This window comes from Mytilus galloprovincialis, chromosome 11 (genome assembly GCF_965363235.1).
Source record: "Mytilus galloprovincialis chromosome 11, xbMytGall1.hap1.1, whole genome shotgun sequence".
Lineage (NCBI taxonomy): Eukaryota > Metazoa > Mollusca > Bivalvia > Mytilida > Mytilidae > Mytilus > Mytilus galloprovincialis.
Window position 1 is genome coordinate 79,903,349 of NC_134848.1, and position 269,023 is coordinate 80,172,371.

At 32.0% G+C, this 269,023-nt stretch overlaps 2 protein-coding genes and 1 long non-coding RNA gene across 3 annotated transcripts; 2 read left to right on the forward strand and 1 right to left on the reverse strand.

Moving 5' to 3' along the window:
- Positions 1–64,119: 64,119 nt before the first annotated feature.
- On the forward strand, positions 64,120–191,194 carry LOC143050928 (uncharacterized). Its single transcript, XM_076224028.1, has 15 exons — positions 64,120–64,188; positions 84,756–84,821; positions 106,737–106,790; positions 111,046–111,208; positions 133,928–134,215; positions 135,580–135,646; positions 138,839–138,921; positions 140,170–140,247; positions 142,569–142,586; positions 146,510–146,800; positions 159,050–159,298; positions 168,300–168,521; positions 184,895–185,353; positions 185,729–185,884; positions 191,133–191,194. Exons 3-15 carry the CDS (start codon positions 106,758–106,760, stop codon positions 191,192–191,194), a joined length of 2,169 nt encoding a protein of 722 aa, XP_076080143.1. The 5' UTR covers positions 64,120–64,188; positions 84,756–84,821; positions 106,737–106,757.
- Positions 191,195–216,048: 24,854 nt separating this feature from the next.
- Positions 216,049–221,109, forward strand: LOC143050929 (uncharacterized). The gene is made up of 5 exons (XM_076224029.1): positions 216,049–217,266; positions 218,544–218,583; positions 219,025–219,314; positions 219,720–219,747; positions 220,823–221,109. Exons 1-5 carry the CDS (start codon positions 216,049–216,051, stop codon positions 221,107–221,109), a joined length of 1,863 nt encoding a protein of 620 aa, XP_076080144.1.
- Positions 221,110–243,026: 21,917 nt separating this feature from the next.
- On the reverse strand, positions 243,027–245,004 carry LOC143051412 (uncharacterized). The gene is made up of 3 exons (XR_012970757.1): positions 244,831–245,004; positions 244,027–244,098; positions 243,027–243,076 (listed from the first exon to the last, which is right to left on the reverse strand). It is a non-coding gene; the product is annotated as an uncharacterized LOC143051412 (long non-coding RNA).
- Between the last annotated feature and the right edge of the window lie 24,019 nt (positions 245,005–269,023).

Below are 269,023 nucleotides of genomic sequence, written 5' to 3' on the forward strand. Positions count from 1 at the left end.
GGAGTATTTAAACAAACATATTTTGTTTGATAAACGCGCTTGTCTTGATTGGCTATTATTAGTGTTGAACCACAAAAGTCAAAATAATTTAATCGCGTAGTGGAATTAACTTTTAAACTATTTCAAATCTTGTTTTTTTTCTCAAATTAATTCTTACATACTTTCGATGTTTTAACACTATAGGCTAGCATTGCTTATGTGAAATTTAAAAAATTGTTGGTATTAACATTGAGCGACAAAAACATGTGACGTATAAATATTCTGACGTCAGACACATGAAGCAATGAATGTGTTTTTAATTTAATAGATGCTATCGTGTTCTGTTAAATTATTTCTTTTAAGTATTTGTGTCGATATGTCTTTAAATAAACATTTATATTTATATCCATTCCTGATAAAACCAAACATTGGCCAAAACCGAACAAAATCTTAAGTCCCGAAGAGGTTCGGTTTAAACAGGTTTCACTGTACATTTTTTATCGTACTTCAGAGCGAAAAATTCAGGGTAATTAATTCATAAATTGCTATTATGTTATTATGCGTTATGTCTCGCCAACATCATGAACATAGCACACGGAATTATATATAATTTATAATGCCGTAGTAACTTGATACTCCGAGTTCAAATTTAAATGTCTGATTTAATGAAATATACAAGAACTTCGTTATGTGTCAATAAGTCCTATTTAAATTCGTTTTTTAAACTTGTTTTTACCCGGTATTAACGTTTTAAAGTTTGGTGTAAACATTCTCATTCTTTAGAACTCCATTTTGTTTCATGAGGGACAGTTAAACTTATGGTAATTATTCATTGGATTTTGTATTTTAACTAAACAGGTATGTGATATGATTGAATTGTATTTAACATCACCTGTTAATAAGATATTTTGAATCAATTTGATTTTAATAGGAATTTATATGCTAGATAGACAGAATTGTGATGAAACTGTGTAAAGTATACATTGTCTTCTAAAATAAAGCTAAACATCTGTGATATATCTGTAAAAATGAATTACTGTCAGTCAGCTAGACAGCCATGAGTTACATCAATTAACTAGAAAACTATGTGATATAGGTATAAGTTATAATCTGTTGACTACACAACCTTTTTATTTGTCTGTATAGATTATCAATTGTCAGTTTGCTAGCCAACTATATGATTTGTTTGTAAAAATAAGACAATAGGAGTTAAGTTGAAAGCTATGATGACTATGCTAATATTCGTTTCAATAACACATTGTCAGTTTAAAGAAAAACTATCTGAGTAGGCTATTTATATCAGACATTGTCTGTTAGCTAGACAAGTATATAAATAACCTGTATTAATAAGAAATAATCAGTAAACAAGACAACTAGATGATTTTAATCTATAAATAAGACAGTGTCAGTTTGAAATAACTGTTGAGATCAGATGAAACAAAGTGTAATCCTAAATAGTATCGTTGACCGATTCTGAGTGAGGTTAAGAAAATCGTAGAAAAATGGTAAATTTTAATCGAATATCAACCAGGGGAAAAATTCACCTATGTTCACCTTTGCTCTGTAATATAATTCATTTGTCATGTTAAATGTTTTATTATCAAAATATATGTGAATCGTTGTCATATTAGTGTCAGAAATTTAGTCCATATCGTACTCTTCATACCTCCGCTTTGCTAAATATCAAATGGTTCAAACCATGTGCCGTCTTGACTGAACTAGTTGCCAATTGTTGTTCAGAACTATTGATTGATATACATTTCAAATGACTCATTAAATGATAACCTGGCCATTTAAAGGCAGTTGTTTTTGAGACAAGTGCTTGTGTTAATGATACATTGTAAGAATTATAGGAACGAAAAAATTGACTGAAACAAGTTCAAACTGTTTGTTGATTTCTTTTGGAATTTGAAGATATGTACAGTTGGGTGCAGTCTAAACATTACATGTAGACGGGCCGAATAAGTTAACGCGGTGCTATTCGCGTGCACTTTATGTTAACGCCGCGTTAACTGTGTGTTAACTCCGAAACTGCAGTAGACATAAAGAGTAAACCGGCGTTTACTTTCGCGTTTACCTGCGTTTTAACGCAAGAACGGCGCGTTTTCTAATTTTGTAAAAAGTAAACGCTGCTACTTTCGACAAAAATAAACGCACGTTTACTGTTTGTAGTAAACGAGCGTTAACGCAGATTGTCATCGTATCCTAGATACTCTGACCTAAAATATCAAATGATAACTATATTCATAAAATTACATGACTTTTTTGTATAAATTAGCCTTGTTGTACATTATTAGACAGAACTTTAAATTCTAGTAAGTTTTTTCAGTAAATCTAGGAGGTAAAACAGAATACACTCATACTTTTTGTGGTATATTACAAAATATTGCTTTTTTTAAAAGTTATTGTATCCAATAGAAAAAGGGGGAAGATTCTATATAATAAATATAATAATTATTCAAAAATGTTTACACTTCGCTATTCGAGCTAGTTTAAACGGGTCAAAAGTAGACAACATTTAAGATATGATTGTTTGCTACACCATTTTCCAATTGTTAAAGGGGCACTTGATACGGAATACATACAAAAAATTAAATTATGACTTTTGTTCAATTATTTATGAAATTTCAACAATTAAATAAGTATTCGATATTAGCAGCCAGTATGGTTCAATTTTGTCAAAATAAGCTAAATATGAGGATGTGCCCCTTTAACATTCCACAACGTGTGATAACAAATGATTTTAAGACAGATTTCTTTAGAGTTTTCATATTTCTAAAGTATCATGTGATGATTTTATTAGTGATTTTATTTCCGGTGGATGACATTTTAAACTTCAGTCCTCATTATTATGTAACAAATATTTTCATTTAAATGAATAAATCATATATTATGTTTACTAGAATTTATAATTTAGTCATTTAGCTCAATTTCTGCTCACATTTTTCAGAATTCAGCACTAATGCCTACCATCATTTAGGCAATACACTTTAGTTTATTGCCTATGATTTAAGCTTAATGCCTAATTTAACTTATTGCCGCTAAAATATATATATACAATTAAATGGTGTTCTTTTTCAGGTCAAGTGAGAGCTTTTGTTATGTATAATTTTGCGAGAGATCTGATTTGATTGGTAGCTCCTTAAGGTGCGTACGTCATACTACATTGAATTTGAAATATGTACATACTTAAATGATTTAACATTTGTATTATACAGTTTATTAGAAACATTGCAATTAAACTAAAATAAAAACGTTTTAACATTTTAACTAATTCTAAAACATAAATAGTAATATTTGCCTGATTAACTATACAGACTATCAAGATTTCAAAACAACAAATCTGTTTAAAAAGGTCAGATGGAGGAATATTGTATCAAACATGCATTGACAAATAGATGGCATAAAAATTGAAAAAAATTGCAGAAAGAAATGAAAGATCACATGGGGGACTCAAGTATAAGTAAAATATAACTGACTGAACCAATTTGAATACAATGCATGCTACTTACCAGTCAGCAGTAACTACTTGATATATTAGTACTTATTCATTGAGAAACTATATAAGGAGCATGCATGTGCTCTTCATATTGATCATTGTGCAAGATTGCAAATCGACTTTCATGCCCAGCCAGAGTTGTAAGTCCTGTACCATTGTTTCCTCCTGTCATTAGAATATTTTCGTCATTGTTAAAGGTCAGTTTGTGTGATAAATGAATGTAGATTTGTGTATGAATTAAAGGGAGATATGTGATAAACTGACTACTTCAAAAAGTAAATACTCACATATTTAGTATTGCTTTATGACTGCATAGAATGATGCATATTACAAACGTGTAACGGATGGAATTATGTTAGTAGTATATAGCAATATACTGCACAGAATAAGAAAGACATTCATGCAACAATTTCCCAGAAGACACTATCATGATATTTATGTAAACACTTTTTTCGGGTGAAATTAATTTGGTTAGTGTAATATTGACAATACGTGATATGACAAAAGTTCTCACCAACAAAAAAGGGAATGTTTTGATTAGCTCATCATTTGTCTCTAGATATTACTACGCCCTTTAGATAGTTTAAATTTAAAACTTCATGATAAGCTCAGTTCAGGAGAAAGCAAAGATATATAACCATTTAAAAGCGTGAAATTATGCATTATGACAGAATTCAATTTCATGAATGGCAACTGTTATTTTAGTTTCGTAGTAAGCTCGAAAAAAAATAGTCCCACAAGCACACACTCTTACAACGACTATATGGTGAAAGCTTCGGTAACTCTGGTGACTAAGCTTTTAAATTTTAATGACGTAACAAATGGTAAACCCGACCGGTTATTTGCAAATAACATTTTGCTTTCTTATTTCTTTTTTCTTAATCTGCACTTTCATATTACACTAGCAAAACGGCTCTATGTTTGATCGATGATTGAGATGAATTTATTATACCATCACAACAAATCGAGACAGCTTATGAAGTATATCTATAGTTTAATGCATTTTTTTGTTCAGTAAAATTTTGTTTGCATTGTTTACAAATGATGATCTTTCCTAATTTTTTTTGGAAATAAATGCACTAATATTTGCAATGAGTCATGTTAAATACCTACGGATTTTTTATGTTATTAATCTTCACAAATGTTATAATAAATATGCGAAAACTAATATGGGTAATGAGAGGGAGCAAAATCATTGCTCTTTTTATATGGGTATTACAAACTGTCATGTCTTTTTAGTACTTCAGAAAGGATTTTCTTAGTGCAATGTAATACGATATTAACATACGGTTTGCAATGCTACGTATTATCAATATTTCTTATTTTTATCAAAAATAAGGCACAGTTGTTTGTCATCTGAAAATTTTGTTATCCATGCAGTTCGGTAAAGTTTAGGTTAATTACACAGTAAGCTAACGACTAAAAGGAACTCCAAAGGACAATTAACCAAAACAACATTTTTCTTGATTTAAATTATTTCATTGTGACATTTTCTTGGTTATACTATTTAAGTGATCAATGGTCAAATGAACGTATGTGTATTTGTTCTGCTGTTAAACTTCTAAAGTTATGTATTTCTGTCGAAAGGAAAAATACGTCCACAAATCCGAATTTTGAGCAAATATACAAAATTTCGACCTTATTAAAAGTTAACGTTTTCCGGAGAACACATTTCCATTTGATTTTTTTGAAAATTCAGATATTCAGTTGACTTGAATATCACTTAAACATTACGCTATGCACACTACATACTTAAACATATTGTTAAAGTTAGAAACCTCATCATATGTGTTTTGTTTGTTGGTGACATATCCTTCAATGTTTTAGTTAAATTCATTAACAACACTTAAAGACAAAAAACGATTAAGTATTTAAAAAAAAAGGCGATGTGGTATGATAGCCAATGAGCCAACTCTCAACAAGAGACCAACATGACACAGACATTAAAAACTACAGGTCACCGTACAGCCTTCGTAAATGCATGCATATTGGATAGACATTTATACATTGTTGGAGACTGTTTACTACTCTCTACAATTACGTCTTCCTACTAATACTCTATTACAAGAGTCACTAAACTAATATCTTATGAACCGTTGTTGTCATATCAGTTGTGACATTAAGACAGGATACGTTAGTTTTGTATTCATGACGACACCAGAATCATTCTATTATGTTCATCCAGTCAAACGCGGAACAGAACTTTACTATAGTAACATAACACATTAAAACCAAAGGCTTTCTTAGCTTAGTAGCAAGTGCTTAAGGTTTCTTATAATGATTTTTTACTGATTACACTGTAAAAAAAATATGACTAAGGTTGACCTCAGGCAAGCTTTAGTCAATCTCTTAAACTTCCTTATTTTTCATACATTTTTGGCCCGCGGTGCACGTCAACTTTATCTGGTCTTTTACATTTGTGTATTAGACTGTAACTGATAAGTATTTTGTAGACGATACTCGCGTATTATATATACATATTTAAACGGGCTGTCTTTTATATGTTTTGTTGATAATTAATATTATCATCGCCTTCTGAACGAAGGTTAATCTAGGAGCAGATCGTTTAATGAACAAAATCTATGAAGTATTTGATTGTTTATGAATGTGTTGAATGCACATGACTATAACCATATATAAATTCGTGTCCTTATTGCATTTTCTGCTCACCATATTTTCTAAAATGATCAGTTACCACGAAATCATTTGTTTATGAACACAACAATGTCTTTTAAAGGCCATTCAAATTTTAAAGATAATCAAATTCATTTTCACTGGTTTTCTCATAGTTGATTTATAGGTGGCACGGTAGTATTTCCTGGCCCATAAGGGATAATGATAGCCTTTTTAGAATTTTCACCACTTTCTAACACTGCAAAAAAATCTACATTCACAGTTAACTGAAGTACTTTCATTTTACTATTCAGAAATGAATTTGAATATGTATCATGACCGTTTACTTTTTTTGCTATTTCTAAAAACCTAAGGCCACTAGTACTTTTAGGTATTTTATGGTGCAGTGAATACAAAATTTAAAAAAATTCTCAAATATTCATTTTCATCTGTATGTAAAATTATTTCATATTTTTCTACACCTGAATCATCCCTCAGTTTGGGAAAGTATGTTCAGTTGATACTGTATTTTTTGTCCAATCACACTGTTTAGATACATTTACCTAAGTAGGGTACACAAAAGAGCAACCTAAATTCTGGAATGCAAATACTACCGTGCCACCTTAAGCCATGTAAAACATTTATCTAAAATATTAAGAATAAAAAAATAAACAATAAACAAGGCACGGGAATGAAAATACATAGCTTCGTTGTATGTGTATTTTAGGCCGTGTTCACAACAAATGTCATGTACAGAAAACATGTTTACATTTAGTTTAATCTAATGTACACTGGTTTCACATTGAATTTGTTCACATCTATAAACCTTGTTTTAATTACCTGTACATAAGATTTGTTCACACTTGTTAACTGTATGTCATTTAAATGTTCATTACGAAGTACCGAGTGCAATTGTTTCGGACAACTTTTTGTTACAGTTAGGGAACGACCATTTGACTTCTAAAAGAGGGGATGGATTTTTTTCTGTAAAATATTCCGATCCCCTATTTGAAAAAAAACGATTTTGGTCATAGATATGATAAAAAAAATATTTGAATCCAGAGTTTCCTCAACCATTATAGTGTTCAATATCGAAAAAAAGATGCTTGATTGCATTGGTTACAGGTGAACCACGAAATTAAATGTTCAACGAAGAACATATTTTCTATAGATATGTACAAAAATAAATGAATCCACAGTAGTTGGTAAAATTAAAGTTCTACATTTCCTAGTTTTGTGTACACTTAACCTACACAAGGCCTACATTGACTACCGACTGCATGTAGACAAAACATGAATTAAACTACATGTAAACATTGAGTTTTATCAATGGGAACGTAATTGTGTTTCGTTTACGTGTGAGTTACACTAACAAAACACCGAGTTTAGGTCAGTGTGAACACGGCCTTAGTCTAGGCGCTATCTAATTAATTATCGAGTTGACCTCTAAGTCATCCGATGACTATATGAGCGATGTAAACATAAATGTAGATATAAACAGATTAAGCAAACCCGTGCTGTTGGATTATTCTAGATATATTAAATTCCATGTTATAGATGAAAAATAAATGTTTAACGTCGTTTTTACCTGTATTAGAATGATTTGTTTTGTGGATCGAATCAGTCAATCAAATGATTTACCTGTGTTTCACTTTGAATGTTGACATTTTGATTCTTTAAATAACTTCACAAATACAATTCACGTGTTATCCATCAGACCGACGCTCCGGGTTCTCCGCCTTCCTCCACCAATGAAAATTGACCACCACATAATAGCATAAATAGGCTGTTATTAGCGTTTATAACCAACTTATCAATCAATCTTAATGAAGAATGTTTTCCGGTAAAGAGTATATTATAACATACTATATCAAGAAAAATATTCAAACTATATTTACTCATTTTTAAAGCTAAGTTTGAAGTACTGGCCTCTAGACTAATTAAACCATCGAGGAATATAAGTGAACCAACAGAGGTATCGTTCCACACCATGAAATATTTTAATAAACTGATTAACTTGTTTCACTGATATTTCCGGAGGGAAGTGGTACTAAAATGATGACAAAGTGGCTAAGCAAGATATCAGCAAAGGAATATTACCTTAAACGAGCTCTTACATGAAACACTTCAATTTCACGTAAAAATCACATGTTTTTTAGTTAAAATTTCACATGAATTCTTAAAATTTAGATTTTCAAATAATATTTAAATTTTTAAATTTATTCAAAATCATGTGAATCTCAATTCAATTAAATTTGACATGAACATTTTCACTTGAGTTTTAGGTATAAGTTCGTTTGAGGTGAATCTCACATGACGTTTTCACATGTATACTGAACAATTCTGAAGTCGTTATTATTGCGAGACAATTTAATATCCAAATATGTAAAAGAGTTATTATATGTTTGTAACAGATGTTGTTATGACGTGTCTTTGGTAGTTTTAGTCATAAACTCATAACAATACAGACACATGTATACAATAAGTGTTCAACAGTAAATCTTCATCGGAATTCCGATATTTTAACGATAAAAGGAATCTCTTCAGCAAACACAAATGTTGTCTAGAAAAACATTATGAACACACCATATGCATATACCTACGAATGTGCAGATCGTCAGTGAAAATGATGACATACATCAATATACTAGATAAAACCGAATGGCTTTTAAATCTTTTGGGAATTATTTGTTTAGAATTTTTTAATCATCCTCGTTTAATGGTATAGGCCTTAGTTAATCAAATATTTTCCTCTTGTTTATTTTAAAAAAGATATTTACACCATTGAAAGGATATGAGTATGTGCAAACGCCTTATTTGAAATTAAATACATTTATAAATTAAATGTATTGTGACGTTGACAACCATTCATAACAATGTTTTGTAGTCGACTGTGATTTAAATATTATCAAGATACAATACACCTTATCGCTATTTGATATCAAGATACAATATCAAGCTATTCGCGTGAATATAGTAAACGACTTCAATCATGATAACGTAATTAACATTGTGTGGAGTTCGTTACAAGTAAAGGTAATGTCTTTTTTAGTTAAATTTGATTGTGCAAGCGAATGATACGAATGATTATCATTAAGGTCATTAAGAAGATTAGCTCATTTATCAACATTAACGACTTTCTCACTTACCTTATATCATTCGGATAAGTTCCCATATCGTCGGTCTTTTAGCATAATCGTGGAAGCAAATAATCCACACTTAGATCTCACTCAACTAATATACTCAAGCATGTATACATGTATATAATATTACTTGAGTCAATGCAATTGAATGTATATACCTAAGAATGTTCAGTTCTTGTGTGAAAATAATGATATACATCAATATAATAGATAGAACAGAATGGCTTTTAAACATTTTTGGAATTATTTGTTCAGAACTTTGTTATCATCTTCGTTTAAGGGTATAGGCCTTAGTTTATTAAACATTTTCCTCTTGATTATTTAAAAGAATATATTTACACCATTGAAAGGATATTAATATGTGCATTATGTGCAAACGCCTTGTTGAAATTGATCCTTGCATTTTATAGTGACGGCATATTGATTATGATCAATGTTGTGATACCCTAAAAAACGATCAAAAACACATATCGGCACATGTGACCGCCATGAAATTTAGGTTCATGGAGGTAAATGGTCATAGTGAGAAAAACGCCGTTAACAACAAACATACATTCAATGTTGTTATGTTGTTCCAATATTAAAGTAAAGTCGGAATGCATTTCAGCATTAATAATGAAATATCATATACATTCTTAAACTTAAATATAAAAATAAGTTAAGTATTGAAACAAAGATTTATTAAGATTGCTAACTAGAAATCTCCAACAACATTCTGCCATACTGCATTCAGCAGTGAGCAAAACTAATAACACATGTCATTTGTAATCAGAGGTCATGACATCTGGAAATAAGTTAACATACAAAACTATTGAAATATTTTTTCTCTGCACTTTAAATGTTCAGCTACATATAATATAGTTCTGACACATACTTCTAGTAGTGACTCTGTGAGGTTTTTTAAAGTGAAATAAATTCACAAAACATGCAAAAAGCATGTATTATTAGAAATATATAGATGGTAGAAATATAATAGGACCAAAGTTTGTATTTATATGTTAGACATTTGACCCCAATCATCTGCATGGTATTCATAAATATATATATTTTGTCTGCCATCATTTTAATTTACCATTATAAATACTTAAAGACTTAGTAATATAAATACCACAGCACACGTCATACAAAAAATGAGCAGAAAGATTTAAAAAATTAACTATTTTTTAATAGAGTATGATCATTGACCATACAAATCTCAGTTCGTACAGGAAAATATGCATGGGAAATTGAACTAGTAAGCACAGAACATTGAAAAATGATTTTTTTAATTTGTTTTTATTTACATAAACTACTTGACAAAATGACTTAAGCAAATACCAGTTTCTGCTTTTAGACGTGCATCAAGTATTAAGTAAGGCTATCATTGGTCGGTTTGTGGGTCAAGGGAAGGAGGGGAAGGAAGAAAGGGGAAGAACTGTACATGTCTCCAACCCTTTCTACCATTTATTTTTTAAATGATACAATTAAAAAAAAAGTTTCAATCTATCTTTCCATATGAATCCTCTGCATAGACCATGATGACTTCAAGATTTCAGGTAGTAATAATAGATTAAAGAAACAGAAATCATAACTTGAAGCTAAGCTGTGTGTCTTTCTTTTCGACGCCATTGAGTTAAATATTGCAGTAAACATGATAATCAAATTATGTGCATAATTAATATGATGCGTGTCTGAATATGTTTTTGTGATTTTTATTTCAAATTATTTTTGTTGTAACGTTGCTGTCATGTTCCGTTATACAAATCCTTTCACTCTTGAGTCAAGATGAAAACATATTGCATTTTGTTTCATGTACAGTAGCAAATACTTCAAATACATTCAAGATGAGAACAAAATATCAATAGATTCAAAAGGTATTTTAGGGATTGATCGGGGAAGAGTAGAGGAATTTCAACAGCCACCAGTTATAAGGAATAGGGACAGTGCATTTGTGTTAGGAATAGAGACATATTTGTCCTCCCCTGCAAACAGACCACACATGAACCGACAAAAGAGTTTTTGCAAAAGTTCTTAACGTGCAGTAAGCGTGAAAATTTTTCCTCCCCAGACCCCTGACTCGTCCCTATTATGACCGTACATGGCTACATATTCATGCATCCTGCACAGCCACTTATACATACATTTCAAAATATGGACTAAAAATATGAACAATCTCATTATATGTTATGAATTACAATCTATTTAATATGGTCATGTTTAGATAATATTATGTTGGTATCTTTTTCTGAAAACGGTAGAACTTAATTTCCCTGAATATCTTCCAGACTTTTTCCAAAGAGTCTTCATCATTATCAAAATAAAAAGTTTGATAGCTTCTAATGTATTCTTTGAAGGTCTAACTAAAACATTATAACATTTCTTAAAACGATAGTTCACCTAATAATGGGTCATAGCAGCTACTCGGGTAAGATGTTACAGATATGCACATGTACCACAACAATAAAGCAGAATAGCATACTTTACCAAAACTAATAAAATGAAAACAGGAAATTGCCAAAGAGACAACAATCCGACCAAATAGCAGAAAAAGACGTATAATTTATACTAGTACTTGTTCTTTGATCTTGCCTCCACACTGAACTCCGAAAGCAAAGCTTCTTTTAGTTTTTCGGATACATATCAGTTAAAGTTACTATAAGGATATGTATTTCAATGCCAAAATTTGAATATCTGTTATAATACTTTGCCGCGGATATTGTTTTAAAATGGTACCAACAATGCAATATATATTCGTAAATTTGTTTGTGAAATATTCAATTTTTAGTATTAATTTAGACTCTAAAATACTTCGGATTTGTTACCTACAAGTGAAATAAACTCGTTGAATAAAATTATCTTTTTTTTAATTTATTTCAATTGGTATAACTCAAAGCATGAACATTTTGTATTTGAATAAATCTGTCTGGTGGTGGACGAAAACGCCAACTATCACACAAGGGAGTCTTACCAACTAAGAAATGCTTCATCATCTGTAGATTGATTTGTTTTATATGAATCGATGTGTGGTATTGATTTTACTTGGTTCAAAATTCAGTTGCAAGTATTTCGTATATGCGCAGGTACTGAGATAGAAATTTTGTAATTCACTTATGGTCTTTATAAATAAAGGATTGTGGGATGAATGGCATGAAGACTTCAAACGTATTAGCGTGAACTTGCAGTCAGTAACTGCAAGTACTCTCAGATCTTTACCTACTAGTGTTTTGGTCAGTTCTACCTAGAACTGATTTGGACAGTTCTACCTAGAACTGATCCTGACAGTTCTACCCTAGAACAGTTTTAGACAGTTCTAGCTAGAACTGACCAAATATTTGATCAGTTCTACTTCTAGAACAGTTCGGCGGTTAGAATTGATTTCTAATTCTACGGCTAGAATTGATTTTTGTAAATTCTACGGCCAGAATTGATTTATAAATTCTACGGCTAAAATTAATTTATAAATTCTACGGCTAAAATTGATTTATAAATTCTACGGCTAGAGTTGATTTGTAAGTTTGAAGAACTCTTTGCCTTAATATAAAGGCTTGGGAAAAAAACGATTTAAATTATATAGAGTTTTGCTATTTTGCCGGTTTTATTTCAGATTTATACTCGGGAAGAGAACATATCTAACCTGTTAACCCCGCCATATTCTGCATGTATGTGCCTGTTCCAAGTTAGGAGCATGTAATTCAGTGATTTTCTTTTGTTGATGTGTTACATAAACTATTTGTTTTTCTTTTTTTTTTTTACATAACTTAGGCCGTTAGTATTAGGGGGGCATTATTATTTGAATTGTTTTACATTTGTTATTCCGGAAGTCAGGATGGCTCGTTATCAAATAACAAAATTATTGGACCTCTTTAACCAATATAATATCAGTTTACGAGTAGTTTTCATACCTCGGACGACCTGTTTAACAAAAATCTTTTGACCGCATCAATCTAAACTGCCATTATTTGCTTTTTCTTTCTGCAAATCTATCTAGCTGCACAGTACTTCAGTTTTAATTTTAGGTCTAGAGGGACGGTAATATACAAGTTACAGCAATTTTGGAAAAAAAATTGTTCGCGTCAATTTATAGTGCCAGCATGCAGGGGCAGATCCAGCCATTTTTTAAAGGGGGGTCCAACTATATGCTCCCATTCAAATGCATTGTTGTTAAAAAAAAGTGGGGTTCCAACCCCTGGAACCCCTCCCCTTGATCCTTCAATGATCATGTCCTCGTTTTATTCAAAATATGGAATCATAAACAAATATCAGTAGTTTTTATACTTTAGACTGAGTCGTGTAATAAAATCTTTTGACTGCATCAATCAAAACTTACCATATTTGCTTTTTATTATGTAAATCTATATAGCTGCAATGCTATTCAGTTATAATTTTAGGTCGAGAGGGACTGTAGTATATAAATAACTGCAATATTGGAAATCAATGAGGGTGCCAGCATTTCCTATTTTTATTCAAAATATCGCATCAGAAACAAATATCAGAAGTTTTCATACCTCAGACTGGCTCATGTAACAAAATTATTTGTCTGCATCAACCAAAACTGACCATATTTGACCACATCAACCAAATCTGTAATATTTTTATGTAAGGATGGAGTGTATAATCATGATAATACAAATGATCTATATTATAGGGTTATTGCATGAATATTGGGGAATATTGTTCCAAGTAGAATTTTATATTGCACGAGCTTTTATCTTTAAAGCAGGATGGATTGTTGATATAAATGAAAGCAATATTGGAAAACAAAATTATGCTCACATCAGTTTATAGTGCCATGCTCCTTTAAATAAAAAAATTGAACCGTAAACTAATTTCAGTAGTTTTGATATCTCAGACTGACATCAACCAAAACCATGAAAACTGACCATATTTGACAGCATCAACCAAAACTGACCATTTGTGACAGTATCAACCAAAACTGACCATATTTACACTTTATAATGTAAATCTTAATATATATATATAACCGCATAGTAAATCACTTATAGTTACATATCACGATGGATTGTATAATTCAAATGACAGCAATATTGTATTACATTGGCTACAAAAAAAAATTCCATATCAATTTAGAGTACCAGCAATTTTCTGCAAGTCCTCTTTTTATTAAAAATATTGAATTGTAAACAAATTTCAGTAGTTTCGATATACATGTATCAGACAGTCGTTTTAACAAAATTATTTGACCGCATCAACCAAAACAGTACTTATTTACACTTATCATGTAAATATATATGGCTTCAGTCATTGTAAACCAATAATATGTCTATGTCAGGACGGATCATATGATAAAAATGACACCAACTTTGAAACACAATACACCTTATTGCTAATCCTGGCTGACCCGGCCTCTTGAACTTTTGAAGCATACAACAATCACTTTTCCATTGTGGCGTCAGATATTTTGTTTTATGACGTCAAATTTTTACGGGAACATGTGTGATATCCAGTAATGGCAGACAAATAGCGATAAGGTGTATTTATACCATATCTAAAAATTTAGAGGCAAAGACAAATGCATGATTTTGTTTATAGCCGAACGTCCAGGGGCAAATGTTTCATTCGTGTTCAGATGAGTATATTTTTCTGAGTTCCAGACTCCCTGATATCATTTATAATCGTTATGGATAAGTCTGGCTAAATTGACGATATGGTGCAAATGTATATAGTTTGTTTACGTTATAATACAACACTTTTGTCATTACTATCCCATAATTCATCCACTATACAATTTTCGTTTGAACATTTGTGAAAACAGAATCTTAAATGAATGTAAATCCAAGGCAAACAAGGTAAATTACGATTAAAATTCCATGAATTAAATGCAGAGTTATATTTGTGAAGAGACTGTTAAAAACGGGGAACGAAGAAACGTAAACAATGATGTTTCCTATGCAATCTTATAAAAATATTTCTCCGATGAGTTGGATAACCTTCTATTCACCTCGATATTTGTACATGTAACTTTTGATCAGTAAAAAAATATAGAAAATCTGCTATTATATATCAAAGTAATTGGAAGTGATTTATTTCTTCTAAATTCTAAAGTGCCCTTACTGCAGTGACGTCATATAAAACTGTTCTACAGTCCTGACTGATTTAGTCAGTTCAGCTGACAGTTCTACGGTTAGAACTGATTTGGACAGTTCTACCTAGAACTGGTTTAGACAGTTCTACCCTAGAACTGATCCTGACAGTTCTACCTATATCTGATTTAGTCAGATCTACCTAGAACTGATTCTGATAGTTCTACTTAGAACAGTTCTAGGGTAGAACTGTTCTAGGTAGAACTGTTCTAGGACAGGTTAGAACAGTTCTATGACAGATATTATGACAGTTCTAATGAGAGGTTAGAAGGTTAGAACGTGTAATTTTTATTTCAACTTGTACATTTGCATCAGGACGACGTTGAAAGCGAAAACGTTCATATTTCTAGAGTGTCAATCGTTACTTCAAACAGAAATCGCTTTTATCTTTGAAAATTTGTTGGCAGTTTCGTACCGGTTTCTAAAAGACAAACTTTCATACAATCGAATGAACTAAGTAAAAGCTTTGGGAAGATAAGGAAATATAACATACTGCTCGTAATTCTGAAAAAAAATTACGATAGTTAATGGTTGAATAGAAGTTTTAAACCTACCTAAATATTGTAATGAGCTAAAAGACTTTCATTTTAGTCATCTCTGGTGTATTTCTGATTGCAAGGTTGTAAGCGATAACAGACGAAAGATACTCAGTGCTGCTAAAAAAACGGCCGTATTTCCCGAACGTTGCGATCAACACGCTTTTGTAATCGTAAATAAACTTTAAAAAAGAATAAGTTTGTGCACATATATTACAGTTTGAAACAAAATACAATCTTTATTTCAGAGATATGTAATATTATCTAACATTTCTGCCTCTTAAAACATTGATTCGACAGATTTTAGAAAGTTCATTTTTCCATAGTTTGTACAGTGGCAGATGTAACGTCTTGGACGTCGCAATCCCACAGACTCCCTACTTGTAGAATGTAAAAAAATCAACTCATTTTATAGTTGTTATGTGAGACTGACCATTAGCTGGATTTGGCAAAATGTTTAGGAATGTTGAACCTCAATGCTCTTCAACCCCGTACTTTATTTTGCTTTTTAAACGTTTGTGGATTCGGGCGTCACTTATAAGTCTTTTGTAGACGAAACTCGCGTCTGGCGTGAATATAAGATTTAAATCCTGGTATCTATGATGATATGATTTACAAATTGGACTTTATATAGATACAAATCTCTTTTTTTATAACATTAAGACTCATACGTAAATTTGTCTGTGTTAGGTCCATTTGGTTAATCATGGTTAGAGATATGTGGTAATATAGAATTTAAAATTATCTTTCTTACGAGTTGGTTGGCCGTAATAAATCACCTCGTCTTATCGGACGCCTGGTGTAGTTAAATAGCCGTACTTAAAATTCCGTCTTCTTTTCTTCAAAATTAACCTGTCGAATTAAACTTATCCCATGTGCAAAGTTCTCAATTAAATTATCTTTACAAAGGATGACACCTGTTTAACAGTACTTGCTTGTAATTCAGAGGAACCTGAAATTACCACCAGCATTTTGTGGAGTTTGTGTTCTTCAGTGTTTACTTTTAAATGACGCTTGTTTTTCTGTGGCTGTTTTATTTGCTTTAACTTTATGAGTCTTACTACCCATTTGGTATCGTTCACTGCTTTATTTGTTCTATTTAGAAATACTAAAATATTAAATTCCATTTCCCGGAGAAGCATTCAGATCTGACTTATACAACTCAGTTTCATAAGACAACCTGTATGTTTATTGGTAAAAAGTAAATGCGTTGTTGTACAATTTGTTTGTGTATTTTGTTAACCTTTACATTCACTTGTATTTTTTCGGTTGGAATGCGACTTACTCTAGACTCTAGAAAAAAGGGCCATAGTTGTTTTACTATATTGATTACATTATGGTTTGGCCTGACAACTCCCAACTGTACATACATCCAAGGCTTATAAATATTCAGTTGTGAGTGTAACCACACATGGTCTTTTCGTATGCAGTAAATAAAAAGCGCATTTGATAAATAAAGTTTATAAAATAATCTATTTGATGAATTATACAAATGAGTTACTCTATTTGTATACATACACTCGATTATTAGATTCTATAATTATAAATTAAAGATTTTAATTATATGAATGGTAAATTACAAATATTCGCTTTGATATCATTAGATTGACAAATATTTTTGAATAATCTATTCCAGAACAAAACAGTTTACTAAACTTCAATGGGTAGCATTGTCCCCCTTTTGAACTGTTAACTATTCAGGTCAATCATAGAAAAGATTATGAAAAAAAATATTATTATTTATTTATTTTTACTGTCAGTAATACTGGTATTTTATGTCATATATTTATTTTAAATACAGTCATTGTCTTACTGTGTAACACAAATATCTATTTTGAAGACAGAAGGAGATTAAACATGAACATAATATATACAGCAACTTGGTCGAAACATTCCTTATATAAAACTGTTGTTGTCACTAAATGCACTGAATGACTTTAACTGAAGGAAACAGTTTTTAAAATGCACTACTTTCTTCTGAAAGTGATGAATGTGTGCAAAGACATTAAGATATTTTTTTTTCGTGCAGATTCATTTTTTATATAACGAAAATTAATCTGATATCAGTATTGTTCAAGTTGCATTATCAATGAGGTATTAATTAACATTTAAAAACAACAGAACAAATAATAACAAAACAGTTTAGTTTTCTATCACTTGATTTGTTCTTGGATTTCTTTAAAAGCCAACACTACATGTATTTTCAATTATTATGGATGTGATCGTCATTACTAGGTAACAATTATCATGTGAACACGATGTTATAGAACATGTAGGATAACATAATTATAATGTCACATAATTGATTCCACTCAATTGAACTTTGAACTATTTAAATAATCACACGATAGTCATGTGATTGATATATAAGTGTAGACATCTATTGTAAATTAAATCATTGTAAAATTAAAAAAAAAATCTTACATACTTTTTGTTTTTACTTTATACAGGTTAAGATATCTGTAGGTTTTTGGGGTACACAATATATGCTGTACTCGACTCTCTGAAGTGAGACTTGTTTTTGTTGTTTTCTTGCTTTAAAATGCTGTCCAGGTTTGTTTTCGTCTGTATTATCTGTCAGTGACATTGTTGTATGCAATCTTCTTTGAACCGCAACCACAGATTTAATAGCAGTTCAATACATGTTTACAATATTTGAATATGATAATGGTTGTGATAAGATAAAATTATTGAACAAATTGTAACATACAATAAATGTCAAGAAATCTACCGTTCAAGAGTTATGCCTGACAGAAAGTTAAAAGAACCTAGCCAATATGTAGAATCAAAAGTATACAAATTGTACATGAATCTTCTAGTATCATAAGCACAAAAACGTTTCAAAATTTGAATTGTATAAACAAAAATAAGACTCACATCTAAAAAGAGTCAATATTAGATGTTGGCATTAATTTGCAACCGTTGCATAGAACAGGTTGTTGGTCTGCGTGATAAACATCCAAATAAATGTTGTCTATTGACTAAATAAGCAAAAAATCATCCTTTGTATATCTTATTTAAAAGCTATCATGATGATTCAGCCTGCAAATTCTCACATATGCATGTACATAAACTGTTAAATGGGACAAATCGCCAATGTGAACAAATGTAAAAGATAAAGAAATTATGATTAGGTAAAAATGTTTAGAATATCGAGATATACTTACCGTCCATTACGACCAACATTCTAATTTATAGCCAAGTGAGCTTTTCTTATAACTTGGCGTTTATTGTCGTCGTCATCATCGTCCTTCGTCTCTCGTCGTAAACTTTTAAAAACATCTTCTCCTCTGAAACTACTGGGCCAAATACCTTCAAACTTAAATCAAATACTACTTAGGGTATCTAGATTATAAATTGTATCCGTAGTTTTGATTCATTGGCCAATATGGCTAAAATAGAATATAGGGGTCAAATGCATTTATTGGCCTATATTTAAGAAATTAAGCTTTTAAAGCAAATCTGACTTTGGGTAAACTGGTCAATTGGTCTATCAGCCCTGAAATTTTCAGACGATCAACAACCATTATTTAGTTGCTGCCAATAAATTGGTAGTTTTAAAAAAAAAATGCAGTTTTTCGTAATTATCTTGAATAGCATTTAAGTTATATATAGATATTACCTATACACAGCAATAATGTTCAGCAAAGTAAGATCTACAAAAGAGTCAATATGACCAAAATTTCCAATTGACCCCTTAAGGATCTATTGCCCTTTAAAGACAATTCTACACAATTAGTTTATCAAGTTTGCTTACATTTAAAAATCTTCTCTGAAATACAGGTGAGCGATTTAGGTTCTTTAGAGCCTCTTGTTTTTATTACTAGGTGTTCATTGCCGTCGTCATCATCGTCATTCGTAGTCTTGAGGTAACTCCTACAAAAAACCTTCTCCTCTGCAACTACTGGGCCAAATAAAACCAAACTTGGTCTTAATCATCCTTATGGTATCTTGTTTAAACAAATGTATCCGAAGAACATGGGAGTAAAATGTAGTTTTTGGCTTCTATCTCTGAAACTAAAGCATGAACCATTACCATACAGTTCTTTGGTTTGGTTTTGGCTTGGTAATTTTGACATTAACGGTTCAGATTTATTATATCTTAATACATGTACTAGTTACCTTAAATGTTAAGTTAAGTTTATAGATGCTAATGAAAATACCGCCACACCACTTCTTTAGATACTTTAACACACTGTCGTGGAACCTAGAAAACAAATGTGAAGATCGGTTTCAATCGTTAGTCTTAAAATCTTTGTGTAATAGTTTTGCCCATCAATTGACTTATGTCGAAAATGACGGATTGAAAATAGTTTGTTTAGCCAGTAATACCTCTCACTTGTATAAAAAAATATTATAACACAATGACGCGATGAAAGAATGTATAAGTACCGAAGCACGCCAAACGGATATTATCATTAATGGACCAAACAGTAAAAGCAATAATTTAGAATAGACGAATTAAACGTATATTCCACGTTATCAAGATGACAAACAGTGTCAGCATTTGCTCGTCAAAATTCTGCTCTGACACTGGTTAAATTTACACAGTTGAATAGCACATGCAAGATATTAAAAACCGAAAGCGTTGGGAACCTTATATCCCATATGCAGGTGACGTCGTCATATTGCTACTTAAATGGGTGATTTGATAATTTAGAATTTAGTTTGACAAAGAGTTCAATAATAAGATTGATTGATTGGTTGCTTTACGCCGCAGGAGCACAAAAAAGGCTATATCGCGGCGAGAGCCAATTCGAATATTTTTACAATTTAAGGCATATTTTTAAAATAAGACATACTAAAATTCTAGACTAAATCAAATTGATTATTTACAAATAAAAATCAATAGTAAGATAACGTGATAAAAATCAAAAAAAACAACTTAAATATAATAACAATTTTATAATCTATAATAAATTCCAATTTCTTTTAAAAATGCAACAATATTTGTAAATGTAACATTACTAACATTACTAAATAAATCATACATATTATTGACATTGAAATGCTTCTTACGAATATCAGCAAAGTCAATACAATTAATTAAAACATGTTTAATAGTATACTTGCAGTTGCAAGGTACACATTGTGGTTCATCTTCATTTTTTAAAAGATATTCGTGTGTTATTCTAGTATGACCAATACGACTTCTAGAAATAACACACTGATCTTTTCTGCACACAAAATTATTAAACGGTTTGCCTAACAGTACAAGCAATAATTTAGAATAAACGAATTAAACATATATTCCACGTTATCAAGATGACAAACAGTGCGTTTGCTCGTCAAAATTCTGCTCTGACACTGGTTAAATTTACACAGTCGAATAGCACATGCAAGACCTTAAAAACCGAAAGCGTTGGGAACTTTATATCCCATATGCAGTTGACGTCGTCATATTGCTACTTGAATGGGTGATTTGATAGTTTAGAATTTTGTTTGACAAAGAGTACAATAATAAGATTGATTGATTGTTGGTTGCTTTACGCTGCATTAGCACCAAAAAGGCTATATCGCGGCGAGAGCCAATTCGAATATTTTAACAATTTAAGGCATATTTTTAAAATAAGACAAAAAGTCCTTCAATATAATAAAATTCTAGACTAAAGCAAATTGATTATTTACAAATAAAAATCAACAGTAAGATAACGTGATAAAAATAAAAAAAACGACTTAAATATAATAACAATTTTATAATCTATAATAAATTCCAATTTCTTTTAAAAATGCAACAATATTTGTAAATGTAACATTACTAAATAAATCATACATATTATTGACATTGAAATGCTTCTTACGAATATCAGCAAAGTCAATACAATTAATTAAAAAAATGTTTAATAGTATACTTGCAGTTGCAAGGTACACATTGTGGTTCATCTTCATTTTTAAAAGATATTCGTGTGTTATTCTAGTATGACCAATACGACATCTAGAAATAACACACTGATCTTTTCTGCACATAAAATTATTAAAAGGTTTGCCTAACAGTACAAGCAATAATTTAGAATAGACGAATTAAACATATATTCCACGTTATCAAGATGACAAACAGTGTCAGCCTTTGCTCGTTAAAATTCTGCTCTGACACTGGTTAAATTTACACAGTTGAATAGCACATGCAAGATATTAAAAACCGAAAGCGTTGGGAACTTTATATCCCATATGCAGGTGACGTCGTCATATTGCTACTTAAATGGGTGATTTGATAATTTAGAATTTAGTTTGCCAAAGAGTACAATAATAAGATTGATTGATTGTTGGTTGCTTTACGCCGCATTAGCACAAAAAAAAAGGCGATATCGCGGCGAGAGTCAATTCGAATACTTTTACAATTTAAGGCATATTTTTAAAATAAGACAAAAAGTCCTTCAATATACTAAAATTCTAGACTAAAACAAATTTATTATTTACAAATAAAAATCAACAGTAAGATAACGTCATAAAAATTAAAAAACGACTTAAATATAATAACAATTGTATATATAATAAATTCCAATTTCTTTTAAAAATGCAACAATATTTGTAAATGTAACATTACTAAATAAATCATACATATTATTGACATTGAAATGCTTCTTACGAATATCAGCAAAGTCAATACAATTAATTAAAACATGTTTAATAGTATACTTGCAGTTGCAAGGTACACATTGTGGTTCATCTTCATTTTTTAAAAGATACTCGTGTGTTATTCTAGTATGACCTATACGACATCTAGAAATAACACACTGATCTTTTTTGCACATAAAATTAATAAAAGGTTTGCCTAAATTAGGTTTAATTTCATGTAATCTATTATCATCTTTTTTACGCCATTCATTTTTCAATATATTAAAAACATATTCTCTAATATTAGATTTAAAATCAGTATATGGTATATATCACAGTTAGATAAAGGGTCACCCAGGGCATTCTTTGCCTCAAGGTCTACAGCTGTGTTTCCAAGGATTCCAACACGACTCGGAACCCATAGAAATATTATTTCTTTCAGAAGAATTTTTAAATTCCTCATTACATATAAAATTTTGAGAATTCAAATATCATTTTTGGTTTGGGAAGTTCCCATGGAGGACATTTGCAAGATTTAACTTGAGCAACAGATTTTAAATCAAAAGAAGCTAAATGTCGTTTTAAACGTATACCTAACGGAGGAATTTTTTTTCATGTTTTGCAAAAATATCTTCATAAATCGGATTAAAAACACAGCTGTAGGCAGGATTATCTGAATAGGATTTTAGTTTGACAGCATATTGAAGTCCAAGCTTCAAACCTCTGTTAGAGAGTGAGTGCTCATCAGACTCTACATACAGACTCTCAACTGGTGAGGTTTTAAATGCGCCAAGACAGAGACGCAAACCCTTGTGATGCACAGCATCGATAATCTGTATGTAGGACTTCCTTGCAGAGCCATAAACTATAGAGCCATAATTTAGTTTAGATCTAACTAGAGATCTATATAAATTAAGTAAAATGTTGCGATCAGCATCCTAGTCAGTACTGCCGACAACTTTTAAAATATCTAATGCTTTTAAACATCTCGATTTTAACATTTTGATATGAGGTAGAAAGGTTAACTTTTTATCGAAAATTAACCCAAGAATTTTGGTTTCATCAACCATTTTAATTGGGTTGCCGTACAACGTGAGTTCTGGATCAAGATGGAATTTCCTATTGTTACAAAAATGGATCCCAACCGTCTTTGACTTAGAAAATTTAAAACCCTTTTCCGAGGCCCATTTTTCAATTCTTCCAAGACATAATTGTAATTGTCTTTCTATGTTATTCATATTTTTGCCTCTGTAACATATTAAAAAATCATCAACGTACAACGAACCTTCAATATTGCTTTTAAAAACTTGTCTGTTGATTTTAAGACTAAATAATGCAACAGATAAAACACTGCCCTGAGGGACACCAATCTCTTGATCATACAGATCAGACATGGTCGAATTCACTCTAACATTAAATTGTCTGTTAGAGAGAAAATTAGAAATAATATTTGGCATATTGCTTTCAACCCCATATCAAATAGATTTTTAAAATACCAAATTTCCATGCAGTATCATAGGCCTTCTCAATGTCGAAAAAGACCGACACCACATGTTATTTTTTCGTAAAACCATTACGGACAAATGATTCGAATCGAACAAGATGATCAAGAGTACTGCGGCCCTGTCGGGATCCACACTTGATATTGGCTAATAGCCCATTTGATTCCAAGAACCAGACAAGGCGATCATTGACCATACGTTCGAGTGTTTTACAGACACAACTGGTAAGAGCAATTGGTCGATAGTTAATAGGATCCGTGTGATCTTTACTTGGTTTTAAAAAAGGCACGACGGTTGCAAGCTTCCAGATTCCCAGATGTTATTCATGAGCTGCAAGAGAGCTTCCAGCGAGAAATATGGCAAGTGTTTTAAGAGTTGGTAGTGAATATTATCAGGCCCACAAGCTGTATCAAGGGCTTTTGACAGATATGTTTTAAGTTCTTCAAGAGAAAATAGTTTATTATAATTTTCACCATTTTTTTTATTTAAATTTGATTCTTAGTGTTTTCTTTTTGTTTTTTTACTTTTTTAAAATCTTCCCTGTAGTTGTTACAAGAAGATTTCGCAAAAGTTCACCAAGCTTGTTGGCAATATCCTTTTCAGATGTTAATAAATCATTGCCGTCTTTCAAATGTTTTACAGTGGCATTAGAATTTTTACCTTTTATTTTTTTGTACCATATTTCAAACTTTTATCATCGGAGTGCGAGTTGTTATCCCCGAGACAAATTTTTTCCAGGATGTTCGTCGGGCTTGCCTCGAAGTAAGGTGTCTGGCTATAGCCCTCATCCACAAGGATATCGTCAACCACCGACACGGGTAGCAACCCACGGCAAACGGGTTGGAGAGCCTATTTTATTCAAAACATCGGGCATCTCACGATGTTCGGATCACTTTAGTCTGGTCTCTACCCTTCGACCTGTTCAGCATGGGTAACCCTACCAGAAGACGAAGCTCCAGCTCGCATAGCTCTTTGGGTCACTGAGACACGCAAGCCCCCCGACCACGGCAAGGATAGCGATCCACCGGAATGTACAATAATAAGATGTCCATACCTTTTTAAATATTATGTTTCTTTGCTTATCAAGCATCTGCACGTTTTAACACTTTATTTTTATTCTTGGTTTATGTTTACAATACTTATTCATGGTGCATGAATTTTGTTTTGAAAGTAGAAATCTAATGTATAGAAACTTCGGATGATGTTTGAAAATCGGGGAATTGTACAACTGTTAATTTGTTTTCAAATGGTTGTCAAAAACACCGCTTGGGCAATATGGAAAAAGGAAATTTATCTAGATGAGAATACAGATAGAATTAGGCGAACAAACAAAACAAAGCACATGTTGAAACTCATACAGAAAATAGCTTGCTAGTATGGAATGTAAAAAAGTGGTTGAAATTGGTTATTTTGCCGAATAACTTCCCCATGGTTCTAAGTGTGAACAGTCTCTGAAATGCATTAGTCAGTACAGAGTAAATTCGATATAGTTTCGTAAACATTTTAAAAACAAAGTGATATCTTTGTAATCGTTTAAACCATGTCAACACGAGACAGACAGCAACATCAGAATGAGGCTTGAGAAAATGTTAATTTACTCTTCAATGGGTATTCGATTCAGTTGGAAACAATGTACATGTACAAGTTTTGAGACAAACATATGCATTCGTTTCTTCTCTATTTTCTGTAACCTCACCATGTTTTATATTATTAATATGTATGTCAATGTATTTCTGCATACCATTGTTTCAACATTGGTTCTTCAGATTAAAACATATATATAAATATACAAAACGACTGAGAGGGAGAAGTAACAAAGGTGTCTTTGAGGCATTGAGGGGCATATTACTCACATACTAGGCGTTAGGAAAAGCCCGAGGAGTTTCACAGTCTTAAAAGGAACAAATATAAAAGTATACACCTGTCATGAAGAAGTGTTTCTATTTCTTTGTGTGGATAAATATATTATATATAAAATTATGTACATTGTCAGAAAATATAAAATGTATTTGTACGAGCTTTATACACACGACGAAAAGCGAGATTCGCCGAGCTTTCCATTTTTTTTACAGTGAGTACAAATACATTTTATATTTCTGACAATGTATATAATTTTCATATAGTTTTTTTTTATCTTTTATCCTATTCTGTCTCTATCAAATATACCGTCATTTTCCAGTGTCAGTCCAAATTTCCAAAATCCCAGACCATTATCCCAGATGGCCTTTATTACAAAACCTACATATTGTATGTATTGTATGTATTGTAAACTTGTTCTCGTTCTGAACGTGCATGATATATTTGCTACTTGGCGGTAAGCAACCAAAAATCAATCGATCACTCCTACAATTTACATCCGTCATTTGAAACCTTAGTTCTTAAAATCTAAATCACTTTTCTAATTTTTCAAAGAAATCGACATAGTTAAAACACAGACCGCGAAGAGGATTAGAAATTAACAGAACTCCTTTTTATCTTTAAGCTTAGTTATGTTAAGTTTCCAAGATTTTCAGAATGTTTCAAAAGTATTTTTGAATAGGTCGGTTTTAATTATACTATTGTTCATTTTCCAATAACCCGGGCCTCTTTCTTGTTCGACGATGTTCATAGTAATTGTTACGCCGTCATGATCACTGAAGGGGAAATAATTTGTTTTTGCATTAATCTACAATCGATATTCTCAATAGTGAATACATAATCTATTCTCGAGTATGATTGACCCCTTGAAAATGTGTATTGTTTTTTGTTTTGATGTCTGTGACGCCAAATGTCCGTCAGCTCTTTTTTTTTCAATGACATGTTTTAGTTCATTATTTCCCGAATCTTCACGCTTTGGCATATGTTTTCTATCTAATTTCCTATTAAGACAACAATTAAAATCTCACATAACGTAATTCACAATATCATATTCTTTATCTATTTATAACTTATTAAAGATGTGTTTTCTTTCTATGCCATTATTAGAGGCGTAGACATTTAAAATCAAACAGTTTCGTTTGAGTCTCATTTGAATTCCACTATTAATTTCCTTCCCTTTGCATCTTTATATTTTCAGTAATGTTTATATCTAAATTTGGTTTCACTAAAATTGCGACCCCTTTGGTAACGGAAGTCCCGTTACACCAACAACTTAACTCTCCCCATTTTTTTCCATTCATTTTCTAACAATTTTGTACAATGAGTTTCCTGCAAACATATAAAATCAAAATTCTTTTTCTGACACCATTATGTATCAAATTTCCCTGACGATATCTAGATATGGGTATTTAATCGGATCTTAACACGTACTTGTGATTTGTTTAAAACCGTTTTTAACGAAGAAATGTCGCAATGTAACAGTTCAGAACTTAATTAAATCTGTTTTTGGGAAAGATGGTGCACTCATACGATTTTTATTGCGTCTTACACTTTGAGAAGCGAATAATCTTTAGCTACTTTATTTAAATATTGTGTAAAAACGTTAATTATGAGCTATGAAAGTCAAGTGGCTCGAGCATTTTACTGAGGAAGTTTAAAAAAAAAATGCAAAGAAATATTTTAAAAGTGGGTTAGATTTCATTAGTCTTCACTATCTATAGATTAACAACTTTTGGTTATATTTATAATTTAGAATCATTATTGAAGGTGGAGCGCGATTGCACAGTTAATTATTTATATTGATGTGCCATTTGTATGCAAGAGTGACATTCCGTTATATTATGTGCCAATTTGAAAAAGTTATGCGAGTATTGTCTCCCTTTTACATGTTCATTATTTTATAATTAAGTTTAGGTTTCTGATATAAATTTGAATAGTTACAAAATGTATCAATTCAATATATTTCAGTTTTTGTTATTGGTGTATCAAAACATTGATGTACGAATATGATTTCATAAATTTGAAACGTTTAAAATGATTACTACCCATATAAAGAACCGTTCATTATTTTTGAAAAAGACTATGATTGAAATTTGTATTATTTATCTTCCCTTCATGATAGATTGATTGGGAAATGGACCAGATTTATCTAAAGGTAATCACAGAGAAGGACCAGCAAGCATTTTTTTATTTTAGTTTATTTAACGTTAAAACAACTTTCCACTATAAACAAATGTTATTTTATACAAATATAAGGACCTTGTTATCTAAATCTACAAATTTTATTAGATATTATGAATTTTTATCGCAATAGATTAATATGCTACACCATTGAAATAATGCATTTCGTTTTGACTTATCTCCCATACCGTTTGCGTTTAATGAAACTAAACGAATAGACATACTTTATGGGAAAAAATAAATATGTATATTATTGTGTTCAAAATTCTGCATATTAAGTTTGCTATACAGTTCAACGATTTTATTTATGTAATACAACATAATAAAAGTATAACCTATAATTAATATAGTTACAACAAATGAATTTGCATGTACATTTACAATGCATTATTTTTTTAGTTGTCTCCCATACCATATATTTCATATATAATTATTATTTGCCTAATTATTTCACCAACAAATACACATATTTGTATCACTAACATAATACAGTTCAATAATTTTTCAAAATATTTACCCTAAATTCTTCATAAGCTCGTTAAAGAAATGTGCCGGGATAATCTACTTAGAAATAGTTTCTTTCAAAGAAGAGTTTTGTCTTTTTGATTGTTGTTTCTCAGCTGATCCTGGTGTAGAAGCTGAACTTCGAGTTCTATTTTTACCACTGGGTGTTTCGTATTCGCCTAATCTGTCTATGCTCATAAAGTCCTTGACATGAAAAACAAGTTGTTTTACCCCTTCCGGATGGGTCATTTTTGTCAAACAATGTTTTAATGGGGTTGACACCCATGCCTGCTCGACAGAAATCATCCCAAAGATCGACGAAAGATAGTCTTTGAATTTTTGAACATACCTTTTCCATATACAATTTTACAGAATGAGATGTTAGATTACAAATTTTGTTAAAGTTTGACCTTTGGCCTTTCTTGGCAGTATACTGAATATGCATATATCATTTGTATATCCGCATTTGGAAACGCTGCTTATACTTTATTTAAAGTATTTGTCATGTTAACACATAATTTCTTTATCTGTATTGTTTTTTGTGACATCGTTTGTACCCAAACCAAAGATGACCTTCGACACATAGTTTTTACCAACACTTTTGACCAGTTGACTACAAATTTGTCAATCTCTTGTGCTGTACTACCAGAAACAGATGCATTATGTATTATGTTGTCAGATATCTTTAGACGGCAACAGTTTGATGCACCTTAAATGATTGTATTAGGGGGTAATGGTAAACAATTGTCTTCGTTTTCAGGAACAGATTGTATGTTAGCCGAGTGTTGAGTGGTATCGTTGTCAACGGAGACATTCAATTCCTCGATCTGATCTTGTTCCGTAGTTTCTCGTCCCTCCCTTATTTCGTGAATATAGTCCCCATATTCATTCTCGTCAGTAATTTTCTCATTTTGCTCGTCTTTTCTTACGGTTTGTCTATTTCGATTGCAGTTTCGTTTGATATGACCTTCTTGGCCGCATTCGAAACATACGTTATCAGTGTGCGGACAGTCTCGAATAATATGGTCGTGGCTACTGCAACGAAAACAGTATCGCTGTCGTTCTTGTCTTTGTAGTTTCATATCACAACGGTATGAAGGGTGGTCCGTTCGACTACAGTATCGACATTGGGTTCTATTGTTGTCAGTAAAAGTCTTCAGAGTTTGGTGATATTGGGGATGGTTGGAACGCAATTTATCAGCTGAATATACTGCGTACCGGTTTCAATGTTAGTACCTCTTATAGTTCCCCCTTTAATTGAGTCTGTTAAGCTTGGCGACAAAGAGGCTCCCATGGGAACACCTACTTTTGTTTATATATTACGTTATTAAACTCAAGTTCTTTGTTTTTTTTGTGTAATTATTACTATTTTTTAGAAATTCTTCCTTGGTTGGAAAATTAACCCGCGAAAAATTAACACGCAGGTAATACTACAGTTAATGTCACGTGTCCATATATATTTATGAAAGAAGTTATTACAAGCATTTTCTTCTATACTTCGAAACGCGGGAAATTATTAATATCGGTTACTAATTTCAGTTTAACTGCTAGTCTCGTTGTTTTCCTGTTGTTTTTATATCTAATAAATAGTGATATCATCCATGACTGTATGCTTCTATATCAAGATTGCTCCGGGATATATAAATTATACCGGATGTAACTATTACTTCGTTCCAGTATGTATTTATAGCAGTTTGAATAGTTAGTTTCCAATATCATTGTTTGAGTGCAAAGTTAATTGGTGCTTACAGAGACCGAAGTCCGTATTTTTAGTTCATTTGTGTTAAGTTCACATGAATTGTTTACCTTTGAAATTCACAAAAAATTTATAAAAATTTTAATGTTCAATTAACATTTAGATTTTTAAATCCAATTTTGTTTAAATGTTTACGGGAAATTCCTGTGATTTCACATGAAAATGTTCAGGTGATTTTCATGTATAAGCTCGTTTAATGTGAGTCTCTCATGAAATTGTTCATGTATATACCGAAGTCGTCATTATTGAGAGCCAAAATAATATCCAAATATCTAAAAGTGTTATTAAATGTTTGTATCAGATGTTGTTATGATGTGCATTTGATAAGAAACTCACAACAATACAGGAACAGGTACACAATAAGTGTTCCACAGTAAGTCAAGACCGTACAAGGGCTGTATAGCCAGCAATCTAATTAAAAACTGATCTCTCATCACTCCTGTTTCTGATATGTCGGGTGGGAGATCTAACGAAACCGGCTTTGAGGTCACATGTGAGTGAACTAAAAGTTATAAATTTATAAAGATATGCAAATGAGTTGACGACCTATTAATAAGCCAATCAAAAAAGTTTATGAATTATTTTGACTGACGATTTCGTCGTAAATAAAATGAGTTACATCCTTTTGCCTTACGTTAAACTTCCAAGATCGTGGAAGACTCAATTTCATTGGTCGAAAAAGACACACCTACGAAGTCACTCACATGTGACCTCAAAGCGGGTTTCGTTAGATCTCCCACGCGACATATCAGAAACAGGAGCGATGAGAGATCGGTTTTTAATTAGATTGGTATACAAAGAAAGAAACATATTTAAGATGGAAAAACATCTGGGGTTGATATTGCCTAAATATTCAATATTGTGTTGATGTAAAAACCCAATACATTAAGGAGCTTGGTGGTGAAAAACCCAATTTGATATTAACTTGAGGGGTGAATTTGTATTGATATTGCAATACAAAACTTAATCACCCAATTACATAAGAAAATGGTGGGTAAAAACCCCAATTTGTTAATTCTTATCTGGAGCTCTTTGTCTGTCTGTCTGTCTGTCTGCTATTTGCCTGTCTGTCTGTCTGTCTGTCTGAAATTTGTCTGTCTGCCCTGTCTGTCTGTCTGTCTGTTATTTGTCTGTCTGTCTGTCTGTCTGTCTGTCTGTATGTATGTCTGTCTGTATGTCTGTCTATATGTCTGTCTGTCTGTCTGTCTGTTTGTTTGTTATTTGTCTCGGTATACCATAAATTCTCACCTTTCATCAGTTGACTCCAAACATTGCTGTTTCTTTGTCTGTTTCAACTTTCTGCTTATCAAACTTATACTAACTAATTGTCTGAAATTATATACATGTATCGACTTATCTCATGAAGCATTGTCATCCTAACCCTAAATCTAATTCCTACCTTACCCTAAATTATTAAACATATATTTTGTATTATTTCATACAGCATTGTTAACCTAACCCTAAATCTAATTCCTACCCTACCCTAAATTATAAACATATATTTTGTATTATCTCATACAGCATTGTTATTCTAACTCTAAATCTAATTCCTACCCTACCCTAAATTATAAACATATATTTTGTATTATCTCATACAGCATTGTTATCCTAACCCTAAATCTAATTCCTACCCTACCATAAATTATAAACATATATTTTGTATTATCTCATACAGCATTGTTATCCTAACCCTAAATCTAATTCCTACCCTACCCTAAATTATAAACATATAGTTTGTATTATCTCATACAGCATTGTTAACCTAACTCTGACTTATGAGTCATAAACATATATTTTGTATTATCTCATACAGCATTGTTAACCTAACTCTGACTTATGAGTCATAAACATATATTTTGTATTATCTCATACAGCATTGTTAACCTAACTCTGACTTATGAGTCATAAACATATATTTTGTATTATCTCATACAGCATTGTTAACCTAACTCTGACTTATGAGTCATAAACATATATTTTGTATTATCTCATACAGCATTGTTAACCTAACTCTGACTTATGAGTCATAAACATATATTTTGTATTATCTCATACAGCATTGTTAACCAAACTCTGACTTATGAGTCCTACAATCGTGTTTAAGAAACAATTTAAAGAAATAATGAAAGAGTGAAATCAAAATTAGAAGATAAAACAAACAAACAAAATTAAAGCTCAAATTATGATTGTATAAAGAATATCTTAAGGAAGTTCGCTTCTCAGCTTCAAAATAATTATCTTTTCAAAACACTAATCTATATTGATAGGGGATTAATAAAGGAATCACAAGAGCAAAACTAAATATGTAGGTGAATGTGCTTGTTTTCGAGATATTAGCCATTGACTTTCATCGAGGAGTCACAGGTAAGACCCGTGAGGGATACCGCGGGTCTCTTTACCATCGAGGCTGGCAAACTCAGTATACCCTCTGTAAAAAAAAATACAAGTGAGAATTTTTCATCGAGGAGTGGCACGTAAGACCTCAAACCTTTAATCCTTTATTAGGCATGTGTATACTTAGAAACATCAGGGACTTCGGTGGTCGAGTGGCATAAGGTGTTATAACTAAGGTCTACTGTAATCACAAGCCAGTCAACACTGAAGTTGTGAGTTTGTGAAATTTTGGCAGGAAAATATTCTCTCTTGACTTTTCATAGCTTTATGATTGACAAGTTTAAGTTCTCAAAAACTATTAAACAATAATTAAAATTGTATAAGACTTTTACAGATGGCCTATTATTATGCATGTAAAAGATTTATAAAAAGAAAAATGGGGTTCAATGGGCAAGTTTTTTAAGGCATTCAAATGGATAAAACCAGAGGATTCCGAAAATCTGTCAAAAATCCCAAAATATGACAAGCAAACTTCCTTAAGACAAGGATTTGTATAGTAAATCCTTGCTTAAGATAATTATAGATGTACAAACTTACTATCCACACTGATATGTGTCCACACTTGTATTATATAAAGAATATCTTAAGATAATTATAGATGTACAGACTTACTTGAGTATTTCAGCGACTAAAGAAAGTGCCCAGATCATGACGCCTAGTACCCACCATTTCTTGGAGTCTGTGTTAATCACCTGTTTGTCAGCTAACCAGGCAATATGCTCCACAGGATAAAATGATTGGTTAATAATGTTTGTTAGCAGGTTCAATATTCTTAATGATGTGCTCTTCTCCTAAATCAAAATAGCATCCAATAAATCGATTAAAGAATAAATAGAAATGAATGAAAATGAATAAAAATCAAAGAAATCAAAGATAAAATACTAGTAAACAAATAAAACTTTTAAGTTAACTTATTTTCACTTGTTAATTTTTATCATGCTCTTATCCATACGATATTATAGGGGTGGAGTGGAAAGGGGTGGGGTCATTATACAGGGCGAAACAGGTTTAGCTGTACCGTAGATCCGTTTATTTATCCACTTATGTATTGATACCTTTTTTTTCAACCAATTTAATCTGATTAAAGTTTTTATAATTTCATTTTAGTATTTTATCTTTTTGGTGTAAGTCAAAGCTCCGTTTTGAAGACCGTACTTTGACTTATAATTGGTTTACTTTTACAATTTGTGACTTTAATGGAATGTTGTCTCATTGGCACTTATAACACATATATCTTCTTACTATGACCAAACGACGGGTGTCATGTATGGAGTATAATCTGAATACCTTTCCAGAGCACATGAGATCATCACGGAGTAGAATCTAAATACCTTTCCAGAGCACATGAGATCATCACGGAGTAAAATCTAAATACCTTTCCAGAGCACATGAGATCATCACGGAGTAGAATCTGAATACCTTTCTAGAGCACATCAGATCATCACGGAGTAGAATCTGAATACCTTTCTAGAGCACATCAGATCATCACGGAGTAGAATTTTAATACCTTTCTAGAGCACATGAGATAATCACGGAGTAGAATCTAAATACCTTTCCAGAGCACATGAGATCATCACGGAGTAGAATCTGAATACCTTTCCAGAGCACATGAGATCATCACGGAGTAGAATCTGAATACCTTTCTAGAGCACATGAGATCATCACGGAGTAGAATCTAAATACCTTTCCAGAGCACATGAGATCATCACGGAGTAGAATCTGAATACCTTTCTAGAGCACATCAGATCATCACGGAGTAGAATTTTAATACCTTTCCAGAGCACATGAGATCATCACGGAGTAAAATCTAAATACCTTTCCAGAGCACATGAGATCATCACGGAGTAGAATTTAAATACCTTTTCAGAGCACATGAGATCATCACGGAGTAGAATCTAAATACCTTTCCAGAGCACATGAGATCATGTGTGGAGTAGAATCTAAATAATTTTCCAGAGCACATGAGATCATCACGGAGTAGAATCTAAATACCTTTCCAGAGCACATGAGATCATGTGTGGAGTAGAATCTAAATACCTTTCCGGAGCACATGAGATCATCACGGAGTAGAATCTGAATACCTTTCCAGAGCACATGAGATCATCACCGATCTTTGATGTGGTTTGTGTTGCTAAGTTTTTAGTGTTCTAGGTAGTGTTTGTCTTTAGTCGTATTTCTGGTTTTTTTCCCATGGTGTTAAGTGAGCCACCATAAGATGGTCGACAGTGTATGAAGACCGTTGTTTGTCTTTAGTCGTATTTCTGTTTTTAGTGTTCTAGGTAGTGTTATGAAGACTGTTGTTTGTCTGTAGTCGTATTTCTGTTTTTTTCCATGGTGTTAATTGTCAGTTGATAAATTTGTATTGCACCTTTGAGGAACTCTTCCTCTTCACGAGTCATCTGATGTAATATTTATACGTTCTACATTTTAACCTTGTGATTGTGATCTCTCATAGATAAAATATTCCTTTGTAGATATTCATATAAACTTGATAAAAAAAGAGACACGTTTAGATTGCACATTAGGCCAAGCAAAAAAGATGAGTGTTTCCCGAATTCCCTAATATATTTATAGAAAAGTATTGTAAAATATAACAATAAGATGTGAAGTGATTGTCAAGGAGACAACACTCAACCAGTACAACCGTCAATTGTTGTTAATATATACAAAAAAGAAGACGTGGTATGATTGTCAGTGAGACAACTCTCCACAAGAGATCAAATGACACAAAAATTAACAGCTATAGATCACGGTACGACATTCAACTATGAGAAAAGCCCACACCGCCATAGTAAATTATGAAAGGCCCCTCAATCACAAATGTAAAACAAAAAACTAACGGTTTCATTAATGTATACATGTATAGGTATAAGAAGATGTGGTATGAGTGCCAATGAGACAACTATCCATCCAAATCACAATTTGTAAACGAAAAACCATTATCATTTAAAGTACGGTCTTCAAAACGAAGCTTTGGCTCACTCCGATCAGTAAGCTGTATGTATAGAAAGCTTATATATATATTTAAAAAAGGCACTTTTCTAAATTTGTAGGCACGGTTAACAACATCAACTTTAAAATGAAGATGTCTGATTCCGTTTAAAATACGTTTTCTACAGGTACAAAAACAAACTTCAAAACCAAATCTTTATATCTTTTACAGAAACAAATTAAGGTTTTCAGTAATTTGTGGTAACAAAATACAGCAGTACATATTTCACGGCCGACACTCGGCTAACCGAGAGATCGGTCGGTTAATCCGTATTGAGTGTGCGGCTATATCGGCGGTTGGTCTGTTAATCGGGTTTGCTATACGTCTGTCAAGAGTAAAACGCACAATTTAATGTTAAACTCTGTTAAATATACAGATTTTTGGCATTTTATAAGAACCAAATAAAAAAAAAGAAAAGTGTCTGACAAAATGATATATATCATAGAACATTTTCCAGCTGTAAAAACCATTGCATAGTCTGCGCAGTTTTCAGTAAAAATAAAAGGCGTCGCGCAAGTATGTAGTATTTATGCTTATACGCATAGCAATTTAAAAAAAAGGCGAAACAAACAATTTTAGTTATCATTTAAAGGACACAAAATGGTACTTTGGTTCTAAAAATAAATTGACATTAGTAAATAATTCATAATTGTAATATAATGTGAATAATACAACGTTTTAGTGAAAATTATGGGAATACAGTCTGTTAATGGGTTGGACAATTCAAATTGGGTCCGTTAAAAATTATTTAGCCACGACAATAGTTTTGCTACATTTATATTTTCCCATTGAAAAAGTTAAGAATGAGATATTCTTGAGTAAACAAAATGGCAATCGGTGCAACTGTATCCTTCTAGTAAGAGTATTTTTATTTTGACTTTCTTTGCATTTTATTGAAGGGTTTGTCACTTCAATATATCGTGCATATGTTGGCTGGAATATGCATGAATTTATTATTAACGTTTTCAATCAGCCTCAATGTTTGTGTCTGTTCAAGGTAGCACGTTCTAAAATCCGACTGAAAGTGTCTTTCTAATACAACATAGGGTACATATAATGTGTTGTTGTTCTCATATGTACATGATATTTGTCACTGGACATTACAACCCTTATTCGTCAGCATCATCCAATTGATTATTTTCTTCTATTACTTAATCATATGTGGTTTTCAAATCATTATAAAGTAAAGTAGAAGTAAACGGAAAGTAGCGAATGCAGCTACATTTGGTTATCTTAAGTTTTAATTCATTTTATTCCGTTTTATAGTTCCTTTCTACATAAGTGCAGAGAAGAACTGCAGTTGTCCGAATGTAAACTTTTAACATGTGTCACCAATTTGAGTACATCGCAATACGTTACGGTTTCAATACCCAGAGATGTTTCATGTCTGTATTCTCAAACAATTATTATATTTTTCTCTTTTTTTTTAGCAATGCATCACTCTCTACTGTCCTTATCTATTATTCTATATTCTGCGTCTCCATCCAGATTCTCGTGTAAACCATGAGGGTCTGGATTGGTGGTGTTGTTTATTTCTGTATTCTTTAAATAGTTATGTCACTTTTCTCTAGATTTTATTTATTGTTAAAATACTCATTATTCTTTCTTTATTTTTTATATTTTAGCATCTCAATATATTTTACTTACTGATGTTTAGTTACATTACGACGTTTATCTCTGATTTATATACTGGTTATACGAAAATGTCAGCCAATCATGTTATAATGTTCCGACGGTATTAAGATGAAGTTTCTGCTTATGTTTATGACACACTAGAAATTTTGTGTTTTTCATCAAGTACCATATATATATATATATACTAATCTTTTTACATTACTGCCATACCGGCGTACTTTACAAATTAAAACTATTAACAAAATATGTAAACAATGTAAATAATTGATATGGTGTGTATAAACATTACTGGCTTTTACGTTTATATGTCAAAATATGTAAACAATGTAAATAATTGATATGGTGTGTATATACGTTACTTTTACGTTTATATGTCAAAATAAGATGCAGTTTGTTTGATAAATTAACTCGCATTAAACTAATCAACATGAAGTTTAAATTGATATTATAATAAAATAGGGGACACTTTAATAAACATACACAAGTTTGCACCTGTCCTAAGTCAGGAATTTGATGTTCAGTAGTTGCCGTTTGTTGATGTGGTTCATAAGTGCTACTCATTTCTGTTTTTTTTTTTATATAGATTCGATTGTGGTTTTTTTCGTTTGAATAGTTTTGCACTAGTAATGTTTGGAACCCTTGATGGCTTGCTGTGTGGTGTGAGCCTAAGCTCCGTATCGAAGACCGTATTCTGACCTATATTAATGGTTTAATTTTATAAATTGTCACTTCGATTGAGAGTTGTGACCTGGCATAGGCGGACCAAAAAAAAGGGGGGGTATATATCTAGCAGGAATCATCTCGCAAATTAAACAATAATGCACGGTGATAAACATATGTATAGTTTTATGTATGTGTTGTATAAATAACCCGGCCCCCATGCATTAACGTCTATATATGCTGTTCGGGATCTTCACATACAGTTAAGTATTATATATGCTGTTCGGGATCTTCACATATAGTTAAGTATTATATAAGCATTATAAAGTTAATCAGTTCTACATACAGTGCACACGATTCGCTTTTCGCCATTTTTCGACAATTTTTTTTAAAGTTCTCTGTCAGTGATGCTCGAGGCCTAAATATTTGAAAATTCAAACCTTATCTAAAATTTGATGAGACGATAAAACCAAAATGGTTAAAATTAAGGCCATCATTGAATTATCAAAGCCGTTTAGAGTTTATGTATTCCGTATATCAGGAATATAATATGGTATAATGGACTGTCCCTGTATACACTGCATATATACAAATAATCATAATAATGTAGGCGACAAGTACTCGAGGAAAACAGTAGCGGATCCAGGACTTTACATAAAGGGGGCATTCTTTTCAGAAGATTCAGCCCTACCCCACTGGATCTGCCTATGGGAAATAATAATAATACAAAAATCGTATACACATAATTGCTTACAAAGTAGGGAACAACAAACGTGACATGATTGGTCAGGCAGTGCTGTCGAAAGGAACGTCCCACAAAATGATAAAATAGCCTTGCCAGACATCATGATTATTTGGACTACATCAACTTTGGCTCGATCTTTTATATTGTCTTTTATATAGTTAGATATTTTCAAATATTTTTACATATTTACACGCTTTAAAATTGAATTAAAAATAATGTCAAATAAAGTCGTTTATCTCAATCATTTGTCAATGACTTTATGTTATTAAAAATCTGAAAATAATAGACATCATCAAAATTAAATGTTGATATCAATACAATGTGTCCTACATTCTGACCTTTGTTATAATTTCACACGTCCTATTTCTTGACCTTTAAATAATTCTTACCTTACTCCCTGTTCCGTAAGAAAGATTGTAACATAGCATTGGCAAGTCATCGAATAATCTTAGGATTACTCTACAAGCACTTAGATCTGTAGCAATAGCGCGGATCCGATCAAAAGCTAATCCCTTTCGGTCCCCACTTACAAACATGCAAACATAGGTACTGAGTCGTATAATTCTGTCATGTCCTCTGTAGGTTTCCAATACGCGTACAAGATCCATGATTGATGATACAAGTAAGAAGTGTGTGTTTGTGTACTATGAACCTACGTCTGTTCTAAAGTGAAAGTAAATCACGTGGTTCAATATATCCCCATTGTCAACATACGAATACCACAAAATAAGATAAACGTATAGAAAACCATAACGAAATAAAAATAAATTGAAACCAAAATTTAGAAACCGGCTTTGGGAGTTGATTGGACAGTTTGAGCTTTAATTTCTCAATAATAACCTTCAGCTAAGTTGAATTATGTAGCATCAGTAAGGATATTCCAGAGCTGTACTGAGTGATATATTTTAATAGGGTGTCGACAGAGGACTGAGAGATTAGACCTAGGTAAAGAGAGAACACGACATAATATGCCTATAGAGGACTGAGACGTTAGACCTAGGTGAAGGGAGAACATGACATAATATGCCTAAAGAGGAATGAGAGGTTATACCTAGGTGAAGGGAGAACACGACATAATATGCCGACAGACGAGTGAGAGGTAAGACCAAGGTGAAAGGAGAACACGACATAATATGCCTATAGAGGAATGCGATGTAAGACTTAAGTGAAGGATTAACACGACATAATATGCCGACAGAGAACTGAGAGGTAATACATAGGTGAAGGGAGAACACGACATAATAGGCCTATAGAGGAATAAGAGGTAAGACCTAAGAAAAAAGAGGACACGACATAATATGCCTATAGAGGAATAAGAGGCAATACCTTAGAAAAAGGAGAACACGACATAATATGCCGACAGAGCACTGAGAGGTTAGACTTAAGTGAAGGGTGAACACGACATAACATACCGACAGAGGACTGAGAGGTAAGACCTAGGTGAAAGGAGAACACGACATAATATGCCGACAGACGACTGAGAGGTAAGACCTAGGTGAAAGGGGAACACGACATAATATTCCTAAAGAGGAATGAGATGTAAGAATTAAGTGAAGGGTGAACACGACATAACATGCCGACAGAGAACTGAGAGGCAAGACCTAGGTGAATAGAGAGAACACGACATAATATGCCGACAGACGACTGAGAGGTAAGACCTAGGTGAAAGGGGAACACGACATAATATTCCTAAAGAGGAATGAGATGTAAGAATTAAGTGAAGGGTGAACACGACATAACATGCCGACAGAGAACTGAGAGGCAAGACCTAGGTGAATAGAGAGAACACGACATAATATGCCGACAGACGACTGAAAGGTAAGGCCTATGTGAAAGGAGAACACGACATAATATGCCTAAAGAGGAATAAGATGTAAGAATTAAGTGAAGGGTGAACACGACATAATATGCCGACAATGGACTGAGAGGTAAGACATAGGGGAAGGGAGAACACGACATAATATGCCTATAGAGGAATAAGAGGTAAGACCTTAGTAAAAGGAGAACACTACATAATATGCCTATAGAGGAATGAGAGGTAAGACCTTAGAAAAAGGAGAACACGACATAATATGCCGACAGAGGACTGAGAGGTTAATAGACATCGGTGAAGGGAGAACACGACATAATTTGCCTGCAGAGGATTGAAATTTAAGACCTAGGTGAAGGGAGAACACGACATAATATGTCTATAGAGGAATGAGAGGTAAGACCTTAGAAAAAGGAGAACACGACATAATATGCCGACAGAGGACTGAGAGGTTAATAGACATCGGTGAAGGGAGAACACGACATAATTTGCCTGCAGAGGATTGAAATTTAAGACCTAGGTGAAGGGAGAACACGACATAATATGCCTATAGAGGAATGAGAGGTAATACCTAGTTGAACGACGAACGACACGACATGAAATGCCCACAGAGGATCAAGGATGTTAGCTGGTCATGTTTTGGAGTTTTCGTCAGAATTATGGAATCCTCTGGTTTTATCCATTTAAATGCCTTAAAATCTTTTGTCTAGTGACCCCCATTTTTCTTTTTATAAATCTTTTGCATGCAGTTTTATAAGCCATGTGTAAAAGTCTAAAAAAAAAAATGCTTTTTTTACTTCGGTGATCAGTTTAATAATTATTGAATATTTAATTGACAACTGATTTATTGTGATCGATTTACTAGACTATCAACAGAGAGTTGGTTTTGCAATGACTAATAATGCAATTGAGCATCGCTACTGGCCGACATTGATACAATAATGTACGATGGTCTGAAGCCACAATACACTCAAGTATGATGCCGCAATACACTAAAGTATGAAGCCTCAATACGCTAAAGTCTAATGCCTCAATACGCTAAAGTCTGAAGTCTCAATACGCTAAAGTCTGATGCCTCAATACGCTAAAGTCTGATGAATCAATACGCTAAAGTCTGATGCCTCAATACGCTAAAGTCTGAAGCCTCAATACGCTAAAGTTTGATGCCTTAATTCGCTAAAGTCTGATGCCTTAATTCGCTAATGATGCCTCAATGCGCTGAAGTCTGATGTCGCAATACCCTAATGATGCCTCTATACGCTAAAGTCTGATGCCTCAATACGCTAAAGTCTGGTGCCTCAATACGCTAAAGTCTGATGCCTCAATACGCTAAAGTCTGAAGCCTCAATACGCTAAAGTATGATGCCTCAATACGCTAAAGTCAAAAGCATCAATACACTAAAGTCTGATGCCTCAATACACTAAAGTATGATGCCTCAATACACTCAAGTCCGATGCATTAATACACTAAAGTCTGATGCCTCAATAGACTAAAGTCAGATGCCTCAATACACCAAAGTCCGAAGCCTGAATACGCTAAAGTCTGAAGCCTCAATACGCTAAAGTATGATGCCACAATAAGCTAAAGTCTGAGGCCTCAATACACTAAAGTCTCATGCCTCAACACACTAAAGTATGATGCCTCAATACGCTAAAGTCTGATGCCTCAATACACTAAAGTCTGATGCCTCAATACACTAAAGTCTGAAGCCTCAATACGCTAAAGTCTGAGGCCTCAATACACTACAGTCTCATGCCTCAACACACTAAAGTATGATGCCTCAATACACTAAAGTATGATGTCTCAATACACTAAAGTCTGAGGCCTCAATACACTACAGTCTCATGCCTCAACATACTAAAGTATGATGCCTCAATACGCTAAAGTATGATGCCTCAATACACTAAAGTCTGAAGTCTCAATCCACTACAGTCTCATGCCTCAATACACTACAGTCTCATGCCTCAACATACTAAAGTATGATGCCTCAATACGCTAAAGTCTGAAGTCTCAATCCACTAAAGTATGATGTCTCAATACACTAAAGTATGATGTCTCAATACACTAAAGTCTGATGCCTCAATACACTAAAGTCTGAGGCCTCAATACACTACAGTCTCATGCCTCAACATACTAAAGTATGATGCCTCAATACTCTAAAGTCTGAAGTCTCAATCCACTAAAGTATGATGTCTCAATACACTAAAGTATGATGTCTCAATACACTAAAGTCTGATGCCTCAATACACTAAAGTCTGAGGCCTCAATACACTACAGTCTCATGCCTCAACATACTAAAGTATGATGCCTCAATACTCTAAAGTCTGATGCCTCAATACACCAAAGTATGATGTCTCAATACACTAAAGTATGATGCCTCAATACGCTAAAGTCTGATGCCTCAATACACTAAAGTCTGATGCCTCAATACTCTAAAGTCTGATGCCTCAATACACTAAAGTATGATGTCTCAATACACTAAAGTCTGATGCCTCAATACACTAAAGTCTGATGCCTCAATACACTAAAGTATGATGCCTCAATACGCTAAAGTCTGATGCCTCAATACACTAAAGTCTGATGCCTCAATACACTAAAGTATGATGTCTCAATACACTAAAGTCTGAAGCCTCAATACACTAAAGTATGATGCCTCAATACACTAAAGTCTGAAGTCTCAATACACTAAAGTCTGATGCCTCAATACACTAAAGTCTGATGTCTCAATACACTACAGTATGATGTCTCAATACACTAAAGTCTGATGCCTCAATACACTAAAGTCTGAAGTCTCAATACTCTAAAGTCTGATGCCTCAATACGCTAAAGTATGATGCCTCAATACGCTAAAGTCTAAAGCATCAATACACTAAAGTCTGATGCCTCAATACACTAAAGTATGATGCCTCAATACACTCAAGTCCGATGCATTAATACACTAAAGTATGATGCCTCAATAGACTAAAGTCTGATGCCTCAATACACCAAAGTCTGAAGCCTGAATACGCTAAAGTCTGAAGCCTCAATACGCTAAAGTATGATGCCACAATAAGCTAAAGTCTGAGGCCTCAATACACTACAGTCTCATGCCTCAACACACTAAAGTATGATGCCTCAATACACTAAAGTCTGATGCCTCAATACACTAAAGTCTGATGCCTCAATACACTAAAGTATGATGCCTCAATACGCTAAAGTCTGAAGTCTCAATACGCTAAAGTCTGATGCCTCAATACGCTAAAGTCTGATGCCTCAATACGCTAAAGTCTGATGCCTCAATACGCTAAAGTCTGAAGCCTCAATACGCTAAAGTTTGATGCCTTAATTCGCTAAAGTCTGATGCCTTAATTCGCTAATGATGCCTCAATGCGCTGAAGTCTGATGTCGCAATACGCTAATGATGCCTCTATACGCTAAAGTCTGATGCCTCAATACGCTAAAGTCTGGTGCCTCAATACGCTAAAGTCTGATGCCTCAATACGCTAAAGTCTGAAGCCTCAATACGCTAAAGTATGATGCCTCAATACGCTAAAGTCAAAAGCATCAATACACTAAAGTCTGATGCCTCAATACACTAAAGTATGATGCCTCAATACACTCAAGTCCGATGCATTAATACACTAAAGTCTGATGCCTCAATAGACTAAAGTCTGATGCCTCAATACACCAAAGTCTGAAGCCTGAATACGCTAAAGTCTGAAGCCTCAATACGCTAAAGTATGATGCCACAATAAGCTAAAGTCTGAGGCCTCAATACACTACAGTCTCATGCCTCAACACACTAAAGTATGATGCCTCAATACGCTAAAGTCTGATGCCTCAATACACTAAAGTCTGATGCCTCAATACACTAAAGTATGATGTCTCAATACACTAAAGTCTGAGGCCTCAATACACTACAGTCTCATGCCTCAACATACTAAAGTATGATGCCTCAATACGCTAAAGTATGATGCCTCAATACGCTAAAGTCTGAAGTCTCAATACACTAAAGTATGATGCCTCAATACACTAAAGTATGATGTCTCAATACACTAAAGTATGATGTCTCAATACGCTAAAGTCTGATGCCTCAATACGCTAAAGTCTGATGCCTCAATACGCTAAAGTCTGAAGCCTCAATACGCTAAAGTTTGATGCCTTAATTCGCTAAAGTCTGATGCCTTAATTAGCTAATGATGCCTCAATGCGCTGAAGTCTGATGTCGCAATACGCTAATGATGCCTCTATACGCTAAAGTCTGATGCCTCAATACGCTAAAGTCTGGTGCCTCAATACGCTAAAGTCTGATGCCTCAATACGCTAAAGTCTGAAGCCTCAATACGCTAAAGTATGATGCCTCAATACGCTAAAGTCAAAAGCATCAATACACTAAAGTCTGATGCCTCAATACACTAAAGTATGATGCCTCAATACACTCAAGTCCGATGCATTAATACACTAAAGTCTGATGCCTCAATAGACTAAAGTCAGATGCCTCAATACACCAAAGTCCGAAGCCTGAATACGCTAAAGTCTGAAGCCTCAATACGCTACAGTATGATGCCACAATAAGCTAAAGTCTGAGGCCTCAATACACTAAAGTCTCATGCCTCAACACACTAAAGTATGATGCCTCAATACGCTAAAGTCTGATGCCTCAATACACTAAAGTCTGATGCCTCAATACACTAAAGTCTGAAGCCTCAATACGCTAAAGTCTGAGGCCTCAATACACTACAGTCTCATGCCTCAACACACTAAAGTATGATGCCTCAATACACTAAAGTATGATGTCTCAATACACTAAAGTCTGAGGCCTCAATACACTACAGTCTCATGCCTCAACATACTAAAGTATGATGCCTCAATACGCTAAAGTATGATGCCTCAATACGCTAAAGTCTGAAGTCTCAATCCACTAAAGTATGATGTCTCAATACACTAAAGTATGATGTCTCAATACACTAAAGTCTGATGCCTCAATACACTAAAGTCTGAGGCCTCAATACACTACAGTCTCATGCCTCAACATACTAAAGTATGATGCCTCAATACTCTAAAGTCTGATGCCTCAATACACCAAAGTATGATGTCTCAATACACTAAAGTATGATGCCTCAATACGCTAAAGTCTGATGCCTCAATACACTAAAGTATGATGCCTCAATACGCTAAAGTCTGATGCCTCAATACACTAAAGTCTGATGCCTCAATACACTAAAGTATGATGTCTCAATACACTAAAGTCTGATGCCTCAATACACTAAAGTCTGATGCCTCAATACACTAAAGTATGATGCCTCAATACGCTAAAGTCTGATGCCTCAATACACTAAAGTCTGATGCCTCAATACACTAAAGTATGATGTCTCAATACACTAAAGTCTGAAGCCTCAATACACTAAAGTATGATGCCTCAATACACTAAAGTCTGAAGTCTCAATACACTAAAGTCTGATGCCTCAATACACTAAAGTCTGATGTCTCAATACACTACAGTATGATGTCTCAATACACTAAAGTCTGATGCCTCAATACACTAAAGTCTGAAGTCTCAATACTCTAAAGTCTGATGCCTCAATACGCTAAAGTATGATGCCTCAATACGCTAAAGTCTAAAGCATCAATACACTAAAGTCTGATGCCTCAATACACTAAAGTATGATGCCTCAATACACTCAAGTCCGATGCATTAATACACTAAAGTATGATGCCTCAATAGACTAAAGTCTGATGCCTCAATACACCAAAGTCTGAAGCCTGAATACGCTAAAGTCTGAAGCCTCAATACGCTAAAGTATGATGCCACAATAAGCTAAAGTCTGAGGCCTCAATACACTACAGTCTCATGCCTCAACACACTAAAGTATGATGCCTCAATACACTAAAGTCTGATGCCTCAATACACTAAAGTCTGATGCCTCAATACACTAAAGTATGATGCCTCAATACGCTAAAGTCTGAAGTCTCAATACGCTAAAGTCTGATGCCTCAATACGCTAAAGTCTGATGCCTCAATACGCTAAAGTCTGATGCCTCAATACGCTAAAGTCTGAAGCCTCAATACGCTAAAGTCTGATGCCTTAATTCGCTAAAGTCTGATGCCTTAATTCGCTAATGATGCCTCAATGCGCTGAAGTCTGATGTCGCAATACGCTAATGATGCCTCTATACGCTAAAGTCTGATGCCTCAATACGCTAAAGTCTGGTGCCTCAATACGCTAAAGTCTGATGCCTCAATACGCTAAAGTCTTAAGCCTCAATACGCTAAAGTATGATGCCTCAATACGCTAAAGTCAAAAGCATCAATACACTAAAGTCTGATGCCTCAATACACTAAAGTATGATGCCTCAATACACTCAAGTCCGATGCATTAATACACTAAAGTCTGATGCCTCAATAGACTAAAGTCTGATGCCTCAATACACCAAAGTCTGAAGCCTGAATACGCTAAAGTCTGAAGCCTCAATACGCTAAAGTATGATGCCACAATAAGCTAAAGTCTGAGGCCTCAATACACTACAGTCTCATGCCTCAACACACTAAAGTATGATGCCTCAATACGCTAAAGTCTGATGCCTCAATACACTAAAGTCTGATGCCTCAATACACTAAAGTATGATGTCTCAATACACTAAAGTCTGAGGCCTCAATACACTACAGTCTCATGCCTCAACATACTAAAGTATGATGCCTCAATACGCTAAAGTATGATGCCTCAATACGCTAAAGTCTGAAGTCTCAATACACTAAAGTATGATGTCTCAATACACTAAAGTATGATGCCTCAATACACTAAAGTATGATGTCTCAATACACTAAAGTCTGATGCCTCAATACACTAAAGTCTGATGCCTCAATACACTAAAGTCTGAAGCCTCAATACGCTAAAGTCTGAAGTCTCAATACTCTAAAGTCTGATGCCTCAATACACTAAAGTCTGATGCCTCAATATGATTAAGTCTGATGCCTCAATACACTAAAGTCTGAAGCCTCAATACGCTAAAGTATGATGCCTCAATACGCTAAAGTCTAAAGCATCAATACACTAAAGTCTGATGCCTCAATACACTAAAGTATGATGCCTCAATACACTCAAGTCCGATGCATTAATACACTAAAGTCTGATGCCTCAATAGACTAAAGTCTGATGCCTCAATACACCAAAGTCTGAAGCCTGAATACGCTAAAGTCTGAAGCCTCAATACGCTAAAGTATGATGCCACAATAAGCTAAAGTCTGATGCCTCAATACACTAAAGTCTGATGCCTCAACACACTAAAGTATGATGCCTCAATACACTAAAGTCTGATGCCTCAATACACTAAAGTATGATGCCTCAATACACTAAAGTATGATGTCTCAATACACTAAAGTATGATGTCTCAATACACTAAAGTCTGATGCCTCAATACACTAAAGTCTGATGCCTCAATACACTAAAGTCTGAAGTCTCAATACTCTAAAGTCTGATGCCTCAATACGCTAAAGTCTGATGCCTCAATATGATTAAGTCTGATGCCTCAATATGATTAAGTCTGATGCCTCAATACACTAAAGTCTGATGCCTCAATACGCTAAAGTGCATTTTCCCGACAACAATAAAAATTAACACAATTGAAAGGGCGGATTACCTTAAAAGTAAAGATGTGTATGAAATACCTTAAAAAAAACATTTTTCTAGCAGTTCGGTAAAATTAATCAATATTAAAGTAGTACAAACGTATTTCTGCTTGATGAACGTACAGTGTTACATATCACATGCATATACAAAACGATCATACGCATTACTTTTTTGATCATTTATTATGTTAAGGTTACAAATTATAATTTAACTTAAGAGCAAATATATTTAGATATTCGCAATGGGTTACTTGGATGTTTGGGAATTAAATTTCAAAATATTTTAGCAATCCTTCTATATTTGTAATCAGATGTTATGAACTTGTGTGAAGTAAAGTCTACTTTTATGATTTCTAATCAAACCATTCAATTTCTATAAAACATGGTTTGACAATATTATGATACCCATGACTGTCAGCATTATGTATTTCTAATTAATTGTTCAAGTTTGTAGCTTTTACTTGTGATTAAAATATGACGCATCATTCGTATAACCGTTTTCATTTAACCATATTATACGTAGGCACTTATCAGAAACCTCCTCACAGATCTAAACTTGCATTAATACTATGACTGTTTCAATTTGTCCTTGGTTTCTATCCAAAATTTAAGATGGCGGTAACCACAAAATAAAGTAGTGTACCCTTTAAAACATGGGGCCTTTTATTGCTGACTATGCGGTTTTTGTGTTGCATATTGTTGAATGCCGTACGATGACCAAAAGTTGTTAATATCTGTGTCAGTTGGTCTCTTGTGGAGAGTTGTCTCTTTTGCAATCATACCACATAATCTTTTAAGATATACATATTTAATTAAAGAAATGACTTGCTAAGACCAGGTTTAACCCACCATTTCTTTCTTAAAATGTCTTGTACCAAGTCAGGCAAATGGTCAATGTTATATTAAATGTATAGTTCGTTTCTGTGAGTGTTGCATTTTAATATTATGTTTTTGTTGTGTCGTAGTTCCCCTCTTATATTTGATGTGTTTCCCTCAGTTTTCGTTTGTAACCCGGATTTGTTTTTTTTTCTCAATCGATTTATGAATTTTAAACAGTGGTATACTACGGTTGCCTTTATATAGAAGAGGAACACATGTAGTGAATCATAACATATATGAATATTACTAGATTTAATATCATGCAAAATACAGAATGAAACACATTTACAAACTATAACTTATCTTGCAATTCGGACTTAAACTAATATGTCTCCACACTTGAAAACACAATTATCTAGATAGTCGGTTCTGATTCTAATAGAGAATAATTCATTTACAAAGACATATAAATGCATGGCATACACATGCAAGGTCTTCATTTAAAAAAATAAATTGTATACAACACCATATGTATGGCATATACAGGTACGGTCCCCATCAAAATAAAGAATATTCTTCGTACAAAGACATACAAAACGTATTTCGATTCTAATAAAAAAACAACTAATGTGCACAGGGAAACATACATGAGTCTATTAAGCAAAGAATATACTAGTACATACATAAATATACATGTGAGTGCCTTTTTTCAATAATGAATACTAAAAACGCATATACGAAAGGATCAAACAATAAGGTCCTTATTCCGATGACCAATTACTTACATACAAAGAATACAATTAAAACATTTTGATTCATAACATATTACGTATAAGTAATAAAAATCAAATGTACCATTCGTTTCGTTTAAAACCATAAAAACGGTATGAACATGAAAAACTTATAAACATGAAAAACTTATCAACATGAAATAATAAATGAGTGACCATAACGATAGCTTTATTCAGTGTTCGTCGAAGAACAACAAAATGCGGTGGTGCTCCCTTTAGCCATTATGGGCGCTTTGATCAAGCTATCTTAAATAAACAGGTTGGTTGACTTAATTGACATGTATCTTTATTATATAAACATGTTTCTAAATAAAGCACAATTGACAATCGGACCTTTCGTTGACAATGATTTTCTGAATTGCAGTCATACCACACCAGGTTTAACCTACCATTTTCTACATTTAAAAATGCCTGTACCAAGTCAGAAATATGACAGTTCTTGTCCATTTGTTTTTTATGTGTTTTGTCATTTGTTTTTGCCATGTGATTATGGACTTTCCAATAAGATTTTCCTCTGAGTTCAGTATTTTTGTGATTTCACTTTTTTATATTTCCATCTTCTTTTTCGTGTTATCGTTTTATAATAGAAATGTTATTTATCTTTCTGTAAAAATGTGATTTAAATGAAAACATTCATAAAAAAGACTACAATAAACCTGTCGAAAGGTTTTAACTTACAAATACATGCTGTAATGATTGATTAATAACTCTTTAACAAGAGTGTGTATACTTTTCTACATTAACTCTTGAACAAGAATGTGTATTGGTATGCGTTTACTTTTCTACATTGGCTAGAGTTAAAGGGGAGGGTTGAGATGTCATAAACATGTTTAACCCCGCTGCATTTTTGCGCCTGTCCCAAGTCAGGAGCCTCTGGCCTTTGTTAGTCTTGTTTTATTTTGTTTATAATTTTAGTTTCTTGGTCCGAGACCACAATTAATTCGTAGTGCATTTCTTTTAGAACAGAACTTGGTTGAAAATCTATCAAATAAATTAAGTTTGTGTCTAATTATTATTGAATTCAACCTAAGAAAATGGCTTTGCCAAATATAGAATATGACCATTGTTTCCACTCGTTTGTTGAAGTTTTGGGGTTTTAATTTTGCCATTTGATAAGGAAATTTTCGATTTCAATTTGCAAGTAGAATGGTCTTCTTGTTATTGTACTGCTTGACAAACGGTATGTTATACATCTACATATAAATATTTCTACAATATCTCATCGACATGAAATTCAATAATTTACAAATTGATATTAATTTCATTAAGGTAATGAAAATATACAGATAATGGAAATATATAGATAATGAAAATATACAGATAATGAAGATATTCAGATAATGAAAATATACAGATAATGGAAATATATATATAGATAATGAAAATATATAAATAATGGAAATAGAAAGATTATGAAAATAGACAGTTTATTATTAATAAACTCATCATAGATATCAGGACAACATTTTGTATATACGCCAGACGCGCGTTTCGTCTACATAAAACTCATCAGTGACGCTCGAATCCAAAAAAGTTAAAAAGTCCAAATAAAGTCCGAAGTTAAAGAGCATTGACGATCAAAATTCCTAATCGTTTTGCAAAATACAGCTAAGGTAATCTATAAAATATACATATTATGAAAACATACTGTTGATTGAAATATATAGTTATTTTCTTTGGTTACATCTTCTGACATCAGACTCGGACTTCTCTTGAACTGAATTTGAATGTGCGTATTGTTATGCGTTTACTTTTCTGCATTGGCTAGAGGTATAGGGGGAGGGTTGAGATCTCATAAACATGTTTAACCCCGCCGCAATTTTGCGCCTGACCCAAGTCAGGAGCCTCTGACCTTTGTTAGTCTTGTATTATTTTTAATTTTAGTTTCTTGGGTACAATTTGAAGTTTAGTATGTGGCGTTCATTATCATTGAACTAGTATATATATTTGTTTAGGGGGCAGCTGAAGGGTGCCTCCGGGTGCGGGAATTCCTTGCTGCATTTAAGACCTGTTGGTGACCTTCTGCTGTTGTCTGCTCTATGGTCGGGTTGTTGTCTATTTGACACATTCTCAATTTCCATTCTCAATTTTAAATATACAGATTATGCAAAAAGGCAGATTATGACAGCATACAGATACTAAAAATAAGCATAAATTACTTTCAATCCCTTTGGTATTAATTGTTTACAAAATATACATTAATTACTTTCAATCCCTTTTGTATAAATTGTTAACAAAATAAACATAAATTACTTTCAATCCCTTTGGTATTAATTGTTAACAAAATATTCATAAATTACTTTCAATCCCTTTGGTATTAATTGTTAACAAAATATACATAAATTAATTTCAATCCCTTTGGTATTAATTGTTAACAAAATATACATATTATTACAGTATTTTACAGTAAAATAACTAGTGGTTCGTTTAAAGATCCACATTAAATCTAGCAAGATTGAGTTAATTACTTAGTTTCCTGTCAACGATTGTCTCTTCTGTTATTTGTTGGTATTTACACTCAGTAGAAAGTAAGATGAACGTGTCGAGACATTTTTATTTTCAGTTTAGTTATGTTATCATGTCTCTGTATACAATAAAGTATTACCAGTTTTTACTCCAGTTTTAAAACATCATATCCTTTCAAATTGCTATTTCTTTTTATTAATAATGAATGGAATTATATAACGTATCTAATATATACCCTGTATGAACACCTCTGCATTATGAATTGGATTATACAATGTATTCAAAACTGACCATTTAATAACAACAAAGAACATCACTGAATAATACATTAGTTGATATAATGTAATCAATGCTAAGTACACTATTGGATGGTGAATCGAATGATAGAAAGTAAATAATGGTGACCCTTTCGGAACACCTTAGTTGAACACTGGGAAATCAATTGGTTGATATAATATAAATAATGCTGACCGTTTTGGAACACCGTATAACTTTGCTGAATAACGAATGACATAATTGAATATCAAATAGTCTGACCCTTCCGGAACAACTTAGTTTACCACTAGATTGGAATACCTTAGTAAACCATTGAATAATAAATGGTATGCTATAATGGAATAAACGATGATCCCCTTTCGGAACATCTTATAATGAAACCACCACAAGATAATGATGGTATGATATAATCTATTTAATGCTGACCCTTCACAAACATCCTAGTACATCTTTGATGGAATAATATAATGATGGTATGATATGATGTATTAATGCTGACCCATCACAAACACCCTAGTACACATTTGATGGAATACTATAATGATGGTATGATATGATGTATTTAATACTGACCCATCACAAACACCTTAGTACATCTTTGATGGAATAATATAATGATGGTATGATATGATGTATTTAATGCTGACCCATCACAAACACCCTAGTACATCTTTGATGGAATAATATAATGATGGTATGATATGATGTATTTAATGCTGACCCTTCACAAACACCCTAGTACATCTTTGATGGAATAATATAATGATGGTATGATATAATGTATTTAATGCTGACCCTTCACAAACATTCTAGTACACCTTTGATGGAATACTATAATGATGGTATGATATGATGTATTTAATGCTGATCCTTCACAAACACCCTAGTACACCTTTAATGGAATAATATAATGATGGTATGATATGATGTTATTAATACTGACCAATCACAAACACCCTAGTACATCTTTGATGGAATAATATAGTGATGGTATGATATGATGTTATTAATACTGACCAATCACAAACACCCTAGTACATCTTTGATGGAATAATATAATGATGGTATGACATGATCTATTTAATGACGACCCTTCACAAACACCCTAGTACATCTTTGATGGAATAATATAATGATGGTATGATATGATGTTATTAATACTGACCAATCACAAACACCCTAGTACATCTTTGATGGAATAATATAATGATGGTATGACATGATCTATTCAATGCTGACCCTTCACAAACACCCTAGTACATCTTTGATGGAATAATATAATGATGGTATGATATGATGTATTTAATACTGACCAATCACAAACACCCTAGTACATCTTTGATGGAATAATATAATAATGGTATGATATGATGTATTCAATGCTGACCCTTCACAAACACCCTTGTACATCTTTGATGGAATAATATAATGATGGTATGCTATAATGTTTTTAATGCTGACCAATCACATACACCCTAGTACACCTTTGATGGAATAGTATAATGATGCTATGATATGATGTTATTAATACTGACCAATCACAAACACCCTAGTACATCTTCGATGGAATAATATAATGATTGTATGATATGATGTATTTAATGCTGACCCTTCACAAACACCCAAGTACATCTTTGATTGAATAATATAATGATGGTATGATATGATGTATTTAATGCTGACCCATCACAAACACCCTAGTACACCTTTGATGGAATAATATAATGATGGTATGATATGATGTATTTAATGCTGACCAGTCACAGACACCCTAGTACACCTATGATGGAATAATATAATGATGGTATGATATGTTGTATTTGATGCTGACCCTTCAAAAACACCCTAGGACATCTTTGATGGAATAATATAATGATGGTATGATATGATGTATTTAATGCTGACCCTTCACAAACACCCTAGTACAGCTTTGATGGAATAATATAATGATGGTATGATATGATGTATTTGATGCTGGCCTTTCACAAACACCCCAGTACATCTTTGTTGGAATAATATAATGATGGTATGATATAATGTATTTAATGCTGACCCTTCACAAACACCCTAGTACATCTTTGATGGAATAATATGATGATGGTATGATATGATGTATTTAATGCTGACCCTTCACAAGCACCATAGTACATCTTTGATGGAATAATATAATGATAGTATGATATGATGTATTTAATGATAACCCTTCACAAACACCCTTGTACACCTTTGATGGAATAATACAATGATGGTATGATATGATGTATTTAATACTGACCAATCACAGACACCCTAGTGCATATTTGATGGAATAATATAATGATGGTATGATATAATGTATTAAATGCTGACCCTTCACAAACACCCTAGTACATCTTTGATTGAATAATATAATGATGGTATTATATGATGTATTTAATGCTGACCCTTCACAAACAACCTAGTACATCTTTGATGGAATAATATAATGATGGTATGATATAATGTATTTAATGCTGACCCATCACAAACACCCTAGTACACCTTTGATGGAATAATATAATGATGGTATGATATGATGTATTTAATGCTGACCCTTCACAAACACCCTACTACACCTTTGATGGAATACCATAATGATGGTATGATATGATGTGTTTAATGCTGACCCTTCCTAAACACTTTAGTACATCTTTGATGGAATAATATAATGATGGTATGATATAATGTATATAATGCTGACCCTTCACAAACACCCTGGTACATTTTTGATGGAATAATATAATGATGGTATGAAATGTATGATATCATGTATTTAATGCTGACCCTTCACAAACATTCTAGTACACCTTTGATGGAATACTATAATGATGGTATGATATAATGTATTTAATGCTGACCCTTCACAAACACCCTAGTACATCTTTGATGGAATAATATAATGATGGTATGATATGATGTATTTAATGCTGACCCTTCACAAACACCGTAGTACACCTTTGATGGAATACTATAATGATGGTATGATATGCTGTATTTAATGCTGACCCTTCCTAAACACTTTAGTACATCTTTGATGGAATAATATAATGATGGTATGATACGATGTATTTAATGCTGACCCTTCACAGACACCCTAGTACATCTTTGATGGAATAATATAATGATGGTATGATATAATGTATTTAATGCTGACCCTTCACAAACATTCTAGTACACCTTTGATGGATTACTATAATGATGGTATGATATGATGTATTTAATGCTGACCCTTCACAAACACCCTAATACATCTTTGATGGAATAATATAATGATAGTATGATATGATGTATTTAATGCTGACCCTTCACAAACACCCTAGTACATCTTTGATGGAATAATATAATGATGGTGTGATATAATGTATTTAATGTTGACCCTTCACAAACATTCTAGTACACCTTTGATGGAATACTATAATGATGGTATGATATAATGTATTTAATGCTGACCCTTCACAAACACCCCAGTACACCTTTGATGGAATAATATAATGATGGTATGATATGATGTATTTAATGCTGACCCTTCACAAACACCCTAGTACACCTTTGATGGAATACTATAATGATGGTATGATATGCTGTATTTAATGCTGACCCTTCCTAAACACTTTAGTACATCTTTGATGGAATAATATAATGATGGTATGGTATGATGTATTTAATGCTGACCCTTCACAAACACCCTAGTACATCTTTGATGGAATAATATAATGATGGTATGATATAATGTATTTAATGCTGACCCTTCACAAACATTCTAGTACACCTTTGATGGAATACTATAATGATGGTATGATATGATGTATTTAATGCTGACCCTTCACAAACACTCTAATACATCTTTGATGGAATAATATAATGATAGTATGATATGATGTATTTAATGCTGACCCTTCACAAACACCCTAGTACATCTTTGATGGAATAATATAATGATGGTGTGATATAATGTATTTAATGCTGACCCTTCACAAACACCCTAGTTCATCTTTGATGGAATAATATAATGATGGTATGATATAATGTATTTAATGCTGACCCTTCACAAACACCCTAGTACACCTTTGATGGAATATAATAAGACCACCACAAGATAATGATGGTATGATATAATGTATTTAATGCTGACCCTTCACAAACACCCTAGTACATCCTTGATGGAATACTATAATGATGGTATGATATGATTTATTTAATGCTGACCCTTCACAAACACCCTAGTACACCTTTGATGAAATATAATCAGACCACCACAAGATAATGATGGTATGATATAATGTATTTAATGCTGACCCTTCACAAACACCCTAGTACACCTTTGATGGAATAATATAATGATGGTATGATATGATGTATTTAATGCTGACCCTTCACAAACACCCTAGTACACCTTTGATGGAATATAATAATACCACCACAAGATAATGATGGTATGATATAATGTATTTAATGCTGACCCTTCACAAACACCCTAGTACATCTTTGAAGGAATAATATGATGATGGTATGATATGATGTATGTAATGCTGACCCTTCACAAACACCCTAGTACACCTTTGATGGAATAATATAATGATGGTATGATATGATGTATTTAATGCCGACCCTTCACAAACACCCTAATACATCTTTGATGGAATAATATAATGATGGTATGATATGATGTATTTAATGCTGACCCTTCACAAACATTCTAGTACACCTTTGAAGGAATAATATAATGATGGTATGAGATGATGGATTTAATGCTGACCCTTCACAAACATTCTAGTACACCTTTGATGGAATAATATAATGATGGTATGAGATGATTGATTTAATGCTGACCCTTCACAAATACCCTAGTACATCTTTGATGGAATAATATAATGATGATATGATATGATGTATTTAATGCTGACCCTTGAAAAACACCCTAGTACACCTTTGATGGAATAATATAATGATGGTATGATATGATGTATTTAATGCTGACCCATTACAAACACCCTAGTATACCTTTGCTGGAATAATATAATGATGGTATGATATGATGTATTTAATGCTGACCCTTGACAAACACCCTAGTGCACCTTAGATGGTATAATATAATGATGATATGATATGATGTATTTAATGCTGACCCTTCACAAACACCCTAGTACATCTTTGATGGAATAATATAATGATGGTATGATATAATGCATTTAATGCTGACCCATCACAAACACCCTAGTACATCTTTGATGGAATAATATAATGATTGTATGATATGATGTATTTAATGCTGACCCTTCACAAACACCCTAGTACATCTTTGATGGAATAATATAATGATGGTATGATATGATGTATTTAATGCTGACCAATCACAAACACCCTAGTACATCTTTGATGGAATACTATAATGATGGTATGATATGATGTATTTAATGCTGACCCATCACAAACACCCTAGTACACCTTTGATGGAATAATATAATGATGGTATGATATAATGTATTTAATGCTGACCAATCACAAACACCCTAGTACATCGTTGATGGAATAATATAATGATGGTGTCGTACACAATCATGTGGGTTCCCTTTGAAACAAATTAACGAAGAACTTTGTAATATTGTACCTTACGGTAAAAATATCAGGAAAATCTTTGATAGTTACAACCCATACACAAAATCTACTTGTTTTACCTATTCAAAATAATGAACTTACAAAACCCTTTCTTTGCCTAATAGAGACAAAATATACTGAAGATTCGATACCATTGAATATAAAGTATAAAACACATAACTTAAAACACATATTTAAACAAAAGTTTCATATTCTGATCTAGTTTAAAGCGATGACTAATACCACAAGACTACCTAGGTTCAAAAAGAGAATTGCCAACCGTTGCAAAGAAACCATATGTAGCAATTATATCGCAAATATCAAGTACTTCGAATGATGAACGTGGAACTTTATTATCTGAAAATAATTTCTAATAAAACTGATATAAAAATAAGCTTCAATGACTTTTTAATGACCGAATTGTCTGTCAAATCAGAAAACAATCTTAAGGGTTTTGAGAATGAATTTCATCAAAATTTAACATTTTTTCGTCTGAAGAGAAGGAGAACAAACTGGATTGACGAACAAAAGATTTTGATGGGTTTTGTTTAAAGAAAAGAACAGTTTAGTATCACTCGGGGGATATTGTATAGACATCGTGCATGACCGCATGTATTCGCTAGACATGCTGGATATGTTTTGTTAGTCCGTGTCTGTGTCTGTGTCTGTGTGTTGCATTTTAATGTTGTGTCGTTGTCCTCCTCTTATATTTAAAGCGTTTCCCTCAGTTTTAGTTTGTTACTCCGATTTTGTTTTTTGTCCATGGATTTATGAGTTATGAACAGCGGTATACTACTGTTGCCTTTATTTGTTCATTTTGTTGTTTTGTAGCAGGAATTCTAAACAACAACCATATAGTGAAATAATGTCTCACAAACATTCGATGAAGATATCACTATTTGTAAAATGTCCCCAAACCCATTATATCAATGTCGAGTTTGCGTTCTCCTTGATTGTGTTAGATTTCAAATTTGATATCAATCTAATTGCTCGAATACTGGTTACTTATTTTTGCATATGTGGTGTCGGAAAACAATTACTTTGGAAACAACTAATTGCAAAATACAGTAAACAGAATCAGAATAAAAAAAAATGAATGATTTTTTTCTAAATTTATCATTTACATGTCTGAAAACTGGTTGATACTCTATTTGTTCTAATTGGTTGCTGTTACAATAATTCATACATCTTTTTAATCAATGTATTCTTCATACGATCGCGCGAGTTAGTTCTCTGTGTAGGCCTAGGACTTGTATTATTTCATTATAGACATTAAATTTGTCTACCAGTAGTGATAGTCAACAAATCTGACACTTCTAGATCTAGAATTTGATATAATTCCTAAAATATGTCCGTTTATATTATATTCTAGAATGATGAGAAGCTTGCATGTGTTAAAAAAAATCGACCATGTTTAAACGCGTATGGTATTATTTCAGTAGAAAAGTAAACTTATATCTATGAAACAGGATACTACATATGTTAAAACATCAATAAGGAAGTATTTGTAGTTTACACTGTTTGTATATTTGATTCCTTGAAATTTATATTTATATATTGATTTAGAGTTCTAGAACAAAAACTTCCTCAAATTCATCATATACTATTTATACATTGATTTAAAGTTCTAGAACAAAAACTTCCTCATATTTATCATATACTAGTTATATATTGAATATAGTTTTGAGAACAAAAACGTCCTCGAATTAATCATAAACTACATCCAAATCATTGATATCTTTCTTAGAAACAATAAACAGGGAGATGACACATTACAATCATTACACATCTTATATTTAGAATGAGTATGGAGGTTAAATTGTACAAACACTACACATCATTTAACTAGAATGAGCAGGGAGGACAAATTGTACAAACATTACACATCTTATAACTAGAATGAGCATGGAGGTTAATAGTACAAACATTACACATCTTATAACTATAATGAGCATGGAGGTTAAATTGTACAAAAATTACACATCTTATAACTAGAACGAGCATGGAGATTAAACTGTACAAACACTACACATCTTATAACTGGAATGAGCATGGAGGTTAAATTGTACAAACATTACACAACTTATAACTAGAATGAGCATGGTTCGTTCTTATGTTGTAGTGTTATATCACTGTCCCAGGTTAGGGAGAGGGTTCGGATCCGGCTAACATGTTTAACCTCACCACATTATTTATGTATGTGCCTGTCCCAAGTCAGGAGCCTGTAATTAGTGGTCGTCGTTTGTTTATGTGTGAATTTTTTTTTTTTTTTTTTTTTAATATATATATATATAAATAAGGCCGTTAGTTTTCTCGTTTGAATTGTTTTACATTGTCTTATCGGCGCCTTTTATAGATGACTATGCGGTATGGTCTTTGTTCATTGTTGAAGGACGTACGGTGACCTATAGTTGTTAATGTCTGTGTCATTTTGGTCTCTTGTGGACAGTTGTCTCATTGGCAATCATACCACATATTCTTTTTATGGAGGATAAATTGTCAAAAATTATGATAAAGTCTTTATTTAATAATTTAGTAATATCAAAGTTATTTTTCTTTCGATATGCTCTTATGACATTTTACGGCGAAAAAGCAAATTACATGTTCTTATTATTTAAAAGGAACTTAGTTGTCTCATTGGCATCCATACCACATCATCTTATTTCTAATTATTCTGAATAACTATTTTCTTTTTTTTGCCTGATAAAACAATATTTTTAAGAAAAATTTGGAGAATCCTGAGAAAATTGTGAATCTTTTTATTTTACAAAATTGTGTTCAAGACGAGATTTTGACTAATATTTCAATATAATAAATAAAGTAACATATTTTAGTTCCAATATTTTTAAGGAGTATTGAAAATCTAAAATTGGATTGAAAATCCAGAAATGTCAACAACACACGATTATTATATAATAAAGTTTGATAAAACTGTAGTATGCATGAATATTGGGGTTAATGATGACCTGACACATTTTTTTCTCACAATCTTTCTTAAATGATATATTAACCACTATTTTACGGTTTTCAAGCTCCAATTGGACTGATAAGAACATATGATATATGCAATATGCATATAGATATAAGAAATGTGGTATGAGTTCCAATAAGAAAACTCTCCATCCAAGTCACAATTCGGAAACGGATAAATATAAGCTAACAGCTTGTTTCTAGATCCGATTAATTATTCACTTGACGTATTATTATGTAAATGCCTATTTGTTTGTATTACTTTATCTGAATTTAATGAATAAAATATGTTTACAATAAGTCACAATTTTAAAAGAAAACAATTATGGTCACAGTACGGTGATCAACACGGAGCCTTGGCTCACACCGATCAGCAAGCTATAAAGGGCGCCAAACATTTAGTAGTATTATACCATTCAAACGATCTATATAAAAAAACGAGAAACAATGAATCACATCAACAAACGACAACTACTACGTTTCTGTGTTGAGTGGAGTATCCGTCTCATAGATAATAGAGGATGTGTTCCTACTACACTTAATTACGAAAAAAATCTTTGGAAGGTAGCAAGACCTTTTTTATATATAGTCTGCATCAATTTCATAAATAATACACGATGGTTTTGAAATATAGATTATGCATACTGGCGAAGTTTTGTCTGAATTTTTTAATGTAACTAATTTAACGTAAATATGAATAAAGGCAACAGTAGTATACCGCTGTTCAAAACTCATAAATCCATGGACAAAAAACAAAATCGGGGTAACAAACTAAAACCGAGGAAAACATAGCATTTACCATCAAGTCAAAGACGTACAACACACAACATGTACAATTGACTAACAAATTCAAACAAATAACTAGAATCAATATATAAATGAAACGCATATTGTAATATAATAATTGGGTATAACTCCTAATCTTTTGATATATTATCAGCTAAAATCATTTATATGAAAATCTACGTCATTCAATATCAAACAGAAAAGAAGGTTGTCATTATAAATTGTTTATAAATGATAGTAGAGCTTTAACCTTCACACTAAATGTTTAAAACAACCTTATCGCTATAAACGTAAACATGTCTGGTGTTAAAGTATAAGTTTCCTGAAGACAGGTTTGTGACTAAATGACATATTGTGTATTAATGATGCGATTACATTAGATTTGGAAACAAGTTTAAATGGGCACATGTATAATGCTTACCCTTCCGGAGCACCTGATTTCACTCCCGGTTTTTAGTGGAGTTCATGTTGTTTCTTATCTAATATGAGGCAGGCATTACCTGTAAATGGGGACGAAGTCTGTATGAATTATTTTTTTGTAACTTAAATATTTGTTTAAAAAAAGAAACGGAAATACCGTAACGTTTCCGATTTTGGTTCTGTTGTTAGGGATTTTAGTTGTGACGTTATTTAACTTTAACGTTAAATTATGACGTCATATGCAATGTAAACAAAGAAACGCTATCATCAGGTAACGTTTTCTCGTATCAAGGAATTATTAAAAATGAAATTGGTTCCTTCCTATTTTATACTAGACTGATAAATATATATTTTACTCAAAGTTTCATACAAAAGAGACCGGAAAAAGGAAGTACATTGTACATTTCTGCGCAGGTCCGGGATTTCAAAACACGACATAAAAAAAATTGAACGATTTTGAGTTCATTAGTACAATGAAAAATTCGGGAAATTTTCCCGAATTTTTTTTTTTTATTGAATTTTCTACTGTTATTGGGGACTTCGTCTCCATATTATTTATAACTGCTGATGTAAATGTCCTTTGGTTTTTTTAGTCTTTGTTTACTCCTTGGTTTCAATTGTTATTGTATAATGATATTGTTTTCATATTTTATAAATATTTATATATGTTTAAGACCGCAAACCACTAGCGACATCGCGGGTTCTTGACTGAAGTATTGTACCCATGCCTGTGTTTGGTAGTCGTATTGTGATCAGATCAAGTAATGCTGATTGTAAGGTCGAAGTTTTCTCTGCTGTCAAAATCTTTTTTGTTTTTATATTACAATGAACGTAATATAAAGTAAATTACTAAAATGTAACATAGATATGAAATAACAATTTTAAGAATTAAAGGATATCCTGATAGAAGATGGATTAACAGAAGACAATGCTGTTGTTGAATAACAAAATAGCATGTATATGTATTGCTAAGTCGTTTCACTATTATAAAATGGTAAGGTATTTTATAGCTGACGATGTGATATGGGATTTGCTTATGGTTTAGGGCCGTTCGGTGACCTATAGTTGTCAATTTCTGTGTCATTTAATCACTTGCGGAGAGTTGTTTCATGGTGAAGCATACCACATCTTCTTTTTTATATGAAAAGTTCAAGTGAACATGCATCTTAAATGTCGTTTTCCAATTCAACATTTATAATATTTTTGTATACAATATACAAAGGTAAATCAAACAATGATAAATGCTCCTTTCTTGTCGAAAACAAATCACCCGTTTAAGTGTCCCCGTCGGCACAATGTCCCCGTTTTAGTGTCCCCTCTGTGCACATTGTCCCCGTTTTAATATCCCTTCTCTGCATAATGTCCCCGTTTTTAGTATTCACCCTCTGTAGAATGTATTTTTGACAAAAACGAATTACTATTTATAGCATCTTTCATGCATATAACTTCATCCAATCTATTTAATATTTCAATCCCTGTTTTTGGTATCCACCTTCTGCAGAATGTATTTTTGATAGATACGATGTAATTTGACATCTTATATGTAAATAGCTATTTACCAATCTATTTAAAATTGCAATCCCCGTTTTTTGTATACCCTCTACAGAATGTATTTTCGATAAATACGATATACTAAACACATCTTATATGCATATAACTATTCCATGTTTAGAACTATAAACCAAGCTGTTGAATTCTAAGTGGTTTCTGTTAACTTGTTAATGTTATATAAGCGAAAACTCATCTTCAGTGTTTTAACGAACAATAGTTATAATATGTTGGTTTATTGAAAAAAAAAACATTAACAATGAAGATTGTGTAAGAAATTTACAAACAAATACATAAAAAAGATACAAACAATATCATTCAAACTCTTTGTATACATCAAACTTCTCGATATGTACATATTTCCGTTGACTAAGTGTTTCCTGACGATAGGTCTGTCACAAAATGGCTGCTGACTTCATTATGTGAATGATTTTTTGTGAAACAAGTGAAGGTAGGGACTAATATCATTGTTTTTAATATTTTATAAATAACTAAAGAATAGCAAATGGATTTTTATTCAAATAAGTTTTAACGCCGTATTCCAACATCGAGGTTTGACCTTACGACACACCCGCCTTAATTATGTTAATGATATATAATGGTCAAGTAATAAACTCGTCATTGCGTCGCCTTGTATGCAAAGATGACAGCTCGTGGAGTGATTAAATTGTATACGCTTTCATTGTTCTGTATGTTCCAAAAAGATTAGACGTATAAGTTAAAAAAAATGCATGCATTGTTTAATATATAACACTGCTAAATACCTACAATACATTTTTGATTAAAGAAAAACATAATCTCTGTTCATGCTTATATGTCATGACAGAAAGCTTTTTCATTTTAATTTTGATCATTATGAACATTATGATCTGGGTAAAATCAAACATTCTTTATGATGTCTTTTTCAACATAATTAGAGAAATGTGTATACAGATCGTCATCTTGTACTCAATATTAATGCGAACAGCTCTTCATATTGACATAACGACGTATTGTCAATAATTAATTAGGGCAATTTGAGGGCACTCAAATGGAGTAGAAAAAAATCTAAATGATTAAAAAGTGAAATAAACAAAAATATCGAACTTTAAGGAACATTCCTATGTTTTTCTGGGTAAAGGTATATCCTTATGTGGATACTGATGGATTAAACCTGGTTACAAGGTAGATAACGATCAAACTTGTACATGTACCTTTATAACATTTTGTATCTGTAAATAATGTCTACTAAAACTGATATAAATATAGCCTCCAATGAGTTTTATTTATCGAATTGTCTGTCAGAACAGAAAACAACCTTAAGTTTTTGGAGGATGAATTTCATCAAAATGTTTGGATGTGGTGTCGGAAACAATTACTTTAGAAACAATAATTGCAAAATGTAGTAAACAAAATAGGAATTTAATAACTAATGATTTGTTTTCTAATTTAATGATTTACATGTCCGAAAACTGGTAGATACTCTACATTGTGTATGGATTTGTTCTGATTGGTTGCTATAACAATAATTCATACATGTCTTTTTATTCGATGTATGTGTGCATTCAATATTTCTATATAACCATAGCTCTGGTTTGACTTAATGTTTTGGTCATTCGAGTTTACCAAAAAATCCATCCATTCGTAACATGTGTTCTTTGGTTAGACTTTGCCATTTGATTAGGGACTTTCCATTTTAAATTTTCCCCGGAATTCAGTATTTTTGTGATTTTACACAAGTGTACTTGATACTGCACATTTCTTGGTGTGAGAGAAGAAAAAGTTAGAACATGTGCTATATACAACCAGACCATGCAGACGTGTGTATAATTATCAACGGTACCATTTGTATTGTACCTCATGGGCATGATCCTCAAATATGATCAATATATAAATATGTAAAAACTTAAAACCAAATAAAAACACGAAAGTGCTCATAAACTCGAATGACCAAATAATGAAGTCAAACCAGAGCTATGCTTAATTAGAAATAATCCTAAATATAGTCAAACCATAGAAACAATTCTTAATATATAGTCAAAGCGAAGCTATGTTTAGATAGAAAAAAAATCTAAAGTTAGTCAAACCAGAGCAATTTTTACATGGAACCATTTTTTAATATAGTCAAACCAGGGCGATGTTAAATTAAAACAAATCTGAAGAAATTCAAACCAGAGCGATGATTAGATATAATAAGTACTTAATATAATCAAACTGCAGTTATTTCAGATAGAAATAATCTTGAATATAGCCAAACCAGAGCTATAATTAGATAGAAACAATACTAAATATAGTCAAACCGGAGATATGTTTAGACAGGAACACTCCTTAATTTAGACAAATTTCGAAATATTGTATTTAGATAGGTTGTTTTATAATGTTAAAAGAAATTGTTTAAAAACTATAGCACTATTAAATTACTTTTATAAAAATCCTTGAACTATATTATAAACATAAACATAAGTAAACCAATGTATAGGTAAACCTGAATGAAAACACATTGAGATGTCTAGCCTTTTTACTGATTATAATATGATATTTTCTGCCGTCTTTATGCTGTAATAATAAAATTGGATTACAACATATGGAAAAGTCTACTGTTCTGAAATATTCTGGGTGATACATGTTGTAATGCTAGAATGGGATTACAACATATGGAAAATTCTACTCTTCTCAAATATTCTGTGGGATACATGTTGTAATACTAGAATGGGATTACAAGATATGGAAAATTCTACTCTTCCCAAATGTTCTGCGGGAAACATGTTGTAATACTAGAATGGGTTTACAAGATATGGAAAATTCTCCTCTTCTCAAATATTCTGCGGGATGCATGTTGTAATACTAGAATGGGATTACAAGATATGGAAAATTGTACTCTTATCAAATATTCTGCGGGATACATGTTGTAATACTAGAATGGGATTACAACATATGGAAAATTCTACTCTTCTCAAATATTCTGCGGGATACATGTTGTAATACTAGAATGGGATTACAACATATGGAAAACTCTACTCTTCTCAAATATTCTGCGGGATACATGTTGTAATACTAGAATGGGATTACAGATATGGAAAATTCTACTCTTCTCAAATATTCTGCAGGATACATGTTGTAATACTAGAATGGGATTACAACATATTGAAAACTCTACTCTTCTCAAATATTCTGCGGGATACATGTTGTAATACTAGAATGGGATTACAACATATGGAAAACTCTACTCTTCTCAAATATTCTGCGGGATACAGGTTGTAATACTAGAATGGGATTACAGATATGGAAAATTCTACTCTTCTCAAATATTCTGCGGGATACATGTTGTAATACTAGAATGGGATTACAGATATGGAAAATTATACTCTTCTCAAATATTCTGCGGGATACATGTTGTAATACTAGAATGGGATTACAACATATTGAAAACTCTACTCTTCTCAAATATTCTGTGGGATACATGTTGTAATACTAGAATGGGATAACAACATATGGAAAATTCTACTCTTCTCAAATATTCTGCGGGATACATGTTGTAATACTAGAATGGGATTACAACATATTGAAAACTCTACTCTTCTCAAATATTCTGTGGGATACATGTTGTAATACTAGAATGGGATAACAACATATGGAAAATTCTACTCTTCTCAAATATTCTGCGGGATACATGTTGTAATACTAGAATGGGATTACAGATATGGAAAATATGACTCTTCTTCAACACACCCATTTATAACAGTCGCAGTTTACATGTCCTGCTCTTCAGCATGATTGATCAACTTTGTAGAAGCTAAATTTGAATTGACTACATGTAGTTAATTATATATGCATTCTACTCCTGGTCGAAAATTATTAATTCATGAAGTCCTTAATGCATTGTTGAAGTTTTACTCATTGCCTCAGGGATAGTATTATTGTCCATTCTTCATACTAGTTAGTTATCTGTGTAGGCCTAGAACTTATATCATTTCATTATAGACATTAAATTAGTCTACCAATAGTGATAGTCAAAAAAACTTGACAGCTCTAGATCTAGATTTTATTGATTCCTAAAATATGTCCGTGTATATTATATTTTAAAGTGATGAGAAGTATGCATGTGTTATAAAAACTCAATCATGTTTAAACGCATATGATATTATTTCAGTAGAAAAGTAAACTAATATCTATAAAACAGGAAACTACATTTGTTAAACATCAACAAGGAAGTATTTGTAGTTTACAGAGTTTGTATATTTGATTCCTTGAACTTTATAGTTAGATATTGATTTAAAATTCTAGATCAAAAACTTCCTCATATTCATCATATACTATTTATATATTGAACACAACAAGTATAGCTAGAATGAGCATGGAGGTTAAATTGGTAAACATGTATATAGAATTATATAAAACTGATGCTTTTGTATAATAAAGTCTTGATAGGTAATTTATTAAAGTTATGTTTCTTTCAGTATGCTCTGATGACATTTTACGGCAAAAAGGAAATTACGTTTTCTTATTATTTAAAAGGAACTTAGTTGTCTCATTGGCACGCATACCACATCATCTTATTTCTAGTTAATCAGATTAACTTTTTTCTCTTTTTGCCTGACAAAACAATATTTCTAAGAAAAACTTGGAGAATCCTGAGAAAATTTTGTGTTATTTTAATTTACAAAATTGTGATAAAATCGACGTTTTGACTAGTTTTTCAATATAATAAATAAAGTAACATATTTTACTTCCAATATTTTTAAGGAACATTATGATCTGGGCAAAATCAAACATTATTTATGATGTTTTTTTCAACATAATTAGAGAAATGTGTATACAGATCATCATCAATATATAAATATGTAAAAACTTAAAACCAAATAAAAACACGAAAGTGCTCATAAACTCGAATGACCAAATAATGAAGTCAAACCAGAGCTATGCTTAATTAGAAATAATCCTAAATATAGTCAAACCATAGAAACAATTCTTAATATATAGTCAAAGCGAAGCTATGTTTAGATAGAAAAAAAATCTAAAGTTAGTCAAACCAGAGCAATTTTTACATGGAACCATTTTTTAATATAGTCAAACCAGGGCGATGTTAAATTAAAACAAATCTGAAGAAATTCAAACCAGAGCGATGATTAGATATAATAAGTACTTAATATAATCAAACTGCAGTTATTTCAGATAGAAACAATCTTGAATATAGCCAAACCAGAGCTATAATTAGATAGAAACAATACTAAATATAGTCAAACCGGAGATATGTTTAGACAGGAACACTCCTTAATTTAGACAAATTTCGAAATATTGTATTTAGATAGGTTGTTTTATAATGTTAAAAGAAATTGTTTAAAAACTATAGCACTATTAAATTACTTTTATAAAAATCCTTGAACTATATTATAAACATAAACATAAGTAAACCAATGTAAAGGTAAACCTGAATGAAAACACATTGAGATGTCTAGCCTTTTTACTGATTATAATCAAGACGATTGAATGTTACATGTATCTTTGAAGTCGTGGAAGATTTTACTGTAAAAGTTATATAACAACGTTCATATAAACTGTATTTAACATTAGATATGTAGAATCTATGGTCATGATCGATATGATCCATGCAAATTGTGTCATGACTAAATGGACTAAATCATATACATGTTTAACAATGAGCAACGAAAACAAGATCAATGCTTATTGAAACAGACGTGTTATCATTGCAGTCATAATATTGACACAATAGTATTGTCCTAAAATAATTTTCGTAATCAATTGTTTGAAACCAATTATTATTAACAGCGGCTTGAACTAGACAACGAGGTCAATGATATTGAATGTATGAATTGGTAAGGTCTTCCTCGTTCCGAAGTTTGACGCTATATACAAATAAATGCCAAAATTTGGCATCACTATGTATCGTATGCGCCTTTTATTGAGCAACATAAATATGAGCTTGATAACATTGACCATGTAAACAACATACATCGTTTAAAATACCCAGTATATGTTGGTACTTAATATTACAACTACTGACAACAGACTTATGATATTAATAAAATTAACATAAAAACAATATTCATCTTTTGTATATACCAAGTACTCGTTGTTACTACTCAGCTTTTCAACTTTTTACAGTCTTTAGTTTTCTATGTTGAGTGTAGTTATATATCTAATATACTCCTCTTTACGAATACTAAGTCTGTATATATCGTCCTAATCATGATACATCTTTACACTGGTATTGTGAAAATAAAGGTGAATTGTGTTTCTTGTTCAACATAATTGTATGAATATCAAGATTATGTATATATATATGCGTCACGTCACTGTTTGTAGTGTCCTGTGCTATCGTTAAAGGAAGTTGTCTATTGTTTTTTCTGCGGTCTTTATGCTGTAATAATAAAATTGGATTACAACATATGGAAAAGTCTACTGTTCTGAAATATTCTGGGTGATACATGTTGTAATGCTAGAATGGGATTACAACATATGGAAAATTCTACTCTTCTCAAATATTCTGTGGGATACATGTTGTAATACTAGAATGGGATTACAAGATATGGAAAATTCTACTCTTCCCAAATGTTCTGCGGGAAACATGTTGTAATACTAGAATGGGATTACAAGATATGGAAAATTCTCCTCTTCTCAAATATTCTGCGGGATGCATGTTGTAATACTAGAATGGGATTACAAGATATGGAAAGTTGTACTCTTATCAAATATTCTGCGGGATACATGTTGTAATACTAGAATGGGATTACAACATATGGAAAATTCTACTCTTCTCAAATATTCTGCGGGATACATGTTGTAATACTAGAATGGGATTACAACATATGGAAAGTTCTACTCTTCTCAAATATTCTGCGGGATACATGTTGTAATACTAGAATGGGATTACAACATATTGAAAACTCTACTCTTCTCAAATATTCTGCGGGATACATGTTGTAATACTAGAATGGGATTACAACATATGGAAAACTCTACTCTTCTCAAATATTCTGCGGGATACATGTTGTAATACTAGAATGGGATTACAGATATGGAAAATTCTACTCTTCTCAAATATTCTGCGGGATACATGTTGTAATACTAGAATGGGATTACAACATATTGAAAACTCTACTCTTCTCAAATATTCTGCGGGATACATGTTGTAATACTAGAATGGGATTACAACATATGGAAAACTCTACTCTTCTCAAATATTCTGCGGGATACATGTTGTAATACTAGAATGGGATTACAGATATGGAAAATTCTACTCTTCTCAAATATTCTGCGGGATACATGTTGTAATACTAGAATGGGATTACAGATATGGAAAATTATACTCTTCTCAAATATTCTGCGGGATACATGTTGTAATACTAGAATGGGATTACAACATATTGAAAACTCTACTCTTCTCAAATATTCTGTGGGATACATGTTGTAATACTAGAATGGGATAACAACATATGGAAAATTCTACTCTTCTCAAATATTCTGCGGGATACATGTTGTAATACTAGAATGGGATTACAGATATGGAAAATATGACTCTTCTTCAACACACCCATTTATAACAGTCGCAGTTTACATGTCCTGCTCTTCAGCATGATTGATCAACTTTGTAGAAGCTAAATTTGAATTGACTACATGTAGTTAATTATATATGCATTCTACTCCTGGTCGAAAATTATTAATTCATGAAGTCCTTAATGCATTGTTGAAGTTTTACTCATTGCCTCAGGGATAGTATTATTGTCCATTCTTCATACTAGTTAGTTATCTGTGTAGGCCTAGAACTTATATCATTTCATTATAGACATTAAATTAGTCTACCAATAGTGATAGTCAAAAAAACTTGACAGCTCTAGATCTAGATTTTATTGATTCCTAAAATATGTCCGTGTCTATTATATTTTAAAGTGATGAGAAGTATGCATGTGTTATAAAAACTCAATCATGTTTAAACGCATATGATATTATTTCAGTAGAAAAGTAAACTAATATCTATAAAACAGGAAACTACATTTGTTAAACATCAACAAGGAAGTATTTGTAGTTTACAGAGTTTGTATATTTGATTCCTTGAACTTTATAGTTAGATATTGATTTAAAATTCTAGATCAAAAACTTCCTCATATTCATCATATACTATTTATATATTGAACACAACAAGTATAGCTAGAATGAGCACGGAGGTTAAATTGGTAAACATGTATATAGAATTATATAAAACTGATGCTTTTGTATAATAAAGTCTTTATAGGTAATTTATTAAAGTTATGTTTCTTTCAGTATGCTCTGATGACATTTTACGGCAAAAAGGAAATTACGTTTTCTTATTATTTAAAAGGAACTTAGTTGTCTCATTGGCACGCATACCACATCATCTTATTTCTAGTTAATCAGATTAACTTTTTTCTCTTTTTGCCTGACAAAACAATATTTCTAAGAAAAACTTGGAGAATCCTGAGAAAATTTTGTGTTATTTTATTTTACAAAATTGTGATAAAATCGACGTTTTGACTAGTTTTTCAATATAATAAATAAAGTAACATATTTTACTTCCAATATTTTTAAGGAATATTGAAAATTGAAAATTGGATTGATAACCCCAAAATGTCAACAACACACGATTATGGAATAACTGTTTTACAAATGATATCGGATATGTTCCTTACGTCGTAACTACAATCCCCTTCCCTTTCATGAATGTGACCTATTTACCGGATTTGTAATCTCATAAGCAACACGACGGGTGCCACATGTGGAGCAGGATATGCCTACCCTTCCGGAGCACCTGAGATCACCCCAAGTTTTTGGTGGGGTTTGTGTTGTTTATTCTTTAGTTTTCTATGTGGTGTCATGTCTACTATTGTTTTTCTGTTTGTATTTTTCATTTTTAGCCATGGCGTTGTCAGTTTGTTTTAGATTTATGAGTTTGACTGTCCCTTTGGTATCTTTCGTCCCTCTTTTATATAAAAGTGTTTATAAACTGTATTAATATTGGTGGTTAATGATGACCTGACATATTGTGATTATTAAATTTTTCTCATAATATTTCGCTTCTCACAATCTTTCTCTTCTCACAATCTTTCTCTTCCCACACTCTTTCTCTGCTCACAATCTGTCTCTTCTCACAATCTTTCTTAAATGATATACATTAGTTTACTGTTTTCAAGCTCCTATTGGACTGATAGGAACATATGGCATATGCAATATCAGCTAAAATCAATTATATGATAATATACAGCATTCAATATTAAATACAAATTTATAATTCATTATAAGTTGTTTATAAATGATGATTAACCTTCACACTAAATGTTTAAAACAACCTTATATCGCTATATACGTAAACATGTCCGGTGTTAAAGTATAGGTTTCCTGAAGACAAGTTTGTGACTAAATGACATATTGTGTATTAATGATGCGACATTAGATTTTAAAAAAAACAATATAAATGGGTAAATGTAAATTGAAATTCTTTCTCATATTTCATAAATATTTATGCATGTTTAAGATCGCAAACAACCAACGACATCGCGGGTCCGTGGCTGAATTAAAGTACGTATGCCTTTGTTTGGTAGTCGTATTGTATTGTAATCATGTCATACTGATTGTAATATGAATAGTTTTTACTGCTGTTGAAATATTTCGGTTTTTATATTACAATGAACGTAATATAAAGTACATTCATTTTTTAAAATAATTAACCAATATTTATAGTGGTAATAAGATGGAAGAAAATAGACTAGATAAAAAGTTTACTAATACTTGTTTCCAAATCTAATGTGGCATCATTAATACACAATGTGTCGTTTTGTCACAAACTTGTCTTTAGAAATAACAAGACGGGTGCCGTATACGGTGCAGAAAATGCTTACCCTTCCGAAACACCTGATTTCACTCCCGCTGTTTAATGGAGTTCGTGTTGTTTCTTAATTATTATTTATAACTGTTGATGTAAATGTCCTTTGGTTTTGTGATTCTTTGTTTACTCCTTGGTTTTGATTGTTACCGTTTTACTAAAATTTAACATAGATATAAAATAACAACTTTAAGAATTAAAGGTTATCCTGATAGAAGAGGGACTTACAATTAAAGATTATCTTCCTGATAGAAGAGGGACTTACAAATCTGAAGAAAGTCAAACCAGAGCGATGTTCAGATATAATAAGTACTAAATATAGTCAAACTGGAACTATTTCAGATAAAAACAATCTTGAATATAGCCAAACCAGAGCTATAATTAGATAGAACCAATCATAAACACTGTCAAACCAGAGCTATGTTTAAATAGAAACAATACTAAATATAGTCAAACTAGAGATATGTTTAGATAGGAACACTCCTTAATTTAGACAGATTTCCAAATCTTATATTTAGATATGTTGTTTTAAAATGTTAAAAGAAATTGTTTGAAAACAATAGCACTATTAAATTACTTTTATAAAAACCCTTGAACTATATTATAAACATAAAAATAAGTAAAACAATGTATAGCTTAGCCTGAGTGACAACTCATTGAGCATTGATCATCTAGCATTTTTACTGATTATAATCAAGACGATTGAATGTTACATGTATCTTGGAAGTCTTGGAAGATTTTAATGTAAAGGTTCCATAACAACGTTCATATAAACTGTATTTAACATTAGATATGTAAAATATATGGTCATGATCGATATGATCCATGCAAATTGTGTCATGACTAAATGGACTAAATCATATACATGTTTAACAATGAGCAACGAAAACAACATCAATGCTTATTGAAACAGACGTGTTATTATTGCAGTCATAATATTGACACAATAGTATTGTTCTAAAATAATTTTCGTAATGACTTGTTTGAAACCAATTATTATTAACAGCGGCTTGAACTAGACAATGAGGTCAATGATATTGAATGTATGGATTGGTAAGGTCTTTCTCGTTCCGAAGTTTGACGCTATATACAAATAAATGCCAAAATTTGGCATCACTATGTATCGTATGCGCCTTTTATTGAGCAACATAAACATGAGCTTGATAACATTGACCATGTAAACAACATACATCTTTTAAAATACCCAGTATATGTTGGTACTCAATATTACAACTACTGACAACAGACTTATGATATTAATAAAATTAACATAGAACCAATATTCATCTTTTGTATATACCAAGTACTCGTTGTTACTACTCAGCTTTTCAACTTTTTACAGTCTTTAGTTTTCTATGTTGAGAGTAGTTATATATCTAATATACTCCTCTTTACGAATACTAAGTCTTTATATATCGTCCTAATCATGATACATCTTTACACTGGTATTGTGAAAATAAAGGTGAATTTTGTTTCTTGTTCAACATAATTGTATGAATTTCAAGATTATGTAAATATATATATACGTCACGTCACTGTTTGTAGTGTCCTGTGCTATCGTTAAAGGAAGTTGTCTATTGTTTTTCTGCGGTCTTTATGCTGTAATAATAAAATGGGATTACAACATATGGAAAATTCTACTCCTCTCAAATATTCTGGGTGATACATGTTGTAATACTAGAATGGAATTACAACATATGGAAAATTCTACTCCTCTTAAATATTCTGCTGGATACATGTTGTAATACTAGAATGGGATTACAACATACGGAAAATTCTACTCTTCTCAAATATTCTGCGGGATACATGTTGTAATACTAGAATGAGATTACAACATATGGAAAATTCTACTATTCTCAAATATTCTGCGGGATACATGTTGTAATACTAGAATGGGATTACAACATATGGAAAATTCTACTATTCTCAAATATTCTGCGGGATACATGTTGTAATACTAGATTGGGATTACAAGATTTGGAAAATACGACACACCCATTTATAACAGTCGCAGTTTACATGTCCTGCTCTTCAGCATGATCGATCAACTTTGTAGAATCTAAATTTAAATTGACTGGTCATTTATATATGCATTCTACTCCTGGTCGAAAAGTTTTAATTCATCAAGCCTTAAATGCATTGTTGAAGTTTTACTCATTGCCTCAGGGATAGTATTATTGTCCATTCTTCATACCAGTTAGTTATCTGTGCCTAGAACTTATATATCAATTCATTATAAACATTAAATTAGTCTACCAGTAGTGATAGTCAAAAAACCTGACAGCTCTAGATCTAGATTTTAACATGATTCCTAAAATATGTCCGTGTATATTATATTCTAAAGTGATGAGAAGTATGCTTGTGTTAGAAAAACTCAATCATGTTTAAACGCATGTGATTTTATGTCAAAAGAAAAGTAAACTAATATCAATAAAAGAGGATACTACATATTTTAAACATCAGCAAGGAAGTATTTGTAGTTTACACTGTTCGTATATTTACTTCCTTGAACTTTATAATTAGATATTGATTTAAAATTCCAGATCAAAAACTTCCTCAAATTCATCATATACTATATATATAGGTTTAAAGTTCAAGAACAAAAGCTTCCTCATATTTATCATATACTATTTATATATTTTATATATTTAAATACAATTTTGAGAACAAAAACGTCCTCGAATTTATCATAAACTATATCCAAATCATTGACATCTTTCTTAGAAATAATAAGCAGGGAGATACATTACACACATTACACACCTTATATTAAGAATGAGCATGGAGGTTAAATTGGTAAACATTTATCTAGAATTATATAAAACTGATGCTTTGTATAATAAAGTCTTTATAGGTAATTTATTAAAGTTATGTTTCTTTCAGTATGCTCTGATGACATTTTACGGCAAAAAGGAAATTACGTTTTCTTATTATTTAAAAGGAACTTAGTAAAGGCCGTACTTTAACCTATAATGGTTTACTTTTTAAATTGTTATTTGTATGGAGAGTTGTCTCATTGGCACTCACACCACATCTTCCTATATCTATTTTAGTTGTCTCATTCGCACCTATACCACATCATCTTATTTATAATTAATCAGATTAACTTATTTAAAAGGAACTTAGTTGTCTCATTGGCATCCATACCATATCATCTTATTTCTAATTAATCAGATTAACTTATTTAAAAGGAACTTAGTTGTGTCATTGGCACCCATACCACATCATCTTATTTCTAATTAATCAGATTAACGTATTTAAAAGGAACTGAGTTGTCTCATTGGCACCCATACCACATCATCTTATTTCTAATTTATCAAATTAACGTATTTAAAAGGAATTTAGGTGTCTCATTGGCACCCATACCACATCATCTTATTTCTAATTAATCAGATTAACTTATTTAAAAGGAGCTTAGTTGTCTCATTGGCACCCATACCACATCATCTTATTTCTAATTAATCAGATTAACTTATCTAACAGGAACTTAGTTGTCTCATTGGCACCCATACCACAGCATCTTATTTCTAATTAATCAGATTAACTTATTTAAAAGGAATTTAGTTGTCTCATTGGCACCCATACCACATCATCTTATTTCTAATTAATCAGATTAACTTATTTAAAAGGAGCTTAGTTGTCTCATTGGCACCATACCACATCATCTTATTTCTAATTAATCAGATTAACGTATTTAAAAGGAGCTTAGTTGTCTCATTGGCACCCACACCACATCATCTTAGTTCTAATTAATCAGATTAACTTATTTAAAAGGAGCTTAGTTGTCTTATTGGCACCCATATCACATCATCTTATTTATAATTAATCAGATTAACTTATCTAAAAGGAGCTGAGTTGTCTCATTGGCACCCATACCACATCATCTTATTTCTAATTAATCAGATTAACTTATTTAAAAGGAGCTTAGTTGTCTCATTGGCACCCATACCACATCATCTTATTTCTAATTAATCAGATTAACGTATTTAAAAGTGGCTTAGTTGTCTCATTGGCACCCATACCAAATCATCTTATTTCTTATTAATCAGATTAACTTATTTAAAAGGAACTTAGTTGTCTCATTGGCACCCATACCACATCATTGTATTTCTAATTAATCAGATTAACGTATTTAAAAGAAACTTAGTTGTCTCATTGGCACCCATACCACATCATCTTATTTCTAATTAATCAGATTAACGTATTTAAAAGGAACTTAGTTGTCTCATTGGCACCCATACCATATCATCTTATTTCTAATTAATCAGATTAACTTATTTAAAAGGAACTTAGTTGTCTCATTGGCACCCATACCACAGCATCTTATTTCTAATTAATCAGATTAACTTATTAAAAAGGAGCTTAGTTGTCTCATTGACACCCATACCACATCATCTTATTTCTAATAATCAGATTAACGTATTTAAAAGGAGCTTAGTTGTCTCATTGGTACCCATACCACATGATCTTATTTCTAATTAATCAGATTAACTTATTTAAAAGGAACTTAGTTGTCTCATTGGCACCCATACCAAATCATCTTATTTCTAATTAATCAGATTAACGTATTTAAAAGGAACTTAGTTGTCTCATTGGCACCCATACCACATCATCTTATTTCTAATTAATCAGATTAACTTATGTAAAAGGAACTTAGTTGTCTCATTGGCACCCATACCACAGCATCTTATTTCTAATTAATCAGGTTAACGTATTTAAAAGTAACTTACTTGTCTCATTGGCACCCATACCACATCATCTTATTTCTAATTAATCAGATTAACTTATTTAAAAGGAACTTAGTTGTCTCATTGGCACCTATACCACATCATCTTATTTCTAATTAATCAGATTAACGTATTTAAAAGGAGCTTAGTTGTCTCATTGGCACCCATACCACATCATCTTATTTCTAATTAATCAGATTAACGTATTTAAAAGGAGCTTAGTTGTCTCATTGGCACCCATACCACATTATTTATTTCTAATTAATCAGATGAACTTATTTAAAAGGAACTTAGTTGTCTCATTGGCACCCAAACCACATCATCCTATTTCTAATTAATCAGATTAACTGTTTTCTCTTTTTGCCTGACAAAACAATATTTCTGAAAAAAAAATGTATCATTTTATTTTACAAAATTGTGTTACAGACAAGTTTTGACTAGTAATTCAATATAATACATACAGTAACATATTTTACTTCCAATATTTTAAGGAATATTAAAAATTCAAAATTGGATAAAAAAAACCCGAAATGTCAACAACTCACGAATAAAAACTGTAGTATGGCATTTAATATAAAATGGAAAAGAAGGTTGCCATTATAGATGGTTTATGAATCATAGTAAAGCTTTAACCTTCAAACAAACTGTTTAAAATAACGTTGTAAATTTGTACGTAAAACAGCATTATCGCTATAAATGTAAACATGTCCGGTGTTAAAGTATAAGTTTCCTGAAGCCAAGGTTGTCACTAAAGGACATATTGTGTATTAATGATGGGATTACATTAGATTTAGAAACAATTATAAATGGAAACATGTATAATGCTATTGTTTCTCATACTTCATATTATGAAACACGAAAGATCCGATAAACTCGAATGATCAAAAGATAAAGTTAAGCCAGAGTTATACGATGATAGAAATAATTTTAAATATAGTCAATATAATGGAGAGTTGTCTCATTGGCACTCATACCACATCTTCTTTTTTATATTGAATTACAATATAAAAATAAGTAAAACAATGTATAGGTAAACCGGGGTCCAAACACACTAAGATGTCTAGCATTTTTACTGATTATAATCAAGACGATTGAATGTTACGATTGAGCAAAATTAACCATATACATGTTAAACCATGAGCAACGAAAACAAAAACAATGCCATTGAAACAGACGTGTTATCATTGCAGTCATAATATTGACACAATAGCATTGTCCTATAACTTAAAATAATTTTCGTAATCAATTGTTTGAAACCAATTATTATTAACAGCGGCTTGCACTAGACAATGAGGTCAATGATATTGAAGAATAACCATGATAACCGTGTTCAAATGTCTCATCCCCTCACTTTTGTTCACATATTGATGATGAGGTTTAAATCACCATTCCTACTTTTATTTGTGTGTGCTCCATTTTGTTAATGTTTGTTGCTTGAACGTATTGATAACCTCTCAAAAGTAAATGTTATGTAGAAAAGAACAAGATAACATTATAGCAATTACAAACCAAAGCATTGTAGATATGACTTTTTCATATACATTACGTGTATTTTTCGATATTCACAGCTCAATTGGGTCTATTAACCTAATATTAAATATACACGGTTTGCACGCGGACGCTTTTAACCAATCATATTCCTGGAAATGTATAGGAGGTAAGATAATTTTCGATATTCACAGCTCAATTGGGTTATTTTTTATATTTTAAATTATTTAAATTTAGTATTTTCCTTTAAAAGAACCAGACAGATGTATATGTAAACCCTGTGGTTTGTCTATATAAATAAGATATCGCCTGATAAATAGAAATTCATGTGATATATCGGGAAAAAGAAGTTATTAGAAGGGTTTAGCTACACTACTGTGTGGTATATGAGAGCCGTGGTGTAGTGTTTAGTGTATCGGACTACTAACACAAAGGTTCCTGGTTCGATTCCCGTCTGGGATGAAAATTTCTGAAGAATGTCCGGCTCTCCCTTGACACCATTTGCGAGTATGGTCTCGAGGAAACGATGATAGTCCGTCGGAAGGGGACGATAAATGGCTGACCCGTGTTAAGAGAGAGCCATATCTTTTGCACGTTAAAGACACCCTTGTAGATTTCGAAAAAGAGCAGGCTAATGCCGCTACAAGGCAGCACTCGCACCCGCAAAGTGGAAAGGGATTAATATAAGTTGCAAAACTTGTTTCCCAAGTCACTATAAATGAATATGTTTAAACTAAACTAAAACTAAACATATTTGTATAAATAATGCAAGGTAAGTTAGCAAGACAATCATGTGAAATATCTGTAAAAATAAGACAACGTTAATAAGCTAGACAACCATGTGTCAAATTTGTATAAATGATTCGTTGTCATTGTTCTAGACAATCATGTGATAAATGTGTAATTATAATAATCTGGCATTTAGCTAGCCAACCATGTAATATAGCTGTATACATAATACGTGGTCAGTTGACTGGACACCCATGCGATATTATAGTATAAATAAATGGGCGTTTTACAATGACCCTGTTATATGTCCAAGGTCTGTAATAATGGTCGATGAATTCTGTAATGGCCTGATGCAATGCCGAGGGCCATTACAGACATCCGAGGTCATTATTAGTGACCGAAGACATATAACAGGGCCATTATAAAAACACCCAGTTCTTATTTCAATTATTAACCAACTGAACAAAAGTGTATGTGTTGCTGCCAATTTGATGTAGTCTTTACTCTTTTAATGACAGTTTAGATTGAAAATAAAATATTTTTACTTCACCATAAAAAAGGTTTAATATACCAAATATCCAAGATTTTAAGTTGACAGAAGTTATGTGTTGAAAAACATGATGAACAGTGATTTCTATATATGGTTCCTCTAATGTTGGTTCCTGGTCATTAAATTATATAAAATACAAAAAAGTCTTGTAATTATATTATTTTCAAAACATAATTAAACTCAATAAAACATTAACAATATTAAATATGAACATTCTTGGTTTGAAAATATCATTTATGCCTTTGAGGATTCAAATTTCCCTTTTTCTGATCCGTTTTGAAAATTTGCGGCCATGTTAAATTTATTATATTCGATATTAACACTGTTTTTCTGTAATGGCCCTGTATTATGCCCAGTTTGTCTGTATTAAGCCCAGTTAGGGTTTTTAATAAATATTTCATTTCATTTTTGGCAATAATGAACTTGGTTAATAATTTTGTATACATATTACATGGTCAGTTAACTGGACACCCATGTGATATATTTGTATAGATAATGCATGGTCAGTGACCTGGACACCCATGCGAGATAGTTGCTTACATAAGACATGGTAAGTTAACTGGACACCCATGCGATATATTTGTATACATAATGTATGGTCAGTTAACTGGACACCCATGCGATATATTATAGATATTATATCGTGAGTTAACTAGTCTCCATGTTAACTATTTGTATAGATGGTACATTGACTGTTGACCAGACAATCACGTGATATATCTGTAAAAATGAATTACTGTCAGTCAGCTAGACAGCCATGAGATACATCAATTAACTAGAAAACTATGTGATATAGGTATAAGTTATAATCTGTTGACTACACAACCTTTTTATTTGTCTGTATAGATAATTAATTGTCAGTTTGCTAGCCAACTACATGATTTGTTTGCAAAAATAAGACAATAAGAGTTAATTGAAAGCTATGATGACTATGTTAATATCCGTTTCAATAAGACATTGTCAGCTTAAAGAAAAACTATCTGAGTAGGCTATTTATATTAGACATTGTCTGTTAGCTAGGCAAGTATATAAATAACCTGTATTAATAAGAAATAATCAGTAAACATGACAACTAGATGATTTTAATCTATAAATAAGACAGTGTCAGTTTGAAATAACTGTTGAGATCAGATGAAACAAAGTGTAATCCTAAATAGTATCGTTGACCGATTCTGAGTGAGGTTAAGAAAATCGTAGAAAAATGGTAAATTTGAATCGAATATCAACCAGGGGAAAAATTCACTTATGTTCACCTTTGCTCTGTAAAATAATTCATTTGTCATGTTAAATGTTTTATTATCAAAATATATGTGAATCGTTGTTATATTAGTGTCTGAAATTTAGTCCATATCGTTCTCCTCATACCTCCGCTTTGCTAAATATCAAATGGTTCAAACCATGTTCCGTCTTGACTGAACTAGTTGCCAATTGTCGTTCAGAACTACTGATTGATACACATTTCAAATGACTCATTAAATGATAACCTGGCCATTTAAAGGCAGTTGTTTTTGAGACAAGTGCTTGTGTTAATGATACATTGTAAGAATTATAGGAACGAAAAAATTGACTGAAACAAGTTCGAACTGTAGCATATTAATCTATTGTAATAAAAATTCATAATATGTAATAAAATTTGTAGATTTAGCTAACAAGGTCTTTATATTTGAATAAAGTAACATTTGTTTATAGTGGAGAGTTGTTTTATCGTTAAATAGGCCACAATTAAAAAATGTTTGCTAGTCTCTCTCTGTGATTACCTTTAGATAACTCTGGTTCATTTCCCAATCAATCTATCATGAAGGGAAGATAAATAATACAAATTTCAATCATAGTCTTTTTCAAAAATGATGAACGGTTCTTTATATTGGTATGTAATCATTTTAAACTTTTCAAATTTATAAAATTATATTCGAACATTAATGTTTTTGATACACCAATAACAAAAACTGAAATATATTGAATTGATACATAATGTAACTATTCAAATTTATATCAGAAACCTAAACTTAATTATAAAATAATGAACCTGTTAAAGGGAGACAATACTCGCATAACTTTTTCGAATTGGCACATAATACAACGGAATGTCACTCTTGCATACAAATGGCACATCAATATAATTAATTAACTGTGCAATCGCGCTCCACCTTCAATGATGATTCCAAATTATAATTATAACCAAAAGTTGTTAATCTATAGATAGTTTTTAAAACTTCCTCAGTAAAATGCTTGAGTCACTTGACTTTCATAGCTCATAATTAACGTTTTTACACAATATTTAGATAAAGTAGCTATAAAGATTATTCGCTTCTCAAAGTGTAAGACGCAATAAAAATCGTATGCTTGCACCATCTTACCCAAAAACAGATTTAATTAGGTTCTGAACATTTCGACATTTCTTCGTTAAAACCGGTTTTAAACAAATCACAAGTACGTGTTAAGATCCGACTAAATACCCATATCCAGATATCGTCAGGTAAATTTGCTACAAACTGTTTGTTGATTTCTTTTGGAATTTTAAGATATGTACAGTTGGGTGCAGACTAAACATTACATGTAGACGGGCCGAATAAGTTAACGCGGTGCTACTCGCGTGCACTTTATGTAAACGCTGCGTTAACTGTGTGTTAACTCCGAAACTGCAGTAGACATAAAGAGTAAACAGGCGTTTACTTTCGCGTTTACCTGCGTTTTAACGCAAGAACGGCGCGTTTTCTAATTTTGTAAAAAGTAAACGCTGCTACTTTCGACAAAAATAAACACACGTTTACTGTTTGTAGTAAACGAGCGTTAACGCAGATTGTCATCGTATCCTAGATACTCTGACCTAAAATATCAAATGATAACTATATTCATAAAATTACATGACTTTTTTGTATAAATAAGCCTTGTTGTAAATTATTAGACAGAACTTTAAATTCTAGTAAGTTTTTTCAGTAAATCTAGGAGGTAAAACAGAATACACTCATACTTTTTGTGGTATATTACAAAATATTGCTTTTTTTTAAAAGTTATTGTATCCAATAGAAAAGGGGGAAGATTCTATATAATAAATATAATAATTATTCAAAAATGTTTACACTTCGCTATTTGAGCTAGTTTAAACGGGTCAAAAGTAGACAACATTTAAGATATGATTGTTTGCTACACCATTTTTCAATTGTTAAAGGGGCACTTGATATGGAATACATACAAAAAATTAAATTATGACTTTTGTTCAATTATTTATGAAATTTCAACAGTTAAATAATTATTCGATATTAGCAGCCAGTATGGTTCAATTTTGTCAAAATAAGCTAAATATGAGGATGTGCCCCTTTAACATTCCACAACGTGTGATAACAAATGATTTTAAGACAGATTTCTTTAGAGTTTTCATATTTCTAAAGTATCATGTGATGATTTTATTAGTGATTTTATTTCCAGTGGATGACATTTTAAACTTCAGTCCTCATTATTATGTAACAAATATTTTCATTTAAATGAATAAATCATATATTATGTTTACTAGAATTTATAATTTAGTCATTTAGCTCAATGCCTGCTCACATTTTTCAGAATTCAGCACTAATGCCTACCATCATTTAGGCAATACACTTTAGTTTATTGCCTATGATTTAAGCTTAATGCCTAATTTAACTTATTGCCGCTAAAATATATATATACAATTAAATGGTGTTCTTTTTCAGGTCAGGTGAGAGCTTTTGTTATGTATAATTTTGCGAGAGATCTGATTTGATTGGTAGCTCCTTAAGGTGCGTACGTCATACTACATTGAATTTGAAATATGTACATACTTTAATGATTTAACATTTGTATTATACAGTTTATTAGAAACTTTGCAATTAAACTAAAATAAAAACGTTTTAACATTTTAACTAATTCTAAAACATAAATAGTAATATTTGCCTGATTTACTATACAGACTATCAAGATTTCAAAACAACAAATCTGTTTTAAAAGGTCAAATGGAGGAATATTGTATCAAACATGCATTGACAAATAGATGGCATAAAAATTGAAAAAAATTGCAGAAAGAAATGAAAGATCACATGGGGGACTCAAGTATAAATAAAATATAACTGACTGAACCAATTTGAATACAATGCATGCTACTTACTAGTCAGCAGTAACTACTTGATATATTAGTACTTATTCATTGAGAAACTATATAAGGAACATGCATGTGCTCTTCATATTGATCATTGTGCAAGATTGCAAATCGACTTTCATGCCCAGCCAGAGTAGTAAGTCCTGTACCATTGTTTCCTGCTGTCATCAGAATATTTTCGTCATTGTTAAAGGTCAGTTTGTGTGATAAATGAATGTAGATTTGTGTATGAATTAAAGGGGGATATGTGATAAACTGACTACTTCAATAAGTAAATACTCACATATTTAGTATTGCTTTATGACTGCATAGAATGATGCATATTACAAACGTGTGACGGATGGAATTATGTTAGTAGTAAATAACAATATACTGCACAGAATAGGAAAGACATTCATGCAACAATTTCCCAGAAGACACTATCATGATATTTATGTAAAACTTTTTTCGGGTGAAATTAATTTGGTTAGTGTAATATTGACAATACGTGATATGACAAAAGTTCTCACCAACAAAAAAGGGAATGTTTTGATTAGCTCATCATTTTGTCTCTAGATATTACTACATGTACGCCCTTTAGATAGTTTAAATTTAAAACTTTATGATAAGCTCAGTTCAAGAGAAAGCAAAGATATATAACCATTTAAAAGCGTGAAATTATGCATTATGACAGAATTCAATTTCATGAATGGCAACTGTTATTTTAGTTTCGTAGTAAGCTCGAAAAAAAGAGATCCACAAGCACACACTCGTATAAAGACTATATGGTGAAAGCTTCGGTAACTCTGGTGACTAAGCTTTTAAATTTTAATGACGTAACAAATGGTAAACCCGACCGGTTATTTGCAAATAACATTTTACTTTCTTATTTCTTTTTTCTTAATCTGCACTTTCATATTACACTAGCAAAACGGCTCTATGTTTGATCGATGATTGAGATTAATTTATTATACCATCACAACAAATCGAGACAGCTTATGAAGTATATCTATAGTTTAATGCATTTTTTTGTTCCGTAAATTTTTTTTTTGCATTGTTTACAAATGATGATCGTTCCTAATTTTTTTTGGAAATAAATGCACTAATATTTGCAATGAGTCATGTTAAATACCTACGGATTTTTTATGTTATTAATCTTAACAAATGTTATAATAAATATGCGAAAACTAATATGGGTAATGAGAGGGAGCAAAATCATTGCCCTTTTTATATGGGTATTACAAACTGTCATGTCTTTTTAGTACGTCAGAAAGGATTTTCTTAGTGCAATTTAATACGATATTAACATACGGTTTGCAATGCTACGTATTATCAATATTTCTTCTTTTTATCAAAAATAAGGCACAGTTGTTTGTCATCTGAAAATTTTGTTATCCATGCAGTTCGGTAAAGTTTAGGTTAATTACACAGTAAGCTAACGACTAAAAGGAACTCCAAAGGACAATTAACCAAATCAACATTTTTCTTGATTAAAATTATTTCATTGTGACATTTTCTTGGTTATACTATTTAAGTGATCAATGGTCAAATGAACGTATGTGTATTTGTTCTGCTGTTCAACTTCTAAAGTTGTGTATTTCTGTCGAAAGGAACAATACGTCCACAAATTCGAATTTTGAGCAAATATACAAAATTTCGACCTGATTAAAAGTTAACGTTTTCCGGAGAACACATTTCCATTTGATTTTTTGAAAATTAAGATATTCAGTTGACTTGAATATCACTTAACCATTACGCTATGCACACTACATACTTAAACATATTGTAAAAGTTAGAAACCTCATAATATGTGTTTTGTTTGTTTGTGACATATCCTCAATGTTTTAGTTAAATTTATTAACAACACTTAAAGACAAAAAACGATCAAGTATTTTAAAAAAAAAAGGCGATGTGGTATGATAGCCAATGAGCCAACTCTCAACAAGAGACCAACATGACACAGACATTACAAACTATAGGTCACCGTACAACAATGCATATTTGATTGACATTTATACATTGTTGGAGACCACTCTCTAAAAGTACGTCTCCCTACTAATATTTTATTACAAGAGTCACTAAACTAATATCTTATGAACCGTTGTTGTCATATCAGTTGTGACATTTAACCAGTACACTAGGAGGTACTAAGGACACGTTAGTTTAATATTCATGACTAATAAACCAAGGGCTTTCTCAGCTTAGTAACTTTATCTGGCCTTTTATATGTGTGTATTAGAATGTAACTGATAAGTATTTTGTAGACGATACTCGTGAATTACATACATATAATTAAACACGTCATCTTTTATATGTTTTGTTGATAATTCATATTATCCTCGCCTTATAAACGAAGGATAATCTAGGAACAGATCTTTTAATGAACCAAACTTATGTAGTATTTGATTGTTTATGGATGTGTTGAATGCACATGACTATAACCATATATAAATTCGAGTACTTATTGTATTTTCTGCTCACCATATTTTCTAAAATAATCAGTTACAACGAAATCATTTGTTTATGAACACAACAATGTCTTTTAAAGGCCATTCAAATTTAAATATAAATATTTGCCTTTGAAAATAATGTGACACTAACTTTTTTTTTGTGGTGTACGCCTATTAAGATATCACAAAACCAAATATAGGCGGATATTAAATGATTTCAAAAATCTTAAGATCATTTAATTGCTTTTAGATTTAAAGCGTTCGTAAAGAAGGGTATTTATTATTTTCTAATACAAATGTAATTGTTATGTGACACAACACGAACATGTCAGTAATACAATTCTACTACATACAAATAAAAATAACAAAGAAAGCGGAGATTTAAAGATAATCAAATTCATTTTCACTGGTTTTTATCAAATTCTCATAGTTGATTTATAGCCATGTAAAATATTTATCCAAACTATTAAAAATAAATAAATAAACAATAAACATGGCACGGGAATTAAAATACCTAGCTTCGTTGTATGTGTATTTTAGGCCGTGTTCACAACAAATGCCATGTACAGAAAACATGTTTACATTTAGTTTAATGTAATGTACACTGGTTTCACATTAAATGTGTTCATATCTATAAACCTTGTTTAATTACCTGTACATAAGATTTGTTCACACTTGTAAACTGTATGTCATTGAAATGTTCATTACGGAGTACCGAATGCAATTGTTTCGGACAACTTTTTGTTACAGTTAGGGAACGATCATTTGACTTCTAAAAGAGGGGATGGATTTTTTTCTGTAAAATATTCCGATCCCCTATTTAAAAAAAAATATTTTGGTCATAGATATGATAAAAAAAATATTCTGAATCCAGAGTTTCCTCAACCATTATAGTGTTCAATATCGAAAAAAAAGATGCTTGATTGCTGGCATCGGAAAAATATGAATAAAAACGTTCACGCAAAAAAAATCTTACTTAGACAAAAAATATACCCCCCCCTCCCTTTCTTTGTAGTTGAATGGGTGCTCCCTTATGAAAACCTTTTTGACGATTTGCAGTACTTTGTAGATACTAAAGATGTCTCGATTACGCATTAATTAACGTAGGCTGTAGCAGCGTGCTTACAGACGAAGACAAAGGATTGAGATGTTAAGGATAAGTTCATTTTTATCTTTTCGGTTTCTTTAAAATAGCATTTCTTCTCCAAGCAGTATTTAGCAAAAGGAGAGTTTATCATTTTTTGGGGTTTCTAAATGTATTTTAACGGATCTGGGATACTAAACAAACAATATAATTGACCTCACACTTTTTTAGTAATGCATTTATGAGTGAATCGTTGTTTGAGTAGAGACCAGTAGCAAGTACTTCCGTGTACGTCCAGTCCATTCGGGAAGTCCTTTTTGAATGAATTATGTGTTCGGCAATGATGATGCTTTTAGTCTTGATAAAGGGTCAATAAAGCTACCTTAATTTTTTTTTATAACAAATCAATACATGTATATAAAGTTTAGACACATGTATTTCTGTAAAGAACTTTATTAATAATTGTTATAAATATCATTTGTATAACAAAATTGTTCCTTCCTTAAATATACTGTGGATTCAATATTATTCGTTGGATACCAATTTTCGTGGATTTCGTGGTTACAGGTGAACCATGAAATTAAATGTTCAACGAAGAACATATTTTGTATAGATTTGTACTAAAATAAATGAATCCACAGTAGTTGGTAAAATTAAAGTTCTACATTTTCTAGTTTTGTGTACACTTAACCTACACAAGGCCTATATTGACTATCGACTGCATGTAGACAAAACATGAATTAAACTGCATGTAAACATTGAGTTTCATCAATGGGAACGTAATTGTGTTTCGTTTACTAGTGAGTTACACTAACACAACACCGAGTTTAGGTCAGTGTGAACACGGCCTTACTCTAGGCACTATCTAATTAATTATCGAGTTGACCTCTTAGTCATCCGATGACTATATAAGCGATGTAAACATAAACATAGATATAAACAGATTAAGCAAACCCGTGCTGTTGGATTATTCTAGGTATATTAATTTCATGTTATAGATGAAAAATAAATGTTTAACGTCGTTTTTACCTGTATTAGAATGATTTGTTTTGTGGATCGAATCAGTCAATCAAATGATTTACCTGTGTTTCACTTTGAATGTTGACATTTTGATTCTTTAAATAACTTCACAAATACAATTCACGTGTTATCCATCAGACCGACGCTCCGGGTTCTCCGCCTTCCTCCACCAATGAAAATTGACCACCACATAATAGCATAAAAAGGCTGTTATTAGCGTTTATAACCAACCTATCAATCAATCTTAATGAAGATTTTTTTTCCGGTAAAGAGTATAATATAACATACTATATCAAAAAAATTATTCAAACTATATTTACTAATTTTTAAAGCTATGTTTGAAGTACTGGCCTCTAGGCTGATTAAACCATCGAGGAATATAAGTGAACCAACAGAGGTATCGTTCCACACCATGAAATATTTCAATAAACTGATTAACTTCTTTTACTGATATTTCCGGAGGAAAGTGGTACTAAAATTATGACAAAGTGGCTAAGCAAGATATCAGCAAAGGAATTTTACCTTAAACGAGCTCTTACCTGAAACACTTCAATTTCACGTGAAAATCACATGTTTTTTAGTTAGAATTTCACATGAAGTTTTAAAATTTAGATTTTCAAATAATATTTAAATTTTCAAATTTATTCAAAATCATGTGAATCTCAATTCAATTAAATTTTAGATGAACATTTTCACTTGCGTTTTAGGTATAAGTTCGTTTGAGGTGAATCTCACATGACGTTTTCACATGTATACTGAACATTTCTGAAGTCGTTAGTATTGCGAGACAATTTATTATCCAAATATGTAAAAGAGTTATCATATGTTTGTAACAGATGTTGTTATGATGTGTCTGTGGTAGTTTTAGTCATAAACTCATAACAATACAAACACAAGTATACACTTAGTGTTCAATTTAACGATAAAAGGAATCTCTTCAGCAAACACAAATGTTGTCTAGAAAAACATTATGAACACACCATATGGATATACCTACGAATGTGCAGATCGTCAGTGAAAATGATGACATACATCAATATACTAGATAAAACCGAATGACTTTAAAACCTTTCGGGAATTATTTGTTGAAATTTTTGTAATCTTCCTAGTTTAATGGTATAGGCCTTAGTTAATCAAATATTTTCCTCTTGTTTATTTAAAAAAGATATTTACACCATTGAAAGGATATGCGTATGTGCAAACGCCTTATTTGAATTTAAATACATTTATAAATTAAATGTATTGTGACGTGACGACGTTGACAACCATTCATAACAATGTGTTGTAGTCGACTTTGACTTAAATATTATCAAGATAAAATATCGAGCTATTCGCGTGAATATAGTAAACGACTTCAATCATGATAACGTAATTAACATTGTGCAAGTGGAGTTCGTTACAAGTAAAGGTAATATCTTTTTTAGTTAAATTTGATTGTGCAAGCGAATGCTACGAATGATTATCATTAAGGTCATTAAGAAGATTAGCTCATTTATCAACATTAACGACTTTCTCACTTACCTTATATCATTCGAATAAGTTCCCATATCGTCGGTCTTTTAGCATAATCGTGGAAGCAAATAATCCACACTTAGATCTTACTCAATTAATATACTCAAGCATATATCCATGTATATAGTATTACTTGAGTCAATGCAATTGAATGTATATACCTAAGAATGTTCAGTTCTTGTGTCAAAATAATGATATACATCAATTTAATAGATAGAACCGAATGGCTTTTAAACATTTTTGGAATTATTTGTTCAGACATTTGGTATCATCCTCGTTTAAGGGTATAGACCTTAGTTTATCAAACATTTTCCTCTTCATTATTTAAAAAAATATATTTACACCATTGAAAGGATATGAGTATGTGCATTATGTGCAAACGCCTAATTGAAATTGATCCTTGCATTTAATAGTGACGGCATATTGATTATAATCAATTTTGTGATACCCTAAAAAACTATCAAAAATACATATCGGCACATGTGACCGCCATGAAATTTAGGCTTATGGAGGTAAATGGTCATAGTGAGAAAAACGCCGTTAACAACGAACATAACATTCAATGTTGTTATGTTATTCCAATATGAATGTAAAGTCGGAATGCATTTCAGCATTAAATATGTAATATTATATACATTCTTAAACTTAAAGAAAAAATAAGTTATGTATTGAAACAAAGATTTATTAAGATTGCTAACTAGAAATTTCCACCAACCTTCAAAGGGCGTAGCGGCTAAAGGTTACCATACGGCAATCAGCAATGAGCAAAACCAATAACACATGTAATTTGTAATAAGAGGTCATACTATCTGGAAATAAGTTAACATACAAAACTATTGAAATATTTTTTCTCTGCACTTTAAATGTTCAGCTACATGTAATATGGTTTTGACACATACTTGTAGAATGTAAAAATCTCATTTTATAATTGTTATAGGAGACTGGCCATTAGATGGATTTGGCAAAACTTTTAGGAATGTTAAAATGACAACTCTCAACTGTACATACATCCATGGCTTTCAAATATGCAGTTGTGAGTGTAACCACACATGATCTTTTCGTATGAAGTAAATAAAAAGCGCGTTGGACAAATAAATGTAAAAAAAGAATCTTCTTCATGAATTATACAAATAACACGAGTTACTCTATTTGTATGTATACACTCGATTATTAGATTCTATAATTATAAATTAAAGATTTTAATTGTATAAATGGCTAATTACAAATATTCGCTATGACATTATTAGATTGAAAACTATTTTTGAATAGTCTATTCCAGAGAAAAAATGTTTACTAAACTTCAAGGGGTAGTATTGTCCCCCTTTTGAACTGTAGGTATATCAAAACCCAAATATTTACATTAAACAAAAACAATTAAAACTCTTCAATTTAAAATGGTTTGTTTGTTAAAAGTTCGTATTAATGGATTGTAGTTAACTATTCAGGTCAATCATAGACAAGATTATGATCACTTGAAAATATGTTAAGTGCACGAAACTTTAAATGATCATAATTTCAATTTAAACATTCCCAAGCAGTTTTTTTCGTATTTGATTTGTTCACTAATTGCTGACCTTATAAAGGAATTAGATGCCTATGAATAGCAGTTAATAGGATATACTAAAAAGGAACAAATTTATTATTATTTATTTATGTTTACTGTCAGTAATACTGGTATTTTATGTCCTATATTTTTTTTAAATACAGTCATTGTCTTACTGTGTACATTGTAACAAAAACAACTATTTTGAAGACAGAAGGAGATTGAACATTTACATTATAAATACAACAACTTGGTCGAAACATTCCTTATATACAATTTGTGTTGTCACTAAATGCACTGAATGACTTTAACTGAAGGAAACAGTTTTTTAAATGCACTACTTTCTTCTGAAAGAGATGAATGTGTACAAAGATCGTCATTCGTAGTCTTTAGGTAACTTTTACAAAAACCTTCTCCTCTGCAACTACAGGGCCAAATAAAAGCAAACTTGGTCTTAATCATCCTTATGGTATCTTGTTTAAACAAATGTTTCCGATGAACATGGGAGTAAAATGTAGTTTTTGGCTTCTATCTCTGAAACTAAAGCATGAACCATTAACATACAGTTCTTTGGTTTGGTTTTGGCTTGGTATTTTTGACATTAACGGCTCAGATTTATTACATCTTAATTGATGTACTAGTTACCTTAAATATTAAGTTTTCTTCTGTTTATGCAAATGAAAATACCGCCACAGCACTTATTCACTTCTTTAGATACTTTAACACTCTGTCATGGGCCATAGAAAATAAATGTGAAGATCGGTTTCAATCGATAGTCTTAAAATCTTCGTTTAAGAGATATGCCCCTCAGTTGACTTAAAAAGGTATATTTTGGTGGTAATAAAAGATAATTTAAATATGTGAAGGTGCTTTTACTGCTTTGGCGTATATTCCATAGATGCCAATGATTGTGGTCAAAACGTAAACATACCGTATATGTGGATCTAGATTATACTGCTGTTTCACATGAACATTATTAGTTCAAGAATTTTTTTTAAACGTTAATATGCCATAGATCAGTGTTGTAACTGTTTAGCCGATCCATCATTCCAGATGGCCGCAAGCAGAGGACTTAGTTTGAAATAGGACCCTATTTGAAATACATACAAATGTCTTCTTTTCGAAAACCACTGAAAAGAATAAAACCAAACATAGCATGAATGTTTTTCATGAGGTGGTGATCAAGTGTTGTTACTTAGAAGCCAATCCATCATCCAAGATGGCCACTAGCGGGGGACTTATTTTAACATAGGACACTTTGAGAAATACATACACATGTCTTCTTTTAGAATACCACTGAAAGTACTGAAACCAAACATAGCATGCATGTTCCTAATGAGGTGCTGATCATATGTTGTTACTTTGTAGTCGATCCATCATCCAAGATGGCCGCCAGCGGGGGACTTAGTTCAACAAAGGACCATTTGGGAATACATACAAATGTCTTCTTTAAGAGAACCAGTGAATGGAATGAAAGTAAACATGTCCTTATAAGGTCCTGATGAAGTGTTGCTACTTTTTGCAGATTTACTCTGCTATAAGATAAAGAAAATATGCAGCTCTTTATGAAAAAAAACACAAAAGGCGCAATGCATCTCTATGGAATTAATTAAAAAAAAAACGCTATTTGTACATGGTCATGTTTCAATATATAATGATATTTTTTTAATTTAAACTTTGATGCCGTGTACCAAGTCAGGAAAATGGCCATTATTACATTATAGTTCGTTTCTGTGTGTTACATTTTGGTTTTGTGTTTCTGTTGTGTTATAGTTTTTTGATACGTGTCCCTCAGTTTTAGTTTGTAACCCGGATTTGTTTTTTCTCTATCGATTTATGAATTTCGAACAGCGGTATACTACTGTTGCCTTTATTCATATGTCTGATAGTACAGTCAAATAAAATTATGCTCTTCCCTTAGAACTATTAATTTTTGTATGAAATTCTTGAATTTTGTTGAATTTTCATCAAACTTGATCGTGAAAGATCAGGCAACGCATTATTTGTATCGTGAAAGATAATGCATGACCAGACTTAAAACTAGTAATCAGAAATCAATATTTCTATAATCACTTGATATACATGCAAGTGGTTGAAGCCTGTAACTATCTTGATAAGAAGGAACATTAAAGCTTCCTTTTTTTCAAATACAACACTTAATCTCGAAAGTAAACAAAAAAAATCCCAATAAAACGTGTCTTAATCAGAGCGAATGATAAAGTCCTGAGGATTTGTACAATTCAGGCAGACCACCACTATTTAGCCAATAATATGGGTATGCAACGTTTACACAAAATTGTTAACCATCAACCAAAACTAATAGCAAACACAGCATCTTTCATAAACAATTTGAGATTGAACGATAACCCAACTTTTTGTTCATTTTGTGCAACAGTACTTTCTAAAGTTCTATTTATCTTTATACATGTATACCACATAGCAGATGTGGGTTTATTTCCGATGAGGTAACTGTATACTACGATTAAAGAATACCAGAGCGCAGATGCTAAAATATTTTGTCTGCTTTACTTATGATAGTATATTTTTTAACGTCTGTAGTAATAAAGTTTTACTAGAATTGCCAAATACGCTTAAGATTCATACACAAGAATGAAGGACATTTTTTTTACATTAATCAGAACACGTGACATGTCAATGATAAATCGTATAAATAGTTATCATTGATTTAAACCTGGAACACTTATACTCTGTTATAACTTGTAATATATCTTTTTTGCCTTAAATGTGAAAAAAATTCCGTGAGTGAGCTTTTTGAAGAAATTTCAAATATTAGTTTTCGAAAAATATAATTTTAAGTCAGCGTTTACTGTTGTCAATGGCCGTTTAAAAATAGCAGTCATATTTTTTTGTGGTTATTGTACCTTTGACTTTTAAAAAAATCATAACAATTCCATTTTTCGTCGCAGTTAATTTTTCCATAGAAGATAAGATTGAAAAATGATGAAACAATCTAACACCAAGAAATTTCTTTTTTAAATCAATGTTTTCTTTTATCAACTGCATTTTAAAGTGCATAGTCCAACCTCCGTTCACCAGATGTCGTACATGTACAGTTTACAAACGAATCGACATAATAAAAAGGTTGAATTTATAAAGGTTTCTGCTTTTCCTACTTTTCTTAATCAGAAATAAGAAGTTGTAAATGCTATTGAAAGTTTTATTGATACAGAAAAATATATCAAAATGACGTATTTTGTTTATGAATTTGATATACCTTGCATACTAATGATATATTTCGATAAAAAAAAGAAAAATAGGATAACACAGATACATTCAAAACCGAGGTTATAATTTGATAATTTACTAAAATGATGATTTAATTAAAATACACATACGAGATATCATGTGTCATAATAAATAGTTATCTCGCTTGAAAATCTCCAATATTCTTGAACATAGTCGATGGTTCGTAAAAGGAGATCAAGGTCAGATGAATCATGCCATACATAGTATATCAAACATACCGTACACCAAACATAGGTGTTCTCATCATTACAGTACCTTAAACAATGACAAATGTAAAAGTTAGGTTTGGTCAATTAAATCGGAACGTAAGTTCGAAAATATATGAACCCTGTCCGACAGCCAGACTGGTGGAATGCGAAAAAGGTAACTCCTAAATATTGATTTGTACACATCAAGCATTTGGAGTTAATTATAAATCTATGGTAGTCTCTTTTTCTTTACTCTCAAAGTATTCGACTAAATCATGTTTATTTATGAAAATTGCTAATTGCTGACGAATGTTAAACATTGATCTGTAGATTTGTAATTGTTTACTTGTTAGGTGACTGTCAGATCTCACAAACCTGACATTTTATGGTCATTATTTTTTCATCTAATTGCACCAATGTATTAAAAGAAGTAGGAATTCCGAAATGTGATTTAATTCTAAATCTTAGTGTATTTCTGATATATGATTGTACAGACTCAAAAATTTCTTTGTTTTGCTGAAATGAAAGGTCACCGTCACCAGCCAAAACAATATTTATCTTGCTTCGTTGATAAAAGGGCACTTACAAATAGTGAATACTATCCTCAACAGGATAACCACAGCTGCATGCAGGACTTAATAAGGTTTAAATCTGCATTTGAATAACTGCACAATATTTCTCAACTGTGTATCAATGATATTAAGATATCACCATAAATAAAATATGAAGTGCGTACTGTGAATAAATACTCAGTTTACTATTATTTACAGCAAGGTATCACATAAAATACCACGTTAGCAATTAGGGTGACAGTGTTTGGTAGTCTGAAGGAGACAACATAAAAAATTTGATAAGGCAAAACTTTTGTTGTACTCAATCTTACTAAAGTTTTCTTTATTATATTTAATAGATATGTATCAGAGATACGAGAATGCAGTTTTCTTTTTTATATCACACCTGCTCATCAATGATGGGATAATGTCTACTTAGAGAATTTAACCATAGACCATGTGTACCCGGGTTTGTTTTTTTGTTCATTTATTGTCCTACTTAATGACTAGTCTAAGTGTTGTATTGTATTTGTAAATGTGTGTGGAAATGATTCATGTCCACCGATGTCCAGATTTTGCGCGAGAAAATATTTTAAGAAGATACGCCTCTACTGGACAGAATAATTTGTCGTTTTGTTGTTGAGAATTGAAATTATTATCAAAGAGTACAAAACTGGCTCTTTTTTGTAGATAAAACTAGATAGCTCACATAGTTTAAATCAAGTAAGACCACCCTCCAATTGTCTGGCTTCAAATCTGATGGAAAAAACTACGATGTTTTGCCATCAGACCTTTTACATTGAAGGGTTAAACGTGCATTATGTCGTGTTCATACCCTGTAATAGACAATAAAGAAATATCGATACGTGCAAGGGAATTAATCGCACACGATGGCAATACATAGAACAAATACAAATTAACAATGGTCAGGACTTTTATTCCTATTTTTAATCTTGATAGTCGCTAGAAGGTCTTCAACAATGAAGGAATCAATAATACTAGTACCATAAAACAGGATCAAGATAGTCCCTAGCAGTAGACTTAAGCAGTACTAAAGTATAATACTGCACTGTCACTTTATTTAAATCAAGTCCTAAAAAAATCACCAAAGTCTAAACACAATACAAGAAAAGAACAGAACATACATATCCCGTATTAATGATTATGAGAACAACGATGTTTTCTGTATCCTGCATATCGGTCTTGTTATGTTGTGCCTAAAACCTAAAAGTCGTAAATTACAATGAGTCTATGTTTTATCTTTGAGACAAGAAGATTGTCGAAAACAATAGCGTTTCAATTTAAGAAAGAGTCCTGAAAACGCTCAGAATGCACGATATTGAGTTATTTTTTACATAGCTTATGGGTGCCTTGAGCGGACACCAGGCCCCTCGCCGAAAGTCACAGGACAAAAAGTCACGGCCAAAAAGTCACAGAAAAAAAAGTCACAGGACAAAAAGTCACAATTTAGTTTTTAGATTACTTTTCTTTGAACAAAAAACACTTATTTGAAAATATTATTTTGGTATGTTTCTTAAAGTTTTATATGTGAAGCAACTTTGTAATTATTTTTTTCCAATAAATATCAGTCATGATCAAATAATTGTTATGAAAACAAAATGGCAAAGTATCTTGGTACACAAATGGCTTCATTTTGCCATTAAACATATCCTTTGCATGATAACAATTTAATACATTTTCATTTATCAAGGTTTATGAGCAATTTCCTTGACTTAAAATTGAAATATGCAATAAAAACTTTTTGTCCTCTGACTTTTTGTGACTTTATGTCATGTGACTTTTTGTCCTGTGACTTTCTGTCCGTTTATCTTTTATAGCTGACTATGCAGTATTGGCTTTGCTCATTGTTGACGGCCGTACGATGACCTATAGTTGGCTTTGAGCGTTCCTGATGAAGGTAATCCAAAAATCCGCTTCGGACGCAATAAATTATTAAACGTGTTGTTTTCCATTTTTTGTTAATTTCTGTGTCATTTTGGTCTCCTGTGGACAGTTGTGTCATTGGCAATCATACAATATTTTCTTTTTTATATTAGATATTTTATGTATGTCATTGGATATTTTCCGAATATCATAATCCAGTCCAGCTAATAACTAGTGTGAAACTAGCACTAATAATCTATTTTATTTACGTGTCTGGAATTTTTGAAAATGAAACAAAACTCTAGAACAGACCTTTTATGAACGTCAGGTTGGGACTTTATCGTGTGTGTGGATTTGGGATTTACACGTAGTTAACTCTTCACTTTTCGGGGTTCGAGGAAAAACATATTAGGAAACACTGTTGAGGAACACAAATACAAAAAATAATTCTGTATCATAAATTCAAATTAATATTTGCAACTCTTAAAAAATTTCAAAACCAGTTTATTTTTTTTTATTTCATTATGTCGAATAACTTAAAAATGGGGGTATGTACACAACTTCACAAATGTAATCAAAAATTCAACTACGTTACTAAATACTCTGGTCAAGACTTTTAACATTGAAACAATGCGAGATATATTTTTTAATTATTATTTTTTTTTTATCAAAATCGAATACTGGGAGCTATTTGAAGTTTATTCATAGGATCTCAATTTTAATATAGGCGTGGTTATCCATCACTTTTATCAAATCAACTGTTCCTAATAATAAAGATTGGCGTGCAATTGTGTCTGTGTCAAGTTAGATAAATATTTTCATATTTCTAGACGTACATATGTCGGGGTTGAGGCTATTTCATTCGATAGTAGTGTATAAAAAACAGTTTCTGATATTCTATCTATAACTGAAAAAAGAGGTATTTAATCGTAGAGGCAGTCCCATTTTAATTTTTTGACAGTCCCTTTGGTATCTTTCGTCCCTCTTTAATATGAAGAATAGAACATATTGAGCTTTCTGTATTTTTTGTATATTGTATAGAATTTACCATTGGAATCAAAAGTCATATGTAAGTGTTTATGACAGGAGACAATTCTACTACTTGATTTTGAGGTTCTATTTTAATATCATCTGGAGAAGAATTACAGAAGAATAGCATAGTTATTGTCTTGTTACGATTAAAATCAATAGACCAATCCTCAGACCATGCTAAATTTTGTTCTAAATCGCTATTTAAGACATCCTCAATTGTGTAAGGACTATTACTTGAAAAAAAAGGATGTTTAATCAGCACACAATCGAGTTTATAGACTTATCAAATTACCAGCTATGTCATATACATGAATAAGGAATAGTAGGGAACCTAATACAAAGCCTTGTAGAACTCCTGCATTAGTATTCTGAAACAAAAACGCTTTTTGTATATTTATAACTAAAAATATAACTAATTAAGTGATTAAATACATTTTTAAATACAGCCGCTCTCAAATACTTTGCCCACTGCTGATAATAATGAGATTGGTCTATAATTGGAAATCAGTGATTTGTCTCCGGTTATGAAAATAAATATATGCTCAACGTCAACTAATTTTTAAGAAGTTTTGAAAATAAAATGGTTAAATGTATTATTTTTTTTTTACATAAAGCACAAATAAATTTACATACATTATCAGATCAAAATATTTTAAAAACCCCATTCCAGAGATACCGTGTATATTCGACTGAATATGCCATATCGATAATTTTACATTTGTACTTGTTACGTAACAAGATCTGTGTCCAGGTAAAATGATCCTGCAGGTGGTGTGTATTCTAAATTGTTTATCGCCTTCCATTATATATATGACGATGACATTTAACTTTAGAACCATTTTGTTACGCAAAGAAAAACATTTTTTTATAAATAATATTCTGTTCAAAAATCATTTCAAGGTACATTTATTGTAAACTGATAAGCATAACGTCTTCGCAATTTCTAGTTCAGATCAAGGGACACAGATGTCAGAATGAATAAGAAAACACTAAATTCTTAAGCAATATATTAAAGAATGGACACCACATTTGACCGGTACGTCTAAACACTGCTAAGGACTCCTTAGTGCATTTAGGACTACACAAAGCCACTAAGGACTAGAAGGAGTGCTGTTATGTGTATTATTTTTACATATTATGTTAGAGATTGATATTTAATACATAAATATCAAATTTTATAGAAAAATAATCATAAATAAACGAGATATAAAACATTATTTAGACACATGCCCGTTTTTCTTTGATATGCCGAAAATCAATGAATCTTTTGACACATGCAAAATGACATAACAACAGATTAAACAAGCATAATCTTTTTATTTTAAGTAATAAACAATTGTATCAAAACTATTTATAATTAAAAATGATTAATAGGTAAATAATTTTGTTTTTGTTTTTGCTATATTTCTTTCCCAACAAAGTTATTTGCCATAGGTGCACGACTTAGATGTGCGCCAACTAAATGACTAATAAGTTAAGAGTGTGGTCAGCTTGTTATGTAAGAGATACGAAGACTAAATGAATAAATATATTTATAAGTGTTTTGTTTTTATTTTAATTTCGACAAAGATGCGTGTATATACAAATTGTTTCACTTAAAAATTACGATGGAATTGAGAGAAAAAAAATCAAAAGAGTGGTTTATCAAATCACTAGTTTTAACCAGTTTGATATCTGTTTACAAAGGCTTCATACGGTACTTATTTATTTGTTTATATGTTCGACATTTTTTTTTTCTAAAAGTAAAAGAAGTTGAAAAAATCATTTCCCAATGTTTAGTCAGATTAAGTTTCATTTTTAAATATATAAAAGAGACAAATGAGCCGCGTCGGATAGAAATCGACCTTATGCAAAAAAATCTCAATTTGAGTTTTTTTCATATTAATTTTGATTATAGTCCTACAATTTGAATGCAAAAAACCGTTTTACTGTAGCTTTCTTCTTTCAAAAGTTTCGCTATTTCAAAGCTGTGACGGCTACATATATTTAATTTCAGAATCTCACGACAACGTCGTGAAATTAGCGTTAGCGTGCATTAATTTTATTCTTTATCGGTCCTTTTCTCGTTATAGAGAGAGACACGAAGACATGCATTTGTATACAATATTTAATTTATTTTATAAGATTGTTACAATGAAAACATAAATGATTCTCTAGTTTTCAATCCAACTGTAACCAGTACATGTGAAATGTTACTCCACTGAAGCACGAGGACAAAATTCGTCAGGGAAATTATACTGGACAAAAGGACGGACTTCATTGTACAGATAACGCATTCTCTCCTCTGTCAGCCCTGCTGGCTGAATAACTTCTGGAAGTGTCGTGAGCAACTCCGGTACGTTTGTGCTTTCCTTAAGCAAAGCCAGTCTTTTCTCCGGTTGATAAAGAGTTTCTCTCGCAAATACGACTCCTACTTTGTCACTGGTAAATCGGAATTGATGGAATTTTCCTATACCTCTGAGTGGTTTGAAATAATTAGTGAAGAAATTATCCCATCTGTACCATTTTAAGCTGTGTTCGTAATCGACATTTTCATTATTAAGAAATGCTTTGTTTTGATGCTTCCTACTTGTTGAGTGATTGATTTATAATTTATTTCATTATTTCGTCAGTTTAAAGAATGTTCAGACTAAGAGGTATGTGTGTGGTCAGAAAAGGGGAGACGCATTAGAAACTAAAACATGCCCTATTACTGACATTGTACTTTTGTTCATCTTATCAAATAATTTTGGCTGAAATTGTATTTGTTACTACATCTTTGGTACTCTACATTATCCAAAGTATAGTTCTGGCCTTGTCATGGTAGCTTTGCTTGTAGGAAACATACAGTTTTCGGTCCGACTCGAAATATTTAAACACCTGTGAAAACTAAGTGTTTTTTTTTTGCTTTTTTGGATAGCTTTTCCATGACTAATAGACCAAAACGTGATGGTGTATTAAAAGACAAAGGCAAAGTTAGAATAACTTTACCATGTTTTCCTTTAAAAATGTCCTGTACCAAATCAGGAACATGGCCATTGTTATATTATAGTTCGTTTCTGTGTGTGTTACATTTTAACGTTGCGTCGTTTGTTTTCTCTTATATATATTTTTGAGTGTAAATTTACATTGCGATAAGACGTGTCACGGTACTTGTCTATCCCAAATTCATTTATTTGGTTTTGATGTTACATTTGTTTTTTTCTCGTGGGATTTTGTCTGATGCTCGGTCCGTTTCTGTGTGTGTTACATGTTAGTGTTATGTCGTTGTTCTCCTCTTATATTTAATGCGTTTCCCTCGGTTTTAGTGTGTTACCCCGATTTTGTTTTTTGTCCATGGATTTATGTGTTCTGAACAGCAGTATACTACTGTTGCCTTTATTTATGTGTACTTTTAATTAAAAAATCACTTTCCAAATTAATCATTCGTGTAGTGGAATGAACCATTTAAGGATTCTTATAAATGCTATATAATTTTTGGACTATTTTAAATCTCGGTATATTTCTGCAATTAATTTTTACATACTTTTGATTTTTTAACCTTGTATGCAAACATTGCCCATGTGAAATTTTAAAATTGATTACATATACATTAAACGAAAAATATATGTGACGTATAAAATTGTCTGACGTCAGACATGCGAATCAATGAATGTGTTTGTTGATATATGTTTTTGTGTTCTGTTAAATTGTTCCTTTTAAAATTGTTACATAATGATGACTGCTGTACCCATATTTTTGATATTTATTATGACCTCTGTTTAGTCAACGCATCATTGTATATCTAACGGAATGTGATGAAACTGTCATCAAATGAGGGGTTTAGCGCTATAAAACCAGGTTTAGTCCACCATTTTCTGCATTTGCAATAGCCTGTACCAAGTCAGGAATATGCCAGTTCTTGTCTATTCGTTTTTGATGTGTTTTGTTATTTGATTTTGCCATGTGATTATGGACTGTCCGTTTAAATTTCCCCCCAAGTTCAGTATATGTGAGATTTTACTTTTTCCAAATGTGAATTCATACGACATATTTATTTGCAGGCTTCTAAACCCTTGTAGTCAATGCAAAACTGACAAAAATCTTGCATATCTCAACTCGCAGCTAAAGAAAAAAAAAACGTCGCCCGGGGCCTATTGAAAACCTGTTCACAACTAGTTTTGATTTACGGTGCATCCGCGATTAATGTTGACAAACAAAGCAAAACAATTAATGTTCTTAAGATTTTCTTATATATAAACATTAAACAGAAGATATCTTACTCACGTTTTGAAAATTTGTATACAAACATTTTTTTATAATATTATCATAACCATTTTTATTCAGAATGTTTCTACCTTAAAATTATCATAATGCAAACTTATGTTTTGAATCACTAGTTTCAAGTACACATAATCTGAACAAGGTATACATTGATTAACAACTGATTATAATCAGACTTTGAGATACACCACACGCCTATATTAAATTTATCAATGAGAACGTAGAAAAGTTGAGTTTACGTTAGTATGACAGCATCATCGACACTTTAGCTAAATTTGAACACAGCATATCACACAGATTTGATTAAATATGAGATATGGATATTCTGTAAGCCGGAATTTTGTCGAAATGTACCCTGTTAACGTTTAGGTAAGCAATGAACTCGAATTTAATTTTGCCGATACTGTAAAACAATTTAAAGCTAGATCAACTATATCCACTTCAATTTCTCAAGTGCATCATGGTGACACCAAGTAGTATCATTCTATTTATTTACACATACGTATTACACTTCACCGTGAAGGTTGTTGTTCAACTTGTTTGTTATAAGACGACTTTATATTAGATTTTGTAATTCCCCAGCCTTAATGATAATCGTATGCATTCCTGTTAATTGTGCGTATTAAATTATGGAAGGCCGACATTAAAGGTCAATTATAAAAAAAACTACTAACGCTACAATGTGCTATACTTTTTGGATGTTTATTGAAAGAATAGAATCCACATAAAGCAAATGAGATGCACATCAAAATTGCATGATATATGTGTGTGGCCATATCGGTTTAGAGAAAATAAAAAAAAATCATTCTTACCAGAAGTCCTACCTGTATGACAAGTAGGTTGTTGATTCCGCGAATAAAGCCCAACAATAACATTGGATTCATGTGCAAATCACGTTATATCCATTGCTTGATATAGGAATTTATTTTTGGCAATACACGTGGGAACTCAACATATACGACCACGACACATAACAAAAGGAAATTTCGAATCATTATAGGTCTGTTCTATGTTCCTTATATAGTTAAAAACAATCTGCAGTCACATTAGGGAAAGATCATGTTCGTTACTTAAAAGACCAGACGACGTAAACGGTAAATCAAAATCGAAGGTGTGGGGAAAAAGTCCTCAGTTAGACATATCGTATAGGTGTAATACCACTAACTCAGTGTACGTCACATCCGATTGTATACGAAAATAGGTAAAAAAAAAGTTCCTTTAAATTAGACAGTAGTAGTTAATTCATGCTACATGTACATTTTATTGAGTAAAAGATTTCTGTGTCATACACATATGTCTTGGTTATTTCAAAGCACAATTATTTCTTATTTGGGATTTTTATAGAATATTTTTCAATCTTGAGGTTACATGGTGACTTAACCTTGTACACAGATACAATAAGGGGATAATATTGTTTAATCAACTACCATTGAGGGTTATTCTCTTATATGCTATGAAATGCTATGTGATCTTTTTTTCTATAGTACAGGACATGATACAACTTTGCTCAGACCAAGTATTTCTTATTTGAAACTAAGTTAAATTCTAAACATTTTTTTTTTAAAACTGCTAATCTAAAAAAGACTAATAGGGGCCAGCTGAAGGACGCCTCCGGGTGCGGGAATTTCTCGCTACATTGATGACCTGTTGTTCTGCTGTTGTTTCTTCTATGGTCGGGTTGTTGTCTCTTTGACACATTCCCCATTTCAATTTTCAATTTAATTAATAGGGGAAAATCAATGGTGGTATTACACCAATAGATCTACCAATTCGTGATGGTGTCAATAAAATTTACAAAGTGTCGTGTTTTATCTTTAACCCTCATTACTTTGTTTGAGCATTTTCTGCGTAAGGAGCTCACTTCTGTATATGAGGTCCATATAGTGTGAACATGCACGAGCAAAACGTATCAACTGAGATATGTAAACACCATACGATGGGGCAGACAATTTGCTACAACCATCCATTCGATATATGACTAAATCTCTATCATTGGTTTGTCGATGTCCTTTAAGTGATATAATGATTTAAATCCTATTATTAAAATGTTTAGCATTTTTTTATGAACTTTAAAATCGAAATATAATTTACATTTGACGGAGATATAGAATGTTTGTAGGAATCTATTTCATTGACTTTACAAACAATTGTTTAATAACTTGGATTTAGGATAAACACGCAATTTAAATGAATCAAGTAATAGCTATTACGGGGATATGCCACTACAATACGACAACATAAAACATAATGAGATGAGAATGCCATCGTGTGCGAGAACGTAAACTGTATATAAATTGTTTATAATAGTGTACAAATAATTTTACCGGTATCTCATTGAAGTGAAGATGTCGTCCAATTCGGACAATTATTATATAAAGTTGTTCTTGTTTTGTGCGAAGTACGGGTTAAATATAACCAACGTAAAATTTTCTTGTTCAATTGCTCTCAGTAAACTGCAAGCATAAGAATGTATTATTGATACGCTTGTATACCACTATAAAAGTAGTTAGTTTACGCCCACTGTGTGTTATTCGTAAACATTTGTTTGTAGATATCTATCTTAGTCTTGTTTTAACTTCATATTCAATAATGCACTGTTTTGCTGTGCAGTTTAGACTCCGTCACACATCTAGTTTGATGTTTAGCATATTTGGTATCTCCAGATAAAAAAAAATACTTTGCCATAATCATAATTCATGGTCATTATGAAATACGTGTCGTGAGATTCATAAATAAGAATGCCACCGTGTGCGAGAACGTAAACTGTATATATATATAACATGAATGTTTTTGTTTGCTTTATGTAGATGGATATGACTTGATGAAACATGACAACGGTATTGCTGCTTCTCTTAATCTATGTAAGTAATGTTAATAAGTATTATGTTTATCATTCGAAAGTATGTTTATTTAATTATTACACTTATAGCCCTTTAACAATATTATGGTATCAATGTTTGCAGTCAGTATAATTTCATCTAGTAAAAATTTAGCAAAATAAATATACCTCCCAACGCTTTCTCTTCAAAGATTGACTGCATTATTATTTGCTATTAATTCTTTCCATTTTCCTTTCATGCTTTTTCCTCCACCAATAAAAACTGACAGCCACGAAATAGCCCAAAAGCGGTGCTAAAAGAGGCATTTAAAACATAATATCAAATCAAATCCTTGATGCTTTGGAATTATCTGTATATTTTTGTTTCTTTAACTTTGTAAAACTATAACCCTACGTTTGCAACAACGAGCAAAATTCATGTCTGATAATAAATTATAAATCAAGTGGCCTGCTTAAGGTACATTAATAAATTTGACCGACATCAACCAATGACAATTACACAACAAAGGCTGCTGGAATGGTATATAACGAAGATGCCTGGGTAAAATAATTCATATAGGCCCTCATCCTAATATATTAATATTTTTATATACGGATTTTGTCACTTGTCCGCTAGGCACACGTCAAATTGAGATTAGGGCAAGACAGGGTCGAACGGATTTTTTCCCTGCTAATCTAACAATATAATGACTTTTAAATTGGTCCCCTCTTTTATGCTAGCACGTTAACTCTCGGCCCATAATGACTGATTAAACATATTTTTGTTCAAATTACGACTTATATGTTCGACTTGGCGTTAAGCAATAATTCTATACTCAATTAATTCTTCTAAATTTTAACAAAACATGTATGGAATATGAAAATACTTTTAAATGTTTATCCGCGGTAGTTTTATGCCTTCATCCCTCCCATAAATTAGGACAGTGTTGTAATGGTGTAATTAAAACAACAAATATGACAGACATACCATAAAACGCATATCTCTAGAATGAGAAACGAACTTTCAAATACTCACAAAACGTTTTCGGTTAGTACCAACCGTCAAGGCACCCACTAATGCGGTGGTAGTATGACGCATATACTATACGAAAGTTCGTTTGAATGAAATCATCAATTCTTTTTCATTCAGGTCAGTGCGCTTCACAGATAGTCACACAGTAAACCGTCTTATCAGAGCCACATCACAGCTTTTAAAAGATCCGTACAATGTATTGATAACATAATCGTCACAAAAATCACCCATCAAAATATCGTATCATCTCGGCCTCTAGTGAGTGTTTTACAGCTAATGTTTCAGCACTTATAACTAGTTCATTAACTACTATCAAAGAATAAAACACAATATAGGTTTGTCGTGTTTTGATACCTAATGTTGGTTGTTATATAATAATTGCCTCAATCTTTGTTATACAAAATATCTAACAATCGAAGAATCTGATGTATGAATCATAGGTTATACATGAAACTATTTTCATGTAGAGCTATGGATTCGTTGTTAAAACGTTTAATTTACAAAAATGTTACCAGAAAAAAAGTGTATGTCCTCATATAGAATTGTGTCACACTTTGTAAATTTTACCATGTTTTTTTTCAAATACATAATAGCAATCATTGGTCACTGTGGAATTTATAAGCTAAAATGTGCAAAATGGCCCATGAGAAAATATGTTTTCTGAAAAGATCGAAAATCTATTAACCAGAATTTTAAGATAAAATATCAGAAATTAGGTTTAATAATATGGTGTTTTAAAAGAAAAAAAAAAATGGTGTCACCATATGTGTTTGCTAAATGGAACAAAATAAAAAAAACTACTTCAACATTCTGTTAGTAAATTTTGACTTTTTAAAAATTAATCCCCTAATATGGCGAAAAAAAAATCGAAGTTAACAAAAACAAGTTTTTAGTTGTTGTAGATCCAGTATAACTTATACAATATAACACTTTTATGTGTGGATAAATGACTTTGATTATCAATTGGAGACGTTTGTTGGTAAATAAATAATACTTGTAAGAACGTAGCATCGTGTTTTGTTTTGTCGAACTATTGGAAGACAAATTATACTTTGATGTTCTATAGTTATATGTCAACTGACAATATAGAATTGATTATCGACTTATGTAGTACAGAATCTCAATTGGTACTGTAAATCTAATAAATCACAATATAACACACAAATAAAGACAACAGTAGTATACCGCTGTAAAAAAGTCATAAATCGATTGAAAGAAAACAAACCCGGTTTACAAACTGAAACCGAGGAAACACATCAACTAGAACAGAAAGCAATGAAACAACAGAAACACTGAAGTGCAACAAAAAACAAACGACGATGCAACAAACACAGAAAAGAACTATAAGATAAAACTGTCATTTTCCCGACTTGGCACAGGACGTTTTAACAAAAAAAAATGGTTGATTAAACCCGGTTTGGTGGCTAACAAAACCTCGCACTGTTAAGGCAATGTTAAAAATACCACTATAATGACAGGAATACAGCACAAATAATTGCAAAAACGTTCAGGACAGAAAAATACACAAATAAACACTACAATACATTTCGACATGCTAACAACAGTTTGAAACACAGAATAATAACGAGCACGTAAAACAACCTCTGACAGCTCACAAAAACAGCACAACAGATCTACGAGCCGTCCGTCACACGACTGTATCAACATCGCAAAAGTAACGTAACATCTAAGTTTCTGATAATTTGATATTATTCAAAATTATGTAGATCATTGGTATATATTTCCTCAAATAGAATTTATTATACTTTGCTAAAATGAGGATTAAACTATGCTTTTTACAAAAATATAATAAAAAGTATGATTCATCGTGCTATTTTCTAAGCTACGATTTGTTCAAAATTGCCCAAATTTGCTAAGATTGTTCACGAAAAAACACATGTGTGTGCATAAAGAGAAATCTATGAGACAGAAAATTGATATAAAATATGAGAAGATAGGGTTTTATAATATGTTTTAAGAAAATGGAAATAAAAAATGGTTACAACACTTGTTTTCTTGCTACAAGTAAACATTAAGAATTTTCCTATCAGTCCAGTATATTTGTTTTACTATATGGGTTATCTACCCTTAAATGGCTAATTTGAAAAAAAAGATTCTGGAAAACACAAATATTTGGTATTTGTTTAAACATTTTAGATAATGCAAAACATCACTTAGTTTTCTTCATATAAATAAACAGTATAACCAAGTAATCGCAAATCTGTATCCAAAGGAGTAATCCGAGTAAGACCCCTCTTTGCCCCCAAAATAAAGCAGTTTTACAAAATTGTTAAATTGTAAACTTTTAGCGATTTATTGAAAAGTGAAATACTTCTGTTACATACAAATGAGCTGTTTTTGACAATATAATACACATGTATTGGGTTCTAGCATCATTAAGTCATGCTTAATCACTGAAATCTTCGAAATTTTAGCTTTTTGGTTATCTTTAAGACGGTTTCCGTCTATAATGGAAGTTGCCGCATTTGTGTTCATTCTGAATATTTTGATGTAAGTTGTATTTGATGATAATACATAACTTATATAAAAGGTCGAGAATGAACACGGATGCTGCCAATTTCATTTTTAACAAAAATCATCTGAAAAGTGATATATTATCTGATTATACAATGTTTGATATTTAGACTTGAATTTGAATTTGAGCGTCTAGAATGACTAACTCAGTTCAAATCGTTCATATAAACTAATTGAATACACTGAAGTAGACACTTGAGTTTTTAAAAGTGTCCACAATCTTTCATCAGCTGAACCGGCCCTTATCGGACCTACTCCTTTGCAGATTTGGGCAAAGAATTAGACCAATTGTGTACTGCAATTGTGCAATCCAAGATAGCGTTATACCATGCATCTAACTTAAATGTTTTGAATCGAGCGTCAATTATGATTCTTTCGTACAACAATTCATAAGCCTATGAGGAGTTTTAAGATATTTTTGGGATAAAAATGCAAAATAGTTTCTATTTCTATTCATTTCAGTATTTTTGTTATTTGTGTCATTTTCTAATACAAACTGAGACACTTGAAGGGTTAGGTAGTCTTAATTTGAAAAAAAAATTGCATGCATTGTATTGCATTGATAATGTCCCGAAGGTTTATTGTTACAGTCATAGATTTGCACTTAGACCTTATATTGAAAGCACACGTTATTTATATAACGTACGTTAACATTTGCGAAGCGTGCTGCAGATGACCAAATAAAGGAATGGTTTGGTATATTTGAGAAACTTTTTCTTTGTTTTTAAAGATAATTTCTCTGACGTTAGAATATGAAATCAGATGTCCAGTTCCAGGAGAATGGCGTCTTACAGCAAGAAGGTTAAATTGTGGAAGAGACTATGTTTGCTTGTTACGTTTACCTGAGAATATATATTATGAGTCATGCGATGGACTTGATTATAGCAATAGAGGTAAGATATTTCTGACATTTGTTTTGTTTATTTATTATAGAAATAATTTTAAATATTTTTACTCACAGCTTTAATATCATATTACATGCTTGTCCTGTAGATAATATAGGTTTCACTTTGTAAATACAGCTGTTTCACAAACCACAGCTGTTTTGGGGAGATATATAATATTCATAGATTATTAATTTTGTTTACGTACTGGTGTTCAGATATGATCGCTATGTTTCATCTCGTAGAGACATAAATTGGGGCTGGTACCAGTAAACATACATATGCACAGCTGTCAAATTGAAATATGTGGAAAACCTTTAGTTAAGGTAGGGGTAATACATAATTTTTTGAAGTTCGGGGCATATACACGTTGAAAATATGTCGCACATCCCTATATTTTATCCTTTGACAAAAATAGAGGTGCAGATGAACTTTCCACTCAAGGACATAATTTTTTTCAAAACTTCATATTGAAAGTGATACAGTTTAAGCCGTAAAAGGAATTTCATATAGTAAATTGCATTGCAGATATTTACAGAAAAGCAACCTATGAGTTATGTGGTTTTGTATAAATATAAAAATGAAATGCAGAAAAAAATGCAAATGGAACAAACAACGTTTTCATATCTCTGCAACGGTAGCAGATACAAGTGGACATACAAGTTATTAGAAAATTATCAACAATAATAATGGAAAATGCGATTTTAACAGAATTGGAATAATAAAAAAAAAAATCAATATCAATTTGAATCCTAAATTATGATTTTGTCACTTGTTCATTAGGCATACGTCATAATAACGGTAGGGTAAGAAATGGTATTTCAGATATATTTTTCGGTTAATAAAACATTATTATGACATTATTTGGTACACTCCTTAACTTAAAGATAGCACATTAACTGTCGGCCAATAATGTTTGATAACAAATATTTGTCTATATTAATAATGATATTTACGATACGACGTTAAACAACAATTCTTTAATCAATAAATCCGTTAATATCTGAACTAAACATGTATGACATGTTTGATATTGTTAATCATCATATATTCCTGAGCAAATTACAAAGTTACACTGTGATGATCATGCCATTGATTTGTTTAAATCTTATTTATCAAGAAGATTTCAATAGGTAATGATCAATTATATTGGATCTCATTTTTAGAAAAGATCAGTCAGAAGATCCACAGGGTTCCATACTAGGACCTGTGTTTTTTATGATATCTAATAATGATTTAATTATTGTGCTTGAAAATGTTTCTTCTGAACTTTATGCTGATTATACAACATTATATAAATCATCTCCATTAGTTAAAGAGTTAAATGCATTTATGAATGTAAATTTTTGTATTGTCTTGAATTAGTGTGATGGTAATGATATTATATTGGATAGAGACAAGACTAAGGTCGTTTTTATTTGTTCGAACAGACAAAAAAAATGTTTTCGAAACAGAATTAAATAAGGGAGCTACCATTTGATTTTTATGGGGGGAGGGGGGAGGGGGTGGGGGGGGGGGGGGGGGGGGGGCTAGGATGAAATTTGAAAAAAATAGGCAGGACAGGAGTTTTCAGTAAAAAAAAAGGCAGGATGAGCATCTTGGCAAAAAAAAAAGGCAGGATGACAATTTGGGTAAAAAAAGTCAGGATAAACTAGTTAAAAAAAAGGCAGGACCGAATAGAGTAAAAAATAAAAAGGCAGGACAGAGATACAACAAAAAAAAAACCGCAGGACAAAATTTTTCATCCTAGCCCCCCCCCCCCCCCCCCCCCCCCCCCATAAAAATCAAATGGTAGCTCCCTAATGATGAACTTATTATAGACGTCGTGCAAAATCAAAAACTACTGCTAGAAGATAGGAGGAGGGTTGAGATCTCATAAACATGTTTAACCCCGCTGCATTTTTGCGCCTGTCCCAATTCAGGAGCCTCTGACATTTGTTAGTCTTGTATTATTTTAATTTTAGTTTCTTGTGTACAATTTGGAGTTTAGTATGGCGTACATTATCACTGAACTAGTATACATTTGTTCAAGTGTCAGCTGAAGGACTCCTCTGGGTGCGTTTATTTCTCGCTACATTGAAGACTTGTTGGTGACCTTCTGCTGTTGTTTTTTTCTATGGTCGGGTTGTCGTCTCTTTGACACATTCCCCATTTCCATTCTCAATTTTAGGTATTCATATTGACAACATTATTCACTTTCACGGGAAAATCAAATTTACAAAGTGTGTGCATTACATGTACAGACATAATAAATATTTTATTTAAATTTCAAAAGAGGGCAGCACAAATCTTTGTAAAGCAGGTTTTGATATCATTTCATAAGTAATGTTTAAACAGTTAGGATGGCTGGCTTACCTTCTATAAGAGAATTACATATTATAGGATAGTGATGGTTTCTAAGTGTATGAACAATCAAGCACTTGAATATTTATATGATTTATTTTCAATTGTTCGATTATTGATAAATGATTGGTTGCAAATATTGTAATTCAGAGTATATCTAATATAAATACCGATATATATTACTGGGTAGGACACCTGCCCATAGCCCCCTCTTCCCTTTGCGGTGATCCCTTGTGTGTAACATGGATTATACTTACCCTAGGCATGGGGTTGCCTATCTCCATAGGGTAGGGCTGGGGTCTGCATTGTGTCCTCGTCCCTATTGTCTTGTCACTTTCATGTATATATTCCATCTAGGATTTTTAGTGATTCGTGATTTTTTATCCACAATGAAGGCTACTCAGCAATTTAGTGACCTTTCAATTACTTTCGTGTTGTTAATTGTCTGAAGTCATTTCGTGTAAAAAAACACAGGTTTATTTATTCACCCCGTATTTTATTGATTTTTAGGTCTTTCCACCTTTCCGTGGAAAGACCTATTGGTTTTCTTCTGATTATTAGGTCTTTCCACTTTTCCGTAGAAAGACCTATTGGATTTCTTCTGGTTATTATTAGGTCTTTCCACTTTTCCGTGGAAAGACCTATTGGTTTTCTTCTGATTATTATTTTTTTTCTTCCGCCAACTTTTTGTTCCTTCGCAATTATTTTGTTTCGCAAGATGTCACTTAGACATATGGTATATGATATCGAACAGTTATTACGCTTTTGTAACTGACACCGCGTAACCAAAATCTTTTCAATGGAAGAGTTATCTCCCCGAACACTGTTTTTCTTTTGATCGCTTAATATTCGCAACCGTATAAGAAACCGACAAATTTATTTTACCAAATTGCTCGTTATATCCTCAGAATGATTTGATTTATTTTTACCGAAGCTATCTGGAGACTCCATATGAGAGTTATTTCCCCTTTTATATTTGATATAAGTGATATGCATTTTTAACTGGAAAACCATAAGTGTTATAGGCCTAGGGTCTTTTGATTTTAGGTCCTTGGTCCAAAAAGATGAAAATGAGGTCAAGGTCAAAGGTCAAGGTCATGATTAAATTTTTGATTTTGGCTTGTTATCTCTTATTTTCAGAAATCTTATAAGATATCCACAAAATATTTTCACATAATTGTTAGTCGCGACATGTAGTTACACATAAATTTTAGTCGAAAGGGTACGTAAACATTTAATGCGAGTTTTTCCCCCTTTTATATCTAATATCAGTCGTATAGTAATATAACTCATTAACAATATAAAGTAAAGACCTAGAGTCTTTTGATTTGAGGTCCTTGGTTCATGACCTTGAAACTGAGCTCAAGGTCATATGTTAATTTAACGTTCTAGATTTTGACCTTTGCTTTTAACTCATATGTATTCATGTTAAAGCTATTAGACCTTTTGCATTAGGTTGCAAGCAGAATGACGTTGAAAAAGCTAACTGGAAGTGACCTTTTGTAAACCGGAAGTAGCTAATTTTTGTAATAAATTATTGTAAAAGTATGTAAAACCATATATTTTTGGAATCAGCGTCAAGTAAACTATAAGACAGTACCGGAAGTAACATATTTTGAACCGGAAGTAAAAAAATATCTTCCTTATTTATATCTTATTGTATAGAAACCTTATATTTTTGGAATCAGCGTACAATAAGTTGTCATTTGACGCTGAAATTGACATTTAAAACCAAATTTTAATATTTTCATATAAAAAAAATCATTACTGGTGGAAAGACCATCAATGGTTCTCTGAACAATTGGTTTTTAATTAGGTCTTTCCACTTTTCCGTGGAAAGACCTATTGGTTTTCTTCTGATTATTATTAGGTCTTTCCACTTTTCCGTGGAAAGACCTATTGGATTTCTTCTGATTATTATTAGGTCTTTCAACCTTTCAGGTGAAAGACCTATTGTTTTTGTTCTGATTATTATTTTTTTTTTCTTCCGCCAAATTTTTTTTCCTTCACTGTTTTTTTGTTTCCCAAGATGTCGCTTAGATATATGGTATATGATATCGAACAGTTAATACGCTTCTGAAACTGACACCGCGTAACAAAAAACTTTACCTTGTAAGAGTTATCCCCCCGAACACTGTTTTTCTTGTTATCTCTTCGCAACCGTATAAGAAACCGACAAATTTATTTTTCCAAATTGCTCGTTATATCCTCAGGATGTTCTGTTTTATTTTGACCGAAGCTATCCGGAGACTCCATATGAGCGTTATCCCCCCTTTTGTATATGATATAAGTGATATGCATTCCTAACTGGTAAACCATAAGTGATAGAGACCTAGGGTCTTTTGATTTAAGATCCTTGGTAAAAAAAAATGAAAATTAGGTCAAGGTCAAAGGTCAAGGTCAAATTCTAAATTTTGATTTTGGGTTATTTTCACTTATTTTCATTAACCTTATAAGATATCGACAAATTATTTTTACTAAATTGTTAGTTGCGACATGTCGTAACTTATAAATTTTGGTTGCAAGGGTGCGTAGACAATAAACGGGAGTTTTCGCCCCTCTTATATTTAGAATTATGCGTAAAGTGATATTACTCATGAACCATACATATTAAGGAACTAGTGTCTTTTGATTCGAGATGTTTAGTCTATGACCTTGAAATTGAGGTCAAGGTCAAAGGTTAATTGGACGTTATAGATTTTGACCTTTGCTTTAAATTTATATTTATACATTAAAAGCCATAGGAACTGACATTTTCAACTAAATTTTAATATTTTCATATCAAAATAGATCTTTATTAGTTGAAAGACCTTCAATTGTTCTTTGAACAATTGGTTTTTAATTATTAGGTCTTTCAACCTTTCTGTTGAAAGACCTATTGAATTCGTTCTGATTATTATTATTATTATTAGGTCTTTCAACCTTTCAGTTGAAAGACCTATTGTTTTTGTTCTGATTATTATTTTTTTTTTCTTCCGCCAAATTTTTTTTCCTTCACTGTTTTTTTGTTTCGCAAGATGTCGCTTAGATATTTAGTATATGATATCGAACAGTTAATGCGCTTCTGAAACTGACACCGCGTAACAAAAACCTTTACCTTGTAAGAGTTATCTCCCCGAACACTGTTTTTCTTGTGGCCACTAAGGCTTCGCAACCGTAAAAGAAACCGACAAATTTATTTTTCCAAATTGCTCGTTATATCCTCAGGATGATCTGTTTCATTTTGACCGAATCTATGCGGAGACTCCATATGAGAGTTATCCCCCCTTTTATATATAATATAAGTCATTTGCATTTCTAACTGGTAAACCATAAGTGATAGAGACCCAGGGTCTTTTGATTTTAGATCTTTGGTCCAAAAAAATGAAAATTAGGTCAAGGTCAAAGGTCAAGGTCAAATTCTAAATTTTGATATTGGCTTATTTTCACTTATTTTCATTAACCTTATAAGATATCGACAAATTATTTTTACTAAATTGTTAGTTGCGACATGTCGTAACTTATAAATTTTGGTTGCAGGGGTGCGTAGACAATAAATGGGAGTTTTCGCCCCTCTTATATTTAGAATTATGCGTAAAGTGATATTACTCATGAACCATACATAAAACAGACCTAGGGTCTTTTGATTTGGAATCCTATGTTTATGACCTTGAAATTGAGGTCAAGGTCATAGGTAAATTGGACGTTCTAGATTTTGACCTTTGATGGAAATTCATTTTTATACATCATAAAGCCATAGGAACTGACATTTTCAACTGAATCTTTATATTTTCATATCAAAATACATCCTTATTGGTGGAAAGACCTTCAATTGTTCTCTGAACAATTGGTTTTTAATTATTATTATTTTTTTTTTTTTTTTTTCTTCCGCCAACTTTTTTTTCCTTCGCTGTTTTTTTGTTTCACAAGATGTCGCTTAGATATATGGTATATGATATCGAACAGGTAATACGCTTCTGAAACTGACACCGCGTAACAAAAAATTTCACCTTGTAAGAGTTATCTCCCCGAACACTGTTTTTCTTGTGTCCTCTAAGGCTTTGCAACCGTATAAAAAACCGACAAATTTATTTTTCCAAATTGCTCGTTAAGTTCTCAGGATGATCTGTTTTATTTTGACCGAAGCTATACGGAGACTCTATATGAGAGTTATCCCCCCTTTTTATATGATATAAGTGATATGCATATCTAACTGGTAAACCATAAGTGATAGAGACCTAGGGTCTTTAGATTTAAGATCCTTGGTCCAAAAAAATGAAAATTAGGTCAAGGTCAAAGGTCAAGGTCAAATTCTAAATTTTGATTTTGGCTTATTTTCACTTATTTTCATTAACCTTATAAGATATCGACAATTTTTTTTTACTAAATTGTTAGTTGCGACATGTCGTAACTTATAAATTTTGGTTGCGAGGGTGCGTAAACAATAAAAGGGAGTTTTCGCCCCTCTTATATTAAGAATTATGCGTAAAGGGATTTTACTCATGAACCATACATATTAAGGAATTAGTGTCTTTTTATTTGAGATGTTTAGTCTATGACCTTGAAATTGAGGTCAAGGTCATAGGTTAATTGGACGTTCTAGATTTTGACCTTTGCTTAAAATTCATATTTATACATCATTAAGCCATACGAACTGACATTTTCAACTGAATTTTAATATTTTCATATCTAAATAGATGCTTATTGGTTGAAAGACCTTCAATTGTTCTTTGAACAATTGGTTTTTAATTATTATTATTTTTTTTTTTTCTTCCGCCAACTTTTTTTTCCTTCGCTGTTTTTTTGTTTCACAAGATATCGCTTAGATATAAGGTAAATGATATCGAACAGTTAATACGCTTCTGAAACTGACACCGCGTAACAAAAAACTTTACCTTGTAAGAGTTATCTCCCCGAACAATGTTTTTCTTGTGGCCACTACTCCTTCGCAACCGTATAAGAAACCGACAAATTCATTTTTCCAAATTGCTCGTTATATCCTTAGGATGTTCTGTTTCATTTCAACCGAAGCTATCCGGAGACTCCATATGAGAGTTATCCCCCCTTTTATATATGATATCAGTGATATGCATTTCTGACTGGTAAACTATAAGTGATAGAGACCTAGGGTCTTTTGATTTAAGATCCTTGGTCCAAAAAAATGAAAATTAGGTCAAGGTCAAAGGTCAAGGTCAAATTCTAAATTTTGATTTTGGCTTATTTTCACTTATTCTCATTAACTTTATAAGATTTCGACAAATTCTTTTTACTAAATTGTTAGTTGCGACATGTCGTAACTTAAAATTTTTGATTGGAAGGGTGCGTAGACAATAAACGGGAGTTTTTGCCCCTCTTATATGTAGAATTATGCATAAAGTGATATTAATCATGAACCATACATACTACTGACCTAGGGTCTTTTGATTTGGGATCCTTGGTTTATGACCTTGAAATTAGGGTCAAGGTCATAGGTTAATTGGACATTCTAGATTTTGACCTTTGCTCGAAATTCAAATTTTCATATCATAAAGCCATAGCAACTGACATTTTCAACTGAATCTTAATATTTTCATATCAAAATAGATCCTTATTGGTTGAAAGACCTTCAATTGTTCTTTGAACAATTGGTTTTTAATTATTATTATTATTTTTTTTCTTCCGCCAACTTTTTTTTCCTTCGCAGTTTTTTTGTTTCGCAAGATGTCGCTTAGACATATGGTACATGATATGGAACAGTTATTACGCTTTTGTAACTGACACCGCGTAACCAAAATCTTTTCAATGTAAGAGTTATCTCCCCGAACACTGTTTTTCTTGTGATCGCTTAATATTCGCAACCGTATAAGAAACCGACAAATTTATTTTACCAAATTGATCGATATATCCTCCGGATGATTTGATTTATTTTGACCGAAGCTATCCGGAGACTCCATATGAGAGTTATTTCCCCTTTTATATTTGATATAAGTGATATGCATTTTTAACTGGAAAACAATAAGTGTTAGAGGCCTAGGGTCTTTTGTTTTGGATGTCCTTGGTCCAAAAAAATGAAAATGAGGTCAAGGTCAAAGGTCAAGGTCATGATTAAAATTTTGATTTTGGCTTGTTATCTCTTATTTTCAGAAATCATATAAGATATTGACAAAATATTTTCATAAAATTGTTAGTTACAACATGTAGTAACACATAAATTTTAGTCGAAAAGGGTACGTCGACATTTGACGCGAGTTTTCCCCCTTTTTATATCTAATATCATACGTATGGTAATATAACTCATGAACAATATAAAGTAGAGGACTAGAGTCTTTTGATTTGAGGTCCTTGGTTTATGACCTTGAAATTGAGCTCAAGGTCATATGCTAATTAAACGTTCTAGATTTTGACCTTTGTTTTTACCTCATATGTACACATGATAAAGCCATGGGACTGTTTGCATTAAGTTGTAAGCAATGTGACTTTAAAAAACACATCCGGAAGTGACCTTTTGTAAACCGGAAGTAGCTATTTTTTGCACTAAATCAATGTAAAAGTATATAGAACCATATATTTTTGGAATCAGTGTCAAGTAAACTATCAAACAATACCGGAAGTAAACTTTTTAAACCGGAAGTAAAAGATTATCTCCCTTTTTTTTTTCCTTTTTTTTTTATAGAAACCATACATTTTTGGAATAAGCGTTCAATAAGCTGTCATTTGACGCTTAAATTGACATTTAAAACCAAATTTTAATATTTTCATATACAAAAAAGTTCTTAACTGGTGGAAAGACCATCAATGGTTCTCTGAACGATTGGTTTTTAATTAAGGTCTTTCCTTTCTTAAATGGAAAGACCTTACTGTATTTCGTTTGTTTATTATTATTATTATTATTATTATTATTCTTTTTCTTCCGCCGTTTTCAAAGTCCAAAAACAAGAAAAGTACGCAACATATACAAATGATCTTTGGTATCATGTATCAGGGGTATAATATCTTTCTTGTATTAGAAGAACCAAGATTTACTATTTACCTTATAGGAGTTATCTCCCCAATTACAAAAAACACTGTTATCACTACTCCTCATAAACTATAAGACTTAGCGGCAAATGGTTTTTTTTTAAATGTTCCTTGCCAAAAGTTACAACTTCAAATAACTTTAACCAAAGTGATCCAGTGACCTATTATAGGAGTTATTTCCCCTTGAATATTTAAATTTTCAATATGCATATAAATCTCATGAACCGTAAGTCATAAAGACTGCGGGTCTTCAGATTTGAGTTCATTGGACCAAAACTAGAAAATATAGGTCAAGGTCAAAGGTCAAGGTCATATTTTAGATTTTCAAAAGTTTTTCATTTCCCTATAACTATTGAACGGTTATAGATACAGAAAAATTAAGCAGTGAAAAATGATTGGTACTTCAAGGGGCAACTTTTTTACATTATGACTATACTGATTTTACCATCATGTAAGGGACATAACTCCCATTGATGGTTTTTAAAAAGCCATTTTTAGGCAAAACTCTTTAACAAAAGGTCCTTGACCCATACGGTCTTTTGCAATGACCTTGTGGAGCAATGACCTTGACGAAGGTCACAAGGTCAAAGGTCAAGGTCATCAAATTATGTGTTTTTTGGCACTATTTAAACCGTTTTATGTGTGTTTGAATTCCAATCAATCAATCAATCAATAAATCAATCAATCAATCAATCAATCAATCAATCAATCAATCAATTAATCAATCAATCAATCAATTAATCAATCAATCAATCAATCAATCAATCAATCAATCAATCAATCAATCAATCAATCAATCAAGCAAAGCAAGTTTCCGTTTCATGTGTTTAATACGGGATCCAAGGTCTCTTTTTTTCGCTTGTTTTAATTGACACTTTCCAACGTGTTTAACCAACATGTTAACCAACGTGTTTAACCAACCAACCAACCAACCAACCAACCAATCAATCAATGCATGTTTCCGTTTCATGTGTTTCATACGGGATCCAATGTTGTTTTTTTTCGCTTGTTTTAATTCAGCCTATCCAACCAACGTGTTTAACCAACGTGTTTAACCAACGTGTTTCACCAACGTGTTAAACCAACATGTTTAACCAACGTGTTTAACTAACCAACCAACGTGTTTAACTAACCAATCAATCAATGCATGTTTCCGTTTTATGTGTTTCATACGGGATCCAAGGTTTTTTTTTCCGCTTGTTTTAATTCAGCCTATCCAACCAACGTGTTTAACCAACGTGTTTAACTACCCAACCGACGTGTTTAACCAACCAACAAACCAATCAATCAATGCATGTTTCCGTTTCATGTGTTTCATACGGGATCCAAGCTTTTTTTCCCCGCTTGTTTTAATTGAGCCTATCCAACCAACGTGTTTAACCAACGTGTGAAACCAACGTGTTTAACCAATGTGTTTAAATAACCAACCAACGTGTTTAACCAACCAATCAATCAATGGATGTTTCCGTTTCATGTGTTTCATTATTATTATTATTCTTTTTCCGCCAAACTTTGACAAATTTAGCCGCGTTAACCGTAAGACGTGTCGCTTTCACGTTCACACTTTGTATCGGTGTCATGAATACCTATCTGGAACTCACCCTGTTAGTCGAAATATTTTGTCGGTTCGGAGTAATCCCTCCGAAACCCAAAAACCTTGTTATCGTTCCAACACTGTAACCATAATAGGTAGAAAAAAAACAAAGGGTGAAATTTGTTCAGGACCAGACCCCAGTTCTTCGTTACATTTGGATCGAAAAGATTCAACGACTCATTGGTAGGGTTATGCCCCTATGAAAATTAACCGTTGTCGGTTGACCACCAAAACTCAGAAACCGTAAGTCGTAGACACCTAGGATCTTCACCAATCATCATCAATTCATGTATCTTTGTAAAATACCTCAAGGCCATATTTGTATCTTGACCTTGACCTTTGACCTAACACCTTGTTATGGGATAATCTCAGGAACGATTATACTTACAGAAGTTTTAAATAGTGGAAAATGTTTGGGTCATTATGGCGCAACTTTGTTACATTTTGACTAAAAAGATTTGACCTTTTTTTAAGGGGCATAACCCCTGTTTTAGGTTTCTGAAAAGACAAAATCAGGTTTTACTATATAACCAAAGGTCCTAGACCCTTGGGGTTTTCAGTAATGGCATTGGGGACTCATGACCTTGACAAAGGTCAAAAGTTCAAAGGTCAAGGTCATGTCCCAGATAGCGAATTTAGTGTTTTTAACCTTATATAAAGGATTTTTAGTGTTTTTTCGAGCTTTTTAAGGTTGACTTTGACCTTTTCAATACATTTTACGTCTGTTTGAACATGTATTTTACATTACAAAAGGAAAGACCTCTCAATTGTTCAAGAACAATTGACAGTTTAATATTGTTCTTACATCTCTTCTGAAAAAAAAAATCCACATCCTTGTTATCAGTTGAACTCGGACACTACAAGTCCAATCGACCCCAAAATTTGCAGTCAGCAGGGCATACATGTACTTAAGGTTCATAAAACAACGTGGTGCAGATATCTCTCAAGACTTTTCCTAGAGAAAAAAAATTGCAATGCCGTATAAATTGCTTGCTAGGTCCGTAAATCTCAGTGAAATGCTACAATAAAATGTCCGCTCCTAGATTAAAATACTAATCTGTGTTACAAACTGGTGCTGAAAAATGTACATTTTAAGAAAATAATCGTTAAATGTGTATTAAAGTTCCACCGGTTCAATTAAATCCAAAACATGCACTGCTGGTGAACTGTGATCAAAATGTCAATTTCCTACAATGACAAAAGAAATTACATTGTGTACATTCCGTCTCTATACATGTTGTCTGTTCAACATCCCGACCTAAAGAGAAATAAAAAGTTTTCGTTATTATAAACCCAAGTCACGTGGTGTCTCCTCAATCTGGCGCGCGCTGGACCTAAAATAAAATAAAAACTTTCCAAACTAAACATGAAACTTCCCCGGAATAATATAGACCCCTTACAGAAACAAACAAACAAACAAACAAACAAACAAACAAACAAACACACACACACACACACACAAACACACAAACAAACAAACAAACACACAAACAAACAAACACACACACACACACACACACACACACACACACACACACACACACACACACACACACACACAATCATGTTTCAAAGGGGGGAAAGACCGTTTACAATTGCTTTTTGAAAGCAATTGATTTATATTTATTATTATTTTTTTTCTTCCGCCAACTTTTTTTTCCTTCGCAATTTTTTTGTTTCGCAAGATGTCGATTAGATATATGGTATATGATATCGAACAATTAATACGCTTTTGAAACTGACACCGCGTAACCAAAATCTTATCCATGTAAGAGTTATCTCCCCGAACACTGTTTTTCTTGTTATCGCTTAATATTCGCAACCGTAAAAGAAACCGAAAAATTTATTTTACCAAATTGCTCGTTATATCCTCAGGATGATTTGATTTATTTTGACCGAAGCTATCCGGAGACTCCATATGAGAGTTATTTCCCCTTTTATATTTGATATAAGTGATATGCATTTTTAACTGGAAAACCATAAGTGTTAGAGACCTAGGGTCTTTTGATTTGAGGTCCTTGGTCCAAAAAAATGAAAATGAGGTCAAGGTCAAAGGTCAAGGTCATGATTAATTTTTTGATTTTGGCTTGTTATCTCTTATTTTCAGAAATCTTATAAGATATCGACAAAATATTTTCACATAATTGTTAGTCGCGACATGTAGTTACACATAAATTTGAGTCGAAAGGGTACGTAAACATTTGTTGCTAGTTTTCCCCCTTTTATATCTAATATCAGTCGTATGGTAATATAACTCCTTAACAATATAAAGTAAAGACCTAGAGTCTTTTGATTTGAGGTCCTTGGTTCATGACCTTGAAATTGAGCTCAAAGTCATATGTTAATTTAACGTTCTAGATTTTGACCTTTGCTTTTACCTCATATGTATTCATGTTAGAGCTATTAGACTTTTTGCATTAGGTTGCAAGCAGTATGACGTTGAAAAAGCTAACCGGAAATGACCTTTTGTAAACCGGAAGTAGCTAATATTTGTAATAAATTATTGTAAAAGTATGTAAAACCATATATTTTTGGAATCAGCGTCAAGTAAACTATAAGACAGTACCGGAAGTAACATATTTTGAACCGGAAGTAAAAAATTATCTCCCTTATTTATATCTTATTGTATAGAAACCTTATATTTTTTGAATCAGCGTACAATAAGTTGTCATTTGACGCTAAAATTGACATTTAAAACAAAATTTTAATATTTTCATATAAAAAAAAATCATTACTGGTGGAAAGACCATCAATGGTTCTCTGAACAATTGGTTTTTAATTATTATTATTTTTTTTCTTCCGCCAACTTTTTGTTCCTTCGCAATTATTTTGTTTCGCAAGATGTCGCTTAGACATATGGTATATGATATCGAACAGTTATTACGCTTTTGTAACTGACACCGCGTAACCAAAATCTTTTCAATGGAAGAGTTATCTCCCCGAACACTGTTTTTCTTTTGATCCCTTAATATTCGCAACCGTATAAGAAACCGACAAATTTATTTTACCAAATTGCTCGTTATATCCTCAGAATGATTTGATTTATTTTTACCGAAGCTATCTGGAGACTCCATATGAGAGTTATTTCCCCTTTTATATTTGATATAAGTGATATGCATTTTTAACTGGAAAACCATAAGTGTTATAGGCCTAGGGTCTTATGATTTTAGGTCCTTGGTCCAAAAAGATGAAAATGAGGTCAAGGTCAAAGGTCAAGGTCATGATTAAATTTTTGATTTTGGCTTGTTATCTCTTATTTTCAGAAATCTTATAAGATATCGACAAAATATTTTCACATAATTGTTAGTCGCGACATGTAGTTACACATAAATTTTAGTCGAAAGGGTACGTAAACATTTAATGCGAGTTTTTCCCCCTTTTATATCTAATATCAGTCGTATAGTAATATAACTCATTAACAATATAAAGTAAAGACCTAGAGTCTTTTGATTTGAGGTCCTTGGTTCATGACCTTGAAACTGAGCTCAAGGTCATATGTTAATTTAACGTTCTAGATTTTGACCTTTGCTTTTAACTCATATGTATTCATGTTAAAGCTATTAGACCTTTTGCATTAGGTTGCAAGCAGAATGACGTTGAAAAAGCTAACTGGAAGTGACCTTTTGTAAACCGGAAGTAGCTAATATTTGTAATAAATTATTGTAAAAGTATGTAAAACCATATATTTTTGGAATCAGCGTCAAGTAAACTATAAGACAGTACCGGAAGTAACATATTTTGAACCGGAAGTAAAAAATTATCTCCCTTATTTATATCTTATTGTATAGAAACCTTATATTTTTGGAATCAGCGTACAATAAGTTGTCATTTGACGCTGAAATTGACATTTAAAACCAAATTTTAATATTTTCATATAAAAAAAATCATTACTGGTGGAAAGACCATCAATGGTTCTCTGAACAATTGGTTTTTAATTATTATTATTTTTTTTCTTCCGCCAACTTTTTTTTCCTTCACAGTTTTTTTGTTTCGCAAGATGTCGCTTAGACATATGGTACATGATATTGAACAGTTATTACGCTTTTGAAACTGACACCGCGTAACCAAAATCTTTTCAATGTAAGAGTTATCTCCCCGAACACTGTTTTTCTTGTGATCGCTTAATATTCGCAACCGTATAAGAAACCAACAAATTTAATTACCAAATTGCTCGATATATCCTCAGGATGATTTGATTTATTTTGACAGAAGCTATCTGGAGACTCCATATGAGAGTTATTTCCCCTTTTATATTTGATATAAGTGATATGCATTTTAAACTGGAAAACCATAAGCCTAGGGTCTTTTGTTTTGAGGTCCTTGGTCCAAAAAAAAGAAAATGAGGTCAAGATCAAAGGTCAAGGTCATGATTAAAATTTTGATTTTGTCTTGTGATCTCTTATTTTCAGAAATCATAGAAGATATTGACAAAATATTTTCATAAAATTGTTAGTTACAACATGTAGTAACACATAAATTTTAGTCGAAAGGGTACGTAGACATTTGAAGCGAGTTTTCCCCCTTTTTATATCATATATCATACGTATGGTAATATAACTCATGAACAATATAAAGTAGAGGACTAGAGTCTTTTGATTTGAGGTCCTTGGTTTATGACCTTGAAATTGAGCTCAAGGTCATATGCTAATTAAACGTTCTAGATTTTGACCTTTGCTTTTACCTCATATGTACACATGATAAAGCAATGGGACTGTTTGCATTAAGTTGTAATCATGTAATGATTGATTGTATAATAAAATAGGTAGCAATATTTGAATATTATGAATAAAAAATTTTGTTCGCATCAATTTAGAGGGCCAGCATGTCCTTTTTTTATTCAAAATATTGAATCGTAAACAAAATTCAGTAGTTTTCATACCTCAGACTGACTCATATAATAAAATTATTTGTCCGCAACAACCAAAACTGACCATGTAAGCATTCTAGTATTTAAATCTATATAGCCGCAGAGTAAATGAGTTATATTTTCATGTATGGATTGATTGTATAATAAAATAGGTAGCAATATTTGAATATTATGAATAAAAAATTTTGTTCGCATCAATTTAGAGGACCAGCATGTCCTTTTTTTATTCAAAATATTGAATCATAAACAAAATTCAGGAGTTTTCATACCTCAGACTGACTCATATAATAAAATTATTTGTCGGCAACAACACAAACTGACCATATAAGCATTTAATTATGTAAATCTATATAGCCGCATAGTAAATGAGTTATATTTTTATGTAAGGATTGATTGTATAAGAAAAGAGGTAGCAATATTTGAATATTATGACTAAAAAATTTTGTTCGCATCAATTTAGAGTGCCAGCATGTACTTTTTTATTCAAAATATTGAATCATCAACAAAATTCAGTAGTTTTCATACCTCAGACTGACTCATATAATTAAATTATTTGTTCGCAAAAACCAAAACTGACCATATAAGCATTCTTGTATGTAAATCTATATAGCTGCATAGTACATGAGTTATATTTTCATATAAGGATTGATTGTATAATAAAATAGGTAGCAATCTTTGAATATTATGAATAAAAAACTTTGTTCGCATCAATTTAGAGGGCCAGCATGTCCTTTTTTTATTCTAAATATTGAATCATAAACAAACTTCAGTAGTTTTCATACTTCAGACTGACTCATATAATAAAATTTTTTGTCCGCAACAACCAAACTGACCATATAAGCATTCTAGTATTTAAATCTATATAGCCGCATAGTAAATGAGTTATATTTTCATGTAATGATTGATTGTATAATAAAATAGGTAGCAATATTTGAATATTATGACTAAAAAATTTTGTTCGAATCAATTTAGGTTGCCAGCATGTCCCTTTTTTATTCAAAATATTGAATCGTAAACCAAATTCAGTAGTTTTCATACCTCAGACTGACTCATATAATAAAATTATTTGTCTGCAGCAACCAAAACTGACCATATAAGCATTCTAGTATTTAAATCTATATAGCCGCATAGTAAATGAGTTATATTTTCATGTAATGATTGATTGTATAATAAAATAGGTAGCAATATTTGAATATTATGAATAAAAAACTTTGTTCGCATCAATTTAGAAGGCGAGCATGTCCTTTTTTTATTCAAAATATTGAATCGTAAACAAAATTCAGTAGTTTTCATACCTCAGACTGACTCATATAATAAAATTATGTGTCCGCAACAACCAAAACTGACTATATAAGCATTTAATTATGTAAATATATATAGCCGCAAAGTAAATAAGTTATATTTTCATGTAATGATTGATTGTATGATAAAATAGGTAGCAATATTTGAATATGATGAATGAAAAAATTTTGTTCGCATTAATTTAAAGGGCCAGCATTTCCTTTTTTTATTCAAAATATTGAATCATAAACAAACTTCAGTAGTTTTCATACCTCAGACTGACTCATATAATAAAATTTTTTGTCCGCAACAACCAAACTGACCATATAAGCATTCTATTATGTAAATCTATATAGCTGCATAGTAAATGAGTTATATTTTCATGTAAGGATTGATTGTATAAGACAATAGGTAGCAATATTTGAATATTATGACTAAAAACTTTTGTTCACATCAATTTAGAGTGCCAGCATGTACTTTTTTATTCAAAATATTGAATCGTAAACAAAATTCAGTAGTTTTCATACCTCAGACTGACTCATATAATAAAATTATTTGTCCGCAACAACCAAAACTGATCATATAAGCATTCTAGTATTTAAATCTATATAGCCACATAGTAAATGAGTTATATTTTCATGTATGGATTGATTGTATAATAAAATAGGTAGCAATATTTGAATATTATGACTAAAAAATTTTGTTTGCATCAATTTAGAGGGCCAGCATGTCCTTTTTTTATTCAAAATATAAAATCATAAACAAAATTCAGTAGTTTTCATACCTCAGACTGACTAATATAATACAATTATTTGTCCGCAACAACAAAAACTGACCATATAAGCATTTAATTATGTAAATCTATATAGCCGCATAGTAAATGAGTTATATTTTTATGTAAGGATTGATTGTATAAGAAAATAGGTAGCAATATTTGAATATTATGACTAAAAAATTTTGTTCGCATCAATTTAGAGTGCCAGCATGTACTTTTTTTATTCAAAATATTGAATCATAAAAAAATTCAGTAGTTTTCATACCTCAGACTGACTCGTATAATAAGATTATTTGTTCGCAACAACCAAAACTGACCATATAAGCATTCTATTATGTAAATCTATATAGCTGCATAGTACATGAGTTATATTTTCATGTAAGGATTGATTGTATAATGAAAAAGGTAGCAATATTTGAATATTATGACTAAAAAATTTTGTTTGCATCAATTTAGAGTGCCAGCATGTACTTTTTTTATTCAAAATATTGAATATTGAAACAAATGTTAGTAGTTTTCTAACCTCAGACTGACTCGAATTTTAACCAAAACAGACCATATTAGCACTATATATAGCTGCATAGTAAATTAGTTTATTATATCCATGTAAAGATAGCAATATTTGAACATTTAAATTGACGAGATGACCGGTACAAATAATCACAAATGTACATACTTATATTACCCTTTATCGATATCCCTTTCAATACACTGTACAATTTACGTCTTTTTTTTTATCATTTGTCAAAACAGAATCTTATCATGTAAATCCAAGGCAAACAAGGTGAATTTCGATTAAAAATAATGGTTTTAAATACCCCGAGTTATAGTGGGAATTCGAAGAGACAAATAGGAATGGGGAACGAAACAAAAAAAAAACAATAATGTTTATATCCCATCATATTGAAATATTCTCCCGATGTCTCGGATAACCTTTCTTTTCTATCGATATTTGCACATGTAACTTTTGGAAGAAAAATATAGAAAATCTGCCTATCAGTAAAGTTAATGGACGTAATGAAAGTGATTTTGTGTAATTTAATATTTCGAATTAAAAGAGTTTTTGAATTGTTCTGGTTTGAAACACATATACGTAAAATATTAAGACTAAAGGTCGTTTTTATAAAATAAATGTGCAAATGAACTTGAAGTTTATTTCTAAATTTACCCAATCAGTTAACGCGAAAAGTAAACGTGCGTTTACTTTCAAGTGCACGTAAAAATATACTTGTAAAATCTGTACTTAACGCCCGTTTACTTTTAAGTGCACGTAAAAATAAATTTGAAGAATTCTGAAGTAAACGCCCGTTTACTACTGACTAAACGGACACATAGTAAACGCCCGTTTACTAAGGTAGACATTAGAAATTTCCATTTCAGCCACGTTAACGTAATTATAGTAAACGTGCGTTTACTAGTAAACGGGAGATTTGAAGTTAACTAACGAAATATGTGCACGCGGCGTTAACTTGCGTTTACTTTATGTAATGCTTGGTCTGCACCCAACTGTATTTTGACCGAAACTATCCGGAGACTCCATATGAGAGTTATTTCCATTTTTGTATTTGATATAAGGGAAATGTACTTTCAACTGGAAAACCATAAGTGATAAAGGTCTAGGATCTTTTGATTTGAGGTCCTTGGTCCAAAAAAATGAAAATGAGGTCAAGGTCAAGGGTCAAGGTCATGTTCAAAATTTTGATTTTGGCTTGTGATGTCTTATTTTCAGAAATCTTATAAGATATCGACAAAATATTTTTACACAATTGTTAACACGTAAATATTAGTTGAAAGAGTATGTAGACATTTGAGGCGAGTTTTCCCCCTTTTATATCTAATATCAGTCGTATGGTAATATTACTCATTAACAATATAAAGTAAAGACCTAGAGTCTTTTGATTTAAGGTCCTTGGTTTATGACCGTGAAATTGAGCTCAAGGTCATATGTTAATTTAACGTTCTAGATTTTGCCCTTTGCTTTTACCTCATATGTATTCATGTTAAAGCTATTACTTTTATACATTGGCTAGAGGTACGGGGGGAGGGTTGAGATCTCATAAACATGTTTAACCCCGCCGCATTTTTGCGCCTGTCCCAAGTCAGGAGCCTCTGGCCTTTGTTAGTCTTGTATTATTTTATATTTAGTTTCTTGTGTATAAATTGGAAATTAGTATGGCGTTCATTATCACTGAACTAGTATATATTTGTTTAGGGGCCAGCTGAAGGACGCCTCCGGGTGCGGGAATTTCTCGCTACATTGAAAACCTGTTGGTGATCTTCTGCTGTTGTTTTTTTCTATAGTCGGGTTGTTGTCTTTTTGTCACATTCCCCATTTCCATTCTCAATTTTATTAGACTTTTTGCATTAGGTTGCAAGCAGTATGACGTTGAAAAAGCTAACCGGAAGTGACCTTTTGTAAACCAGAAGTAGCTAATATTTGTAATAAAATATTGTAAAAGTATGTAAAAACATATACTTTTGGAATCAGTTATATTTTTGGAATCAGCGTACAATAAGTTGTCATTTGACGCTGAAATTGACATTTAAAACCAAATTTAAATATTTTCATATAAAAAAAGCATTACTTGTGGAAAGACCATCAATGGTTCTCTGAACAATTGGTTTTTAATTAGGTCTTTCCACTTTTCCGTGGAAAGACCTATTGGTTTTCTTCTGATTATTATTAATATTATTTTTTTTCTTCCGCCAACTTTTTGTCCCTTCGCAATTTTTTTGTTTCGCAAGATGTCGCTTAGACATATGGTATATGATATCGTACAGTTATTACGCTTTTGTAACTGACACCGCGTAACCAAAATCTTTTCAATGTAAGAGTTATCTCCCCGAACACTGTTTTTCTTGTGATCGCTTAATATTCGCAACCGTATAAGAAACCGACAAATTTATTTTACCAAATTGCTCGTTACATCCTCAGGATGAATTGATTTATTTCGACCGAAGCTATCCAGAGACTCCATATGAGAGTTATTTCCCCTTTTATATTTGATATAAGTGATATGCATTTTTAACTGGAAAACCATAAGTGTTAGAGGCCTAGGGTCTTTTGATTTGAGGTCCTTGGTCCAAAAAGATGAAAATGAGGTCAAGGTCAAAGGTCAAGGTCATGATTAAATTTTTGATTTTGGCTTGTTATCTCTTATTTTCAGAAATCTTATAAGATATCGAAAAAATATTTTCACATAATTGATAGTCGCGACATGTAGTTACACATAAATTTTAGTCGAAAGCGTACATAAACATTCGCTGCGAGTTTTTCCCCCTTTTATATCTAATAAAAGTCGTATGGTATTTAACTCATTAACAATATAAAGTAAAGACCTAGAGTCTTTTAATTTGAGGTCCTTGGTTCATGACCTTGAAATTGAGCTCAAGGTCATATGTTAATTTAACGTTCTAGATTTTGACCTTTGCTTTTACCTTATATGTATTTATGTTAAAGCTATTAAGACTTTTTGCATTAGGTTGCAAGCAGTATGACGTTGAAAAAGTTAACCGGAAGTGACCTTTTGTAAACCGGAAGTAGCTAATTTTTGTAATAAAAAATTATTTTAAAATAAAATTGAGAATGGAAATGGGGAATGTGTCAAAGAGACAACAACCCGCCCAAATAAAAAACAACAGCAGAGGGTCACCAACAGGTCTTCAATGTAGCGAGAAATTCCCGCATTTAAAAGTATGTAAAACCATATATTTTTGGAATCAGCGTCAAGTAAACTGTAAGACAGTACCGGAAGTAACATATTTTGAACCGGATGTAAAAAATTATCTCCCTTATTTATATTTTATTGTATAGAAACCTTATATTTTTGGAATCAGCGTACAATAAGTTGTCATTTGACGCTGAAATTGACATTTAAAACCAAATTTTTATATTTTCATATAAAAAAAATCATTACTGGTGGAAAGACCATCAATGGTTCTCTGAACAATTGGTTTTTAATTGTATTAATATTGTTTTATATGTTAGATCAAATTTATTCGGTCAGTGTATGTTCACTTGTGTTTATATGTCTTTTGGTGGAATTGATACATTTCAAATGATATTTTATAGGTTACGGGTGAAGGTTGATACATGTTTAAACCTTTAAACCCGCTGCTATTAATTTGCATTTGAGTAAGGAACTTGGTGCTCAATAGTTGTCGTTTGTTGATGTGGTTCATAAGTGTTTCTCGTTTCTTGTTTTTATATACATGAGGCCGTTGGTTTTCAAGTTTGATTGGTTTTACACTAGATCCCTGTTGAATACCGTTTTTGGCCTATACTGTTGTTTGTTTTTTTTTTGGATAAAATGTAACTTGGATGGAGAGTTCTCTCATTGGCACTCATACCACATTTTGTTTTAGATATATAAGCACACAGTTTATATAAAATTAAAACAAAGAAATCCCAAAGTAGGAAGCAATGGTATTCAATTTATCTAATGTAAAATGATATATGGTTTCATAATAAAGTACATTCCAAATTATTTTTCGAAAACAAAAAAAAACAGAAATAAAACAGAACTCTTTACAAGCATAATATATGTGATTTCGTACACTCAACACACGTTTTCCCAATTGTCAAAATAAATGGTGTCGTAACTACACACAAAAACGATCACATGAATAACAAACCCGTCCTACGTTTTGAGAAGAAAAAACTTACTTTAGCACACTGAGTAAATTTTAAGGGCTGTACCAAGTTTATCGTTTGGATCATTGATATACATAAGCACAGTTTATCGATTACAATAATTTGGAAAACCGACTGATTCACTGACGGAGGTTAGTGAGCTAACATATCAAATTAGCCGATAACACAGTCATGCTATAATATAACTGGCTGATATGCACGTGATTTCTCATTTCTTTTCTTTATTTCTTTTGTTTTAGGCAGTAAACTTGTTTTTGAACCGTTTTTCAACAAAGCACCATGCAGCTACGAAAGATATCAGCCCTTTCCATTCCTAACCGATGGTAGTAGTATATGTGTCTTTCAAAAATCGTATTGTAATGAAGAGGGTCAATATATTTTCCAAAGAAGAAGTTTGAAAAGTGACATTACATGTGGATGCAATTTTTCAAAAGGGTATACATTTGTAACAAAGCCAAGAAACAACTGCTTCTGTATACCTTCAGAGGAAGACTGTTCCTGTCATAGAATAACTAGTAATACAAACGGTAAATATAACACAATTATACAATTATGCTACTGATGAATCAGCGTTTGTAACATACGTGTCATTGAAGACACTGCAACACGTTTATACTACTAGATATGGTTAAGGAGGCTCGAGGGTATAAAAATTTCAGAAAAAAATAAACATTTGTTTTTCACTACAAATTTTATTTATTACCTTTTGTAGTTGTTACTTTATCATATGGTACAAAAATCATTCAAAACAATCAATTCGTGTTGGCCCCAGATAACATTTAAAATGTGTACATCATTGAAAAAGTTCCAAATTATCTCCCTTTGGTGGAAAAATGCCCTTTTTTGCTTTAAAATTGAAATATCTTTTTTAACTCATCGGTGACATATATTTTTTAATACAATTTCCATATAAGCTGTACTTAAACTAAATTATTGTAAAATTTGAGCTATTTCTGTAATAAATTTCTTTTTTTATTACGATATTACCTATATTTCTCCTATTACTTCAACCACCTTTACAAAAATGTATGCTTCTTTCGAAGGCAGATTGTGAGCGCAAATGAACGGTGACCCCACTTTTTTATTTTAATTTTCTATTAACTATAAGATAAAGTTCATTTATAGAAAAATATAGAGAAATCCTATATAAATGATTTAGACCCGCGAACCCCCTTAAGAGGTGGACATTAAACTGTTCATACATACATAAATTTCACCTGACTGGCAAAGTAAATAATTAAGCTTGCATTCGATGAGTATTAAAAATGACACTAATACATGAACGATATGTGGCTGAGAGACAGATAGCCAATTACCTTTTTGTTTATTGAAAATATAGTCTTTAAGTAGGCGATGCACTGGATCTAGCTTAACAGAAATGTACACTTTCGAAATTGAAATGTTATCTCTTGTCGCTCAATTACATTAACAGGTCGTCATTACCGGAGGAATGCACAATGTATGCTGTTTGACCTTTTACAAACCAATATACATGTGTTATTAATAACAGAAATTGTGAAGTAGGATGATATATAGGATGCATTTGTTAAATCAAAAATAGCGGATTGGGCTATTTATTTTGTCCCGCCAAGCTATTTCCAATTTAAATAAACATATGAAAAACGGAAAGTTAAAACGAAAACATATAACGAAAGCAACACACTATCTGAGATCAAGTTTTCAGGATGGTAAGCAACCTGTCTTCTTGTATTTACTATACAAATGTTCTTATTATTGATTTTATAGGAATGAAATTGCCATATTCTCTTCTTTGGAATACACTGTCATAAAACATGTCTATTGATAATGTATATGTAATGACTGAACTATTTAAGTCTTAATTTTAGTCTTATATTGTAAAGAATATTATGTTTTTTTTTATTCATTACAGCCAATCAATATCCGAAAAATGGTACTGCATTTGATTATACATCGTGTTCAGGAATAACGACGGGATTGTAAGTTATCAATGTGTAACGATAATTATATTTAACTCATGAAAGTGGTACGAAAAATACCAAAGGTACAGTCAAACTCATAAATCCAAATCAAAATGACAACGCCATGGCCAAAAACGAAAAAGACAAACAGAAAAACAACAGTACACATGACACAACATAGAAAACTAAAGAATAAACAACACGAACCCCACCAAAAACTAGGGGTGATCTCAGGTGCTCCGGAAGAGTAAGCAGATCCTGCTCCACATGTGGCACCCGTCGTGTTGCTTATGTGATTACAAATCCGGTAAATAGTCTAAAATATGTCAGGTAACTGCAGTGTCAAATGTATTTAACTTTAAAACAAACGTGTATGATATCGTTAAGTGAACGCGACTTTGAAACTCATCATGTTTACAAGAACAATTTTCATTGTAAAAGTAAGCTCTTCACACACTTATTACTTGTTTTTACCTCTCCATAGTAGCAAAAAAAGATATTGACAACATTATTTTTCTTAATTGCTTGCTCCACGGAAAATTTCAACTGATTTGGACTGACGCGATCTACAAACATCTGATAGGAGTGGTCTACCACTGACAACTAAATTTTTGGTATATTTTTGTCAACACAAACTGCAAGTCGTATACTATAGACAAATGGATTCATATTTGAGGTCCTAACTTGATAAATGTAATAAAGGTCAATGGTCAATGATAAGTTGTAAATTTAGAATTTTGCTTCCCCTTTGAAATGTTCAAAGATACATACAAAAGAAATGTAAGCAACGATGCTTGTTTTATTGTGTCGAAGATATATTATAGGTTATTGTCCTTGATACTTTTAATTTTAAAGTTTAATAAATATTACTTCAATATGATACATGATACAGCCATAAAGTCTTTTGCAAAATGTTGAGTGACATATGAACTTCACAAATATCAACCGGAAGTGACCTTGAGTAAACCGAAGTAGCGGGGTTTTAACTTTTTTCAAGGAAAAGTTTCCAAAACCATATAATATATTAAAAGCGGTCATCGGGAATGTTCTTTCTTTTCAAAGGCAAAAGAATATAAAAACTACAAATGTTTAGATCGAATCTGTAGAAATACAGTTATCCTGTGTGAACAGAAGTGACATTTCATAAACCAAAAATTGGAAATATTCTCCCTTATTTCGGACAAAATATACAGAAACCATATGTATTTAGAATCAATGTTAAAACAGCTATCATATTAAGCTTGCAGTTCAATCTTTTAACAGGATATTACAAATTAATTCCCGTACTTCAGGCCATAGTATATACTAACAATATATTTTTTCAATTCAGCGTAAACACAGCTATAATTTGCAGCCGAAACTTTCTTAAACGGAAGTATTAAATCATCTCCCTTATTTCAGACAAAAAGTTCATAGAAAAATAATCGTGTTCAATCAGTATGAAGAAACCAATATTTGGACGTCAATGAAAACCACAAGTGAACTTGAAGTAGCTTCTTTCGAAATTTTATGTGGAAGGACCTTTAATTTTTTTGTCGAATTACTTCCCTTACCATTTTTTATTTTATTTTGGACTGTAGAGTGCAGTTGTACTCTAAAGTAGTTTGGTTGCGCTAAAGTGCGATGGTCTACGTTACAGTGTGATATTTTATATGCAAGTATTCAACACGCTTAAGTGATGGTGTAATACATTAAAATGCGATGTTGTAACGGATATTTGGTTCAGGCAATGGTGTTTTCTTTTTGTATCCTCCTTAACGTTTTAGTTTATTTTTTGTTTATAAATCATGCTGAGGTCTTTTTCTTTTGACACTGGTGATTTAATAGCGCTCTGTATAGCTAGCTAAAGCTGCACATTAAAGTCCGTAAAATTATTATAAGTTGCATACATCAACGACATTTGGTCTTGGGTTGATGTTTAACTCATTGTTAATTATACCACATCATCTTATTTTTATTTAAAATACGATAGTTGTTGAAAAGGTGTAATTGTTACATTGCAAGCGCTAGTATATACTTTTGCACGTCAGGAAGCTGTAATTTGGTGTAGTCGTTTGTTGCAACATTTCATATATATTTTCGTTATATAATTCAGGCCGTTTTTTTTTCCGTTTGAACTGTTTTATATTGGTCGTGTTAGGTACTTTTGTAAACACACATTAACCACATTATAAAGTTAATCTCTTCCAGTATTGTTAAGGTATGTTCCGGTTTTGAGGAAAGTGTTTCGCTCTTCTTTCTTTTCCGTTGTCTTATATAAATTCTTCATCTTGACAAACAGGCTGGTCTTACGGCATGTCTATTTTTATTTGTACAAACAGCCTGTAATGTCTCAATGCTGTTTATGCTACTGTCCTTACTTCCGACCACAAATGCAATTTTGCGGAAAATCGCATTTTATCGTATTGAGTCATCAGACGTTAGCGTGTTCTATTAATAACACGCATCATCGCACTTTTAATTACCAATGTGCATTTCGACGATGAATGCTAACTCATTGATGAGAGATTTTATGTACGTATTAACAGTTAACTTAATTGGTAGTTTTTTGTCAAAAGTCATGGTTATCTTTCTGATATTGTTTTACATGTACTTCCCTTGTGTTATAAATTTTGTATTTACATTGTGTCATAGATCAAATTTATTCGCTCAGTGTAGGCTTACTCGTTAATAATTCTTTTGATTGAGTTAAGCCGTTTCGATTGATATTTTATAATGTGTCTTTCTATATTATGATGTAACACTATTGTTTCAGGTTAGGATGAAGATTGGCACCTATTAGAATGTTTAAATCCGCTGTATTTGATTCCATCTATCCTAAGTCAGGAACATGATGTTCAGTTGTTGTCGTTTATTGATGTGGTCCATAAGTGTTTCTCGTTTTTCCTTTTTTTCATTAAGATCATACTATTGACATGGTTTTACACTAGTCGGTTTTGTAAGTCAAGGCCCCGTTTTGAAGGCTGCACTGTTACCTGAAATGGTTTACTTTTAAAATATTGATTTAGATGGAGAGTTGTCTCATTGACACTCGTACCACGTCTTCTTACATCTATCTTTTAATTATTTAAAAACTATAAATCTTGTTTAGGATGTCAATCTATAAATGATGCGTCTATTGCATAAGAAAACAGTTTGTTGTTATTAGGAAACATAACAATGAAAACAATGCTTTCGTCATACTTACTACTCTATTTATTTTATGGGCAGGTTACCAGAAAACAATACACAAACACCATCGCTTGAAGAAAGATTTCACAAAACGAACTACCTTTCGGAAAACAACAATCAAGGTGGGTTGATTTTTAAATTATTAATTTTGCATTATCTGTTGTTTGTATTGTGAAATTCCATGACTATTTATCAAATGGTTGACCAATAGATCAATAAATTTATATAACACCATGTACAGTGCAACATGGGTGACGTTTGGGAAAGTGATTAAAGACATACACATTTATTGTTCTGATAGTAGCCTTAAATTACTGAAGATGTGATAAATTAAAACATCTTTCTTCCATCACGTTTCATATATCTATGTACATTGTTTGTTAAAGGCGAAAAAGATTTAACCTAATGAGACATAAATCTTTGTTGTCTCGTTCAGCTCGTAAGTGCCGAGAGAGAGAAAAGCAATTTTCAATAGAATAAATAACCATGATATATTTTGGAATTTACTGTATCAGGTAAACAGTAATTCACATAACACTGCACTTGATATTACTAGCAAATAAACTCATCATAGACACCAGGACTAAATTGTATATATACGCCAGACGCACGTTTCGTCTACAAAAGACTCATCAGTGACGCTCGAATCCAAAAAAGTAAAAAAAAAAAGAAGCCAAATAAAGTACGAAGTTAAAGAGTATAGAGATTCAAAATTCCTAAAAGTGTTTTCAAATACAGCTAAGGTAATATATGCCTTAGGTAGAAAAGCCTTAGTATTTCAAAAAATTCAAAATTTTGTAAACAGTTAATTTATAAATATCACAATATCAATGATAATTCATGTCAGCACAAAAAGTGCTGACTACTGGGCTTGTGATACCCTCGGGGAAATAAATCTCCACCAGCAGTGGCATCGACCCCGTGGTTGTAAATAAACTCATCATAGATAACAGGACTAAATTTTATATATACGCCAGACGCGCGTTTCGTCTACAAAAGATTCATCAGGGACGCTCGAATCCAAAAAAGTTTTAAAAAAGCCAAATAAAGTCCGAAGTTGAAGAGCATAGAGATCCAAAATGTCTTAAAGTGTTTTCAAATACAACTATGGTAATCTATGCCTGAGGTAGAAAAGCCTTGGTATTTAAAAAAATTAAAAATTTTGTTAACAGTTAATGTATAAATATTACAAAACCAATGATAATTCATGTCAGCACAACACGTGCTGACTGCTAGGCTTGTGATACCCTCGGGGAAATAAATCTCCACCATCAGTGGCATCGACCCAGTGGTTGTAAATAAACTCATCATATAATTATATAGTCGTTTATACACATATCATAGTTCAAAAAGATGCATCTTTGTTACAGGTTTAACCTCTAGGTTGCATTCTATCCAAATTACTATCGTATTACTGGTTGTTATGGTTGTTACTCTATGTCTTTACTGTAAGTATCAACTAAAATTGCCCATTAATTAAACAAAAAATCATCAAGGCATATGTTGAGTAGCGAAAGTCATAGTTGTATTGGTCGTTTGGTATAATGTCATGGACACGGTTGTAACAATGGCATAAAATTTAAGATTCAAAACATATAGAGGGAAGTACAAATTTTAGCTACCATCTTGGTATGCCATCTTCATAGTATTTTACACAAAATACAACATTTACTGCGTGACATCATTAGATACAGCCGACGAATAAAGACATTACTCAAACAACAGGTGCTATATTTTAATAAAATCTGGTCGAGTGGATGGTCTCTGTTGCATGAAAAAGCACAAAATCATGATTCGAATCCCGCTAATTGATTTGGTTAATTCATCAAAGATACCAGGATAGAGGAGTACGCCCGGTAAGGGCCGGTTTTGGCTTCAAATTTCAAGTTCATCTAACGATAGATTTTGGACTTTTTTTAAACGGTTACATGTCTATTTCAATTGATTCAATTATTTTTTTGTGAAAAATTTTAACTTATTCACTCATTAAAAACGCTCCGATTCTAGCTTAAATATGAAAAATCTATCAAATATGCCAAAAACTCACTTTTCATATGGTTTTTGTCAAAAATGAAAGTGGCCGCATCCGTGTTCATCCTCGACCTTTATATATGTTATGTATTATCATAAAACACAACTTTTCAATATCAAGAATGAACACGAATGCGGCCACTTTCATTTAAGACGGAAACCGTCTAAAATTTAACTAAAATGCTGAAATTGTGAAGATTTCAGTCATTTAGCATGACTTAATGATGCAAGTACCCGATATATGTGCATTGTAATGCCAAAAATAGCCCATATTTATGTAGCAGAGGCATTATACCTTCCAAAAAATAAATAAAAGAATTTAAACAATTTTGTAAAACTGCTATCTTTTGGGGCCGAAAAGGGGTCTTACTGAACCTACTCCTTTGTATATATACGCCAGACTCGCGTTTCGTCTATAAAAGACTCATTAGTGACGCTCGAATCCAAAAAAAGTTAAAAAGGCCAAATAAAATACGAATGTAATATATTGCTGAGGTAAAAAAGCATTAGTATCTCAAAAATTAAAACGTTTTGTAAACAGTTAATTAATAAATATGACCATATCAATGATTATTAATGTCAGCACAGACGTGCCGACTTCTGGGCTCGTGATACCATCAGGAAATCAAAACTCAACCAGCAGTGGCATCGACCCAGTGGTTGTAAATAAACTCATCATAAATATCAGGATTAAATATTGTATATACGCCAGACGCGCGTTTCGTCTACAAAAGACTCATTAGTGACGCTCGAATAAAAAAAAAAGTTAAAAAAGCCAAAAAAAGTACGAAGTTGAAGAGCATTGAGGACACAAATTCCTAAAAGTTTTGCCAAATACAGCTAATGTAATCTATTGTTGAGGTAGAAAAGACTTAGTATTTCAAAAATTCATTTTGAATAAACCTATTATCATATAAAGAAATTTTGTTTTCATTTTCTAGTCCAGAGTCGAAAAAAGCCATTTGAACATTAGTTATGAAAATTAATCATAAATGTTTCTTTTTCGTTAACAAACTCTGATTTTGAAAATAATTTAATGACAAATACCTGAAAAAAATATTAAAGTTGATATAAGACCATACGATCTTTATGTTCAGGTCTTTTCAGGTCTTTCTCTGTCTTCTTACTATACAAAAGAAGATGTGGTATGATTATCAATTAGACAACTCTACACACGAGACCAAATGACACAGAAATTAATAACTATAGGTCACCGTCCGGCCAAGTTTGTAAGAATCGAAAAAAAAAGGAAGCAAAATGAGTAAGCTGTGATACAAAATCTGTTACAAAATTCCGTACTCTGAGATATCAGCAATACGAAAATCTAAACCGGTTTTAGGTTGTTTTTTTTTTTTTATAAATTCATGCATACAGATGAGGTCTTCGGAATATTTTCAAAAATTGTGTGAACAAATGCATACTTATTATCATTGCACATACACTATTTGGGGGGCTTTAAAAAAGTAGACTTTCTTTATCATTAATTAATTTATTCTTACACTTTTGATGTTGAAATCGTTTTAAGAACATTTCCAAAAATAAAATTGGAATGTTCACTATTCTTAATCAGATACTTCTGTTCATTCACGGTTTCTTTCTAAAAATGATATCAAGATTAACAGTATAAAAAGATAAAAAAAAAATTATATGTTTTTGTTCGATTATAGAAATTTTGAAATAAGATTCATTGCTACATCAACTAAAAGATATATAATGGATGTCTATTTTGTTAATTCAGGTTTTATCGTCAATCACAGTAAGTCACAAGCTTTTGCATAGTTAGTTTCATTTCGTATAATCATAATTGGTAGATATTTGTTTTAAAGTAAAACAAGAAAAGTGATACCAAAATAAAAAGGTAATCTCGTGATCTACAAATTTCTATAGAATGAAAGACTACGAACGATGGAAGTTTTCAACGACCACAAAACACGTACTTTACTTTTATATCAATATTGCTTAAAACCTCACAAAACACGTTATTTACTTTTATACCAATATTGCTTAAATCATATTTTTTTATTTGAAAAAGGAAGATGTGGTATGATTACCAATGAGATAACTGTTCACAAGAGACAGCATGACACAGACAGTAACAATTTTAGGTCACCTTAAAGCCTTGAATAATGAGTAAAACCCATACCGTATATGCAGCTGTTTAAGTCTCCAAAATGAAAAATGAAAAACAGTTCAAACGAGAAAACTAATGGCCTAATTTATGTAAAAAACAAATGAACGATAAACAAATATGTAACACAGAAACAAACGGCAACCACTGAATTACATTTTTTCGTTGATTTTTGAAAAGTTGACGATTATATTGGTTTTAGTTGTTATGATATAACATGTTTTTAAACACAAACCCTTTTTTCTATTGATGACATCATTTTATTAGAACAAATGCGTACATTGTATCGCTCATGTAGTTTACGAAGCTGCAGACATGACACCATATATTGAAAAACAAATATGTGATCTAAGTTTTCACAAAAAGTCGCTTTAATATCATTATTCAGCAACACAATAACACATAATTAATAGCAAAAATGTGACAGTGGGGATCGGAAACAGTTTTCATTGAATATATTGTTTCAAAGATAAAAAAAAGTTTTGATTAAGCCATCATATAACAGGTGTATTTACCAACAGGAGCACTGATCGAAAAAACTAAAGGGAGGCAATTGGAATACAGAAGGAATATAAAAAAATTAAGATAGAAAAATAAATATGTCATCCAAGCAGTGAAAATGTTCTTAATACTTGAGTTTAGGGAAACGTAAAACTTTGTTATCTACTGATTAGATAAGAGATTTATGAACTTATTAACTGGCGGTATTATCAATTTATTGATTTATCAGATCGCCATCGTTACTACAGTAATTATGTTACATTTAATTGACAAAAATATGACCACCCACACCCCTAGACAAAAAAAAAATGATTGCCGTCTTGTCGAAAGCAAGCATATCTATTCGTTAATACTTGTGAGTGAAGTACCTGCCTACTTAGATCTCTTGACTACATCCTTTTTTTTTGTCAAGTTTCGAGAAAGCGAAACTTGGCGATCCTTGTGTCCGTCGTCAGTTCAACGATGACTACTCCGTCAGCATGTAGGTTCAGTCTGTTGTATAAAGTTTTGTTTTACATCAAAATCTTTGTCAAACATTAAGGATTTTCGGAAAATTGGATGCTTTACTACAAAATGGACTTCGTTTTTTTCAAAACAGTGACATTCAGGTTTTGACTAAGGTCGAAGTTATGCAGTCATCAATAACAGTTTTGTTTAATCGTCCAGTTGCAAGTTAAATGTATATCCATGCAAATCAAGATCATAATAATGGTATATGTTGAAACTGCTTTGCTCTACATTGCGCTGGACTTTTTACTTGTTTCTTAAAAAAATGCATAAGACCGAGCTTATACGTATGTGTGACCTTTTTGCTAAAAGTTTTGTTCCCTGCGACAACCTGTAGCTGTTTGTTTTTTAGTACTTTTTTATTATGGGTTGAACATGGAACGTATATACTGTTCCAAGGTTAAAAGATCAGACTATTTATACAATATTGAAACATAACATTTATGAAGCCGTTGTTTTATTTTATTGAATACTTCGCATAATATCATTCATGATATCGACTTTTCAAACTTGAAGCTCCGTTTTACATGACAATCATATGGTTTAAATTGTTTATCTTTATCCTCCCGACACAAACCAAAGAGAATAACATATGTGCTATCGTAGGTAAACGGGAAAGCGGCGGGCGTCCTTAACATCGTATTATGATGTGTACCTTATATATGACTTTGTCCCAAGTTCATCCAAATCTCGCATATTCTCGCATGAATTTTAATAAAACGCTTGACCCACTCAGAATTCTAGGTCGCAAACAAGCTTTCCCTGAACTAGAGTATTGAACATATATCATATGAGTATATATAATAATAAAAAAAATTCACACACTACATTTCACATCAAATAATAACAGTTCGTTAAAATATTGTCACTAGCGCTTTCATGCCCTCTGGCAATGTTCAGGTGACGTTTTTATAATATCCTTGACGACACTGCCGTTGGTAACGTTTATTACGTTACAATAACGGTAAGGGGAGATAAATCAAACGTATTTACGTAGATCCGTTTAATTTTGGCTGAAAGTCCTTTATAAAGTGTGCCGTAAAGTCCTTTATAACCGTAGATCCGTTTAATTTTGGCCAGTTGGACATGTATATACAAAATAACAAAAATATGGCGGTTATTTTTTTTTTGTTGTATCACATATGCAAAGACTCAGAGAATCTAAGTTAAAATGTATTAAATGATTCTTCATGAAAAAAAACTGAAAATACAGTGCATCTTAATAAGGAAAGTGACTCATGCTATTCAATAATCGATTGTCTTTTTAACTACAGCAACGATTTTGAATCCAGTTCGACAGTTTTCTCATTAATATTTTAATTGATACCACACATTCATTCCCATTATCCCATTGTATTCGTATTAGGGCAAAAGGATGTAATATGACTAACATTCAGATAGTTTATTGCATTCGACCAACACCGAAAAGGTTCAGTTTTCGAGAACATGTTAAACCTTGTCACTTTGCGTATGTGCCTTCTAAAGTAATATCTTGTAAGCCAGTAGTTGTCGTTTTGCGCTGTGTTACATACCGTCTTCATGCTCATTATATAGGTTTGACAGTTTTGATTCTCTTTTGGACTGTTTCCCATTCTGCCACATCCCGTGAAATGTTGTTTAGCTCATCTCGTACATATATTCTTATACACATCAACAACAAAAGAGAAGAAAAACTTAGTGTATGGTTATACATATATCGTTAGGGAATTATCCAGTTAAATCGCATGATTAGTCGATCGTTCTTGGCCATTGTGAAATTACTTTGTGAGGACCGAACTTTTAAGAAAATCGAAATTTGTACATGCAATCAACCCACAGCAAAATGTAGAATTCGTCCAATAAGCTCGGGTTATCCAACGAGACAATATAAAGTATTTTTTTTATGTACGAGAATGTTTAAATGTGATTTCCTATGATATTTAGTAAATACTGTAAACATACATTTCAAGCTCAATACTATTTGCAGACGAACATATACAAACAAGCATCATAGCTTAATGATGATTCTTGAATGTTTCACTAATTAAGATCTTTGATCGAATTAACCAAAGTAATGACAAGAGAAATGATAGACGAACAACGATTACCCGTATACAGTTGCTGTATTTCCGATGGATGAGTCCATGTCTCCACCCGAAAACGACAAGTTTTCACGGTCTTTTGACATTTAGACATGATGGCGGATGCATGCATACCCTGGGACGACAACTCTGTTAACACAACGGTCCTCTCCCATTTTGTAGTTCATACGATTCCCTCACTGTTCATTACATATATTTTGATTTCTAAATGAAGTTACGAGATTTAAACATCCATAAACTACTGTTGCCTCTTGATTACATCAGTCAATGTCCGCTTTATTATTATTCTGATATATTGATCCATGCGGCCTGTAGATCTGGGTTTGAACACGCATTTGCAATGATAATAAGAACTTTTAGAAAGGCTTTACCACATAGAGACTAATTTTGCTAGGAATATTTGTAGGACTCCAACTTTATCTAATTATTGACAATTCTGTTCTATTTTTTTCGTATATTTAGCATTACCTGTGGTAACCATAAGCAACAGGTTGGAAATATTCAGATATGGCGAAAGTTTTGATTTGCAATGTAACATTACTTCAGTGTTTAAGCTGAGATCAGTCAAATGGTACAAATACACAGACGAACAATACATCTGTTGCGAAAATGATAAAAAATACACTTTGAAGAAAGACAAACCATACATACTTTCTATTAACAACGCAGAGGAGAGTGACATTGGAACATATATATGTGTGATACAGACTTTACTAGGACATGTTGAAAGTACCCCTATAGAAGTCATATATGGTATGTGAAATGATCGTTTTATAATAAATCATAAATATCATATTCCGTTTAATGCTGAAAACGTGTTGATAAATTGACAAAAGAAAATTTACCAATGAACATTTACATGTTAATCGATAAAAAAGTCATTTGACTATATATCATCTACTTTCCTTCAAATTTAATAAATAATATAAACAATATCTTGAATGTATGCAAAATATTTTTTTTGCCAACCGTGCAAGGGCTGAATAGCCAGTCAAGGTCGTTAAACACTTCCATTTGTGAACTTCAAAAGAAACTTAAACGGTAGTTATAACAAATAAAACTCACTATGAGGAACGTACAGAAGAGTGACATTGGAAAATATATGAAATATGACAATTAAATATTATTTTGGTCTTGAACTATTTTTTTTTTATAGATTTTAAGGTATTGACCCATTTTTATTCTTAATATGTATATGTTACAGTAAATAGATGAAATTAGGAATTACATGTAATTACTAAACAATTCAGTAAATACCTGTAATTACTAGTCAATTTAGTAATTACATGTATTTACTATTTGGTTCAGTGATTACAGGTAATTTTGTCATTTTTACAGCTATTTACTAACTTGATATTATTGTTAATATCTTTGGCATAATTCAAAAACCCTAATAAAAAATATACGAAAAAAACCCATTTTTTCACTTTATAAATTTCCGGCGTCCCAAGCGCTTTTCTGAATTAAAATTCATCAGGCATTCTTGATCACTTCAAATATTTCTTCAAACGAGACAAAATACAAAATAGGATTTGCATTGTATGTGAATAATTTTGAAAGGTAATTTTTAAGCAATGGTAAATCGCCTTATGATGTACAGGATTTGTATTTATTTAAGTATGCCGATGGTATACTTGTTTTCTGATTCTGTAAAAGGTACTTGCGCCTGTTCCAAGCCAGGAGCCTCTGGTCTTTGTTAGTCTTGTATTATTTTAATTTTAGTTTCTTGTGTACAATTTGGAAATTAGTATGGCGTTCATTATCACTGAACTAGTATACATTTGTTTAGGGGCCAGCTGAAGGACGCCTCCGGATGCGGGAATTTCTCGTTACATTGAAGACGTGTTGGTGACCTTCTGCTGTTGTTTTTCTATGGTCGTGTTGTTGTCTTTTTGATACATTCCCCATTTCCATTCTCAATTTAACTATTATAAAATTTAAAGCTTTTATTTAAAGCTGTTTGTTTAACTCTTTGGTAGGGTTTTTGTCTCTTTGTCACATTTCTTTTTTCAGATTTTATTCGACACGCTTTTGTTCTACACTCGTAAATGGAGTTTAACAATTCCATCGCACAAATGATGTTATTTAGAATCTAGGTGGTTATGTAAAAAGTAAAATCACAAAAATACTGAACTCAGAGGAAAATCAATTCTTAAAGTCCATAATCACATGGCAAAATCAAATAACAAAACGCATCAAAAATGAATGGACAAGAACTGTCATATTCCTGACTTGGTACAGGCATTTTCAAATGTAGAAAATGGTGGATTGAACCTGGTTTTATAGTTTAGAAAAAAATGTAAGGGTAGAAGAAGAATGAAGAATGGTATTTTGATGGTAATGTTATTGACATTGTTGATGGGTTTTGTTACTCAAGACCTGTAAGAGTACTGTTGATTATCATTTATAACGTTACTTTTTTGAAACACAGAAACACTGAGTTGAGCAAGGTACCGTAATTGTCTTGAAATCATAACCTTCATCTTTATATTTGAATATTTTCATGTACTGGAATTTGTTTAATAGATATAGGAAAATAAGTGTTAATGAGACAACTATCAATTCAAGTCACAATTTATAAAAGTAAACCGTTATAGGTCAACGTTCGGTCTTCAACACGGAGCCTTGGCTCTCAACGAACATCAAGCTATAAAGGGCCCAAAAAAATAATAGTGTAAAAGTACGGCCTTTAACACAGAGCATTGGCTCACAATGATTTAATCATTTGCAAATCTTTTAGATACAGGATCAGGTTACCTCTTTGATAGCTACGATCCCTAAACAAATTCTGGCAATTTTTTTAGGTTATTTTTGTTTTTGTTTTCCGATTTATCATCGTTTTGTTAGGTTGTGAGTTTAGAATAAAATTTGCTCGCTAAACAACTAAAGACTGCTGCAATAGATCAGTTAAAATGATTAATTGACACAGTTTCATATGTGTTTTTAAACAAGATCTTGGAATAGCAAATGAACAGTACATGTATATGTTTAATTACGTATCACAGAAATAAAACATTTAAAAAAAAAATCAAAGACATATTTTCAAATATGTTTATAAATTTAGCAAGAGTACATTATGTTTGTATTTTATTATTCAAACTGATATTATTGAATCATATAATATTGTGAAGATGAGAATAATTTGCTTACAGTAGTACAAGAATATAATAATAAATGTCATTTTCAACGGTTAGTAAATAGCTGTAAAATTTCGTTTTAAAGTTAGTAACTACTGGTAAATACTGGGCAGTTTTAGGAATTACATGTATTTACTAAGTGCATTAGGAATTACAAGTAATCCCTAAATTTTAGTGATTACATGTAATTCCTAATTTCACCTATTTACTGTAACATATACACTGTATTTAAAAGAATGTATATGTTATATATATAATTAACACTTTAATACTTTAGTATACTTTACTGAACTTTTCCCCTGGAAATTCAGTAACTAATAACAGGGATACTCGGTCTAACGCTGCAATCTGAGTAAATTGTTAAACAGCATATATGTAATAAACATGATAAAAGATATTTACTTGGAAAAAAAAAGAAAAAAAAAGAAAGCTATCTTGCAGAGGCAAAACTGAGGAGAAGGAAACCTGGTGAATCGTTTAGAGATTTGGGGCAATATATTGAAGATTTGTACAGGCGTGCATACCCATCTCATCCAGAACTTGTCCAAGAAAATAGTATCAGATCGTTTCTTGACGCTTGCGGTGAGTCGGAGGAGTTTCGCATGTTTATAAGGATAACTAAGCCTAGGACACTCCAGGAAGCTGTTGCAAGTGCCATGCAAGAAGAATGTATTCGAATGAATAAAGAAAATGTGAACAAGGTTAACAGGAGAAATAATGATTATACAGTGGAAAAAGAAAGGGATGTTCATAAAACCGAGTTAAAAGAAGAACAATTATTCAGAAAGTCCTATAAACAACCGAAGATATCAAAATAAGATATAAAGACAGTGTACGAATTGCGGAAAAAAGAGGACACACAAGAGAGTACTGTTGGAGTAAGACACATTCAAACAATCAGAACATTTAAAATCAGACGGTACCAGAGGAAGACACCGCCCAGAATAGCGGTGGTACCGTCCAGCAGTTAAACAAAAACCGGTCGGAGCAGGGCCTATTGGTAATCGGTAACTGGTGGCCTATCAGAAGTTTAAAGGAGTGTACCTGGGATGAACAGAAGACAACACGTTCCACTCAAACCGAAAGGGATGATATGAAGATTGACTTAGATCACTTAATAGACCAAGATTTAACTCCAGAGTATCACATAACACCTACGTGGTTGAGTGATGGTGCGTTTGTTTATCTGCGATAGGAACACATAGACAATGAATTATTGTAAGATAATATTTGGCAAGACAACGTAGCTATGTTAACGTAATACCTGGAAAAGTTGGTATGATGGTGGATGTTCAAATAGAAGGATCATCAATTAGTTGGAAGATTGATACCGGTGCAAGATTTACTTTCATAACAGAAGAATGCTAGAGAAATACTTTGCCTGATAGTAGACCTATGATAAGACCAGTGGATACCAGATTCATCATAGCTAGTGGTGGTGATTTTAAATTGTCAGGAACTACTGTAATGACATTATCAGTTGATGAATTTTGTGTTCAATTTCCAATTATTTTTGGAGGAGTCAAAAATAATTTACTTGGTGAAAATTTTCTCCAAACTTTTCGATTTGAATTGGACTGGGATTCCTTATCTCTAGAAATATTCCATTTGACGAACAAAATGAATGCGTTCGTTCTAGTAGAGTTGTATTTCTAGGATTAGTTTCGTACTATAGAAAATTTATCAAGAATTTCTCATTGAAAGCGAAGAGTCTATTTGAATTAACAAACCCTAGCGTGACATGGAACTGGTCTAAAGAATGTGATATGACGTTCCATACATTGAAGGATAAGTTAGTGACATCACCGATTTTGTCTTACCCTGATGTTAACGGCGGGTAATTTATTTTAGACACGGGCGCGAGTAACTTTTTTATTGGTTGCGTTTTATCACAAATTCAACATTGCGTTTTATCACAAATTCAACAAGGACAGGAACACATTATAGCGTATGGAAGTAGGACTTTGAATAAACGGGAAATAAACTATTGTGTTACTAGAAAGGAATTACTAGCAGTTGTGCATTTCATGAAGTATTTTAAGCATTACCTTTTGGGACGTAACTTTACAATCAGGACGGACCATGGATCCTTAGCATGGCTTTACCGATTCCGGGAACCAGACGGTCAGATAAGTCGCTGTATACAACAAATAAGCGCATATGACTTTAAGATAGTACATAGACCTGGCAAGAAACATAACAACGCTGACGCTCTATCAAGAATCAAGATAAAAGAGCGGGATTTTTGTACACAGTGTAAATTACCATGTGACTATGAGTTTGAGGCACCGCCTAAACAAGATGAAACTGAAGAACCAGTTGTTATTGCACCAGTAAATAAAATCAATACAGAAGTTGACAATTCATTTAATGTGCCAATAAAGAGGGGTCGTAAGCCAAATACTCCGAAACGTGCACAAGCTAAGAAGCAGCCAGATATTACTTTGACACCATCCTTGATGCATGAAATGCACAGCCAAGATACAGAACTAGGTGATGTATTGAAATTTAAGTTGGCTAGTGCAGTGAAACCTACATTCGAGAATTTCACAAGTAAAAGAACGTTATTTAAAAATTGGATTCAAAAATGGGAACTCTTAACTGTTCAGGATGACATATTATATTACTATTGGGAAGACCAAACTGGAAAATATGTACACATAAAGCTTTACAGTGATATGTGCCTCGGCATCTACATGATTCCCCAACTGGTGGACACCAAGGTATCAACAGAACTAAAAAGCAAGCTGCGCTATGCCCATTTTACTGGCCACATATGAATTTGAATATTCAAGATTATGTTCAAACCTGTGATATCTGTGAAGAACGAAAGCAACCTGTACGATCAAAACGACAGAAAATGAAAAGTTATGTTATGGGTACAAGATTTCAGAGACTCGCAAGCGATATTGCAGGCCCACTTCCCACTACTGAACAAGGAAATCGATATATATATTGGTTATTCAAGACAATTTTACCAAGTTAACGAAAGTTTATCCGTTGTGTGACATAAATGCAGAAACCGTGGCTAATGTGTGTTCTAAAAGGATGGATTAAAATAAACGGATGTCCAGTGGAGATCCATTCAGATCAGGGTACTCAATATGAGAGTCAGTTGTTTCAAAGTTGTTTCAAACTTTTGCATATTAAAACGCGGACTACATCTATGCACCCAAGATCTGATGGAATGATGGAGAGAGGGTATAGAACAATAAAAGAAATGCTAAATAAGTTCATTGACCGAAATCAGTCCGAATGGGATAAATACATCGACTATATGGTGATGGCATATAACTCAACACTACATGACATTACTGGTATTACGCCGTATAGAATGATGTTTGGTGACGAAATGAAAATGCCGTTAAATTTGATTGCTGGATCACCGTCAGATGATGACGAGGAGACTCATTTTAGAATGAGCATAGCTTTGTTGCTAAAATAAGAGAGGAGTTAGCACGTGAAAAATTGAAAAGTACTGCTATCCGCCAAAAAGATTAGTATGACAGAAATGTAAAATAAAATGAATTATGCTACTGGTGAATTGGTAAGGAGATGGCAGCCTCACGTAATGAAAGGTGGAAAGAAAAAGTTGTACAGAAACTGGACTGGCCAATGGGTTATTATCGAAAAATTAACGGATGTCCTGTTTAAAATTAGGCACTCAAAGAATTCGCATAATGTGGTTGTGCATGCAGACAATTTCAAAAAGTATAAAGGAGTGAAGTCTGTTTATTGGTTTAAACCAGAGAAGACAATCTTACACGCCCTACCCCCATCAATAAATTATTTCGACAGTGAACATGCACTACGGAGCAATGGTGCATCAGAAAATACGCGTGAGAACGAGCCGACCCTCATACAATCCGATGAGTATCAAACAGATGAAACATTGGAACCGTTGGAAAATTGTGTGGATAAAACATTGGAACCGCCGGAAAATTGTGTGTATAAAACATTTGAACAGCCAGACAGTTCTTTAGATATAACATTGAAACCCCCCAACGGTTCCTTAAATAAAATATCGGAACCCCCGGTACCCCTGGTACCCCCGGACGGTACTGGGAACCGTTCAAAATCAGTGTCACCATCTATAATAACGACAAAGCGCGGGAGAATTGTCAGAATACCTTTGCGCTATCAATAAGACAAAACACAACATTTATACACACAATATTTTATTAACAATGGATAGAAAAGTGACAGAAAATAGGATTATGTGTGAACATTGTTTTAAATGGTATAGTAGTAACAAATCATACAAAAGACACATTAAAGAAGTGCATTCCGTAAATTATTCAATGTTTGATATGTCATAAAACTTTTAGCCGAAAGAGCCATTTCAGAAGACATACTAGGAAATTTCACAAGGACACTGAAAACAGTGACACTCTAAAAGTGACCATACAGAACGAAAGCTGTTTTGATGTTCATAAACATTTGTCAGAAGAAGGATCAATGTTTCACGATACGCCAACCTTTGAGGGACCGACATTCGACCTCTGAGGGACATCCGGTGAAATGCCAGATTAAATAGAGGATATTTCATTCGATGAATTTATAACTGAACCAGAATTGGACGACTCGGAACGTGTTGAAAATGACAAATACAGTGCAAAAACAGTGGAACAGTTGAACCGGACGAAAACAATAACCATAGCAGTAATGTCATTGACAGTAATAAACAAACAATTATTCTAAAACTGGAAACACCAACAGTAAATCTAACGGATGGTCGTACAGTGGTAAATAGAGACACGTCTATTGCATATTCTAACAATGTAAACCCGGATGATATTAACATAACCATTGTTGTGGATGATCTAACTAAAGAAACAAATGAACATTTATAGCCAAACCAATCAGAAAAATGTGAAGAAATATATAACTTTATTAACTAGTATGAGTGTGTACGTAAACATTAACCTGAGTTGGACTATATTTAGAGCGTGTATTGGTCAGTTAAATCTATTTTAAAACCAATCGATAATTGTGTTTTTGGATATATATGTAACTGTACAGTGAGTAGCCTAGTTTTGTTTAATACGGTATTGAAATAGGAATTTCAATTGCTAGTTGGGGGGATTGTAGCGATTTTAGTTTGACAGTATAATTATTATTATGTAAGATGTCTTTCTTTAAATACATTAGGGTTAAATTACATTTCTATAGGGCAATGCCCAGTATTCTTATTGATTTGAACGGCATCTATATCATTTAAATTCATCGCCCGCTATCTTAAGAACCACCCGGTAGCCAATCTTTAGAACCGTTAAGGTACCGCCCGGTATCTAAAGAAACGCCCGGTTACCCATCTTTGGAACCGTCGGGGTACCGCCTATAATTATGTATATAAGGGGATGCGAGAGTGATAGAGTGGAGATAGTAAGCTAGAAGACGTGAGAGTTATATTGTGTTAGTTAACTAAGATTATTGATCAACTGTTTTATTATGTGAAACTGATATACATTTAACAGAGTACATAGTGATTTCAATTGAAACTTTGTGTTGTGGTTTGTTTTCTTCGTGCCATCTTAACATGGATTTTACGTAATTTACGCTTACAAAATAACACATCGACAAACACGAATCCATACAAAAACGACAACGCTGCAAAAGCGAGTAACCATTTTTCGTTTTTGAGACATGAGCTGTTGAAATAAACTACATTTTACATGAACAACAGTTCAATTTTGTTGGTCTACAGATTTAAAAAGAAAAGATAAACAGTTCAAAACTGAACGACAAAGTCGTTGGTACAAATAATCACGACAAAGAACCATGCAAATCCGAACTAGGCGATAATATAGAACGCAACGTGCAAGAACCTTATGTATAACCAAGTTCTATAAACATATAACTTAATATTTTTTCAGGTGAGGTTATAATTAGATACAACTGATTTTTAGTTAATAGCAAATCAGTATTAACTCATTTCGCTTCTTATTCCACAAAATATCAAACTACAGTTACAAGTTTCACATTATTTTTCTGGACTCTTTATACTCTATTCTGTCATAATCTTGAATTGAGAATGCAAAAGAACACTTTGTTTATTATGTGTACTGATTGATTACATTAAATCTCAGATGCATGATTTTTTTTTATTAATTGTTATTGGCTTTGAATTACCTGTGAGAACTCTCAGAACTAAGCGTGTTGTTGATGTTGGAATGTACAAGTACCCGGTTACGTCCCCTCTATGTTTTTGTTATATGTATTTCCATTTGAATCCATCTGATGAACTTATAAAAAAGCAGAAGCGGTATGATTGCCAATGAGACAACTATTCACGAAAGACCAAAATAACACAGACATTAACAACTATAGGTCACCGTACAACCTTCAACAATGAACAAAGCCCATACCGCATAGTCAGCTATAAAAGGCCCCGATAGTACAATGTAAAACAATTCAAATGAGAAAACTAACGGCCTTATTTATGTAAAAAAAATGAACGACAAACAAATATGTAACACATAAACAAACGACAACCATTGAATTACAGGCTCCTGACTTGGGACAGGCACATACATAAATAATGTGGCGGGGTTAAACATGTTAGCGGGATCCCCCCCCCCCCGCCTTACCTGGGACAGTGGTATAACAGTACAACATAAGAACGAAATTAGCATTTCTGAGTTCGTCATTATGTTTTACTGTTTCATCACTGTCCATGGTGAAGGGGGATATCCCGGCAACGTTAAATATGTGTGTACCTGTGCCAAATCAGTGGTTGTCGTTTTTTCTGTGATACATATTTGTGTTTCAGTCATTGTTTGAACATTAACTATGCAACTAGTTCATTTAGTTTTCTCGTTTGAATTGTTTACATTAATATTTTTTGGCCTTTTTTGCTGACTATGCAGTATCATTTTTTTTTTTATATTTACTTTAAAATTGCATTCACTCATTTGGAAAGATACACAAAATCATAGCAAATGAGAAACAATTTGATAGAGAAAAACTAACATGTTCTATTGTAACATACATATGTAGTTTCAGTATGAATCATGGTTCTAAATTTAGAATTTACTTTCCGAAAAAATGCAAAAGGAAAAGAAGACACCTGTTTTATTTCTACACCTGCCAGGATAAAAGGGTGTAAGGTCAAACACATAGAGTAGAATGATATTTCGTAGACAGAATCTGATGGTTTCTTTATTGTTGTTGTCTTTGTTCCCCAACTAGTAAATGTTGCACTAATGGTTGATTATCGACTTGATATCTTACATTTTATATGTATATATCATGACATAAAATTTCTAATTGCGTAAAAAATATGCCAGTGTTTTTTCAATACACAAATACACATGTCATGTATAAATCATTCGTAACCTACAATTTTACACTATGAATTGTATTTAATTCGAAACTTGGGTTTTAACATAAAAAAATATCGTTGAGTCAATATAATCAATTTGGTACGAATCGAAGCATAATTGTCCTTTGTTTATCTATTTGTTTTGTTATAATATTATTGTTAGGCTTTTTACTTTTTATACCATATACTTCATTATATTATATGTAAGGCCTGGATCAAAAAAGGAAATAATTAAGGTCCTTAAATTGCTATTTCCCTTCAGTTGCTACTTTGAAACAATCCGACCTCCTGGTTTTCTTTTGAAATTTCCCTTCTTTGTTTCTTTGAATATTCATCTATGAAAAAGATGTAACTATAAAGATATAGGAAGATGTAGTATGTGTGCCAATGAAACAACTATCCATCCAAGTCCCCACAAATTACTAGTGTAAAACCATTCAAATGGGAAAACCAACGGTTTTATCCATATAAAAACGAGAAACACTTATAAACTACACAAACAGACGACAACAACTGTACATCAGATTCCTGACTAAGGACAGGTGCAATCATTTGCAGTGGGTTTAAACGTTTTAATGGTACCAAACCTTCACCCTTTTCTAAAACAATAGGATAACATCACAACATAGAACGACACACTGTAAAATATCAATTGGAAGGATTAAAGCAATAACAAAACACAAATTAACACACAATGAACGAATAATCTGTGATACAATGCAAATACATAGTTAATGAAAATAAGGGATAAATAATTAAGGTAAAAAGTAAATAAACAGGTTTCAATTAAGGTACAAAAAATGTTACCGCTGTGAACTGTTAAACAATTTTTAGAAAAAAAAACATCACTTTTGAAAAACATTACGTCATATTATTCACAGGTAAATGAAATAAATGTGTTGTTAAGTATACATGTCCTTCTGTGTGTATAATCTTCCGTTTAGGAATGCCAAGAAATTTATTGTAAATCAATAAAATTAATCTAACACTTGTTACATATGGGTGAATAGCAACAATAAAATTATACAATGGGTGCTAGATAAAACTATGTGTTCCTGTACAGGTGCCGGAATAGTACTAAAGGAGAAATGAAATAAGTTTGATGTTCATAGTACGAAGAAGTGAAAATTTGAAGTACTTCCAAACAATCAAAGCTGGTATACAGACAAGATCCATGTTAACATTAAATAACAAAACAGCATTACAAATAATATCAACAGGTCAAATTAACAAGAAAGTACGATTTGAGAGTACTCGCAGTTATTGACAATATAACAATAGATGTTCATCTTCTCTTAGCAACAAAGAAAACATTCTGGTCAGAATCCTTTAAGTTCTTGCATATTGCATGTGATTTTTAAACGCTGCAATGAAACAGACCATTTGTTAGAGTTATCTTTATTATGTATTGTGCTACCCTTAAGCTGAATTTCAAAAAAAATATGTGTATTTTCCAATGGCTATAGCGTTGATGTGTCAGGATTAGACTGTACTAAAATCAAAAACCAGTTTATAAGATATACACTGCTAGTACAAAAATGTAGTATCAGTTTCTAAAAAATTAACAATAGTATTATCATTATCACCGTATGATACAGTAGTATCCTTGTGATAATTATAAATGTGTTGGATTTGTTTACAAACATAACATGTTATTTATGAGGTCAATGAAAATAACTGGACCAAAATTGACCCTGTAAACATCTGATTCTTCTCACATTAAGAGCTTCCAATTTTAGTACGTTGTTTAATGTTTTTGCAAAAACGTTGTGATAATATCCCAAGAAAGATATAGTCAAAGTTTCAATTACGCATTGGAAACGTAGTGTAGCGAGGAAAATACACGATTTTGATATTACTGCAACATTTGAATAGCTGCGATTAAAGACAATCGGGTAGATAATTATTATTATGCTGGTTGAATATATAACATCACAATATTTTATTTTTGACACTTAAAGTAATGAGGTTAATAATTGTAAAAAGACCACAGGTCATCTCACCATATTTTGAAATGTTAATGTACCATTTATAGTATAGTTGTTATCATACGATAATTTCTTCATCATTATCATTTATCACATCAACGTATCCCAATGAACATGCAGGGTAACTATAAGATAAAAACTGCCATTTTCCTGACTTGGTACATATAAAAAAAAATGAAACAATACATACACTTTCTTGATTCGATTGGTCTTACTTTCTAACATTTGTTCAAAAATGTTTCAAACGCTTTAAGAGATATAACCTTTATGAATATTTACTGGCCATGTGACTGAATTCATTTATTTGTATAAGCCAAGTTACCAAAACAAAGTCGAATAAGTTAAAGTTCTAGATTGTATTGTATTAAATCAAATTAATCGATATCGAAATAAATATCGTATTTCAACGTTTACTTAAGATCTCAAATTATGTTTAAGTCGTCGTACACGGATTTATGTTCCTATCTACTACATTCGGGAACATTTTAAAAATATTTCTGAAGTTTTCGTTTATAATTTCAAACGATATTAATGTATCTGTTATTTGTTTTAGAAATGTCAAGAGAGATGGAAAAAATGGACAGCAATGAATTGAAAACATTTATTGAAGCGATTAAATCTGGATCAGAAGCTAGTAGTTATGTTAGAATTCAGGTTATAGGCAAAGAAGGCGTTGGCAAGTCAAGTCTAGTGCGCCGACTACTTGGAGAAGGAATTGAAGATGTAAAAAGCACTGATGGAATCGATACTATTAGAACATTTCATATTCGAAAAAATGATCGTGCCTGGATTTTTGGTGAAGGTATGTCACAACGTATTCTTTTTCCGAGTAAGCACACACTAAGTTAGCGCAGTCTTGACGTTGTGACGTCTCACAGGTTTTGTCGCTACATGGTCTATCATTTGTTGATCCAGTTTGCCTCCGAAGAATCTTCAGTTTCGATATTGTTATTCTTAACACATAAATTGATTTGCGACGTCAGCGAGCGTCATCCCAACTCTGACTATGCCAACAGCTTGTTAACGCTCATTTTGAAGTAACCGTAGCATCACTGTCTCGATTTGTTTCCAATTTTTTAAGATTGCATATTGTTTACCTGATGCAGTAGCCTAATTTTTGAAATTAAATTAAATGCTTTATTGATTCACGGTGAACTCGATTACCGAGATTACCGACCGGAAAAGTAACATTCACGATTTTTGTCGCATACGTTTCGGATCCTAAGTGCTCTTCAACTTTGTACTTGTTTGGCTTTATAAATATTTTGAAATGAGCGTCACTGATGAGTCTTATGTAGACGAAACGCGCGTCTGGCGTACTAAATTATAATCCTGGTACCTTTGATAACTATTGAAAACAAAACAAAAAATTAACAGATGCGTTTTGTGGCGTTGAATGAGGAATAAACTTATACAGAAACTTTAAATTGTACAATATAAAAGTATTGACAAATTTTATCTGGTATCGTTTCTTTTTTGACTAGTACATTATAGATCTGCTTACCCTTCCGGAGCACCTGAGATCACCCCTAGTTTTTGGTGGGGTTCGTGTTGTTTATTCTTTAGTTTTCAATGTTGTGTCATGTGTACTATTGTTTTTCTGTTTGTCTTTTTCATTTTTAGCCATGGCGTTGTCAGTTTGTTTTAGATTTATGAGTTTGACTGTCCCTTTGGTATCTTTCGTCCCTCTTTTATAGAAAGTGTTGTCAATTTACCTATTTTAATATGTAGCAAGAAAAGAAGTTCGGTGACTATGAACAAACACACATGTATACTATAATTTAAGTGTATTTGCTATTTACTATCAATTCCAATTTACCTCGAATTCCGTGGATTGTTAGAAAATTCAAAATACACTTTATTTATAGTATATGACGCCCGTCAAGCAAAAACAACCCTTATCGCATTTGACGTCGTAATCGGTAGTCAACGCTAGAATGTAAGGTACAACAAACCGATAAATTGCACGTTGAAATTGAGATAAAAAAAATTCTAAACGTTACCCATGCGAATTGAATAGTATATTCTTATAGTACATTACTTCTGTAAAATAATGCCGTATTTATGATTCAAATTTTAAACGTAGCACAGTTTTAATTCTGTGATAAAATTCGGTTAAAACTTTTCAAATGCTTGTTTTGACATATATACACTGTATATGCTTATTGTCTTTAGAGAAATAATTTATAAATAATATAAAAAAAAATTCCCACACATCTCTAATTCTTATTATGACATACTAGTACCACGATATGTGATGATGCAATACTATACGCGTATTAACCTTCTTCACTATATATAAACATATCAATGTTGTATAAAAAAATCTTAAATATTTTCTAGAAATCGCAAAAAAATTATTTTCCGTAGCTAGATTTCTTTTATACTTCTGGTACGGCAAGTTATTGTATGAAGAACCCAAGAAAATAATTTGATATTTGGAGCACTATATTGCTTACCAAATGCGGAAAATTATACATGGTTCATCACACGAGAGCATTTGCTTAAAAGAAATCAAGTACGACAGAGAAGAAAGTCTGTCTGACAGTTTTTGTCTTTTATTTTGCTACGCTTTAATCCGCAATATATACACCTGTACTTCAAACTCCATTTGTTCAAATGAAAACATTCGAGTATGTTATCAGAAATAATATCAAAAAGTTTGCAATGCGTTCAAAACTGTAAGTATGAAACAAGTATCAGTTCAAAACTATATAACTCAATTTAAAAAAGTGGGGGTATTCTGTGTTGCCTTTATTTACCTCTGTCTGGTCATCAGTCAATCCATCCGTCAGTCCATCCGTTCGTCGAATATTACTCAGGAACTAAATTACAAGGATTTCTGAAATTTTGTTTCATGGTTTATATAAGCCAGTTATACCGTGGGATTCGTTTTCAGATTTATTACTCAACAACTTCATGTTAATGAAAATTTTAAACGGGGGTATCATCAGTAAGCAGTAGCTCTTGTTTTACACGCTTTTGAAGTTTACTGAAATCTCCTACTTTAATCACCTATAGAGGTCACTCATCTTTTAAGTGGAAAGAGGTTGGAATTCACTCGGCAAATATGACACAAAAACTATAATAAACCTACAATTCGGTTATTTGGCCAGGTTGTTGTCTTTTTGACAGATTCCGCATTTCCTTTCTCAACTTTATTAAGGACAAGTTTTATTTCAATTTTTGTTTTACATTTTCTAAAAGTAAACAAAATATAGTTTTCTGCTTCCTTTCGAAAACAAATTCCTTTTTTCTTAAATGGTCTGCGTGGTAGGCCCTGGAGAATCAAACAAGCAAAGAAAGGAAGAAAACTCACCAGTAATTATTAGAAAATAAAAGATGCTTGACTGGCTTTAGCCAATTCGAAAAATGGTTAACAATTTTGGATGGCCGTATACAGGAGATTGTTTAAGCTGGTTAATCACTGTTACAATGTTGTCAAATATATGTATACTATTTAGTGGTCACATTTCAATTTCATATTGTATTCATTTTCAATGAGATGCGGCCGGATATTGTTTGACTTAAATAGAGTTGTTAACTTTGTTGAAATAAATATGCAACTCAAGTACGAAAGGTTATACAACGACGAAAAGACAATTTTTAAATTGATGTTTGTGATTTAATGATCAACTGTATCACTCATCATGTAAATCTCTAAAATCACGGATATATCACATGTATCAGGTTAACAATCCGATTAAACACTTTCAATAGTATTTTTTAAAGCCATGTAAAATCAGAAACAGAAACAAAGGCAATTTTGCAATGTTGCATTAATTTTCAAGAAAGATGATGATGGATATAATACAATGATCTTTAAATATGTAACAAGGACTAATTGAGAAAAAAAATACAATTAAATCACATTAAATAATTTTGTTGTTCTTTATTTTTTTTTTAATCTTGAAATGCCATACTTTAAATTGAAGATAATACGTGTATAAATAGCTTTAACGTTTGGATGTGGCAAAAATAACTAGAGATTGTCGTTTTTTTTATGTATCAACCAATTTGAACAGGTTGAAATAATAAGGCACATCCTCTCTCTCTATCCAAAGAAGGCTAAGATATGTATTTATTGGGTAAATTAGATTAAAAAGGCGTAGATAAATCCCGTTCTAGATACGGAGAGCGAAAGCGAACACAATTTTACATAATACATGACGACAGATAAGTTTGTCGAGATGTATTTCTGTTACCTATAGTATTGAAGAGTTCTGTTTAAAACATTTGATTAAACACATCAACAGTAATAAAAATACCAAGAAAATATAAAAAAAATTAATAGACCTCCAAAAAATACATTTTTATTTGAGGGAGTTTCAAATATGGCACAGTATTTAAAAAAATATATACTAGTCTATACATGCTTTACAACAAAAAGTCCCTCCTAACAGACATGACTCTGGACCTCAGATTGTGTTATCTTCTTGTTAATTAAAACAGTCTGGTTTGGACACATATGTATCAGCATTTCAGACAAATAGAACTTGATATAGATATAAGAAGGTGTGGAATGAGTGCCAATGAAACAACTCTCCATCCAAGTCACAATTTAAAAAAGAAAACCCTTATAGGTCAAAGTGCGGTCTTCAACACGGAGCCTTTATAAACTATATGTGTCCACTTAACAGAATGGACAAATGTCTGGTCGGCTTGATGTCCGTACATAATATTTGCATCTATACATTATGATGTGTGTCGTAGCTGGTACTCTTATACTACATGTAGTATAATAGTCCCAGGTCGTAGTTATAACAAAAAATTACGAGAATTCATTACAATAAACTCAAACAGAAGAGAGAAAAAAAAAATTCCCCAAATTACATACCACATATTGAAGCTGCCAGGAGAGAACCAGAGATTTACAATAAATGAATTTCAAAATCGCCCGAAAAAAAATAGATATTATAATCATGCAATATAGATTTTTTTTAAATGTTCGCTTAAATAAAAACACTTGAATTTGATTGATATTATAAGTTTGCAGCATCATACCGATCAAGTTTCACAATTGTATTATTTATCGGGTAGAAAGGTTAAAGTTCTTTGTGTATGTATGGAAGTAAAACGGAAATAATAAAAATATTTGGTTGATGAAAATTAATGAATTATCTAAAAGATTGTGCCGATACAAAGGGTCCAAACGCAATCATTTCTATGTTTGGTCATACTATTGAGTGCTTTAGACTGAATTAGGCTGAATGCATTGTGATAATGATCTTGGTACGCTATTTTCACTTTTATTTCTGTTAATTGGTGGCTTTTATTAATAAATTCTTACCAATTTGAAAATAAGAAGATAATTCCCAGTGAGATAACATTCACCAAAGTTGAAATGAAGTCGACGAAGTAAAGCATGGATAGGCCTTCAACAATGAGACAAAACATACCGTATCGTCAGCTATTAAAGACCCCAATATGAAAAATATGAAACAATTAAATTAATTACAGCCGATTCCATTGAGTGTGTAGGCAAAGGTAATATCTTTGGTTAGTAAGGTATACTACCCTCCTTTCGAAGTAGCCTAGTCTTACAGACAGATATATTTGTTATCTGTCACATGAGTCTACTTTTAAAGGAGGGTAGTTTACCTGACCTCATAATGAGTTCATGGTTCAGCTAGCAACCAAGCTAACCAAAGATATTACCTTTGCCTTCACACTCAATGAAATCGGCTGTAAATTAATACCAGTATTAAACGCCCTATTGACAAAATATATTCCACTCCTTTAGATAAAATGTTCAAAACACTGACCTCCTTTAATCTATATTTCATCTCGAATTTTATAGTGAATTTGATTTTAATGGCCAAACTGCCTAACTGGCAAAATGAATTAATTCAATCAAAACCTGAGTAAAAATAAGACTTAGTTGATCCTTAATATCATATAAATACAAACAGACACCACGCGTGAAATCATAAATCATAAACAGAAAAACACAGATGATCATGTCTTAAAAACCAACAAGTAAAACAAAAAGTAACACGGAAATTTGAAAACTGTGCAACACCAACCCAATGAAAAACATATGGTGCCCTGGAAGAATCAGGTGCTTACACTTAAGTGCTTTTTTAAATTATATTTAAGATAACACCGAAAAATAAATGAAATCGATACCAAAATAAAATAGATATTCTTATATTTGAAATCCAACAATTAAAAGTATTTATTGTTCTGTTATTGTAGGAGAAAATAAATCGATATATGACTGAGTATCTTGATTTGTGTGTGTTAACTGGACGATATTAGGAAAATAAGCCTAGTTCTTTGGTCACACTAAACATGCTAAACGTTTGGTAGATTTTGTCAAGCTAAAAAAATTACTGACGATCAAACTGTGATACTATATCTCATGTAGCAGAATTCTTTCGAAACTCATCATCAATAAGATAAATCGTTTAACATTGTAAGCAAGAGAACGATGAAACTTCTTAGCAATGGAGAGATTAGAAACTAATTTTATGTTTTGTTTAAACCTATTCTATGGTATCAGAAAGTACCATTATTTCATCATTCATCATGATAAATCAGGAATTAATTATGCCCCCAAAAAAATTCAAGTTTAAACAGAAATAAATACTCTTCATCAGTGAAGTTTCTCTATAATAGTTTGATCTGTTTGCTTGTCCTGTAGTTATTCCTGCAGCCGGACTTGCGAGTGTTAGCACGGTAGGAACATCTCTTTTAAAAAATCGGCACTAGAAAGGAATATCAGGCTCCATTTTGTCAAGCACCAGGAGAAGAGTAAACTAGTAAATTCCAGCAAACTTAAATCGACGTCGAAGTGTATGATTCCAACGTTATGTTGAATTTTACGTTAGAACACATTTTCATGTGTAACCAAAATTGAAATGTCCCAACTAGTTTTTCACCGATCGTTTTCAAATTTTTTACATTGAGTTGGCATTAGTATTTTCTGTTAAATTAATAAAAAATCTGACAATTCATAATTTATGCCATAAGGGTCGTTTTTGCTTGTCGGGCGTCATATATATGTTGATAGTATACAGAAAACAACTCTCTACCTGAGACCAAATAACATAGAAGTTAACAATTATAGGTCACTGTACGTCCTTTAACCCTGAGCAAAACTCATAACGCATAGTGAACTATAAACGCCCTGAAATAATAAATATAAAACAATTCGAACGTAAAAACACGCCTAATTTATGTTCAAAACAAATTAATTAACAAACACCAATCACCTAATTACAGGCTCCTGATTTGGTATAGATAAATACAGAATGCAGAAAGGGGTGTCATGCTTTTTGCAGGCGACACCCCCTCCCCACCAACGTATTCACCTGAAAAGAGGGTCAGTGGAGTTACAGTCCGACGTAGATACGATCAATTAAAAAAGTGTTATCTCATCACATCAATACTAAGCATATCAACACCTTAAAATCACAAAAGAAACAAGGTACAAATTTGAAAGTAGAAGCAGTTACTGAAAGCTAGTTTAAAGCCATTACAACTAATAATTGATGGTTTTTTTTCAGGCTACTGACTTTTTTCTGCTGTAGTCTCTCTTAATATCAAAAGGACTCTCCTGTTCTTTTTTTTTTATTAATTTTCTGTTATAAATATTTTTTTCATAATGGATTAAATGATTTATTTAGTTATGTTAGTAGGAGATTTACATTTTCTGTTTTTCAATCAAATAGTTTTATTTCGTGCCTAGTATTCATATATCTTGAACATAATAATTATATAGTGATTAGAAAATGAATTCAAATTCAATATTCAAATGCTTATGTTTGTTGTTGGTCGCTACCCCTTTAAATTATCAATATAAACTGTTTTGTGTTTCTTTGAAGGGCATAATACATTTTTCTTATTCTCCTTAGTATCCATATTCTCCTCAAGTTTTACTCCAAATAAGTTAAGTTTTCTGTAAACTACGTCGCAATGTCTATTTGTACATCCGAAATATTAGTGTTATAAAAACTATTGTTACTCTGATCCGACATATCGACACTGGTATGTCTTGGTTTTACATGGATGTCTTAAGAAAAAATCGATATTGATTCGATATCGTGTCGACATTGTCGATATCAAAATCTTCGTATGTCTTTGTGTGTCATGGATATTTAAATGAAACATCGATATCGTGTCCACATTGCCGATTTTGACGAAATCATCATCTGGGAACATCTTGGACATGATTGAAAATGTTGCGCAATATGAGATGTGACAAACACACGAATGCTGTGACGGCATAGTTAAAAAGAACCAAAGCCGATACCACAAGACAATGCAAAATGAAAATTTAGTTATTAAATGGCAAAATCAAAAGCTCAAACACATCAAACGAATATAAAACAACTGTTATTTTCCTGACTTAGTACAGGCATTTTAATGTGTAGGAAATGGCGGATAAATCTTGGTTTTATAGCTAGCTATACCTCTTACTAAAATGATAGTCGCGTAAAACTCCCTTATATTGATAACAATGTGCGAACAAAACAATAGGTAAAATTTTCAATATTGGGGCAACAGTCAGCATTGTGTTATAATCTTAATTAATATAAACAAATTAAAATAATACCATGTCAAAAAAGAAAAAAACGAGATGGCAGATCTATAAAGCAACAATGAAAAAAAAATGAATTAAAAAAATGACAATGGCAAAATAACACGACAGTTGGATATATAAATTCCAAGGAACCCCAAATAAACATTACCCCCCCCCCCCCCCCCCCCCCCGAAAAAAAAACAGCAAACTAAAAAAACAAACCTTTAAAGGTTATTAGTCTACAAAGTCATATGAAAGAATTGTAGAACACATTAATAAGGTGATAAACAACGTCAGTATCTACAATATATACTTATTAATATAAAAAGAAGGAGATATAGTATGATTGACAATGAAACAAATATCCACTGCAGTTTGAATAAAGTAGATATAAGCAAGTATAGACACTGAACTCCAGGCTTCCGACTTAGAACAGGCACATGAAGAATATGGCGGGGTTAAACATGTTTGTAAGCGTATTTGCTGCGTAATACACGACAGCCTTCAAAATAGAAAAACAAAATGAGAAATCATATATACATATACATCTTAATAATCAAACAAACAATGTCATACTGATAGTATGAATATCTATCTATCTATGCGTGAAAACATTTCAAAAATACAATCATCCAAATGGGGAGGGGGAGGGGGGTCTTTACCTATATTAAGCTGCCTTTACTGAACGGTATACGAGCTTCGAATGACAATATATCTTTATTTATTTAAACACGAAAACTATTCGCGCTTTAAAAATCCCGTGCTTTTTACATATCAAATGTCATACTCAATTTATTTACGCAATGCGACAAATATTGACCATTCCGTATCAACATATATTTAAAACACAAACAGGATTATTTAATATCAACACCACTATGCGGACACACACTCACGTGTGATTGTTTACATAATAGAAAACACGTGTATGCTCTACTTTAATAAACACATTAATCAGTCTGCATAATATATTTCATACAGCAACACTATTGTAAAATAAAAAATAAAATATATATATTTGAATTACAAATAACTGTCAAATGTGTAAACAGGTTTGTTTTTTGGTGTTTTTAATATGTATGTTTTTGAAATTGTTTTCATCATGGTATGACATCAAAAGAGAAATTGACGAAATTATATAATCTACGAGAAATATCTTTACCATGGTATCTGTTTAAACAATATTCTTCAAAAATAATTGTTTATTCATTTTGTGGTGTCACTCAGCATACTATTACTTCTCATAAATATTATTTTTCATTTAACTTCATTGCAGGCATAACCAGAAAACAGAAAATGATAAACAGTATACTACAAAATGTTGAAATGAAGTCAAAAGCGAAGGAACCTTGTTCTGTCCAATGCCATTCATCGAAAGAGGAGACATTAACAACACAAACATCAACTGTAACTGCAAAATCATTACACAAGGATACATCAAACAAAAGCGCAGACAAAACTGATGTGCATGAAGAACCCGTAATCAGGATTAATTCAGGTAAAACCAATTGCAATATGATATCAGACCACAGACCATGCAGACATTGTTGATTGATAGGAAGTTAAATTTCTATTTTTTGTGTGTGCCAAATTAATGTTTTTTTCATGTTTTTACAGTTTAAATTGTGGTGATGACATGCATCATAAGCCTTATTTTTCTTCATGTATCAATATATAATTATCATATGGCACAATAACTAAGCTAATGAAATAATTAAGCAAAATACGCATACTATGGTATAACACGTATGAAATCTATATTTTCATTAAAATAACAGTAGTTATTCCAGACCATATGAGTATTTGGACCGTATGTGTACTTTTTAAAAATACGCATACAGTTGGACGGTATGTGTACTGTACATTTAGTCAGCTTATAAGAAGTTGGTCATTAGATACAAATGTATATTACAGATCAATATAACTGAAATCTCAAATTAATAATAAAAAAAGTTTAATTGTTAATGGTTTAGAAAGAGGTAGAGCCATTTTGCTTTGAATTCTTTTCATTCGATAAGATAGGTAAATCATATTTCAAATAGCCAGATAGATGCTAATTATAGTACATGAACATGCGTCACATTATTTATTTTTATACCTCGAACAGGTATTCCTACAAACAGCAAGGCCGAGACTATTGATTGTTTTATATTGACTTTGCTTAGTTGTTACCACCCTTATGCGCATAAGGTACCACAAAACGTCACTTGTCAACAAGCCAAATCATATCGAACAAATTCAAATGGGATGCTGTTTTTTCTCATTTTGAATATATGTATATCTGTATTTGTCCTGGTCTTTTAAAGTTTTATCGTTTATAAGATAAGATAATATATATTTTAACCGGAGAACATCTTACATCAGGTGGTCATATACACCTTGTATTACTAACACATGTTATGTGTCCTTTTCCAGCATTTTAATAAATCTGCCCTTCGTTGTGATACAGATGGAATAACCTACAATGACGATTTGTAGTGTAATTAAATTGTTCTGTGGTGTTGATTTATTTTCTGATGACTTAGGTACCGGTGCAGGGACGGTGGTAAAAATGTCAGTACTATTATCTACACAGTTAGTGAATTTGCGACAAAATTGCTGTTGACTGCATTTGTTGCATATCATACCATGTTCAAAAAAGGTTTCAAAAAAAATGTTTGTGTTGTTTTGAAACAGGTATACAATGGCCTCATTTTAAGTTATGTGTATATTACACACGTAGCATTTCGGTTTCATTGCTATATAATAAATTCTCGTGTTATTGGTTATGTACAGGCACCTACATCAGTTTGACGAAAGTTGTTTCTTGCATATATGTAATAAATGTAAACACATGAATAGAAAGTAAGTCAAGAGTACCGACAGCCACAGGAATGCACACAATAAGCGATACATTATTTTTTCTTTTATAAAATTATATACTAGTATACTCAAAATGAACCAGAATGAGTCTGAAAATTAGGCCAACATCCGAAAAAATATGATAAAAACATTAAAATTTAATATAACAACACAACAAATGCGAAAAGTCTAAGCGAGATTCGAACCTTATCTTCAAAACAATCTTTGATTAGTAGTTTTATGCTCTACTGATGGAGCCACTGCGACGCTTGACTAAAATGTGTTATTAAGGAGCTTTATCAGTACCATTTAGCGATGTTACAAACGGGAAAAAAAGTATAAATTACAACAGACACAAAAAACATAACTTTTTTTTTTGGTTTGAAATGTCCTTCGGGGGGATTTCTCTGTTTTCCCCACCCTAAATTTCGCATATTGGATTTTAATCCTTTTTGAGGGTTAAATTAACTAATTATCATGCATATCATAATATATGTAAATCGAGATATTGATCAAAAAGCATTTAATTTTTTTGTTTTTAAAGTAAATTCTATTCTGTCGGCACTTTTTGAAATTGGCCCTTATGTGAAAAAAAATTCACGGCAAATCGGCCCTACCTCAAATGTTATGTTAACTATTTAAAAGTTAATCTCCTATATATCACCACATAATACGGAAGATACTGCACAGAAATAATAAAAAAAATCTGTATAAAATACAAAAAAAAAATATAATAAAAAAATGTAAAAAATATTGCAAAGATTGGAAAGGGAAGCTTTGTTGCTGTGAGAAAAGCATCGGTGAATGTAGGGTTGATGATAATAATTGTGAGGATTCAAGTTTGTACAAACTATCATGTGCATTTGGTATATTGAACTGTTGTTATTTTATGGGTGATATAGAACTTTTTGACAAGCAAAATTTAAACTACACATTAGAAAACAGAAGGAATTACATTGCCGCATAACAAGTAAGATTGTCTCTAGAAAGCAACATGTGCAATGCAAAGGAACATCCATGAACAAAACATGTAAATGTGAGAAATTTGATGTACCTTGTGGCAGCAGGTGTCACCCGGGTCGAAAGTGCCAGATAGGATTTAGATAGAAACTTAAGTACAGAATTAATTAATTCCAATTGCTTTAATGTTAACCTATTCACTTTATTCATCCTATTGTAATAATAATAATTTTTAATACTGAATACAAGATTTTTGATTAATATCTGTCTAAAATAAACCCATATGGTCCAAATGTACGTACGGTCCACATACTCATATGGTCTAGAACAGTTGTTCTATCCGATTGCAATATTATCAGTTATTCATAATATTGTTTTACACAAAAATGTTTTATACACTTACGGTACAACCTGTGCTGTCCTCTGAATTATGTCCACCCTCTTGTATGGTCACCATCAAATGGTGGTCATTTATTGGGGTATTCAATCTTGTGATGTCAGCCATTTATTAGGGTCATTAAACATAGGGTTATGTTCTATCTGATTATGTTACCTGTTGAAATCAATAAAGGTTAAAGCTTTCAGCATGCACTTTTCATTGAAATTTACCTGTACAGGTAACTCAGGTTTCTTCTAAAATTGACATTTCACCTTTTCCATGTTTTCTTGAAAAAGTAGATTAGTCTAAGATAAGTTATTGACTAGCATGTGAAAAAAAACATAGAATGTATTCAATAACTGCTTCATGGTTCCTTTAATCATATCATTATCATGATTATAACTTATAATTAATAATAATTAATTTAATGAACAATTGAATACAATGTACATAATGCACAATAACTTTTCATTTATTAAAAAAAGTTATTAAATATATTCTATCTTTTTTTTCACATGCTAGGCAATAACTTATCTTAGACTTTTCGTCATTTCTACTCAATATTATTATTAAGAAGCTGATCGATGAGTGATCGGTGATCGGTGACCCATAGAATCTGTCAAATAAGTCAAACAAGCTATGTGAGAGTTACTGTGACAACGGTCAGCGATCATTCAGTACATTAATTTTATGCACGGATCGGACGGATTCGTATATATTAAGAATTCTTATGCAAACCGAACTCCACAATGTTTACATTTGATGAACGCGGACCTCTACGAAGAGCAATGTTAATAACGTGCACCATGTTTTAGATTTTAATACAAAATATGTTACCGATAACAATCATAATTGTGAGTCTACAAAAGAGAAGACTATATTGAGAGTTTTAGATTTTAATTGTAAAAGTATATTAACTCTGTGCCTCTTATACATGAGATTGAGAATAAGATTGATAAAATGCTTATACAGGAATATTGGCTTTTTGATGGCAAATACGTCTATTACAAGAACTGCATAAAAACTTCAATGTATCTGGTAAATCGGTTGATATGTATGATCCCATTCCACCAAGTCATATGCCTCGAGGTTACGGAGGAGTGGCTATTCTTTGGAAACGTGAATTAGAAGATATAATTACTCCGCTGCAACTAGGAAATGAAAGAATTCAATGTGTAGAAATTAGAGGAAATCCCAATACTATATTTATATCTGTTTACCTGCCATGTAGGGGCTCTAATAACCACTTTACCGAACTCAATGAATGTCTGGACCACCTTCATGAAATTTTCGAAACCTTTAAAAACTCTCATCAATTGATAATAGGTGGAGATCTCAATTAAAACATATACAGTTCAACAAATTCCCAACTAAAACAGCCATATCTAATTTTATGTCAGAACATAAAATTTCAACAGTTGAATGTGGAATTACTTTCATACACCCAAGTGGCCAAGCCATGTCCGCAATAGACTACATTCTATTGCAAGATCACTATAAGGAAAATGTTGTCAAGATTGAAAAACAGGAAATAAATAGCAACGTCTCTGACCATACACCACTGATGTTGTCATTGACATGTGATATATCCCTGAAGAAGATGAAAGAACATACTAATGCAAAAAGCTCCAAAGTTAACTGGAAAAGATGGACAAGAATGAATATAAAACTTTGATTAATGATAAATTAGAGAAAATAAAACCTATATCAGAAAAATTGAATTTAGATCAAGCTTTTGATGAACTAAACAAAATTCTATCAGATACAATCTCAAAAATTGCTCCAGGAAAACTAAAGGGTGAGAAAAAGAAGAAACTACCAGTAATGAATTATGACATTTTACAAGCTGTGAAAAGAAAGAAAACTGCCTTTTATGTATGGAAACAACATGGTCGACCAAGATTTAGAAGCAGTAGAAGATGAAGCAAAACTAATATTAAAGATATGTAAGAAAAATTATTCACATGAAAAAGTCTCAATCCAAGAATTGAAAAATGCTGTCAAAAAATTAAATACAAATAAAGCTATGGACTATTGTGTAATCACTGCTGAAAATTTCATTTATGCAAGCGAAACACTTCTAGAGTATCTTCAACTTCTAATTAACACAAGTTTTGAACACTGCTACATACCACACTTACTCAAAATTTGAACCCTTTTCCCTGTATTCAAAAACAAAGGTGACATAAAGAATGCTCAAAATTACCGTGGGATCACTGTAACGCAAACCTACTCGAAGATCATAGAGATTTTAATCAAAGGAAGAGAAAATAATATTTTGAAACATCAAAACCCACTTCAAGTTTCACGGCAAAATCCACTCAATTGCTTTGTGAACTGTTCATTGAGGAATTCGAAAGAGAAAATAAAGATCCCAAGTTACCAACCTATGTTCCATTACTGGATTGAAAATCTCATTCGATGTTGTAGTCCATAAAAACCTGATACGACGTCTTTTTCAAATTGGATTTTCACAGCAATCTTTTCTACTGATCAGCAATTTATATGAAAATGCAACATCCTGTGTAAAATGGGGCAATACAATGTCAAATCGATTATTTAATATTAAACAAGGTGTAAGACAAGGTGGAGCGATTAGCCCTGACCTCTACAAAGTTTATATCAACCCTCTACCACCAATTCTTAGCAATTCAGGACTGGGAGCCAAAATTGGAAATATAAACTGTTGTGCCCCGACCTGTGCAGACGATATTGCCTTGATATCCAACAATCCCTTTGAACTCCAAAAGATGATAAATATAGCAATGATTTCAGTCAAAGAGAGAGATATCTACTACAGCCTAAAAAAGTGTAGTCTTGCCAATCAAAACATGTAATAAAATGCTAGATGTTGAACAAAGTTTTTGGAAACTTAAAAATATAGATATGCCTATTGTCTAAAACTCTTCACATATTGGAATAAACAAATCTCAAAAAGACTCTACTAATGCATCCATCACTGAAAATATAAAAAAGGCCAGAAGATCTATGTACAGTATTATGGGTACATGATTACATGGGGAAAATAGATTAGACCCTGAAATAATAGTCTCCTTAGTTAGAACATACATCTTACCAGTTTTGACCTACGGCCTAGAAGTCTTGATACCATCAGGTAAAAATTTAAATCTTATACAACAGCAACATAAAAGCTGGAATAAACAGATTTTATCTCTCAAACTAAATTTTGCTGACCCGGCTGTCTATATATTATTAGGTTTGCTCCAACTTGAAACAGAGATCCATATTGAAATTATCACACTATTTGGGAATATAACCAGATCTGAAAGATCGTCCTTAGAGTGGAGAATAGCGGAACGACAACTTCAAATTAAAACCTACTCAGGCAATAGCTGGTTTATTGATCTGAAAAAGATATGTGGCAAATATGTCATCGTAGAGTTAGAACAGTATCTTGATAAGCCATTAACAAAATTTGAATGGAAGAGGTTTATAACCAAACAGATTCACAAGTACTGGGAAGGTGCCAGAAAGACCAAAATGAAGGGTTACTCAACACTAGGATATCTTAAATTTGAATATGATATTGGCAGAATCCATCCTTTACTTAAAACAACCAGTGCAAATATATATGAGATACAGAAACTGTCCATTTGCACTAAATTAGTTACAGGAACCTACATACTGCAATCTAATAAAGCGGAATATTTAAATTATGCAACAATTCCGATGTGTAGACTCTGTAATAAAGCTGACGAAACCATTGAACATTTTATCTTACTGTGTGAAACAACATCACAAAATTAATAAGGACATCCATTATCGGCAAAATTCAACACGAAGGTACTCTGGCCTTAGCAAGAGAAAGCCTGCAAACTCCTATTGACTTAATAACATTCATTATTAACCTTTATTATTACCTACCAAAGAAGATGCACGCCATTGTATTTCTCTACTTTTTAAAGTCAAGGATTGGTTACTTTTCATAAAAATAAAAGATCATTTGAAATATGATACTAGAATGTTGTTTGCATTGTATAAAATTGTCAAAATTATTCTTCTTTTGGTAAAAAACTATGCTATTTTAGTTGCAAACTATTATTTTAAATGCCTCAAGATAAGTCTTTATTTAGAATCTAGATAATTTCAGGTTTAAAATTATCGAACTTTTGTTTTGTGGAAAAAGAATGCTGCTATTGCCTTATTTTAATACAAACTATAAACCGCCATAAGATTTAAGCACTTTTTGTACATCAGGATTGGTTATTATTCACAAAGTAGGTTCCTGTAACTAATTTAGTGCAAATGGACAGTTTCTGTATCTCATATATATTTGCACTTGTTGTTTTAAGTAAAGGATGGATTCTGTCAATATCATATTCAAATTTAAGATATCCTAGTTTTGAGTAACCCTTCATTTTGGTCTTTCTGGCACCTTCCCAGTACTTGTGAATCTGTTTGGTTATAAACCTCTTCCATTCAAATTTTGTTAATGGCTTATCAAGATACTGTTCTAACTCTACGATGACATATTTGCCACATATCTTTTTCAGATCAATAAACCAGCTATTGCCTGAGTAGGTTTTAATTTGAAGTTGTCGTTCCGCTATTCTCCACTCTAAGGACGATCTTTCAGATCTGGTTATATTCCCAAATAGTGTGATAATTCAATATGGATCTCTGTTTCAAGTTGGAGCAAACCTAATAATATATAGACAGCCGGGTCAGCAAAATTTAGTTTGAGAGATAAAATCTGTTTAATCCAGCTTTTATATTGCTGTTGTATAAGATTTAAATTTTTACCTAATGGTATCAAGACTTCTAGGCCGTAGGTCAAAACTGGTAAGATGTATGTTCTAAATAAGGAGATTATTATTTCAGGGTCTAATCTATTTTCCCATGTAATCCTGTACCCATAATACTGTACATAGATCTTCTGGCCTTTTTTATATTTTCAGTGATGGATGCATTAGTAGAGTCTTTTTGAGATTTGTTTATTCCAATATGTGAAGAGTCTTAGACAATGGGCATATCTATATTTTTAAGTTTCCAAAAACCTTGTTCAACATCTAGCATTTTATTACATGTTTTGATTGGCAAGACTACACTTTTTTTAGGCTGTAGTAGATATCTCTCTCTTTGACTGAAATCACTGCTATATTTATCATCTTTTGGAGTTCAAAGGGATTGTTGGATATCAAGGCAATATCGTCTGCACAGGTCGGGGCACAACAGTTTATATTTCCAATTTTGGCTCCCAGTCCTGAATTGCTAAGAATTGGTGGTAGAGGGTTGATATAAACTTTGTAGAGGGCAGGGCTAATCGCTCCACCTTGTCTTACACCTTGTTTAATATTAAATAATCGATTTGACATTGTATTGCCCCATTTTACACAGGATGTTGCATTTTCATATAAATTGCTGATCAGTAGAATAGATTGCTGTGCAAATCCAATTTGAAAAAGACGTCGTATCAGGTTTTTATGGACTAAAACATCGAATAAGATTTTCAATCCAGTAATGGAACAAAGGTTGGTTTGGTAACTTGGGATCTTTATTTTCTCTTTCGAATTCCTCAATGAACAGTTCACAAGTCTTTATTTAGAATTAAGATAATTTCAGGTTTAAAATTCTCGAACTTTTGTTTTTGTGGAAAAAGATTGCTGCTATTGCCTTATTTTAATACAAACTATAAACCGCCATAAGATTTAGGCACTTTCTGTACATCAGGATTGGTTATTATTCACAAAATAGGTTAGATTTAAGGGAAAAGATTCAAATTTTTTGTACACTTTGCCTAAGATGCAAATATTTCTTCTCATATTTCACATAATGCAATATAAACTGCAACCAGTCATTAACATTCCTTTTGATAAGTTATTTTGTATCAAATATGAATATTTGAATGATAAATATACAAAAACTTTTGTTTTTGTTGAATAAGAATGCAATTATCTCTTCATTTAAATGGAAATCATTGACCACCATTGTTTTTTCCTACTTTTTCTAGTTTAGGATTGGTTGCTTTTAATAAAAATAAAATATCATTTGAGAAATTATACTAAAATGTTGTTCACATTTTATAAAATTGTCAAAATTATTCTTCTTTTGGTAAAAAATTATGCTTTTTTATTTGTAATTTATTATTTTAAATGCCTAAAGATAAGTCTTTATTTAGAATTTAGATTATTTCAGGTTTAAAATTCTCGAACTTTTGTTTTTGTGGAAAAAGATTGCTGCTATTGCCTTATTTTAATACAAACTATAAACCGCCATAAGATTTAGGCACTTTTTGTACATCAGGATTGGTTATTATTCACAAAATAGGTTAGATTTAAGGGAAAAGATTCAAATTTTGTGTACACTTTGCCTAAGATGCAAATATTTCTTCTCATATTTCACATAATGCAATATAAACTGCAATCAGTCATTAAACATACCTTTTGATAAGTTATTTTGTATCAAATATGAATATTTGAATGATAAATATACAAAAACTTTTGTTTTTGTTGAATAAGAATGCAATTATCTCTTCATTTAAATGGAAATCATTGACCACCATTGTTTTTTCCTACTTTTTCTAGTTTAGGATTGGTTGCTTTTAATAAAAGTAAAATATCATTTGAGAAATTATACTAAAATGTTGTTCACATTGTATAAAATTGTCAAAATTATTCTTCTTTTGGTAAAAAATTATGCTTTTTTATTTGTAATTTATTATTTTAAATGCCTAAAGATAAGTCTTTATTTAGAATTTAGATTATTTCAGGTTTAAAATTCTCAAACTTTTGTTTTTGTTAAATAAGAATGCAATTATTGCCATATTTTAATACAAATTATAAACCGCCATAAGATTTCATTACTTTTTGTACATCAGGATTGGTTGTTATTCACAAAATATGTTAAATTTCAGAGAAAAGATGCAAAATGTTTGTACGTGTTGCCCTGGGAACAGTATATCTAACGTTTTTTTGCATCAATGTGAATATTGGAAGGATACATATGCATTAATTTTTGTTTTTGTTAAATAAGGATGCAATTTTTTCTTTATTTGAATGGAAACTATAGACCGCCATAGGATTTTTGTACTTTTTATAGTTTTTAAGATTTGCTATTTTTCATTACCATGATTACAGCAAATGAATATCGAAAACAATTTGCTATTATGTTCTTTGCATTGTTTAAAATTACCAATTTTTTTTCTCTTTTGAAAGATAATGCAGCAATTTTATTTGTAATTTTTTATTTTAATGGCCTCGATTGAAATACGTTTACTCTAAAAGAATTTCAAGATTATAAGGATACAAAACTTAAAACTATTGAAAAATAATACACCAACAGTTTTAAGAACTGCTCATTTATTCATTTTCCAATTCATTCACGGAGAAAAAAAAAATTAAAATCGCAATATAAACACCCTTTCTAGATCTGTCCGGGTTTGAAAATGTACGACATAAATAAAAACAAAAATGACCATTCTGTTACATGTATGATAATATTCAAATTTATATTTTATCTGTATATTTCTTTTCATTTAAATTCATTAAACTTTGCTGAATATTTTAATTAAACAGATGTTGATCAGTTTTAAATTGATCGTTTCTTACTTTACATGGCGCCATTTTAATTAAATAAAACGAAACTACGATTCCGTAATTTGTATTAGTTTATCATGTGACTTAGTAGAGTTCAATCCATCAGAAAAGTCGATCTGTCCTATCAGTTCGATCCGTCCGATCAGTCAATGACATTTACTATAAGTCTGACGGATTGGTGATCGCCGTGAATTTGACGCGAACTTGACTGATCGGTGACTGATCGAGGACCGCTGATTGATCGCTAAAACAGTAACGCCTAAGGTTGAAAGTACTGTACCAGTCTTTTTTTTACCAGATAACTTAGTTATACCTACTGTTATTACTCTAACCTCAAGTCTAAGCGTGAAAAACACTACAGGGCTGCCATTGTGTTCTCTGCTCAACATGGACAATGTACATCTATATAGCTAGCATTGTATTTGCTAGCGATATTTCTATTTGAGACATTTTTAAGAACGCAAATAACGTCAATGCAGAATTAAGACTGACAGCTTGAAGATGACAGGCGATTAATACCAGTTCACGCCATTGCTTTAATTTTCGACAAATTTTGCAAATTGTCACCGGTATTCTGCCATTGGTTCCTGCCTTGCGTGGGTGTGATTCCCCTTAATTATACCCCCGCTTTGAAAAAGAGGGTATAGTGTTTTACCTCTGTCTGTCCGTCAGTCCGTCCGACAGTCCGTCCGTCCAATGAATATTTTTCGTCACTTTTTTCTCAGGAACCACAATACAAGGATTTCTGAAATTTTGTTTCAAGGTTAATATAAGTCTTCTTTACCGTGTGATGCGTTTTCAGGGTCATCACTTGACAACTTCCTTTTTACTAAACACTTGTATGATTTTACACATGATAGCCAAGTTGAAAATGTTCGTCACATTTTTCTCAGGAACTACAATACAAGGATTTTTGAAATTTGGTTTCAAGGTTTATATAAGTCTTTTATGCCGTGTGATGCGTTTTCAGGGTCATCACTTGACAACTTCCTGTTTACTAAACACTTGTATGATTTTACACATGATAGCCAAGTTGAAAATGTTCGTCACATTTTTTTCAGGAACTACAATACAAGGATTTCTGAAAGTTGGTTTCAAGGTTTATATAAGTCTTCTATACCGTGTGATGCGTTTTCAGATTCATCACTCAACAACTTCCTGTTTACCGAACACTTGCATATTTTTACACTATTAATTAAATTATCAAATTGCGGCGGGTGTATCATCAGTGAGCAGTAGCTCACAGTGTTACTTGTGTTATTATCAGAAAAAAGTCAGTATTCAACCTTCACAGGACGAAGCCGAGCCTCTCCATTAATCTTGTTGTCTTTACAAAGAATGATATTGATAGTGCTGTAGTTGCTGTTGGGGTGTTTTTTACTGCTTTATACGACTCGAATTATAAATTGAAGAAATTGCATGACAATTTACTTATACATCGTTTGACTAAAGATTACAGTCGTATTCAGCTTCCGCCTCGTGAATCAGTATTTTAACAACACGTTCTACGTGCGATATGGCAAGGCACAGCTTTGGTGTTGGCAACTCAATTAATGGCACACAATGTGCCTTTTGTAGGAAAAGTGTGCAAAATGACAAGCTGGAGCCAGTTTTTTTGGAGGGACAAACGGCTTCAGACATTATACACGATCTTTTGTGTTCGTATAAGGAGAATAATCATGACAGGAAGCATATGTAAGGAGCAGGGTATCACTTGAACTGATTAGAATTTAGTTGCAAGAACAATATCCAGGTTGTATCAGCCTACATAGCTGATAACACAGATTAATTATCATGAAAATAGTTTTTTGGCATCTTTAGTAACTTTATTTTGATTTTTTCAACGTTTCATATTGTATAGAAACGGTCATGTCTCACTTTTTATATTTTTTATATGACACGCTTGCGCTCATTGCAGTAATGTCGAATGAACATTAGACTGGCAGCGAGCACCAATTTTGTATTTTTATTGTTGTTACTCCCCACATGTACCAAGTTTTAGAATAGTTTTATTGCTATACAAGAACTTTCTTTGTGATCCTAAACACAAGGTTATACAGATAGACGCCGTATACCTTACAACACAATTATTTTCATTTACCTGTGTTTAAAATGAATGCAAATGGAAGATTTCTTTTTCAAGGGTTGGTGTTTTTCTGAAATTGTTTAACATTTCACAGCAGTATAACACTTTTACTTTTATTATTCATCCCTTATTTTTTTAAATTAATTTTGTATTTACATTGTATCAAAAATCATTTTGTTTTCGTTCTGTTTATGTTCATTTGTGTTACCACGTCTTTTGATTAAGTTGAGCCATTTCAGTTGATAATTCATAGTGTGTCTTTCTATGGTGTCATGTTACATTGTTGTTTCAGATAAAGGTGAAGGTTTGGTACAATTGAAACGTTTAAACCCGCTGCAATTGTTTGCACCTATCCTAAGTCAGGAATCTGATGTTCCGTAGTTGTCGTTTGTTGATGTTGTTCTTTATTGTTTCTCGTTTCTCATTTTTTAAAATATATGTATGACTCGGAGGTGCGATGGGATCGCTGATGTGCGATGGTCGCGCTGAAGTGCGATGGTCTACGCCGAAGTGCGATGGTCCTTTCGCTGAAGTGCGATGGTTTTGCATTACGTTTGCATGAACAATGTGAAGTTTTCAAATACAACGTTATTAAATCAAATTGTTCGGTGTTAAAGACCTTATTTTGACCAATAATGGTTTACTTTTACAAATTGTGACTTGGATGGAGAGTTGTCTGATTGGCACTCACACCACATCTTATATCTACAAAGGCAGGAGAATAATATTTTGTAGATGAAGGTTTCATACGTACAAAGGAAAGGGAACAGAATTAAACGAACGATTCAAATCCCGAACAGTTTTGATCATTAGAGGTGGGGTTACAAGATTATGTTAAACTAATTTGAAAACAAACCATCGGAGACAGGCGACTAAAAGATGATCTTGGTCTGCAGATGTGCTAACCAGTGTTTGCGGAAGCATGTATAATGCATGCCGAAAACGTTTTGAAAGACAAGTAAAATGTATTGGTCTTGCTATTAAAGTATATATCACATAATTTTGTGTGAACAACTTAATAATAAACTAAAATTAATTAATAGCAATGCTTTCGTGATTTCAAGTAGCTACATTTTTGTTTTACTCTTGAAATGAAACCTGCTTTTTAAGAAAAAACGCAATCTTAACAAGTCTATTTTGCGTATACAGATATCATTTTCTGCAATTGGTTAGGCCAAAATAATCCTGAATGGGCCAAACTTGGTGTAGTTGGTGATGCTCAACAGAGAACCCGCTAATCGTTAAACTTTTTTAACATAAAAGGTGTCACGTCTCACTATATATATATATGAGTCAAGCATGATTGTAATTATAAGTTTATATTCCTTAAAAACTGTTACGAAATCAGATAAATAGATAAATGAGTGTTGTAGGCAATTTCTTCGCTATGACATGACAAGAACAAGTTATTAGTATATTTTACAAAATTAAATGTGTCCTGCTTAGTTAGTACTATAGACGTTACAGTTAAACCCTCGCACTTCAGCGTACACACCAACGCAATTCATCGTATCTAACAACAAGTAAGCGTCACAATGTCACCATCGCACTTCAGTGTGTCAACCCTCGCACTTCAGCGTGAACCATCGTACTTCACTGTGACCATCGCGGTTCCGAGTCCTACATATATAAGACCGTTGGTTTCCCCGTTTGAATGGTTTTAGACTCTTGTATTTTGAGGCCATTTATAGCTTACTGTTCGGTGTGAGCCAAGGCTCCGTGTTGAAGGCCGAACTTTGACCTATAATGGTTTACTTAATTTATAAATTGTGACTTGGATGGAGAGTTGTCTCATTGGCACTTATACCTCATCTTTTTATATCTATCATCTGAAAAGTTATCATTTATTTAAACAGTTGAAATTCATTTAAAGAAAACTCAGTGACATGCCGAATCCGGGGAAAACTTAAACGAAAGTTAACATGACTGTAAATTTTGTTTGATTTATTAAAAAATAATTAAACGTTGTTTTGACGTCATTTGCAAATATTGAAAAACATCTAGTATGAACTGAAATGTTGATACACAATACTAATTATATAGTTTACTTCATGGGTTTTTAATTTTGAAACATATCAATGGTTTGTTTCTCCAGATGAAAACAGAAAATCAAGTGATGACCTTCGAAACCTCCAAATTAGTTGTTCGTCCTATCTCTTCTACGGATGTAAAACAGGCAAATGTAACTGCAAAAGATTGAACTTATTGAATAATTCCAGATGTCATGCTTTAATGTCTTTTCTTGTACAAACGAATAGGTTATTCGATCTATTTGGCCTTAATTTTGTTCCAAATATAAGGTATTATATAAGCAACTTTTTATCATGATTTCCGTTTGAAAATAGATGGTGGAAGGGTTAAAATTTATTTTTGCTTTTAATGACTGTAAACTGTAAACTTAAAACATTTAAAAATCCGTATTAAAAAATACTTGAAAACAAATATAATATAAATTTCATTCTAATATGACATTAGTCTTTATCTTTGGATACAAAACCATGGTCTAATTCCAATAAAACATGGGCTGTACGCTATTGACGTCACAATTGAAATTGGACCGTCACATGAATTTAGAGCAACGCCAGAGATCAAATTTGACATTTGTGTTGGTGTTCCTCGCTATGAAATTAAATAAAAAACATTATAAAAAGTAAGTTTAAATATGTCTGTTTTTTTTATTGTTAAACTTTCGATTTTCTATAACGTTTTTGGTTCTTCAAATCAAAATGACGACATATATGTCCACTTCGAATCACAAAAGTTCAAAATATTCCTTTTATAAATGATTTTTTTTTCATCATGCAATGCTAACGCTCGGTATTGAGATATTGATAAATGTAATGTCTACCCATGTTAAAATGAGAAAGACTATGGCATGAAAGAACATTTCTTGATTAATAATGTATACGCTGTATGATATCTACTTAGAAAAATATAAACAAACAAAAAAGTAAAAAACAAATAGTAAGCAAAAAGTAAGCAAAAAGGACACGACAAAATGCCAAAATCAAAAATTATATTTGCACAAGTAATAACACGTATGATGGCATCATATAAATAATTACTTGTACAACGTTTATATACAAGAAACAGCCTGTACAAAATAATAAAATGTACACAACACTGCCTGGTCAAAATGCTCAAAATGTAATAAAGAACCACAACTTCACCTTTTATGGCATTAATGTATAACGGTTGTCCCTATTCATGGGAATATTCTTAAAACTACGGTGTTAGCCCGGATGATTGTTTAATCTTTTTGTAAGTTTGCCGCCAAATGAAGTCAATCTAGTCCGCATTTCTTTTTTGGTCTCTCCAATGTAGAATTCGTCACAATTTAAACATATTAAAGACTAATTGAAGATTGAAATCTTGCGAGGCATATTTTTTCTAACATGTTTAACAGTGAAATGCTTTAAAAACTTGTGTTAAGCTTGCCTAACCTCTTTAAAATTAACGTAAGGAGCGGTTGGCAAATTGAACATTAGTAAAATTGTGTACGCAAACAACAAAGATCCATTGCTATATCACTGTAGTTTTTTACACAATTAAAATGCAATTATAAATTACTTAGACAGTTGAAACTCTAATTTGGATCCATGCAACTTATTTGAGAAGTATTTCATAAGCACATGCTTTATAGGTTTGATTAGGCGAGAATATTGTTAAAACACATTATTTTGAATATTCATCCAGGATTTGAAAGCGGCATGCCAATGTTTCTTTTATTTGTGGTTGATTATCCCTTCTGTTGCAAAAACTATAGTTTAAATGATTTTTTTTAGTTTTTTTTAAGCGAAAACTGATTAATGTATTCTCATTTCCTTACTCTTTATCACATTATAAATTGGAGATAAACAATACACTTTGTTAATTTGATGCTTCCAACGTATGATATAAAACATGCCTGTGTCGAAGCATTGACTAATGTGTAGATTTGAAAGACTTTAATATTCATTGATTAAAAAGGTCTTATACAAAAATTGTTTTACGTATGGCCTATGCTAAGTCAGAGATACTATTTTTAAATATCTAACTTTATATTGCAGACAAAACAGAAATGGTAAAAATGATGGAACACCAGACAATAAGTACAGAATCACCAGCTAAGAAAAAACCATCAATGATTGAAGAAAAAAAAGATAAGACAAACATAGTATTTGTTTCAGACAAAATGCATTATGAAACTAAATCTAAATTGAAGGTAGAAAACAAAAAAGATATCCAAGCCAATAAACAAATGTCCAAATTATCAAACCAGACACACGAGATGAATAAAATGATAATTGAAGAAATGGATAAAATATTTTCGGAAGTGAAAAAAAGAAAAGACGATGTATCATCTGACGATTTGGTAGAATGTGGTATTTGGGATTTTGCTGGTCAGAAGGACTACTATGTAACACATCAGACATTTTTAACGCCAAAAGCAATATACATTATTGTTGCAGATTTGGAAAAAAATATTGAATCCAGAAAACACGATGAGAACTTTGATGAAATTGGAGGTGATCAACCTGATAACAGTGAACCTATAAATATAGATATTAGCACTTATTAGAAAATCAGTAAAGATTTTTCCGTCGCATGTTTGCCATAACACTCCACCTATAGTGAAAATTGGGGAGGGTAATCAGGATGACATATCATTCGTACGATTGCCTCTGTTAGATATTCAATTTGACAACTGTTATAATGGGTTATAGGAAAGTTCAATTTAAGGAACGTCAATCTATTGATTACATATTGGGATGTTTTTAAATACCTATACACAAACTTGAAAGTTAATAATGATTTCCAGAATATTTTCTGAATGTAGTAGCCGAGCGTATAATGCACACCATAATTTGAACGTAGAACATACGTTATTTTCTATCTTTCAGAATACATTGATTTTTGGTTTGACAGTATTCACTGCCTCTGTGAAGATGTCTCAGCTGAAGAGAAATTAAATCCTCCAGTGATATTGGTTTGCACTGGTACCGACAAATATGCAACTGAGGTAAACAATTCTCAAATGACTAATATGTCTTATTTATGTGTGTATATGTTGCATTATAACTTTCTTTTATATGTATTTCTTGAAATTATTCCATGGGTCCATATATTTCAGATTTTTTCCGTTTTTTTTAAATGTTTCAGTGGATTATTTCTCCTTTATTTAGGTTTCCTGAATACAATGTTAACTATATACACGTACGTGCTATTAGTCAAAAGTTTGCAGTTAATATACATTTTAAAACTTAAATAGAAGTAATGGTACAGCGCTATTCGAATGTTTGTCCGAAAGCTTTATTTTAGAGCCTAGGTGGTCGTGTGGTCAGGCTATTTGGTGCCACGGTATCTCAGTAGAATGAGTTTGAAATCCAGAGAGAGAATTATTGTAACTGCATCATGCATTTATTTGTAGAATCCTTTACAAAAAATAATTCAGCTGATCTGTAACATATATCATGTACTGTGTTACGACGCTATATTTAAACTGACATGGAAAGGTAACAACCGGCCACCGAAAGCTTTATTTTTTAGCCTAGGTGGTCTAATGGTCTATCAGCTCAGGCATAGTGCAAGGCGAATTGGTACCACGATATCTCAGAAGCATGAGTTCGAATTCCGGCTGGAGAAGAACAAAACAATTGCGAAAGCAAATCTACAGATCTAACATTATCGGGCTGATGTTAAGACGAATACTATATATAAATAAAATGTATTTTCAGCGTTGGATCATCATCACTGCTGCTGATCCGATGGGTAAATCTGTTGTAGTGTCATCACTGGTTCAGACGTACTTTTAAAATTAGGATTTCTGTTACTGCATCATACGTTAGTTTGTAGGATCCATTACAATAGATAAATCAGCTGATCTGTAACCATTTCATCTTCATGCCTTATACATTATATACTGTGTAACGACTCTAGATTAAAAAGACTAGAAAAGGTAACATCCGGCCACAGTAAGCTTTATTTTAGAACTAAGGTGGTCGGGTGGTCTAGCGCGGGGAATAGTGCAAGGCGATATGGTGCCACACTATCTCAGTAGCATGAGTTCGACTCCCGGCGAGGGAAGAACATCAAATTTTCGAACGATTTTACAGGAGTAGGTTACCTTAGTCGTATTTGGCACAACCTTTTTGGAATTATGGGTTCTCAATATTCTTCAACGTTGTACTCGTTTGGCTTTATAACTATTTTGATCTGAGCGTCACTAATGAGCCCTATGTAGACGAAACACGCGAAAGGCGAATTAAATTATAATCAGGTTTTTTGATAGCTATTTACATTTTTGGGCTGATGTAAAGAGGTATAACCTAGGTGGCCGAGTGATCTAGCGTGTCGGATACAATGCTAGGCGATATGATGTCACTATATCTCTGTAGCAAGAGTTCAATGCCCGACGAGGGCAGAACAAAAAAATTGCGTCAGCAAATTTACAGATCTAACATTATTGGACTGATGTGTAGACGAATTATATATACAGAATGTACACAGCCTTGTATCAACATCACTGCTGGTGATCCGATAGATAAATCTGTTGTAGAGTTGTCACTGGTTCAGAAATAATTATACATATATACAATAGATAATTTAGTTGATCTGTAACAATTCCATTCGCATGCCTTATATATCATGTACTGTACTACGACGCTCGATTAAAACTGACAAGGAAAGGTAACACCTGGCCACCGAAAACTTATTCAATTATAAACCTAGGTGGTTGATTGGTCTAGCGCATCGGATACAGTGCAAATCGATTTGGTGCCCCGATATTCCAGTAACATGAGTTCGAATACCGGCTAGGGAAGAAAAAAAAATTGCGAAAGCAAATTTACAGATCTAACATTGTCGGGCTGATGTTTAGACGAATTATATATATATTTAATATATACAAGTCTAAATTGAAAACTACGTTCAATCCTATGATTGCGTCGGAAAAAAAACCGCAATTTTTATACGTGTGCATGTGAATCAAATTTCGTTGTAGAAGGGTCTAAATACAGATCAAACAACATTTTCGAAAAGACCAAAAAAGTGAAAAAGAATATTTAAACAAAACGCATTTGACTAACAGGTCGAACAACTGATGTTCTTAAACCCTGCTGACTGCCATTGGCGATTGCAAAATAAAATTGATCACGAGATGTAACAAAATGGATCTTAATACTAAACAGAAAACAATAAACTTGTGGCCAAGATGTTATGCCACACACAGAAGGTGTCTATTTTTTTTTTGTACACCAGATCTATATGTCTCTTCAGTGATGTAAGGGATCGAAACGGTATTTGGAAGGCCATATCATTTACCCTCAATTCCAGATAGACTCTTGAATTTTAAGAGTCAATATAGGATGAACGGATCATATAATCTGGAGGGAAAATATGATAACAGCCCAAACGAAAAAATATAAACGAGTATGAATTGAAAACTAGGTTCAAACCTATGATTGCGTTGGAAAAAAAAAACGCAATTTTTATACGTTTGCATGTAAAACAAATTTCGTTGTAGAAGGGTGTAAGGGTACAGCACAAACGACATTTTCCAAAAGACCAAAAAAGTGAAAAAGTATATTTAAACAAAACGCATTTGACTAACAGGTCGAACAACGGATGTTCTTAAACCCTGCTGATTGCCATTAGCGATTGCTAAATAAAATTGATCACGAGATGTAACAAAATGGATCTTATTATAAATTTAATACTAAACAGAAAACGATAAACTTGTGGCTAAGATGTTATGCCAAAAAAAAAGGTGTCAATATTTGGTTGTATACCAGAACAAGATTTCGACAATATATGTCTCTTCAGTGATGTTAGGGATCGATATGTCACATAATGGACCTCTATTTTAATTTAATACAAAGTAGATAAAAACAAACTTGGTAATCCACAACATGAGGTGCTAAGTTTTTACACACGATCCGGAATTCGACAATTAATGTATTTGGAATGCCATTTGATGAACCTCAATTTAGGAAAGACTCTTGAACTTTAAAGAGTTAAAGTAGAATGAACGGATTATATAAGAGGGAAAATATAATACAAGTTCAAACGAAATAAATTGAAAACAACGTTCAAACCTATGTAAAACACCAAAAGAGTGAAAAAATATATTTTAACAAAACGCATTTTAACTAACAAGTCGAACAACTGATGTTCTTAAACCCTGCCGACTGCCACGTATGCTTGCCAAATAAATGGATAACAAGGTGTAACAAATTGGATCTCTATATTAATTCAATACCAAGTAGAAAACAACAAACGTGCGACAAAGATGGCAAACCACAACATCAGGTGCTTTAAATTTTACACCATATCCGGATTTCGACTATTAATATCTCTTCAGTGATGTTAGGGATCGAAAAGTATTTGGAAGACCTTTTAATTTACCTCAATTTGGGATAGACTCTTGAATTTTAAAGAGTCAAAATCGGATCAACAGATAATATAAACCGGAGGAAAAATATATAATACAAGCCCAAACAAACTTAATATAAAACAGTCTAAATTGAAAACAACGTTCAAACCTATGATTGCGTTGGATAAAAACCGCATTTATTTTACGTGTACATGTAACAAATGTTGTTGTGGAGGGTTCTAAATACAGCATGGATTTAGAATGCTTATGTGTTTGGTTTTATTATTCTTTCAAGTTCCGTAAGCATGACATAAACAAACAATGTACACATGCACTATTGCATTTAACAATTTTGAATCATGACGACTGTCACATTCACACTAGAATATGCATACTCTATCGTAACTCATGCCAGTATTTCCGTTATTTTGGAAAACACTCGTATTGGGCGAGTACTGCATATCCATGATGTTTATTTCTTTTTCCTGACAGTCTTCACATACGTAGTTTGTTCTTACTGTTCTCTTATAATCTATCTTTGTTCTCATAGCTGACTCACATAACTGAAAACAAATCCAGCAATGTGTACCTACGAGTGCTTATATAGAGCTATATATGTCATTAACAATCACTCCGTAGATTGATTTTTCCTGGGTTTTTTTTTTATTTAAACAGACTTAAGAGTTTTATGTAATGTCTTTGATGGACCGTTGTTCTGTTTTTTCGACGTTTCTTGTTTTTTATTAGTCATGCTGAATTGTTATTTTCCCCATGAGTTTTGGTTGTCCTCAAGGTGCTTTACGTATTACTTATCATTACGTACTGAAACCTATTGATAGGGGATATACTTCACTTATAATTATTTCGATAGGCAACGAAAACAAAAATTTGTAAAACAATTCTATTTCGTTATGGTAAAACATTAGAATAGCATGTAATGCATTGATGTCAACTAACAATTTCACATAATATTATTGTAGGATAAAAGAAAAAAGAGGGAAGCTAAATATAGAGACCAATTTACAAATATTATTGGAAATCACCCAAAGAGTAGACATAAAAGACACATATGCTTTATTTCGAACACAAATTTGGTTGAAAAAGACCTACAGAGTTTAAAAGAAAAAATAGCAAACATTGCAAGCGAAATGAACTATTTCGTCGAAAGACTTCCTACAAAGTGGATTCAACTGGAAAATGCACTTACAGTTTTAAAGAATTTAAAGATAAACATTTATTCATGGGAGGATTTTTATAATATAGCCAGAGAAAATTCCATTGAACAAAAAGGAGAACTCAATACATTCCTGAGGTACCAACACAACATTGGTAACATTATTTTTTTCAATGAAATATCTGACTATATCATTTTACAGCCACATTGGTTGGTAAAGTGTTTCAGATGCCTTGTATGTGATGAACATACTGACAAAAGAACAGATGAATTACTAACTTCCACTGATTTTCGAAAATTGAGAAATACTGGGGAGTTGTCGGAGAAACTAATTGATAAACTTTTTCAAAAGGAACCTAGCTTAGATTTTGGAACGTACAAAGATCATTTAGTTAAAGTGATGAACAAATTTGACATTTTAATTAAACCAAAATTCAACAACAGGGATAACTGTCCGATATCAGAGTCATATTATATGCCATGCATGATTTCAGAATCAACTGACCTTGATTCCATAAAGAAAACTTTCATCGTAGAAAGACCCCATTGTATACCTACACCTTGGTTGGTATTTGAATTTACCTTTCTGCCATTGTCATATTTCAATCGTATTTATTTCCATTACATACGAAATTATAAATTATGTGAAGTCAGTAGAGAAAGGCTAGCTATTTATAGCGGTAAAGCGGTGTTCTGGTTAGACAAAACAGAGCTAAATAGGTTAATCATCTGTTTTTCACAAAATGCTATATCCATACAGATATGGAAATGGGATGTTGTAGAGGACAGTTCATACACACATGTTATCAAAGAACTTTGTAATATAATTGAATCGTTAGACAAGAATATATCGTACGAAGTAAAAGCAAAATGCAGTGCTGGGAATCACTCCACACATCTCGGTAGAATAAGCGATACAGAACTTAACGACCAAAGTAAAAACGGAAATTACCTATGTAAGGAGCACAATCGAACGCACAAAACTGAAGATATAAAGACGACCTGGTTTAAAAATGCTATAACCGTAAGTAATGGTGTTTGAAAAGTGAATTAAAACTTTAAGTTGTCATCAAGATAAGTTCTACAAATATGTCAGTATGACTGCGATTGTCAGTGACATTAAAATATATATATATTCCAGTAACGATCATGATGATATTTAACTAAATAAAATATGGTTGAAAATACAGGCTAGTGATATATAATGTAATGTAATGTGTAAACCGTGCAATTCATTTCTTTACATATTTTATGAACACTTTAACATTGATGAGGACTAGTTATTGATCAGTGTTTTTGTGACGTTTCTTATACATCATATCCCTTTTTTTCAACGTTGTACAATATTGATACTGAATCAGTCTGCAATTGTAATGCAGTCCTAATCGTTATAAATATTTTCAATTCTATTTCTTGGAAGTGAACAATTCGACGTCATTGAATCCGTATTCATGTGAACTTTAATTTAATACCTTGGATAGTTATTCATAGGAAACGAATGTCAACATTGAAAGTGAAAAGGTGAATCATTTGATTGACCGATTCGATCCACCAAAATTGCATTCCTATACAGGCAAAAACGATGATAAACATACATTTTAATCTATAATATGAAATCAAGCAGACCCTGTAAACTCTAATTGCACGAGTTTTTTACTCTATTTATATCTTTATTTATGTTTATATCGCGTATATGGTCATCAGATTTGTTCGGGGTCAACTCGATAAATAATTAGATGGCGTCTAGACTAAAATACACACGAGCACAATACAAATACTTTTTTCATCCCCAAACTTGAAACTAATGTAATTTCTTTCATCCACATTGATGTCCACAATTGAATGAAATTTATTCATTGTAACTCATAGTAGCGCAAAATATTTTTAGATTTTTGTACAACACAGTTCGAACAATAGTATATTACGTTTGACTTCATTTGACCTCCAAAACCATGTCTCCGACTTGTCCTATTGTATTTCATTCTCTCATATAACCTTCAGTGAAGAGTGTAACCTAAATTCATAAGAAATCACTAGATGTAATTGGGTATAACATTTGTTCTAATGACGTAATTTAACATCTTTGTTGTAAAAGCTATAATGATATGAGCGTCACTGGTGAGTCTTGTGTAGATGAAACGCGCGTCTGGCGTACTAAATTACAATCCTGTTACCTTTGATAACTATTTACCCCACTGGGTCGATGCCACTGCTGGTGTACGTTTCGTCCCCGAGGGTATCAACAGCCTAGTAGTCGGCACTTCGGTGTTGAAAAGAACATCAATTATGTATTCATTTTTATAAATTTCATGTTAACTAAACTTTCATTTTTTTGAAAAACTAATGATTTTCTAATAGATTACCTTACCAGTATTTGGCACAACTTTTTGGAGTTTTGACTCCTCAATGCTTTTCAACTTTGTACTTGTTAGTCGTTATACAAATTTTGATATGAACGTCACTGATGAGTCTTGTTAAGACGAATCGGGCGTATGGATTACTAAATCGTAATCCTGACACTTTTGAAAACTAACTACTATAACACCGAGATCATTTCTGAAATTTCAGAATTGTTCAAGCGTTGTTGTGCTAGGTTTTATTGTATAAATTTAAAGATTGATATAGGTACAACAACATAGATTGACATGATCCACTTGAAATCATAATGATACTGATGAATTATATTTGTCATCCGAACTAGTTAAAGATACTTACATTTATTGTTTCTTTTTTAGATATGTGTGTTATTTTGTACACTTTTTAGGCGTTTATATTATACAATATATATATTCAAGGTACTTAGAGTAATTATAAATATATAAAATATATATTTATAATTACTCTAAGTATCTTGAATATATATATTGTATAATAACGTCTGAGTCAGTGTCAACTCTACAACAGATTTATCCATTGGATCACCAGCAATGATGGTGATACATGGCTATGTACATCATGTATAAACAACTCGTCTGAACATCAACCCAACAATGTTAGATCTGTAAATTTGCTTTCGCAAACTTTTTGTTCTTCCCTCGCCGGATTTCGACAATAAATGTCTCTTAAGTGATGTTAGGGATCGAAACGGTATTTGGAAGGCCATATATTTACCCTCAACTTAAGATAAACTCTTGAAATTTAAGAGTCATTATAGGATGAACGGATCATATCAACCGGAGGGAAAATATGATACAAGTACAAAGGAAAAAAAATAAACAAGTTTAAATTGAAAACTACGATTAACCTATGATTGCGTTGGATAAAAACCGCAATTTTTATACGTGTGCATGTAAAACAAATTTCGTTGTTGAAGATTCTAAATAGAAAACAACAACATTGTCCAAAAGACCAAAAATGAGAAAAACGTATATTTAAACAAAACGCATTTGACTAACAGGTCGAACAACTGATGTTCTTAAACCCTGCTGACTGCCATTGGCGATAGCCAAATAAAATTGATTACAAGATGTAACAAAATGGATCTTAATATCAATGTAATACTAAACAGAAAACAATTAACCTGTGGCCAAGATGTTCTGCCACAAACATAAGGTGTCAATATTTTTTGGTACACAAGATCCGGATTTCGACAATAAATGTCTCTTCAATGATGTTAGGGATCGAAACGGTATTTGGAAGGCCATATAATTTACCCTCAATTTAAGATTAACTCTTGAATTTTAAGAGTCAATATAGGATAAACGGATCATATAAACCGGAGGGAAAATATGATACAAGCCCAAACGAAAAAATATAAACAAGTTTAAATTGAAAACTACGATTAACCTATGATTGCGTTGGATAAAAACCGCAATTTTTATATTAGTGCAAGTAAAACAAATTTCGTTGTAGAAGGGTCTAAATACAACACAAACAACATTGTCCAAAAGACCAAAAAAGTGAAAAAGTATATTTAAACAAAACGCATTTGACTAACAGGTATATTGAAACTCACTATGTTGTTACTTTTTGTTCATAATACTGAACCGTCACTGAGAATCGGTGGTTTGATTTATACGGATGGTTTGTAGTACAAAACTAGCAAGCATTAACCCAACTTACTATATTTATGATGTTTGCACTTTATTATAAAATTTATATAGCTGCATCATAAATGAGATGAAAATGACTAAAACATGTTGTATGCACCGATCTTGAATACAAGCATGTCCATTTTTCTTCCAAAATAGTGAACCGTCACTACATATAAGTAGTGTGTATAAAAAAAGTATTGCCATCATGATCCAACACTCACCATTTGTGTAGTTATTAATGAGTAGATAACGGTAGCTTGTATCATTTGGGCCAATAAACTGACTGACTAACAGACGAAAGTTTGTATCGGTTGCTTGAGTGTTTAATGATTGTTTACAGTTCAATCGCAAATATTGCATGCATATTCTGCGCGAGTTGATTTTGTCGGATGTCCGAGGTATCAGTTTTTCGTTAATTATTACTTGAAGCGAAGGTTCAATAGTATATAACACCTTATATATTCGGGAACTATGCAACGCGGTAACTCTGTGGTAGACTATCAGTCCTCGAAGGTATCATCAGCCACGTAACCCTAACTTATGTACATGTTTCAAAATAAGTTATTAGAAATGTTTCAAAAATTAACGTTTATAAATTCTTATACTATAAAGAGAGTAAGTTTTTAAAAGTTGATATATTATTTTTGTTATTTATTTATGACCTTTTTTGGAAGTATTTCTGTTCGAACTGTTTCGGTTCTAATATACCCTTGCCTTTCAAATATTCAATTTTCAACATTCTTGATGAAAGCGTTTAAAGACTCGCTTTGGACGTGTGGTGTTCATTTAGTTTTTATGTTTATACATTACAGAAAAATACTGAATACCCTTGGCTGGTTGATGCTGACGAATTCCAACGAATGCTTTCACAAGGAACCTTTGTATCTTACGAGAACCGTTTGAGTCTAGGTACTTCCGTTATCAAAGACAAATTAGGGAGCTACCATTTGATTTTTATGGGGGAGGGGGGGGGGGGGGGGCGGCTAGGATGAAATTTAAAAAAAAATAGACAGGACAGGAGTTTTGAGTAGAAAAAAGGCAGGATGAGACAATTGCCAAAAAAAAAGTCAGAACGACAATTTAGGTAAAAAAAAGTCAGAATAAACTAAAAAAAAAGGCAGGACCGTACAGAGTGAAAAAATAAAAAAAGGCAGGACTGAGATTACAGCTAAAAAAATTGCAGGACAAAATTTTTCATCCTAGCCCCCCCCCCCCCCCCTCATAAAAATCAAAGGGTACGTCCCTTATATTATATATATGCACATATGTACGTCGATTATAAAGGAATATACAACAAGAACAAAATACAAAACTACAAACATTTCGTAGATGCAAATGTTTCTTGCAATGGAGCAACATTTATTTGTGTATATCAGATAAATTGTATGTTCTAAACTAGACAACATTATTTTCAATTTTCTAACAAAAAAATTCACAGCTTGGACATTACATGTTGATTTCCAGAAAACCAGTATTTGTTTTGGCTGAAAACTGATGTCCTCTTAGAAGTGACAGGCAATACGAGTAGACCGGTGTTCTATACGTATTAATGTTTTCTTAATATTGAAATGAAGCTGAACAAGACAGCATACCCGCTAATGCACTGCAACCTATGCGAAGACAGGGTTGTTATCGGTGCCTACTTTGTAAGCACCACCCATCGAGGAAATTCATTAAATGTAGTCAAATTTTCACAATAAAATAAAAAAAAAAAAATAGTTATTTTGAAGAGCGCATAAAATATGTATACTGTATACAAACACCCCGAAACAGCATTTAACTATCAGAGTCTAGTTTAATAAACACAGTAGCAGCTGCCTAATTTTAAAAAAAGTTGTAGAATTATAGAACCTTATGGTAGCAAAAAAGGGAAATTGGATATTGATTACGCTTCTTAGAAATTGACGGTAAAAATCCGCAGGAATGCACATGCAACATAATTACGGAAGGAAAATCTTCTGAGATTGTGTACTTATATAATAACAATACACTGTATATGTAACCCTAAGAATGTCCACCTGTATGAAACCCTCAAGTAATACTGAATGTGAGTGTGTTGATTTATCATTTCGAGTATTGCTTTCAATTATAATATGAGTTATGTTGTATAGAAATAGCGTATTCAAAAACTACATTCTTATAAACAAGTATTTTATTTCTTAAATAAGTTGTTTAATTAGTCGTGATTTTTACTATAGGTGGCACCTGTAAGGCAGGAAAGAGTACCCTTGCAAGTGTGCTTATTGGTAAGCCAATTCCATTACAATGGAACTCTACAGACGGACTTGTCATGTATTACGGCAGGAATGGCATTGATATTGACAAGAAGAACATGGTTCCAATTACGGAGGGTATGTTTGAGAAAACGTTACATATTATGTATTGTTTCTTGTTGTAAACTCAAAGTGCACGCTGTTTTCAGTTGGATTGACTTAATTGTTCAGTTTAGTATTTTAAAATGTTGGCTGTTTTTGCGCAATGGATTGAGTAGAATTACATGTAGTTCAGTAAAAATAAAACAAATAATATCAACATGTGATCTATACGTCTAATTAGTTTAGTATGAAACGACCCTAAATAAGAATTGCAAATGCGACCTAAATTTTCAAGATACATAACCAAAGCACAAAATTATACACATATTTTCTTCCTGATATATACATGATATAGACTGCAATTGAAACAAAATGAACCTCTCAATTCGAAAAAGGAGGGGACATCGTGTCAATCGATTTTTAGATGGTGTTTAGAGAGAACTTTATTTGGCGTTACGACTGTTTTAAATATTTAATTAGAGTTTCGCTGATTAGTCTTCATATGTAAATTAAACGCGAGTGTTGTGTGATTGTTTACCCCAGGAATATTTAACTTAACTTTATTTGACAAAACTTTTCAGAATTCATGTTTCTCAATGCTATTTGACTCCGAATTTAACTTTCTTGATACGGAGTCACTGTTTTGTCTTTTCGGACAAAGCACGCAGTTAACGAACGCGATTATGGCCTAGTATCATAGATACTATTTATATTTACGGTTAAGGAGGATACTTGGTGGATTGAAGTGTTAAGTGTTCTTGTTAAAGTAGTTTATTGGTATATTGATACATCACTATATGTATATTTTAGTATTTATAAATGTCTGTTCTTATATATTATATACAAGGGGATATGGACCATGAGGTTGTGGCAAAAATTCTTAGAGGAAAACCACATGTTTATGATAAATCAGACTGCATATCAGAAGAGCAAACGACAGATAATGCCATTGGAAACATTCCAAAAAATCAAACGGACAACAACACATTCGAATCATCGACCAAATCTATGTCCTTAATGGATACACTCACCAAAACATCAACTGGCGAGCTTCAAAATCACACTAAAGGTTCAATGAATAAGTCAGATCAAAAACATGAGAGAGAAATAATGTCTGCCAAATACTCATCTCCAGGATTGGTTAATATGGAAATGTTAGATTTCCAGCAGCTGAAACTTCAATCAGATATTTTGGATACAGTTAAGAAAGGAAATTATAGCATCGACATAGTACCATCTGACTTGATTGATTTTGGTGGACAAAAATCATATGATATGACCCATCAACTGTTCATACAAAGCAAGGGGTCATTTTTGCTGATGTTTGATGGTAGATTTGGTTTGCATAATCAGTTGAACGAATATCCAGAGGGAGTTACTGCTGCGTGTAAGTACAATTAAAACAATAGAGTATGCCGGGTATATTTTATCCACAAGACAAATATTTTCTACATTTAAGAAGAACGAAAAAAAAAAAACAGTTCTTAAATATCGTACGTTCAAAGTGCTTGTCTGTATTGACCTTAATCATAAACGCAAAAACAAAAACAACAACTGGACAGTGAAGAATGTATCAGCTTGTATATTTTTTTTTTTTGGTTTTAGATTGCCTAAAACGATCAGAACATGCGTTTGTCGGCGTTTCAACGGACAGACAATTTATAAATGCGTACCGATATGATCCTTGCAAATACTTCATAATAGTGTTGTTATCGACTACTGTTGTAATTTAAAAAAAAAATATTACAAAAACAAGGCAAAACGACAGAAAATTTACATGTAGGTATACTGTGGGATAACTTTAAATCTGAAGTTCGGAACAGCAGTCTAGATTTTTGCAAACGAAAAGCAAGAGATAAAATTCAAACTTATAAAAGCGACCTTAATAAGCTAAATACTAAATTAGACCAAAGTGAAAGTACTAATAATTCTGAACTACTTGCGCAAATAAATAATATATCCTACCATTTAGATCCAATATACCTTGAAAAATCTAAAGGAGCTAAAATAAGGGTCAAGAGCGAAATGGATAGAAGAAAGTGAAAAAAATACTGTTTTTTTTTTCTTGAATTTAGACAAATCAAGACAAATAGATAAAACAATAATAGAACTGTATGACAATAAAGGCAATATTATAACAGACCAAATAGAAATTTTAAAGGAGGAAGTAAAATATTATGAAAAACTATATAAATCATCAAATCCAGATAAATTACCTACTAAAAAGTATATTCAAAATACTAAAAAAGAAAAAAAAAAACACTCTCAGATAAAGATAGTTATAGTTTAGAAGGGCTAGTGACATCATAAGAAATTACAGAAGCAGTGTTTAAAATGAAACTAAATAAAGTACCAGGTTTAGATGGACTTAATGTAGAATTCTATAGAAAATTTTGTCCCCAAATTCAACAGATACTAACCAAAGTATCTAATGAGTCATATAACAAGAACAGTTTGACAAATTTGCAAAAAAAAAGGGGCAAGTTCATTGATCCTTAAAAAGAATGATCTAAAGTCTCTGGATAACTATAGGCCAATAACTTTATTAAATGTAGATGTTAAAATTCTTGCTTATACACTTGCACAAATACTAAAAAAAGTTCTACCCAATATTATTAATGCCGACCAAAAGGGCTATGTAAAAAATAGATACATTGGTTTTAATATAAGACAAATACAATATGTCATTGACTATGCTGAAAACTTCAATGTAGATGGAGCAATTTTATTTCTAGATTTTTCAAAAGCTTTTGATTCATATGAATGGTTTTTCATGATACAAACATTAAACAAAATTGAATTTAAAAAAGATTGTATGCACTGGTATATCAGGGTGGATTGTAAATATTGGGTGGATATCAAACCCCTTTCAGATCAGTCATGGAATTCGACAAGGATGTATGTTGTCCGCTTTGATTTTTATACTAGCGGTGAAGATACAAGCATGCATAATTAGATCTTAGAAAAATATCAAAGGGTTACAAATTAAATTAAATGGAAAAGACTGTAATAAAATAATATGTCAATTGGCTGGCGACACAACCTTATTTTTAAAATCCAAAAAACGAAATATCTTTAGTCATGAACTTAATAGAAACATTTGGCTCATTATCAGGATCAAAATTAAATAGAACTACATTGAAGGCTTTTGGCTAAGCAGACTTAAACATACTAAAGATAATTTCGAAAAAATCAATTTGACGAAAGAACCTATAATTAGTTTGGGCATTTATTTTGGCTATAATGAAGAAAACTGTGAAAAACTTAATTGTCAAAAACAAGCTAATAAAATTGAAAAAAATATAAACATGTGGTCAAAAAGAAAGCTAAGCATGCTAGGAAGAATAACTGTAGTCAAGTTTCTAATACTGCCAAATATAACATATATAGCAAGCAATATAATATTACCAAAAGATTTTATACAAAACATTAAAACTATGATATATAACTATATATGGAATGGGAAAAGAGATATGATTAAAAGAGATACTTTGTCGCAAAACTTTACGGAAGGGGGATTAAAAAATGATTTGTATACTAGATACTTATTTTTCATTGATTCAACTAAAATGGATAAAACAATTATTGTCTGAAGAAAATGATGATCAACATTGGAAAATAATTCCAAAATATTTTTTGAATAAGTTAGGAGATAATTTTTTAATATTCAAGATGAATATAACCAAATTATAAATATTATTGAAAACAAATATTATAAAACAAATCCCAGAGTTTTATCTGCAGTTAATAAAGACTTGAAAAGAAGAAAAGGAAAAAAAATGTTTTGGGAAATAAGGAAACAAATAATATGGGGCAATACATATATTAACATCAACAATAAATGTTAACTTTTTAACAACTGGATACAAAGCAACATTCTGGTTATAAATGATAGACACTCGTGATACAGAGGCACGATTGTCTCACGAATACCAGATTTCGCATGATGCGCACACAACATTGATTGCCTGTCGTACGACAGTGGTTTGTTCGTCGTGCAACATATTTTTGTTTTAATTAGAAGAATACATTTAATTCGGCAGGAATGAATGTTTGGAAAAACACATCGTCTGCCATTTAAAGAGAATGACTATTCCAGAACGATAACACTTGGCCCTGCTGAACAGGCGCCTTGCCGGACTCCAACAAGAGCAAACTATTGTCCTGTAAGCGATGATTCGAGCCCGTGAGAAGTACTGTAAACCAACTTATTTTTGCAGATATGTTATTTTGCGTTTAGCTAATTCTAGTCCACTACGCGACGATTTAATATCGCGATTTTTAAACGTACTTGATGTAGTTAAAACATAAAAGATTCTTTTTTTACATATTCGCGGCGATTAATTTTCGCGTTATTTATTCACTCGCGAAAGTCGGGAAAATAAATCGCTCGCGAAAGTTGGTTGGTTTACAGTATGTGTGTTAGGCCATGGATCGAATTGCGTCTGATGTTTGGGCAGTATAGTACACTGATGCAAGAGTTTGAGCGGGAATCTGCCAGTGATTTCGTTGGATCCATGCGGATGGATTCTGGCATGTTTCAAGAGCTTTTGCTGATAGTCGCCCCTCGCATCAGTAATGGTCGATTGCGAGGCTGCCACAACCCTCTTGAGCCTGAACTGAAGCTGGCCATGACCCTGCGCTATATGGCCACAGGAAACAGTTACCGCAGCCTAGAATACTTCTCCGTGCCCCCCACAACAACATCGCAGGGGTCGTTCCAGAGGTTGTGCAGGCCATCGTTGATGAATATCTTAGCAAAACGATGCAGACCCAAAGCAAACCAGATGTATGGCGCCAAGTAGTTGACATATTCTGAGCGCTTTGGAATTATCACCATTGCTGTGGGGCCATCGATGGCAAATATGTGCACGTGGCTATCAAGGTATCAAAGAACACCAGAACCAAACACTGCACGGGCTTCTTGTGTATAGTCCTGGTTAGAGTGACCGACGGTTACTACAAATTTCTGTGGGCAGACGTTGGCGTAGAGGGATCTGCATCGGATGTCGGCATTTTCAACAACTGCCCACTAAGAGGTGACCTTAAAGAAAAACGAATTGGCTTTTTCGAGCCTGAATTTCTTCCTGGTGATGACCACAATATCCCATACTTTCTCGTTGGGGACGACGCGTTTCCATTTCGGCCCTGGATGATGAAGCAGTACGGGAGAAGGGTGCTTGACCATGACCAACCGTTTATATAAGTACAGAACCTTAAGGGCCCGCCGAGTCGTGGAAAACGCATTTGGAATCCTGGTTCACCGTTGTCGTTTTCTACTCACCACCATTCAGTTGTTACCAAGAAGTGCACAGAAGGTCACATGTGGATGCATAGTGTTGCATAACCTTACACGTGATAGTTATCCCGGTCTCCACTCGCTTGATCTTGAACAAGATTATGGGTATGTAAATATCATTTCGGATGCATGGCGTTTTGATGCATGAAAGTAACATGGTGATCGGGCCTCACGTGACAAAAGAAGGGAAACAGATTCGTGTTTATTTGAAAAACGTTTATAACAGTTAGCAAGTAAGACTTCCATGGCAGACTACTATAATCTGAACTATGAAATGTTAACTGTACTTGTCAACTTTGAACTTATTACCGTATTTGATTGTATTCGAAAACTTACATGTTTGCAATACATTAAATATTTTGATATCTTTAGAAAGATTTTTATGTCTTTGATATGAAGAATAATGATCAACAATGCCGATTGCTAATGATTCATTTACACTGTGGTGCCTACAACACCTGTTACAAAAAGGGACCGTTTAATATAACGGTTTTAAATGCAAGAATAGACAACCGAATCGCAAGTCAAACAGAAGGACAACAAAAAACTAAAGACAAACCCAGAAACAACAAAGAGTCAACAACAAAAACAATAGACACTCAATACTGAAAACAAAGACAAAAATCATAAAAACGAACCTCAGGAGTTCCAGACGTGTGAGCAGATTCTGAAATGTACAAAACACCCGCTGTTCAAGTTCTACAAGTTGGCAATTATTCGTAAAACTGTAGCAGATAAATTTGATATGCATTGTATCAATGCGATTTCTGTGAAAATAGCAGTAAAAAAGCCTACCAAGACACCAGGCGAGTTATATTTAGGCTCTTTGGAGGCCTGTTGATGTAACATACATGATGTTTAAAAAAAAAATGTTCACAATTTAATGAAACTTTTTTTATAAGAAACAATTACATGTATTATTATTAATTACTAAAAACAGGGAACTCATACTACAGAGGGGTGCGGTCCTAACCTTGACAAAAGTTAAATTAGAGCAGACGTGTTGACTGCTTTCTAAGTTAACTTAATAGTTTTTAAGCAAGCAAGTTAACTTCGTCGTTGGTAGACCAGACCTACGGTCTGCTTTTTTAGGACCGCTGCAGACCAATCGACAGGTCTGCTCCAGACCAGACCTGATGACAAGTCTGCTTAGGACTGGTCTGCTCCAGACCAGACCTGCGGACAAGTCTGCTTTTGACCAGTCCTGAGGACAGGTCTGCCCCAGACCAGACCTGTGGACAGGTCTGCTTCTGCCCAGACCTGTTGACAAGTCTGCTATTGGCCAGACCTGAGGACAGGTCTGCTTATGACAGATTATTGTGTTTAAGAGTTGTCATATCAGACTTCAGCTTTAATTAAAATATGTCAACAACATTCGAATTGTTTTTCCCCAGACAGCAAATTTCTTTACTCGTTTAGACTCTACTAGTCTAAGATATTATACATATCAACAAAATTCCTGTTTTTTATTCTATATATTCTTATAAAATACATAAATCAATGGCTATACATCACATAGAGCTATCATAAAGGAAATGAGAGTTTTTCTTTTTTTTTTTATTATAATGCGGATAGAAAGGTTATCCAACAAAGGTTATAACAACAATTTTTCGTTTGCATAAATTTGGGGTGCCAGAATGTCCTCCTTTTATTCAAAATATTGATACGTAACTTCTTCCGATGCGGAAGAAGTTACGTATCAATATTTTGAATAAAAGGAGGACATTCTGGCACCCCAAATTTATGCGAACAAAAAATTGTTGTTATTGTATTGCAATATTGCTGTCCATTGTATTATACATTGAATTCTGACATAAAAATATGGCTGATTTACTATGTGGGTATACATGGTATATAGATTTACAAAGTAAAGTGCACATGGTCAGTTTTAGTTGATGCAGTAAAATAATTTTGTTGTCCAAGTCAGCATGAGATATCAAAACTACGGAAATTTTGTTACCTATATCAATATTTTGAATAAAAGGAGGAGATGCTGGCACCCTCAATTTATGCGAACAAAAATTTGTTGTTATTGTTTTGCATTATTGCTGTCCATTGTATTATACATTGAGTCCTGACATAAAAACATATGGCTGATTTACTATGCAGGTAAATATATTTACAAATTAAAGTTCACGTGTGGTCAGTTTTGGTGGACGCGGTCAGATAATTTTGTTGTATAAGTCAGCATGAGATATTAAACTACTGAAATTTTGTTAGGTATCAATATTTTGAATAAAATGAGGATATAATGGCACCCTAAATTTATGCAAACAAAAATGTGTTGTTATTGTATTGCAATATTGCTGTCTATTGATTATAAATTGAATCCTCACATAAAAGATATGGCTGATTTACTATGCTGGTATATAGATTTACAAATTAAGGTGCATATATGGTCAGTTTTGGTGGACACAGTCAAATAATTTTGTTGTTCAAGTCAGCATGAGGTATCAAAACTACTGAAACTTTGTTACGTATCAATATTTTGAATAAAAGGAGAACATGCTGGCACCATTAATTTATGCAAACATTTTTTTTTTTGTTATCGTATTGCAATATTGCTGTCCATTGTATTATACATTGAATCCTAGCATAACAAATATGGCTGATTTACAATACTGGTATATAGATTTACGAATTAAGGTGCACATATGGTCAGTATTGGTGAAGACAGTCAAATAATGTTGTTGTACAAGTCAGCATGGGGTATCAAAACTACTGAAATTTTGTTACGTGTCAATATTTTGAATAAAAGGAGGACATGCTGGCACCCTAAATTTATGCAAACAAAAATTTGTTATTATTGAATTGCAATATTGCTGTCTACTGTATTATATATTGAATCCTGACATAAAAGATATGACTGATTTACTATGGTGGTATATAGATTTACAAATTAAGGTGCATATATGGTCAGTTTTGGTGGACACGGTCAAATAATTTTGTTGTACAAGTCAGCATGAGGTATCAAAACTACTGAAATTTTGTTACGTATTAATATTTTGAATAAAAGGACATGATGGCACCTTTAATTTATGCGAACAAAAATTTGTTGTTATTGTATAGCAATATTGCTGTCCATTGTATTATACATTGAATTCTAACATAAAAAATATGGCTGATTTACTATACTGGTAAATAGATTTACAAATTAAAGTTCACATATGGTCAGTTTTAGTTGATGTACATTTAGTCAAATAATTGTGTTGTACAAGTCAGCATGAGGTATCAAAACTACTGACATTTTGTTACGTATCAACATTTTTTAATAAAAGGAGGACATGCTGGCACCCTTAATTTATACGAAACAAAAATTTGAAAAAAGATTGCTGATTTACTATGCGGGTATATAGATTTACAAATGAAATTGCACAAATGGTCAGTTTTGGTAAACGCGGTCAAATAATTTTGTTGCACAAGTCAGCAAGAGGTATCAAAACTACTAAAATTTGGTTACATATCAAAATTTTGAATAAAAGTAGGACATGCTTGCACCCTAAATTTATACGAACAAAAAATTGTTGTTATGTATTGCTGTCCATTGTATTATACATTGAATCCTGACATAACAAATATGACTGATTTACTATGAGGGTATATACATTTACAAATTAAAGTGCATATATGGTCAGTTCTGGTCAATGCGGTCAAACAATTTTGTTGTACAAGTCAGCATGAGGTATCAAAACTACTGAAATGTTGTTACGTATCAATATTTTGAATACAAGGAGGATATGCTGGCACCCTAAATTTATGCGAACACAAATTTGTAGTCATGTGTTAAAGTTATGCTTTAATTTTGTATAGTAAATTCTATCCTGAAATTAAAATATTGCTGATAGCGGCTACATAGATCAAGGACATATAACTAACAAGGACGTATAACTAACATCTAAAATACGTCCTTTCATAGATATAGATATAAATAAATTTGATAGGTATTGGAACATATATTCAGTGCCCGTTATCATTGTTATCAAGATCGTTTTTAATATATAGATTTGCAGATCACAGATAAATTTGTGTTACAAGCAACGTTTAAATGCGTACTTTATTTTCAAATATTTATATTAAATCCTGTTTATATAACGGAAGTATTAATTTTACTTTGTTTATACTACGAAACACAGATATTAAAAAATATTTTAAAAAAATCGATGTAGAGCGGTCCTGGTTACAAGTTAACTTAGTGTTGAGCAGACCAGTCAAAAGTTAATTTAAGGACAGGTCTGGTTGCGATCGGATTTGTCAAAGCAAAAGTTAACTTATGCTAACTTTGTGGCTAGACTGGTTTCGAAGTTAACTTATGTTAACTTTACGGCAGGACTGGTTTCGAAGTTAACTTATGTTAACTTTACGGCAGGAGTGGTTCGAAGTTATTTTATATCAATAGCGGACCTGTTTCGAAGTTAACTTTTTGGCAGACATAAAAACAGTCCTAGGACCAAGTCCGCTTTTTGAGTGAACTAGATTTTGGTCCTAGGTCTGGTCAGAGCAGTCCTAAATCCGGTCACAGGTTAACTTTGACCAGTCCAAATGACTGGTTATCAAGTTAACTTGCTGTACAGGTTAGGACTGCACCCATCTGTAGATTTAAATCTTATTCACACATAGAAACATATTCAAATATATTATAGCTCACACTCCCAGTTCCGCCGAAGAGGAAAGTATTGCCTGACTATGTATTAACACTGATATGCTATGAAACACTGTCTTTTATTCAATATCACCCTGTCTATGCATCGGCCTATCCTGTGAGAATGGAGAGTCTACCATGATGTTAATAAAGGAGCTGATGTTGAGCGAGGAATCTCATGATGAGGTCACGCTGCTTGGGTGTGCGCCAAGACTGGATAATGTTGATGACGTACTGTTATGTTGGTGTTGAGCTGCCTGGTCTCACGGTATCGTATGCTCGAACACAATGGGAATGTGTGATTCTTATTGCAAGGTGGACGTGAAACACGGGGTGCCCTGACTCATCTGCAACACAATTTATTATGAATTAGTATGTAATAAAATTCATACAAAAACATCCAGACCATACAGGCGCGTGGTCCGACCAAATAAGTATACCAAAAATTATCAAGATCACATACTTATGGTCCAAATGTTGTCGGGGACATTTATATAACAAATATATATATAAATAAACAAGTCTAAATTTAAAACATATACATAATTACGTTAAACCTCAGACTTATAAATTTGAGGCATTTAACTTAAAATAATATTTAAATTATTGAAGTAATTGAATAAAAAATAAAGCTCACTATGGACGACTGCAGCAGTATAGGGCCTGGGGCCATATTTGTGTAGAACGGCCAGCTAATGTCGTGCTGTGGGTACTGCTGTTTATACTGATGCTGAGGTTGTGCCATCTGCATCTGATGAATGAAACACTGTGACTGGATCTGCTTGGGGTCCCCTCCCCTTTCTGCCATTCCTAAATAGTGGTTCATGAGAGTGCTAACGAGTCCATTTGGAATCGCTGAAAGAGATTGAACGGAAGTCTACGAGCACTGATTGAGAGGGACTCACCCCATATGGCTGCATGATCCCTCTGTTGTGTCAAAGCAGCCAGGAAGTCTTGCATCTGTAAAATGTATACTACCTCTTTGTGCATGTTAGCCGTTTCAGGTGCTGTTTTCCTGAGGTCCTCTGACAGTGCGGGATCTAGCGTCGACTTGGCAACCTTGCTGTTGCTAGCCTGAACCTTCGTGAAAAAACAAGGTGCCTTGCCGTTCCCAAAAGCCATTGTCTGGATATCCGCACTGTCTCTGTGAGAACTCTATTGAAGCCCCGTCATCATCGTCTTCCAGGACTTCTATCTCCTCTTCTTCGTCATCTCCCCCTTCTTGTACTGTTGACACACCCTGTAACAAAGACAAAAAGCAATGTATTGAATGGAGCATGGAAGATAATAAGAAATGAACAGAAAGGACATTTAATATTTTGTTTTACATATAACGAAATCGAGAGAAAATGGCGAGGTAGTATTGCACTCACATTTAGTCATTCATTCTTGTAAATACTCACCCTGTCGAATGATGTCCTTGTACCTATGATATAATTTAGTAATAACGTGAAACAAGAATTATGCTTGTAAGTTTGATGTCATGGTTTGTCATGTTTTTTATTTAAGTTTAGATAACTGTCAAATATAATTTTGATATTCGAAAAATCACGCAACTAGCGTTGCTATAGTGAAAAAAAGTCGGTGACCCTCAATGATTTCATCATATATCTTCCTCAAATAATAAAATACCTTCACACCAAATTTTGATGAAAAATCACTGATAGAACTGAATAATCTGTTTGGTCTTTCAAATACATTTAATATTTTAAACACATTATCTTACCATAAACAGAAATAGCCATTTTGGTGTTTGATGACACAGTACAACACTGTCGCATTTCAAAATGTGAGACCAAAGGCTGCAAAACTTGTGCTATTTTAATTACAAATGCTGAATTCACTAGCAATTTGACCAAGAAGTCATATTTTACCAGAAGTTACGATGATCTGAATTGTAAATCGATAAATGTCGTCTACGGATTAGAATGCATCCTTTGCGGATTGGTATACGTCGGTGAAACGAAAGGAAGGCTTAACAAACGTATGTGCGGTCATAGATCAGACATTAACCTTAATGCTAACGACATTCTATACCAGCATTTCAATCAGCCCGATCATTCCATCGTTTCTATGACAGTTCGCATTATCGAAAAGATATACCATAGCTCTAACAATCCTAATCTTTCAACGACTCTCCGTAAACAAAAAGAAGACTACTGGATTAGACAATTGGGAACTGCAACACCTTATGGCTGCAATGACAAAATTGATGGTATAGGTATTATATCTAGTCCTGCGTGTAACTCGGTGAATGTGATGAATATTTTCAACTCGACTCCTCGACGTAGACGCAGTCATGGTCATCGTCATTATACATCACCTTCTCTGCATGATGTCTCTATTAATGACTTGCTATCATTCATACAAAAGCCGTTAGGTATTCATCACATTCGCACGAAACTTTATTCATTACCCCTTTCAAAACTTCATTCTCTGTTCAATTTATGTTTGGAATCCACTGTTACAAACCCTCATTCAAACCAATACAAACTGGAAGCTATAATTTCGGATATTGCAAGTCACAGACTTTTTAAGCCAGTTCGCATTGGAAAAGATGAAAAAGAGAAAAGATTTTTTCTTAATCTTTCCTTTGCCAACAAAGGTCTTGATGGCGTCAACCTAAGCAATATCCTTCATCATAAATTAGTGCAATCGAAAATACCTCCTTATTTCAAAGACCAGTCTGTACCAATAATTTCTTATACCTATACCAAACCTATTGCAACTAAAATTTTCAATTACATACAAACGCGTTTTGCAGGATCTCGATAATGACGACTTCAAGTCTAAACCTCCTGATTGCACTTGTGCTAGTTCCAAATTCACATATAATCCTGCTGGACACGTTATTACCGGTGACCTTAACATTGTTAATAACACTTCTCTACTACGAAATGTGTTATCGAAAGGTCCCAAATATCGTGAGCCTAAATCCATCAATTGGAAATACAACTTTAAAATTTTGATGGATTCAGTCGAGAATTATGCCAGGCAATGGGCTAAGCGCGAGAAGGAAGACGTAGACACTCTTTCCGAATGGATTAAGGCAGTGAGGTCGTTGATACAAATCAGAATTAAGAAACTGAATGGGTTCATCAATGCCCATGCTACGTCAATTTTTAAAGACCCAAATGTTGCAAAACACCTATCCGACCTCCATGACAAATATATTGTTGTCCCCGCAGATAAAGCCCCAAATAACATCGTTTTTGTGTGTAAAAGTCACTACATCAACTGCTTGATAAACGAATTAGGTATTGACAATTCACTTGGAAACTCAACATATACCCTCACGACACTTACCAAAGAGGAAATCCTGGATAATCATAGGTCTGTTCTATGTTCCTTTGGAATTTCAACCAAAGATGAAGAACTGGATCTTCCATCACTGTATTGGATACCTAAACTACATAAGTGTCCTTACAAACAACGGTATATTGCTGGGTCTTCCAAGTGCTCCACGAAACCTCTTTCTAAATTATTAACATCTATTTTATCAGCAATCAAAGACGGGCTTCAAAGTTATTGTGAAACTGCCTATTCTAGAGGTGGCGTTAATCAGATGTGGATACTTAAAAATTCAAAAGAACTTTTAGAGTACATACAATCTAACTCTCTTTCATCTTGTAACAGTATTAAAACATTTGACTTTTCTACTCTGTACACAAGTATTCCACATTCCAAACTAAAAGACAAATTGAAAGAGTTGATATTAGTTTGATTCATAAAAAAGAATGGCCAACGTAGATACAAGTATCTTGTCTTATTGAGGGATAAATCCTACTTTGTAAAAAATCACTCTGATTCAAACAAAAAATTCTCTGAAACTGATATTATCAAGATGCTTGATTTCTTGATTGACAACATATGTGTTACGTTCGGAGGACGTGCTTTTCAACAGACTGTCGGCATTCCAATGGGAACAAACTGTTCCCCTCTACTCGCCAACTTGTTTCTTTATTATTATGAGGCTGACTTCATGCAGGAACTTCTTAGGAAGAAAGATAAGAAGTTAGCAATATCCTTTAACTCTACTTTCCGCTATAAAGATGGTGTTCTTTCACTAAACAATTCAAAATTTGGTGACTATGTGGAACGCATCTATCCAATCGAACTAGAGATAAAGGATACTACATATACAGTTAAGTCGGCTTCATATCTTGACTTGCATCTAGAAATTGACAATGAGGGTCTGTTGAAAACAAACCTTTACGACAAAAGAGACGATTTCAGCTTTCCAATTGTGAACTTTCCATCTCTAAGTAGCAACATTCCAGCAGCACCTGCATACGGGGTATATATCTCCCAATTGATACGATATTCCTGTGCTTGCATTTCCTATCATGATTTTCTTGATAGAGGTTTGCTGCTTACAAGGAAGCTATTAAACCAAGAGTTCCAAATGGTGAAGTTGAAATCATCCCTTCGTAAATTTTACGGACGCCATCACGAGTTGGTTGACCGTTATGGAATAACCGTTTCACAAATGATATCGGATATGTTCCTTACGTCGTAACTACAATCCCCTTCCCTTTCATGAATATGACCTACCGAATTAGACTATTTACCGGATTTGTAATCACATAAGCAACACGACGGGTGCCTCATGTGGAGCAGGATCTGCTTACCCTTCCGGAGCACCTGAGATCACCCCTAGTTTTTGGTGGGGTTCGTGTTGTTTATTCTTTAGTTTTCTATGTTGTGTCGTGTGTACTATTGTTTTTCTTTTTTTCTTTTTCATTTTTAGCCATGGCGTTATCAGTTTGTTTTAGATTTATGAGTTTGACTGTCCCTTTGGTATCTTTCGTCCCTCTTTTATGAATCTCGTGCGTTTAGAAAGCAAAACATTCGATCTTATTTATATCCATAGTAAGCGTCACAAGAAGAGTTAAAACGACCGAAACATATTGTATTTGCTTGTGGTGAAGCTAACAGACACTTTCCTAATGTAAAGACAGATATGTCTGAGATCTAACATTCGAATATGTAAAAAAAATACGGGGAAGAAAAAAGAGACAAAACATTTCTATAAGGGAGTTTTTTTAAAAAATAATATTTGTTTGCAATGCACTACTACAATATATGATTTTACTTTTCTGTTTCCAATTATTTTTTAATGTACCCATGAACAAACCTGTGCTAAAAATTTGCATTTGCAATGTCATATTTGCTACATGCATTAAATTAGAAAAAAAAAAAAATTAAAAATAGAATGTTTAAGACCAACACAGATATTGTCAAAAAACAATTAAATCATAACACTTATTCCTTTCGAGACTAAACAGCCTATTCATTTCTACCAATGAGTTTTCCTTAAAATTTTGAGAGAAGGTATTTTATGATTTGAGGAACAAAATATGATGAAAAAAATTCGGGGTCACCGACTTTGTTTTGTCAATATAGCAACCTCAGTCTCGTGTTTTCCGGAATATTAACAAAATATTTACTTGTTATCTAAACTCTTAAAAAAATCCTTTATATCAAACCCACAAGCATAAATCTTGTTTCACGTTAAAACGTAGATTTGTATCTATCAAATACAGGTTCAAGAGTTTAAGACTCATATTGTTTTGATCTTATAAAAATATGATTTACTTCATTCCCGCCAAAAATAAAATGTAAAAATGAAAAATGTTTCCAGTACTAAAAAAAATCTACCAGTGATTTCTTCATAAAAATTTCAAAAAGGATAGTGCTATGTGTATTCTTCAAAATTAAGCAAACACAGTGTATGTCACCGACCTTTCAAAAAAGTTATGAATAATTTTCATGTTTTTTTCGTGTTCGTTTTGAAGAAAAGAGTTGTCTTTTTTTCAGAATATTACATCTGACGTCATAGTACAAAATTTCCTTGCTGGGGCACTATTCAAAACAAAATCGCAAATAAAACGTTTGAAACCAAAATTTAAATTTCCAAGAATAACAACTATATTCACCTACTTTATTATCCGGTAATACAAGAGATTAAATGCATCTATCAGTATCAGATATTATGATGTTGTTGCAGCACAATATTTACCTTGAGAAACACCATCCGTCGGAATGGAAAATTGTTTGAATTAACCTTAAGCGCTGCTTTTGTGAGGAAAGTCTGTTTTTGTCCTCTGTCCCTCATTAGAAAAATTATGGATAGTAAAAAAAGAAATGAAAAATGGCACTGGCTAACTTGCAGAGTATTTGACTATATCAGACTAGATATATGTTTTTTTCCGAGTCAATTTCAGAAGTTTGCCGTAACGAACTTATTCACGATTTTTGACAGACGGACACACAAAAGCATGGTTGGATTTATACCATTATTTCTCTCAACTAAGACGAACGTATAGAAATTATTCCATCTAGTTTGTGAATTCATTATTTCTGAATATTTAAGATTAAGGAAATTAAAATTATAGGTATAATATATGAATTAAAGTTTTTGGATCTAAAACGTTATACATATATCATAGAATACAATCCCCGTTATTATACCCTCACGTGTTTCGAATAAGCCAGATTAGTAAATATAAATACAAAAAGTTTATAATTCAAAAATTAATTTAGAAATAATCCCGTTGAAAACTACAAAGAAAGATTTCTCAAACAGGATAGAATAGTATCAATCTAAATTGCTCAATTTGAAAATTGAAACAAAGAATAGGTTGTTGTCGGCATTGAACATCGAAATTTGTTTTCAATCCTTCCGGTCATAGTTGTAGGTAAACGAAAGGGAGAGGTGTTATGTTGGATATTATTCTTGGAGCAATTATTTTTGTCATAAGTTAAGTTTACAACAATTTTGTTTTTAACACAGAAAATTTTGATTATAATTCACATTCGCTGAGAATTAATTTCATTAATATGTTTTGCCTTACAGCTAATTTCCTAATGCATGTAGGGTAAAACTTTGGCTGGCTTCCTTGCTTTGTTAGTATTAAGTTTTATTCGAGTTTTGTAATTAAGATTGACACCTTCATATATAGGTATGTCAACCTGTATATATGATATTTAAATTCAATTGGACGTTATCAAAATATAAGTATACAAAATATACAAACAAAACTAGCAAGCTTACCAAAGTGTTGATATATATACATTAGGAAATTAGCTGTAAGATTCATAAAATCAGGCGAAATGTTTATCATTTCTCCTTCAGACAATTTGAAATGAAACAAATGACAAACGACAATGACCCTTTGCCACTGTTGGTGAAGATTTATATCCACGAGGGTATCACCAGGCCAGTAGTCAGCACTTTTTGTGCTGACATGTTATCATTGATATAGTTATATTTATAAATTAACTGATTATAAAATTTTAAATTTTTTAAAAAACTAAGGCATTTCTACCTCAGGCATAGATTACCTTAGCTGTATTTGGCAAAACTTTTAGGAATGTCCTTAATGCTCTTCAACTTCGTATTTTATTTGGCCTTTTGATTTTTGTTGGATTCGAACGTCACTGGTGAGTCTTTTGTAGACGAAACGCGCGTCTGGCGTAAATACAAAATTTAGTCCTGGTATCTATGATGAGTTGATTTGTCTTAATTTTATTTTTACTATTAGATTTTGTCAAATAAGTAGTATAGATAAATATTAACTTCATTGGAAGATCGGATATTATTTTACAAGAATCATTAACATCCGTTACATGCATATGTTGCCAGTATGTCAAAGCTTCTAGGAACAATTGTTAATCGGCCTGACTTTCTGAATACTCAACTTTTGAAAATTGACATTAAAATAGAATAATCATATCATAAGGTACATGTGTACTAAGTTTTTTTTTTTTAAGTTGATAAGACTTCAACTTCATCAAAGACTACCTTGACCGAAAACTTGAATCTGAAACGGGACGGACGGACGAATGAACGGACGCACAGACCAGAAAACATAATGCCAATAAATTGGGCATGAAAATAACGTTCACCTATCTAGTTAACCTGTACACAATCGGCGCAAATGAAAGACAAAATCTACGCAAATGAAATAATAAAAAAAACCCAGATCGGCGCAAATGCCAAAACTCGAGATCAAAATTTATGTATCATTATTTTTATTAGAATGAAGGTTAAATATAATGTAGTATCTTTTGTGGCCATTTGTGCTAAATTTCAACAAGATATCAGCGTGACGCTTAATTCCTATTTTCTTGAATACCGTAATTTTTTTAAAGCGTACACCCTGTTTGAATCCGTGAAAAACGCGAAATAGAACGTTATAATTTGACGGTTTTTTGTTGTTGCTAGAAACAACGTCATAGAGTTTTTATGTCACTACCAAGTTGCGTTAGTTGATGCGCATAAACAATAGGCTGTTTGGTCTTTAATGATTAAATGGTGTTAAGTCGTCAATACTTATAAATTTCCAATCGTTGTAATGTTTTCTATTTTACATTATTAATTTTGCTATTTTATAAAATGATATATATTTATCCTTAGATATTACGTAGAGTATATTATAATTTGGTTTTGAATCCAATTCCAACAAATGGTGATACAGCTTTTTTTATTATTCTACTTGGTTACATTTAAACCTATTGAAAAGTAACAATTTGATTGACTTTTGAGAAAACGTGGACAATATACATAATATAGCAATTGTGAATTTTGTAAATCATACAAAAACATACTTACTTTTTTCAGCTATACTTAAACACTGGGTTGATTCAATTTTGACGTACACTGCAGATACGGATGACATTATGCCAATGATTTTGTTTGCAGCAACACATAGGGATATGTGCGGGGTAGATATATATTAAACAAGAGAGACACCAGGCACAGCTCATATTTGATATATATATATTGAAAGAATAGGTCCAACTTGTGTCATAGATCAAAATAACAAACGTAGATACAACTATCTCTGGATAGGGAAAGAACGTCATAATTTTATTTAAAAAAAATACTTTACATTATCAAGATGCTCTATGTCTTGATTAACATCATATTTGTTACATTTTAAACCCATGATTTAGACAGAAAATATATATTGTCATGGTCCTTAGAGCTACGATTAAAAGTAAGGTTATATAGTAGAAATAATACTGTCATTGACTGACTATTCGTTATGGTATATATATTTAACATCTGATGGAAGATATGTCTTATTGTCGTATTCCAAATCACGTGTTAATTTTTGAAATGTGAACTCACCAATCGAGACACATTACACATGTATGAACACCATTAATGATTAATATCCCGTTTAACTTCTGTCTTCAAACACCACAATAACGAATTAACGCACTAATTTCTAAAACCTAATAAATATTCAATGAAATTAATCAGTCATGTCGTTCTCTCAAGTTAAAACGTTCTTCCAAGTCACATTAAAGAGCCAATGCCTTTCCATTATCTAATATTTAAAATCAGTAGTTCCAATTTTTAGGGAGATACAACAAAGATGAAGGAATGCTTTCTAGCAGATATCAAAGAAATGTTTTCCAGTCACGAGAAAAAGAATCAAATACATCTGGAGACGATATACTTTATTAACGGGGTAGATAAAAACGATGTCGAAATACAAAGAATGACTGATCAAATTGTCATTTTTGCGATGAGGCAGACATCTTGGGGTCAAAGAAGAACCATGCTATGGGTTCCTTTAGAGCTACAAATCTCCAACATGAAACGGAAGAACCTTTACATCTTAACAAAGGAAAACCTCCAACAAGTTAATGAGCTTAATGCAGACCTAGCTTTGAATGACCATCAAATGGATGACTTTCTTTTAGTTCAGCACTCACTCGGTAAGCTGATGTATTACAACCTTCCTGGATTGGACAAGTTCATCATAATCCATCCTCCTGCATTGGTGAATATACTTAGGTCCTTCGTGACAGACGAACAATTTTGGCCGTCAGATACGGATCTGAGATACATACTTGAAACAATGACCAAAACGGGAAGAATCTTCAAGAGAGATCTTTTAAAGATTTGGAAACAACCCAAATTCAATCAGTATATGCAAGAAGATGCAATCAAAGAATTCGTCTTAAAGCTTCTTGTCCACTTGGACATACTTATAGTTCCTAAGGCGTTTAAACAATCGTCTACAGATGTGTACCTCGTACCATGCTTGATCAAAGCAATACGACCGGATTTCAACAACCTGGGAAGTCAAAGAGATAAAACGATTTGCCTGCAATACATTCTATCTGATAGTTCGATACCTAGTGCACTAGCTTACAAAGTTATTGGAGCTGCAGTTATCGCTTGGCCATTAAAGGAGGAAAATAACAAACCGTGTCTTTATCACAAGGCTGCAGTGTTGAACGTAAGTGAAGATGATGAACTCCGAATCTGGGTAGACGACAATCGCGTGAATGTATATATGACAAACAAGAAATCATTACTTTATATCTCACCTGATGTTGCAGCAAGCATACAAGAATGTTTGACCAAGAATATTGAATCATCTTTATTATTTTACCATAACAGCTTCGGTAATAAAATCAAACCAACAAATGTTTTAGAACTGTACTCGTTTACAGTAGGCATCCCATGTGGCAACGACGTTTGCTTTACGTCTCTAGAAAAGATCAAAAATGAAAAGAGCTGGAAATGTGACAAGGACAATATACATGACACAAAATATTTATTGTACTGGATCTTTGATAAGGTAAGATAATTTAAATGTATAACTGTTATACACACTTTATTTGCTTGTATTAAAAAAAAACAAAAACAAACAAACATTTGCTATTGTATCAAACTCGTAAAGGTGTCGACAATTATTCAGAACATCAGTTAAGGTGGCTCGGGCCTATTCGAAGTTTCTATCAGAAGTGCCGTATTTTTTGCTATTTTAATCTTAATAGAGAGTGAATCAATTTGGTCGAAAAACAATAGGGGTCAAGGAACATTTAAGCTCAAAATTTGACTTTTAAAGAGGTATAAAAGGGACATTTTTGCAATGAAATAATAGTGACAATAGAGGTGTTGACATATTTTATCGAAATATAAAAAAACCGTTTTATGACACTTGGTCCAAAACTGTAATATAGAAAGCTTTAAAAAGAATGAGCAAATAAAACACATAGGTCGCCGATAAGGAAAAACAAATATTTGGCCTTAAACCCGAAATTTTGGCGGGAAAATGATGAAATTAGGTAAAATGCCATTTTGAGTCTTTCGCAGATACACATAATTACGATAATAAATTGTTAGGGACAAAAGTATATTAATTACATTTTTTAAAACAATCAAAAATTTTACAAAATGATAGTGAATTTACAACAACTTTTCGTGCGCATGCGTGAAATTATGCGCAGTCGAATAGTCTCGAGCAACCTTAACCTTGTGATAATACATAGAAGGGATATGTATAATGATGTCACGCGTTGTCCATTGAATTAACACATGATTAAGAAATTAAAAAAAAGGACACAACAACCAAATATTTAGTTTCAACCTAAATTTGTTCATAAGTTTATTTTATTTTAGAAATTTGCGTTTTTATTCACTGAATATGTACATATTGACAATAAGCATGCTAAGGCTAAAAATACTTGCGTTTTGTGCATACATGCATATTGTTATTAACCTTATACTATCTGTCATCAACTTCGAGTAATCAGGAGTCTGTTTTTCAGTTTTTGTCGTTGGTTCGTAGCTGTCATAAATGTTTTTTTTTCTTCTAAAATTGTATTTGTTATAGATAAATCCATTAAAAAAAGGCCTTTTGATAACTGACTACATGGTTTGGATTTTCCTTTATGATTGTTTGTACTCGCATCCTTTGTTATTTTGCTTTTTGTTATACTTTAAAGCTTTTGATTTTGCCATTTGATTATTGACTTTGAACTTTGAATTTTTCTCGGCGTCTGGTATTGGCGTTGTTTTATTTTTTTGTATTCTTCGTTAAATCTAATTCACATATCTTATGTATGCTCACAGAATCAACAGATGTGTGACGTTGGTGAAGATGGATGTACAGGTAACTTAAACAAGTACAGATATATGTATGTGTTTGCGTTTAAAGAGCTATGCAACTTTTTTATAAATTTGTTTAAAAAAGAAGTCAATACGAATGTAGACAATAATTAATGAATAAAGGAATACATATCAATTGAAACAACAATTGAATACAATTTGTATAAAAGAGATACATTTGTAACTATTGTTAAAATGGATAGTATATGCTACATAGATATTTGATAGTACAAAAAGAATATTCCAAATTTTAATTTAAAACAAATATCTCTCAGTAGTTTATTATGTTCCGTGTATTTAATCATCACAATTGTGAATTATTGATTTTTGTGTCATCATATCCCACTTGTCTTTTAAATAGGTTTTTATCCATGATTATTTTTACTTGCTTTTACTAATGAATGACTAGTGTAAGTACTTAAACCAATGCAAATACTTTTTGTAGGTCTCAGTAGCGACGATTTGGGAACAGAGCCAAGTGATAAACATCTGGTAAGACTGTGTAGTCAGATTGGAATACATAGCTTTAAACAGTTTTTCGTACGATTGGGAATGACACCAAGGCAATGGGAGAACACTGAAGATATGTATTGCAGTCACAGTCGTGAAGGAATAATGTCAATGGCATTAGGTAAATGGAAAGAGTCTAAACTTTCAAACCAGGAGAAACCTACATTGAATGACCTAGCAGAAGCCTTGACTGCAGCGAATTTGAATACCCATTTTATTTGCCAGGTACATACTATTTTGAAGATTGGTTACTCATATCGTCACATTGTTTGACTAAATCAAGTTTAACTAATTTAATACTGAACTTGTTTTTCTATGTTTCATGTAGCAACCAATTCAGGTTAACGTGTGATTCCAGTGTATTTGGATATGTGAGAATTACTTGTTGATCCTGAACAACAGCTGATATTAAGATGTAAGACTAATATGTCATTGCCATCTAATGACTTGTCACAAAAGTCTTTTTGAACATAAGTCATTACGACAGGAACAGTTCAGATGCAGTAAAGTTGTGATGATTGCCTTAATGAACTGAAGTGGTGTCTAATTACTTGAAAATGAAAAAAATAAAAAAATAAATTGCGAGATCTTCTTATAATTTGATTTTATAATAAGTTTCTACTGTTTCAGGTTTTCAGAGAGAACACGAAGTTGTTTGGTAAGAACAATCACGATTTAAGTCAAATATTGACACACTCACATTTACTTTAATACATTAATCCTTAAAGAAAGGCAACAGAGGAATACCGGTGTTGTCATAAATCGATTGGAGAAAACAAATCCGGCTAAGAAAATGTCACCTAATAACTAATAGGAGAAAAAAACAACCAAACAGCAGGAACACTTAAGTGCAACAAAAACAAACGACAACATCCATAGCAACGGACTTATTGAAAAAAAAATGCCATATTTCTGACTTGGTACATGAACTTTTTAGAAAAAATGAGGGGTTTGAACTTGGTCATATGACTAGCCAAAACACCCTGCTCTATGACAATGTTAAAAATCATCGCGAAATAAAACCAACACTAAACAGAAATACAGCGCAAACACAAGAACATTCATCTCATAGAAACGCAAAATCTAATGATATACATGTCATAGTCGACACAACATGCAAAATGCAACAACAACGAACATAGTTCATCAATGACAAACATCACAGGCTATAAAAAACCTTAATGCGCGTACGCAACAAATATGTTAAGATTACTTGTTCAAAGAATATTTAAGGCAGTAATGTTATTGTAAGGCAATGTTATTGCTAAGATACCAATGTATACGATAAGCAACTCAACTAAAGAGGTTTTTCTGCGGTTTGTTAGTTGAATGTTTAATCCAATCGTGTCCGTCTTCTTTTATAAATGAACACATGGTGTTAACTACACATTAAAGTACCCACATTTTGTTATCATGTGATTTGAAACCTAAAATTTTATCAAATAATGAATAATATATGAGATTTATGCTATCGAGAGTAAAAAACATATACATTCGATCCTATGAAATCTCAAGATATTGTAATATTGATTTACGAGTTTCTAATTCGTCTTTTTCAAGTGACGCTGATCAAAATTGTGGAGATGACATACGATTGTGACGCATACAGATAATGTGATTGAGTTTTAATAAATCGCTTTAATGTAAATATATCATTTTGAGTCATATGGCCATTTAGAATAAAAATATATATTTATATGCACATGCGTTCATTAAAACAAATATTCTATTAGACATTGCAGATTTAAAACTACAGGAACCCCCAAGTGACGACGTTTTGAAGACGTTATCAAACCAAATAGGAAATTGTGCATTACAGTTAGGAATAGAACTAGGTATTAGTTTCTATGAAGTTGAGAAAAGTGTTGTCAAGTTTCCAAAAGATTTATCTGGTTTGATAGAAGATATATTGAAGAAATGGAAAGCAACCTCAAAAATAAAGACAACCCATAGTCTGATGATGGCACTTTTACGAGTAGATGGAGGTGGAGTACAGTACTTACACAAAATTACAAAATGACATGCTCAATGAATGTTCCATATCAGTAGGATGTGAAACAATTCGTCGACTTGGGCGTGTTTGCTGACTGTATAGGAGCTACCTTATGTTTGACTGTATTGATAACGGGACACTGATTTTGGAACATTCATTAAAGAAATGTATATGATTGTATAGTCCTAACAATGACACAATCATTATAGACTATTGATTATCAGCCTTCCAAATATTTTCCATACTTCGCGAATCCCTTTGCAACTTACTTCTAAAGTATAATTCAATAACATTAAGATTTTTACAATTTTCAGGATTTTTTTGTTCTGAATTATTATTGAAATATTAATAATCTGTTTTTGTAGCATTCTATTAAAAAGTCGGAAGTCGTTACTTTTAAAGTTATAATATTTAAGGCACCATTTTAATCAAATTTTGTAAGTATTGTCCGAAAAGGAAAACCCCCCCAAAAAAAAAAAAAAAATTTGTACCTAAAGTATTTTATCCAAAAACAAACATGCATGTGCGAATCACAGAATTCCACTTCGGAAGACGTCAGTGGGACATGATATCGAAAAATCAATTAATTACGGAGGCTCCAGGGTACAAACATTTCAACAAAAATTAAAACATTGTTTTGTTCATTACACACTTTATTTATAACATTGTTTGCTGTTACTCTATTACATGTTACAAAAATAAACCAAAAACCAATCAATTCGTTTTTGCCCAGAATGACGTTTAAATTGTTAATATCATTGACAAAGCTCCAAATTATCATCCTTTGGTGCAAACATGCCATTATTTTTGCATTAAATCTTAATTTTGTCTTTTTTTACTCATCGGTGACCTATAATTTTTTAATATTTTTAAATAAGCTGTATTGTAACTAAACAAATTTCAAATTCACGCAATTTCTGTAATTCGGTTATTTTTTTTGTATTTCCATATTACCTCTTGTTCTCCTATTTGACAGTTCCTTAAAAAAATACATGATTTTTTCGAAGGCAAATTATGAGTTTAAATGAAAAGTGACCCCATTTTAAAGAAATTATTCTATTAAGTATATGATAAAGTTAATTTAAAGAAACAAATACCGGAATCTTATATTTAAAAAAAATAGATTTATACCCTCGAGCCCCCTTAAGCATATGATTTTGTTAATTCATTTTCTTTTCGTGATATGACCATCTTTAATCATTTTCTCTCTCTGAACTAAGTCCCAATTTCTACGCTAAGATCAAGTTTATGTCCAATTATAGCAAGTTACAATTATGTCATTGATTAAAATAATTTTTTTTTAAAGTTCATATACAAATATGCTTTTTTAATTGAATTGAATATATTTGACATGAGATGCCAAGTCGATAGACAATTAACCCTGTTATGATTTTTTGTACATATTAAATGGTAAATGGCTGATTTGAAACATTTTTTTCTCTATGAGACTAAGTATACAGACGTCTTAAATGTTTACTGTACATAAGCCATGTCTTTTGTGTAAATAGATATAAGCAGCTTAATTCAGTATATTTTCAGTATCATTTGACATTTAAAAATAAAAAAAAAAAAGATGATAGCATTTTAGTAATACGTAAAATAAAGTATAGTTATATATATATATAATATTTTGATGAACTGTTTTTATCTAAAACATAAATAATAATAAAAAGAAGAGTCCATTAAACGAATATTTGAGATGAAAAGTTAGAACTTATATAAATATATTTTTTAACACCATACATACAACCAATACTTAACATATAACGTTACAAAAAGATACAATAAAAAAAAAAAGATGTAATGGGGACCATACAGTGTTAAATATGTAGGGTTCGACATCTCTTTGACCATGATTCATCTGCATGTGTATGATGTAAATTTTCGACTTTACTGAAGTTTATAGGATGCCATCATTATATTTGAAGTTATTGTTTTAGAAGATCGATAAACATATTTTTTTACATTAAAAGTGTTGGTACTTTGTATGTCTTTTTTTATTTTACAATCAATACCATAAAATGTCAGGTTAACATTGACTGTCAGATCTCACAAACCTGACATTTTATGGTCATTATTTTTTCATCTAATTGCACCAATGTATTAAAAGAAGTAGGAATTCCGAAATGTGATTGAATGTTCTAAATCGTAGTGTATTTCTGATATATGATTGTACAGACTCAAAAATTTCTTTGTTTTGCTGAAATGAAAGGTCACCGTCACCAGCCAAAACAATATTTATCTTGCTTCGTTGATAAAAGGGCACTTAAAAATAGTGAATACTATCCTCAACAGGATGACCACAGCTGCATACAGGACTTAATAAGGTTTAAATCTGCATTTGAATAACTGCACAATATTTCTCAACTGTGTATCAATGATATTAAGATATCACCATAAATAAAATATGAAGTGCGTACTGTGAATAAATACTCAGTTTACTATTATTTACAGCAAGGTATCACATAAAATACCACGTTAGCAATTAGAGTGACAGTGTTTGGTAGTCTGAAGGAGACAACATCAAAAATTTGATAAGGCAAAACTTTTGTTGTACTCAATCTTACTAAAGTTTTCTTTATTATATTTAATAGATATGTATCAGAGATACGAGAATGCAGTTTTCCTTTTTATATCACACCTGCTCATCAATGATGTGATAATGTCTACTTAGAGAATTTAACCATAGACCATGTGTACCCGGGTTTGTTTTTTTGTTCATTTATTGTCCTACTTAATGACTAGTCTAAGTGTTGTATTGTATTTGTAAATGTGTGTGGAAATGATTCATGTCCACCGATGTCCAGATTTTGCGCGAGAAAATATTTTAAGAAGATACGCCTCTACTGGACAGAAGAATTTGTCGTTTTGTTGTGGAGAATTGAAATTATTATCAAAGAGTACAAAACTGGCTCTTTTTTGTAGATAAAACTAGATAGCTCACATGGTTTAAATCAAGTAAGACCACCCTCCAATTGTCTGGCTTCAAATCTGATTGAAAAAACTACGATGTATTGCCATCAGACCTTTTACATTGAAGGGTTCAACGTGCATTATGTCGTGTTCATACCCTGTAATAGACAATAAAGAAATATCGATACGTGCAAGGGAAATAATCGCACACGATGGCAATACATAGAACAAATACAAATTAACAATGGTCAGGACTTTTATTCCTATTTTTAATCTTGATAGTCGCTAGAAGGTCTTCAACAATGAAGGAATCAATAATACTAGTACCATAAAACAGGATCATGATGGTCCCTAGCAGTAGACTTAAGCAGTACTCAAGTATAATACTGCACTGTCACTTTATTTAAATCAAGTCCTAAAAAAATCACCAAAGTCTAAACACAATACAAGAAAAGAACAGAACATACATATCCCGTATTAATGATTATGAGAACAACGATGTTTTCTGTATCCTGCATATAGGTCTTGCTATGTTGTGCCTAAAACCTAAAAGTCGTAAATTACAATGAGTCTATGTTTTATCTTTGAGACAAGAAGATTGTCGAAAAAAGTAGCGTTTCAATTTGAGAAAGAGTCCTAAAAACGCTCAGAATGCACGATATTGAGTTATTTTTCACATAGCTTCTGGGTGCCTTGAGCGGACACCAGGCCCCTCGCCGAAAGTCACAGGACAAAAAGTCACGGCCAAAAATTCACAGAAAAAAAGCCACAGGACAAAAAGTCACAATTTAGTTTTTAGATTACTTTTCTTTGAACAAAAAACACTTATTTGAAAATATTATTTTGGTATGTTTCTTAAAGTTTTATATGTGAAGCAACTTTGTAATTATTTTTTTCCAATAAATATCAGTCATGATCAAATAATTGATATGAAAACAAAATGTCAAAGTATCTTGGTACACAAATGGCTTAATTTTGTCATTAAACATATCCTTTGCATGATTACAATTTAATACATTTTCATTTATCAAGGTTTATGAGCAATTTCCTTGACTTAAAAATGAAATATGCCATAAAAACTTTTTGTCCTGTGACTTTTTGTGACTTTATGTCATGTGACTTTTTGTCCTGTGACTTTCTATCCGTTTATCTTTTATAGCTGACTATGCAGTATTGGCTTTGCTCATTGTTAACGGCCGTACGATGACCTATAGTTGGCTTTGAGCGTTCCTGATGAAGGTAATCCAGAAATCCGCTTTGGACGCAATAAATTATTAAACGTGTTGTTTTCCATTTTTTGTTAATTCCTGTGTCATTTTCGTCTCCTGTGGACAGTTGTGTCATTGGCAATCATACAATATTTTCTTTTTTATATTAGATATTTTATGTATGTCATTGGATATTTTCCGAGTATCATAATCCAGTCCAGCTAATAAGTAGTGTGAAACTAGCACTAATAATCTATATTATTTACGTGTCTGAATTTTTTGAAAAAGAAACAAAACTCTAGAACAGACCTTTTATGAACGTCAGGTTGGGACTTTATCGTTTGTGTGGATTTGGGATTTACACGTAGTTAGCTCTTCACTTTTCGGGGTTCGAGGAAAAACATATTTAGAAAACACTGTTGAGGAACACAAATACAAAAAATAATTCAAATTAATATTTGCAACTCTTAAAAAATTTCAAAACCAGCTTATTTTTTTTTATTTCATCATGTTGAATAACTTAAAAATGGGGGTATGTACACGACTTCACAAATGTAATCTAAAATTCAACTACGTTACTAAATACTCTGGTCAAGACTTTTAACATTGAAACAATGCGAGATATATTTTTTAATTATTTTTTTTTTTATCAAAATCGAATACTGGGAGCTATTTGAAGTTTATTCATAGGATCTCAATTTTAATATAGGCGTGGTTATCCATCACTTTTCTCAAATCAACTGTCCCTAATAATAAAGATTGGCGTGCAATTGTGTCTGTGTCAAGTTAGATAAATATTTTCATATTTCTAGACGTACATATGTCGGGGTTGAGGCTATTTCATTCGATAGTAGTAGATAAAAAAAAACAGTTTCTGATATTCTATCTATAACTGAAAAAAGAGGTATTAAATCGTAAAGGCAGTCCCATTTTAATTTTTTGACAGTCCCTTTGGTATCTTTCGTCCCTCTTTAATGTGAAGAATAGAACATATTGAGCTTTCTGTATGTTTTGTATATTGTATAGAATTTACCATTGGAATCAAAAGTAATATGTAAGTGTTTATGACAGGAGACAATTCTACTACTTGATTTTGAGGTTCTATTTTAATATCATCTGGAGAAGAATTACAGACGAATAGCATAGTTATTGTCTTGTTACGATCAAAATCAATAGACCAATCCTCAGACCATGCTAACATTTGTTCTAAATCGCTATTTAAGACATCCTCAATTGTGTAAGGACTATTACTTGAAAAAGAAAGGGATGTTTAATCAGCACACAATCGAGTTAGACTTATCAAATTACCAGCTATGTCATATACATGAATAAGGAATAGTAGGGAACCTAATACAAAGCCTTGTAGAACTCCTGCATTAGTATTCTGAAACAAAAACGCTTTTTGTATATTTAAAATATAACTAATTAAGTGATTAAATACATTTTTAAATACAGCCGTTTTCAAATACTTTGCCCACTGCTGATAATAATGAGATTGGTCTATAATTGGAAATCAGTGATTTGTCTCCGGTTATGAAAATAAATATATGCTCAACGTCAACTCATTTTAAAGAAGTTTTGAAAATAAAATGGTTAAATGCATTTATTTTTTTACATAAAGCACAAATAAATTTACATACATTATCAGATCAAAATATTTTAAAAACCCCATTCCAGAGATACCGTGTATATTCGACTGAATATGCCATATCGATAAATTTGCATTTGTACTTGTTACGTAACAAGATCTGTGTCCAGGTAAAATGATCCTTCAGGTGGTGTGTATTCTAAATTGTTTATCGCCTTCCATTATACATATGACGATGACATTTAACTTTAGAACCATTTTGTTACGCAAAGAAACACATTTTTTTTATAAATAATATTCTGTTCAAAAATCATTTCAAGGTACATTTATTGTAAACTGATAAGCATAACGTCTTCGCAATTTCTAGTTCAGATCAAGGGACACAGATGTCAGAATGTATAAGAACACACTAAATTCTTAAACAATATATTATAAAATGGACACCACATTTTGACCGGTACGTCTAAACACTGCTAAGGACTCCTTAGTGCACTAAGGACTACACAAAGCCACTAAGGACTAGAAGGAGTGATGTTATGTGTATTATTTTTATATATTATGTTAGAGATTGATATTTAATGCATAAATATAAAATTTTATAGAAAAATAATCATAAATAAACGAGATATAAAACATTATTTAGACACATGCCAAATGACATAACAACAGATTAAATAAGCATAATCTTTTTTTATTTTAAGTAATAAACAATTGTATCGAAACTATTTATGATTAAAAATGATTAATAGGTAAAATACTTTTGTTTTTGTTAATATATTTCTTTCCCGAGAAAGTTATTTGCCATAGGTGCACGACTTAGATGTGCGCCAACTAAATGACTAATAATTTAAGAGTCTGGTCAGCTTGTTATGTAAGAGATACGAAGACCAACTGAATGAATATATTTATAAGTGTTTTGTTGAAAAAATCATTTCCCGATGTTTAGTCAGATTACGTTTCATTTTTAAATATATAAAAGAGACATGATGTGTAAACAATATTTTTTGTAATCTGATTATTTAAACCTAAATATATCACGTGAAAAAAATGAATAAGCCTATACTTTGTTATATGTTGAAGGCCTAAAATATATTGCTCAAACGCTTTCTTCATATGATATTTTTTTTGAAAATGAACCACAGCAAACGCAATTATGAGATAGTCTCTGCCCAAACAGGTCATATATGTTATATTAGTGTTGTTGCATGTAGTACAAATGTATTATCTTATTGGTTTCGTTTTGTCCAGGAATACTTTGCTTAACGTCTTAATAAATAAAAATAAATATTGCAAGACTAGAAACAAAATAAAGTGTTCCAGCTCCATATATACCTGTCTATAGTTCGAAGGCATGTCCGTCGTCGCTTGTCACCACATTAAAACACGGCTGCAAGAAATAGTAAACAGTAAAGAGATACGAGTACAAAACACATTATAGCTAATGTATCCGACCACCGGAACAATAAAATTGGTTCCAACGACAAACAACGCTTCAAAATATTAGATTCAATTTTCAGTTCTACCGGACTTATCACAGCCCAAGATCAAGATGAGTTTAATGAAACAGCAAGAAATACACACTTGAGAAAATACTTCTTCATAAATAAAATTTCAACAACAATTAATTTAGTATCCAACTTTACCAAACTTGTCGATTAAACACAACAGATAGCAGGATTCCTGTGTAATCAGTTATGTCATTTGACACGTGTCAAACGGTTCATCGATTTTCGGCATATTAAAGAAAAACAAGCACGTGTCTAAATAAAAGTTGAATATCTCGTTTATTTATGACTATTTTTCTATAAAATTTGAAATTCAAGCATTAAATATCAATTTCTACCATAATATGAAAAGAAATTACATGTAACAGCACCCCATCTAGTCCTTAGTGGCATGTTATCAGTCCTTAGTGCACTAAGGACTACTTAGCAGTGTTTAGACACACCCCATTTTGACTAGTGTACTGATAGATTTTCTTGTGTATTTTCCATGTTCTGGAAACTGCAACAGCCCATCAACAATACTTACATTAAAGAAAAAAAATCAAAACAGATACATGACATAAAGTAATAACATTAGTTTACAAATACGTACCGCATTTAACAAAGCAACATTTGAACGTATTATTGCAATCTTCTTTCAATTGTAATTGTATGTTTATGTATATTTAATGTTACCCAATAAGGAGTTCTTCTAATAGATAAAAATCAGTTAAATGGGTATTTTGGGTGAAAATACATGTATCACAGGTGCTATCTACATGTCCAATATACGGAAATGACACGGCTGGGTATTATAAAGTTACTGAAGGAAAATAAATGTCAGATGCATATCCCCGGACGAAGAATTAACTGGTTTGTCAAAACGATTAGGTGTAATTTGTACAAATTACCATCATATTGAAAAGGGTTGAATCGCGCCCATCTTTAATTTTTTTCTTATAATATGAATTACGCCAATAAATGGAACTTAATTGTGCCGTATTTATCTCGAAACGATTAACATATTTACACGTACATGTAACATTAGAATACTGACTTCAACTGTTAAAGTACTTCATAATTACTAAAGATATGATTATAAAATTTGAAATTATGTACTTTTAGAAAGTCTCCTTCTATAAGCCATGTGGTTTTGTGTCAATTCTATCATTCCATCAGTTCCTTAGTGCAATATTTTGTTCTAAGTGCAGTAAGGAGGCCCTTTGTGGTATTTCTACTTGTACCTGTAAGTAACGGATAAGACCTCCTCAGTGCACTAAGAACAAACATTTCCAAACAAGTCTAACATTTGCGCAATTAAATGAGTGTTTTATTGGCGCAAATGAATGGAACAGTTTTTAAAATAAAGTGATGCAAAAAAAAAAAAAAAAAGAATTGGCGTAATTTAGTTGTGGCGCAAATTAATTCTTCTTCAGTGAAACTGGATATCGGCCTTCAAAACACGTTGTGTACACAAACAAACCAGCAGTACTAATTTTTTACGCAGTCTAGTCTGAGAATAAAAGTTTTTGGCAATTTGTGTAGGAATTTAATTTTAGAATTTAATGAATAAGTGAAAAGATCGTTAGAAGCCTTAAGTGAATCGGAAAATGAGATATTATCCACAATTTGAAAAGGACATTTAAAATAAAAAAAAATTAAAGGAAAAAGTTTATGGCGTCGATAAAAAATTGCATAGAGGCAAGTGATATTTGTAAAATGTCAAGTCTTTCACTAACAACCATTTGTAGTACTGATTATTCCGATCTTTCAAATATGTGTAAAATAATAAAAAAAAATATTATATTTAGTCTCTTTCATATATACAATTGCAGTACTATGTTTATAAATACTGCAGATTTGTCTATGATCATTAATTCTATGCATAATGTCCAGTGGCAAGTATTTCATGTATTTGTACAAAGAACAAATAAACACATTTTAGAATATAATTGATTGGTTATTTAAGGTAAATGATTTGCTTTATAAGAGGTGAAACTTGGCCAGAAGCTTACCTCTAATGTAAAGAAATATAAAAAAGGTAGAGTTATTTTTTAATTCTGTATTTTACTCATACATGCACTTTTACCGTTAAAATTACAGTTTTAACACAGAATTAATTAGTATTAATTTGCGCCACAACTAAATTACGCCAATTCTTTTTTTTTTTTTTTTTGCATCACTTTATTTTAAAAACTTTACCATTCATTTGCGCCAATAAAACACTCATTTAATTGCGCAAATGTTAGACTTGTTTGGAAATGTTTGTTCTTAGTGCACTGAGGAGGTCTTGTCCGTTACTTACAGGTACAAGTAGAAATACCACAAAGGGCCTCCTTACTGCACTTAGAACAAAATATTGCACTAAGGAACTGATTACGATAAGACGTGTCACGGTACTTGTTTATCCAAAATTCATGTATTTGGTTTTGATGTTATATATATATGTTATATTTGTTATTCTCGTGGGATTTTGTCTATGTGTGTTACATTTTAGTGTTATGTCGTTGTTCTCCTCTTATATTTAATGCGTTTCCCTCGGTTTTAGTTTGTTACCCCGATTTTGCTTTTTGTCCATGGATTTATGAGTTTTGAACAGCGGTATACTACTGTTGCCTTTATTTAACACAAACAGCAGGAATCACAAGCGACGCTGGTTCCATATATGTCTACAACGAATTTTTATATATCCCTGGCAATTTACGGTTTATATCAGACTCTGACATTGAGGGGAACAAAAGCCATGGATGTCTTGTCTTTTTTTTTAAATACATTTAGATATAAAACGTGTATCTCATATATAGCCTCATTTATAGAACATTATATAAAATTAATTGTGTCAAGGAAATATTTGGATCAGAGAAATATTTGGTGGAGGAGAGATAGAGACAAAGAGAAAGACTTATATCACGGTATTTGGTCTCACGTTATTCATGTCAAAATGTGATGGGAGGAAACGTTTCCCCTTTGTTTTATAAACATTCCAGAATGATATTACTTGGAGATTTAATCTAATCCAAAATAACAATTGTTTTTTTTATCCTGCATCTTTTTATATTAAATCATTTGAACTCAAAATAATAGTTAAAAAAACATTCTGAAATAAAAAAAATAACTCTAACATATCTCAGACGCTTAACAAAACGATATACCATACGTTTGATGAAACGCTAAACGATATCACATACCATACGATAAAACCATACCATGTACCGTACGACAAATAACACGCTTAACGATACCATGAATCATACGATATACAAAACCCTAAACGGTGACATTTACCATTCGATGAACGAACGCTGATCGAACGTTGTACGGACGCTATACGAATGATGTACGTACGATGACCGAACTCCATACGAATGATTCCCGAACGCTGAACGTAAGATTCCCGAACAAAAAAGTGTTAACTTTTACGTTACAGGGACTGTAGTTTCTAGTTACTTTTCGTGTTTCATTTCTTACTGGTTAAATGTGAAAAAAAAAAGTTTACGTTGAACCATATCGAGTGCACCGCAGTCGATATTATTTCAAATATATAATTTATATGAACAAATAGAGAGATAACAGCGTGATATAGTTTTAAATTCTTTTGTTATTCTTCGGAATTGTCAAGAGAATATTAATTTTACACAAAAGTTACCACCTGATTATTCCCTTCCCCTGTTATATCTATTATTTTCCTGGAAGGCATTTTTTTCTCGTTTATATTTGTATTGATGTCCAATGCGGTTTTTTTAAATGTTAACGAAACATAGTTGTGTCTCCCGATTCCTTTTGACAAAATTGTTTTTCTTATGTTATTGAATAACATACAACGATCACTGCAGACACAGTGCGAATTGAACACACGGTTGGTTTGTTTAACAGAAAACCTGCAGTAACATTTTCCTTTATTCTGCCTTAGTTTCCATATTCATCGTCGTTCAATCGCAAAATGTTGCCCTATATTCTTATTTAAGCAATAATATAAGACTGAAAAAACAACAACTTGTAAAATATAAAAAAAAAATCTTAATTTTTTCTAAAAACATTTGATATCAATTTCACACATCCCTTCATGTTTAGGAAACATAATTAAAGTCACCAGTGAAGTATTTAAAAACGATTTCCATATGTTTATTTGTTTGTTTGTTTTTGAACTTTCTACGAAGTTGCTAGAGTATGTTCCTGAACCATTCAAACATGCATAGTACTGAATCAACAAGTTATCTGTTGAGACTTGGTGATAATGTGCGAAATTTTCAATTTCTTTGTTCAATTACATCTTCCCCTTGACAAACCTGAAAAATTGCAGTAATTCTTATAACAGTGCACTAATATATTACAATGTATTGTTGCATTAGATGTCAGTAGTTTTTGTCACAAAGAGAAGTTACGGGGGTACAGTAAAACATGTGTATACAGAGCAACAACATAAACGGTTGCCCCGTTTCCCTTATGCAAATACTATTCATGATGTTTGTTTTAATTAGTTAATGAAAGCGCATATTATTAACGAACTTGATAACTTTTGGTCATACAGTTCATTAACTGTTTTGTGTTTTTCACATTCGTCCCATTCAAGTTGTCGGCTCTGCGCGTTCCTTAACAAGGTAAATCGAGAAAATTGTTTCAGACACAAAATTTACAACGCATTTTTTTCTTCATTTTAACAACACTTAGACGATACCTTCGCTGTCTCCGATAGAATTACAGCTCAATTGTTAGTACTTCGGTATGATATGATTTTTTAACAAACCTTTAAAACGTATTATGCAAAGGTTTTTGATAGGTTGCAATATCTCAAATTAATCTAATAAGAAGATGAACTATCTGTGGTTTCTCCCGTTTGAACACATACCTCAAAATCAGTTCTTAACACACTGTAATGTGTTTAATACGTATTATTAAAACACCTTGATACTTTTAAGTACATGTATGTTGTGACTTAAGTCCTTAAGCTGTTTAAGACGCTGTATTTTAACAATTTGGAGTTATTGAGGTGTTGTTTTGTCCTGATTTGACATAATGTGCCAGTGTAATTTGAACTTTATGTTTTTTCTCGACAAACATTGTATATAGGGTCACTGAAAGTGAGTTTGTGGTAAGAAAATAATGCATATCCCCTATAAAGTATATGGTAGATGCATCTAGTGGGAAAGGGTATGTTCAAATAAAACTTTCTAAGGGATTAACTGAGCCTTTACAAAAAAAAGGTAGCAAATAGCCTGTTATTACAACGCTCAAACCATTACCTTTTCATGTTCTTAATTATAGAAGTTTACTTCACATCATGCCTATTGTATGCTGATGTGGTATCCAATTATATTCTCTGGTCATACGTACATACAACGATAATATGATAAATTACATTAATTATTTTTTACAATTTTGTTTATAAACATCAGAATAAAACTTCACTTAAAAAAATTGAAATAAATGTGATTCATAAATTGAATGTAAACAATTATTCGGAAATATAGAATATAAACAATATGTAAATAAACAAGGTTTAAAAAGTTTGTCCGTTGCTTTAATATAGGCTTGAATAATAAGAAAAATATTTCCGTGAAGAAAAACTTCATACTATATAATATTGCTAAAAATACATTATATGATTGATGTTTGAAAAGTAGCATGCATTAGAAATTTTAAGGAAAACAAGTTACAGCTAAGTTAACAATTCAAATTAAACAAATCATCAAAAGAAGGTAAACTAGAAATATGGATCATTAAATAATTCATAAATTGAAAATATATTATTGTTTATTCAATCGATGGATTTCTTTTGTGTAAAATATTAACAATTCTCTTTTGACAAAAAAGCAAAAGTGCTTCTTAATCATCAAATCATTGTTTGATATCTATGTAAAATATGATTTTAAATTTCTGTAACAACAATTTCTTTAGTGAAAAAAACATTAAACATTTTTTTTTTATTTCGATCACATTTCTAATATAATATCCTAATAGTATTAAACAATTCATTCCTACAAACATGCAATCTGTTATTCTAACATAAAAAGCTAGTACTGTTAGTATGCATTGAAATGTTGAGAATATTGATTGATGATTAAACTGAAAATATATAATTCAGGATATATTTTAAAGCACACAATGCATAAACATATGAATACAAGCGATTATCGGAATATTTGGTACTGACAACATGCATAATAAATTCATCTAGTATGACTATTAACACATCCAAATATTGTGTATCGTCATTATTTTGAATAAGAACATACTGGTGGATGATATTGATGGGACATGACATAATATTGTCCAAAATCTTACTATAAATGCATAATTGATGTAATAAAGCACATGCAAACCAATAATTATGTAACAGTTATTGTCTTTTAAATGAATTGCAGATGAAAACAGTTTATGTTCGCTTAATTATTTTAGAACACTTAGTTTCGATTTAAAACATTGTTTATATTACTTTTAATGAAAGTAACTCAACTTACCTGGACAAAAGTTCATATAATTGTCGTCACACATACACTGAGCTGTACCATTAACTGGGTCTATATGACAGTCACCAAAACCACAGTTATAAGAGGTACACTGACTTTCTGTTGTTGAAATGTTGTAAAATCAAATTAATGATAACATATTCAATATGGAACCGAATAATTCACTTCCTTTATTTTCGTGCCAAATGCAGAAAACTGTTCTTTGAGGTTAAATGTTGATAAATTGTTAGGTGGACTGAATGTATCAGTGCTATACCTTCCGCGACACATTACTAGCCTTTTCGTCAAAACCCCTAGGTATTACTGAAGGCTAAACATAGCGTAGGTGCCAGCATGATTGCGTGAAACGATATCAGTAATGAAATGCGTTCTTTTTAGATGTTTCACTTTGTTTGCGAATTAATTCAGGATATATGGGAGCTTCATTGCTACGATTATTAGTTAATTCCTTTTTAAAATATATTACTACTCTGGAAAACAGTTGTTCTCAAATATGTACGTCATTTGGGGCTTTATATGACATTTTTTGCATAAAATCAAAATGATCTCTCCACATTTGATTTAAATCATGCGTGATTGTTCTTCTTGTTCAATCTGTGTCGAGTTTTACATGTGTTCAGAATCGAAAGATACACATAAATCAATAATTGATTTCCGTTATCTAAATCAACATTTTATCTGTTGTTTAAGAAATTCAAACACGAAGGTTTCTCTGAGGTAAACAAAATGATAAAGGTAAATTCAGAAAACTGGATTTGAACGATCTATTTAAATGTTGACCTTTTGATTATCTTGCTTACTTGATCAGCGCTACGGTGTATACTACTTCAATAATCAATGCATTTTAATGATTTATCATAAAATAAACGTCAGAACTATCATAGGTTAACATCATGTTAAATGGCCATTGTCACATTTAAACTAACACATCCATTATTTCGTTATCTTAAAAATAACACAATACATACCTTGACAAAATTCGCCGGTCCAATTTCAAATGCATTCACAAACCACTTGTCCGTTGCTCCTTGTCATATGTTTTCCTCCATTAAAGCACTGGCAGTTCTTAGCTGAAATGAATAAATGATACCACGAATCGTTTATGCCATAATTTGCATACCTACCCACGTCAACGTGTTTTGTTATATGCATTTCCATCAGTGTCCATCTGATGATTTAAACCTTTTTCAACTTATTTGTATAGTTCGATTTTATATTTGAACTGTTACATCACTGCCCCATGTTCGAGGGAGGGTCAGGATCACACTAACATGTTTAACTTCGTCACAATCTGTTTGTATATGTCTATCCCTAGCCAGGAGCCTGTAATTCAGTCTTAGTTTATTTTTTGTACATTAATTAGACCGTTTGATTTTTTAAACATTTACTGTTTATGAACCTTTTATCGTTGCCACTGCTGATCAAATAGTGCAATAAATGTTTTGCACTTGACGTTATGTCTCTTGAGTACGTGTCTATAGTGATGGTCGAAACCTAAAATATATTAAAAACAATAAAAACCAGTTGATGATTTGAAGAAAATAGAACTGTTGAAAAAGGGGAGTCAATTCTGCTCAAAGCCTACTGTGCAATATTCGATTTAATATTAAAGGCATCATCGGAGTGTATTCGTACCAAATAATTCATTTAGTAAACGATTAATATAACTGTTCTAAAATCAAATTGAATGTTCGTTCTAAACAAACAAAACATACTTAAATAATTCATATGTTACGTTGCCGATGCTGGTGGACGTTTCGTATCTGAGGGTATCACCAACCCAGTAGACAGCACTTCAGTGTTTACATGAATATCAATTATATGGCCTTTCTTTTTATAAATTTCCTGTTACTAAACTTTGAATTTTCGAAAAAACTAAGGATTCTCCAACCCAGGAATACCTTAGCCGTATTTGGCATAACATTTATTTTCCTAACAACATACTATTTATTCTTCATATCAACTGATTATCCATGGAAATAATCAGCTGATCCAACTTATTGGATGAAGTTTTTACAGCATTTCCCTTTTGAATAACTTGGGTCCTTTCTGGTGGTAAAGATGTATTTTTAATTGTGAAATTCAGCGATCCAGTTTATTTTAAACTTTTATTTATTTAGAATGTAGATTTCCGATAATGACATTTTATCATCTAAGATTTAATTTATGTAAACCAGATCACTCCTAATCCAATTCTTAAATATAATTGTTTTATTTCCAAATTTTATAAATTTATTTTCCAATATTACTAGTTTTCTTATATCGACAAATGTGTATAATTGTTTTGTTTGCCTTCGCTAGTCAAATTCCAAGACTGTATTACTTCTTTATAAAACGCAGGAATGTCTCTGAAATATTTTTAAAATTTTATATTACTAAAATTCATATTAGATTTTTATAGAATATTGTTTGAAACATATCAGTATTGAAATGGCATAAGCTTCCACATCGCAAGTTTACTATTTACCAATCTATTTACCCATAATAATTTTAAAGCCAAAATTAACTTTTAAAGTCTACCATTTGTAACCCCCTTCTCATATGGACCAATCGGCATGTTTCTTTTAACCTTGTCAGGTTTCCCATCCTAAATATACTTATAGCTACTGTTTCTTGTAGATAATTTTCTGAAGTTAGAAAGTTCAGTGCAGTTACCACATCGTTTTTATCCTTTCAAAAAGTGTTGTGTCGCCTCCAAAATGTGAAATCTTAATACTTTTACTTTTACAAACTAATTTCTCTTTATAAGATCATTATTAGTTGACGTTAATTTTACATTTAGGTTCTGCAAAAGAAAATCACGAATTCACTCAAATTCAAATTGACTCCAATTTTGAAAAATGACACATGTTACACACATAATATTTAAGGTACCTCTTTACGAGAAGAACCAAAAATAATGACAATTCAAACTATGGGGCTAAATATGCAAAACTTATTGTGGAATAGTTTCTGTATTGTAATGTATAACATCTGATACATAAATTTGATATATATATGATCTCAATAATGACGACTATCTGACGGTATCTCGGCCTATAGCAGTAAAGGTCGACGCAGGGGACCATAGACTGCATGACGTTTTGACTTGTTGAATACACATACTTTGTTAGAATAAATATCATTTAAAAACTAGTACACACTACTATTTATTTTGTTTTACATATTTTGTTATTAAGTTTGGAGTGATTTCTTCAAAAACAACATAATAGGAAATACTGTGTTCAGTAACCGGTAATCAAACACACCGATCATTATTTCAATTGACCCATATATTTATCTCTGAAACGGTTAATTGTTAAAGCTCATCAATCAAAATTAAGTTGGAACAAAAATAAATAATGGAATATGAAGCGTGATCATACTCTCATTTTTATGTTATAAGATTAAGAAAGAGTTCCACACACGCCGGAAAGCGAAAGGTGTACATGACGAATTACTTCAAAATACTTTTGTCGAAGGTAAAAGAAAAATTAAATCACTGATGCATATGTGTCATCTCCCCGTAGAATGTTATCAATTGATGGGGACGCATCTGTAGGACAAATATGATTACACTTGACTGAAGCAGTTAATTTATATATATCTTGTCTTTGATTATTATAATGCATGGATTCTAGGCAGATGACGTACAAACGTAGGTGTACTATAACGTCAATGTTATCTAATTATTTTTTCTAAAATATTTGGCGTTTAATAATTGTCTCTTTGGTCGTCACGTCTCGACAGTAACCTCTCAAAGAAGATCAAGGGAATAGAAAATATGGTCTTTATTGGTCTTGTTCCGATTTGCAGTTAAATCATTGCCAATGATAAGAGTCCATTTAGATGTGCGGGATGTACATATAAGCAGTCCTGTCCGGTCAGAGTGCGGAAGTTAAACCCGATGCCTCTTTTAGATATAATGTCACTCACTCTCTCTTCACGTTAATTGTGCATGAAATATTTGCCACCGGACGTTAAGAAACCAACTGTCAATCAATCGACTGTAGCGTAACTTAAATTTTATTTCTGGTTAGGCAAATCATTTGAATCCTGGCAGTTAAAGTCTTACCTTAGTTTAAAGACGATTATGCGAGAACGGAGTGGACGGATATTCGAAAAAATTAATCGCAAAATATAGGTGTTGATAATCATACTCTTGATAGGTCACACAATAGCCAACGCATACTGTCTATACAAATTTCAGATTTGTGGAAATCTATCATTAAAATATATTTCTAGTGCGCATTTATCAAATATATGTCAATGCAACTTCTGGTTAAAGGCTTAATTTTCAGTATTCGATTATGTATAAGAATTAAGGTAGGTTCCTGATCGACAAAATTATATGTATGACCTCCTCTAAATTACTTTTTGTTTACAAATTTGGGAATACTAAGTTTAAGATCCACTATATATCTCAACTTTATAAATCTATAGTTTGTCAACATGTATGGATGATACATATGTAATAACATGGATAACTGAATTAAGTCTTGCTTATATCAAACAAGGTAGAAGAGTACTCCATAAAATGTAGAATTGCCAAATGTCTGTTCAAGACTTTCCCCACCAAAATTAACAAGTTTGTTGTAAAAAAACCAACTCAGTTATGACTACTTGTTTGGATAATTTTTTGGTGATTTATTCTTTGTATGTTTCTTAAACAAATATCCTTATCTGGATTATTCATTTTATGATGCATCTTGGATTCGCATCCGGCAACAAAATATTATTATCTTATGTTATTCAATGTTACTTACCTTACACATTTTCATTAATGATTTACACATTATAATGAATTCGGTGACCCCCTTTTAGTTCTTTATTAATAAAATGGATAAAATACTCTTAGTTAGTTCACTTCAAGAGAAATATCTTTTGCATTTGAACTCCTATAGCATTTCCGTTATTTCTTTTGATACAGAGCAATCCCTAGTCAAAAACACCTCAATACTTTAAATAAACTAGCATATGGATTTTTTTTTATCAATACAATAATAAATAAAAAAAATAGATTAGTTTATTCAGTAAAAGGAAGCGATAACTATGTCTGAATTTTCAACCTTTATAAAGATAGATTCTGACAAATTCTGCTTTCGATATTTCTGAAATTGTCAGAAATATATCCTTCTAAATACTTTCCCCGAAACAAATGTAATAAAAAGATCGATACACTATAAAAAAAAGACAGATACAAAGTATTTTGGGGCGTTAATCTGCAAAACATATTGAAAAAAAAAACATTTCATAATCAATACCACGAAAGATAACTCGAATCGTACTTATGATAGGGTTAGGATACGTTTGTTTCGTGATCTTATAAATAAGGGCGGGAATCCGGAAAACCACGAGATCAATAAAAAATGCAATATTTCTATAATCTTTCGTCATATTAAAAAAATCCTGTGAACGATTATTCCATTGTGTGATTTAAAAGTCTTTGAATACTTTCTTTAAACTTAACAGACGTATTCAAACAAATTTGATTGTTGGCAATTACCCGTCCCATTAATTCCGTATATCTTTTATTGGAAATCTCTATTGTCACCATAATATGGTGTTTATATATCTTAACCTATTCGGTCAACTCGTTTAACCTTTAAATAAAGGCAACAGTAGTATACCGCTGTTCAAACTCATAAATCCATGGACAAAAAACTAAATCGGGGTAACAAACTAAAACTGACGGAAACGCATAAATATAAGAGGAGAACAACGACACAATACTACAATGTAACTAACACACACAGAAACGGACCAAGCAAAGGAGGACACCTTTTCTGAAAAATACCAACAGAGTATCAAAATATTGCATATTTATGGTACGAAACGATCACATTCAACATTTTCAAAGCCAAATTTATGTTTCTCCTAAACATGTAAAGAGTTTAAGGTAAAAAAGAAGACTGACAAAATTTATTGCAGGTAAAAGCCTGATCGATTTAAAACCTCAATCATTCATTAGTTTATAATTTGCTGCGGCTGTCATACCTCATGAGAGGTTTAGCGCTTTGAAACCAGGTTCTGAAAACCCCTACTCCTTCCTCCCTAAAACGGACAATGATTATTTATCACAATTGATTTGTTTATTCTGTAAATAGCATGTGAATAAGAAATAACGAAATAAAGGCATCAGTAGTATACCGCTGTTCAAACTCATAAATCCATGGCCAAAAAACAAAATCGGGTAACAAACTAAAACTGACGGAAACGCATAAATATAAGAGGAGAACAACGACACAATACTACAATGTAACTAACACACACAGAAACGGACCAAGCATCAGACAAAATCCCACGAGAATAACAAATATAACATCAAAACCAAATACATGAATTTGGGATAGACAAGTACCGTGACACGTCTTATGGCAATGTCAATTTACACTCAAAAATAAGAGAAAACAAACGACGCAACGTTAAATTGTAACACACACAGAAACGAACTATAATATAACAATGGCCATATTCCTGACTTGGTACAGGACATTTTTAAAGGAAAAAATGGTGGGTTGAACCTGGTTTTGTGGCATGCCAAACCTCGCACTTTAATGGCAATGTTAAATATAACATAGAAATGACAACATAATATTACAGGACTACAATACAAATAAATAGGAAAACGTATTAGCCAAAGAAACACATGATTAATGAATAACAAAAAGCATCAGTTTTAAAATTTAATACGCCAAAAACGCGCCTCGTCCACACAAGACTCACCAGTGACGCCCAGATATAAAAGATCGAAAGCGAAAAAAAGTACAAAGTTGTACAGCACTGAAGATCAAAAGTTGAAAAAGGTTGTGTCAAATACGGCTAAGTTTGTATGCTTGGGATAAGAACATCCTAATTATTTAGAACAATTAATGCTATTGCAAACAGTAAATTTTATCAAATGAATATAACAGATATACATAATGAAACTGAAATATTAACTCATTACATAAAACAAACACGAATACATAATGAATGACCAACACAGAATAGACACACCCGACTCAGTGTCAGAAACATATTCAGAAGAGACATACTTACGATACTTTTGTCAGGTGAATCAATGTTGATTATTTTGGAATCATTATATAATTCATTCATAAGGTCTTTGTATCGAAAACAAACATTTTATTCTTAATCCAGTTGTTGACATGATACAGGTTATGTTCTGATCGTATAAGTTATGTTAATATGACACTAAATATTTAACTGGAGGGGTTGTTCTTGACTTCCATATGGCGAAGACACAAGCCTTCAAGCAGTGTCATTGAGGTCTAAAGCTGGCATGTCAGTAGCTCCTAGTATTCCTTTGCTAATGTATTCATCATTGTCGTTTTGTATAGTTCCTTCTATTGAAACATCGGACTCGTTTTTTTTTAACTGAGGTTAACTGAGGTCAAATAGAGGTCAAATGGGCTGGTTGAGATCACATTAAACATGATTAAACCCAAGGCATGTTTGTGCTTCTGGTCTTTGCTAGTCTTGTATGTGTTTTGTTTGATCGAAGTTATATGTTCCGGAGTTTATTATGACGTCCTCTTTCAATGAACTAGTACACATTTTAGTTAAGGGATCATCGAAACATGAAACATCGATATGAAGCACGCTTCCGGGTGCGATATGTTCTCGCTGCGTTCAAGAATCAGTGGTGGCCTTGTACTATTTCCGCTTTTTGGTCGGCTATTGTCCTCTTTGTACATTTTTCATTTCCATTCTCAATTTCATGTTGTAGTCGATAATGAGTTTGATAAAGACACTTATCAAAACAGCTTGTGTAGTTTCCAAAAAAAAAAAATGAAATTGCCAGGGACGGCGATAAAAGCAGATTGTGTACCGTACATACTTTCTTGATGAAGTATGAATTAAAATTAACATTAATACAAGGTAGGCAACTAAAATTGCACGTTAAGACACAACATTCTGTATTAGATTAAGATAAATATACATACTATCAGTGACCTTTGGGAAGATGAACATATTTTTCAATTTTATTTTCCAAGGGTCTTATGGAAAGTTAGCATTTCGATTTGGGATGAGTCATCGTGGTTTACTGTAATGAATTGTTTAATTTGTTATTCTTATTCTTGTGTCAAACCTGATAAATGCGTTGTTAATTTCTTTATCATGTAGTCTCATCTGGAGAGCTGTCTCATTGGCAATCATACCATATCCTCTCACAGTATTATATGTCTTTCACACCCGTTTTAAGTGTGCACTGTGTTTTAATTGTTTTTGAATAAAGTCACGAAAGAAAAAAAATATATATCTAAAGTATATACTCACAGAGATTGCAGAAATTCACATACTACAAATGTGTTTACAGGGATTTCAGAAATCTGATTGTTGTAGATGGTGCTTATGTAAAAATAGGAAATAAATTCATTATCAAAGTTTAAAATGTTAGTATTTCTTTAGATATTTTATTATATATATTTTAATTCCTATATCCATGACTATTAAATCTTAAGTAGAGAATTCATAGTATTCACCAAGGGCCGAAGTAAAAAGAGTTACTAAAGCATGTGATGCGATTAAAATCCAACACTCTTTAACAATATTTAAGAGATTACCCCATGTGTATCTAGTGTCCTTATGGAAATTTGGACGTAATAATTCCATATCGTTACATTGTTTAAAAAATTGTGCGACGTGAATGTTTCCAATCGGAATATATCCGACGTTAACACCTTCAGTTTATTAAAGTTCTATGACAGGCATGTATATAAAAAAGTGATGCTTACCAGATTGAATCTATTTTTTTAAATTGATTTTGGTACGTAGCTTTTAGTTTTGCCAACTTAGTATGCAATATGTTGAACTTAAATACACATCCCAAATCATGTAATTTAAACACTATTAAATCATTCAGATATTAATTTCGACATCGTCATGTTTCTCTAACACGAGGTCACTTATACAAAATGATATGGACATACCATAGTAAAAGATCGATAGTTCATTGAACAGTCAAAAACTGTTAACGGAAGTGTCAAAGTCTAGAAATGAACTATCATTTGAAGGTTATCATGACATTACAGAGTTATTTAATACATTTAATAATTATTTGGCATCTGGGAATTTTATTGTATCGATCTCAGTTGAAAACATGCAATTTAAAGAAATTGTAAAACGACAAGACTATATTCAACTCTTAGATTGGATACAAAAGACCTTTTATGTTTACGTTCATAGATTTAAAGACTGAACTATTGAATATTAAAGAAACATGATACATTGAACACATGTTGTACGCATTATAACAACAATACAAGTAATATAAAGCAAAACAAACATATGTTACATACATATATTTCAGCTGCGGCATCTCCTTACAAAACTGAATTTCAATTGATGTTATGCTGTTTTCTTGCAGAAACCTTGATCAAAGATTAAACAAAAGTCATCAATACAATACAATCATACATGTAGTTCTATTTGTTTTTCTTGCCTTGTAAATGCAAGCAATGCAAAATATTTAGTTAATATAAATAATCATTGTTAATTTAAGCATTGTATGAATTATTTTGAAAAGCAATTGACGTTCTTTATTATTGTTCTGGCATAATTTTCATTTTTCAGATATTTTATTGTGATACGACTTAATTTTATTGTTTGATAACATGTACAACGAACAAGGCTGGCAACTCATGGGCGAATATTCGGTATGCAAGTAAAGGAAATAGCTATATTACGAGTATCATGATGAGGTAATCTACCATTTATTATTTTTCATCAACGTCCGATGTTGCAAAATGGTTGAAAAATATAACCGTATTTGAATTCGTCTTTGATTTGGTTCTACGTTCAACTGTTTTGATACGTTGATTTTTTAAGGTAAGTTAATCGCTCAGCTGTCATATATAATCTTAAAGACGGTACATGATGTATCTTTTATGATATTTTAGGTGTTATCCATTTAAAACTTAACTTTGACTCGTTATATATGTTAGAATTAGTTTTCAATATTTTCACACCTCAACTAATATGTTTACCTTAGGCTTTGTTCGATCATATGGTTTGAGATTGTTTATATGATTCAAGAGACAGTAAAACAAGGGCTATGAATTTATTTTCAGAATCATAATTACAAATACATTGTGTTTACTTACAGGTTATGGGTATTATTAGGAAGGTCGTCTGGAATATGTCCCAACGACCTTGAATTACAGTATACGTAATCTCCCGCTGACGAGGTTATACAGGAGCATTCCGATGGACATAATCCATTTACCATACTAGCAATGAACTCAATAAAAAGTAGCACAGCTATCATGGCTATGTTCATCTCTAAAAAAACGAATTGCATCTTTTGAAAATGATTTAATTTTTCTTTAAAAAAGAACTGCCCATTTATTCTTTCCAAAATGACACGCAATATAAATGTATCATCTTAATTGAAATGGGTTCATGTTTAACTCAATTCATAAGGTTGTTTTATTTCTAAGAATATAGCTGATACAAAAAAAAAAGATGTGAACGAAAAATGACACTTGCTTGATTAGAATAGATTACATTTTTTGACAAAACATTAATTTTGTTTTATCGATAATCAGATACAAGAAGAAGTGGTATGAGTGCCAATGAGACAACTCTTCATCCAAATCATTATGTGTTAACGAATCATTGTATGTTAAAGTATGGTCTTTCACATGGAGCCTTGACTGACATCAACCCTCAAGTTATAAAATGACGTGTAAAACCATTGAAACGGGAAAATCTAACTATATAAAAAAAAGAAACGAAAAACACGGACGAACCACATAAACCAACGACAACCAATGAACACAAGGTTCCTGACTTTGGATAGGTGCAAACAAATGCAGCGGGTTTAAACGGTTTAAAAGGACCCAACCTCCTCCTTACATGAAACAATAGTGTAACAACATACATCTAGAAAGACATACTATAAAATATCAATTGACATGGCTTGACTCATTTGAAAGACATAATACCACTAGCAAATGAATATAGTTCTTATATGATTTCCATATTGAGGAATACGTTGATATGATTGGTCGAGAGGACTTCCGGTAGTTGACCTTGACGTTGGTTATTTTTCGATAGACGACGTTTACCGAACTTCTTTTCTTAACCAATGTAAACAAGATGGCGGCTATAATAACACAGACGTTAACGAAATTTCTTTAACTGCAAGTTAATCGATTAATAAAATAACAAAAACAAAAAGATTCGTTTGAATTATAATAAGAATATTTGTAGTTTATTTTTATCAGATTTCAAATTTCAAGGAGTACTTAGTTTTGCGTAAGCTAACAAATAAATTTATGCGCCAGGCCTATTCACTGAAACAAATATACAACGTAAGCGGGATAGAGGTTATGAGTGTGGAAATATATTTTCCCTTTTTCCAATTTTGAAGAATTATAAGGATTTAACTCCTTTTTAGGGGAATTTATTGGTATACAAACCAGACCAAGTCACTTTTGAACTTTTATTTGTTTGTGAGTGAATTGGTCGAGTTTATACACCGAACACATCAAAGGAATTAATAACAACAGTCATATACCATCCTGGTTTTACAGCTATCCTAACCTCTTACTTTTATGACAGTCGCATCAAAAGTCATTTTACTGACAATGATGTGTGAACAAAACAAACAGACATAAGAGGTAAAAATGTCAGAAATAGTAGTCAACATTGTGTTAAAATCTCTATCACTATAAAACAAACAAAGATGTAACAAAGAAGCACAAAAAGGCTTTACGACAAAACACATTAACATAAATTATAGACGAAAATATAAAGATGTACCATACCACAATGACGGGATGTATAAGTACAGAGCCACGTCATATGTATAAAAAAGACACAAAAGACAAATAGACAAAGCAAATTGCCAAATATGGAAGACAAGAGTACAACATGATTTTAAAGTAGCACAATAACACAATAACGGGATATAAATGTACAGACCCACATCATATGTAGCAGAAAGGCAGACCATAATCTACAAATGTATATTTTGCATCTGTCGTGAAGCTCATACTCAAGCAAAGCAGACACAAACACACCATAACCGACTAGAAATTAATCACTTGAATCAATATTCACCTTGAAAACAAAAATTTTCTATCACAATGATAAACAATATTAATGTTCAGATGCAAGTTAAGATTTAATCAGATTAAATCACATCCATCATTATACCAAGTTCAATGTAGTTTATTTGTATCAATTGACATATTACAGACTCGTTGATAATTGTATACGAGCTTGTTAACAAACTATACTTTTAACGTAATGGCTGATGAGTGAGGAAAGAAATTGACCTTCTCAAGTTTAACAGTCCCTATGACACGACTTATATTCTAGTATATATTATTTAAGGTAAAGGAATTCATAAAAAGCTTCGAGATTGTCCATTTTTGTTGCATGCTTTGAAATGGAATAATCAGACTTGATCTGCACGTGTTTACTTTGTAATTTATTTGCTTTTTTAAAATCAACTCTGTACGAACGAATGGTGTTAGTTAAAGTTAAACAATTGACAGCTACATTGTACCGATGTTTCTATTTGGTTTTTTTATTATGCTAATTTTTACCAAATCGAAAACAAAGACATAACGAAGCTCGCATTTTGTCTTTTGCAAAATGCATGATCAAGTTTGGAATTATACATATACAAAGACGATACACAATATGTAATCGATTTTCATATGAAAGCTACAAATATAAATCAACTTTCGTAAATATCAAAATCAGTTAATTAAGTTTATTATTATATTGTTTTTCAGTGTACCTTTGACCTTCGAACATCATAAGCTGAATACAGTAGAAACGTCTGTGAAATAAATTGTTTTCCAACTTTTCATTACATTTTCAGAATTATTCTATGTGGTAAAATTAGAATTGCTCAGAGCACCTGAGATGTACCTTAGTTATTGGCGGGTTCGTATGGCTTAGTCTTTAGTTTTTTTTATGTCTTATTTATTACTATTTGCGTGCCACTCTTTTCTACTGTTCTGTGGTTTTTATTTATATGAACATATCACCATCGCATCGAATTGTCTTAAAAGCTACTGCAAAGTACTGAATTGTCTGTATCATGGTACAAAAAATAGAATTACAACGTAATAAGACAGAAAACAAAAATAAAATATATAAGAAGACGTGGTATGTGTGCTATTGAGACAAGTCACAATTTTAAAAAATAAACCATTAACACGGAGACTTTACTAACACTGAACAGCAAGTGCCCAAAATTCAAACTGGAAAACGAACCTAATTATGTCTGGATAACTCGTTTTCCAACCGTATTTCAAAAACATATTTAAGGGAGATAACACGATATGATTTTTTTTTATACCAAATTTATAATCCAGCTGAATTAAGGAAAAGTTATACATGTACATAATATGGAAAAACATATTTTTTAAGTGAAACAAGATCATGTACGACATTCTCAGATTTAATAAAAATATGTGTTTGTGAAATGATTTATAAGTAAAGGATAACAGTTTGAGCATACTTTTAACAAACTAAGACAGTGCTTAATTATTGAAAATTCCAGCTATTCGTGATTTGTTTGTAAATAGGGTGTCCGCCTTAAATACATTTTACATGTTAACAGATGCTTAATTACACAGAAATTATTTCAATTTAGACCATTTCTTTTACACTTCACGTTCTTTTCTTGCTGTTATCATTCAAGTACAAACTTTATTTTTGATTAGATTTGCGACCCTTATTTTGATAACATTTGGAGTGTTTATAGCTTCTTACCTTTTGTTAATAACATTTATACCTTTCCCTTTAAAGTTCTTGTTATTAGAATGAGAACGTAAAACAAATTCAGACGTGATATTATCTTTATTGTTATACAATTACCTAATCATTTAATAACTGCGTATATTTTGCACACATCACGCAGATGTCCTTGTTCGAGTTTTATTTTTAACTACCACTGTATCATTACAGATTAATATAACAATGACAACAAAAAACCCGTATTTTAGGTATGTGATTACAAGTATTTTATTTCTACACGTTTTGTACAGTTTTATTTACTTACTTGTGTCTGCTTTATAAATGTTTCTTTTAATTTTTATGTGCAATATTTTGTATTTGTTGAGTTAGTCAGAAAGAAAAACAATTGTCCAGCGACATGAATACTAAAAATTCAAGTCAATGAACAGATTCAGATAAAAGATGGACGAAAGATACCAGAGGTTCAGTCAAACTTAATAAATAACAAATTAAGAGTCGAATAAGGACAAAGGGGTTTGGATAGCAAAACTTCAATGTCGAAAAGATAGTGATCGCTGTCGAATAACTAAAATAAGACCACTAAGCAAGAGATGTCCAAACAAATAAAACATTGAAACACATTTAACTTTTGAACAGTTGGTACATTAGCAATAGTATTATACGTCGTATGTGTATATTTGTAAAATATTTCTTAAATATAGATTAACCACTTGTGTATGGCGTTTATTATTATTTTGTATCGATGCATGAACTTAGGAAAGCAATTGCTGGTTTCTTTTTTCTTTACTAATCATTTGTTCTGCCTAAATTCATGAAGTTGATATATTGAATAAACATTTTTTACACAAACGTCTTCAAACAAATTGTGCAAATGCAATAGTTTTTTTTTTTATTTCGACAACGTTTGTTTAAACCAAATATATTGATTTAAAAAAACTCATTTTCTAAAGATAAGAAATGGCAAAGAGCTCTTTCCTCGATCAGGAACACTCAAATTAAAGATTAAAGAACTTCAAGTCCTACATAAATGACGAGCAAAATGATGAAAACATGACATATAAATGAACAAAAAAAATAAATTGACAAGTTATATGTGTGTATTAGTCAATATTCAAATATGTAAACAAAAGTGCGTATATAATAAAAAGACATGTATTTTCTTTACTCAAAAACGTTGCGATACTAAGGACACACATCACTATATGTACAGAAAATTCAATGTTAAAGACACCGGTCCCATACCTTAAAACGATGTCCATATGTTTTTCCTGTAATTCGTATGGTGCTGCTAGAGTATTTTCCTCACTAATCCAAACTTGACTGCACTATGTCCTTGCATCTTTCATGATAACTCGTATCAACAAAAGAAAATTGTAGAATAAGATCAAATATTTTATAACATAATAATTTTCTATTCCAAAGCGTGAAAATCTAATGTGGCGTTATTTCCATAAGTCAGAGTTATATTAAACATTTGTTTAATGCAATACTATAAACATTCTACATGAATCGTGTATAAAGGGTAATGTTCAACTAACGGTTTTCAAGAGATTGCACAGATCCTTTCGAAAATAAGTGTCATACAGCTTGCTTTCTTAAATCTTATAATAATATAAAGTTTGAATTCATTACCTACTCTTGTTCCTTATATGACCATTAAAGACAACATTAAACTATGCACCATATTGTTCTACTTCTGAAGTTGAATATAGATTACTTTAACTCATTCATAACATGATGATATAATACCTTGGTTAAGTTAGTGTTATAATCGTCTTTATAAGCATCAGATTAAAACTTCAGTTCAATAAATCTAAAATATGTCTTAGATTTATTAAGTACCGGTCTTTGTAAGAATCATGCAGGTTCCTGTTGATGGGCGATTTATGACCCCTCTTCAAATGTCTTTATATTTTGTTTATGATGAAGGTATGATATGAAAATAAGTTTTCTGTATTAATTTTTTCTTTTCAACCTTGGTTGCCATGGAAACCATCCTTACAAAATTTTGCCTAAATACGTCCATAAGTAGCCTTTGAAAATTGAAATATAATGGATTTTAAAGAATCATAGAAATAAAGTAAATCAAAACAAACAATATGTATATTTACAGTATTGACAAACACAACCCCAAACTATACAAAAACGTTAAAATTTTGAATTTACTAAATAGTTTGTTTCCATAGCAACCATTTAAAAATGTGTTAAAATTCGAAAATGAAAAATTTCAAAAACTTTAAAATTTTAAATCTGTTTATCTCCCAAGACCAACAATACCATGACATGTCATTGACAAATTTTGAAAGACCACATTCTATATATTAAGAAAATAAAAAGAAAGTCGTGTGTTTTTTTTTCTTTAGAAAAATAATTTTAGTCAAAAATTGTCAATTTTCACCAAAATTCAGATTACCAAACAGATGAATACTGAACCATTTTGAACTTAAAAAGCTAAAACATTCCATTTATCCGTGCATTCCTGACACAAATTTGGTAATTATAAATGAGAAACTATGATTGATAGAGATATTTTTGTAGAGAAGGACATTTTTTTTCTTTCTGGGCATCGTGCCCCCCCTTTTTTTCAAAATTCAAAAAATTATTAAAAAATTTAAAAGATGGAATTCAATTGTGAACATTTTGAGCATTAAAACATGAAATTTCTTCAAAGGGTGAGGGCAATAATAGAACCCCCTACACCATTTTTATATATTAGATTTTTTTTTAGAAATGGGGAATGTGTCAAAGAGAGAACAACCCAAACAGAAATTTAAAATCTTTAGATGCTATAACATGGTCTTTAAAATTGACTCTAAAGAACCTGAATCGATCACCTGTAATTTTTGGTTAAATCTTGCATCAATGATTATTTGTCCCTTCAATATATATCAATGAGTGGCTTAACAATTCCATTTAAATGTTCTTTGTATCTGTCGTTTTTTTCTTCAAAAGCAAACAATGAATTTTACCCCTATGTTCCATTTTAGCCATAGTGGCTAAGTTTCTTGAAGTACAAGGAAATAAACAACTAAATTTATACAAGATTATAACTCCCAAGTTGGGCTGAAATTGATTAAGCATATTCAGAAGAAGATTTTTATTAAAGGAAGCAAACTAGATGAACAAAAATTTCTTTAAAGGGCTATAACTCCATAAGGAGTCAATTGACAATTCTGGTCATATAAACTTATTTGTAGATCCTACTTTGCTGAAAGTTGTGCTGTAACAGTTTATCTTTGTCATTAATAATATTCAAGATAATAACCAAAACTGCAAAATTTCCGTACAATTAACAATTTAGTGGCAGCAACCCAACAATGGGTTGTTAGATTCATCTGAAAATTTGCTCTTAAAAGGCTTTAGTGTTTGAGATATGAGCTACACACTGCATTTTACCTCTATGTTCTTATTTTACCCATGGCGGCCATGTTTTTTTTACAAAATAGAAAATAGAACACAAACTTTATTCTAGATATCCTAAGGATCATTCAGTTTATAAGTTTTACTGGAATTGGTTCAGTAGTTTCAGTGGAAATGTTTCAAATATTTTACACCGGAAAAACGACAACGGAAGCAAAGTGATGGCAAAATTCACAGTTCCTTTGAAACGGTGACCTAAACAAACTACGTCCGTTCTATCAGAAATAAACTGAAAATAAAAAATAAAAAATTTGTACCATCGAGAGCGGTAACAAGGCCACTTTCCATAAATTTTAATATATTTAAGAGTCATAACTCTTTAAAAAAAGTCAATTGTCCATGATTATAGAACTCATCCGAGATATTGTTGATATTAATCTAGTGTATAAGTTTCATTAAAAATCTGTCAAGAATTGTACATGTGGGAGCGTTAACGGGGCTATTTTCCATAAATTTATTATTTTCAAGGGTTATAACTGTTTTTATAAAAGTCGATTGACCACCAATATCTAACTTGTTTGAGATATTGCTTATAATAACCTAAAGTATTAGTTTCGTAAAAATCCGACATAATTTGTACATGTGCGAGCGCTGCAAGGACAGCCAGATGGACACAAGGACGGATGGCAATCAAAATTTTAAGCAGACCATGTTTAAACAAAAAAAAATAAGTTCTAATTTCATTTTTTTTTAATTGAAAATTTTTTGGTCGTATATTGGTATCACGTTGGCGTCGTCGTCATCCGAAGACATTTGGTTTTCGCACTCTAACTTTAGTAAAAGTAAATAGAAATCTATGAAATTTAAAAACATAGTTTATGACCATAAAAGAAAGGTTGGGATTGATTCTTGGTGTTCTGGTCCCAACAGTTTAGGAATTAGGGTCAAAAAAGGGCCCAAATAAGCATTTTTCTTGGTTTTCGCACAATAACTTTAGTATAAGTAAAAAGAAATCTATGAAATTTTAACATAAGGTTTCTATGACCACAACAGGAAGGTTGGGATTGATTTTGGGAGTTTTAGTCCCAACAGTTTAGGAATTAGAGGCCAAAAACAGGTCCAAAATAAGCATTTTTCTTGGTTTTTGCATAATAACTTAAGCATAAGTTAATAGAAATCTATGAAATTTTAACACAAGGTTTATAACCACAAAAGGAAGGTTTGGATATTGATTTTGGGAGTTTTGGTCCCAACGAATTAGGGTCCAAAAGGGTCCAAAATTAAACTTTGTTTGATTTCATCAAACAAATAATTATTGGGGTTCTTTGATATGCCAAATCTAACCGTGTATTCAGATTCTTAATTTTTGGTCCTGTTTTCAATTGGTCTACATTAAGGTCAAAAGGGTCCAAAATTAAACTTAGCTTGATTTTAACAAAAAGTGAATTCTTGGGGTTCTTTGATATGCTGAATCTAAACATGGTCATAGATTTTTGATTATGGGCCCAGTTTTCAAGTTGGTCCAAATCGGGGTCCAAAATTATTATGTTAAGTATTGTGCAATACCTCTGCGGTCGTATAAAGCTGCGCCTGCGGAGCATCTGGTTTATTTATAAAAATATAACAAAAATAAAAAAATAAAATATTTTTTTTGTCTTAAATCAGTGGTTTTGATAAGATAATAACACTCTGTAAAGATTAGACAAATGGGACAGTTTTAATCATGGTACAGTGTTGCCAATTTCATTATCTATGGAAAATACATTGCCTTGTATCGTTTCTTTTGTGGACTAGTATACTATTGCGCAGAGTCAGATTATGTACACATAATGGCTGTTACTATTTACCTCCCATGTAAATCGACATGTATCGAAACCTTTATGCAAACACTTATTTGTCACTATGTCGATTTAACTGTGCTAAAATTGAAATTGAAGAAGAACTACAGAACCTTTCTTTTTATTCTAATATACAATAATCTAACTTATCTAAAAGATTTGAAATAAATGCGGAATGTGTCCATTGGACACAGATGATGCTCCCGCTTCCATATCATAAAAGTTATAAACGGTTATTTTTGAGATACGGTGCGACATGTAAAAAAACCCTCCCCTGTTTAACAAAATACTCAATAACTCCAAAATAAAGTTTTGAATCATCACCAAAAGAGTATACAGATCTTTAGATTAATATAACAAAGAAATGTGTAAAGTTTTAAGCAATAATCATAAATTGTTTTTGAGATACAACACAACATGTAAAAAAAAACCTCCCTCTTTTTTACAAAATACTCAATAACTCAAAAATAAAATTTTGAATCATCACCAAAAAGTATACAGATATTAAGATTAATATAACTAAGAAGTGTTTAAAGTTTTAAGCCATAATCAAGAATCGTTTTTGAGATACGGCGCGACATGTGAAAAAACACACCCCTGTTTTAGTTACAAAGTGCCGTAACTCAAAAAGTTTTAATCTTATTTTCACCAAAAAGTATACAGATCATTTGACCATCATAAGAAACAACTGTGTTAAGTTTCATGAAATTTGGATAAGTCGTTCTCAAGTTACGGTGCGACCTGTTTACGCCGGACAGACAGACGGACAGACGGACGGACAGACGGACGGACAGACAGACGGACGGACAGACAGACAGACGGACAGACAGACGGACGGACACCGGACATTTGTATACCATAATACATCCCGTCAAAATTTTGACGGGCGTATAAAAATACAGCAACTTTTTCCCTCTATAAAGAGGCATTGCATAGAACAGTGAAAGTTACACCACCAAAATTCAAAGTTGATCTGCATTTGGTGGTTTTAAGCATTGTGTATAATTTTAATAACATCTGGTAAAGACAAACTAAAGTTAGAGAACAGAAACGGAAATTCAGCAATATTTCTATTTGTAAAGGGGCATAACTCTTGGACGGTTTAAGTGACACCACCAAACTAAGTCTTGTTTTATGGTAATAAGCAATGTGATTAAGTTTCATAACATTTGGTTGATGCAAACTAAAGATAGAGAACAGAAACCAACATTGGGACATACTGACGGACGGACAAGGGTAAACCTTAATGCCCCCTCCGCCACTGCGGGGGCATAAAAATATGTAAATATAGCAATTGATTAAATAAGGCAAAATTTAAGAATAGTCATTGCACATGGTTGTCATAAAGGTTTGAGAATCAAAACAGTATACAATAGTTCGGACCAGCAAATTTTCCTCAGGGTCACAAGGAAAATATTTTTGAGAACCATAAAAAACGCGATTATTCTGCGGTATACAAATAATAATTCAGTTAGGTTTTAAAAAAAAATAATAGACAAGCTGTCCTTTTCCACCATATACAATAGAAACATTGACAAATTCTTGCACAATTTAATGTAGATCGTTGGTATATATTTCTTCAGATAGAACATGTAGAATTTGTATGCCCCCACTGTAGCAAAGGGAGCATTAAGTTGTACCCTTGTCTGTAAGTACGTCCGTTCCAGAGTTCCCTTATACAAATGGAAAAAAATGCTGACTTTTTTGTTTCCGTTCTCTAACTTAAGTTTACCACAACCAAATGTTTTGAAACTTATATACAATGCTTATTTCTATAAAATTCAGAACAGTTAGAATGTTATTGGTGTAACAGGTACTGTCAATAAGTTATGCCCCTTTAAAAATGGAAAAAATGCTAAATTTTCCGTTTCCGTTCTCTTTTTTTCGTCTGTCTGACATAGTTCATCTTACCCTGACCTCATTTTCTTAGAACATTGATAATGTTAAGTTAATATGATACTTGTATTAAAATCTTTACATAACACTTACAGAGTTTCAAAAGTAATTCAATTATAAATAAAACCAACCAGACATTTCAGGGTGAGTCTTATTGTTTAGCAGATCTTAGTCTAGGGTTAAAGTTTTGAAAGCATCAATCTGTTTCAAAAACCAACAATGAGTTGCATTACATTGTTACTGTAACTTCTTTATAGCCATTTTGAAAGAGAAAGTATCCTGAGCTATTTCTTTTAAATGTTCATTAAGATTTGTTTTATAGATAATCATGTTATGCTCATTGTTGAAGGATATACGGTGATCTGTGGTTGTTTATTTCTATGTCTTTGCTCTCTGGTTGAGAGTTAATTGTCGCATTGACAATTACAACACATCCTCTTATCTTTATACATAGACTTACTAGTAATTAAGTTTTGGATTCAATTTTATTCTTTTTCACTGACAGCATCAGTCTTAGACACGACAACGGGTTATGCGTATTACCATTTTTTTTTAAACTTCTGAGAAATCTTACATATAAGATTGAAGGGAGGGGGTACATTAGAAGTTGTGTTATGCTTAAATTCTTAAAATACTTAGTTCACAAGTAAACACAATGAGATACCACATTTCTCTCAACAAATTTTATAATTTTGAAAAAAAAAAAAATCGAAAAAAAAGGGGGGTGAACCATACCCAGAGTGATGATTTTTCATTTTATACAAGTATATCTTCATTTATCATATATTCTCGTTTAAAATTAACAAAGTTGTGTCAGAATTGCACATATGAGTGGAATGTTTTAGCTTTTTAAGTTCAAAATTTTTGATTATTCATCTGATTGTTAATCTGAATTTTGGTGAAAATTGACAATTTTTGACTAAATTTTTTTTTTTTAAGAAAAAATAAACACACGACTTTCTTTTTATTTTCTTAATATATAGAATGTGGTCTTTCAAAATTTGTCAATGACATGTCATGGTATTGTTGGTCTTGGGAGATAAACAGATTTAAAATTTTAAAGTTTTTGAAATTTTTCATTTTCGAATTTTAACACATTTTTAAATGGTTGCTATGGAAACAAACTATTTAGTAAATTCACAATTTTAATGTTTTCATATAGTTTTGAGTTTTGTTTGTCAATACTGTAAATATACATATCCTTTGTATTGATTAACTTTATTTCTATGTGACTTTAAAGTCCCTTATTTTATATTTTCAAAAAGGGTATTTTTTCACATATTCAGGCAAAATGTTGATTTGATGGTTACCATGGCAACGGGCATAATACAGGGAAAATAAAGACATAATTTTGACCATCTACCAAAGTTCTCATGATATAGGGCAAAAAAAATTACTTCTGTGACATGCCATGAATCACCTTCTGCATGATTTTTACAAAGACCGGTACTTAATTGAATGCAATGAATTCACTAATTATGTTAAATGTCAGAAATAAGAAAATATCTGTCTGTTGCTTTAAACCCGGCTTTCAATAACCTACACAATATTCCAATGAAAAAAGTCTTAGCATATTATAATACATTGCTTACAATGCATTCGGTTTCTGAAAAAAAAATACAATGTGTAAGAATTAATTATTTATAAAATAAAAACATAATGCTGAGAAAACATTTCTCATCATGCTCATATTACAAATACAAAAATAAGTTATAACTATGAAATGTAAATCAATTATTGTTTATTTAAGTTATTAAGTTTAGATATTATTTCATAATCATTAAATCGGTGTTTGATAATTGTTTTTATTTTGATTTAAAATTTCCTCAACTGCAGTGACAAACATAAAACATAACTTTATTTCGATCACATTTCCAATAGTAATTCCACATTATTGAATTATGTATTCGTACAAACGTGCAACCCGTTATTTATACATAAAAGCAGGTATTGTTAGTATGCATCGATATGTTGAGAATATTGATTGATAATTAAACTGAAAATACAATATAGAAATCAGGATTTATATGTTTCAGCACACAATGTATCATGTGTATATACATATAAATACAAGCGATTATAGAAATATCTTGTACTGACAGCATACATATTTAACTCATGAAACAGTTCAAGTATACCTGTATAGAGTGTTTTAAAGATTTAATTTCGCCATAGGCGACAATGATAGCCTTTTAAGAGAAACAGATTAAATAATACTTATTATATTTTATGTAAAATGCAAATTCAAACTTATGTTCTTATTTTAATGTAAAATTACTTTTAAGGGAATTTTAGATGAACATAGTTTAAATGCCCTCAAAATGATTAGAACGCTAAGTTTTAATGTAAAAATTGTTTACATTACAATTTTATGAAAATAACAAATCATAACCTGGACAAAAGTAAGAATATCTGTCGTCACACATGCACATGATATCAAACAACACATATTATTATACCTTACATATATGTTAAACAATTCTATTGGGTTATCACGTGACATGGAATAATTCAGTTGTATTTCATTCAATTGCAAGGAAGGAAGAATAACCCTAAAAATTATCACCAGCGGTGAATAACCCTATTATTCACCGGCGAATAACCTTTTGAGTTTGTTGATTTAAACTTGAGGTGTCTCCCTAAAAAATAACGCCACAGACGTAAATAAACAAATAATAAACGTTACACTGGAAGCCCACCAAGAAACGAGAAAATAAGGCATTAAACATGAATAGAGTGTCAGCAGCTTATGATATCTCTTATAAAGTAACGGTCCTTTTCAGGGCCATCAATATTTTACAAAAAATATTCTACCTTTGTTGTACTATCTAGAAATTATAGAACACAAATGTATTTTCAAACATCAGCTTGTCTTTCTAATGTAAAGTTTAAAGAATACAGAAAGTGTTCGAAGGGGGTTTTCACTGTTAGTTCGGTATAATAAAACAATTGTGGCTCCTTAGAATCGATGAATATCCAAAATTGTCAACCCTTAAAAGTTATTTCACTTCGGGCTGCGCCCCCATTGAAATAACCTTCTCGTGTTGAAAATTTTGGATATTCACCTCTTCAACGGGTCATTATTGTATATTGTTAGATGGGACAAATTGTTTATTTTTATGTACGATTACAATTTGGAAGCGCAGCTGCTCTATTATTATACAATTGTGGCCCGTAGAAAAGGTGAATATCTAAAATTGTTAACACGTCAAGAACTTTTCACTGAGGGCACAGTGTGAAGTGAACTAATGTTTAAGGGTTGACAATTGTGAATAGTCATTGCTTTCAAAGTGGCCATAAATGTTTGATTACACCGAGCTAACAGTGGAAGGGCCTTTTGAAGCATTTAAAAAACTCTTACCTAATTACTTTATAAAACAAATAGAGGTGCGAAAATTCATTTGTGTCTTAGAATTTCTTGTTTGTACAACAAAGGTAGATTCTTTTTGTAATAATGATGTTCCTGAAAAGGACTGTTTGTACGAGATATCGTCGGCTCAGATGCATATCTATATCCTTATTTTCTCGTCTCTCGATTGGCTCCTTGTAACATGATTGTTACCATTTTATTTATTTATGGATGTGACGTCATTCTCATTGGAAACTCAAAAGGTTATTTGCCGGTGAGTAATGGGGTAATTTACCGTTGATTTTAAAATTTTAAGGTAATTCATCCTTTCAGGCAATTGATTGAAAATAAGCTGAATTATTCTATGTCACGTGATAACTTGTTTGCAATATATTTAAGGCATAATAAGTAGTAATTGTTCCTATGGTTACTGAGACGTAATACATCTGTGATAAGTCCTGCTGTATATGATAATTTTCCGTCATTACCCCAGTTCAGAATTACTGAACGATGAAAACAACGTATTTGCCTGAATAGGAGCAATATCACTTTGTGTTTGTTATCTTTATCGACAGAGACGATTATGTACAATATAGATTGGTTGATTTAAAAAATAATAATCTTGAAAACATTTTAATTTCCCTAAGGGTAAACATTATTTGATTTACTGTTAGACAACAATCTAAATGATTTTTCAATATTTGGTGTTGTGTATGTTTGATTACCGTAACGTCCTTACACATGTTACGTATATTGTTGATTTAGTTCATACGTGTTTCTTGTTTCTCATTTTTGTTTTATATCTATATACATTCGATTTCTTGTTTTCCTGCTTGAATGGTTTTACAAGAGTCATTTTGGAGCCTTTAATAATTTGTTATTTGGTATTAGTCAATGTTATGTGTTGAAGGTATTTGTTTGACCTATAATTGTGATCGTTTAATGCATTATAACTTGGATGGAGATTTGTCTCAGTGGCACTCATAACACGTCTTCTAATTCATATTCACTTATGTGTTCCAAATTTATAGACATGTCAATTATTGATTCCAGTTTTCTGAACTAACATTTTAATCTATTCAAGCATTTATATTGTTAAGATTGCCCCCAGCACGAATTGTTTCCAGAGGATAAAATGACCAATGAAATGTTGCTATTAGTATAAAAGAAGATGTGGTATGTTTGCCAATGAGACAAATGTCCACAACATACTAAAATGACACAGAAATAAACAACTATAGGTCACCCTACGGCCTTCAACAATGAGCAAAGTCCATACCGCATGTTCAGCTATAATAGGCCCCGATATGACAATGAAAACCAATTTAAACGAGAAAACTAACAGCCTTATTTATATAAATGAACAAAAAACAAACATATAACACATAAACAAACGACAACCACTGAATTACAGGTTCCTGACTAAAGAAATGCACAAAGAACAGCCTTTTTCCAATTCACAAAACAACGATTGACGAATAAGATATTTAGAGTGATTTGTTTTTCATTAAAAGATATAGATATATACATTTATATATATGTAACAGTCAGAAACGTGTCCTTCCCCCCGAACGTGTCCAATTCCCCCAAACGTGTCAACATCGACATCACTGAACTGCAAAACATGTCTAAGTTGTAAAACAGCGCCAAAGCATGTCATTTGTATTTTTTATTGGAAATGTCATTCGTGTCAATATTACAAATACATAGGTTATTTGTTAATTACTTTTTCAATAACGTATACTCATTTTGCTATTTCATTAAAAAATAGAGAATAACTTCAGGTCTTTTTTTCAAATCGGCAAAATAACCTGGGTAAAAGTCGGGACGTTCGTTAAGCTATGTTGGATGTCAATGTAAGCAGCCATGCCCAGTTAAATTGTAGATATAAAATCAGATACCTCGTGTAGGGAGAATTGTCTATTAACTGCGCATTTCTAACGAAGTCATAAAAAAATCGTTTTTACTCGCTCTTGAATTTTTTTCAAATTAAAATCCCAACTAGTGTTTATCCCGAATAACCGTAAAAATTAAGGTCGAATCCCCAATTCCAGGTATGATAATAGAACCTATCTACAGTGTAAAAAAGAAGATATGGTGTGATTGCCAATGAGAAAACTCTCCACAAGAGACCACATGACACAAAAATTAACAATTATAGGTCACCGTACGAACTTCAACAATGAGTAAAGCGCATACCGCATAAACAGCTATAAAAGGCCCCGAAAGGACACATGTATTTTTTTCTAACATAATATTGTTCAAATAATGCATGAAATATTTGACACTGGACGTTATGTCTTTTGTTCGTGTGTCTTTAGTGCTGCTCGAAACAAAAAATAATTATTAAAAAAACCCTGACAACCAGTTTATGATTTGAAGTGCTGTAACAATATCAGACTGAGAGATGGAAAAAGCATGTCAATTCTCCAGGAATCCCACCAGGCAATATTCGGATTAATATAAAGCATCATCAGAGTTTATTAGTACAAACTAATTTACATATAAAACGATTAATTCAACTGTACAAGAATTATTGTATGTTCGCTCAAAATGAGCATGGCATACTTGCAGCTGGCCAATAGGCAAATACAGTCAAAAATTAATTAATATGTTACAGATTAAATTTACAATTATGATAATAATTAATAACCGGCATTGCACAAACTAATGCTAATAAATGACAACTTCATCAACTGTGTATTCCATCATAGAATAGCAGTAAACGTTATTTCATTCGGGAAATGAGTGTATTAATGCTAAAACACTTGAGACGTTCGTTCTGACGTGTAATAGTGGACACGTTTTGGCGAAAAACAATTATCGGACACGTTTGGGCGTTATGAAATCGGACACGTTTGGGGAATATTAAACATTACGGACACGTTTGGGGAGAATAGACACATTTTGGGGAATCGGTCACGTTTGAGGGGAAGGACACATTTGGGAGTGTTACTTATATATACACATTACTTGCATATTGTCCATAATTTTGACAATTCTAGCTTTTGACCGCGATGAAATTTATTTACCCTACGGTGTACGGTTAACATATTCAGTGAATAATACTTATAACGATTAACGTATTTCACATAATTTGTCAATAAATGAACATTAAGACCTTACATCTCAAATACATTTCGATTTGAGTTTCCATTGTTACATTGAAACTAACACATTTAAGTTTTTTGTTTCGTTGCCATGAAAATAACAAGATATACACCTGGACAAAATTGGCCGGTCCAATTTCCAATGCAGTCACAAACTACAAGTCCATCATCCTGTGTAACACATGTTCCACTATTGAAACATTTGCAGTTATTTGGTAAAAGGAAAGAATGATATCATTTACCGTTATGATCATTATTTCATATAAAAATTGAACAAATACAGACACTGACATACCTTTAGTGTTAACAGTCCTTTTAAATTATTCACACAATACAGTTCATATTTATATGTATCTTGTATTTTTGTTTTAAGTTGATACTATATATTTATCAACAAAGTCTTGATAACTTTGTGTCGTGATTGAGCACAAAAGATATATCATCAATATTTTGTTACAGCTTTTCGTGTATGAAACTTGATGTGCCTTACTCTGTGTAAATGATAAACCACAAAGACAAACGGACATGACAAGCACGCGAAATGACGACAAACGAAAAGAATAATGTACACACTAAAACATAGAAAACAGAATACTGATTTACGAAGAACACACCAAACATCGAGTTTATTTTTTGCACTTCGTCACGGTTCACATATCAGATGCCTAACATAGTATCCATCTTGTTGATCGATTTTATGCACATGGATTTATCCAACTGTTCTTTTATATTGTTATATGCTGTTAAAGTAGTTGGTAAGTGATATTGTACCCATTTGTAGCTTTTTTACAATCAAAAAAATATACTGACTAAATTAATAGAAACGAGGGATGAAAGATACCAGAGGGACAGGAAAACTCATAAATCGAAAATAAACTGACAACGCCATTGATCAAAATGAAAAGGACAAACAGACAAACAACAGTACACATCACACAACATAGAAAACTAAAGAATAAACAGCACGAACCCCACCAAAAAATAGGGGTGATCTCAGACGTTCCGGAAGGGTGAGCAGATCCTGCTCCACATGTTGCACCCGGTGTTGGTTATGAGATAACAAATCCGGTAAATAGTCTTATTCTGTAGGTTACATTTATGAAATGGAAGGGGATTGTAGTTAGGACGTAAGGAACATAGCCGATATCATTTGTGAAACGGTAATTCCATAACGGTCAACCAACTCGTGATGGCGTCCGTAAAATTTACGAAGAGATGATTTCAACTTCACCATTTAGAACTCTTGATTTAATAGCTTCCTTGTGAGCAACAACCCTCTATCAAGACAATCATAATAGGAAATGAAAGCACTGGAATATCGTATTAATTGGGAGATATATACACCGTATGCAGGTGCTGCTGGAATGTTGCTACTTAAAAATGGAAAGTTCACAATTGGAAACCTGAAATCATCTCTTTTGTCGTAAAGTTTTGTTTTCAATCGACCCTCATTGTCAATTTCTAGATGTATGTCAAGATATGAGGCCGACTTAACTATATCTGTTGGATCCTTTATCTCTAGTTAAATGGGATAGATGCGTTCGACAAATTCACCAAAATTTTAATTATTTAGTGAAAAAACATCATCTACAGTTGGATGCAGACCAAGGATTACATAAAGTAAGCGCCCGTTAACGCCGCATGCACATATTCCGTTAGTTCACTTTAATTTTCACGTTTACTAGTAAACGAGCGTTTACTATAATTACGTTAACTTGGTCAAAATAGAAATTTCTAATGTCTACACGAGTAAACGCGCGTTAACTCTGTGTCCGTTTAGTCAGTCGTAAACGGGCGTTTACTTCAGATTTCACAAGTTGATTTTTTCGTGCACTTTTTAAAAAAGTAAACAAGCGTTTACTACAGATTTCACTACTATATTATAACGTGCACTTGAATTTAAACGCACGATTACTTTTCGCGTTAAATGATCGTGTTTGAACATTTGTTTATTAAAAGGACTTTATCTGTATATTTTTAGTATATGTGTTTCGAACCAAAAACAATTCAAAAGCACTTTTAATGCGTAATATTAACTTTTATTAACTTCAAAAAATCAGTTCCAATAACTTTACTGAGTAGCAGGTTTCCTATTTTTCCTTTTAAAAGTTGCATATGCAAAAATCAAGGCGAATGGATGCCACCAATAGATAGGTTATCCAACACAAGGGAAAATATTTTTATATGATGGGATATAAACATGATGATCATCACGGTTTTCGTTGCTTCGTTCCCCATTTTTAACAGTCTGTTCACCTTGTTTGCATTGGATTTACATGATTTACGATTCTATTTATATAGCGGAAAGTAGAGTTAAAGGATATTGCTATCTTCTTATCTTTCTTCCTAAGAAGTTGCTGTATGAAGTCAGCCTCGAAATAATTAAGAAACAAGTCGACAAGAAGAGGGGCACAATTCGTTCCCATTGTAATGTCGATAGTCTGTTGAAAAACACGTCATCTGAACGTAACAAATATATTGTCAATCAAGAAATCAAGCATTTTGATAAAGTCAGTTTCAGATAAGTTTTTGTTTGAATCAGAGTGATCCGTTACAAATTAGGATTTATCCCTTCCTAAGACAAGATACTTGTATCTTCGTTGGCCAATCTGTTCAATGAATTAAAGCAATACCAAGTCTTTCAATTTGTTTTTTAGTTTATAATGTGGAATACTTGTATAAAGCGTAGCACAGTCAAATGTTTTAATACTATTACAAGATGAAAAAGAGTTAGATTGTATGTACTCTAAAAGATGTTTGGAATTTTCAAGTATCCAAATCTGATTCACGCCATCTCTAGAATAGGCAGTTTCACAATAATTTTGAACCCCATCTTTGATTGCTGATAAAATGAGTGTTAATAATTTAGGAAGAGGTTTTGTGGATCACTTTGAAGACCCAGCTATATCCCGTTGTTTGTTAGGACACTTATGCAGTTTGGGAATCCAAAAACAGTGATGGAAGATTCAGTTCATCATCTGTGGTTGAAATTCCAAAGAAACATAGAACAGACCTATGCTTATCCAGGATTTTCTATTTGGTAAGTGTCGTGAGGGAACATGTTACGTTTCTAGTGAATTGTCAATACCTTATTCGTTTATCAAGCAGTTAATGTAATGAGTTTTACACAAAGAAACGATGTTGTTTGGGGCTTTATCTGCGGGGACAACAACATATTTGTCATGAAGGTAGGATAAGTGCTTTGCAACATTAGGGTCTTGAAAGATTGACGTAACATGTAGTCCGATTCAGTTTCTTGATTCTGATTTGTATTAACGACCTTACTGCTTTAATCAATTCGGAAATAGTGTCTACGTCTTCCTTCTCACACTTAGCATACATCTCGATTGAATCCACAAAGAAGTTGTGACCTTTTTTTTTATCTATCATACCATTTTGAGAAAATACTAGCTATCGATTGATACTACTTACTATTACATTTTTCAAGCGCAATTGGTTGGAGTGACATCATTCGTAAATATAGCTCAACATGCAGACTTCTTATACGTTTTGGTATTTCACGTTCAATTTATTTATGGAAATATTCTTTATCAAGCACAAAAATGTCAGTATTCACCTCAGAAGCTAACAAAACCTTTAAATAGACTTATTAAGAAGGGATATAATTACGATACTACATCAGGTCATTAAAGATTGCATATTTTGGCGTTAATATTGAGTCACTTATAGGGTATTTGCGTTGGAACTAAACCCATTTATTAAAAAAAAAAAAAAACGTTGATGGCATGACACGGGTGATGTTCTTCTCATATATGCTATTATGGTATGATACTAAACCCCTAACGGGAAGGATTGTGCCTTATATTCATATGATGAAGACATAATCTTTCAATCAGTTTAATTGAAGTCAAGCTGGCATGTCAGTTCACTGCTAGTAGTCTGTTGTTATTTATGTATTATTGTCATTGTGTTGATTTTCTTTGGTTACATCTTCTGAAATAAGACTCGGACTTCTCTTGAACTGAATGTTAATGCTATGCGTTTACTTTTCTACATTGGCTAGAGGTATAAGGGAGGGATGAGATCTCATAAACATGCTTAGCCTTGCCGCATTTTTGCGCCAGTCACAAGTCAGAAGCCTCTTGCCTTTTTTAGTTTTGTATTATTTTTAATTTTTGTTTCTTGTGTACAATTTGGAGTTTAGTATGGCATTCATTATCACTGAACTAGTATATATATTTCTTTGGGGGCCAGCAGAAGGACGCCTCCGGGTGCTCAAGTTTCTCGCTGCATTGAAGACCTGTTGGTGACCTTTTGTTGTTGTTTGTTCTATGGTCGGGTTGTTGTTTCTTTGACACATTCCCCATTTCCATTCTCAATTTTATGTATGACAACATTTTTTATTCGTGGTATCTGAAGTTGTTTTATCATAAACTGAGGCTGCTAATTTGGATTTCCATAACTTGATTCAAGTTTTCTATTTTGAGGACAGATGTAATCTTAAAGTTCAGGACACAAGTACCTGTACATGTCTCATTGTTTAGAACAATAATTTTTCCAATCGAATACTCATTCCCATGTGTTATTAGGAACTTCCATATTGGATTGAATTGTTTGCAGGAATGTGTTTTTTTTACTTGTTTGAAATGCATGGCCTGTATATTTCTCTATCTTATACAGTCACTGACCCGATATCCCCTTTCCTCGTTGATACTTAAATAGTATAGCCGGAACTTTAATCAGAGATTCATGACGACACCTTAAAACTGTTCTTGTTTCTTATGAATACAACGAAGCGTGGAACGACTCATACCTATTTTTTTTTTTGACAAACATAGTTTACTTGTTAGTTCAGTATGTTTAATGTGTATTATTGATATTTAGTTCATACTCAAACGAATTCGTTCACCGTCGATTGTTTTCAACAGGTAATGTATATTGCATCGTGGTGTATATTTCAGAAGTGATGCCTTTTTAAAGATTTTTTTCCTAATGTTTAAATCAACGTATTAACAATAACATCTCATAAAAAACAACAATTGAAAATAGTTTTGTTTTCTAGATTGCAGTATAACGACTATAATAGTGTATTGACTTGACATATCAACGATATAAGGATTCGGCATGACACGGGAAAAAGCTTGCAGATGCTCGCATTTTCCCGTTTCAAAGCCACATCATTATATCTTTGATATGTCAAGTCAATACATTATTATTGGCTATGTGTTTGTGGATATTTAGAGAATGACCTTAATCAAATTATATAGGTCGTTAGAATAATCACAGTAGGCACATTTAAATTCCGCCATTGCATCATCACCCTAAAAAAAAAACTTATTCGATATAACCATTGATCGAAAAAAAATGTCTTAGCAGGTTAACTATCGATAAGATAAAACAACATTTTTCGACATGAATAGTACATGTAACCGTTAATATTGTTACCGGAACGATATTTTAGTGATATTTGGGCCTTTGTTAGATGTACTATAATTGTGAATTATGATTCCAGTTTTCTTAGCATACATTTTGACTTATTATCGTATTTATTTTGTATGAGAAAAATATTGCAGTTGGACAAATATTGCAGTAATTATCTTTTCATATTAAAAACAACAGCGCTATTATATAAGAAAAATATCGCATCCATAATAAAAAATGTAGCAGTATTTTGGTTTAGAAAACAACTGATCCTTCTCAATTGCATTGCACTGATTTTGAAACATGATATTAATTGAATGGGCATATCTCCTAATAAAAAAGATAGCATTTATGTTTCATTTCATTAAAATACCGATTTCTCGTATCAATACAAGTTGCTTCTCATTATATTCCTTACAATTATACATGCAGACGTTTGTCCTGTTAAATGGTACCCTGTTTGAAGAAGAATAGCCATAACTTTATACCTAGTAATCTTCCTTTCTTCATACAAATATAAACATTCGTCGGAAATTTCCCACAATACAACTCGTTCATATGAGACAATATCGCTATTTCACTTAAGAAATGTTTTTAATCGATTAATGAGATATGGAACAAAGGAAACCAACTGCTGCCTTGATCTAACAGAACTGATTTTTCAAGATCTGATATTGACCTCTTCAGGACACTTTTTGTTTTGTTTTTATTTTTATTTATTTGGTTACTAATTTTTATTCATTCATCCTATCGTTTCAAATGTTACAACAAATGTATGTTATTTATTCCTGTTTTATTCTGTTAATTATCTTGAATCTCCCGATTGTATTTTTTACTTTATTTTTTTTTCTGTCTATTTTCTGAGTTAATCGTATTCAGATGCAGGCTATTTATTTCAAACAGAATATATTTGAATTAAATATTTGTGCAAGTTATTGATATGCAGCGTCACTGCTAAATATTTGTTCACACACTAAATCAATATTATCATCGACAAAGAACTAAACTTAAACAAATACATCAAACACATGCTATTTTTACTTCTTAATTATTAACAATTTGTACTTTCCATGTGTTAAATCACGTTCTGAGAGTTTGTCTCATATAGGTCAATATTACCTGTTCAACTCTAAACTGTATTTTGCTAGTTCTATCCCATACCTTTTCCTGAAATGTCGCGGATATAACTGTTTTAGATCTGTACAATTATATAGTATAATGCCAGTTCTAATCATAGGTACTAACCATAAAAAAATGTTAGAAAAAAAAAACCAATTGTAAATGATGACATTGCATCAGCCGTCAACAATAAACATATTAAATCAAACAAACACGAAGACATAAATCAACACTAATACTCAAACTTAGTACAGGTAAAATCAACACGCTTAATGTTAAACTTAGTACAGGAAATTCACATCCTAAAGGTCAAACAGAGAACACGTACTTAATAACATAACACTCATATCATTGAGAAATAATATACAATACCAATTACACCAATGTAGATGACTACTGGCTATATGTATAGTTACAATGCGTATATGTTTTCTACATTCGTATTATGAATTATAAAACTTGCAAAGTAGACAATAACATAAAGTTTCCAAAGGCGTGTTCTTCGATATGGCTGATATTA

What these genes read in the sequence shown, in the direction of transcription:
- LOC143050929 (XM_076224029.1), top strand. Translation starts at nt 216,049, where the DNA reads ATGAAGGAATGCTTTCTAGCAGATATCAAAGAAATGTTTTCCAGTCAC. An exon ending in TGTACTGGATCTTTGATAAG is followed by an intron (nt 217,267 to 218,543) that starts GTAAGATAATTT and finishes GTATGCTCACAG; the next exon opens with AATCAACAGATGTGTGACGT. An exon ending in AGAGAACACGAAGTTGTTTG is followed by an intron (nt 219,748 to 220,822) that starts GTAAGAACAATC and finishes ATATTCTATTAG; the next exon opens with ACATTGCAGATTTAAAACTA.
- LOC143050928 (XM_076224028.1), top strand. Translation starts at nt 106,758, where the DNA reads ATGACAACGGTATTGCTGCTTCTCTTAATCTAT. An exon ending in TGCTGCTTCTCTTAATCTAT is followed by an intron (nt 106,791 to 111,045) that starts GTAAGTAATGTT and finishes TTGTTTTTAAAG; the next exon opens with ATAATTTCTCTGACGTTAGA. An exon ending in CCCTATAGAAGTCATATATG is followed by an intron (nt 146,801 to 159,049) that starts GTATGTGAAATG and finishes TATTTGTTTTAG; the next exon opens with AAATGTCAAGAGAGATGGAA.